Here is a 240,060-nt window from a genome sequence, read left to right on the forward strand (position 1 = left end):
TAATTCGCACTTCACTAAAATGGACATAGGATTATGGTAGGAATTAGATTGATTATGGTAGCAATAAGATTGTGCACCCCTCAAAGGCTTCAGGGACAAGAATAGATGTCCTGTAAAGTGATGCGAAAGATGTCAGTGCTATGCAAACACTAAAAAATAATGTGGCTGAAAGTTTTCTCCACCTTAGACCAAAAATATTGCTGTCTGACTTGGGAGAGATTTACCCTTCTATTTATTTTCTTTTGTCTTTAGTTTGAAATTGAGGCAGGATATTGAGGGCAGTAATAAAACCTGATAGAGGCTCTTTCTGTATTCCATTCTACAAAAAGAAAACATTTTACTTCTTTACTTTGTTTACAATGTGCTACTGGACACATGTACCTACTTCCACAGGAGATAAAGAAAATTCTCCCAGATGGGGACACGAGAGCAGTAAAAAAACAAAAACAAAACCACTTAGAGATTCCAACTCTCTTTCCACACCACATTCCCTTCCAATAACATAGGATGTCTGCTACTGCAATCTGTACAATTACAATTGTATTGATGAAAAATGATGGTGCATCTATGGGCAATTGGCCACTTTTGCAGATGTGTTTGTGGTCTGCTTCATGTAACATCCAGGGACACTCAAAGAACACAAAGAAGTGGACATTTTTAGCACTCTGTAAGGCACTGGGAGCGCAAGACATGGAATGGCGGGGACACGCACAGAAATGTGTATAAAGACGTTACATGCTGTTATCGGAGATCACAGTCCATGTTAGTGTTTTAGGTTTCATGTTTTGGGGAGGGAAAAAAACAAACAAACCATAAAATGTCTAATTCTATTGTGCAATTCCAAAGTAAAAGGGAAAAAATAGAGATCTATTGGATTAGTTTACAAAATAGAGCACAACTTGCTGCATCACGCCATAATGCAGGGGGAGGAGTCGTCCTTTTCTACAAGACATTTAAAGTGACTTGGGGGGTCGGGTAGTAAGGAAGTAGCAGCGGTCTCCGTTTTCAGTCAGTCCAAAAACTTCCGAACGTTTTCCATCTTCCTGTCTCTGCCGAGTGCTCTGCAGTCCCTCCATCACCTTGCTCCACACAGTCACAGTCATCCATACTAGAGTCCCTCTGACGACTTCCCAAAACCCTCCTCATACATAAGATAAACACTGCCTGCATTTTGTTGATTTTTTTTTTCTAAACTTTTCTCTCTCTCTTTTTTTTGGTATCTTAAAACCCTGGAGAGTTTGTTATCCTTCTGTACACCTGTAAAATCATTTTGTTAAAAATTACAACTCTCTAAAACTTAGCATTATTACAATTAGTGCTGAAAGGGAAGGGGAAAAAATAATTAAAATAGTCTCAAACCCTAATAGAGGTGCAAATAAGTTGTTGTAAGAAGTATCCGCAATTCTCCCCCTGCCCCAATTCTAGAGGAGGGGTGAGGAGGAAGAAAACGTTCAGGAAGTGGGGAGCTCCCTTTGGTGCAGAGAGAAACCAGTGTAGTTCCTCTGCCAGTATTAACATAAAAAGAAGAAAATAAAAACTAGAGATACAATATTCTCAAACTCCCTAATTCTATAGACTCTGCATAAGCTCCTAGATCTGCGCTACATCACCAGACCCCTGGCGTGTTTTTCAGTCAAGTCTCATTAATAAATACAGCATTTTTTTTAACCCAGAGAGTGACTTCTCCAGCACAGTCCACACGGTGGAGAGAGGAGACATGATGTCTGGGTGAAGCCCCAATCTCATCAGAGATGGTTCTGCAGAAACACCTCTGGGCTTTCAGAGAAGTCTATTGTTCCAGATATCTGCCTCTTGGGGTAGCTACTCCATTCAGAACCCCAATTAGGTGGCATTATTCCAAAGAAAAAACAAAAACGTTCTGAAAACTGTTAACATAATTTTCATAAACTTTTCAGCCTAAAAAGTTTTGAGAGTCCCTCTCCTCCCAAGTATAAAGTTAATCGCCCATTGGCTGCAGGAACTTAAAGATACGGATACTGATTGATTTTCGGTGGGCTCAGAGGGTAGCCAGTGTAAACAGCGGAAGTGGGGGATGCTGGGATATAAGTCTGATGCGTGAACTGTGCCTGATATTGGCTGGGGTGAAGGCTGGGGGATGGAAGCAGTCGTGGTGCCATGCTGACCGGCACAATGCTGGCAGGATAAGCTGCATGGCGTGCAGATCCTTGAGATGCAACCAGATGGGCGACAGTGCCAGTGGAGCCCAGGGCAGCAGGGGCAGTGTAGGTGTACAGGTGCGGCTGACTTGGAAGGTGGGCAGTTGCTGCCAGGTGAGGGTGTACCGCCCCATGACTGGGGCTGTTGTGTGGGAAAGAGTACGGCGCCTGGGCTAACGTTGGTGTGATATAGGCCTGCTGCCTCCGATGATTCCCAGAACGCTCTGTATTCATGTGCTGAGAGACCTGCAATGAGACAGAAACAACAGTCGCTTAGTGATATTACCTTGTGAAAGCAAGAAGTTTTAAATCAGGATGATACTTTAAACTTAACTTTAAAAAAAAAAATAAGCGTAAGCTTTCAGCTATTAACCCTTCATCAGACTCAAACCCTGTATGCGGACAAGATGTTGAAACACACAGCTATATACATGCAACCAGTGGCGTACGTAGGGCATTTGACACCCAGTGCTGGGTATTATAAGACAACCCCCCCCCCCCCCTTCCCCACCGCTGCCCCCAGTGTAAGTAGTGTAGCTGCTGGCCCCAGTGTAGGTAGTATAGCTGCTGCCCCCAGTGTAGCTAGTAGAGTGGCCCCCAGTATAATTAGTATAGTGGCCCCCAGTATAGTGAACCCCAGTATAGCTAGTATAGTGGCCCCCAGTATAGCTAGTATAGTGGCCCCCAGTATAGTGAACCCCAGTATAGCTAGTATAGTGGCTCCCAGTGTAGCTGCCCCCAGCGTAGGTAGTATAGTGGCCCCCAGTATAGCTGCCCCCAGTGTAGCTAGTATAGTGGCCCCCAGTATAGCTGCCCCCAGTGTAGCTAGTATGGTGGCCCCCAGTATAGCTGCCCCCAGTGTAGCTAGTATAGTGGCCCCCAGTATAGCTAGTATAGTGGCCCCCAGTATAGCTAGTATAGTGGCCCCCAGTATAGCTAGTATAGTGGCCCCCAGTACAGCTAGTATAGTGGCCCCCAGTACAGCTAGTATAGTGGCCCCCAGTACAGCTAGTATAGTGGCCCCCAGTACAGCTAGTATAGTGGCCCCCAGTACAGCTAGTATAGTGGCCCCCAGTACAGCTAGTATAGTGGCCCCCAGTACAGCTAGTATAGTGGCCCCCAGTACAGCTAGTATAGTGGCCCCCAGTACAGCTAGTATAGTGGCCCCCAGTATAGCTAGTATAGTGGCCCCCAGTATAGCTAGTATAGTGGCCCCCAGTATAGCTAGTATAGTGGCCCCCAGTATAGCTAGTATAGTGGCCCTATAGCTGCCCCCAGTGTAGGTAGTATAGTAGCCCCCAGTATAGTGGCCCCAGGAGTGGTGGGCAGCGCAAGAAGGAGAGGCAGCGTGGACAGCGTTGGGGAGGAGGGAAAAGATCCTCCCCTCCCTCACCTGGGTCCCCTCCTTCAGCGCTCTACCCCTCCAAAATACATCTGCAAACAGGCAGGCAGGGCGAGTGGAGAATAACTCACCTCACTTCCGCGTCCCAGCCGCTGGAACGCTGCGTTGCCGTCACGTGTCACATCACCGCCTTCAATGCCGCCCACTATGCTTCTGCTCATAAGGAAGAATAGTGGGCGGCATTGAAGGCGCACACGTGGCACGTGACGGCAACGTAGCGTTCCAGCGGCTGGAATGCGGAAGTGAGGTGAGTTATTCTCCTCCCGCCCGCCCTGCCTGCTTATTTGCTGCCGCATTTTGGAGGGGAGAGCGCTGAAGGAGGGTATCCAGGTGAGGGAGGGGATCTTTCCCCACTCCCTGACGCTGTCCCCGCTGCCCCTCCTTATAGCGCTGCCCCTCCTTATAGCACTGGCTGTCAGTCACCCGATGCGCCACTGCGTGGTAGGAATGCCCCTGCATGCAACATCAAAAAGGGGATACATAGATTTTTTTGGAAGCATAAATACATGTTTTAAGATGTCTTAGGATCGCCTCTGCTGAGGACAGGTACGTCTCTTAAGGATCCAGAAGCTTCCGTCTCCCAAGTTAAGTACCCCCTAGGCAACATTTTTTTCCCCTTCAGGTACACTTTATCCCCTTACAGACCGCCAAACGCCAATAGGCGTCAGGAAGGTGGCTCCCCCAGGACCACCTAACGCCGATAAGCGTAAAGTCCTGGGGGCGGAGATTAGTGGGGATGGCACGCATCTCCGCTGAGTTATGGAGCGAAGCTCTGTAAACAACCTTCCAGCCACTATCGCGGCTGGCAGGCTGAGCTAAGAAAAAAAAACCCCGCCGAAAGTGCTTGTACAACACTACGATCTAGTGCAGTGCTGTCCCCAGAAGAGGATCCCAAACGATCGTCCCTCATAGGCTGATGCCTATGAGAGACGATCGCGGGAATTGGCTGTCAGGGGTAGGGATAAAATAAAAATAAAATTATATATTAAAAAAAAAAAATGTATATAAAAAAAATGCAGACTGCAGCAGCAATCAGATGCCACCAACAGATAATTGATTTTGTATGCTAAGTTGTAAGGCCGTGCAGTGCAGTGCACTGTGGGGGGGGGTATAAGTCTGTGGTCCTCAACTGGTTAACTCAGATAATGCTATCTAGAAGGAGGGATTGTGCGTGCAGCCCAACATGGCTAACATGGTACAATACCCTACTGCTATGTGAACAGCCCCTGTACTGCCAGGAACATGTTTGGCTTGCTTCAGATTTTCATCATACTCAAAACAAGCTTCCTGTTTACTTCCTAAACCTGAAAATTGTGATGATGTGGTAAGTAAACTGCATGAATCTTTCAGGACTTACACTTACCAGAGAGCTGCACTATAAGAGAATTAATCACTATGGAATAATATGCTCCACTGTGCAGATATAATTGAGCTTTGCTAGCTCAAATTGAATCTGAATGATGAGAAACTTTGTTTGGCAGAGATAAATACTAAAATAAAACTCCTTGAACTAATATGGTTTCCAGTATAGGAAGAGTTAAAAATCCAGTTATCTATGCAAAAGAGCCATTGAGCTCCACAGTAGCAGAGAGCTCTGTCTGCTGAAGCTTATTACCTTGACTGTCAGGGCTTGTTCACACTAGGGGCCTTTTTTCAAGCACAGGTGATTTTTAAAATCGCCCACAAAATGCTTATTCAATGAATCTCTATGAGAAAGTTCATTTCAGCACGGTTCGTGCGCTGTGTGGTCCGCAAAGCGGTGCCTCTACCATTTTTGGGGCGTTTTTGCTATAATGGAAGATATAGGAAGAGCGTTAAACGCTCACAAAATCACTTTATGTGGCAATTGCGTTCACATTTTTTTAGAATAAATACATTGTATTTATTCTTTTCTGGGTCAAAGAGTTCACTTCCTGACTTGCATCAGGGAGTGAATTACAAAACCGGTTCCGGAAAAGTGCTTAGAAAAGTGCTTTTACCTAAAACGCATCGTCCAGGGGAGCGCCGGGAGGGGGAAAAGCGCGCAAAAACGCGAAACGCTTGAGTTTTTTATTTTAGGTGTGAATGAGGCCTCAGTCATTGTATTGTTTTTTCTTCTGCAGAGGAGGGGTCAATAGTTCACTGGCCTGCTCTGTAAAATCATTTAGAATGCAGAGTAGTGTGTAAACTGCAAATATTAGAGAATTATGCAATGTTATAAAAAAAAAACAAAATCAAAGCCATGAGAATATTTACTTTGCTTCCAATGTCCTAGTAATTATCCGTACAACACAACCAATTCATTATATCATCATTTTTTTTTTTTTGCTTCAGTGTCGCTTTAAAGTTAACCTGTAAATTTAAATAATCTAAAAAACAGATAATTACCTTGGAAGGTGGAGAAAGCCTCTGAATCCTAATGAGGCTTCCCATCCTCCTCAGCCAACCGATCCAGCGCTGGCACCTCATAACAACCACCACCACCACCAATAATATTTAGCATATTGCAGTAGAAGCCTGGATCCACACTGCCTCAAGCTGAAAAGTCCCTCTCCTAACTGGTAAAGAATACGCTTAGGTCTGGTTCACACAGCAAAAACAGGTTTGCTTAGCGATATGTAAATGAATGTGAGCTTTTGCAAATTTATTTAGGGATGGTTCAAATGGGCGTTCAAACGCCGGTGGTTTTTACAACCGCGTTTACCGCTAGCTTTTGAAGGCTTCTGAGGAGCCTTCATGGCTAGCAGTTAGGTCTGTCTCTGGTCTCTACACTGGTTTACTGGCATTTAACCGCCTCTGGAAGTGACATGTTGCTTCTGAGATGAGACGCGACTCCGTGATCTACCGCCAGGCTTTTATAAGAGCCAGTTCTGAACGCTCCCATTCACATGAATGGGACAGCACTTGATCCTAAGAAACCTTGCGGCCAAAATGTTGCATTAAACACTGGCAAACCGTCCGTCTGAACCAGCCCTTAAGCTGAATGGATCCAAAAAAATGCTACATGCAGTGTGTTTGTGATTAACAAAATCACAATGCATTTTTGGGTGGAAACTGAACCAGAGCTGTGCCGATCTCCAGTGATTGGCAAACACCTCAATCACTGCCGGTTCAAACCCTGGCTCAGGCTCCTTTCACACCAGACAACGCTTGCAAGAGCCGTTCTCTTGCACGCATTGATAGCCTGCGGCGTGTCGTCGGGTATCTGCAGTGCGACGCAATCAGCGGTGGTAGTAATTAACCTGACGGGAAACCGCCAGCTCCCAGCGGTTCAACGTGCCCAGGTGCGTCGGAACCGCAACATACCGAAACGCAGCACCGGGTGTGAAAGGTAAAATGAAAGTCTATGGACTTTCATTTTACCTTGGTTAACGCAAAGAACTGCTTTTGCGTTACAACGCAGTAAAGGGCTCTGGTGTGAAAGAGTCCTCAAGCCAGTACATAAAACAGTGAGGAGGCTCCCTAAGGACCCTGTTGCCCATGGAGCGCACCCTAAGTGCCTGCAGCCGTTCAGCACCTGCCTTTCCTTAAAGGACAACTGAAGAGAGAGGTATATGGAGGCTGCCATGTTTATTTCCTTTTAAGCAATACCAGTTGCCTGGCAGCCCTGCTGATTCTCTGCCTCTAATACTATTAGCCATAGCCCCTGAACAAGCATGCAGCAGATCAGGTGTTTCAGACTTTAAAGTCAGATCTGACAAGACTAGCTGCATGCTTGTTTCTGGTGTTATTCAGATACTACTGCAGAGAAATAGGGAACTAGTATAGATTAAAAGGAAATAAATATGGCAGCCTCCGTATACCTCTCATTTCAGTTCCCCTTTAATAACTTATTTAAAGTGAATGTTTACCAATTTAAAAATAAAAAAAAGTCAGATACTCACCTAAGGAGAGGGAAGGCTCGGTCCTAATAAGCCTTCCCTCTCCTCTCCCGGTGCCGTGCAGGATCCCCCGTAGCAGTATTCGACCAGTTCGGTCAAATACTGCCACTTCCGCAGCCGAAGGGAGCTTTCGGAAGCCTGTGGGAGCACTCGGGCTCCCGAAAACGGGCCGCTCCATACTACGCATGCGCGAGCGCCCTCTATGACACAGTTTCGCGTACGTAGTATGGAGCGGCCCGTCTTCGGAAGCCCGAGTGCTCCCGAAGACCTCCGAAGTCCCTGCAGCGGCGGACGCGAACGGGGGAGCCAGCGCAGCACCGAGGGCACCGGGAGAGGGAAGGCTCATTAGGACCGAGCCTTCCCTCTCCTTAGGTGAGTATCTGACTTTTTTATTTTTAAATTGGTAACCATTGGCTTTAAATGTCCTAACTAGAGGTGATGTGCCTGGATATGTGTTTTTTTTCTTGTTACGGACCCTTGTGGCCAAGGTTTTAATCCAGTGCACTCCCTCCTTACCCGGTCTGTTTTTTTTTTTGTAAGCATGCACACAGCTTATGCTGGTGTATATGCATGGTGCGCATGGGTATATTACGTTAGCTCCCTTGTGCGATTGGTATGATGCGCTATCTGTTCCAGGAGAAGATGTCAGGGTGTGTGCTCCTAATCCCTAGGTAGGTTTGATGCAATGAATGTTTGCATCTGCACTATGTACTGTATGTTACAAGGCTATAGAGTTAGGACACCTGGGTACTTCTGCGCAGTGTAGGTGACTAAACAAGAGAATGCATTGTTTTTGTGAACCAAGACCCTCGCTTTTAACTTAGCTGTAGCGATAACAGTTGTGCCTGGATGAGTGAATTTGTGAATGCATTTGTTTGAACATTTGCATGCGAGCGTGCAAAGGGTTAATTGTTTTTTGCACCAGAGCTGTGCCGATCGCCAATGATTGGCGAACACATCACAATCACTACCGGTTCAAACCCTGGCTCGAGCCAATACATAAAACAGTGAGGAGGTTTCCTAACAATCCTGTTGCCCATGGAGCGCGCCCTAAGTGGCTGCAGCCCTGAAGCACTTTGAGTCTGACCTGAGAAAAGCGCAATAAAATGTTCTGTGTCTTGTCTAATGATCTTGTGATGTCATCAAGAATAGATGCTTCGATTACAGACAATATGAAAAACTTACTTAAAGGACAACTGTAGTGAGAATAATATGGAGGCTGCCATATTTATTTCCTTTTAAACAGTACCAGTTGCCTGGCAGCCCTGATGATCTATTTGGTTGCAGAAGTGTCTAAAGAACACCAGAAACAAGCATGCAGCTAATCCTATTAGATCTGACAATTTCAGAAACATTTGATCTGCATATGCTTGTTCAGGGTCTATGGCTAAAAGAATTAGAAGCAAAGGATCAGCAGGATAGCCAGGTAACTGGTACTGCTGAAAAAGAAAAAAAATATGGTAGTCTCCATACCCCCCCCCCCCCATTACAGTTGTCCTTTAAACCCCTTCTAATGCTAGGTACACACTGAGATTTTCTGGCAGATTTACTGTCAGATCGATTATTTCCAACATGTCCGATCTGATTTCCTATCATTTTCCGATAGAAGTGAACGGAAAAACTTCCGGAGGTTGATCGGAAATCAGATCAGACATGTTGGAAATAATCGATCTGACAGTAAATCTGCAAGAAAATCTCATAGTTGTGTACCTAGCATTACCCTAGGCTGATGATGTGAACAATTTATAGCAGTGAAGGGAAAAAAAAAAAAAAAAAAAGGCTTATCTTACTAATGTTTAGGTAGTAAAATGTTTATCTGTTTATCTCTTATCCCATCATGACTGATGCACACAATGCCCTGCCAGGAAATGGTTATGCTAGGTTTTCTGGTTACCTGGCTGAGGTTAAGCGGCTGTTGCTGGAAGGAGTGTCCGCCCATTCTGGACTGGCGGTAAGAAGCTGCGCTGGACGAATGTGTGTTAGAAGCTGCAGTGGCTGCCGTGGACGATTTGGGTTTATATGAATGGTGGCTCGTTGTATCTACAGGAAGGAGAAGGGGAAAAAAGTCAACACATCATTCTTGTGAAACCCTAACAACTGGCCCAATCTGCCATTAGATATCCCACAGTTCTGGCCTGGAACTATTAAACATTGCTTGCGGTTATATATGATATGATAGACTCAAAGATTGACAAATAAAGGCCATTATCCAATAATGTGTGTAGGAATGCGGAAGACTGGTGTTGAGAGGCAAGGTGATTACACGATTTATGCTGGGTACACACAATGCAATTTCCCGTCCAATTGATAGTAACTGGACGATTATTACAGTCATGTCCAATTTGCTCCCGTACGATAACTGGATTGACTTTCCAATGATATCATGGGAAAAATCAATCCAGCTATCGACCAGGAGCAGTTTGGACATGTACACAGGATGCAACTTCCTGTCAGATTACCAGTCAGTCGTGTGTACCAAGCATTATGCCTGGTACACATGATGCAATTTCCTGTAAGATTGACGGTTGAATCTATTTCCAATAGGTCCGATCTGATTTCCGATAGTTTTTCTGACTGATTTTCCGATCACTTCTATACAAAATCGATCAGAAAAACGGTTGGAAATCAGAACGGACCTTTTGGAAATTATTAATTCGACAGTCATTCTGATGGGCAATTGCATCGTGTGTACCGGGCATAAGACCTGCTGGAATTTAGCATAAGTTTATTTAAACACAAAAGCCAATCATTAACCTAATTAAACAATGATGTAATATACAAATCACACTGGGAACTAGTTTTCACAGAAGTATCAAAACTCTTCTAAAGGGAAATTAAAAAAGGAAGGAATCCCAGTTAAGCCCAGTTAACAATGGGGTTAAAAAAACAGTCCGTTCGCAGATCGGAACAGAACGAATCCTAACGGATGTGAATTGATCTTATGTTAACCTACGGATCCGTTCACATCCGTCCGTTCAAACGGATCTGTTCCGAACGTTCCGCTGAACGAAACGTAAGTTTCCTGCTACACAATTTTTTTCTGTACCGCTGAGCCCAGTGGAACGGAAACAGAAGCTGAAGAGCTGCATTGGGGGCAATGAGAAAAATGGAACGTTTCTTTACACTAGTGAAGAAACGGACTGTTTTAAAGGGGCAAAATTCACTTTGTGGGTGGGGAATGAAAGCAGCAGAACGGAAATGGAGTGGCAACAGATCTGATCGACCAGTGATCAGATCCATTTTCACGGATCCGTTTGCCACTGTAACGCAAGTGTGAATTGGGCCTTATGCTGGGCATACACAGGTCGTTTTTTTTTATCAAGCGAGCCGCTGATGGCTCGATTGATAATTTCTGACAGGTTCGATCATTGCGCGGATCGATTCCCCGCTCGATACCCGCGGGCGGACAATTGCAAAAAACGAAAGGAAGATAAGGAGCTCTCGCTGGGACGAGCGGGAATCGATCCGGGCAGCCGCGGGGACGAGCCGGCATCGAGCCGCTGGCTCGATACACAGTACATAAACGTACCGTGTATTCCCTGCATTAGACAAATGAGATGGCGAAACAACCTACTGTACATAGCAAACACACCTGATCTGATTATCAAATACAAATGTAAACATTTTTTTATTTGAGAAGGATTTCAGTATAACAATTGTCACTGTGTGATTATTTTTTTTTTATATTAAAACACTGTTTAATGGTTTTAAGCTTTTTGTAGCCACTTCGGAGATTGGCTATTGTGTTTAAATAGCTTGATGCTAAAAGTCAGTGTAGGACCATCAGTTGACAAACACTCTGTGACTCAGCCTGTCCAATAAAATCATTTTATAGTATGTGTGGGTTTCTTTGGTAATGTGGAATACAGAGTCCCAGCTCAACACTCCTGTGGTTCCCACTTAAACAAACATATTAAATCAGGGTTGAGCAACCCTTTCTCCTTTTTTATTTTGAAGAATGCATACATATGCTTTCCCTTTACTACACTTTGCTCCTGGTTCACTACAGCAGTGTTTCTCAACATTTTATTGGTATGTACCCCTTTTAAAACCCTCTACTCACCAAGTACCCCCTAGCATGGTAAACATTATCACATGTACCCCTTGACAAATATATATTTAATCGTAGTACATTATAATTGGTTCTAAACCATTTCCAAGCATTTACTATTGCTTTTAATTAGCTAAAATACTAATTTGGTGGTGTTCAAATAAGATGTATCATTTTCTAAAACTCTAAATTTGTTATTTTGGTTAAGTATATCAAGCCCGAGTACCCCCTAGAACCCTCAGAAGTACCCCCTGGGGTACGCGTACCACACGTTGAGAACCTATGCACTACAGAATCAACCATACATCAAATGAAGTACAGCGTTCAATTAGTTTACAGTAGAAGGGCAATATTTGCTTTTGTACAAGTCAATAAAAGGTATATACATCCACAAAGCCACAGTTTTCTTTTTTGCTGCTAAGTACAATATAAGGTTAGGGAAGAAATATTATATTAAGCGCTCTAAAGGTGGCCACACACACACACACACACACACTACAATAAAATGATCCGATTTTACGGCAATTCAATAAAAACGTTCGGATCTCCCGAAAAAAATAGAAAGCTTTTTTTCTTTCATTCGACAAAAATCCGATTAGATTTCCCATTTTCTTCTATTTTTATCGATCCGGAATGCCAGATATTTTTCTTCAATCTTACTAAAGATTGTATGGTGTGTGTTAGATTGTCAATTTATTAATATACACACCCTAGCAAATGTTGTCAGAGTTTCCAATCATTTTTATCATAATTGGGGAAAAATTGAACATATGTTACAATCAGTCAGAAAAATTGATTGCAATTCTTAAATTGAACAGATATTTAAAAAATTGTATGGTGTGTGGCCACCTTTAAGCTTTCGATTTTTTTCGGGAGAGCCGATCGTTTTTATTGAATTGCCCAAAAATCGGAGCATTTTATTGTATCGTGTGTGGCCACCGTTAGGGAGATGCGAATTGTCCAGCCTTCTCTGTAACGTGCTATGGAAAACTGTCTGTCCTTTGGAAATGTATAAGAAATGGCAATAGTAACTACAGCAACATTACTGTAGTTACTATAAAGGAGAAATGAAGGGTCCCTCTTTGCCTTATTTTATCCAAAATCTTAAAGGACAACTGAGGTGACATGTGACATGGTGAGATGGACAGGTGTATGTACAAGCACACAAATGACTATGCTGTGTTCCTTTCTTAGTTTCAATGCTTGAAAAAGTTAAAAATCAGGTATGCAAGTAACAGGTTCTGTCTGGGTCTGATTATAGCATCACCCTCCCTGATAAGTAATTACAGTCATAAAACACTTTCCTGGCAGTAAATGGCTTCTAAAAGCAGGAAAGAGATAAAACGGGTCAATAGTTTTAGATCTGGCATACTTCAATGAATGTGTAATTGAGCAGAGACAATAAAACTGTAAAAACTTAAAAAATAGATTTTAATATAAAATAAATCTGTGAGATATCTAAAAAGAAACAAAAATAAAAAAAAATTTTTTAGGAGATATTGTTTATCTCAACAGTTTATTTTCACCTCAGATGTCCTTTAATAATTCTAAAATGGAACCAAGCACAGAGACCTAATACAGAGATACCCTTAAAAAATGTCTATCCACTAATTCCCTCCTGCCTTATTTCTACCTGGCTGTCGTCGTTCACACTCCAAGCGTCCCTCGCTGGCCTGCGTCTTCAGGGGTGGTACGATGATGTTGCGGGAACTGCTGGAGGAGGGCATCTCCGGCTGGCATTTCCTCTCATGGGCGTTTGTGTTGGCAGCACGTCTCTGACTGTTGGCAGCGTAGGGGCTGATGTTGCTCGAAGAGTCGGAGATTGGTGAGTCATGGACCGTGACACAGCTAATAACATTTCGCCGCTGCTTGGGGAGGCTAAAGACAGAGAAAAAGTACAGTAAAATTCCCACAAAAGCTGAAGCACAAAATGCTATGTGATAAATTAAACATGCCTTATCTTACACTCAGGATACTCCCTAAGGGTCCTTATCCACTAAGAAACACATTTGCATGCAAAATCATGCTGCAATGCGATGATTGCGCTTCGTTTTATTTCCACTACTGAGATTTGGTTATGATTGTGCCACCATCCATCGAGTAAGAGCAAAAACGCACCAAAAATCGTGCAGGCTGGTGATTGGGATTTGGGGAAAAACAAATCCGAAAATTAAATGTAAATCACAGTACTGCTGAGGAGCCATGAGCGCCTGCAAGGGCACAGGATGGCTGCAGGGGGCTGGTAGATGCCCCAGGTAAGTATAACTCATTTTGAGTTAAGGTTCCCTTTAAGAAGGAAGCCAATCTCACCATTAGGTGGTGCTCCAAGCAAACCTGTAACGTATTATTATGACATATCTACTGTATATAGTGCAGTTTTTCTCTGAAGCACTTTACAGGGACCATGGTCATTTCATATTCTCTTACTTAAAATTACATATTTTAATTACACATATTCTACAATCTTGACTTCAGAGCCAGTGCAGAGCATTTTGTGTGTCTCATCAGGAGTTAAAGGAATATTTAAGTCTTAAAAAAAAATAATTTTAACTTACCTGGAACTTCTTGCAGCCTCCTGGAGTCCTCCTGTGCCCACAATGCTAGTCCAAGTCTCTCTGGGCAGCAGCGGCTACTCCCACAAAGCTGGCCCGTTGCCGGCTACTGCGCATGTGCAGCCACTAGCAGCGCGCACCCAGAGCGCACTCCCACTGCTGGGAGCAATCTGCACATGCGCAGTAGCAATTTTCAGCAGGAGCACGTTTAGGGTGCGCCCGGCTTGGGGCCACACATGCGTAGTAGTCGTCGACTCACGGCGATGGGCATGCTTTGGTGGGTCAGGAGGACATTGTGGGTACAGGAGAACTCCAGGGGGCTGCAAGAAGCCCCAGGTAAGTTAAAATCATTTTTTTTAAGACTTAAATATCCCTCTAAGCTACAGACACAAGCTGGTATGAACTCAGCCATGGCAGATAATAAAGACCACCTCGGCTGAAAGAAACCAACGTGTGCACAGTGGCCGACCGAAGTCTGCTAAAGATCTGGATCTAGCAATTCCCCACTCTCCCGGTAAACTGCTCCGTTGCTCATTATCCCTCAGATCCTCTTCATAGCAACAGACACATCACTAGCCTGGAGACTAGTGATCCATCTGTAAAGTCTTAGCACTGCACTGTCATCCCGAGGGATCAAGTACCGATTTCCTGTCTAATTTCCCCTCTTCTGTGACTAAGCACAAGTTTTAATCTGATCCCTCAGCCACGGCAGAGAGCTAATAGCTAAACACAGGATGTTAACAATATATCTGCTTCCATATAAACAGAAAGTAGACAAATTGCAGATTTATTTCAGGATTTGTATCAGCTGTAACAAAGAAGTGTTTTTCTTTAAAGGTTATTATGCTTCTCTGAGTTCAGGTCCGCTTTAAATCTACATCCCATCACATTCCTGCATACAATAAATGGCCGTTTTTAGCTGCTGCAAGTGGAGTAGAGATTTTATTACCCACCGAACGTTAATGTACAGAAAACTGTACGCTGAACATGACGACAGTGAAATTAGCAATAATGATGGTGTCCCCAGAGCTCGTATGGTGTCCCCAGAGCTCGTTGGCTCCAGGACAGCTGCACTGCCAGCAAGTCACTCTTTGGGTGATGGGTCTTTTACTGTTCAGACTAGAGGGGAGAAAGACAGCGGCCACATACACCCCAGGCAGAGCTCGCCTGACTGAAAATGGATGCATTTCCCAGTGATTGCATTATATCTCCATGGCAACTGAAGTTTGGGAGTCAGGGTACAGAATGGATGGGGGCAATCATCGGGCTGCATCCAGGAGACGAAGACAGCTCGATATATCAGTGAGCAGGGAACTAGACACTTCACAGAGACACAAAGCACTCTTCTACTGCTACAGAAGATGCTACTGTGTGATCTGCAATTAATGAATCTGTTCTTTTCACCAAGGTGACCAAGAGACGGGTACAGACCTAAACTGCACAACTGAAATGATTCCTCATTGTAGATATGGTGCACAGACATCAAAAAGGGTGTACACAAATTGTAATTAACATCAAATTATCATTGCTTTAAAGGGACTCTGAGCAGTGCAAAAACTATGGAAAGATGCATATAATTTTAAAGCTCTCTTTCTCCTCTTTCCAATGATATATAAACCACCGCTCTACGCCTTTTAGTTTTCGCTATTTTCGCGATTGAAATTTCTGCGGCCGCGATTTCGATCGCGAACATAGAGAAAACTAAAAGGCGTAGGGCAACGATTTAGGGGTCGTCAGAAAGAGGAGAAAGAGAGCTTTAAAATTATATCCATCTTTCCATAGTTACATTGTATTACACAGAGCGACTTTTTCCTAAAGTCAGCAGCTCCATTCAGCAGAAAAAGTCGCCCTGTGTAATACAAGTAACTATGGAAAGATGGATATCATTTTAAAGCTCTCTTTCTCCTCTTTCTGGCGACACCTAAATTGTCGCCCTATGCCTTTTAGTTTTCTCTATTTTTGCAATCGAAATCGCAGCAATTTCAATCGCGAAAATGGTGAAAACTAAAAGGCGTAAAGCGGCGGTTTATATATCATTGGAAAGAGGAGAAAGAGAGCTTTAAAATGATATGCATCTTCCCATAGTTCCTGCACTGCTCGGAGTCCCTTTAAACTTGTTTGATACAAGTTCCGTTGCACTGTACTGCGCAGATTTCTGTTCCGATATTGGTAATAGTTTCCATTGGTAATAGTTTTCATATCTTTCAGATATCGATCTCTCACCTGTTCTGCCACTCTGCACTGTTAGATATCAGGCGAGATTTCATCAGAAATCTTGTGTAAAGTTGGCCACTAACGATACAATTTGCCGAACTATCGTTTATGACCGATCGGAAATGGTGGTTTAGGACCACTAACAGACCAAAAAAAAAAAAAAAATCTCCAAACCAATCCAGTCAGATTAATGAACTCTTCTGATCAGATTGGTTAGGGAATTTTGTCCATTAGTGGTCCCAAACGATCATTTGCAATCGTTCATACGAAGAATCATTTGTAAGCGATCATTTTGCAAATTGTATAGTTAGTGGCCACCTTAATATCAATCTCAACATTGCAGCTGTAAACATTGTACTGTCTCTTGATTATCTCACTCGCTGGTATAGGTCTACTAGACTGATATTAATAGGAAAATGTACTGTATGTAAACAATAAGCATTCAGCAGCCTTTCTGATCTCTGCGGGAAAGGAATTCATAGAAGGAATATGTTCACATTATGCAATTAACTTGGGAGAGATGGGCAAATAGGTCATACAGTATTTATAAAACGCACTTCTCCACTGGAAAATATTTTAAAGATCAAAACAGGGCATCCTCAGAGGCGAGCAAAATCCACAAGTACAAAACACTATTTACACTTGTGTAAACAGACCCCAAAGCCAGACTAAAAGAGCTATTTTATTATGCCAGAGTGCTACTTTAAGAGCAATTTTTTTAAAGGCCATAATATTTCGAAGTTGTGAAATGGTTTTATTTTGGGCAAGTGGTGTTGACTCAGACTGCGGGGCTCCTCTTTTACTGCGTGCCTGGAGTTATGTCCCTTCAGCTTGCGATAAACCAAGCCGCACACCTTTTAAACAAACAAGCAAAATGTTTTCCTATGTTGTCAGCATTCTTTGATACTGGTCTGTGCTTTTAAAGACTGTTAAGTCACCCGCAGTCCCTCCATCCTCCCCTCCCCAGGCGGACAGTGCGTCCCTTGTTCCTTCCAGAGAGCATATGAGATGCGATCCTTAGCCAAACAGCGGAGAGAAGAGGGCCGCCATTATTGCTGAAGGATAATTTCTTTTTATAAGATTGCTTGGAAGCTGCAAGCTCTTTTGCCTTCCACCAGCTCAAGTGACCGCTGTCCTGGGTAGAGGATGAAGGCGATCCCAGAATACAAAAAAAGCAGCCTGAGGGGAAAACAGGTTTTATCTGCGAAAGGCGATGAGTCAATTTGTGTCATATCTCAGCAAGATTTATTTTGCCAGCATAAAATGAGAAAGAGAAAAAAAAAATAGTGTAATATTCCCCCCCCCCCCCCCCCCCCCCCTCCAAAGCATATACTTTACATCTGAAACATTTTCTGAATTTTTTCAGTAGGTTCATACAGTCATCAGACTATTATCTTCTAGTGCAACCACTTATGATTAGATTTTGGATTTACATATGTATAGGCTTCTTGCAGAATCCTGCAAGCAACCCTTAGAAAAATAATAAATACATTCAATCAGCCATTTTACATGTTCCCAAATGATGAACGCTAACCAAGACAAGCTGGCGCCAAGTACTTCCTCTGGAAGAAGCCATAAACTTAGTCGATTTTCACTAAGGGGATTGATGGCTGCACAGTTTTTTACAATGCGCACAGAGTCAGATTTCTGCTCCAATACTTAATCTTAGATTTCATATTCACTTCATTAAAAGACAACTGAACTGAGAAGCCATACTTACTGTATTTCCTTTTAAACAATACCAGTTGCCTTGCAGTCATTGCCTGCAGTAGTGTCGGAATAACACCAGAAACAAGCATGCAGCTAAACTGGTCAGATCTGACAAGAATGTAAGAAAAACCTGATCTGCCTATGCTTGTTCAGGGTCTATACTAAAAGTATTAAGCCCCATCTACACCATACGATTATTTGTCCGATTCGATGCAATTCATTGATTCGATCGGGATTCGATTCAATCTGCCGTTGCAAAACAATGGCAAATTGAATCGAATCCCGATCGGACATGTCAGATTGAATCGAATCAATGAATCGAATAGGACAAAGAATCGTACGGTGTAGATGGGGCTTTAGAGGTAGAGGATTAACAGCGTAGCCAGGCAACTGGTGTTGCTTAAAAGGAAATAAATATGTCTGCCCCCATATCCCTCTTGCTTCAGTTGTCCTTCAAAAACTTAAATTCCACTTGGTTCCATTTAGGTAATATCCGGAGAAGAGAGCTGTGTCCTCTTAGGCCAGTTACAAAATGTATTTTGTAGTAATAGATGAGTAGAAAATACACTACATGAAAAATAGATTTAGAACTCACCTGGGGGCGACATGTTTCTGCTCCTCTTCCTCATCTGTGTCACTGCTGATGGTGATGACGCTCACCGCCGGGCTGGGCGTGTCCGGGATGACTATAGTTTGCCGTGGGTGGTCACCACGGGATGGAGCCACAATACTGTCCCCCCAGCCACAGGTGATGGAAGGTCCACAAGGGGCAGAGCTCTGGGGCACAGAGCAGCGAGGAGGCGTGTTCTCCTTTACCCGTTTGGAGCGCTGAGGAGAGCTGTGAGATTGGGAGGAGGAGACTTCATAGGAGGAGGAGTTCCTAGTGGATGGAGCCAGCCAGAGAAAGTAACAGTTAAGAAAAGAAATATTGTGTAAAAATAGCAATCAAAATACTGTAAAACATAATAAAAACAAAAAGTGAATGTCACCCACTTTAATACAGAAAAAGTTACTTGAAAGTTTGTGTGTGTGTGAGATGTGTTGCTACTTGCCTGACAGAGCAGCAGACTGTATTTTGTCTAAACTCCCTTTCCTGCCCCATTATTGCCAACATGGGGTAGTCAGAGCTGACCCGGTCTTCCATTGTCATTAAAGTGCTGATTACCTAAACCTGAAGGCCTTCTGCTTATGCTGCTTGGAGACTAACTCTTTGTGATCAGCACTGCAGATATACCTCTCTTTGTGACCAGCACTGCAGGTCCCTCCCTGTCCCATCATCAGCCACAGAGGAGCAGGCCTTCAACTGTGAACACAGAACTAACCCTTTGAACTCTGTCACCTACACCTAGTGCTGCTGAAAGACTCTTAGTTGCATACAGCACTGCAGGTACAACTCTGCAGAGTTAACATTTATCATTAATGCAATATACTTAATATGTACCATAAAAATAGATGTTACTTTTATTTGTGTCCGTCCCTTCTCTCCACAACCTGCTATGTTCCTGTGCAGCCTCTTGTGCACTTACTGTGCTGCTACACCCCTCCAACAATCACTATGCCTAGGTTACACCCCTCCAACAATCACTATGCCTAGGTTACTGCACCAATAGATTATTGGGGAAGCCCCCTAGCCCACCAATCTAGCAGCTGACCTGGTTGAGGAGTGGTGCTGCTTTTTGCGAGAAGAGGAAGAACTGGTTGGCTGCTGTCTCATGACATGAGCCACGCCCACATTCAAGGGTTGGGCAGAGGGTAGCGTCACATGACCTGCCAGGAGGGCTGGCTGCTGCATGATAGGATTGTAGTGGGCACCGTGGGCATGGCTGTTCCTGAAAAAAAAAAAAAAAAAAAAAAACAGAAAGGGGGTCATTAACATAATTGCATAGCTACCCAGACCAATCAGCAAAGCATTTAAGTTATGTTCATATGAAGTTTAAAAAGGGCGATTCATTCAAGACTTCAAACAGTGGTTATTCAGCACTGGCCTGTTACTGCAAATAGGCAAGTTTTAAAACATTTTTACATACAATGTATTCATAATAATGTCCTCTGAAAACCTAGGACTAAAAATATTGTTATTGTCATGGCTTCCAATATATGATGAGTTGCCTTCTCTGGACTTTTTTTGTGCTTTAAAGGCGATATTCGATTTTCTCATTGTACTGCCAAACGAATATTGCTCTTCATATACTTCAAAGAGGAGTTCACAGATGAGACTTCTTGTAGTCCTCATACCTGCTCAGAGTTACAGGAGGAATCTTCTGTCTATTGGAATTTTCATTACCAATCCATTCATAGAAAATTGAAAGCCATTTTACTGCAACAAACGGAGGGAGACTCTCCAGCCAAGGGGAGGAACATATGGGTATACAGGAACTGGGATCTCATCTAAGGTGTTTCTATCTACCATGAGGCTATCAGAGTGACTGGACTGACTGTAACAGGAACCTTGGCGTGAAGGTAATAGGAGACATGGTATCTTTATTCCCTTCTGCTTGACTATAATGCTGATCCTATGGCTTCAGTGGTGTCACCCCTGGAACAAGCATAAAGTAGTCAGAACACCTTGTCTGCATATCTGTTTCGGGCTCACCGATTCAAAGTAATTAGTGGCAGGGAGTCGGCACAAAAATCCGATAAAGGATGGCCCCTTCCATATTACTCATTACAGGTCTCCTTATTTGTACAGAGAAATACATAAATGATTGTATATAAATACAATAGTGCAGGGATTGTGATCTTGCTGGTGTGCTTGGAAACCTCTCTTCTACACAAGACAGCCAGAACATCGTTATAACACACACAGGTCTCTCCCAGGCCAGGGACCCATTGAAGAACTCACCTCCAATCTGCCAACTGCTGGCTGCCCGTCATGCTCTCTGGAATGACTGCGGCGTGCTGGACAGAGGTGTGAGCTGCCACTCCTGCCAGCTGCTGCCAGGCCGGTGGGAGAAGGATTTGCTGGGTGCCGCTGGGCCAAGCCTGCTGCAAAAAACATGGAGCAAAGTGTTCAATCAGCAGCTTCTCATAAGCCTATGATCTGCATTCCTCTGAATCTCTAGCAATGGGTTAAAGAGAACAAATAAAATGCTGTACCCATATTTGTGTGAAGCTGAAAGAACATTATTGTACCTTTGCTTGCCTAGTATCCCTAGCAAAAAATGCTAAAAAGAAAAACCTTGTGGCGACAAAAGACATCAGTAAGTGTGAAAAAATGCTCAATCTCTATGGCTGGTGTCTTTTCGTAGCTCTGCTGACCATCGGGTAACAGAAGAGGTGGTATATTTAACTTCTTGTTGGCCATGTATCTTTGGCCCCTTAAAGTGTACCAGAGATGGTACAATAGCGCTAATTTATACTTAGCTGGGGCTTCCTCCAGCCCCATAAGCACTGTAACTTCCTTCTATGTCCTCTTCAGCCCCTCTGTTCTGGCAGTACGACTCCCAGTAATCCGGTCAGTTGCTGGCAGTAAAGAGCCTCTGCGCATGCGCGGCTAGGTCGCATCCCTGCTGCGCTGCTTTCCCCTGGAGCGGTCACCGCCTGCGCAGAATGCCCTAGGGGAAGGGAGCGCGGCGAGGGGTGTGCGCGTGGGCTGAGCCATGCAAGCGCAAAAGCCTGTGACTGCCCTGATTGGCGAGAGTCACAGCAGCTTAACGGAGGGGCCAAAGACGATGGGGAGGGAGGCCACGGCACTTATGGGGCTAGAGAAAGCCCCAGGTAAGTATTAATTACCATTTTTTCCCTTTTCTTGTAAGCTGCGCAGGCGCAGGGCACCGCGGGAGTGCAATTACGATAGGTGTGTGATGCGCCTGTGCATGCACAGACGCCAACGGCCAAGGAGTGGGTTGTGATCTTACAAAGGGGACAGTGACAGCCTGGAGAACAGGGGAACGGTTAGACTTCTAGGGAACAAGTCCCAGATAAGTAAAGCTGCACTCTTTTCTATCACCTACTGCATCCTTTAAAGCGGAACTGAATATAGAAAAAAAAAAAAAAGTGTTTTACCTACCTGGGGCTTCTGCCAGCCCCTTGCAGCCTTCCTGTCACGCGCCGGTCCTCCATGATTCTCCGTTCTTCCGCCGCCATCTGCTTTCGGTACTATCCTACCGTCGACTTATGAGTGGATGGCAGCCACGTGCATCTTTCTACGTGTTCCCACTCGCAATAGTGTACTGCGCTAAAAGTGCAGAACACTATTGTGAAGAAAGATACGCGTGGCCTGGGGTTAGCGATTTCGAAACTAGCTGGCGGCGATAGAACGGAGGATTGTGGAGGACCGGCGCAGGACAAGAAGGTTGTAAGGGGCTGGCAGAAGCCCCAGGTAAGTGAAACTTTGTTTTTTTTCTATAATCAGTTCCGCTTTAAGCATTGCAGTCGTTTTATATGCCATTTACAATTTATTTATAAAACAGAGACTAAAGCTGGCCACACAGTCATCGATTTTTCATGTAGTTTCAATCACCCTGATTTAATCTGGCAGCAGTCTAATGCCCCAACATGTCTGATCAATCCAATTGTTACCTAAAATCCATATGAACAATTGATTGAACAGGGCAGAAAATTTACATCGACTGGGGGCTTGGCAGAAGCAGTGGATGATGGGTGGGCCATAGCATTGCACTGTATTGACCAGTGCAATGCCGCGGTTCCAATAGTTTTCCTGTGAAATCAACTGGATATCGATGTTTTGTGTATAGTAGAAACCAAACAGATTTGGATCAGAGAGTGATTGATCAGTTTGCCACATTGGTGGAAAATCAATGCATATAATGCCAGCTATAGGTGCTGGGAGTGATCTGAAATTTCTTCATCCATTACTCTGCTGAAAAGGTCAGTCAAGAACAGCAGACTTTTTTTTTATTACGGCCCCTTTTACACTTACCGGTAATCCGTTGCTCTCAATTAAAACTGAACGAAAACTGACTTTCAAAGTAATGCCCATGTTTTCCTATGGCACAGTTCCCACTACACGCGTTTTAACTGAAATCTTTTTTGCAATGCACTTCTATGGAACAATTGCGTACCATGCGTACTAACGCACACTAACGAAGGGTGCTAAGCCAACAATTTCTTTAAGCAGTGTAGCAACACTGAGTCATTTTCCAAGTCCTCTAATCTTCATATACCATAAACAAAGCAAGATGTTCCCTGCATAAACTGCAACACTCCATATGGGTCAATATAAATTCATCTTTATTCAATTGAATATTGTTGCATTGTATTATGCATATACTTTTTGATATTTGCATTGTCATTGGTACACCTTTGTCAGTTTTTTCCCCCCTTGGCTTGTTTTTAAGTGTTTTTATATATTTTTTGCTTTTTTGAATAAAGATAAATTTATATTGACCCATATTAAGTGGTGCGGTTTATGCAGGGAACATCTTGCTTTGTTTATGGTATATACGGTTTCTAGTTCCTTTCTGCACACCCATTTACAACCCCTCACGTTTGGGGTTTGGCTGATGGTGCTTGTCCATTTTTTGTGGCTCTAATCTTCATATTTCTAAAGGTTGTTCAGTATGGTAGCAGAAAGAGCATTAAGAAGCGCACTAGCCCATTACAATGACTAGGAATATGCTTTTCGCTGGACTGATGGTAGGTGAAATCACTGAGCTCCATCTTACCAATTAACACTGTGTAATGAATCTGTCTGCCTGCCTGTACCTGGGTGAGGAGTCCTGACTGGATTTGCAAGGCCTGAGCGCCAGCAGTCTGCGTCACCAGCGGTACAGTGTTATCCATACGCACAGAGTAGCCACCATGCTTGGAAGGAGAGGTTTGCAGTCCTGACAAAACACAAGAAAATAATTTTTAGAGGAGTTGTGTATCTCAAAGGAGAAATGAGAGATGGAAGGCCTATATCAGGCTATCACATGTAATCAAAGGGCCTTCCTATATAGTTGTGTACTTCTTTAATTTAAAAAGTCCTAGAAAAGTTCACAAAGCTTTAGATGGCAATATAGGTCTCACAGAAACTTACAATCTAAAGGTGCTCATTAACAATACATTTTTACAATATTTAATATATCAGATGTGATTGATCTATTATATTTGCAGATGTTCTCTCTTCAGATACGATTGCAAAAGTCAACATTCAGATCGACAATTTTCTATTCCTATTGATCATAGAATCGCTTAACATTGGTTTTCTCCAAATACTGCATGGTTTTCTGTATAATTTAATCTTAAACTTGTGATCAAAAGATCACATCTGAGGAAAATATTGTATCATTAATGGGCATAATGTGTCAAACACCGTCACACAAACGCAACTGGTGCCACTTTGGGTGGAAGCCGATTAACCTGTGGATGGGGGCACATTTATAAACTACTGTAATGGATTCTATTATGTGCAGTGCTACCGTTGTCCACATGTCTCTAACATGTGATGGTACCAAAGTGATTTGTGTCTATTCCAATATGACATAATAATACATTATTAAAATGTGACCTCTTACTCCCACTGTCATGTATAGGATATGTCAGTAATACCGCCTGTGAAATGTATGAGGCATGTCACCCACTATGCATGACATGCACATTATATTTTTACCCTGAAATTAGCATGTATGGTATCAGTGATGTAAGAACAGCATTACAAAGGCAGCAACTAACTACCGTAGGTTCCTATGGTCCCTAGACTATTGGTATGTGATGGGAGGAGGCACCCCCAGATTTTTATATAATAGTAAGTAGAGGCACTGTAAGTAATAGGAACAGTCTTAGTGATTGGAGGTTAAGAATTTTTATTAAACACCAATATACAATGCATTTCGCAGGACCTGCCAACTTCGCAATCGCATTTATATTATAATTTATAATAATAGTGAGAATATATATTATATATATATATATATATATATATATATATATATATATATATATATATAATCTCCTTTAAGTGTATCACACTGTTAGTGAGAGTGTTTATAGATAACGTCTTGAAGCTGTCACCTCCCTTACCCATCACTAATACTGGTGCCCCTTAGTACTGGGTAGACAGAAGTGCCCTGAATATGAAGTAGCTAGAGTGGAGTAACCAGTGAAAAACCTCATTTACACTCTCATCAGTACTCCACATAGGAAAGAGAGCTGCCTTTCCATCATCAGGCTCCTGTAGGGTAATGTGGAGTTCGGCAGCCAGCATTTTTTTCCACCTTGCCGCTGCCTGGGTCCGTTGTCTGTGCAGGTACAGGCCAAGTGGAGTCCACTGCTGCTACCCAGGAGGTCAGGGCTCCACTGAGGTTGGAAGACACAGCGCCGATCGGAACACCTTTGGCCTTGCTGGATGCTGGCTCCATCCATCGGCTGTTGAAGCACCACAGCAGAAGGGACACCCTTCCTTCCATGATGCCTGTCACTAATCCAGAACTAAGGGCTGCAAAGGATGGATGCTTCTGTGACAGCCAGATTATCTTGACCAGACCTGCTGAATGCTGCCTAGGAGTTGGGACCCACCACAGAAATGAACACTACTGCACCTTTTGAACTGGAACACCTTGACCAACACTGCCAGATGCCAGTAATTGGGATACTCGGCAGCGTCAGCCATTACTGCAGGTTTATTTCATGAAGAACTGGGTCATAACTGCTGAACCTTCACCTCCCTCTGTCCTCCCCCCCTCAATGTCTCCTTAAGGATAACATGATTGCCAAGTGCAAGTGGTGGCACCATAGTATGGCAACCTCGGCTCTTGGCTTTCAGACATTATCCCTCCTCCCCTCCTTCCAGAACCTGTATGAGCCAAAACCAATTCTGGGTACAACCCCCCCCCCCCCCCCTCTTTGTACTTGACAAATTGGCGAAATAAAGGATTCTGATTCTACAGTGCCTTGTGGTAAATCCGGCCCTGATCCAAGGTTAAAAGTCCTCTTAAAATAATGCATTAGTCCAGTTAATTTGCTCCTCACCTTGGAAGGCCGGTGGGCAGACGATCAGAGCCTGCTGAAAGGGGTCAGGACGGGCACAGATTTGTGTCGTCCCAGTTTGCAGGGGCATGCTCCTTTGGGCAACGGCTGCCATGGAGGCGGCAGAAGGCTGGAGGAAGAAGAGAACAGGTCAGAGCCGAATGAGATCACAAAATGATTTGTGAAAAATTAATGCAGTTATAGTTCCAGAGAAAATGGCTTTACCTGGCTATGCACAGTGTTCAGCTGGTTGTTAAAAGTCATAGTGAGGTTAGTGGAAGTGCTGGGCGCCACATGCGTGATGAAGGGCGTCTTGCTGTGGTTCACAGTGTCGTATATATTCACTCGCCTCTTACAGATCTCCATGTTTTGGAAGCAGGACTTCACACTGCATTGGGAAACGGTGAAAGAAAGGAAAGGCCAGAGGCAGAGGAAGAAAGAGTAAGGGGGAAGAGCAAGGGATAGACAGAGGGTGAAAGGGAGGGAGGGAGAGGCAAACAGGTGGGGGGAGAATAGGTGATATAGAGGAGGGGGGAGAAAATGGAAAAAGATGCAAAATTACTGAATGAACATGTAAACACATGAGGAAGTAGAACATCTAGAAGCTTGCAGAAAACACTCTGCCCATGACCTAATTATAATTTTTATTATATTAATTAAATTAATTATAGATTTTCTGAGCGCTTTGCGATTTGAAAACTCTTGCTAATTTAATGCAATGGGTATGATCCCACTTGAGAGATGGGATTTTATTTAAAACAAACCATAGCATTGCATTAGCAAGAGCTTTTCAAAACACTAGCGATTAGAAATTGCTCCTAGTGGGTTTCTAGCCCTACCCATTTCTATTGTTGCAGCATATCTTTTAATAATACAGTGACACAGAATAAAGCTACATACACATGCAAGATGGAACGCAGCTGAAGCCAAAACTAGAGTGTACAGGTGTCCCCTGAGGTCACTTAAATATCCAGCACGTCGGATGTTTAAGTGACAGCAACGGCTGAGCACCTTGATTAACCGCTTAGCCTCTCTGCACTCCATCCCCATAACAGTACTCCATGCTCAGCTGTCTATGTGAGCTTATGCCCAGAACGGTCGCCCTAGGTCCTGACCCATACAGGCTACAGTTGATGTGAGAGTGTACACACCGTAAGAAATTATACACTACTAGAGCCTACTAGGGCAGCACGGTGGCGTAGAGGTTAGCTCTCTCGCCTTGCAGCGCTGGGTCCCTGGTTCGAATCCCAGCCAGTGCACTATCTGCAAAGAGTTTGTATGTTCTCTCCGTGTCTGCGTGGGTTTTCTCCGGGCACTCCGGTTTCCTCCCACATTCCAAAAACATACGGATAAGTTAATTGGCTCCCCCTAAAATTGGCCCTAGACTACAGTACTTACACTACATAATATAGACATATGGCAATGGTAGGGATTAGATTGTGAGCTCCTTTGAGGGACAGTTAGTGACAAGATATATATATATATATATATATATATATATATATATATATATATATATATATATATATATATATATATATATATATATATATATATATATATATATATACACACACACTGTACAGCGCTGCGTAATATGTCAGCGTTATATAAATACTAAATAATAATTTAAAAAAAATAATACTAGAGGGCTAATACACAATATACACATTGCTGTGCTCAACTCAGCAACATGTATGTGATACTAAAGAACATCAGAAGTGCATATGCATCACTGTCTGATATTCTAACTGAAGCGCAGCACAGCAGTGTGTTTTCTTCTGCTGCATGTAATTCTCTCTACAAAGCAGCACTGTCCTATTCAGTGTCTCTGAACAGGATCAGCACTGAGAGCAGCACATGTGTTGTCTGTTACTGTATATTGCATGGTCACCTGCTTTGTATAGAGAGTATGAACCCTATCACAACATTTCTCCTTCTCCTCCTACAAGATTAGGGCAGGATCTCAAATGCTAGCTGTGCAAATAAACATTGACATGCTTATCTGGTACTACAGCATATGAATTGTTTCTAATAAGACCAAAAATAGTTTAGTTGTTTGGATTATTGATCAAAATCCAAATGCCATATTAATTTTTCTCTTAGCCTAGCTACTTAAAGGACAACTGGCCTGAGAGTAATATGGAGGCTGCCATATTTATTTTCTTGTACAAAACCAGTTGCCTGGCAGTCCTGCTGATCTATCATGCATCAGTAACGTTTGAATCGCACACCTGAAACAAGCATGAGGCAAATAAAGTCAAACTTAAGTCAAACATTTGGTCTTCATGCTTGTTCAGGGGCTATGGCTAGAAGTATTAGGGGCAGAGGATCAGCAGGGCAGCAAGGCAACGTGCATTGTTTAAAAGCAAAACTAACGATTCTTAAAAAAAAAAAAAAAAAAGTTTCACTTACCTGTGGCTTCTTGCCAGCCCCCTGCAGCTGTCCTGTGCCCTCGACGTCCTGGAACAATACTCAGGTCCCCCGCTGCGGCTCTGTTTCACCAACTTTCAAGTTGACGTCCACTGCGCGCGCGTCCTTGCTCTCGTTCACATCACTGTGGCCGCCCTGCACATGTGCAGAACGCGCACTACAAGACGCATCCCGCGCATGTGCAGGGCGGTCAAGGCGACCAGAAGGAGGGCGAGGACACGCACGGCAAGGGCTGCGCAGGCGCAGTGGCTTAACGACTGGGAAACCGAAACTAAGCCGCGGCGGGGGACTGGAGCAAGGTTTCAAAACATCGAGGCACAGGGCGGCTGCAGTGAGCTGGCAGAAGCCCCAGGTAAATAAAACTTTTTTTTGTTTTTTGTTCCTTAGCAGTAATCCTGAGTTAGGCTCAGGATGGAAATCCGCAGCTCAGACCAGACCGGTAATCCTGTGCCTGAGTGAGTTATATGCAGGAGTTGTTGCAGAACTCTCTGTGGTATGTTTTTTTTTTTCTTGTTTTTAGGATCTAAAAGCTTGTGAAAAAATGTCATGGCTTTTAGACCCTAAATATCACCAGGGAGGTTAAAATGAAATAAATTGGGCAGTCTCCATATCCCTCTCAGGTCAGTTGTCATTTAAAACCTAATTAATATGTATTATTCCAATAGAGCATATTATTAAAGGAGTTATTTCGCGAAAAAAGTAGGCAGTTAAAAAATGTGACAGATGACAGGTTTTGGGCCAATCCATCTTTTTAAGGGGGATTCTCAGGGCTTTCTTTGTTTTCAACAGCATTTCCTGAACAACAGTTGCAAAATGTAACGGACATAATAGTGTGCAAGTGATTAGGGAGGCCGGCTGGTATCTTGCTATTTTGGCAGTTAAACTGTTGTTCAGGAAATGCTGTTGAAAACAAAGAAAGCCCTGAGAATCCCCCTTAAAAAGATGGACTGGCCCAAAACCTGTCATCTGTCACATTTTTTAACTGCCTACTTTTTTCGCGAAAGAACCCCTTTAAAACCTAAATTATGTCCCTTTTCATGCAGCTGTCATAAAGCCTATATATTGTCAGCTAACTGTCAGAAAAGCCTCTATACTATCAGATTCTAGCTGAGTCGTGGAGTCTACATACTATCAGAACCTACCATTGTCATAGAGCTTATATACTGTCAGCTAGCTCAGTGTGTCATAAACCCTGTATATTATTAGATTTAAACTGTGTCTTAGAGCCTATATGAGGTTTCATACAGCCTCTACTATCCGAGCCTAGATATAGAGTCTATCTAACACTAAAGCATAGATGATGTCAGAGCTTAAACACTATAAGACCCCCAACTTGGGCATATGGCTTGTATACTTTTAGAGATCATCTTTGTCAGAAAGTTTTTATATACACTACCAGAACATTCATTCGTCACACAGCCTATATACCAGTATAGCCTGTAGGCCACCTTACAATTTAAGAGGTTTTAATGGATTTGGTGTTAGTTTCAACAAATATTCCAAGGAAATCTATAAAGCAGGGTTTGGGGAAACATTCTTTTTTAGATTTATGTGAGCAAGCATAGGGGAGAAGGGGTGTTCGAACAATGACCCCATAGCTTTATACTGCATAAAGTAATACCAAGCTAATGCTAGCTGTTTCAGTGCACTGGACATCTGTGTGGGGGACTTAACTGCCATAATGCCTATGTATTATCAGAACCACTCTGTGCCACACAACCATAGAGCCTATGTAATCTTAGTTTATACATACATCAATAAGCCTATATACTTGCAGAGTCAGGCTGTGTCATAAAGCCTGTATACTATTCATGTAAAAATAACTACAAAAATTCAGACCTTAAAGAGACTCTGAAGGAAGTCTAAATTCACTATTTTAACATGCAGCCATGTAAAGAACTATAACCCATGCTAAAATGCTGCTATCCCACGGCAAAACGAGGGGTTTATACCCTCCAAATCCCCCCTGAAAAATCCATGACTTTCTTGGTCGTGGATTTTGCTGCGCCAGGAGGCAGAGCTTTCAGCTGTAGCTCTGCCTCCATGCACGTCAATCACCGCACGGATCTCCGCCTCCTCCCCACCCGTCTGTGAAGAAAGATTGAGAGGGGCGGGGAGAGGCAGTGATCAGCGGGGATTGACACGCTGAGAGGCAGAGCTACAGTCATAAGCTCTGCCTCATCAAGAAGCACTCCTCAGGAGGTAAGAGAGGGGATTTGGGGAGTATAAACCCCTCGTTTTACCGCGGGATAGCAGCGTTTTAGCATGGGTTATAGTTCTTTACATGGCTGCATGTTAAAAAAGTGAATGTAGACTCGCTTCAGAGTCTCTTTAAAGAGACACTGAAGCGAAAAAAAAATAAATTATGATATAATGAATTGGTTGTGTAGTATGGATATTTACTAGAACAATAGTAGCAAAGAAAATATTCTCATATTTTTATTTTCAGTTATATAGTGTTTTTTACAACATTGCACCATTCTCTAATATTTGCAGTTTACACACTACTCAGCATTCTCAATGATGTTACAGAGCAGGCCAGTGAACTACTGACTTGTCCTCTGCCGAGAAAAAGAAATTACAATGACTGACAGTTGAGATAACAAGTTTCAGAAGACAGAGCTCTCTGCGACTTTGAAAGTTGTGGAGCTTGATGGCTCTTTTGCTGTACTACACATAGAAATCATTACATCATAATTATTTTTCCGCTTCAGTGTCTCTTTAAACTGTAACTATTATCACTTGATTGCCTGTTAATTAACCCGCTAATGCCCATCTATACCCTTGCCCCTCAACCCCTTGCACCCAGGCCCCTAACCCAGACACTAGTAAGAGGCCGTACTGGGAGCTGTGTGGGAAGTCCAGGAGGTGAGTCATGGTTACAAACGGATGGCTGAGGGTCTCGATGGGGGTTATTCTCTTATCCGCATCAATGGTCAACATCTTCTTCAGCAGGTCAATAAACTCTCGTCTGTCAGCCTTCTCTACCAGCATGTCACTGCCCTCCAGGTCTGAGGCCATGTTCACCTGAGGGAAAGACAGAGGAGATTTTACTTAGCCAAGGTGGGATTGCCATGGACAACATCACCCCAAATTGTTAACTTGGACTAAAAGCTAACAGTGTGGTGATATTGTGTAATCCTTCAGAGCAAATGCAGCAAAAGGTGACTGTGTAATGTTGTATGGCGATTACGATTCAGTACGATCATTGCTGGCAATGTGATGTCACATGTTCACTCACAGCCAATCCAATAAAATAATAAGTGTAGAGCTAGATTAAAGTCTCATACATACTTTCAACTAAAGTTGTCTGAAATGTCCAATATACTACAAATTTCACTGAATCTGACAACAATGGTGTAAAAAAGGTGAGCGACTGATAGTAGGCATTTTGCCTGATCTAGATGGTGGATCAACTCAGACGGCTGTTTGGCAGATATCGTGCAGTTGACCATGCGTGTATAATGTTGTTTATATTTGGTTGGCTGGTTGACTTTTGTAAGGCGTATATACGAACCTTAAGACAAAAAGGAAAAAAGAAAGCAGCACTGGCTTCTCCTGCTTGTCAGTTATCTTCTTCTTTAATAAGAGGAGGATAAGGTTCAGAGGAGATATCATCTTTGGGCACCCATAAGGTCCTAGGCACCATCTATGAGCATTATCCAGAAAGTAACAGACATTTTTTTTACTTGTTCAATTAAGAAACTTTTGATTTTAGACACACCATAATATTTCTTCACGTAATCATCTTCTTTATTTAAGCATGTAACACATCTTTTCACAAGGTTTACAATCCCGTTGTTATAGCAGCATCCCACTCCTCACCTATGAGTTTGAGGGATCGGAGATGGGAGGCCTTCATGTCAACGCTGCTGAACGGTCACCAGTGTTCTGCAGTCATGTGATGAGCAGTACAGGGAGAGAAGAGGTTAACCTGACAGATGCTGTTACTTTCTGGATGACCCTCTTAGTTTACCTTGTGGGTGACCTGCCCCTGGACTGTAGTGAGACTAGTATAGTCACACCAATGATGGAAGTAAACCATTACCTGTGCCATGTCATCCAAACAGTTAAAAATGTATTTTCTAGCTTCTTTGGATTTAATTCCGGTTTCAGATTCATGGTCCTCAGGGGTCTACAAATCAATGAAACAAAAAAATACTGTTTGTGCCTCTAAAATGTACCTGCAATACAAGTAAAATTATGCAGAACAAAAGCAGAAGAATAAGATAAAATAAAAACAAAAATCCTTTAGCATTATTGATCAAGGTCTTATTTTAAAAGCAGTTAAGTATAAGTACACTAACACTTTCAGATTGAGACCCTGGCCACACTCTTCTTCGCGGATTGTGTTCTTACTGTTGCTTGCCACCTACTTCCTGTGAGCTACAAGTCTGTGTCCTCACATACAAGTATGCAGAGCCAGCATGATGAGTGACAGGTGGCCTTGCCCATCTCTTGTGTATAATACAGAATATGGATGAGGTGGGGGGGGGGGGGGAGACAGGTGGAAGGTGAACTGTGAAGCTAAAGGAGCCTCACCTATGTGCTTCATAAACGTTCTTATGTCCAGCATGGAGACTGCCACAATGCTATTATCCCCCTTTCCCACCTCTGATGTTTGGATACCCCATCTGTATGATTGGAATACAAAAATGGGACACCGAGAGCCCAATATAGTGTAGTAAGTATGGTATGGGAAGATGATAAAGTAAAATAATACTCACTAACCAGGGTTACCTGATAGGCAACCGTTGTATATGCAGGTGGGCAGATTAGACCTGTCCCCACTCAGGATTAAGAAGTCACTCTCTGTAGATCAGAAGAAGGGTATGCGATACCCCTACACCAAGGGTGGACACAAGTATTGTATAAAGAAAACAGGGGCGCCAAAAGAATAAAATATGCTAAAATTGTTAAAATATGCAGAGGAGGTTGTGGTGGGCTTACGTCCCCAAAGCAGACACAGAACTGTCAATTTCAAAAACACATAATTGAATAAAATATGCTAAAATTGTTAAAATATGCAATACTTTTGGTGCCTGTACTATATACAATGTATGATCAGAATAACTGGGCACAGCACATACCAGCTCTGCTCACCTTTTCAGTAAGACATGACAGGCAGTGAACACAGGACAACTGCTCATTCCATGTTTTACCTTTGTCATAGTCTAATATTAAGGTTTTGTGCAAGCATGGGGGAATGCTGGGAAATGCAGCCTAACATCTGCAGTCCCAACTTTTTTGCGTCATATGGAAACAACTGGGTGACACATGTACTGGCTTCTAACATTCACTAATCAACCTGCTCTCTCTTACAATTTGCCTTGTTCTGTTTTGGGTTTAGCGGAGCTTCAAGAGACAGACCAATTTCCAAAGCCAGATCAGGATGAGATGTGGAAGGGTTCTCACCTTAAGTCTCCACAGAGGATAAGGGGAGTCACCATCACGATTAAAGAACCGGGTAGTCTTGGTTCCAGAGCTGAGAAGATACTCGGCCGGTAGACCCTGAGTCTGAGAGATGTACCGGATCTGCAAGGGAAGCAGAGGATATTAACATAAATAAGACCAGATTTATTAAAGTTCTCCAAAGGCAAAGAATGTAAGAGATCAAGAAGAGTTGCCTTGGATTTTTTATTTGAAAACTAGACTAAATTCACACTGGGGCATTGCCACAGACAATTTAATCGCATTGCTAACGCGATGCAGTTATATTTAAATGGTATGTTCACAGTGACGCCTTAGCAGTGTGGTGCGACAGAATCCGTTGGAAGATGCATGTTGCGTGGTAACGCATAATGTGCACGTTAGCAGTGAAGCATAGTTTTATGTACTGTATGCTTCACAGTATGAGGTGTATGCACTAAACTGTGTCTACGAGCGTTAAGTCTTACAAACTAGGACAAGAGCGTAATGCATTGCATGTAATGTATTGCATTCTGCTTTAATCATTATGCGGTGCACACATTATTCTGGTTATTGCAAATTAGTGCATACACCCACACGCATACTGCACGATGAGACTTCTTTCTTTCCTACATTGCAATCCTGGATTTACAGCATTGCACCAGTGTTGAAGTAGCGCAATAGGGGAAGAATGTGTTGCTTTCACCTGGCACATAACTGTATAGGCCTCAATTCACTAAGATCATGCTAGAGATAATAAGGCAAGAGAAAACTTACCTCCACACGTGAGAGAGTTATCTTACCTCTTCATTCCTTAAGTTACCTCTCCTGTAGTTAAGTTACCTCTCCTGCAGTTAATTTACCTCCTCTGTAGTTATTTTCACATGCAGCTAAATTAACAGCCTGTCTTTAACTCTGGAGTTATTTTAAGGATTGGAGAGTTAATTTAAAGACAGAAGAGTTAACTTTAGGCTTGCCTGAAGTAAAATGTTTCCTGAATACTACATGCCTTATCACCATGGTAACAACTCTAGAAGAGTTATTAAAGACAGGAGATACGTTTAGTGAATTGAGGCCATAGTGAGGGTTTCTGAAGGGTTGGCAAATTCATTGCTGTGCAATTGCAGTCTCATGTACACCTCTACAATGACATCCTTCTGCTATTTCAATAACCTTGTGATGATTTCTAGTCTCCAGAGTTCTCCAGCCCTTAAAGCTCAGTTCACACGGTCCTAAAAAAACACGGTCTGTTTAGCTCAACTAAACGGATGTTAATTAATAGGATCTGTGCACGTTAGTCTATTTGAAATGGACCCATTCCATCCGGTCTGTCCACAGAACAGGATGTAAATATATGTAGTCTGATATTTCCGGATCAGCGAATCCTTCGTATTAACCGAGCAGTAATGGAACAGAAATCACGGATGAAAAACTGAAGCCCAATGTAAAAACTGATCCGTTTGATGGAACCCTTTTTGATCCGTGCAGTGTGAACAGAGCCAGAGGCCGCTTTTACACTTTCTGTGGTGCGTTTGTTAACGATCACACTGCACCGCACCTGAGAAGTGACCAAATCAATGAGGCACACTTTCCATTGAAAGTATGCCTCACTTCCAAGGTATACGCACAAGTCGTCCATGCAGTGCAGTGGTGGGACAATTCTGCTAAGAGAATGTCAACCTAAGTAAATTTTTTTGCACACTCAAACATTTTTTTTTACTATTAAAAAGGGTATCCTACGTAAAAGAAATAAAGCAGAACTTGTTGAGCATCCTGGAAGAGGTCTGTACCAATGTAAGGGGCTTTCTTAGTTCATATGAGGTCAGGGAATATCCCAGTATTTATATGCGAATAGGTGATTCATTCATCTTCCTCCAGGCACCATGGTGTCTAACCTTAAATCCAGGCAGACAACGGTCCTCATTTACTAAAGGCATCTCCAAACATCTTCAGAGGGGATACACCAAATGATCCAGCAAACCTGGAATGGATTAAGGAGCAAAACAAACAATGGACTCCTACCCTGCCTCCCATTTAAAAGCTGCACCTCCCCCCCCCCCCCCCCCCAGGCTGTACAGCGTGTTGCAGAATGCAAGCTCCGCCTGTGTCTTTTTTCCATCGCTGCCACAGGGCCTGTGTCCCGTGACCCAATAATATATACGTGGTCACTTAATGTGCATGTCACCGGATCATGGAGAACAGGCTCCCCAGCGGGAATGTAGAGAAGACTCAGGTGAGCATACACTCCACTACCAGCAATGCCCGAAAGGGAGCACATTTTAGATGGGGGCGACCTGAGGACCCGGCAGGCAGTGGCAGCTCCAGATTTTCAAAGAGTTCATGCTAAAATCTATTGAAAATCTGTATACATTATGTGGCAGTAATGGATCACTCAGATCAGATTTCGATCAGAGAGGGATCTATCTGATGGTCTTATCTGGTGGCCAACTATAAATGTATAGCCACGTTTAGTAAACGTTATGATGAGCCAGAGCTACGGCTGGTTAATAAACCTATAGTTTATCATTTTATAGAGTTATGCAATTCTATTTGCACACAGCTGTTCTATGCATTCTGCAAGTTCGTTATATGGCTCTATATCATGACTAAGCAACAGGTATTCCATAAATCAGCAGTCCTGGGTGTATGCTGCATTACATCCCAGAAAGCCAGGCAATTTGCATATCTCAACCCAGCGTCCTTAAAGGAATACTATCAAAAACTTAAATTTCTGTCAGTAGCATAAATCAAAATTGCAAGAACAGTCTGTGCAAACACAGCATATCTTTTTGCTGTGCAGTGTTTATTTTTCTTTTACTTTACCTTATAGACGGATCCCCTGACAAGCTGACGGCGACAGCTAATGGGGCAGCTCATTATGTGAGCGGGGATTCCTTTTTACAGTGCAGTAGTGGTTTATACTATTTTCATGTTTCCCCATATAAGAGAGGATTATTCAGCGTGCTACCTGCCGAAGTAGGCTGCTATGAGGAGCGAGAGACAACCGCTTTCGCTCCTACTCTGCCCAGCCAACCCCCCAGAAGGAGACTTCCGTGTGTCGGGCTGCCGCCGCATCATTAGTGGTTTGTCATTGCTCCGCAACGGCAAACATATAAGCTGGAGGAGGGCGCGTCATAATCCTTCCCTTCGGCTCCTGCTTCTGATGCTTTCAGGAGCAATGACGCACCCTCCTCCACCTTATATGTTTGCCGTTGCAGAGCAATGACAAACAACTAATGATGCAGCGGCAGCCCGACACACGGAAGTCTCCTTCTGGGGAGATTGGCTGGGCAGAGTAGGAGCGAGAGTGGTTGTCTCTCGCTCCTCATAGCAGCCTACTTCGGCAGGTGGCATGCTGAATAATCCTCTCTTATATGGGGAAACATGAAAATAGTATAATCCACTACCGCACTGTAAAAAGGAATCCCCTCTCACATAATGAGCTGCCCCATTAGCCGTCGCTGTCAGGGGGTCCGTCTATAAGGAAAATTAAAAGAAAAAGAAACACTGCACAGCAAAAAGATATGCTGTGTTCGCATAGACTGTTATTGCAATTTTGATTTTATGCTACTGACAGAAATTTGTTAAGTTTGATAGTATTCCTTTAAGTATAGGTGTTGTGGGTGTTACTTGTCACTCATAGAGATGGAATTTGCAAATGCTCTGCTTTAGGAATGCAAAGCTGTATTTTACAAGTAAATAACAATCATTCTGTACTACTAGAACTATGCAGATTTCTAAGGCTAGTTAAATTGAATGTATACTTATTTTTCTATGTATGAATTGGGTTTAGAAAAAAAAAATAGACAAACAATAAAACAAACATTTAATGTCGATGTGCACCTTTATTAAATGTATTTATCTTGCATTTATGTAGAGCTGACGACTTTAAAAAATATATAGTCTTGCTACTAGCTGTCACTCAGAGGAGGTCACAGTCTAATCAACTACCATAGTCATATGTGTACATGCCCTAAGGGCAATTCTGGGGGGAACAAATTATCTTCTCTGTTTGTTTTTGGGATGTTGCAAGGAACCAGAGGCAACTCCCTGAAACATGAGGAGAACATACAAACTACAGGGTGGGCCATTTATATGAATACACCTTAATAAAATGGGAACGGTTAGTGATATTAACTTCCTGTTTGTGACACATTAGTATATGTGAGGGGGGGAAACTTTTCAAGATGGGTGGTGACCATGGCGGCCATTTTGAAGTCAGCCATTTTGAATCCAACTTTTGTTTTTTCAATAGGAAGAGGGTCATGTGACACATCAAACTTATTGGGAATTTCACTAAAAAAATAATGGTGTGCTTGGTTTTAACGTTATTGTATTCTTTCATTAGTTATTTATAAGTTTCTGACCACTTATAAAATGTGTTCAATGTGCTGCCATTGTGCTGGATTGTCAATGCAACCCTTTTCTCCCACTCTTCACACACTGATCGCAACACCGCAGGAGAAATGCTAGCACAGGCTTCCAGTATCCGTAGTTTCAGGTACTGCACATCTCGTATCTTCACAGCATAGACAATTGCCTTCAGATGACCCCAAAGATAAAAGTGTAAGCGGGTCAGCTCGGGAGATCATGGGGGCCAGCGAAATTGCTACATGATGATGCGTTTCCCTCTTTATGCATTGAAGCTGGCACGTTCCCTGAGTTTTTCCAACAAGATGGTGCACCGCCACATTAAGGGTGTCAGGTCCGAGCATTCCTAGATAAACAGTTTCCTGGAAAGCGGTTTGGTTGTCGTGGGCCAGCTGAATGGCCCCCAAGGTCTCCCGATCTGACCCCCTTAGACTTTTATCTTTGGGGTTATCTGAAGGCAATTGTATATGCTGTGAAGATACGAGATGTCCAGCACCTGAAACTATGGATACTGGAAGCCTGTGCTAGCATTTCTCCTGTGGTGCTGCTATCAGTGTGTGAAGAGTGGGAGAAGAGGGTTACATTGATAATCCAACACAATGGGCAGCATATTGAACACATTTTATAAGTGGTCAAAAACTTGTAAATAACTCATGAAAGAATAAAGTTACGTTAAAACCAAGCACACCAATATGGTCGGGGTGAGGGTCTGCAAGAGAAAAATGGGTTGGGGAGGGAAGGGGTGGATCGGGAGGGAAGGGGGGGATCGGGGGGGAGGGGGAGGGGAATTGTCTGTTGGTTGCTTATCAATGTATGTCTGTCTATGCAAGACTCAATAAAACTTATTTGAAAAAAAAACCAAGCACACCATTGTTTTTGTTGTGAAATTCCCAATAAGTTTGATGTGTCACATGACCCTTGTCCTATTGAAAAAACAAAAGTTGGATTCAAGATGGCCGACTTCAAAATGGCCACCATGGTCACCACCCATCTTGAACCCCCCCCCCCCCCCCTCTCACATATACGAATGTGCCACAAGCAAAAAGTTAAGATCACCAACCATTCCCGTTTTATTAAGGTGTATCCATATAAATAGCCCACCCTGCACATGCAGATAGTGTCCTGGCCTAGATTTGAACTCCAGGACACAGTGACAAGTTGAGAGTAGTAGTCACTCTACCATGACGCTCACACCTCTACTGGTTAATGTAATTTTTTTATGCAAAAGGGAATGTTCTTTATCTGGAGCAGATCCAAAGTACAGTATATTGACAACAGCCATAACCAGGCCCTATTGTTTTCTGTGGAACCAAATAATCTTTACTGCACTGAAACAGAACAAGTCCTGTCTCTCAAAACTTGCTTGTCACACCAGCAGATGGAGCTGTATGCAAATATCACATATTCACCATTTAGGGCCATCAGATCATGGCAAATTTCATGAAAACCCCTAACATTCTGATGGTCCAAAGTGGAATATAACCCAGTAAAATCACTGATCACTACATTTTGACAATCTTAAAGCAGACCTGAACTCAGAACTTCCTCTCTGCTCTAAAAGATACGCAACAGCATAATAACTTTTAAAGAAAAATATTTCTTTGTTACAGCTGATCCTGATGCTGTAAGTCCTGAAATATATCTGCACGGTTTCTACTTCCTGCTTTCATGGAAGCAGACATAATTACATGCCAAAATTACAACTTAGACACAAATGAGGGGGGGGGGGGGGGATTAGGCTAAACTCTCTAAATACATACAGGGTGAATTTATCCAGGTTTCCTTTCGGTCCTGTGGAAGAGTTCTGGTCCACTTTAAGAGGATGAAATAAAAAGTCTTGAAGTGTTAATGATGCTGATCCATATTGAATAGATTTTGAATCCTGGTGGCTACAGGAGAGGATTGTGCCAAATGTCCCAAAGAAGCTGAACAGATCAATCGAGTGATGCATTTTGTAGGAAGACGTGTTCAACACAAATCTCAATTCTTTTCCATCAATCACATACACAAACACTGCAGCCAGCCAACAACAAGGCAACCTTTGCCTAAAATGGCTAAGAACAGAATGCAACAGGCTAAGCTAAACTTTAAAAGTATTTCGCGCTAAATATGGGGAAATATTTTTTCTTTATCTTAATATTGGACTAGCGCTGTGTGATGAAGCCGACTCCACCTGCAGGTTCTCTGGCCAGTGCAGCAGGGAGGTGCATTACTACAGACACTACTCACCTGGTCATATTCAGAGGCACCGGGGTACAAAGGCCACCCCAAGAACAGCTCTGCGATGACACAGCCCAAAGACCACATATCGATAGCTTCACAAAACGGTAATCCCAGTATAATCTCAGGAGCTCTGTGGAGGTAAAATTGGAAATATTGTCTAAACATTGTGACAAGGACAGCACAGATACTAATCACAGACACACAATCTATTTCTCGTTAGATTTAACAGTCATCTGCAAGCTGTTAGACACTAAATGTAGCATACACAGGTTGATTTTTAAATTATTGTTTAAATGATCAAAATGATTCAAAATATTTTAATTAATGAGTCAAGTCCTAACACAAAGAAAAGTAGAATGGCTGTCTAATCTGACAGAAATTGATCAATTATGGAGCTGCATCCTTTTGTACTGCTCAGTACAGTGCAGTATAGCCAATCTGCTAGAAATTTTTTGACCTGTCCAATCACATTTTTGACCAATCAGATCCTGAAAATTCATTGGAAGTTATCGATTGAATAATTAACCCGTATATTAGCATTTGAATACCGACTATGCAATAATGATGATATTGAGGAGAACAATTACCACAACCTACGCACTATTTTTAGTAGATAAACCAAATGTAACTAGGTTTATCCTTACGTCAGATTTAAAGAAGGACACATAAGGAATAAAAAGGGATTTGGTTCCAAGATAGGGACTTGGTTTCCAAAAGGGGGACACCTAGGAGATATGCATTACAATTGTCCATACAATCAGGGCAATACAGACAGTATGTGTGTGGGGAAAATATAGCAAGCCATCAGGTTTTTTTTAAATGTAGTTTGAATGATACATGAACGAATAGCAATAGTGGAAAAGCAGGGAAGCGCCCCTTATTAAACTTTTGCAGTGTAATGACTTCCAATGTAATAACGCACAGCATGCAGGGTATTACTGGGCAATGCGGGCAGTGCAAGCATAGTGGTAGGCGGTGATGCGACTTTACATCACTGTTGCATTGCAGTCCTATTTTTCAGGATTTTCAATGCAATGTACCATATATACAGTAGTGTGAAAGTAGCCTAAGTTTTAGATTGATCTTGACTATATCAAAAGGTGGGTGAGTGCTGTGTGAGGGAGTTCCAGAGGAGAGCAGAAACACAAAACACATTCTTTACATTATGCAAGAAAATAAGAATCTAGCAGGTGAGAATGAGTTCCTAGAAAATGGTTCTGTAGGCACGCAGGGATGGTTTCTCAGAAGTACAGAGATCTCATTATTAGAGTCTCCAAGTGACAAAAGCATTCGGCATGGAGAGGGGGAATCCCTAGATTTGGGGGCAATAGGTGTGCAGAGCTGGCAACTCAGAAGTGCAGAAATCTCACCATGAGAGGACTCATGCCTGCGTTAGCGAGGAGAGGGCCAGCGCATACCACAAAGGCTGCATCTGAAATGACCAAAAGCTCCCAAGTGCAGCACCTATAAGCTATCTACACACTTCACATTCAATTCAGATGCAAATCATATGCTTAACTACTATTACTTACCATGCAAATGGGAAACTCGGGAATACAGGCTGGGAGCAGCTAACCTGGTAGTTACATACTAGCAAAATTATGAAATGGGGGGGAGGTTGCGCATCCCTAAAAACATGCTGCAATTGACTGGTTAATCGCTCAGGCATGCACCACCTCTATTAGGCTGAAAATGCATGCCCTGTGTCCAAAACAAATGCTACATTTATTATACTATGGAGGAACTTTGGCTCCCACTATAGTTTGCATGCAAATTATAATATACTGGACACTTGCGCCACGGTGAGGCAGACCTCCGGGCAAGTGGCCTAACCTAAATTAAAAACATATGTATAACCTTGGGAGCAGCTAAGCTAAAATGTGTAACTTGCATTTTAATGGACAGCGAGGAGAGGGCCAGTGCATACCACAAAGGCTGCATCTGAAATGACCAACAGCTCACATGTGCAGCACCTATAATAAGCTATCTACACACTTCGCATTCAATTCAGATGCAAAGTGGCGCAAGTGTCCAGTATATTATACTTTGCATGTAAACTATAGTGGAAGCCAAAGTTCCTCCATAGTATAATAAATGTAGCATTTGTTTTGGACGCAGGGCATGCATTTTCAGCCTAATAGAGGTGGTGTATGCCTGAGCGATTAACCAGTCAATTGCAGCATGTTTTTAGGGATGCGCAACCTCCACCCTTTTTTTAATTTTGATAGTATGTAACTACCAGGCTAGCTGCTCCCCGCCTGTATTCCTGAGTTTCCAGTTTGCATGGTAAGGAATAGTAGTCATGTGATTTGCATCTGAATTGAATGTGAAGTGTGTAGATAGCTTATTATAGGTGCTGCACATGTGAGCTGTTGGGTCATTTGAGATGCAGCCTTTGTGGTATGCGCTGACCCTCTCCTTGCTGTCCATTAAAATTTAAGTTACACTTTTTTGCTTAGCTGCTCTCAAGGTTATACATATGTTGTTTTTAATTTAGGTTAGGCCACTTGCCCGGAGGCCTGCCTCACCGTGGCGCAAGTGTCCAGTATACTATACTATACAAACTATAGTGGAAGCCAAAGTTCCCCCATAGTATAATAAATGTAGCATTTGTTTTGGACGCAGGGCATACATTTTCAGCCTAATAGAGGTGGTGCATGCCTGAGCGATTAACCAGTCAATTGCAGCATGTTTTTAGGGATGCGCAACCTCCCCCCTTTTCATAACCATGCCTGCGTTAAGTGAATCTTTCAAAAACCACAATAATGTTTCTGCTGCTGCTATGAGAGAGGAAACACAAACCCACATAAGCCAAGGCCAGAGACCAGCTCAAACAAGCAGGGCCCTGTAAGAGCTTCTGTCACTTCTATCCATAATGCTTATTCAATGCAACCTCGCTTATCAGCATAGATATTAAAACAGCATACAAAAATAAACCCAAGGCTTCGCAGAATACACAAACTAAACAAAAATAACTAAAGTGTATATTTAACAGGCACACGCTGTGTTATAGTCCGATCACAAGAACGTTATTTATAGTGATATAATTAAGCTGAACAAAGATACTTGTCCATTTTGAGTTAAACATAGAAAGAAAGAAAAAACAACCTCAAGGTTAAAGACACTGTCACACGTATTTATTTATTTTCCTAAATAACAGTTCATTTTTAAAAGTTACAAACTGTTCTGCAACTCCAGCCGCTGTTCTAGTCCTGTGCGGGTTTAAGATGGTGGGTTCTTGTTTTTTCTGGTTGAGCTTGATGGAAAGAGGTCTTTTTTCAACCAAACTAACTATGTTAACTATGTTACTATGTTAAACTCAGCCAAAGTGGCTGCTAAAGACCACCTCAGGTGAATAGTCTAGTGTATGAACAGCAGCCCCGAAACGTTAGCAAGACATCGCACATGGTATTCTCTCCTTCGCTCAGCCCCTCCATCTTGTGCTGCACTACATCCTTTGGCTCAGGGGCAGCGTGTCTGTACAGCCTCAGCTCTGAACTGTTGCCCAAGGGATCGTGTTCCGATCCCTACAGGGCAACAATAATCTGAAGTGTGTACCTAGTTTCAGTGGTTGTGAGATTGCTGCTGCAGCATCGGGAGTCAGCTAAGGTCACATTATATCATAGCAAAGGATGCGGAAGGTGTGTGAAGAAGGCGGTCACTTACTAAGCGAAGGCACTGCAGATCACAATCTTTCAGCTCGGGGCTGTCACTATTGCCTAGGCAGCAGGTGAGTGGCAGCGGTATACAGAAACTATCACATGGTTCTGTATACCTGGAGCTGCGCCCGGCTGTGGGTGCAGCTCCAGTGAAAAAGGTACAGGAAACAGCATTGCATATACAGATTTCCCTATTCACTGCTGGCTATCATACTGCTCAGATGGCCGACTGCCAGCACATGTGGAATCACCAGACTGGGGCGGGGGGTGTCAAGAGTTCATCAAAGCTTAGAAGAGAGGCGACATATGTAAGGAGGCCGATCTAAAAAATATTCCTATAAATAGAAATTAAATAGATCCCCCCAGCAGTCTTTTCTGCAGAGCGTTACCATTACTGCCAGTGTATTGATGGCCAGGAAACACTTTGTAAACTCCCAAACTGCCATTTTTGTTTAGCTTTCAGCTGTTTAGTGAACACCCCTCCACATATCTGTGTGATTACAGTCAGTATTGCAGCCAGAAGGCAGCCTGGGGCACATCAGATAATAATGAGGGATGCTAAAAGACTTGTGGATTGGTGGCTCTGTGATTGTATTTGCATATGCAGCAGAATAAAAAAAATGGTTTTAAATCCTGGACAGCATAGGATTTTTTATTCGTCGACCTTTCAAGTAACCCTTTCTATGTTCCAGTGTGATCCAGGTGGGGGCTGCAGTATTTTACCATGTAATAGTAGATCACTTACTACATCCCTACTGAAGAACCTGAGGAGGCCGAATAACTGGATTGTCCGATGATCATTTAATAACTGTGCAGAGATCGGTCTCACAACAGTGCAAAGTAAACGTTTACCCAAGTTCTCCTCAGTCTGGGTGAATGGGCATGCATGTACGGGCCTGGAGCAGCAGATGAAAGTCGAATTTATTTGTAAGTCGTGTTATACATACTGATGTGCGGATAAATATTCTACTTTCAAACCACTCTGGAATTAGGCACACAATATAAACCATGTTTTTTTGGTGCTTTTTTTTTAGACAACTTCTGACAGTTGTTACAATATTGTAACATGTAATTGCAAAAGCATGAATGGTGATAACACCAGCACAGTACAATTTGTTCATGAGGATAACTGTTTGTAGGCATGAGACATTTACATCATGAGTGTTTATAAGTAGGAAACTATCAGTTTCATGAATGGGATTGCCAATACTCTAGTCTAGTCCCTCTGGCTGTATGGACGTGGATTTTCTCTGTATTTTGGCAACACTCTCCACCAAACCATAGTCAATCCTATTATCAATGAATCTCCTTTCGGTCACCTAACCTCACCCTTTCCTATGCCCTAATCCAGTGGTCCTCAAACTAAAGGCCCATACACACGTCGGACTTTTGCGAACGACGGGTCGTTTGAACTTCCCGTCGTTCAGTCGTCCGCACACTAAATCGGGCGTGTGCACAGACTGTCGTTCGGGTGATAAGACTGATTTTGAGCGATCCGCCCGGCTTTAGCGTGCGGACGACTGAACGACGGGATGTTCAAACGACCCGTCGTTCGTAAAAGTCCGACGTGTGTATGGGCCTTTAGGCCCACGGGCCGAATGCAGCCCCCTGAGGCCTTTTTACCGGCCCCCCCACACACAAAATGTATTACTTATAGATACGGTCAACTACATCTTTAAATATTGGTGGTTTGCATATAGAATAGCCGTGCTGACTCCACCCATCCACATGGAAGCCAGAAAGCAGTAATTTGCTGGTTTCCAATTAAATTCCACATCAGGCGACACTGCTGTCCACTGCAGGTTGTCACCTGGGTATGCTTCACTGTCTGGCCCGCAAAGACTTCTACATCATTTTATGTATGCTCTGGCCCTCCAGCAGTCTGAAGTATGTTGACCCGGCCCTCGATCCAAAGCGTTTGGGGACCCCTGCCCTAATCCATGATTATTCTTAAAGGTAACCATACATCTAGTGATGATGGGCAGATTCGAACAAGAGACTGATCTCTCTCTGATCTAATCTGATTAGAGAGAGATCTGTTGGCTGCCCATACATCGCAGGCCGATTACCGATCGATTTGGGCATGAAATCTCTTGGGAATCGGCCACATCCACCACTGCCCCTCCCCCAGTGTATAAATGTGCCCCACGTGTGTGCATTATACATTAACTGTCCTGTGTTGCCCACCACATGTACCTGTCCACACGCCACCAGCATATAGCACGTGGCACATGTGAGGTCACACCCCTGACATGCTATATGCCGGCAGTGTGTAAAGCGCAAGCAGAGGACCGGGATTCCAAAGACAGATGGGCACTGCGTGGTGGGCGACAAAGGACAGGCAATTTATAATTGCACGCACAGGGTACATTTATACACTAGTGGGAACGACTGTTTTTTTGTGGCATTTGTCGATTGTCCCGATATTACTCACAGTTTGCGCCACACACCTGATCGACCACGACGGCCTGACATCTTGCAGCACGTCCGATACGTGCGACTAATTTCACCACAAAATTGGTTGTACTCTGGATCTGGTATGCTCTTGGTGGCACAGATTTTCATACAATTTGATAATTATCGAATCAGATGGTCGATCGGTTGCCAAGTCGAGTAGTGTATGGCCACCTTTATTGATCACACTAAACCCTCGTACATATGATAGATGGTTCTCAGCTGAGGTGGCTAGTGGGGGGCCATCTCTGGCAAGATTCTAGCAGGTCTACAGTGGATTCAATGTCCTGCTTGGAGTTTTGGAACACAAGATTATGTCTGCCAAGCCCAGTGGCTCCCTTATTCACCCCATCCGCTTGAATCCACGCTATCATGCACCTCGCCATCGCCCCTCCTCCCCTCTCCATAGCAACAGAATGCATTGCTACCCTGTAGGCCAGTGATACATCTGAAAACATCTCAGGGCCTGGACTGTCGCCCGCACTGCTAGGGACTTGATAGTGCGTGTATATGTACTCTCCTTCAGCAGTCTCTTTCTGCTGTCTGATGCTTATATTCACCAGACACAATTTTTGGTTTGGCACATAGCCAGAATGGAGTCATTCTGCTCTGCCACACAACACAGCTTTTGGCAATATGGTCAGTCAGGTGCCAGCATGTTGGACCAGCATTATACAATCACACTGGTATTCCAGCACAGTGCATTGCAGAACCATGCAGAGCTGCACAGCCACTGCAGTGTTAACAGAGCTGAGAAAATGATTTTTTTTTAGTCTCTTCCATGTGGGAACTTTTGCTGACCTTGTCTGTAACCGCAAAACCAGCAGAGGGAGAGAGAGCAGGAGGGGGGATGCTGAGGGGGGAGTCTGGCTCAAAGCGGCATCCTCACCAGAGGGGACTCCGAGGGGAACAGCACTTCCTCATCTCACACCATCCCCCTCTGCCCCGAAATCACACCAATGTAACAGACCAGCAAATAAAAAAATATCAGAAATTAAGGTAAATCTAAAACGTAAAACTGCACAAGATGCCCAAACCCATAAAATCCGGTGGACAGATGCCCGAACCAGTCACTGACACTGTACAGGTTATGCTGAAAAATGAAGCATTAACTTGTGGAACCCCAACTGGCACACATGCCATATTTCTGGCTATTAACGTTTAACTTTAATAAGAGGTGCATTGTTTTCTAAAAGCGCCAGTCATATGGACGATGGGGAGTTTAAAAGGACGATTGGTGGTTTCCACACACAATGGTAGTTCCCACCAATGGCACCCTCACTCTGTTAATAATACAACCAGGGCTAGCCTTTATGGGGTCCTGAGTGAAATCTGTAGGACATCTCCATTCAGTGGAGTAACAATAGGCCCAGCAAGGAATGCAGCAGCAGGGTGGCCTAGAAGCAGCAGGGGGCCCGGTGGGGAGGAGAAGTTTCTTTTCATTGTCCTGGAAGACTGACAACTAAGGACATGGAGAAAACAAAAACTTTCTGCTCTCTGCACAATTGTTCTAATGACTGCATCTGCTCAGCCACTGATAAGGAATCATTCAGAGTTTTGTAGACAAAGATTTGTAGACAGTACCTATTCAGTGTGCAGTAGGCTCTTGTGTACAGTGCCCAGCCCCCAACCTCTATACCACTCCCGAAGTGCTCTGTACTCTAGTGATGCTGGAGTAGTCTGAAGGGCCAGTTCTGCTCCATCAAAGATGGACAGAGTGCATGTAATAAAGCTGAGGCTGGGAGCAAAGTCCGTCAGTTTTCTGTATGCATTGTCTGTATGTGTGAAAATATGCACATTTTATCACAGAAGCTAATGTAATTGATAGAGAAAATGCCTGCAGTGCTCCACTGTCCCCTCTTCCATGGCAAGTTTTGAAGTGTTTTTGTGACCATATTTTTTATTGGGGAAGGGTCCTGGTGGCCACACTTATGTGACCCTTGGCAAGTTGGAAACGCTTATCTATGGGAGTCCCCATGGTGACAGGAGGAAAGTGTACATAACTGCAGGGCAGAGTTTCTTCCTAACTATCTTTCTATCAGGCAGTATTTCTGTGAATACCTTCTCAGGCAATCACTTCTAAACTTCACTAAACAGGAAACCAGACACCGCAGGTACTGATACATTGGCCAAGATCAAGGAACTGAATGATCACTTGATTGACACCTGTTGGCTGCAGACTGATAGCTCTGGCCTGATCATAAGGTTTGATGAGACTAGTTAAAAACTGACCTCCAGCTGGAATGAAGCTGAAGCTGAGCAGTAATGGGATGTGTCAGTGGAGCGGCACAGCTACATCTAACGTTTTGAGGCCAAACACTAACCTACCCTCAATAGGATATTTTTTGGCGCCTGAAGACACATCAGCATCACTGAATTTAGTTTTTTGAGGGAATTATATACTGTATTCCTAATGTATGCGCATATTGGTAATTTACAGTATATCATATTGCACTGCAGATTTGTATTGTTTTCTGTAAATATTTTTTTCTTCTTTTATGAAACAATACTCAATCATGAAGCCAATTCCCAAAATGCTCTGTTTGGCAAAGTATTGACTAGCTTTAGAGAATCCTGCTGTAATCTGGAAACTCTGGGCCAGCTTGTCACAAAAAGGGACAGTGTAAAGGGACAGAAGTGCAGCTACCAATGTACAGGGTAACACTGAGGGGATAACCAACACAGCTATGTGTTCCTTTGGTTAAAAAATAGAAATTCAAAGGAAAAATTCCACTTTCTTTGAAGACTCGTAATGCTTTCAGCTTGGCTCTAAGTACTGCAAGGATTAATACCAAACAAACCAAGGAGTTATTATCAGCATGGATTTATACAGTGCAAATATCTTCCGTGGCCTTGTACAATATATGTTACATAGTACATAGGCTTGCATGAACTAAGGCTTGCTGTGGCTTTGCGGGGTTTGTGCTTGTTCACCTGATGGATTGTGGTGCAAGTGTGGTAGTAGAAATAGAAGGAAAAGCAATCACAGCGCGATCACGTATGCGATCACGTTTCCTAGTGGATCATGTTTCCTAGTGGAATAGGGTCCTTAGTGGTGATGGGGTGGCAGTTGGTGACAAGGTAGGAGTCATAGTTAAGCTTGTATGTTGCCTTCTAGAGGTGAGTTTTCAGGTTGCACTTAGTTGGTGAGGGAGGGGTAATGCCCAACAGATAGCAACAGGGAGACCCAGATGAGGGGAGACATAAGAGAAAAATCCTGTATGAAGGATTAAGTGGACCTTTCTGTGCAGGCTCATGGCAACAGTAAGCCAAACACAGAGTACACAGTTAAACATAACTGTAAAAACACTAAATTGCAAACAGACTCTTGCAACACATAGCTAGATCTACAAGTTTTGCAAGAAACATCTAATGTGTGTGCTTGTTCAGGGTCTATGGCTACCTGACCACTCCTGAATCACTTCTTGTACCCCATTTTCCTTGTATAACTTTGTCCTATGTTGTATGACCTTGTTACATGACGTCTGCCATTTGTTTCATTGTATATATTTATTGTCTAGCGCTGCTTAATACGTTGATGCTTGAGAAAGACAATGCATAATAATAAATGGCTAAAAAAGTATTAGAGGCAGAGCATCAACAGGACAATCAGGCAATGTGTATTTTTTTAAATTAAATAAATGTCAGCCTCCATGTCCTTCAGGTTCCCATATCAAGAATAAATAAAACAAACAAAAAATATACCAAAAGGTTTTGCTTTTTCCACACAGGTATCTCTTGACCCATTATACGGGGCAATCTTGACCCAGATGTGGGAAGGTTTTCTTCTCATTTGAGAAAACTATGACAACCATGAATATCTTGCAGGAGTATAAAGCTGCAGAACCATCATGGCTGCCACCTCCACATAATTCTCAGTTACTAGAAACATGTGGCCGGAAGTTCCCTCCCAAATGGCTGCCTGTTATTTTATCTCAAGCCCATTACCCCACCAAAAGTAGAAATGAAGAAAAATGATCTCAAGCAACGGTTTCTAAAATGTTCATTTCAAGTTTAAAGAGAATATGTACTCTAAAATTCTTACAATAAAAAGCATACCATTCTATTCCTTATGTTCTCCTGGGCCCCTCTGTGCGGTTTCTGCCACTCCCTGCTGCAATCCTGGCTTGTAATTGCCATTTTTATGCAGTGTTTACAAACAAAAAACATGGCTTCTAACCAGAGTGAGAACAGCTCACTGTGTGACTCATGCAGAGCTTGGAGAGGGTGTGTATAGCTTCTGCCAATGACAAGCAGTGCTGCACATTCCACACATTCCAGCCTGATCCCGACAGACCCAACAGAGGAGAGAAGATAAGATTTATTACAGAGACAGTGCAACTAGAAAAGGCCAGAGCACATTAGAACAGGTATAGGAACTTGTAGGATAGAAGAAATAAGGCTCAAAATTGTGTTACAGAGTCTCTTTAAGATGGCCTGAAATGAATCTGGGCAATATAAATAATGCACATTACAACAACGTACATAATAAACAGCCAACTCCAATGAAAATTGCTTGACAACATTTTTGTTCAAGATGTACAACCTTTCTAAGAGAGTGGGAGGAGAGATTACCAATGGGTCGGTCACTCATATGTGCAAGTTTCCTTGAGGACCCGTTTACACTTAATCAGTTGGTGTGCGTTAGTGTGCGTTGGTATGCGTTTTTTCCATAGCAGTGCATTGGGAGGAAGATTTCAGTTAAAACGCATTAAAGAGAACACGAGGTGGGATTTAATTATGTTAGTGGGGCACAGAGGCTGGTTGTGCACACTAACACCAGCCTCCGTTGCCCCATGGTGTGCCTCCAGGACCCCCCTGCGCGCCGATATCCCCTCCGCAGTGCTGGCGACACACAGCGTGTCGCCAGCACAATGTTTACCTATGCTGCGTCAGTCAGCGCCGCTCCCCCGCCTCCTCTGTATCGGCGCTACCCGCCCGCGTCCCTTCCCTCCCGTTGATTGGAGGGTAGGGACGCGGGCGGGGGTCCTGGAGGCACACCATAGGGCAACGGAGGCTGGTGTTAGTGTGCACAACCAGCCTCTGTGCCCCACTGACATAATTAAATCCCACCTCGGGTTCTCTTTAAGTGTAAAAGAGGCCATAGGAAAACATGGGCTTTACTTTGAAAATCAGTTTTTTTTTCCAGTTATAACTGAGAGCAACTGATTAAGTGTAAAAGGGCCCTTAGGGTCCATTTAAAAGATTGGCTGGACAAATGTCAGGAGTCAGGTGTACGAATATAGCAGCTGGTGCCTAATGTTCTTAGTTTTCCTAGACTTATGTTAACATAGCTGACTTCAATAAATGTCCTACAGGCTCCTTAATATCATAATGATTTGTCCACACCAGCTTAAGGCTTTTTTCACATTAGCAAACGCGGATAGCCATGTGTTCGGAATGCAACACGTGCGAACGACATCCGCGTTTGTATACGTTGCGTGGCTGATCCCATTCACTGAAAGTGAATGGGACAGCTGCGTGTTTTTGGAAAAAATGCGTGCAGCATGCGTTCCCAGACCGCACTGGTCCGGAACGCATGCAGTGTGAACATCAGACAATACACTCTATGCACTGTCTGATGTCGTGCGTGTCGGCCTCCTGCACGCGTTCCCAAAACGCGGCTGGAAACGCGTGCAGTGTGAACGGGGCCTAAAAGTTAACCAACGCTGATGCAGAAGAAGCATCATATTTTTTTTAAATACCTCATATACTTTGCTGGTTGACACCTAAACAATCAAAAAATTGCAAATGGCCCCTATGGAACGGACACAAAAGGGATGATATCTTTGCTGAATTTCTTCTGCTTTCCTGGTTGGCACAGCGACCAGCAGGGGGTGTCGGCCACTCTGCGCTCTGCTGCAGACACTCAGGAATGGAAAAAAATGCCAGTTTTAGCAGACAGTCGTGATCAGGGTGCAGAAACAGGGAGATGACAATGAGAGAGATGGAGGGAAAAGGAGGACAAGATCTGAGCGGATGAGGAGGGGAGGGGGCACCTCAGTGGAGTGAGAACAGGCAGAATCAAGATTCTTATTAACCTAATTAAGCTACACACTGGTCTCTGCAGACAAGTCAGCCTCCATCGCTCCAACACACAATGGGTTACACAGAATTTAGCAGCCCCAAAATGTTTTAGATATATTTTCCTTTCTACGTTCCTGGAAATTTTTCTGTAAATTTAAACATCACCTTTCTTTTAATATGCATTACCTAGGCAATATATGACGAATATAAACACAAGTGGAAAAAAAAACACATTTAAAAAGGATTACTATGTTTATATGGGCAGCACAGTAGAGAAGTGGTTAGCTGCCTTGCCTAACAGCGCTGAAGTCTAAGGCTCAGGGTTGCCAAACGTTTGTAAATTTATGGACAGTTCGTAAAAATGGTCTTTTTTTGGCCAACATGTTGACAAAAACAATACAAAAGAGGAGGAAAATAACAGAGACACACGTTTGGGTTAAAGGGTTCCTGCTACAATCAGAACAATTTTCTTCAGCACCCTCACTATGGCCCAGATTCGTGCAGAAGTTTGTAATCCCAGTAAAAACTGAACAGGTGTGCAGCCCTGCACAGGCTCCAGTCCCAGCCAGGGCACTAGAGTTTTGTTATGTTCTCCCCCAGGTTTGTGTGAAGTTTCCTTGCTGGTTCTCTTGTGTTTCTTCCCAAACCACAAAGGAAACCGGGCAGGACAATTGGCTACCCCACACAACTAGCCTTAAGGGGCCCATACACTGCTCGATTTCAGCCTTTGATCGATTGGAAATTGATTGCCGATCGATTGGCCAATCGATTTGCGGCTGATTGCGATCAATTTGATCTGACAGGATAGAAAATCTAGGTCAATCTGCTGCTGGGAACAGATTAATGGCCCATAGAGTTGCATTGGATCTTATGCTGGGCATACACGGATGCAATTATGTGCCGGATTGAGCCGCTGGCTCGATGCCGGCACATCCCCGCGCGTATCGATCCCCGCTTATCCCCGCAGGCATCCCTTATCAGCCGCTCGATTCCCCGCTATTGTCCGCCCGTGGGGATCGAGCGGGGAATCTATCCGGCAGGTCATCGGACCTGTCGGATATTATCAATCGAGCCATCAGCGGCTTGATTGATGACAGCGCACCTCGCTGTGTATGCCCAGCATAATGGTCTGGTCTAGATCATTTTTCAATAGATTTCATTCTGAAATCTATTGGAAATCTGTTCCTAGGCCTAGTGCACACCGGAGCGTTTCCGCTGCGGTTTGCGATCTGCTTGCGGGTGCGGATCCGCTAGGGTAATGTATTTCAATGGGCTGGTGCACACCAGAGCGGGAGGCGTTTTGCAGAAACGCATACTCCCGGGCTGCTGCAGATTTTGAATTGCGGATGCGTTTCTGCCTCAATGTTAAGTATAGGAAAAACGCAAACCGCTCTGAAAAACGGCACTTCAGAGCGGTTTGCCAGGCGTTTTTTGTTACAGTAGCTGTTCAGTAACAGCTTTACTGTAACAATACATGAAATCTACTACACCAAAACGCTAGCTGAAACGCTGCAGAAAAATAAGAAAAAGCGTTTCAAAATCTGCTAGCATTTTGCGGATCTGCTAGCGGTTTTTGGTGTGCACTAGGCCCTAGTGTCTGGAACACATCAGATAGATTCCTATCTATAAGTGTATGTAAGTGCCACATTTAGACTGTGGTAGGAGCATTCTACTGGTTATACACAATGCTATGCAAACTGGTTTAATAATTAGATCAGAATCACCAAAACAATCGGGTGGGATATCTCTACTCAACGTACTACCCTAAAGGGTCGAATACATGTGCAACTTTTTTACCTAACTATTTTACCCAACTTTTTTACCCAACTATCATCCAAATTTGGTTTGTTGGAAGTGTGTGTACGTGTTTGTACAGGTGTTGTCACGTGTGTGTACACGTGACAAACACGTGCTCGATTTAACTGGCGGATCAATTCACATGACTGTAGGGCTGATGACGTGCAGTTGACATATGTGTACAAGAAGTCTAAACGACTTGCGCTTGTTTTGAATGTGGTCATATCATGCAGTCTGTCGTTCCGCTGCATGTGCAGTATGCAAATGAGTTGGTCGTTCAGTTGGTTGGTGCACAGAAAATACAAGTTGTGCAATACCTTGGTCATGCCCTCAGGTTGATTATGCAGAAAAGTTGCACGTGTGTACAAGCCTTAACACTAACAAATCAATACACCTGTAACATCCCCCTCTCCTTCAGCTCTGTTAATTAAGATTAACTCTTCTCTCGCTCTGACTCAGCCCAGTCCTCGGTTTCCAAGCCCACTCCTGAGCCCTGGCCCCTGCAGTGACAGTACTGTTTAACTTATCCTTCTCCACTGGTATTTTACCCTATTGCCCTTCGGAGAGAGGAGGGAGGAGTTTAGGTTAGGTATAAGAAGTTGGCAGTAGGATTCTGCAAGTGTCAGTATTAGGTCCAGTTCTATTTAAGGTGGCCACACACCATACATTTTTAAAATATCTGTTCAATTTAAGAATTGCAATCAATTTTTCTGACTGATTGTAACATTTAAAAAAATATGACCAATGTACCACACACATATGTTAAATTTTTCCCCAATTATGATAAAAATGATTGGAAACTGAGAAAATTTTTAGGGTGTGTCTATTAATAAAATTAACAACCTAACACACACCATACATACAATCTTTAGAAAAATTGAAGAGCATTCCAGATCAATAAAAATTGGAGAGAAAAAAAAACAAAACAAAAAAAAACACAAAAACGGGAAATCCGATCGGATTTTTCATTTGAATATGAAAAATGCTTTCAATTTTTCCAGGAGATCTGATGACATTTATTGAATTGCCTTGAAATCGGATCATTTTATTGTATCATGTGTGGCCACCTTTAATCTATTAAAGATTCCAGTAGACTGAACAGAAAGTAAAGCTGCCATCTTGAAGATGACACATACTGTAGATTCTGGCGTATAAGACTTTTTAACCCTTGAAAATCTTCAGAAAAGCCGGGGTCATCTCATGCGCCGGGTGTCTTTGATGCCGGGTGATGGCGCATGCAGATACGCGATTCTCATACAGGACATGCTGATGTTTACAGGATGTTGATACATAATGCCCGTACGTGACATGCTGATGATTAACCCCCTTGCCGTTCCAAATATGTTGGCAAGGGGGCGGCGCAGCATTTTTTTAATTTTAAAATCATGTAGCTTGCCTAGCGCTAGCTACATGATAGCCGCTGAGAAGTGGCATCCCCCCCACCCCCTCCGATCGCCTCTGGCGATCTGCGCAAGCAGGAAATCCCATTCAGAACGGGATTTCCTGCTTGGCTTTCTCCGTCGCCATGGCGAGGAGCGCGATGACGACACCGTCATCGCCGTCGGGATGTCAGAGGGAGTCCCGATCCACCCCTCAGCGCTGCCTGGCCAGGTTGCGCGTGGGGGGGGGGGGGGGCACAGCGGGTAGCGGCGAATCGACGGGTATCGGGATAAACGGCAAGGAGGTTAATTACCAGGTGCTGGAGATTCAGCGGTCGCCGCATATGCTGGGGGAGAGCTCATCGCCCATGCTGCAAGGTCTGAAATGCCCAGGGTATGGAAGAAAGAGATCATGCTGTGCCCATAAAATACGCCTCTTCCACCCATCTAGCCCGCCCTATCCTGTTTCCGCCTATCAGAATATCGCTGCTAAGGACTGTAGTGAAGCAGCACAGGCGAGCATGTGCGAAATCTGAGAGGCAGAGAAGCAGGTAAATCGGATACAAAGGTGGGCCAACCAGTCAATCACCTGTATACTGTTATATACTATACAGCACCAGTATCTACTTATCCATAGCACCAGTATGTGATTTTTTTTTTTAATTTCTATTTGGTGTGCGTTGGAAGAGAGTTAGTCTTATACGGGGAGTATATCCCAAACTCTAAATTTTAACTGGAAAAGTTGGGGGGTCGTCTTATACGCCCAGTCGTCTTATACGCCGGAATATACGGTAATATTGTAGAATTATTATCAGCAATCTGCAGATTAATGACTACAGAAAGATTTTTAAAGCAGTGCTATATGGGCAGGTAAAGGTTTGGTGAAATCTATAAGTCGATAAAGGTCATGAATTTCGACTGTGTCAAAAACTAATTGGGATTTAGCTGGGAACATTATACAATGTCAAGCAATAGGCATAAAGCAAATACAATTCTGGGATGCATAAACCAGGAAATAAAATCATGAGATGCTAGTGGCTAGTGGCTGAATGGAGTAATGGTTAAGGGCTCTGCCTCTGACACAGGAGACCTGGGTTCGAATCTCGGCTCTGCCTGTTCAGTAAGCCAGCACCTTTTCAGTAGGAGACCTTTGGCAAGTCTCCCTAACACTGCTACTGCCTATAGAGCGCGTCCTAGTGGCTGCAGCTCTGGCGCTTTGAGTCCGCCAGGAGAAAAGCGCGATATAAATGTTCTGTGTTTGTTGTTAGTATACTACTTCCTTTGTATAAATCATTAGTGGGGCCACATCTGGAGTATAGGATACAGTTTTGAGCACCACACTATAAGAAAGACCTAGACATTTTAGATATCTAGTGTCGTTTAGTCTCACTTACCAAAAAGGTTAGACTGGGGTTGTTTAGCTTGGAAAAGGAGGTGACCTACGATAATTAACGTGCAAAAGTCAAGAAGATATGAACTGGTTATGATGTGTTATACGCTAACACAGGAAGTTATGAAAATCTCTTTGTTGTCATTAGTGATGTTTTTCTTTCAATGAAAAACAAAGGAATAGAACACAGCGATACCTTGATCTAGTCAGGGAAATCATTTTTACTGTTTTGCCTTTTCTTTCCTCTAGAATGAGGTATAGTGATGTTTAAAACATTGAACTTGATGGACGGGTGTTCGTTTTTAATTTTAAGTATCTACATAAATGGGTGTAGGTAAAGTTACAATAGTAAAGGGGAGTTAAAGAACAGGCATACAGAAAGGAGTATAGTGTTAGGTATGCACACACAAAAAAAAAGCAACAACACACGTTTAGGCATGATAAAGCAGCATGTATTAAGAATAGGTGTAAATAAAGCGGGTGATCAAAGATATGGTAGATGGGTTGGGAAGAGATTCCCCAGATTATAAATTTACCACACTTACCTGTAGTATCTAGACTGCAGATAGGTTGAACACACAGCTTTGGACACATGACTGGCCGAACCGAAGTCAATGACTTTCACCCGGTACGGCTGCCTGGAGGGATCAACCAGCATGATGTTTTCTGGTTTCAAGTCTGCATGGATCAGTCCCAAACTTTTAAGTTTCATGAGTGCAGTGGCTACTTGCTGCAGAACAGGTCGGATGTACTTCAGTGGTAATGGACTGAATTTGTTCTGCTTTAAAAAGTCATACAGGTTCTGCTCCAACATTTCAAACACAAGGCAAGTGTGGTTCTTGTGCTGGAAGCATTCGTACGCTCTCACAAAGTTAAAGTCATCTGCACTCTCCGTACTGAGCCGCGCCAAGATGCTGACCTCAATCTGCCCCTGTCTGGCATAGGAGGGGTGGTTCTTCAAAATTTTGATTGCCACAATTTCATTGGTACCCCTTTTCCAGCATTTGACTACCTGACCGAAAGTGCCCCTACCCAGGAACTCAAGAACCTCGTAGGTGTTGGTCATGGAACAGAGGACCTCATGCTGCACCAGTTGATAGTCCCCTTCACTGTTTGAGCCACTGTTCTTGGAAGTGGCAGTGGAGGTGGTGGCAGCCGTGGCCCCACTGGCATTTGTTTGGGTCATAGGAGGGTGTTCGTCCACAATCTGGACGCTGCCGTTGTCCAGTTCCTCGCACTTCCTCTTCAGCCCACACTTCTGGTATGTGTCCAGAAGGCTGACCGTGCTGCGCCGCATCAGGTTGGTTTGGGGGCCGCTGAGCGACTGAGCGCTCAACGCTGCAGAGGACCCGCTACTAGACGAGGTCACCACAATGTGACCTGCACTGGTGGGGAAGATGACCGTCTGCTCGTAAGGTGCCTGAAGCAGGGAGGCGTGGGCAAGCACCGGCTGGCCTGACGAGGAGCTGCTCTTGCCCGGGTTATAGACCTTGCTGTGGCAGCCGTAACCGGTCATATCCCAGGTGGCACTCAATTCCAATGGAGGTTTTGTCACGTTACAAAATGAGCTCAACGGGAGGCCGAGGGAGGAGGAGAAGATCTGCAGTGGAGAGGCCATACCTGCCAATACAAGAGAAAACAGCATCAGTATATATGACCAAAATCAGATTCCCAAATGCTGCTGCCTTAAAAGTGGTTTGTACAAATGTACTACTGTAGTCAGGGTTACTGACAGTGTAGACAGTTTTTATATAAGCCATGACAGCTTGAGTTTATTAATACAAAACTGTCATCTCAGGTTAATTTATTGACACACCTGCTAATATACCAACATTTCAACGAACACCATGTTAAAAAAATGACCCAGATGTGAAATGAAACCTATCACACAATTGCTAACAATTTATAAATACAGTTCAGGTTTACAGGATCGCTAGCAAACATTGTTGAAAGGTTAGTGAATAACTCATTTTTTCCATCTATCCTGTTATGTATAATACTGCAAAAATGGCAGACAGTTCACAAGATGGTTTTCTAGTTGTAGCGTGCCATGTTTGTTGCTTGGGGTGGAGTACATTATCAGGTAGTTTTGTGCCAAAACAATCTCAATGCTAGAGCCTGTACACACCAATATTTACTCCCAATCAGCAAACAGTCCAAGCAAAATATCAAATAATTTCTAGGTTGGGAGTGAATCCCTCTGCACAAAAGACTACCAGCATATTCCTTTGTGTTTTCACAGCCTTATGCCTGGTACAAACCATGCAATTTCCTGTCAGATGGGTCAAATCTAGGATTTCCGACAGGTCCGATCTGGTCAATTTTGTATAGAATGTATCGAAAATTTATCAGAAAAACCATCGGAAATCAGATCAGACCTGCTGGAAATACCTTATATACTCCCGTATAAGCCTAATTTTTCAGCACAAAAATGATATGCGAGTCAGTGGAGCAGAACGGATGGTGGAGCAGGTTTTGATACTGGCAGAGGAGCGTAAGGATCGTGCACTAGTGATCCTGCTCTTGCCAGCTGGTTTCCTGCTGTGTCCATGCCCCCCATTCACTGCAACATGGTATGCAAAGTGCAATGTCCAAAACTACCTGTGTAACCTGGCTTGTGGAGCGGAGTGTGCAAGCAACATGTCAGCGGTGAAATAATCGGGGATTCTTCCTGTGTGACAATTGTTGTGTCTAATCTATTCTATCAATTGCAATGTCATATCTATGACGCCATCGAGTAGCGTCTGGAAACACAGCTGTATCATCCTTGGGGCACATTTGGTTAGTGTGGAGAGGGCTTCTACGTGAGTCAATCACTTTCTCCTGGTTTCTGACGGAAAAAGTGGGTACCTCGGCTTATATGTGGGGCGGCTTATATGAGAGAATATACAGTAATCAATTCGACCTGTCTATCTAGCGGGACATTGCATGGTATGTACCAGGCATTATTGAATTAGTGTTCACCTAGATGACATTACTATCAGATCACCAACTATAGGTAACCACACATAGATTGCCACCTGATGTGGCAAAACAATCTGATCATAGAGGAATCGATTCCAGCCATACACAGCACATGGATTGTCAAATTTCATAAGGAAAAAAATTATATTAAATAAAAAATCTTACTGCAGTGCAACTCTATGGGCTATCGATCTACCACCACTCCTGCCCCGCCCACAATCAATCAATGTAGATTTTGCATCCTCTCTGATGAACAATTTTGATCAATTTTAGCCCAAAAGCAATCAAAATACATGCCAATCAAGCATGCTATGCAATGATTTGAGCAGAAAAAAATCAATGTATGGCCTGCTTAAAGGGAAGGTCCAAGCAAAATAAAAAAATGAGTTTCACTTACCTGGGGCTTCTACCAGCCCCATGCAGCCATCCTGTGCCCTCGTAGTCACTCACTGCTGCTCCAGTCCCCCGCTGGCAGCTTGCCGACTTCAGAGGTCGGCGGGCCGCATTGCGTACATTTTTACGCATTCCCGCTACTGCAGGAACATTAACACATACGTTTTTACGCGTTACCGGTTCAATGCGTACATTTTTATGCATTGAACCAGTAACGCGTAAAAATGTATGTGTTAATGTTCCTGCACTAGCGGGAATGCGTACAAATGTACGCAATGCGGCCCGCCGACCTCCGAGGTCGGCAAGCTGCCAGCAGGGGACTGGAGCAGCAGTGAGTGACTACGAGGGCACAGGATGGCTGCATGGGGCTGGTAGAAGCCCCAGGTAAGTGAAACTCATTTTTTTATTTTGCTTGGACCTTCCCTTTAAGTGACAAAGGCCTTCTTTAACCTGGCAGCCATTGAGCCCCCAACAGTGGCTAAAAGTTTAAACTGTCATTCTGATCCAACAGCACTACAGCCATGTGTACATAGACAGAACGCAAAGCACACAACACTACCAATAATCCCTGAGTGCACACAAAATAGAAGTGAAATCTCCAGACAGCTATGCAATCTGATATGAAGAAAGTGCCTATCAGTTGTCTCATGGGGGTAGGGCCTTCCCATAATGCTGTAGAACTGTATTTTCTATTCTTACTGTCTGTAAAGATAAAATCTTCATTTGTCTCCAGCAAGTACATTTGGCTCTGGGCTTTACAATTCTGTTCATCCTTTATATATCCTAGTACATCAGTCCCATGGTGTTTGTTATTAAACCAATTGAATCAAACCATTTTGAAGCACAGTTAAGCATTCCATAGAATACTCTGAAATGGGAAATTGTAATGAGAATCATGCGAGAGCACCAAACAAGTGTAGAAATGTCAATTATACACGAGGACCAATCCATAGATACACGCCGAACAGCTGACTTGGTATCCATCCAACACTAATTCTATCAATGCCGATAGGTATAGGTAAATCTGTGGCCACTACTTACTAGGGTCTTTATTTGGCAACCAAATGATCACTCTTCAGTTGGAAAGAACCGATCTACCATTTTTTTTTGTTCTATGCCGATGCTATGTTGATGCTGTACAAAACTACAATGTTGTCCATCCCCAACTAATCAGAGATGCCAGCACTAAACAATAAATATTCATGTAGAAGTTTATTGGTCGGCTTGTGAGGTCAATAAATCCCCAGTAGATTGGATCAAAGTGATCACATCTCTTGGAAATGTTAACAAAATATCAACCTATGGATGGTCACTTATTCATTGGTCCATGTAATAAGCTAACATCTAGGTATCCATCCACTTGTTTCATTGTTCTCCTCATAAATGGATAGGCCAATGTCCTCTGAGGCACTGTAGAAATATTTACAAACAAGCGTTTTGGACAATCAAGGGCAGTATGAATGAAAACACAGCTGTATAGCACACCTTGTACTAAGTATACATAGACAATACAGTAGAAACGTGACACAGAGAAACAGAAGGACTTGTCCATTCGAACTTCCAGTGTAAGGGGATGAGACAGTATGCAATGCACGTGGAAACAGTCAATAAGCTGCATATAACATAGAACTACTGTATATGCATTTTGCACACCTTTGCTGGAAGTGGTGGTTCAGTAACCAGCTACAATGGCCTAGGTCAGATTATGCACTTGTTGAACAAGTAAAGACTTTAAATTAGTATAGATTTAGAGCGCTTACAAACCACAGTTTCACATTTGCAAAAACAAAACAAAAAAAAGTGTATGTGCTTACATTCCCCTATACACACTTATTTGTTTTTCTTCTTGCGCTTGATTAGTTCCTGTTCATAGTCATATAGCTATACACATGCCTTTATTTCCCAAAATGCTAAATTCAATGTGTTAGAAAAAATGCAGTCATCTACCTACCAATATAATGTTCACTGATCCAGCTATTCACTTATTCCATTCTTAAGGTAAGTACACACAGACAAAAGTCGTCCAAACAATCATTTGTCCATCTAGTGTGTGTGTGTGTACAAACTACAGCTGCTCAATCCTTAATGACCCCTGACGCCCAATTGCAATGGTTTTTTTTGCTCTCTTTGTCTGCTCAGTCGTGCACGGATTGTGGCCCCCCCCCCCCCCCCCCCCACAGCTACCAGTCTGAAGGCTAATGTGCGTCTGTACAGCAATGGTCACCGATTTGCCGCCCATCATTTACCGATCCCAGAGAGGTGACAACTCAACAGTTACAGGTTTGTACTTAGCTTTATAGATCTATTCACTCACCTACATCTTTCTCTATAATATACATTATATACTATAGACACAGCTGTACACATACAAGCACTAACTGTCCCTCGCTCTCTCTGAGATATATTTTAATTTTTATCCATCTCTTTCTACACACACGCACACAACTCTCTCTCTCTCTCTCATGAACAATACCGACACTGCTATGCAGACAATCACGCCTCGTCAGACAGATGATTTTACAGAATCATTTTCTAAGAACACACCGTCCGTATTATAATAATAGTAACATCGGCTCTGTGACTTTTTCAGGAACAGCGAGTCATCCAAGTCCAGCTCCCCGAGTGCTCTATGCCTGGTGATGTCACAGTGACGTCACACTGACTCATATTAACATGAGATACCAGAATATAGCTGACACAGAAATGCTGATGTCCTGTCTGACCAGCTGGAAAAGGACTCTATAAAAGAGACGAGCTTGGAATTGTGCACCATTCCCCCTCAAACAAAGATTTTTTTTTTTAGAAATGTGTCACCAAGCACTCTCCTGTGTCAGAAAAGAATCTGCCACTCTGCAGAGAATTCTCTTCTGCACAGAATACTGAAGCTCATTTATCAAAACAGGTGCAAAAAGGCTGAAGAAGACTGCCCAGGGTTACCAATTACAAACCTTGTCGAGGCACCAGGAACCAGACTGGTTAAATCAGCCTCACAATCAGTTTAGAATCAGAATCCTTTAAGCCACTATCGTAGCCTTTTTACCAGCCAGCATAAAATTGTAACTTCAGTTGAAAAGCATTTTTTTTTTCCATTTTAAGTTTTGGACACAGTCGCGTTAGGAATTCCTGTAATGAGGGGTTCATCCATAAGGGTGTGTAAGGTGAAATCTGCCCAGGACTGCGGAATAGTTGGATCACTCTTTCCCAAATTTGGACTGATGCTAACATGTTAATCGTGGCTCCAGCCATCTGTTTACTTCCTCTGTAAGGACTTGTTCACATTAAGAGCGATTTCGCTCTTTTTTTAAGCAAAAATCACCTTAAAAGCACTAGTGCAATGATGCTCAATGTAAGTGTTCTCACATGAGCGATTTGCTTTCTATTGAATCGCAAACGCTGCTCCTGCACCATTTTCTGAGTGTTGATTCAATAGAAGTATAGGGAAATCGTAAAGCGCTTGAAAAAGCACTTTGAAAAGCGATTTCCCAAGTGCTTTTATGAATAAATACATTGTATTCATTTATTTATGGGTCAAAGAGTTCACTTCCACAAAAGCACTTAGAAAATTGCTTTTCTAAGCACAAAGCACAAGGAAAAACGTTTTTAAAGTTGCTAACCAAATGGCTCAGCGCTTGTGATTGCGCTAGCAATTTGTAATGTGAACAAGGCCCAAGGGAGACTAGAAAGGGCCATGTATGAGCCAAAATTTCAGCTTCGAGTGCAGTTGCAGGATTGATGGGAAAAAAAACAGCGTGTGCACAGCGACCGCCCAACGTCTGCAAAAGATCTGGCATGCGGATCTGTAGCAATCCCTGATGCGCAATCGCCTTTTCCTCCCTCTTCCACCACTCGTGGTAAACTGCTCCATCGTGTGCCGTTTGTTGTCCCTCCGCCCCCCTCCATAGCAGCAGATGCATCGATAGCCTGGAGGCTAGTGACACATTGTACACTGTCAACACTGCACTGTCGCCCAAGGGATCTATTACCAATCACTGCCGGGCGACAGAAATGCCTAAAGGTAGCCATACACTGGTCGATTTGCCATCAGATCGACCAACAGATAGATCCCTCTCTGATCGAATCTGGTCAGAGAGGGATTGTATGGCTGCCAAACAGATTGTGAATCGATTTCAGCATGAAACCGATCACAATCTGTGGTGGTGGTGGTGCTGCCGCTGCCCCCCGCCTGCATACATTAACTGCTCCGTCGAGGCGACTCCCCCAGTCTCCGCTGTCTTCTTCTCCGCGCTGGTCTCCGGGTCCGGCAGGCTTCACTTCTTTCTGTCTGTGGGAAGTTTAAACAGTAGAGCGCCCTCTACTGTTTAAACTTCCTGCCGGGATAGGAAGAAGTGAAGCCTGCCGGACCCGGAGACCAGCGCGGAGAAGAAGACAGCGGAGACCAGGGGAGTCGCGCCGGCGAAGCAGGTAATGTATTGCAGCTGTATTGCGTCAGTCGTCGGGCACTCGAACGCCGCACTCCCGACCCGCCGGCGATCGAGAATAATCTTCCGCACGGACGAATCGACGGGAACGATTGATTTCGGATGGAAATCGATCGTTCGGTCAGTGTTTGCGCAACGATTTCACAGCAGATTCGATCACAGTGATCGAATCTGCTGTATGTCGGCGGCAGAATCGTTAGGTGTATGGGCAGCTTAAGTGTGTACCAGGATATTCTGTGTCCTTTTCACCTGATAGTCTGATAAATCCTCAGTATCTATTGAGGTATAATTAGCTCAGTAAATAGAGCTGTAATAAACAAGCTGTAATAAACAAACAATGGAGGGAGAAAAGGAGATATGGGAAGCACTGAATTCATTGCCACTCTCAGTTATAACTGAGGCTACCATGCACTATTTGACTTTCACAATATCAGGAGAACAATTGTTCTCTTACCACTGAGCACCACTAGACAAACACATGCACAGGACAGAAGGAAAAGATTTAGAAATGCATTCTATATGTACTTTTCAGAGTTTAGCCTGTCTAAATTCCCCCTCATCTGTGTCTAAGGTCAAGTTGTAACTTGATCCCTCAGTTGTTTCAGCTGACTGCCACAGCAGAGACCTAATTTGTAAGCACATGATGTTAACAATATGTCTGCTTCCATGAAAGAAGGAAGTAGACAAACTGCAAATTTATTGCAGGATTTGTATTAGCTTCTTTCTTTAAAAGTTATTATGCTATTGCTTATGTTTCAGAGCAGAGAGGAATTTCTGAGCTCAGATCTGCTTTAAGGTACCCATACATCTAGCAACTTGGCGGCCAATTGACCATCCATTTTGATAATTAATCCGAATCGGATAAAAATTGGTGCCGCCAAGTGCATGCCCGATCAGCGATGCAACCAATTTGTCGGGACGGTGTGGTCAGTCGGGGGCGCATTGGTAATGGCGAGTGATATCAGGATGAGTTCCAGGCTCCACCCATACATGTGGCAGATGTATGGCCACCTTCCAATACCACTACAATAATACAATAAAAACAATTCTCTGCACTGATGAGGGACAAATACCTCAAAATATGTGTGCACATTAGAGACTCACAAGCTCAGGACCTCAGTGGAGCTTTCTAGTTGTAGCATAAAACTTGGCAGTCCCAGGGACAGAAAAAAAAAAAAAAATAAGAGTAACACTGAACTAGGATGGGACTAAATTCTTCTGCACTGTGCATAAAGAAAAACATATTACTGGTTGTTTTTTCAGTCAGCCTTTGAAAGAATTTCTATCACTTTCTTTCCAGACAGGAAGTGGGAAATATCCAATAGGGACATGGAACTTTTAGTATTCTTTTAGCCCACCAGAGTGACCAAGCAGCTCAGGGTGACCAAAACCACTGGGAATGTATAGGGGTGTAAAAGAGACCGAAAAGCCCTCCTACTAATAAGTAATGCTTGGTGGAATTTGCCTTCTTAAAACAGAAGGAAATTTGCAATAATTCAGCTATAAGGCCTAGTGCACACCAGAGCGGTTCGGCTGCGGTTTGCGACCCGCTTGCGGGTGCGGATCCGCTAGGGTAATGTATTTCAATGGACTGGTGCACACCAGAGCGGGAGGCGTTTTGCAGAAACGCATACTCCCGGGCTGCTGCAGATTTTGGATTGCGGATGCGTTTCTGCCTCAATGTTAAGTATAGGAAAAACGCAAACCGCTCTGAAAAACGGCACTTCAGAGCGGTTTGCCAGGCGTTTTTTTTGTTACAGTAGCTGTTCAGTAACAGCTTTACTGTAACAATACATGAAATCTACTACACCAAAAACGCTTCCCAAAACCGCAAAATGCTAACTGAAACGCTACAGAAAAAGCGTTTCAAAATCTGCTAGCATTTTGCGGATCTGCTAGCGGTTTTTGGTGTGCACCAGGCCTTTGTGAACATTTAGCCCACAAAACCCTTTTTGCCCTTCATTTAATGGGCTCTCCTGAATCACCAAATACTAGTAATGGTCAGGTCTAGGAAAACTCATATAGAAGCATGTGATCATTTTGGTCAGGTGATAGATATTTGAGGCTGGGAGCACACATGCATTTTTTTCAATATTTTCCGATGAAGTAAAATACATATTTGTTTTTATTAAAAAAAATGCATGCTGGGTAGCCACGGCCACAGGGCTCACATCTTTCTTTTTTTCACCTTTTTCCCCCTGGACTGACGGCTAGGACTGCCCAGGCAATTTCACTCCAGCTCTGCCACACCATCAGATGGGAGACACTCGGGCTTGACGGGCTCTGGCTGAACGGCACTTGCCATGGGGTCCGGCCCACCTCGAGGTCAGCTCAGCTGATGACCCACGTGGCGCCGGCCCCAGCCGCTCCGATCCCACCTCTGCTGCTTCCCACGTGGCGCTGGCCCCAGCTGCTTCGACCGCCCCTCTGCTGCCCGCTCACCGGTGCTGCCTGGATGCTCCTCACCACCGCTGCCTGGATCGCTGCACGATAGACCATGCGGCGCCGGCCCCAGCCGCTCCGATCCCACCCCTGGAACACTGTGTGTGCCTGCGCCGGATGAGTCATCGTCCCTCCTGCTGCTGCTCCGGCACTCCATCACCGCTGACTGGGACACCGTGCAGCCTGCAGATGCGATGCTTTCCCCAGCGGGCTGCCAGCCTGCCACCAATCCACTGGGTGTGCCGGGCAGCTGCTCTTCGGCAGCACAGCAAGCGGGAGCCCTTCTCCATCACCGCTGACAGCCTCCACCGTGCTGGATCCACTCTGCACCATCACCCTCGGACCCACTTTGGACTGCTGGGGCTCCACCGCTGGCGGGGCTCCAGGACGCCGGCCCTGAGCTTGGGGGACACTCCATGCGCACATGAGGCCTGACCACGGCCGCTTCCTGCCGGGCCTCCCACGTGGTAGAGATCCTCAGGCTGAGCTCCGGAGAGGGTCTACACCAGCCAGAGCCTCCAGCCTGCTCGGCCGCCCAGTGTCTACTACTGCTGTGGTCCGTGTTGGCCTGCGCCACCACCCAGCCCGGAGGATCAGCGGTCAGCCTGCACCACCACCAAGATCTGAAGTTTCAGTGGCCCACTTGGCGTTTTTCCACCTGGCGACTTTCCACAGGGATGGACACTGTTCGGACTGATTGTCGGACCCTGGGGTGCTTTCTAGCCTGCAGCCCTGGGGGGGACTCTGCCTCTGTCTCTTTCCTCTTGCACTGGTTCTTTATCTTTCTTCTCTCAGTCTCTCTTGGCTATCCCTTCTCTTTCTCTCTCTCTCTTTCGCTGTCCACTCTTTCCAGGACACACTGTGGGGCGTCTGAAGCTGCTGCAGAGCTGAGCGAGCGCTACCGGCAGAAGGCCACCGGCTGCTCCCCTCACACAGCTCTCCAGACTTCCCCACGCGTCCTTCATTATAGTTATGTGCTGTATATATAGGTTTATGCTACTTTGTACTACTGTACCTGACTGTATATGTTGGATTGCATGCATGTGTTTTAAACCATCTCCGACCCTGTTTGAGGCAAAAATAATTCCGGGTACAACCCCCGTTGTACTTGGCGAAATAAACAAGATTCTGATTCTGAAAACACAATTAATGCATGTCTTCTGCATCTCCATTGAAATATGTGAGATTCAGATCAATTTTACAGAAATATGCACCAAAAAGGACAATGTTAAAAACGCAGGGAAATGTGTTTTATGTGCAAAAATGCAAAGGTATATGTGCAAAAAGTGCAAAAATGTTTTTCCCACAATGCAGACGATTCTGTTAAGTGTGCCCCTAGCCTGGGTCTCTGCTTTGCTCAATTTGGGTAAAGAGGCACCCCAGTGTGAATAAAACTTATTTGGGTAAAGAGGTACCCCAGTGTGAATAAAACTGGATTAAAAACAAAATAAAATTGAAAAAATTAGATGGCTTACCTCAATGACGAGATCTTTGTATAGACAAAGAAATATTTATTTAGCACAGACAATGCGCTTCACGGGTCCAAGCCCCCCTCCCCAGGCCTATAACAATGTTAATTGAAAATAGCTGATCAGCAAAAGAAGTGTCCCTTTGGTTGCCCCCCTGCAACCCGCCTTTGTGAGTAGTACATTTACCTTATTTGTTGATATTCCGTATATGAAAACATTGGACTATTGGGCTCCCCATTTTTTGGGCTCCTGCGTCTTTTTCTCTAGGGTGCTGAGACACCCCTACTACTTTCTGCTTTGCTAGTCATCATGTGTTAACCACTTGAGGACCGTGGTGTTAGATCCCCCTAAATTTCATGCTGAAATTGCTTCACAATCTGTTTGTAGTAAAGGCAGCCATACGATGCCTCTCTGATCAGATTCGATCAGAGAGGGATCTGTTGGTCGATCTGATGGCAAATCGACCAGTGTATGGCCACCTCAACAGAGCTCTCTGTTGTTGGGGTCTGATCGCTCTCCCAGTGTTTATTTTTTATAAATATTTATGTGGGTTTTTTTTTTTGGTTTTTTTTTTTTATAAATTCTACTATTTATTTATTTTCTTAAATCTCTACCTCCCCCCTGCCAGCCATTCACAGCGATTGGCTGTCAAAGGCTTCAGTCTTTGAGCAGGGACGGATCTGGGGGGGGGGGGGTGGGGGGCAGACGGGTCTCTTGCCCCAGGCGCAGTTTGTTGAATTCTTAAAAAGGCGGCAAAATTTGGATGGGGAAATGGCAGTTTAGGCGCCAAAACCTGATCTTTAGGCGCCAAAACCTGACCTTGCCCCAGGCGCAACTTGGTCTAGATCCGTCCCTGCCTTTGAGAGCCGATTGCTCTCCTGTGTCCCAGGGGGACAGCCATGTTAATTGACGGCGGTTTCGCCATCTAACAGTCTCCTAGCGGCAACTGCTGGGAGACTGAAGGCGGAGCGGAGATGCGTGCGCAATCTCCTGGTAGCCCCATTGTAAGCCGCTCACGCCAATCGGCGTGGAGCGGTCCTCAGGCTGCCACCACATTCATGCCAATCGGAACACATCCGTTCTAATGGAGCAGCGTGAATGGATCCTATTGAATAACATATTATCCTTTCACTGCTAAATGGATCATTTTTTTGTGCTAATGTGAATCGGGCATGGCCATCACTGCAACGGTTTTAATTTGTTAAATGTTTTCCACCTCAAAAACAACAGAAAAAAAAATATTGGCACTATCAAGTGTCACCCACTGAGACTGCAGCATTGTCTGTGACATCCCTAGTGGGGCCCAAAGATTTCTCCACAGATTTCTGGCATCAGTAAAGCAGAATATTTAGTACAGAAGGAAATAAAGGGAGACCCACAGCACCACTGAAAATGGCATCAAATGGCCCTCATGGGGAAGTGCGCTGCTCTGCTACCTCCCCCAGGGGTCCCACTGCTTGCAGAAATGCATTTTCATATTTGTCTTATAAAGACTTGGAAGGTGGACAGGAACTAATTATCCCAACCGGAGATCAGTTCTCATTAATAACCCATCAAATTAGGTCTCATTTTATTCTGTAAATTCAAGTCACTGCCATGTTGCAGGAGAAATAAAATTCATTTCAGAAAAGCCAGAACGTATTCAGTGCCAAGAGAAAAGTTTATCTCCATGTTCAGCCACAGGCTAAAAATTGATTTATTTTTTATGTCTATTTAACTGACTGTTATTTAATATGAATTATGCCTAAAAAGCTTTATAAAGTTTCTATTATGGCTCAATAAAGGTAAATATCTGCTGCACCAAGTCACAGATTTTCATTTCCTCCTCAGCAACTTCTAGCCTCCTGCTAAATCCCTGTCAGGGCTGGTTCACACTGCAAGAGCTTTTAAAAGCTCTTGCAAATGTAATGTTGTGATCTTGTTCTCACTTGAGCAAAGTGGTTTTATAAAAATCACCCATGGCATTGCATTAGCAAGAGCTTTTGAAATCACCAGTGCTAAAAAAGCTCTGTGAATCAGGCCTGAGGGCCCATTCACACTTAAAAGCGCAAAACTCCGGCGATTGCCTCCGGCGTTTTGCGGGAGTGATTTTTCCGCAATTTAACATGCAAAAATCACTGGACATTGTAGCGATTTTTCCATGATCGAGTTTAGCACTTCTATAGCACTGAAACGCGATCGCCAGGAAATCGTTTGCGTTTGGCGATTTGGGATATACTGATCTGCTGGCTTCAGTAGTGTCTGTGTCAGACCTTGAACAAGACAAGGATGCAGCCAGTATTGGCACAGCTACTGATCAGTGTGTTCCTTGTCAGGAATTCAGGGAACATTATCACACTACACGTTGGATTACATGCCTACAGTTGTGAAAAGTCGTATTGCACGATAGAAGTTGCGATGCATATAGTGAAGCATACAGTACACTGAATGTACAGTACACTGCCACTGTAAACACGAATGTTGTCTGGTAAATGCACCGCATGCTGTGTGTTACTCCGACGGAACATGCTGCACTGCATGTAAACGTTCCATAGAAATATTATTGCATCAAGTTGGGATGCAATTATATTGTCCATTGCAACAGAATGCAATGGACGCAGTGTGAAAAGACACTATAGGATGAGGATCAGCACAATAGCCAGGTAAGTACTGTTACTGGAATTTTGGTTTCTATCATATCAGGTTTCCTTCAAAGTCAGTCTGTGTACTGACAAACCCCTATGTGCTGCCCCCCATCCCCCAACTACACAGCTCGGAGTCTCATGTTACAGGTACAAAGGTTGCTGATGTAGTCTCTGCACTGGAATTATGTTACATGGTACATTTACACACAAACAGTACAGAGTATTCTAAAGAATATATTAGACATTCATCTTGTTACATTACTGGGTGCTGCATCAGCTGTACAGAAACGTTTTCAGGAACAGTCTTTCATACAGGGCAAGGGACGTTGACCTCCTTCCACTTGTTGCCTCTTATGATTTTTTTTTATTGGATTAGTTACTATTTCTGCATAGGTAGGTTTGTGGGGCCCACAGAGGCATACAGTGTGGCCGTACTGCACGGGTCTACATTCGCAGATAGGTAAACGTGTTTGCGTAGTTCACATACTTGCCTGTGGCCGCGCATGCAGTTTTATTAGGGATGATAGATACAGTAGATAGATAATCCTAACATTCGTATAGCGCTTTTCTCCTGACGGACTCAAAGCGCTGAAGAGCTGCAGCCACTAAGGGCGCACTTAAGGGGCCACCTTACAGTGTTAGGAAGTCTTGCCCAAGGACTTCTTACTGAATAGGTACTGACCCTATCCAGGATTTGAACCCTGGTCTCCCATTTCAAAGGAAGAGCCCTTAAAAGGGACCCTAAGCTCTGCCTAAAATTGCGGAGCAGAGTACATGGGAAGAACAATGCTCTCGCTCGACCAAAGCAATCCCCCAGGCAGATCGCTGGTTGAGCAGCTGAGGGGGGGGGGGGGGGGGGGGGGGGGTCAGGGGCTGCTGTACACAAGTTGGATTCTCAGCACTGCTCCGTCAGGGACACTAGGGTGGAATGCATGCACAATTACTGTCTCTTGCATGAATCCGGAAACAGTTTGGGGGCCGGGTTCTGTATTGATTCATCTCTAGCCTACAGGCTAGCAAAATGTTCTGTTGCTATGGAGCAGGGAGGAGAAACAAGGTGTGGTGCCCGGCGGAAACATCAAGGTGAGGAGAACAATGCCATTGAACTGCGATCAGATCCGTCGCCAGCACACGGAAAGGGTTAAAGGCTGCATGCACAAGCTAGATGGTTCTCAGCTGAGGCAGATGATTGTGGTCCCCTTGGCCGTGAACCATCTAGCTTATGTACAAGATGTATAAGCCTTTTTTTTTGGGGGGGGGGTTGCTTTACAACAAGTTTTCAGACCAGGTGTCTTGACTATCCTGCAACTTTTAGCTGCTTACAGAACGTAGGCGATACCAGGTTCGGGACAAAATTATTGCTAGTATGACTGCCAGAAAAGTGACATTTTCAGGTTAGTGATGGCAGCCTTCATGCTTCTCCTGTGACAGACGCAATTTAACACCCACTGTCACTGTGTATACAACACAAAAAGAATGCATACAAGGATATAATACCTGTTATTACAGAAAAGGCGATAATGACAGCTGGGCGGGTGGAGTCATCCGCAGCTGTCTGAAATCCCAACTTTAAAATGTACCATCTGATTATGGCTTAGTCACCGAGTACAAATGTTACTTTTTAAAAAAAAAAAAGAAAATTTGCAAATGAGCCTTCTGCAGCTAAAGACCATGTTATAAAAATTCAGTCACGTGACTTGAATCAGCCAAGGAGGAGCTCACAGCTTTTATTGGCATCTTCGTTGTTTTCAGATTGTAAAGTGGCACAGCATAAATGGGGCAGTCTGAAGGTGTTACTGCCTTCAGTTCTGAAGTCTAATGTAAAGGACGTGGCTGTTGATAAGGCCATTTTCTTATGGTAAATAAATCACATTTAACTGAAGATTTTCTAAAGAGGCAAAACCAAGATCTGCTACTAAAGGTGGCCACACATCTAGCGATTTGGCTGTATGATCGACCATTTGATTTGGCTGATAGGTTTAATTAACCAGCTTATTAGATCGAGCTGAATAGAAGATATTGGTCGATTGCACAGGAATTAGCTACTCTTCACATGTCATTCGATCGACTCTGAATCGATTTTTGCATTCAGAGCATGGAGACAACATTGGTCAGATCCATAAGTCACAGTAAATCGCATAGGATATCCTGTGTAGTGTGTGGGTCACTAGTCGATCGACATTCCATCAACCCTTTATCTTATATTTTGTGACTCTCTTGCAACTGGCAGAGTCCCAGTGGATTGGCGTACAGCCCACGTTTTCCCATTATTTAAGAAGGGCAAAAAATCTGATCCAGGAAATTATAGACCTGTAAGCTTAACATCAGTTGTATGCAAACTATTTGAGGGGTTACTAAGAGATACTATACATGACTTCATAGTAGAAAATAATCTTATTTCTCATCATCAGCATGGGTTTACTAAAGACAGGTCCTGTTTGACTAACATGCTCAGCTTTTATGAGGTAGTGAATGCTAATATGGATATTGGGAATGCTGTAGATGTGATATACTTGGACTTTGCAAAGGCCTTCGACACTGTTCCCCACAAAAGTCTGGTGCAAAAGTTGAGGATGCAAGGACTGGGGAAGAGTCTGTGTACATGGATGGGGAACTGGCTAATGGACAGAAAACAAAGTTGTGGTCAATGGATCATACTCAAAATGGGAGACTGTTAGCAGTGGGGTCCCACAGGGGTCTGTTATGGGTCCAGTGCTCTTCAATTTATTTATTAATGACCTAGTAGATGCAGTAGTGAGCAATGTTGCTATTTTTGCAGATGATACAAAATTGTGCAGAATCATCAACTCTCAGGAAGATAGTGTCATATTGCAACAGGATCTGGATAGGATGGCTATATGGGCACATACATGGCAGATGAAGTTCAATGTTGACAAATGTAAAGTCATGCATTTTGGTCGTACCAATGATCTAGCACCATACAAAATAAATGGGATACAGTTGGGGACATCAAACTTGGAGAAGGACTTAAAAGTACTCATCGACAACAAGTTAAATAATCGTACTCAATGCCAAGCCGCTGCAGCTAAAGCGAACAAAATTTTGGGATGCATTAAAAGGGAAATAAAAACTCGAGATGCTAGCATAATATTGCCCCTGTTTAACTCTCTAGTAAGGCCACATCTGGAATATGGAATTCAGTTCTGGGCACCACATTACAAAAAAGATATTGCAGTTTTAGAGCAGGTGCAGAGACGAGCTACAAAATTGATACGAGGGATGGAAGGTCTCGCTTACCAAGAAAGGTTAGATAAACTGGGTTTATTTAGTCTAGAGAAGAGACGCCTCAGAGGAGATCTAATTAACATATAAATACATCAGAGGGCAATATAATAGCTTGGCGGATGAGCTTTTTGTCCCTAGGCCTTCTCAAAGGACTAGAGGACATGATCTGCGCATGGAGGAAAAACGTTTTAGCCATTTATTTAGGAAAGGGTTCTTTACAGTAAGAGTGATTAAGATGTGGAATGCATTGCCACAGGAAGTCGTTATGGCAAACTCTATACCTGCATTTAAAGGGGGCTTAGATGCTTTTCTTGCGTTGAAAGACATCCATGGCTACAATTACTAGGTAAAGCCTAAGGATGTTGATCCAGGGATTTTATCTGATTGCCATCTGGAGTCAGGAAGGAATTTTCCCCTTTTGGGGCTAATTGGAACATGCCTTGTGGGGTTTTTTTTGCCTTCCTCTGGATCAACAGGTGTATGTGGGGGACGGGCTGGAGTTGTACTTTGTACTGGTTGAACTCGATGGACGTATGTCTTTTTTCAACCAAAATAACTATGTAACTATGTAACTATACTGAAGTCGCTCACTTTGTCAACTGAATCAGAATCGCTAGACGTATGGCTACCTTAAAGTGGACCTGAACTCAGAGCTCCTCTCTGCTCTAAAAAATACACAACAGCATAATAGTCTTTAAACAAAAAAAAAACAAAAAAAAAAAACATTGTTACAGCTGATACAAATCCTAAAATAAATCTGTATAGTTTCTACTTCCAGATTCATGGAAGCAGCCATAATTGTTTACAGCCTGTACTTTCAAATGGGCTTATCTGCCATAGGCAGTCATGTGACATGGGGAGGTCAAAATTACAACTAGTGATTAGACACAAATGAGGGGGAAATCACACATGCTAAACTCTCTGAATACATACAGGGTGCATTTCTGTTAGGTTTTCCTTGTGTCCTGTGCAAGAGTTCAGGCGCCACCGCAGTACACACAACTTCGTGGTTGCTCCTACCAGTAATTTTTGCCTGAGGAAGCGGGCTTGGGACCCGTGAAACGCGTTGCATACTGTTTTTTGGAGTGCTAATTAAATTTAATTCTATTTATACCATACAAAGTGGTTGTGTTGATTGTTGGGTAGGGTAGTCCACCCTTGCCACCCACATTTTATTTCGTTTTAAGATTGATACCATTTTTTATTCTGCTGACGCCTCTGTTTTCTTCCATACTTTTTTTTTTATATTTCAATAATTTTATTGAGCTGATGGAAGAAAAAAAATCCTAATCTTTATATTAAAAAAAAAAAAAAAAAAAAAAAAAAAAAAGAAGGACAGGTTGGAAAGTTTCCATCAATTGTACAAGTTGATTGATTGCTGATCAACTGAATTTAGAAGTATGAACACAAATGCTCATCTCCACAGCATTTTTTCTACCCTTATCACTTCCTTCAGTACAATCAGCAATAGATTTCTTTATTGAACAAGTCAATGAAATTCAAAGTTGATCAATTAAAATGAGATATTTATTTAATTTCCTTTTAAACAATACAAGTTGCCTGGTTATCCTGCTGATCTTTCATGCATCAATAGTGTCTGAATCCCCCACCTGAAACAAGCATGCTGCTAATCTTGTCAGATCTGAAAGGCAGAAACACCTGATCTGCTGCATGCGTGTTCAAGGTCTATGGCTAAAAGTATTAGAGGAACAGGATCAGCAGGACATCCAGGCAACTAGTATTGCATAAAAGGAAATAAATATGGCAGCCTCCATATGCCTCTCGCTTTAGTTGTCCTTTAATTCAGTAAGAGGAAAACTTCTGAATAGTCCAGGGGATTTCCTGATCGTCCTGTGGCCCATTGTTCCAGTACTGGGTTTCTCAAAACATATTCCACAAGGGCTTGTCAAATATGCTTTTGTGATCGCGCCCCCATTTGTGCATCAGCAAAACTATATGCACATGCTCAGTAGCATGAAGCCATGCATGGGCAGCGTCCTGCTATTGGGCATGCATAATAGATAGCTGATAACATTAAATTACAACAGTCTTTTACAGAACTGATATGACTTTAGGGGAATTTTAGGAAAACGGAACCAGAGAAGAGACTGTTGTGAGTCAGCATAATGGCTGCCATATCTGCACCCTTTCCCATAATCCTCTCTTACTGGAAACATTTAGATGGTGACAAAATGGGACATGCCTGCTCTTTGGAGGATCCTGGGAGAACTGCTTTCCCATTATCCAGCTGCTCTGCAACATGACATTGAACTCTTATTAATCCTTAAAGCCAACAGACTGTGTTGCCAACTTCTGATACTTAGTGCCATAACTCAGAGCAAAAGCACACAAGTAAAATACACAATCCTCTTTCGGTCCGCTTTTTATTGTGTACCAGTCCAATAACAGGCTATTAGAAGCAGTTCCCTGGCACGGTGCAGACAGGGAGCGCTCAGCCGTGCAACACTGCAAACGGGGTTATAGTTGCAGAAATTTAGGTCAGAGCAACAAAAACTCTTTACATCAACCTCCCCAAAATGCCACTGAGATGCAGCAGCCGTCTGTGGTGGCGCGTAGTAGATTTTTTTCTTTTATTCGAAACAATAAGCAGAGAGACAGAGACAGAGAGAGAGAGAGAGAAAGAGAAATAAAATCCTGGCATAAGAATTTCACAGTCTAATTGGCTTCTGCAAACAAACATGGAGAGGGATAATGAGGCAGAATGTCGCTGTTCTGCGTCTGTTTTTTCAAACAGTGGAGCTGCATTTGCAGGAGGTTAGCTAGGAGGAGCAGGTGTGGGGTAATCGCGGGTCACCTAGCTTGACAATCACAACATAGAACAATCAGTAATTCAGTGTTGAACGGAGGATATTTACCATCTCGTTCGCCACACTTATTTACCAATCAATATTTAAACACAGAGCCTAGCAAAGGAAGCCTATAAGGCTAATTACCAAATTGAAATTTCACTATCTATCTATCTATCTATCTATCTATCTATCTATCTATCTATCTATCCACACAGTGGCTTGCAAAAGTATTCGCCCCCTTGAAGTTGTCCACATTTTATCACATTACTGCCACAAAACATGAATCAATTTTATTAGAATTCCACATGAAAGACCAATACAAAGTGGTGTACACGTGAGAAGTGGAACGAAAATCACACACTATTCCAAACATTTTTTACAAATAAATAACTGCAAAGTGGGGTGTGCATAATTAAATCGGCCCCCTGAGTCAATACTTTGTAGAACCACCTTTTGCTGCAATTACAGCTGCCAGTCTTTTAGGGTATGTCTCTACCAGCTTTGCACATCTAGAGACTGAAATCCTTTCCCATTCTTCTTTGCAAAACAGATCCAACTCAGTCAGATTAGATGGACAGCGTTTGTGAACAGCAGTTTTCAGATCTTGCCACAGATTCTCGATTGGATTTAGATCTGGACTTTGGCTGGGCCATTCTATCACATGGATATGTTTTGTTTTAAATCATTCCATTGTTGCCCTGGCTTTATGTTTAGGGTTGTTGTCCTGCTGGAAGGTGAACCTCCGCCCCAGTCTCAAGTCTTTTGCAGACTCCAAGAGGTTTTCTTCCAAGAATGCCCTGTATTTGGCTCCATCCATCTTCCTATCAACTCTGACCAGCTTCCCTGTCCCTGCTGAAGAGAAGCACCCCCAGAGAATGATGCTGCCACCACCATATTTGACAGTGGGGATGGTGTGTTCAGAGTGATGTGCAGTGTTAGTTTTCTGCCACACATAGCGGTTTGCATTTTGGCCAAAAAGTTCCGTTTTGGTCTCATCCGACCAGAGCACTTTCTTCTACATGTTTGCGGTGTCCCCCACATGGCTTGTGGCAAACTGCAAACGGGACTTCTTATGCTTTTCTGTTAACAATGGCTTTCTTCTTGTCACTCTTCCATAAGAGCCAACTTTGTGCAGTACACGACTAATAGTCGTCCTATGGAAAGATTCCCCCACCTGAGCTGTAGATCTCTGCAGCTCATCCAGAGTCACCATAGGCCTCTTGACTGCTGTAATGAGTAGCGGAGATACGGCCGCAACAGCAAGCGGCATGGCTGCTATCTCCGTGTCACAGCCGGCGGTTTCCGCCGCAAAGTTACATGCTGGTGCTTTGACTAGTCCTTCTATTGCTCATAGACTAAGGGCTACGCGCGCGCCAGGCGACAGGCCATTTATGCATCTAGAAGGGGAGTCAGCTGATCAGGCGATTGGGGCGGCGCTGTGGAGCGCTTGCAGTGTATATATAGGACAGGTCATTCAGTTGCTCTGCGTCTGCTGTTGCAAATGCTACGTGTTAGCACTCAGACCTAGTCAGATCCCAAAGTGTGCTAGAACCAGCTGGAGCTGGGGATCCACACTTAGCCAGATTCTGTTGATAGCTTAAAGTACTAATTGAATTGTATTATTTGTTATGACCTTCTGCTAGCCTGACTACTCTTCTGTTTACTGATCCTGTACCTTTGCCTATCTGATATAGTTGCCGACTCTGCCTGAAACACTACTCTGATCTAGCTTTCTGTCTCTGTACTGTATCTGTCCGCTCGTTGCCAAACCTGCTTGTCTGACTCTCCTATCCTCACCAGTGAGCCTAGTCACTGGTGAGGGATTCTCTGCCAGTATCACCTGCCTCACTGGTGAATACTAGCTGCAGTACTATCTGAATCACCTGCCCCTCAGGTGGTCAGTAGCTGCAGTACAGTCTGAATCACCTGCTTCTCAGGAGATTGCTAGCTGCAGTACTCTCTGAATCACCTGCTCCTCAGGTGGTCAGTAGCTGCAGTACAGTCTGAATCACCTGCTTCTCAGGAGATTGCTAGCTGCAGTACTCTCTGAATCACCTGCTCCTCAGGTGGTCAGTAGCTGCAGTACAGTCTGAATCACCTGCTCCTCAGGTGAATAGCCACTACAATACTATCCTCTCTACCTGCCCCTCAGGTAATAGTGGCTACTGTACAGTCTGAATCACCCATTCCTCGGGTGATCAGTACACTTGTTGTAACATAGTTCCACCCGCTCCTCGGGTGAACTATCTCACTATTGTCTGCATCTCCAGCTTGCTGGAGTTTGTATTCCTGTGTTATTTAGAGATAATCCTATCTCCCAGCTCCTCTGGGAATAGCGAGTATCTCTATCATTACTGTTGCACCAAACACATACCCTCAAATTGGTTGTCCTGGCCCTGGCTATACCAGTATTATTGGTGATTCTGCAGATCACACATAATCAGAGAAACCTGTTCTTGCTGAGACCAATCGTTACAACTGCATTTCTGATTAGCACTCTCCTTGTTCGGCCTGTGAGTTTAGGTGGAATGCCTTGTCTTGGTAGGTGTACAGTTGTGCCATATTCCTTCCATTTCTCAATGATCGCTTGAACAGTACTCCGTGGGATGTTCAAGGCTTTGGACATCTTTTTGTAGCCTAAGCCTGCTTTAAATTTCTCAATAACTTTATCCCTGACTGTTTGGTGTGTTCTTTGGACTTCATGGCGTTGTTGCTCCCAAGATTCTATTAGACAACCTCTGAGGCCATCACAGAGCAGCTGTATTTGTACTAATATTAGATTACACACAGGTGCACTCTATTTAGTCATTAGCACTCATCAGGCAATGTCTATGGGCAACTGACGGAATATGTTGGCCCTTTATAAATCAATAATAATAATAATAATAATAATAATAATAATAATAACTACTGACTGCACTCAGATCAAAGGGGGCCGAATAATTACGCACACTCCACTTTGCAGTTATTGATTTGTAAAAAATGTTTGGAATGATGTAGGATTTTCGTTCCACTTCTCACGTGTACACCACTTTGTGTTGGTCTTTCACGTGAAATTCCAATAACATTGATTCATGTTTGTGGCAGTAATGTGATAAAATGTGGAAAACTTCAAGGGGGCCGAATACTTTTGCAACCCACTGTATATATATATATATATATATATATATATATATATATATATATATATATATATATATATATATATATATATATATATATATATATATATATATATATATATATATATATATATATATATATATATATATATATATATATATATATATATATATATATATATCTCGTGCAAGTAGTTATCTCTGGAAGCTGCATTTGTGGGAGGAACTTTTCGATTCAGGTACATAGTTAGACTTAGATCATGGTACATAGCTCATGCGAACACTGTTAATCCAGCGCAGGAGACTTGGGCGCAGCCGGCGCCACCATAGGCCGCAATAGGAATTAAGGCTATAGCAGCGCATAGGGAGTAACTTCGGCGCCGTCAGAAGACGGAGCTGAAGTTACTTTCAAAACACAATTTATTTCATTCCCCACCATCCATGGCTGCCTGGAGGGGGAATAGTATTTAAGATGGCCAGGAACTTGTGCAACAGCAGGATCAGCCATATACCGGCTGTATCCTGCACCCAAGTCCTGCGCCGATACCTCTCGTACGCAGCTCATGGGGCTGAAGAAAGCCTCAGGTAAGTATAAATATTGCAGTGTGAACCGTTTCAGGTTCACTTTAAGGACCAGAGCAGTTTTGACATTTTAGCTAAGTCATTATTCAGTTAGCAATAACTTAATTACTACTTAACCACTTAAGTACCAGTGGTCTCTGCCCCTTTAAGAACCAGAGACCGCTGGTACAATAATGACGGAATCCCAACGAATCACCGCATATACCCGCCATGAAATCCACTCTGCCGTCTCTATGACGGCAGAGTCAAGTGAATCAGTCAGGAGCCACTTTTATTGGCTCCTGACCGTGTCTATCAATGTAAGCCTATGGGAGTTTCTTACATTGATAGACACGCCCAGGAGCCAATAAAATCGGCTTGGACTGGCTCACAGGGCTCTGCTGTCATAGAGACAGGCAGAGCAAGTGAGCTGTGACGGGACACGACGGGTATTCAGTGGCGAGAGCGACAAAAGCGGCGGAAAAGTTTTGAATGAAGATCTGAAAATCCTGAATTTCCAGTTCTATAAGTTTTGCCTATGAGAACATTATTTTCAAACAAACACTACATAAAATTCTCAGGATCATAGGTAATGATTCTAAACTTCGTGTACTTATGACTCAGTTTTCTGGTCCGATCAGATATGGCACCATCCAGTGGCTGGATGATGTAATGGTTAAGGGCTCTGCCTCTGACGCAGGAGACCAGGGTTCAAATCTCGGCTCTGCCTGTTCAGTAAGCCAGCAAGTCTCCCTAACACTGCTACTGCCTATAGAGCGCGTCCTAGTGGCTGCAGCTCTGGCGCTTTGAGTCCGCCAGGAAAAAAGTGCGAGATAGATAGATTATATCATATCAGAACAAAGGGAGGCTTAGCAGAATGTCAGTGAATACATAATGTATGTACAGATATATATATATATATATATATATATATATATATACACACACATACATATACATGCATACACACATCATATACAGTATTTGCTGTAAGCAAAGTAAGCAGTTTAGGGAATACAATGACATTATTTTCCCTTTAGTGGAGGTTGTAGTCAGGAATGAACAGAGCTTATCGTCTGCAAACAGTCACAGAGCAGAATTCAAAGGTGGTTGCCCAATGCCTGGAGGCGGCCCAGAGAAATGCAACACATTCCACTGAACTGATTGTTTTGGGCAATACAAACACTTTCCTCCACTTCTACACAATAGACTCAATTTACAAAGGCTCTCCTGAGATGAAAAGTAAAATCCATCCAACAAACCTGGACTGGAGTTTTTAAACAGTCATTAGTATTCAGTACTTAGAGGTCAAATGTGTGCAATCCTCACCTTGGTAACATCAGATCAAAGCAAGGATTGCTGAAAGGTTAGTAAATTTGTGGCCCTGTGATTTCAGTCATGTGTCTTTTCATTCCTTGAATACATTGCCGCTGCTGCTGCTGTGTGTGGCTGTATCTGTACATACATTATGTATTCACTGACATTCTGCTAAGTCTCCCTTTGTTCTGATATGACCCAGCTGAGGACTCTTGCCATACACAGGGTGTACTGTACTACTTAAAGGGAAACTGAAGTAAGAAGAATATGGAAGCTGCCATATCAATACCAGTTCCCTGGCAGCCATGCTAATTATTTGACTGCAGTAGCGTCTGAATAACATTAGTAACAAGCATGTGGCTAATTTTGTCAGATCTGACAATGTCAGAAACAGCTGATCTGCCTATTTGTTCAGGGTCTATAGCTAAAAGTATTAGAGGCAGAGGATCAGCATGATAGCCAGGCAATTGTTATTGCCTAAATGGAAATAAGTATGGCAGCCTCCAAATCCCTCTCGCTTCAGTTGTCCTTTAACCTCCCTGGCGGCACGCAGTTTCAGTGGCTGCGTCCACGGAAGGTTTTTTTTTTTTAATTAAAACTTTTTTTGTATGTTAGCTAGCACTAGGCTAGCTAACTATATGGCCCAAGACCCCGGCACTGGTCTGACCTGCAGCCCCCCCCCCCCTCTTTCGCCGCCAACACTCATCCGTCCACGATCCCACAAGAGCCGCAGCTTCCTAATTAGCATCAATCGTCGCTATGGCGACGGTCGGACATGACGTCATGCGCAGTTCCGATCCTCCCCATAGTGAAGCCGGGTGCTGATTGAAGGCTGCGCCATTGCGGGATCCCTGGGGGGGTATGTATACCAGAGGTGATCGGAGGGGACCGGAGGGACTTGGCTCACATAGTTAGCTAGCCAAGTGCTAGCTTAACAAAAAAACAACAAATTTCATTAAAAAAAAAAAAAAAACCCCTCCCAGGGCGATGTGATCCCCTGCGGCGGCTGGCCCGACGCTGGTCGGGCTTACCGCCAGGGAGGTCGACGAGAACCCGAACTGGGTATTTGAAATGTTAAGAGAGCACAGAGGTATATCCTGTGCGCTATGACATGCCTCTGTGTCTCTGTATTGCCGCCTCAAAGTTCCCCCGGGGTCTGCTGAGCCCCCCTGTAAAAAGCGCTAGGCTAGCGACAATCTCCTTGTCACTAGCCGTGTATTTACCTCCATCCTATCATTCTAGCTGGGTTCCCCCGCGTCTGTCCCCGCAGCTGCCCACCTCCATGAGCTTCCTCCAATCGGAAGCTAAGCCGCGACCCAGGAAGTACCTTCCAGGTCGCGGCTTAGCTTCTGATTGGTGGAAGCTCATGGAGGCGGGAGCAGGACCTCCACGCTAAAAAGCAAAATTCTGCAGCATCCCTGTAGAAAAAAAAAATAAAGTTATATTTACCTGAGCAGCCTTGTCACACAAAGCCACCCTGAAGATCCCCCATTACTCCACTTCCGATGCCTGGCCCCGCCTCCCCTCGGGTAAAACTGCCAAGCCATTTACTGCAGTAAATAAAGACATCATAAACTCTTTTCAGCAGAACAGCTGGTATTAAGGGTTAAATAGTGGTATCTAAATCTGTTGACATCCTGTGATTCCATGCAGCATAGCCCTCATACAGAGGACAGGAGTTCAATGCTCTTGGAGTCCATTGCTTATATCCATTATGTTCTGTCCCCGCACAAGATACTGTCCGTGTGACGTCACATGACCTGCCTCTCTCTTTATAGTCATATCATTCTGTGAAACAACAAACATAAATAAGGAGTGCTTGCCATAGATACCAGCAACATCTAATTATCAGAACTTTATTTATACTTGGACACTGCAGTGTTGGGCCTGTCTGCATATCCTGTTTATAAGATAGCTGGAATTCCCAGCATATTTTCAGTTTACAAATACAAGTGTCATTTTCTGCTGCTACCTTCATAAAAACCAAAGAAAACAAAAAACAAAAAAAAACAAAAAATGTAACACATCATGATACAAATGTTGCAATCTTTATCTGGGCCCAAAGTGAACATTCCGAACTTGAGTCAATTCAGTCACAACCAACATGACAAACAAGATGCTAAGAGGAACTGAGGACAATTTGTTTCTGTGCTGAGTAGCAGGGCAGGGAAGTACGGTATTAAAACTTTTAACCGTTTTTTTTTTTATGCACACAGTGTCCCCATTTGGAATATATCTCCTTACTGCCCACGTTGTCATCCTTGACGGGAAGAGAATTTCTCAGGTAGCAAGCTAAGCGCTAGTGATTGCAATAGCGATTCTGGTGTGCACTAGCCCTACAAAGCTTTCCACAATCTCTCTGTGTACATCTCCTCTCTAGTTTCCAGATACAAACCCAATCGTAAACCCAGATCTGCACATGACCCATTGTCCTCCTCTAGAATCTCCTCCTTTCACTCACCTATACAAGATTTTGCACATGCTTCACCCCTCCTCAGGAATCATTTGCCACAACATATCCGTCACTCCCCAACCTTTGATATCTTTAAACGTGCCCTCAGAACTCACTTTTTCCTTCAAGCATACGCTCCACCTTAGGCCAATTCACCTTTTGACCTCTGGCCAAGTTGGCCTTCCTACCAGATAACCTAAAACATACTGCATAGACTGTAGGCTTGCAAGGACAGGGCTCTCTCTCACCTTTTTGGGTTTGGGATTTTGTAATACATTTATTCATATTAATTTTGTCACTGTTAATGAACATTCTGTACTTCGTATTGATTCTGTATTTTGTACCAACTCTGTAATTTGTATATTAGTATATAACATTGTCTGCATTATTTTGTAATATATGACGGAATATGTTGGCGCTTTATAAAACAATAATAATAATAATAATAATAATAATAATAACAAGAACAAATGCAGGGAAAGCTTATATCTTTCTGGTTGTTATAGCAGTTTGTGCTAACACAGTGTATATGAAATGTTAAGAAAAACAAAAGTTTGCTTTCCTAAAACAGAAAGAATTTGCGATAATTTAGGTTGGAGTGAGCTTGCGATGTCTCCCAGTGCAACACTGCTGAATATATGCAAATTAACCATTGTACCCTTAGAAGCTAAACACACCTCCAGAACCGCAGGAATACAATGATGTGTCAGCTTGTTAATTTGTACAGAGCCATAATAATCCAACATGCATACAGACTGTTTCGGATTGTTTGATCCTCATCAGTGCATGGCATGGATTAATTTGGCTCTATGGAGGAGGGCTTGTAACACCGAGAGGTACAGACTAACCAGCAAGCTAAAGGAGTCATGTCCATGTATTTGATATATAAAGGGTGTTAAAAAACAAATAAACAAAAAAACAAACAAACAAAAAAAAAAGATATGAAACTAACATATGTTCAATTCAGGTACGGTAATCTCTAATGACTAACTGCACATAGTTTTCCTGCAAGCTTTTAAAACTCTTCTCCAGGCTTGATACAAAACTGGATCCGAAGCTTAAAAAAAAAAAAAAAAAAAAAGTTAATGCTACATTCACAGGCTTATATATGATTTTGTAGGCTTATTTATCGATCTGACACAATGTTATTCAGTTACACACAAACTTAAAGAGACACTGAAGCGAAAAAAAAATGATATTATGATTTGCATGTGTAGTACAGCTAAGAAAAAAAACATTAAGATCAGATACATCAGTGTAATTGTTTCCAGTACAGGAAGAGTTGAGAAACTCCAGTTGTTATCTCTATGCAACAAAGCCATTAAGCTCTCTGACTAAGTTAGTCGTGGAGAGGGCTGTTATCTGACTTTTATTATCTCAACTGTTCCTGGACTATTTACTTTTTCTCTGCTAGAGGAGAGGTCATTACTTCACAGACTGCTCTGAAAGACTCATTTTGAATGCTGAGTGTTGTGTAATCTGAACATATTATAGAATGATGCAATGTTAGAAAAAACACTATATACCTGAAAATAAAAATATGAGAATATTTTCTTTGCTGCTAATCTTCTAGTAATTATTCATAGTACACAACCAATTCATATCAAATTTTTTTTTTTGCTTCAGTGTCTCTAACTTAACTCTTTTGAAATATAAAGAACTTCTGAAGAGAAAAAAAATAAAGCTGCCCCTACATTACTTGATTTGCGTCATTGATGTCCGGCAGATTTTATCACAATGATTGAATCTGCCATAGATCAATGCCGTAACATGGCCGCCTGATCCCAATTTCCAGCCAAAAGCCACCAAAGCTGTTGAAAGATCTCGCTTGATTGGGCTCCGCTGGGTACACAGTGGTAGTGGCATTAGATTCCCCGATGACCAAAGAACCTGGGGGGGGGGGGCTGGCAGGCGGAGGCGGCTGCACAGAGTTCTGATAGACTTTAAGCTGAAATCTATTGGAAGTTTGTATACAGTACAGTAATAGATCTATCTCTGATCAGATTTGATGGTCAAATATGGTGGCCATTTGCAAGACAACTACAGTATGTACAGTTAGGGCTCAGATACGCTTTTTAAAAAAAAAAAAAAAAAAAAAAAAAAAAAATCATCGCTGCCATTCACTTGCATTAAAATCACAGAAAAAAAATTTGCCGTGATCGCGTATGTTTTACGCATCCGTGATTTTACTGAAATTTGATGTCTCTAGCCTCGGCAGAGCAGCTAATTTGTAAACACAGGATGTTAACCCTATGTCTGCTTCCATGAATCTTCCAGGAAGTAGACACACTGCAGATTTATTGCAGGATCTGTATCAGCTGTTGCTTATATTTTAGAGCACAGAGGAAGTTCTGAGTTCAGGTCCACTTTAAGGGGAACCCAATATCATGAGGTGCCAAAAATGTTAACATATTTAAAAACAGTTTAAAAAGCAGGAAAGTGGTGGACCTTGCCTCCAAAAAAGACAAACCAATAATCGGTAATCATTTACTCAGCTTTAATAAAGATCGGCTTTGCAGAGATTGGTAAGATGCATTACTTCAAGCAAACAGTCCCGAGCTGAAAAACCAGCCAACATGCAGAATCAGCGCTGCTCTCTAGACAAGTACTCCTTGTGTTTCTTCCATAGTAACAAAAACCCAGCAGTCTTCCCATTTCCTAGACAGGACAGGCAGCACTATATCAGTGTTCTTTCCTGTGCAATATACACAGATCGCCACATACAGGCCAGTTACACCACAATGTCATCATTACTGGCTATACAACTTCAACTTACTGTAGCTAAGCCATTTCCCCAATGTTCATAACTTACACTCTCTCAGAACTAAAGCCCATCTCCAGGCATAGAGGTTTTCCTGAGCAGCCTTCAAAGCTTACTTTATATAGGTGTAAAAGTACCTGATGTTTAACAAATCACTTTACCTGGTCAGGAAACCCTTTAGCAGTAATTTCCTGCAGCAGAGACATGCATAACTTCAAACTATAGTCTACTGACAAAGCTTTGTCTTTGCCCAGCTCCTTGAAAGTATGCACAACATAATAATGCCGACATGCCTCAGATTACGTGACCAGAGGTTAGCTGTGAATACTTCATCAGGCAATTCCACCATAAGAGCTCTGCAATCCCAAATTCTGCTTGCCTGCTGCCCCCATTAAATTTTTTTTAACAATCAGTATTACTGAGATTTTAACAATACACAGGAAGAATGCCAACATAGCATTCATAATGTAGTTGTAGCACAGAAAAATCTGATTACCATTATATAAGAAACTAGTAGTGCATTGCTTAATCTATACATACAGGCATAGAACCTAATGCTGGCCATACACAGCTCGTTTTTTTAAGCCATTAAGATGGCTCGATAGATAATTTCCGACATGTCCGATTTTCCACCCGATCATGTCATCGCTTGTTTCCAGATAGCAGTGAATGGAAAAAGATAAGAAAAACGAGCGGAAGATAAGAGAATTGACTGCGAAATCGAGCGGCGAAACGATCAAACGGGAGAATCGAGCGGCAAAAACAAGCCGTGTATGCCCAGCATTAGAATGAGGGAGGAATGTGCACAGGTAGGAAGGGGAGGTAAAGGGAAGTGAAGTAGGGAGGAGGGAAAGGGAGGCTGCATCCATTATTTCGGTTTCTACCTCCTGGGTTTCTCTGTCTTCTGGGGACTCAACTTATAATACCCATCATACCGCTATAAACCCTAGGATTGTACTGCCCAGTGCAAAACAAAGCTATGAGAGAGCAAATCACTTAGCGCTGCCACCTCCAACCATCTATGCTATCGACAGCAACATCGGAAAAAAAGAATGTGCATGACTGATTAATAGTTAGTCAATATTTTGATCAAGTGTCCATTGTATATGCTTTTTTTTTGTAAATAGATATATAGATTCATCAGCTTCAATATTTTTATTAAATCTACTGTTATCTATTTAAAACATATCACATCGTTTGTCTACCTAGTGGGATACTGGATTATTTTAAACAGAGGACCTTATTAACATGCTTACGTCCTCACTTTGCCATAGAAATGTATGACGTTGCTATTGCCCACTGTTATTTTATCCTACAGTGACTGGTTCACTTTAACTATACATTAACTATACATTGGCAACAGATGGCAGCCAGGGGACTTGGCCCCTCCCAAAGGGACTGAAGAATTCAATTACTTAAAAAGAAGAGACTATTGTGGACAAGTGTAGCCCTGTCTCAATTGTATTATGTGCAGACAATTAGCAGACAGATATATACAGAACCCCCATGCTACAACCCCAGCTCTCCCCTGTCATCTGATTAGTGCTCCATCCAGCCATTGTATTACTCCCTGGACCCTACCCTTCTCAGTACACTTGCAATCACAGAGTATCATCGTAAAATACCTTATTTTTAGGCTGCTTTCACAGTGGGACGTTACAGCAGCCTGTAACGCAGCCCAACGCACAGTAATGAAAAATCAATGGGCTGTTTACAGTGCCCACATTGCATCACATTGTAACGCTGCACGTTAAGTGAAAGTACTGCACGCAGTACGTTATACACGGCTAAGCCACGTTAGACTGTTTGCACATGCTCAGTAATGTTGGAGGAGGAGAGAGGGCGCTATTGCGGCCAGCCACATGACTAATTAATATTCATTGCACTGTGTGACGTACAGTGTTTACTTCCTGGAGCGGCCGTTTTGTGCGGCGATTGGCTAGCAGGATCACGTGGTCCGCATGCGTCAAAAAGTACGCATCACTGATGCATCAAGAGCTGCATAACGTGGCTCAGACGTCCAACTTCAACACCACCATGCGTTACGTTAGGGGCACATTATGCGACCTTAACGACGCATCTAACGCGGCGTCTTAGTGGGAAAGAGGCCCTAATGTGCATTTTGGCATCAGGTGGATTCTCATTCCACTCCCATGTGTTTGAATTCCTCTTTCAATTATTGCTAGCTTTTTTACATCGCATTATTCAGAATGTATTTATGCAAATACAATCAGAAGAGATAACTAATAACATGGAAAGGCAAAGGGGCGTTTCTCTGACTTGCCCCATTCATATAGCATTAACAGTGTTCTCCCCAGGCTCTTAGCCGGGTGCTCCACCTGGCTAGATTTGGTGACCACTCGACTGTCATTGGCTCAGTTCCTCACCTCCTCCTATGCTGTAAGCAGAGTTGCCCTGCATTTTCATCTCGCCCCACCCGGCTACATTTTCATTCCACCCGGCTACTATTTCATGCCACCCGGCTGGAAAAAAATTCTGAGGAGAACACTGCATTAGTGAGCCCATACAGTGGTCGATTTCAGCCAATCGGTCGATTCTAATGAATCGATCGGAAATAGATTCTATCAAATCAGTCGATTTGCAGACGATTTCGATCAATTCGATCTGACTGGATGTAAAAAGGTGCCCATACACTCGTCAGATTGGCAGCAGATAGATAAGAAATGCATCTGATGATCTATCTGATGCGTTTTTAGAACATTTTTTACCAGGATAGAATTCCAATAGATTTCAGTTTGAAATCTATTGAAATTCGATCTGATGGCATTTTTTTTGCCATCAAATTTCCATTAAGGCCAATGCAAACTGCTAAACAACCTCATCAGATCGACCTAAATTTTCCACCCTGCCAGTTCGATGGAAATCCATAGATCGGTTGATTGGCCAACCGATTTGCGATCGATAGGTCAGAGTGTATGGGCCCCTAAAATCTAGGTCGATCTGTTGCTGGCAGCAGCTCGATGGCCCATTGAGTTTCATTGGATCTAATGGTCCAATAATGCAATTAGCTTGATTTCCATTAGATTTAATTCTGAAATCTATTGGAAATCTGTTCCTAAAGTGTGGCACACATCAGATAAGATTCCTATCAGATTCGACTTGACAGGCATCTGACAGAAATCTGATGGTCGAATCTGCTGCAAATCTATAAGTGTATGGCCACCTTTAGAGAAATAAGAGTCAGACAGCACAGGAAAGTCTATGGCTAAAGGCCAATTCACACTAGGGATCGCAAAATCGGTCGCAAAATGTCACAATTTGCACTTATTTTTCATTGTAAACTTTCACGATTTTCTGAGCGATCACGATTCATTTTTCTAGCATTGCAATCGCAGTCACTTTAATATACCCCAAAAAAAACCCATCACTGCATGCATTGCGTCTGCATTTACCATGAAACGCCGGCGATCGGGGCAGTGAGATTACTGCCATATACCATACTTATTACTCTAGCTCTTTTAAAACCACTTTGAATCCCTTGCTACGCTTATCTACTCCCCACAAAACTTCATCTGAAGCTCAGGGGAGTAGATAGGCGTACTTGTGGTAAACAGTGTGCTGTATGCCCAATAAGCTACAGTATCTGATTATGTATATAGGGTATCATTTTAACCGTGACAAGTGAGAGAATAGATTTTGTGTTGTTTGACAACTGAGGGCTAAGTCATGTGATTTTTTTTACCGGAAAACTGAATGAAAAGCAATAAAACTGTTATTTTCATGTACTCTGTACCCCCAAATAAATACTTGTAAAAACAAACAAACGTGACAGCATTGAAAAGAGAATACATAGTTACCCTAGGGACTCAGCTTTTAAAATATGTATGCCATGAGAGTGTATTACTGTTAATCATGAAGATAAGGGCTTTTAATTACTGATAGAGTACAATGAGAAAACAAAAAAACACAAACCAGAAACTAATATATTATCGCCATACATTGTACTAGGAACATTATTTAAATGTTGAGATAACCAGGACAAATTAGCAAATACAATGTGTGGGTTTTACCTATGGTAACATTGTTTATTTGAAAACTATAGTGGATGGAAATGGAGAACTAGTGTATTTTTTTTCTCATTTTTCCCTTTAAAATGCACAGATAATAACATAATTACTAAAAGCAAATGTCACCCTCACAAAGCATATTTTGTGGCAAAAAAAACAAGATATAGATCATTTACATTTGATGAGTAGCAATAAAGTTATTGGTGAATGAATGGGAGGAGCGCTGAAATGTGAAAATTGCTCTGGTTTTTAAGCAAAAAACCCTGTGGTGCTGAAGTGGTTAAAAGCACTAGCAATTGCTGGCACTTTGGCAATCAGCGGTGAACGGTTGCTAATCGCCCCAGTATGAATGGACTCTAAGTGATCCACAATCGCAGTTTTTTATGAGAATGCAATTCTACTACTAGGCTACTGGATTATAGTGAGGCTACATTAAAAGTTGTACAGCAACATTTATATTATGCAGGAGAACAGAGGCGCCAAAAGGATAAAAGTAAGCTAAATGAGCTTAAAAACCAAATTCTTGGTAAATAGAGGAGGTAGTGGTGGACAGTCTTACCTCCTCCAAGTAGACACACAACGACTGCAGTAAAGACAGTCAATATATTTTATTTATGAACTCCAAATATGCAACGCGTTTCGCAGGTTTGATCCCGCTTCATCGGGCAATAACAACGGAGCAATAGCATATGTGGTCAGTAGAAGAGCCAGGCACCTCTGACACCTAGACAGAGATGCCTGGCTCTTCTACTGACCACATATGCTATTGCTTCCGCATGTGGCTCCTCCCTATCGATTTCGTCACCTCCGTGACTCATTCAGGGGATGAATGAGTCACGGAGGTGACTAAATCGATAGGGAGGAGCCACATGCGGAAGTGAGGGCACGCGTGGAGAGTCAGGACTAGCGGTGGACGAACCGGGTGGACGAACCGGGTGGAACCCGTTCATGTTCTCCACAAGCTTTTCTAACACTTCTCCTAAACGTGAGTCCAATAGCGCAATAAAGCAATTTTGTTTTTAGCAAGCTGCGCAATGAGATTTTATTATTGTTTGTTGAGGTAAACTATATGAAGCAATGGTCCAGTGTTACTATTGAAGAGCTGCTGGTGTGAAGGAGGATAAGGAGGATCAAGGGCGAAGGGAGCCCACTAACGCCCCAAAAGCATCATATGGCCTATGTAATCCTGGCCCTCTACTGTTGGTGAGTGAGGACCTCACAGGGTGATACTGGTGGAGGTGTAGCGGATTGGCAGGCAATTATAGGAAGCGCTGATCTGATCTTGAAAATATGTTTAGAAAACATCTGAGGCTCTATTAACACCTGCATTTTTGCAGCAGCGATTTTTCCACGATTTCAAAACGGGAAAAAAAAAAATCACTGAACAGTGCGGCGATTTTGTGGCTTTCGCGTTTAGCGCTTCTACAGCACTGAAACGCGATCGCCGGGAAATCGCCTGAAAATGGTGCAGGCTACGCGTTTCCTTTTGGCGTTTTGGGGCGATTTGCGCAAATTGACGAAGAATGGACCCATAGGGTTTCATTACGCTAGTGCTTTTAAAAAGCGCTAGCGTTTGAGCGTTTTGCAGAAATCGTGGCAAAACGCTCTAGTGTTAATAGGGCCTAAACATGCCTAGAATCGCTCTGAAATCTACTTCAAAAACCTCTAGCATTTTGCGGACTTGCTAGAGGTTTTTGGTGTGCACTGGGTCTCAGAAAGGACCCACATTTGCCACTGGAAAGAAAGCTCATCGCGCATGTGAGAACACTTAGATTGGATTTCATTACACAAGCGCTTTTAAAAATGCGAGCAATTAAAAGAAAAAAAAAGTTGTGAAAAGCACACGTGATCGCGCGCAAACCTTTGCTTATCCCGCAAAGTAACACTGTTCACGCACTAACCTTTGCGTGCGGCAGCTTGCGTGATAACTGCTGTGATAGCAGCGCTCTCACACTTTAGTGAATTAAGCCCATAGTGTGAACAAGCACTAAGGGCTTGTTCACAATAAGGACACATTTGCTCCTTTTTTTCAAAATCTCCCTAAGAACAATGCAATGATTCTCTATGACAGAGTTCACATCTGAGCGGTTCATTTCTGATCCGCTCAGAGAAGCGCTGCATGTGCCATTTTTGAGGCAATCCCGCCTCAATGGAAGGTATAGGAAAAACGCAGCACTGTGAAAGAGGTTGGTGCTATATAAATAATAATAATAAATTATTATTATTATTATTATTATTATTATTATCTTCTTCTAAAAAAAAAAAAAAAAATAATAATAATAATAATAATAATAATAATAATAATAATAATAATAATAATAAAAGAAAACAAATTTGAATTTAGCTTAATCATGCTAATGGAGGAGCAAGTTCCCAGACAAACTTGATCTCAACATATAGTTTAGTTAATACAGTAAATACAATTTTGGTGTGGAGCTACCACAACATTCTGCAGAAGTGGAGGAAAGTGAGTGTTGTCTGTAACAATGATTTCAGTGGAATGTGTTGTGTTTTCCTGGGCGGTCTCTCTGCATTGGGTAACCATGTTTGTATTCTGTTTCTGCAGACAATAAGCTTTGTTTATTCCCTACAATTAGGAAGATAAAATGCAGTTTCACCTGTGATGTGTTTACCTCACTTACAGCAAACACCCCCTATTTATACAACACTTTACTATTCTGGTATGCAGCCCAGCAAGATGGCTGCCCCCTGTGGTCTGTTTTGAAAAAGCAATGTTTACACTTCCAGTGATTTAGGTGCCAGTGCTCTGCTGACTGTAAATAATGTAATCTATGTGTGTTTTTGGTAGTTTAAAAATGTTTGGTTTATTTCTTTGTGTAAAGCTTTTTCCTATGATTGTTACCTGAAACTACAATTGTCAGCAATCATATAAGGTGCCCATACATTGGCAAATGAGGCAGCAGGTTTAATCGAATATTATCAGAAAGGTATTGCTGCCACACAACGCTCAAGATCGGCCATGACAGATTTTAAGGTGTTAGGGATCTCCCAAACGCACACTAAATTCTCAACCAAGACGGTCTCTGCCTGCCGTGCCAACCACGTTTAATCCAGCGTGTGTACATAGCTTTAACATTTCAGGCAGTGGTTTAGAAACGAACTGAAATCAACTAACCAGCAGTCTCAACCAACCAGCACAAATTGTTGGCAGCACTAAAAGGCCGTTTCCACTTGTGCCGCATGCGTCTGCGAGACAGCGGCAGCAGTTCCGGGTCTGCGGGTACGTAGTCTAATCCCATCAATCATGCATGGCTATGGGATTCGCAGCCTCCCGCACAACTTCGGATGGAAAAGCCGGCCGAATCACTGGCGCAAGCGATTCGGCCGGAGGCTCTAAATGGCAGTTTCCCTGCGCTATTAGCCTGCGGGGAAACTCTGCGGATTCAGCGCGGAAACCGCGCAAGTGGACACGGGCCCTCACAGTGGTGAAGGCCTACTTCTTATGGCCCTTTTCAACTAACCTTTGTTTTGTGATCTGATTCCAGTTGCTAACGGATCGCAAAACACAGGGTACAGTAAAGCTAATGGAAATGGCAGCGGTCATTTAAAATTAGTGCAAATTGCATTGCGATTTTGGCCCATGCACAATCCTCCTGTTGCGTTTTGGATGCGATTGAGCTCTACTATACTGAGTATAGTAGCTCAATCGTACAGTGGAAATTGGTTTGAAACGCGATTGCGATCACTTTTCATAGTGGAAAAGAGCCCTTAGGATGTTTGTGGGCTCTGCTGTACTTAAAAGGACAGCTGAAGTGAGAAGGATATTGAGGCTGCCATATTTATTTCCTTTTAAGCAATACCAGTTGCCGGGCACCATGTGATAAACACGTAGAGGGCTACGCGTGGCCAGGCCTGTCGGCAAAACGAAAGTAACTGGCGGCGGAGACAGGAGGATCCGAGAGGGACTGTGAGGGCACGGGATAGCTGCAGGGGGCTGGTAGAAGCCCCAGGTGAGCAAAACCGATTTTTTTTTTTTAGGCTTAAAGCGGATCCAAGATGAAAAAGTAACTATAACAGGTAACTGGTCTAAAGTTTAAATAGTTTACACAGCAAATCTAACTGCTAACAGCTTCAAAAGAATAGGATTATTGATTGCTGTAATACAATGAGGGCAGCCATGTTCTGTTTGTCACAACACCCCGAGGCAAGCTGATAGCATCTCCAGCCCTCAGCCTGTGGAAAATTTCACTCCTCCTCCCCTCTGAAATCTCTGGCTAGTAACCTCCTCCCCCTGCTGCCCAGACTGAGCTCCCATAAGCCCTTGCTACCTGGGACTGAGTGCCAAGGCTCTCTGAAAAGCTGTGGGCGAGGCTTGTTTAGTTTATAGGGAATTAGAGTATTAAAACCAAGCAAAATAAGTATTTGGCTTGAGGAATGCCCTATAAACTATAAACACAATTATGCAATGAGTAAAAAAGTTTATCTCGGATCCACTTTAAGTATCCCTTTAAAGACTGGCTTCCACGCCTCCCTCAAGGTTAATATACTTTCAATCACTGTATTTTAGCATAGAATACAGAGTTAGGCCTAGTGCACACCGGAGCGTTTCCGCTGCGGTTTGCGATCTGCTTGCGGGTGCGGAAACGCTAGGGTAATGTATTTCAATGGGCTGGTGCACACCAGAGCGGGAGGCGTTTTGCTGAAACGCATACTCCCGGGCTGCTGCAGATTTTGGATTGCGGATGCGTTTCTGCCTCAATGTTAAGTATAGGAAAACCGCAAACCGCTCTGAAAAACGGCACTTCAGAGCGGTTTGCTAGGCGGTTTTTGTTACAGTAGCTGTTCAGTAACAGCTTTACTGTAACAATACATGAAATCTACTACACCAAAACCGCTACACAAAACCGCAAAACGCTAGCTGAAACGCTACAGAAAAAGAAAAAGCGTTTCAAAATCTGCTAGCATTTTGCGGATCTGCTAGCGGTTTTTGGTGTGCACCAGGCCTTTATGTTTGGTATATAGAGTAAGGTATAGTACTGTATTAGCTAGGCTTATTTTTACCATCAGCCGATCCCCGTCAGTGCCAGATAACCAAGACTCGTGGCTGGTACACTCAAGTCACTATTCACTCCTGATTGGTGAACAAATGATCTGATCAAAAATTCATCAGACCGTCAGCCGATCGGAAGTGAATTGTGCTGCAGGTAAATTGGAAATAGTATTTTTCTCGGTCATTGATCGATCGGACGTGCTGATAGGTATTGATTGAGCCTACATTGGTATACTAAAAGGAAAAGAGGTAAGCATGATGGCAGGTAATAACTGGCATACTATAATTCACAGCAACTTCTAAAATACATCTGCCTACCATAGTTCCTGGCTCTATTCCTGCCCACCCTGGATGTCCCCTCCCACTTGTGGTTTAATTCAGGAGCTCCAAACACTGAGGTATCAGCTGAGGGTGGCATAGCCCTTTGAATCAGGTCTGGGAAGATTATACTAGCCTGGTGTATAGGACAGATGGTGCCCAACTCCTGAGTTTCACTGTAACTGCAGTCAGTGGAGTTGGCTGCTAAAAATTCCTACTGGTTCTAGGATTGGGCTGGCTTATGAATTCCATATTTAATTGTCCACCTTTGCTTTAGGTAAAAACACAATAATGTTTGGATCCTTAGCATTGTCACTCTGCTGTGAGACTAGGTGCCATTTTCTCAAGGTCACCCAGGTAGGATCTCAGCACGTACAGGCGCTCTGTGCAAGCGGCCCTGATAACACACAGCTCTACGATTTTCCTGTCCAGGATTAATTCATAATCTCCCATCACTCCGGCTTTCCAAATGGGGATGTCAGAGAGTTACCGGCAACTCAGCAGGAGCCCTCTGCCTTAACCCCTTCACTGCCAGCACGGCACTCCGTGAGAATCATGAGGCTGAACAGAAATGCCAGTCTCAATTAGGCACAGATTTATATAACATATTATTATTACTATTATTGCAGCATCTGACTGTGCCGTTATAGCTACACTTAACAGGACTCAACAGGGCGCAGCTGAAACAGAAGCAGCTCTGCTTTCCAGCTGTATGAAAGGACCCTGCTGACTACATACAATTAGATTAGATCATAGGATGATGCAATCGGTTTGACAAAACAATGACAAGTTTTGACTATGGAATATGAATAACACTCAATTTGAGACTTTATACTTTATTGTGACTTTTTTCATTATATTAGAGAAAATAATGTTTAGTTTTCTCAAAAGAAAAAAAAAAAAAGATTGTTAAAGAGAAACCGTAACCAACAATTGAACTTCATCTCAATCAGTAACTGATACCGCCTTTCCCATGAGAAGTCTTTTCCTTCTCTCAAACAGATCATCAGGGGGCTCTGTATGGCTGATATTGTGGTGAAACCCCTCCCACAGTGTGATGTCAGGACCATGGTCCTGACAGTTTCCTGTCTGTGAACCTCACTGTATTGTGGGAAATAACAGCTTTTCTTTTTAAAGCTGTTTCCAACTGCCAAAAAAGCAAGCAGCATCTCCGTCCACTGACATCACCTGCCAGCAGAAAAAAATGTCACCATGTTATTTATGTCAGAATGTAAATCGGGAAGAGGAAAGATTTTACAATGGGCAAACACTGACTAAATCATTTATACATAATTATTGTAAAAAAAGTAAGCAATTTTTTTAATTATATTATTTTCACTGGAGTTGCTCTCTGCATGCTTGTTGAGGGGCTGTGGCTAAAGGTATTAGACACACAGAATCAGCAGGAGAGTCAGGCAACTGGTATTATTTTAAAAGGAAAAATCCATATCCTTCTCAGTTTAGGTTCCCTTTACGACTCATCTCTGAGTCTCTTTAAGCTTTGTTAATGCTTTTAGTTTTGAGTGTGGTAAACCACAACATTTTACCACCCTCTAAACTGTACAGTGCGAAAAAAACATTGGAAAATACACGCACATACATGGTTGGGGCAGCATGATGGATTGAGAGCTTTTAAAATACCACAATATGCCGAGTTCAGGTTGCAGCAATCAATACTAATCGCGTGTGTGTAAAAGCTGTACTGGGTAAACACCTGGTACATAGCTGCCTCATAACATGACAACACCTTGGAAAAGCCAGGGAAACTGCTATATGTGGTTTTCAAAGCATCTGCAGAAAAACAATGCTACCAGCTACAGTGCCTTAATGATATACAAGTGAAGGGGACTTATAAAACTTTAATGTCAAACATCATGGCCTGACTTGCTGAGATTCTCCCCAGCCAAAGTTCACTGGAGAACATAAGTAATTCAGTAAACCTAGACAGTATTGAACAATCATTGTTTATTACTAGGTGGCAAAAGTGTGCCAGACAGCATTGATCAAATCACTGTTTACTACTAAAAAGTGGGCAAGTGGGGGGGGGGGGGGCACTTATCTATCCCTTCCAAGGTGGTGGCACTACCCACAGGAGTGCAGCACGAGGTGCTATACGTGAACCAGCTTGTACAGTACTTAGCACTATGTGCGACTTTTAATATATTTTTTCAGGGGGACTTTTACTTGGATTGCAAGTGGAGGAGCGGAAGCGCAGTGGTTTTATTGCTGTCTGTGTCCCAGGGTGAAGTGGCCCGTGTATTACTGCGATCCCCTGATTAACTATACTGATCAATACCATTGGAGGCGCAGTATTTGATCACTAATTGGGAAGTCATCTGTATAGCTGAAGACCCACTCTGTTGCTATGTGGGGTGGCTGAGGGACGATGGAGCGGTTGGGGGCCTCTGTACACATGCATGATTATTGACCACCTCAGACGACTTTGATCATTGCATGTGTACGTACCTTAGGATAAAGCCTCATACACATGTTAATCTGTCAGCTGAGGCAGAGGGTCACAGCCATATCCAGCATGCTAGATCTTTATGGGACAGTTACCGGCCATGTTCATTACCTGCCAATGGAAGCCGCTCTTTGTTCCAGGTGCTGTCGTCCCCCTCCCTTCTTCATAGACACAGAACGCATTGCTCAGCTATTTCCCAGCAGCACATCTGTACAGCACTGGGTCAAAAAAAAATAATAATTGTGGGCAAACTGTGCGTGCCTTTAAAGCCCCATACACATGCTCAACAGTGGTATTTTATGCAGCACAATTATCAAACAACTTTTGTGAAACTAGTTGAAATAACCAGGAAAAGTTGCTTGCTATTGTTCAAACAACTGATAAGACGTCAATCCAACTGTTGGCTGTAATTTGCTCATCAGTGATGTTTACTATATTCCCAACAATGTATCGACAAGACAGAAGCTGTCACTTCCATGCCTAGAAATTAACTTTTTCAGGCAGGCAGCAAAATAAAACAAGTAAAACAGCCTGATTATTAATGTTTTGTACTGTACACGTCTATCTCATGTCACATATCGCCTCAGGTACACATTAAACATTTATAGGGCACTTCTAACACATATATAATGTATCCAGGGCTACTTAAAGAGAGTCTGAAGTGAATACAATTACCTATTTTTACTATCTAGTCCTCTTCAGCAGTATAAGCAAAAAGATGAATCGCCGCATCCGCGCGGCTGAACAATGCATTTAACCCCCCTCCGGTACTTCCGGTACTTCCTGGAGGAGGCAAAGCTTTGTGCAGTAGCTCTGCCTCTGCTCCAGTGAATCTCTACGGATCTCCACCTCTCCCCGCCCCTCTCAGTCTTCTTTCACTCAGAGGGGCGGGGAGAGGCGGAGATCCACGGTGATTAAAGGGGCATTATGGCGAAAAATTTTAAAATTTGAAATATATGTACAAACATAAACAAATAAGAAATACGTTTTTTTCCAGAGTAAAATGAGCCATAAATTACTTTTCTCCTCTGTTGCTGGAGAAAAGTAATTTACGGCTCATTTTACTCTGGGGAAAAAAAAAATAAAAAAAAAAAAAAAAATGTACTTCCGGGATTTTGGCTGGTTTCACAGTGGGACGTTACAGGCGCACGTTAGAGCAGCCTGTAACGCAGCCCACCGCACACTAATGAAAAATCAATGACTGCTTGCACATGCTCAGTAATCTTGTGGAGGAGCGGAGAGCGGCCAGGCAAATGGCTAATTAATATGCACTGCACGTTGTGACGTGCAGGGTTTACTTCCTGGAGCGGCCGCTCTGTGCGGCGATTGGCCGGCGGGACCACGTGACGCCGCATGCGCACAAGAGTGCGCATCACGGCATCACTGACGCCAGAGTGAGCTGCACAACGCGGCTCACTCTGACGTCCAGATCCAGCACCACCAGGCGTCCTGTTAGGGGGACGTTATGCGACCTTGACGCCCCCTCTAACGCAACGTCCTGGTGTGAAATTAGCCTAAATACATCGTTCAGCCGGGCCGATGCAATGATTCATTCTTTGGTTATACTGCTGAAGAGGACTAAATAGTGAAAGGAGGCAATTTTATTCACTTCAGACTCTCTTTAAGATGATGTTACCCACAATAGGTGCTGCTTGGCCAGAACAGCCAATAAGAAAGGATTACATTCTATATTAATTTTGGTTAAAGGGCAACTGAAGTGAGAGGTTTGCGGAGGCTGCCATATTTATTTCCTTTTAAGCAATGCCAGTTGCCTGGCTGTCCTGCTGATCATCTGCCTTTAATACATTTAGCCATAGACCATGAACAAGCATGCATCAGATCAGGCGTTTGACATTATTGCCAGATCTGACAAGATTAGCTGCATGCTTGCTTCTGGTGCAATTCAGACACTGCTGCAGCCAAATGGATCAGCAGGGCAACTGGTATTGTTTAAAAAGGAAATAAATATGGCAGCCTCCATATTATTCTCACTTCAGTTGTCCTTTAAAGTGGATCCGAGATAAACTTTTACTCATTGCATAGTTGTGTTTCTTTCATATAGTTTATAGGGCATTCCTCAAGCCAAATACTTTTTTTTTTGTTTTTTTGTTTTAATACTCAAATTCCTTATAAACTAAACAAGCCTCATCCACAGCTCCTTTTGTGCCTTGGCACTCTTAGAGCAATGTAGCAAGGGCTTATGGGAGCTCAGTCTGGGCTGGAGGAGGAGGATGTGCTACTAGTCACAGATTTCAGAGGCAGAGGGGAGGAGGGAGGAGGAGAGGGGATTGAGCTGAGGGCAGGAGATGCTATCAGCTTGCCTGTGTAATGTGACAAGCAGAACATGGCTGCTGTCATTGTATCACAGTAAGAAATAATCATATACAGTTGAAGCTGTTTGCAGCTAGATTTGCTGTGCAAACTATCTAAATTTTAGATAAGACATATAGACAAGTTACTTGTTATAGTTAGTTTTTCACCTTGGATCCGCTTCAAGCCTTGTACACACACTAGATGGGACCGCCTCTGCTGAGGATCTATTGTATATACACAGCAACGCTCAATTACTCCCCCAATGCATTGGTGGTGGATCGTTTCCGCTTAGCACAGGCAGAGACTATTGTTTTCTTGGGGCTTATTTCCACTGGGAGAGTGTCCATTCCCGATTCTGGCATAGCTCCCGTTCTGCTGTGTAGCTGTAGCCAAAATCGCTAAGCCTTGCCATGCTTAGTTTAGGATTCGGCTGCGTGCTGCATAAATCTGCAGCATGCCATACAGATTTGCACTGAAGTGCTATCGGGATGGCAAGTCATGTTACTGATAGGCAGTCTTTCCCTATGCAGCTCGCATGCGAGGAAACGCTGTGAATCTGTAGCTAATGGAAATGGGTCCTTACTCCTTCATACACTGTACCATCGTCCCTCCTCTCACCTCTATAGAGACAGAATGTGTCACTAGCCTGTAGGCTAGCGGCACCTCTGTACAGAACTCTGATGTTTGAAGTCTCAAATCCAAATTCCAGCAGGCAACAATGATTGTGCGTGTGTATGCGCCCTTAGACTATGATAGAGACATGGCCTCAATTCACGAAGATCATGCAGGAGATATTATTAAGGCAAGAGAAAACTTACCTGCACACAGTGAGAGAGTTATCTTATCTCTTCATTCCTTAAGTTACCTCCTTTGTATTTAAGTTACCTCCTCTGTAGTCTTTAACTGTAGAATTCTGGAGTTATTTTAAGGATTGAAGAGTTAAATTAAAGACAGAAGAGTTAACTTTAGGTTTGCCTGAGGTAAAATGTTTCCTGAATACTACATGCCTCATCACCATGGTGATAACTCTAGAAACGTTAATAAAGACAGGAGATAAGCTTAGTGAATTGAGATAGACTCCGGTAGGAAAAAGATTGTGAACTCCTCTAAAGAACAGTTAGTAACATAACGTATTTGATGTACTGTGTGAAGTACTGTGAAAGATGTCAGCACTTACATATACACTAAAAAAGACCCAAGACTGTGAAAGGGGGACATAAAACATTAGGGTGACATCGACGCGGCATCACAAGGCCGATTCCTGCAAGATTTCATGTTGAAATCGATGAGGAATCGGCCTGCTGCATTGCAAATTATGGAACAACCCATAGCATTGCACATCATCGAACAGGGACATTTTCAATACATTTCATGCCAAAATCTTTTGAACATCTATGTGCTGTGTGTGGAAGTCTATTACTATGTGGTTATTTAAAGCAGGGCTGTGGAGTCGGTCCAAAAATCCACCGACTCCGACTCCTGAGTTTAGGATTCCACCGACTCCGACTCCTCTAATTTGCATATTACAATTTTGTTGATTAAAAGTATGTAACATGAAATTCGTCTCTTAACTGCCAACGCTTAGGAATTTTACAAGACAACTGAAGTGAGAAGGATATGTAGACTACTATATTTATTCCCTTTAGACTAAAACTAGTCCTTGGTAAGTGTACTTGTAAAAGGTACAAACCGGAACAAAGTACATCTATCAGGCCCTAGGCAATGTAACTGTGGGTACATGTAAGAATGATGTGCAGGTACTCTGCAGGGGAATGAGGAGATTCTTCCTCTATTACACATTCTTCATGCACAATCTGAACAAGGTTTATGGGTGACAGACAACACCTCTGTGTTCAATGTGCACAGCATTCTCAGTGGATTCCCTGCAGCTCTGTGGGGAGTGCATATGTAGAGTATAGTACTACTGTGTAACAAAGTAAACCTGAGACAGATGAAATTAAAGTTTTATACATACCTGGGGCTTCCTCCAGCCGCCTTCAGGATAATCAGTCCCTCGTTGTCCTCCTCCGCCACCTGGATCTTCTGCTATGAGTCCAGGTACTTGAGCCAGTCGGGCGTAGTGCGCATGCACACACTCCGCCGCCAGGAGCATACTACACATGTGCAGCACTATTGCGCAGGTGCAGAATGTTCCTGGCTGTGGGAGCAGCATGCGGCCGGACAGCGCTGACTGGCTGAATTACCAGGACTCATAGCAGAAGAGACGGGTGGTGGAGGACAGCGAGGGACTGATTAGCCTGAAGGGGGCTGGAGGAAGCCCCAGGTATGTATAAAAAAAAAAAAAAAAAAAAAAAAAAAACTTTACTTTTCATCCATCTCAGGTACCCTTTAAATTTGAAGTCACCAAACCAAATTTTAACAACATATCAATTTATTTGATTTAATCAGCAAAGGGAGTACATACATTTGCATAAATCAGCATCAGTGCAGAATTATTTCCATCTCATTGACCATCTCTATTAGTGACACAGCTACATATCAGGCTTTATTCTTACAGCATAGATGTTATTTAGTATATATAAGAGATTCCTGTGTACACATCATATATATACAGTCACAATCAGATCTGTATATCTGACCTTAAAAATACGGGGACTGCTTTATTGAAGCAGCACAAGTAACTAATTTTGATTGGTTTATTTCATTTTTGTGGACTAAGCACAGCTATTACTGTATATATACACATTATTTTTAATGACTATTATCTGAGAAATAGAACATTTTATCATATTTTCTATTTTAATTAGTTACAAATTCATTAGGAGTCGGAGCATTTTTTCCCGACTCCAAGCACCCAAAATTGCCCGACTCCACGACTCCGACTCCACGACTCCGACTCCACAGCCCTGATTTAAAGCCTGGGACTTGCTTGCAACTTTGACTGGTCAATGATGAGCCATTTACCGTAATACCAGAGCTTTTCTACACAATCTGCTCATAGTATTTAGGATCTGTTGGCCTTCATACTGTATGGAGGTGGTAGAATTGTTCAGTCTTTGGTTAATCAAAATTGCATGCGAGTATGGACCTTTAGGCCTCTTTCACAGTGTGACGTTAAAGTCGCACGTTAGAAAATGTTTCCATGTGGACTAACGCACAGCAATACTAAGTCTGTGCAACATTTACAGTGCACACGTTGCGTTTGAGTGCAACATTATTAGAAAGTGCTGCATGCTGTGCGTTATACGAGTTTTTAACTACGTTGGACTGTTTGCACATGCTCAGTAATGACCTGGAAGCATACTTTTCGTTGCCTGTATGCGACGATAACAGGGCATAGAGTTGCGTTGTGACATTTTTGGGACGTTGCGTTGTTAGTTTGCGTTGCGACTTTTAACGTCGCATCGAAACGCAACGTCCCACTGTGAAAGTAGCCTGAAGTGGACCTGAACTCTTGCACATGAAAGAAGGAAAATATAGCGAAATGCACCCTGTATGTATTTAGAGAGTTTAGCCTGTATTTAGAGAGTTTTTAGCCTGTATAATTCCCCGTGTCTAATCCCAAGTTTTAATTTGATCCTTCAGCTACGGTCAGCTGACTGTCATGGCAGATCAGCTTATTTCAAAAGCACAGGATGTTAATAATATGTCTGCTTCCATGAATGCAGGAAGTACCCTACCTCTCCTTCTATATTGAAAGCCTTTGGCAGGGTCCTCCTCCTTGTGTTTCCTACCTGTTCATACACCTCTATTAACATAACTCTTGAGTGAACTCGATTTGCCTAATCTCCATGCTACCATCCAGTGACGGACTGAGCATTACCTTGTACTCATACTGTGCTGCGTGATCTGGTTTGCATTTATTCCTGTATTGTCTTATTGCTGTATGTCACCCCTAAATGTTGTCTGTAATCTTAACTAATGTCCAGCGACCAGCGCTGCGTAATATGTTGGCGCTTTATAAATACAATAAAATAAATAAGTAGAAACAACAGAGATTTATTTTAAGATTTTCCTCAGCTGTAACAAAATGTTTTTCTTTAAAGGTTATTATGCTATTGCTTATCTTTTAGAGCAGGGAGGAATTTCTGAGTTCAGGACCACTTTAAAGCCTGGTACACACACTAAGAGCGTTTTCACTTTTTTTTTTTTAAGTGCTGGCGATTTTAAAAATCCTTCAAAGTGCATGTGCAATTAAAGAGACTCTGTAACAAAAAGAAAAACATTCCCTGGGGGGTACTCACCTCAGGAGGGGGAAGCCTTAGGGTTCCAATGAGGCTTTCCCCATCCCTGTAACCGCAGGCAGTCCAGCGCTGGCTCCCCAGAAGCCTCCCAAAGTCCTCCCCCGACAAGTGCTGATAAGCGCTGATTTATCTACCTTCCCTGGCTCCAGCGGGGGCGCGGTTACAGCTCTCAGGACGGAGATAGGTGGAAATAGCCGATCTCTGTTGGATCCGCTCTACTACGCAGGCGACTTGCGCCTGCGCAGTAGAACGGACTGACAGTGATTGGCTATTTCCACCTATCTCCGAGTGGAGAGCCGATAGTGCGCCTGCGCTGGAGCCAGGAATGTAAATATTTACATCCCCGCTATTCGGAGGGGCACAGCGAGACAGCCGTGGGACACAGGAGGACAGGGGAAGCCTTGATAGGATCCGGAGACTTCCCCCACCTGAGGCGAGTACCCTCCAGGGGAACTTTTTTTTTTAGTTACAGGTTTTTTTTAAAAACTTATGCACGTGTTCTCACATAAGCGATGAGCTTTCTATCCAACCACAAACGCGGCTCCTGCACCATTTTCAGAGCGTTTGCGATTTAATAGAAAGTATAGGGAAATCGCAAAGTGCTTGAAAAGTGCTTTGAAAGGCGATTTCCCGAGCACTTTTGATGAATAAATACATTCTAATTATTCATTTCCAGGGCAAAGAGTTCAAAACATCACTATACAAAAGCGCTTTTCTAAGTGCAAATCGCTCTGAAAGCGCTTAGAAAAGTGCTTTAAAAATCGTTCAATATATCACTTAGCACTTGCGATAGCATTGGCGATTTATAAGGTGAACAAAGCCCTCATTTTGTTTGCAGCCTCCACGTAGTATGAAGGCCAACAGCTTTTTAATACTATGAACAGATTGTGTAGGTAAAAATTCTCATACTACATGTGGGTGGTAAAATTGGTCAGTGATTAGCCAATCATAACTGAAGGTGTGTACCAGGCTTTAGAGGCAGATCAGGCAGCCAGCATTGTTTACAAAAGAATGACCTCCATATTCCACACACTTCAGTTTCCCTTTAAAGGGAACCCGAGGTGAGAGGGATATGGAGGCTGCCGAATTTATTTTCTTGTAAACAATGCCAGTTGCCTGGCAGCCATGTTGATCTTCTAGGGTAAGTAGTGTGAGTCAAAAGCCTAGAACAAGCATATGGCTAATCCAGTAAAACCTGATCTGCCTAGGCTTGTTGAGGGTCTATGGCTAAAAGAATTAGAGAGACAGAATCAGGACAACAGCCAGGCAACTGGTATTGTTTAAAAGGAAATAAACTTGACAGCCTCCATGTCCTTCTCATTCATCTTGCTATGAAAGTGGTATGCAACTAACATCACAGACATGCTATTTCACTCCTTTCAGCAGCACCAGCTATTGACTGATATGACCCACGTCAAGGTTGAAAACTGCCACAAAATAACAAACCCTAATGAAATATGATCCAGGCCAGATCTGCAGTATGAAATATGTTCTAGAACCTAGGTGTACCTTACAAAGCCAGACCTTATGAGTTTAACTATCTAAATCAGGTGTCCCCAAACTTTTTCGGTCAAGGGCCAGATTATCCTACTTCAGACTGCTGAGGGGCCGGAACATACATAAAATGATGTTGAAAAACATTACATTGAATCTAGGTATTGATTCCCCCCCAATCATGCCCAGAAGAGAATTCCCAGCAGCAGCCATTCAGTCATGCGGCACCCAAAGAAACTCTTTGTGCACCAGAAAGTGAAGCTTACCCAGGTGACAACCTGCCATCCAGTTGGACAGCAGTGTCACCTGATGCAGAATTGGATGCCAGCAAATGACTGCTCGCTGGCTTCTACAGTGTGTGGATAGGTGGTGGCAGCACTGCTTTTCTATATGTAGGCCACCGATATTTAAATGTACAGTGGGCCACATTGGAAGTTATCAACTAGGAATGGAAATACAATATTTTTATAAAGAGAAAATACTTTGGTTTTTTTTTTTTGTCCTAAAAGTTGCTGAACTCTGTGTCTCAAATCGTGAAAATTCCCCCAGCTTTGCAGACAGTTATGCAGACACACAACAAAGCCCGATCTATTCACAAACCCACAGATCTTGTCTTCCACATCCAATCTAGCATTCCCAAACAACAAACTAAGACAGCCTTTTTTGCCCAATCATAAACACGTCACATTATCAGTACAAAATTATTTATTTTTTTCCCTGCTCCTCAAAATAGACCCATAATCTATTTTAGCAGCCAGCTTCCAAATCCTCTTGTTGGCTGCTCTGACGCCATATAGCCAACAGAGGGCGCTGTTCCCGGCTGCTCTGTTTGCACATATCAGCAGTATGTACTGTAGAGCCACCCAGACACAAGGAAAAAAAAGAAGGCCTGTTGTTTTAACAATAAAAATAGAATGTGCGTTATTTCCCCGCAACATCGGATTCGGGGACCATGTTACTAACACAGGCAATCTGCACAAGAGATGACCCCACGATGAGCCACACATCGGGAGGATGAAACTGGCACCCTGATTCTTCGCATTCTACAGGGTGGGGGAGGGGATCTTTGCAGCAAAGGCTTGTTGAGCCCTGGCAGGCTAGGGGTTAAGCAAACTAACTTCAATCCGATTAAAGGTTACCATTGCAGAGTTTCAGCAGAATTCTATCCAAGCAAAATCTCAGCAGCAGTAAGCTTGTTCAACCCCAACACAAGGCCTGCAGGCTGCAACTTTACCTCAACACAGCTTCCATACAGCAGTTTGCACTGCTCAGGGTCACTGTATGCACTGCAAACACCATCCCCCACCAGAGACATTGATGGGTTAACATTTTCTTGCTACCCCTTCCCCCTTTGCAAATATCTTGCAGAGAAGGGGTGTTGCAGTGAGTTTAGAATAATATTTCTTGCAGATAGTAGAAACACAATAGCAATCCCTCCCCACCCATCCTTCCTGCAGTACCCAGAGAAGTCAGGCACAGTTCATTTATGTTAACCCTAAAACTGCCGCCCCCCCCCCCCCAAAAAAAGCAGATGATTAATATTAACCCCTGACAGCTCATGAGGCTTTGCAGGCAAGTGAAGATTGCAGAACTGAACGGAGACTTCCATATCAGATCACACCGTGCATAGACGACTGTAAACACATATTCTGGATTCAGCCCCTGTAAGTGTGAAATATATACACACTGGCTTATATATAAATACATATACACTGGCTTTACATACTGGTGTACAGGTTTGCACTTACAACCTAGCACTCCATACAGAGGGAGCCAGACAGCAATATTGCTATAATGCAATAGTACTAGTATATTTTAAACACTGTTGATACGTTGCACCCCTCCATATACACAGCAAGCCCAGGACAGGTCATCAGTCTCCAGGGTTGGGGGAAGGAGGGGGGTCGGGGATTTTAGGGTTGGGGGCAGGGAGTGTAATGGGAGCCCACCAGTCTTACCTCCACAGACAGGGGCCACCGGAGCAGATGAGCAGCTTCATGGCAGATGAGGGGTACATGGATCCTGGCTGCAGTCCTGGGAGGGGGTCACAGCTGGTTCCTGGGGGGCTGCTTTGCCATGCTGGGGGAGCACAGCTTAGGCACTTCTCAGGTTGGGGGATCCGTCGATCAGTCACACAGCAGCTCGTGCCAGCTGCACCCCGATATGCGGGGCATCTCTCTGCACCCTACATCCAGGGGGGTCACAGAAAGGCCTGATTGCAGTAAACTAGAGACGTCCCTGGTAGCCAATCTGCAGAGGAGAGGGCAGCTCTGCACCCCCTGTGCGCTCCCCCCTCTGCACCCCCATGCAGGGTCCCCCTGCACCCAGGCAGAAGGCAGCAGCTAAAAGTTGGATTTAGCAGAGAAAAGGCAGCAGAGGAGGAGGAGGGAGCAGCAGCTCTTGGAGTCTTTTCTTCTCTGCCTTCCTGAGCAATCAAACGCCCATCTCATGGATGACGTGAGGAGGGGGCTGGGCTGTCATAGTGCCCCCTCCTCTGTGTGGGGGATCTGTTTAACCAACACACTTCAATCAGTCATCAAGGGGGGGGGGGGGGGGGGGGGGGAATTACAGGATTATTACCCCTCCAGGTGGACAGGCGAGGTGCAGCATGCAGAGACATTACAATGTATCAATTCTCGTATGATTTCTCCTGCTATAATGTAGCAAATGCATGTAGCTATGGCATTATAATACTGGGCACAAATAGAGGCATGGCATCAAAATGCTGAGTACAGATAAAGGCAGGACATAATAATACTGGACTCTCAGATAAGAGCTGGGTATCAAAATGCCGGGTATAGAATATATATACATATATATATATATATATATATATATATATATATATATATGGATATATATATATATATTTTATTTAAGTATTTCTATAGCACCGACATATTACGCAGCGCTGTACAGAGTATATTGTCTTGTCACTAACTGTCCCTCAGAGGGGCTCACAACCTAGTCCCTACCATAGGCATATGTATGTATCGTGCAGTGTATGTATGGTCTAGGGCCAATTTTTTTTTGGGGGGGGGGAAGCCAATTAACTTATCTGTATGTTTTTGGGATGTTGGAGGAAACCGGAGTGCCTGGAGTAAACCCACGCAGACACCAGGAGAACATATAAACTCCTTGCAGATGTTTACCTGGCTGGGATTCGAACCAGGGACCCAGCACTTGCAATGGCGAGAGCGCTAACCACTATGCCACCGTGCTGCCCTCTCCCCTTTACTTCTTCTATATATATATACATACATATATTATTCATATTACTGGGAAGATTTATAGAAAGAGCACACATCTATTTATGGCATCATGATAGTGTGGACACAGATGTACAGGTACACACAGAATCGTAACAGGCACAAATAGGTAGGGCATTATAGTACGAAACACAGACAGAGGAAGAGCCTACTAGTAAAGAGCCTTCCATAAAAAAGGGCACAGAAATAGATGTAACATCATAATACTGGGCATCGATTTAAACAAGGCATTCTATCAGGGCTGGGACGACACAGAGGCAGGAGAGGCTCCGGCCTCTGAGCGGCAGGTCATCAGGTCAGGATGGGGCGCTTTCAAAGGCATTTCATTCCACAGGCAGTCCAGAAAAAAAATGTTTTTTTCCCGTCCTGAGAGACACAAGTAAGGGACGGGGAGAAAAAGCTCTCTGCACAGTGGTTCTAAAGCAGGGGTCTCAAACTCACGGCCCGCGGGCCATTTGCGGCCCTCGATACAATATTTTGTGGCCCTCGCCGGCAAAAGCTTCCTTATAGTTCGCTTCAGTGCTCCCAAGTAATCTGCCGCATCCCCGCCGCTAAACGAGGGCTGCAGAGCCCCCAAATCGCCCGGGGGGCAATCCGCCGGCATTTCCTGGAAGGGGCAGAGCTTTCAGCTTCAGCTCTGCCCCTCCTGACATCAATCGCCGCACGGATCGCCGCCTTGCCCCGTTCCTCTCTGTGAAGGAAGAGTGAGAGGGGCGGGCAGAGGCGGCGATGCGCCGCGATTGTGAAATTCCTTATGCGGCCCAGCCTCATCCTGACTTTGCCTCCTACGGCCCCCCAGGTAAATTGAGTTTGAGACCCCTGTTCTAAAGACTGCATCGGATAAGGAGTCGTACATAGTTTTGTAGTATAAGATTGGTAGACAGTTCCTAGTACACTAGTAAGGGCGCTCAGCTGGTCTGCAAGTTTGTTTCCTGGACCAAACATGGCGGCATACCTATGGGTATAGGCTCCGCCCCCGAACCCTGATAGGACAGCTCACTAATAAAACTTTAGAACCCACCCCCTCCAGCCATTCTTTTTTTCTGTCCTCGAACGGACATGTTCACTATTTGTTTTTCTTTTTTATTTGATATTTTTTTATTTTTTTCTTTCTTTCCCCTTAGGTATAACCTTAAAAGTACCTTTGTACTGCGGGTTCAGCCTCTCCCGCATATGTAGCTCAAAAGTCCTTAAATAGGACATAGGAGCACCCTCTCTCCCCACATATAGCTGGAGGCTCTCTCCTAGGAGTCACGCCGCCATTGCCGCCGCTACCTCCATTCACAAGCGCACATAGGGTGTATTGATGAAGGGAGGAAGCAGGAAGAGGAAATCTCGCGTCTCATGAGAGTTCGGACGGCAGCATCGATTGGCCGGGGAGGACGCATTCGGCGTCGTGACGTCACCCGGAAGCTAAAGGAGCGCTGGCGGACTCCAGTTGCCGGTATGTGCAGCGGTGGGTAGCGTTCTGTGCGCTGGGACCACTCGTTTGCAGCCAGGCATCTCGTATTGGTACGTGGAAGCAGGTGGACATTGGACGGGGAATCCTCCTCGGGAACCAGGTATGAGACGGCACCATGAGAATGCTAATGTATCCATGTCCTATGCAAGTTAGATGAAGATGGCAATATGCTTTGTGCATGCTAATATACCTATGCTTATTTCTCTTAAATAGAGATGGAAGCTAGTGGGCAAGTGGTGGAGATAGAGGAGGAGGTGATTAAAGACAGGTAAACAAGTTGCTAAAGGCAGCTTTCTCTGTTCTCCTCACCTAGGGTGTATTGGTTCCCCTGCACAGGGTTCCCCTGGTCTTTAAAAGAGTGCTGTTTTTCCGTCCAACTGGATTGGATATTTTTGAGTGGAACATATTTTGTTCTTATGTTTCCACAGTCCGGGGGAAGGAGGAAGTGCTCAGATTCAGGAGCAGCGGTCCTCTTCTATCAAATCAAATGCCCGCCCAAGATCAAAGGAGAGAAGGGATAAGTCGGCATCTAAGAGGAGAGACTCATACGAGAGAGGAGACAAGTCTGCATCTCGGAGGAGATCCTCAAGGGATTATCATGATAGAAGTCGATCCCGTAGCAGGAGTCCCAGGAGGCGTTATGGGGAGTCAAAGAGACGATCTCCCAGACGTCAGTCTAGAAGGTCCAGGTCCAGATCTACACACAGACAGGACAAGAGGAGACGTTCACCGTCTTATTATGCATATAAACATGATCCTCAGAGGGACTATTATGGTTATTGGTCCCAAAGAGGGCCTCGCAGGGTATGGACTATGTCTCCTGAGTCGGACGGAGTTACTCCGTTTCAAAGGCCTGGGCAAACTGAATGTTGGTCGTGTACAAAACCAGCATTACCAGATAAGAAGGTCTGTGAGGCATGTTTTCTGGAACTAGGCCGGGAAAAGGAGTCTGATAACCAGCAAGTGCTAGCTTTTATCCAGCAGGCGGTTCAGGAAACCTTTCAGAATATGGCCTCTCAGCTTCCAGGTTCTTCTGCAGCTGCTCAGGTTCCGGCAGCCGATGTAACTCGCCAGGCAGATGCACCTCCTATTGGCTTTGATTTCTCTCTTGTTCCAGCATTTCTTACAGCCATAAAATCGGCGATAGACTGGCAGGACGAAGACGGCGCTTCGCAAGAACCGGATAAATATTATTCGCACTTGGATCAGAAGCCGCAAGTTTTCCCTTTAATGAAGGTCATAAAAGATGTGGTATTAAACGAGTGGAGCAAGGTGGAGCAGAAACCTTCCTTAAACAATAGGTTTTCAAAGCTGTATCCGTTGGGGCAGGAAGACTTGAAATTATTCGATTCAGCTCCCATGGTAGATGCGTCTGTTGCACACCTAGCGAAGCATGTGACTCTGCCATTAGAGAACGCCATAGCCTTCAAGGATCCACTAGAGAGAAAGATGGACGTAGACATCAAGAAAGCCTTCCTGGCAGCAGGAGCAGCCTGTAGGCCTGCGGTGGCGTTGACATCTCTAGCGAAAGCCACGAAAGTGTGGGTAGAGAACATTCAGACGGCCCTGAACAACGGCACAGACAAACAGGAGATAATTAAAGCCCTAGACAAGTTAAAGTTATCTGGAGACTTTATGGGAGAGGCTGCTATTGATGTTATTAGATCATCTGCTAGAGCAATGCTGTGGAGCATAACTACTAAGAGAGCTTTATGGTTGAAACCATGGGCAGCTGATCCAGCGTCTAAATCAAATTGGTGCAAGATTCCATTTGATGGAACTCATCTCTTTGGACCTCAGATGGACTCGGCTATTTCCAAGGTGACAGGGGGAAAATCGGGTCTAATCCCACAGGATAAAAGACAAAGACCTAGACAACTGTCTTCTAGAAGAAGCTTTTCTAACAGATACCAACAAGCAAGATCTTATAAGCCAGGGAGGCAGTTTGGAAGGAACTGGAAGGGTACCCAGTCTTCCTTCCTGAAGGGGAACAAGTCCAAGGTCTCTTCCGATTCCCAGCAAGGCCAGAAGCGGTTTTGATGGGACGCCCACTCAGGATCATCCAGTGGGGGCCAGGCTTCAGCTCTTCTGGAGGTCTTGGGTGGAAAATATCAAGGACCCTTGGGTAATAAGGACACTAAGGAGGGGACACTTCTGGAAAGTCAGCAGAAATCCTCCACAGAACAGGTTTGTGACCACAAGAATGCCTCCAGGAAGAAACAAGTCGTCTTCTCTAATGGAGTATGTTTAGTCTCTGAGGAAGGAGCAGGCAATTATTCCAGTTCCAAGCAGGGAACGCTTCGCTGGAATTTACTCACCTCTTTTTCTGGTTCCAAAGGCGTCAGGAGGATGGAGGCCAGTCCTAGACTTAACATTTCTGAACAATTATATAAAGACCAGGCACTTCAAAATGGAATCTCTCCAGTCTATTATACCAATGGTGGCCATAGGCGACTGGATGTCCACTATAGACCTCTCAGATGCCTACCTGCACATACCTATAAGAGAAGATTACCAAAGGTTCCTCAGATTCTGTGTAAAAGGAAAACATTACCAGTTCAGATGTCTGCCTTTCGGGTTGTCAACAGCTCCAAGGACCTTCACAAAGGTTCTCCTACCCGCAATAGCATGGATGAGAATCCAGGGCTTACAAGTATACCACTATCTGGACGATATCCTGTTGTTACACCAGAACAAGGAGAGATTGGTTCTACATCAGAAGCGGCTGTTGGAATTCCTACAATACCTAGGATGGGTAATCAACTTCAGGAAAAGTCAGATCATACCCTCGCAGGACATGGTATTTCTGGGGGCAAGATTCCTAACCCTCAGGAACCAAGTGTGTCTGCCAGACCAGAAACTGTCATTGATACAACAGAAGGTATATAGAGCATTGTCAGCATCCCACCTGTCGGCAAGAGAATGCTTGAGTCTGTTGGGAACACTATCCTCCACGATTCCAATGGTAAAGTGGGCTCATTGGCATTTGAGGGAGTTCCAGTGCTTCTTTCTGAAAAGTTGGAACAAGGTGTCTCTTCTCCAGCAGTTCAGGTTGCCATCGCAGGTAAAGATGTCACTTCTGTGGTGGACCAGAAAAGTGAATCTGAGAAACAGTCTTCAGATACAGCCGGAAGTTCCAGTAGTGGTCACGACCGATGCAAGTTTAGACGGTTGGGGAGCCCATTTTGGAGAATTCCAGTGTCAGAACAGATGGGATTCAAGACAAATAGGGGTACCTTCCAATCTCCTGGAACTCAGAGCGGCTTTCCTGGCGTTAAAAGCCTTTCGGCACCTGATCTACCGAAAATCGGTGTTATTGCAAATAGACAATATAACGGCAGTAGCGCACATCAGAAGGCAGGGGGAACAAGAAGTTTTTCCCTGCTGAGGGAAACGGAGCGTCTGATGGTATGGGCACAGAAAAATCTGGCCAACTTGTCTGCATCTTATCTTCCAGGGGAGAAGAATGTCTTAGCGGATCGCCTAAGCAGACGTTTCGTGGACCCCCACGAATGGTCTTTGAACAAGAAGGTGTTCCTTCAGATAACCAAGAAGTGGGGCGAGCCTCAAATAGACCTATGGGCATCGTTTCAGAACAGGAAAGTGGAGAAGTTCTTCTCACGCCGGCATCATGCAGCTGCAGTGAGAATAGATTGTCTGGTTCAAAGCTGGAACTTCACCCTGGGTTACAGTGCTGGTCGTAATGGAAAAAGCTACGCTTACGGATCATTACGCGTAATTTTACGCTATTACGCATTACGAAATTACGCTTACGGCATAGACATTCAATTTCGGTACATGTCTGTAATTACGCATTGCCCTTACGCAATTACGCGTAAGAATACCGTAATTCAGGTTGTTACGTTATAGGCTTACGCGTCATGCTGCCAAGCGGAAAAGTTGACGCATGGATCAATGTTAGGTAGCCGCCGACTTTAAGGGTTAATAGCAAAGCCCCCTTAAGTGCTAAGAGCCTCAAATTTGGAGAATATATTAAGGAGATCAGAAGGAATAAGAGGAAAAATTTTTTTTTCAAAAAGACCTTATAGTTTTTGAGAAAATCGATGTTAAAGTTTCAAAGGAAAAATATATACATTTAAAAACCCGCCGACTTTAACGGTTAATAGCAAAGCCTGCTTAAAATTTAGAAACACCAAATTTACAGGGTATATTAAGGGGATCAGTGGGAATAAGAGGGAAATTTTTTTTTTCAAAAACACCTTATAGTTTTTGAGAAAATCGATTTTTAAGTTTCAAGGGCAAAAATGTCTTTTAAATGCGGAAAATTTTTTTTTGCACAGGTAACAATAGTGTTTTATTTTCATAGATTCCCCCAAGTGGGAAGAGTTTTACTTACTTCGTTCTGAGTGTGGGAAATATTTAAAAAAAAACGACGTGGGGTCCCCCCTCCCAGACCTCTTTAACCCCTTGTCCCCCATGCAGACTGGGATAGCCAGAATGCGGAGCACCGGCCGCGTGGGGCTCCGCACCCTGACTATACCAGTCCGCATGGTCCATGGATTGGGGGGTCTCGGAAGGGGAGGGGCAGCCAAGCTTTCCCCTCCCCCACCGAGCCATTGTCCAATCCAAGGACAAGGGGCTCTTCTCCACCTCCGATGGGCGGTGGAGGTGGAGGCCGCGATTTCCTGGGGGGGAGGTTCATGGTGGCATCTGGGAGTCCCCTTTAAAAAGGGGTCCCCCAGATGCCCACCCCCCCTCCCAGGAGAAATGAGTATAGAGGTACTTGTACCCCTTACCCATTTCCTTTAAGAGTTAAAAGTAAATAAACACACAAACACATAGAAAAAGTATTTTAATTGAACAAAAAACATAACCACGAAAAAAGTCCTTTAATATTCTTAATTAACCATTAATACTTACCTGTCCCTTTAAAAGCCAGTTCCCACGCAATATCCTCGGAAATATACTAATCAGTTACAATGTAACAAAGTTATTACAATGTAACAACTTTGTTACTTTGTAACACCACCGCACCCGACGTCACTCGCCGCCACCGCCGCACCCGCACGCACCCGACAGAGCTCTGAGCTATATAGCTCAGAGCTCTCTAAGCATCTTTGTATTTGGGCTCCAAGGAGCCCCATTGGTCCTTAGCAGACCAATGGGGTTCCTTTAAATCAGAAGGAACCCCATTGGTCTGCTAAGGACCAATGGGGCTCCTTGGAGCCCAAATACAAAGATGCTAAGAGAGCTCTGAGCTATATAGCTCAGAGCTCTGTCGGGTCCGTGCGGGACGCTAAGTCCCCGCCGCCTCCCGCTGTCAGCCCCGCCCACATCTGTCACCCACATGTCACCCACATGTGGGTGACATGTGGGTGACATGTGGGAGAGGCGGGGTGGACAGCGGGAGGCGGCGGGGACTTAGCGTCTAGCGCTAAGTCCCCGCCGCCTCCCGCTGTCAGTCCCGCCCACATCTGTCACCCACATGTCACCCACATGTGGGTGACATGTGGGTGACATGTGGGAGAGGCGGGGTGGACAGCGGGAGGCGGCGGGGACTTAGCGTCCCGCACGGACCCGACAGAGCTCTGAGCTATATAGCTCAGAGCTCTCTTAGCATCTTTGTATTTGGGCTCCAAGGAGCCCCATTGGTCCTTAGCAGACCAATGGGGTTCCTTCTGATTTAAAGGAACCCCATTGGTCTGCTAAGGACCAATGGGGCTCCTTGGAGCCCAAATACAAAGATGCTTAGAGAGCTCTGAGCTATTTAGCTCAGAGCTCTGTCGGGTGCGTGCGGGTGCGGCGGTGGCGGCGAGTGACGTCGGGTGCGGTGGTGTTACAAAGTAACAAAGTTGTTACATTGTAATAACTTTGTTACATTGTAACTGATTAGTATATTTCGGAGGATATTGCGTGGGAACTGGCTTTTAAAGGGACAGGTAAGTATTAATGGTTAATTAAGAATATTAAAGGACTTTTTTCGTGGTTATGTTTTTTGTTCAATTAAAATACTTTTTCTATGTGTTTGTGTGTTTATTTACTTTTAACTCTTAAAGGAAATGGGTAAGGGGTACAAGTACCTCTATACTCATTTCTCCTGGGAGGGGGGGGGTGGGCATCTGGGGGACCCATTTTTAAAGGGGACTCCCAGATGCCACCATGAACCTCCCCCCCAGGAAATCGCGGCCTCCACCTCCACCGCCCATCGGAGGTGGAGAAGAGCCCCTTGTCCTTGGATTGGACAAGGGCTCGGAGGGGGAGGGGAAAGCTTGGCTGCCCCTCCCCTTCCGAGACCCCCCAATCCATGGACCATGCGGGCTGGTATAGTCAGGGTGCGGAGCCCCACGCGGCCGGTGCTCCGCATTCTGGCTATCCCAGTCTGCATGGGGGACAAGGGGTTAAAGAGGTCTGGGAGGGGGGACCCCACGTCGTTTTTTTTTTAATATTTCCCACACTCAGAACGAAGTAAGTAAAACTCTTCCCACTTGGGGGAATCTATGAAAATAAAACACTATTGTTACCTGTGCAAAAAAAACTGACATTTTCCGCATTTAAAAGACATTTTTGCCCTTGAAACTTAAAAATCGATTTTCTCAAAAACTATAAGGTCTTTTTGAAAAAAAATTTTTTCCTCTTATTCCCACTGATCCCCTTAATATACCCTGTAAATTTGGTGTTTCTAAATTTTAAGCAGGCTTTGCTATTAACCGTTAAAGTCGGCGGGTTTTTAAATGTATATATTTTTCCTTTGAAACTTTAACATCGATTTTCTCAAAAACTATAAGGTCTTTTTGAAAAAAAAAATTTTCCTCTTATTCCTTCTGATCTCCTTAATATATTCTCCAAATTTGAGGCTCTTAGCACTTAAGGGGGCTTTGCTATTAACCCTTAAAGTCGGCGGCTTTTTTATATTATACGGGAGCGTAATATTGCGCGATTACGGCAGACTGTGTAATTTCAATGGGAGTTTACTGTCTTACGCGTAATTTGTTACGCGTAAAACGTAACCCACGGTCTACGCGTAATTAATTACGCGTAATACCGTAACCTTACACGTAACGCTTACGGTGCATTTGTAGTGAATTACGATGCGTAATTACGCTAATGCGTAATTTCGGCCCAGCACTGCTGGGTTATGCATTTCCACCTTTTCCCCTAATTCCCAGGTTTCTCCAGAGGCTTTACAAGGAATCTTGCATGATCATCGCTATTCTGCCATACTGGCCGAGGAGACCATGGTTTGCCCTGGCGGTATTGATGAGTGTGGAGGAACCGATGGCACTACCAACATCTCACAACCTCTTATCACAGGGAAATCTACTCCATCCGGGAGTAGACAAGCTGAGTTTAACAGCATGGAAGCTGAAAGGCAAAGGTATTTAGACTTAGGCTGCTCTAGTGAGTGATAAGGTCCGTACACACGCCGGACTTTAGGCAACGACGGGTCCGTCGTTGCCTCCCGCTGGGTGGGCGTGCCAGCGACAGTCCGGCGTGTGTACGCTCTGTCGTCAGACTGATACGGCTGTTTCTGAGCGATCCGCCCGGCGGATCGCTCAGAAACAGCCGTATCAGTCTGACGACAGAGCGTACACACGCCGGACTGTCGCTGGCACGCCCACCCAGCGGGAGGCAACGACGGACCCGTCGTTGCCTAAAGTCCGGCGTGTGTACGGACCTTTAGACACACTCTTGAAGGCAAGGAAGGCTTCAACCAACTCGACCTATTATAGGATCTGGGAAAGATTTGCAGCATTTGCCTTTGAAAAAGGATTTAGCGTTTTATCTCCAGAAGTGCAGCACATATTAGACTTCCTGCCATCAGGAGTGGAAAAGGGATTAAGTGTATCAGCTTTAAAAGTCCAGGTGTCAGCACTATCAGCTCTGACAGGAAATCGTTGGGCAACGCCTTCTTTGGTGATACAGTTCATTCAGGCAGTATTCAAAATGAGGCCCCCAAGGAAGCCGTTCTTCCCCAAATGGAAACTGTCTTTAGTGCTGGAGGTTCTTTCATCACCTCCGTTTTATCCGTTGGAGAATGTCTCTTTGGAAAACCTGCTATTAAAAACAGTCTTCCTGACAGCAATAGCTTCTGGAAAGAGGGTCTCAGATCTACAAGCTTTGGGCTGTTCAAGCAACTTATTTGAGTTTTTCCCAGACAGAGTGATCATTAGACCTGTGCTGCAGTTTGTTCCAAAAGTGTCTTCCTCATTTCATGTCAATCAAGAGTTGGTCTTGCCTAATTTCCTTTCGGAAGGAATATGTCACCCTCTGGACGTAGGTCAATCTATCAGGACCTTCCTGAATTCCGGAATTCAGATCGCCTGTTTATAAATTATCAGGGTCCTAGGAAAGGTAGAGAAGTATCGGCAAGAACCATTTCCTCCTGGTTGGTTAAGATCATTAAAAAATGTTATACCTTGAAGGGTTTACCAGTGCCTACTGAAATACATGCACATTCGACCAGGGGCATGTCAGCCTCCTGGGCGTGTTTTTCTAAAGTGTCTGTTGAATCGATTTGTAAAGCGGCCAGTTGGTCATCTGTACATACTTTCATAAATCATTATCATGTGGATCCTGCTTCTTTAACTCCAGTTGATTTTGGGAGAGCAGTTCTTGCAGTGTAAATAAATTTTGTATTTTGCAGAAGTCTCTCCCTCTTGTGTGATTTGTTATATCCCATAGGTATGCCGCCATGTTTGGTCCAGGAAATCGGAAAATTGTATACTTACCTTCCGTAATTTTCCTTTCCTGGATCAAACGATGGCGGCATACGAATCCCTCCCTCTTGTCCATTCGAGGACTGATTTTCACCAGAATGGCTTGAGGGGGTGGGTTCTAAAGTTTTATTAGTGAGCTGTCCTATCAGGGTTCGGGGGCGGAGCCTATACCCATAGGTATGCCGCCATCGTTTGATCCAGGAAAGGAAAATTACGGAAGGTAAGTATACAATTTTCCGATTTTTTTTAACTTCACTGACTTCTGTCAATGACATCATCCAGCTGCTGCCCCAGGAAGCCGCCCAGTCATGCATGGCTGGCTGATGGAGAATGGAATTCTAAGGGGAAGGAGAAAGGTATGTGTGGTGTGTGTGTATGTGAGAGAGAGCATCCCTGCGCCCTGTCCTCCATCCTGAACCTGTACTCTGGAAGTAAGGGAGACTGTAGGCTGTAAAGCCATTCAGCCTTCTGTACTTCTCCCTACTCCCTTCACTCCCAGTACTGATAAGGACCTGGACTTACAGAAATGACACAGCACAGGGTCCTAATGCTGCCATGCTAGAGTAAAAGTAGCCATACATCTAGCGATGATAGTTGATAGGAAGATTCCACCAAGAGACAAATCTCTCTTTGATCGAATCTGATAAGAGAGAGATCTGTCAGCTGCCCATACATTGCAGGATGATTCCCAATCGACTTCAGCATGAAACCTCTCCTGAATTGGCCAAGTCCCCTGCATCTGCTGCATCCACCACCACCCCCTAGTGTATAAATGTGCCCCCCATGTGTGCATTTATACATAACCTGTCCTGTGTTGCCCCCCGCGCGGTGCCCATCCATCTTCCACTTCCCGCTCCTCCATTTGCGCTTCAAATGCCGCTGGCATTTAGCGTGCCTGACATCACACATGCGCCACACACTATATGCTGGTGGCATGTGAGCCACAAATGGAACAGAAAGAAGCTGAAAATGGATGGGCACCGTCAGGGCCGGGCAGAGGCAGAGGCTGAAGAGGCTCCAGCCTCAGGGCGCAGTGTAGGAGGGGGCGCACAATTCATTCAGCTGTCATTCCCAATTGTTTTTGAAGCACAAAGAAATAAGAAAAGGGCATACATAGCAGTGACTGCAAGCCAGATAACTAGAGATTAAGGTGTTGGGGGGGGGGGGGGCGCCTCTTAGTCTAATAGCAATTAGTGTGTGACGGCTGGGGTGGGAGGGATGGAGGGGCGCACTTTGCTGTCTCAGCCTTGGGTGCTGAAGGACCTTGCCCCAGCTCTGGGCACCGTGTGGTAAACCACACAGAACAGGTAATATATAAATGCACACATGGGGGCACATTTATACACTTAGGGGAACAGTGCCAGGGTTTTGTCGCGTTCATCACTCACACCACTTTACAAAGTACATAGTCATGTTACTGACTGTCCTCTTATGGGTTCACTGTCTAATCTCTGCCATAGTCATAGTCTAATCTCCTACAATATTATTATTGTATATTTATATAGCACTGCCATCTTTTGCAGCACTTTACAGAGTACATAGTCATGTCACTGACTGTCCTCAGAGGAGCTCACAATCTAATCTCTGCCATAGTCATAATCTAATCTCGTACCATATTATTATTGTGTGTTTATATAGGACTGACATCTTCTGAAGCACAGAGTATATAGTCATGTCACTGACTGTCCTCAGAGGAGCTCACACTCTAATCCTACCATAGTCCTAGTCTAGTGTCCTACCAAATTATGTATTTATATAGCTCTGACTTCCTCTGCAGCACTTTACAGAGTACATAGTTATGTCACTGACTGTCCTTAGAGGAGCTCACAATATAATCCTGTCATAGTCTAATAGCAGGCATGGGCAAACTCGGCCCTCCAGCTGTTACGGAACTACAAGTCCCACAATGCATTGCAGGAGTCTGATAGCCACAGTCATGACTCATAAAGGCAAATGCATTGTTCCGTAACAGCTGGAGGGCCGAGTTTGCCCATGCCTGCTATTAGACTATGACAGGATTATATTGTGAGCTCCTCTAAGGACAGTCAGTGACATAACTATGTTTGCCCATGCCTGGTCTAATACACTACCATATTATTATTATGTATATATATAGCACTGGCATCTCCTGCAGCACTTTACACAGTACATAATCATGTCACTAACTGTCCTCAGAAGAGCTCACAATCTAATCCTACCATAGTCAGAGTGTAATGTCCTATCATATTATGATTATGTATTTATATAGCACTGACATCTTCTGCAGCACTTTACAGATCACATAGTCATGTCACTGACTGCCCTCAGAGGGGCTCACAATCTAAGACTACAATAGTCATAAAGATAATGTCCTCCCATATTATTATTATTATTATGTATTTATATAGCACTGACATCTTCTGCAGCACTTTACAGAGTACATAGTCATGTCACTGACTGGCCTCAGAGGAGCACACAATCTAATCCTATCATAGTCATAGTCTAATGTCCTACCATATTCTTATTATGTATTTATATAGCACTGACATCTTCTGCAGCACTTTACAGAGTACATAGTCATGTCACTGACTGTCCCCAGAGGAGCTCATAGTATAATCCCTACCATAGTTATAGACTAATATTTTCACTATAGTATTGTTTGGGGGAAAACAGTTGACTTATTAGTATGTTTTGAAGATGTAGGAGAATATGAATTGTCTGAATAAAATTTGGGGCACTTATACCTGGCTTCCTAAATTGGGGGAACCTAAACCTGGTTTCCTATAATGGGGGCCTGTATACCTGGATACCTAAAAACCCATAGCAGCAAAAAGATGTCAAGTGATCTCTACTACTGATGATTACTGTATGTGTGCCAAACGCAGTCCTATGCAGCAGCTCACTATATACACCACCCCGTAAAGAGAAACAGTAACAGGGAGAGACTGTCCACGAATCCACATCAGCGACATAGTTGTAGCGGATGGAGGGGGAGGGTGTGCACTTGGGCAGTTCAGCCTCTGCTGGTGGTAGACCTTGTCCCGGCCCTGCATTCTATTACTGGGAAGCGGTAGAGACAGAGCAGTATAATACTGGGCACAGATATACTGTAACCAACAGAGAGTATGGGGAGCTCAGAGCTAGTGAAAAAATATATAAATTTTATTCTTAAATATATGGCAAGATTCCACAACCTGACAACTGACAAACAAACATATACCCTCCCAATAAAAACACAAAGGAGCCAACTGACATCTGGGATAGAGCGTATGGATTGGAGTGCACTCCTATCTAATCAAAAATACGCATGCATGCAAATTTCTTCAGGCCCAGGAAAACAGCTGCATCCCAACAAATAACGGAACTTGATCGGAGATTTAGTTGTGCACCAGCCCGTGTGTATAGTGGTGTATACACGCCTCTGCAAAGTCCGCTTACGCCCTCATTACAGACACCTTAGGTGTCTAACCTCAACCCCCATAGCACTGACATGCTTGTATTCTGGCACTCACGTGACCTATACGGATGGCTATAGATGGCGTGGATCAGCCGTCGCAGGAGAACCTTCTCCAATGGCTTGGTCTGTTTTGGTTGGCCAAGATGTGCTCGGGAGCAAGAGCGAGGGAACGCATCAAGCGGTTCCTATGTGCGAGGGGGGAGGTAGAGTAGCGGAGGCACGGGCGGCGATCCTCAGTCACACTTCCGCATCTGTAAGCGTCTCACGTGGCGCGTTTCGTCACGACCCACGTGACTTGACGAAGTCACGTGGGTCGTGACGAAACGCGTCACGTGAGACGCTTACAGATGCGGAAGTGTGACTGACTGAGGATCGCCGCCCGTGCCTCCGCTACTCTTCCTCCCCCCTCGCACATAGGAACCGCTTGATGCGTTCCCTCGCTCTTGCTCCCGAGCACATCTTGGCCAACCACAACAGACCAAACCATTGGAGAAGGTTCTCCTGCGACGGCTGATCCACGCCATCTATAGCCATCCGTATAGGTCACGTGAGTGCCAGAATACAAGCATGTCAGTGCTATGGGGGTTGAGGTTAGACACCTAAGGTGTCTGTAATGAGGGCGTAAGCGGACTTTGCAGAGGCGTGTATACACCACTATACACACGGGCTGGTGCACAACTAAATCTCCGATCAAGTTCCGTTATTTGTTGGGATGCAGCTGTTTTCCTGGGCCTGAAGAAATTTGCATGCATGCGTATTTTTGATTAGATAGGAGTGCACTCCAATCCATACGCTCTATCCCAGATGTCAGTTGGCTCCTTTGTGTTTTTATTGGGAGGGTATATGTTTGTTTGTCAGTTGTCAGGTTGTGGAATCTTGCCATATATTTAAGAATAAAATTTATATATATTTTTTCACTAGCTCTGAGCTCCCCATACTCTCTGTTGGTTGTATGTGGATATTCATGGGTGAGACGAGCCTATTAGGGTGATATCCCGTACCCCTTTCCTATTTTGACAGATATACTGTATACATGGCATTATAATACCAGGCACAGATATACCATAGTCCCCAACCGTCCCGTTTTCGTCGGGATTCTCCCGATTTTGGGGGGCTCTCCCGCTATCCCGGTAAGAGCCCCCCAAGTCCCGGGCGGCTGCCAGTATTGACAGCCGCCTGTAGCAGGAGGAGAGCAGCGCAGTGGAGGGAAAGCGGTGGGCAGCGGCGGAGAAGGGGGCCATCTCCCCCCCTTCTCTCACCTTAGGTGCTCTCCCTCGCTCTCTCCTCCGATGTGTGGCTGACTGGCGGTGGTGCTTGGCAGCGGGCGGGACTTACCTTCCGTGTCGCTCCAAGCGCTGGCCGGAAGTTCTGGTGCCGCAGCCGCTGCTCTGGTCTGGATCAGACCAGAGTAGTGGCAAATCATCCCGCGCCGGCGACGAGACCAGACGGAGGACACGGAAGGTAAGTTCCGCCCCTCTGCCAGCCACCGCACTTCATTCCGGAGGGGACAGCGAGGGAGGGAGAGCACCTTAAGGTGAGGGAAGGGGGGAGATGGCCCCCTTCTCCACCGCTGCCCACCGCTCTCCATCTTCTCTGCTCCCCTCCTGGGGGGGGGGGGGGGGGGCACCTGGCTAACTATTCTGGGGACATATACACCCTGGCTACATATACTGGGCACATATACCCCTGCCTACTTATACTGGGCAAATATACACCCTGACTACATATACTGGGCACATATACACCCTGGCTACATATACTGGGCACATATACCCCCTGGCTACATATACTGGGCACATATACCCCCTGGCTACATATACTGGGCACATATACACCCTGGCTACATATACTGGGCACATATACACCCTGGCTACATATACTGGGCACATATACACGCTGGCTACATATACTGGGCACATATACCCCCTGGCTACATATACTGGGCACATATACACCCTGGCTACATATACTGGGCACAAATACACCATGGCTACATATAATGGGCACATATACACCCTGGCTACATATACTGGGCACAAATACACCCTGGCTACATATACTGGGCACATATACCCCATGGCTACATATACTGGGCACATATACACCCTGGCTACATATACTGGGCACATATACCCCCTGGCTACATATACTGGGCACATATACCACCTGGCTACATATACTGGGCACATATACACCCTGGCTACATATACTGGGCACAAATACACCCTGGCTACATATACTGGGCACATATACACCCTGGCTACATATACTGGGCACAAATACACCCTGGCTACATATACTGGGCACATATACACCCTGGCTACATATACTGGGCACATATACACCCTGGCTATATATACTGGGGACATATTTCCCTGCCTACATATACTGGGGACATATACCTCTGGCTACATATACTGGGCACATATATCCCTGGTTACATATACTGGGGACAACTGGCTGTCATTATGTGCATTTACTGGTGAAAAGCTGTCTCTTATTATGTGCATTTACTGGTGAAAAGCTGTCTCTTATTATGTGCATTTACTGGTGAAAAGCTGTCTCTTATGTGCATTTAGTGGTGAAAAGCTGTCTCTTATTATGTGCATTTAGTGGTGAAAATATGTCTCTTATGTGCATTTAGTGGTGAAAAGATGTCTCTTATGTGCATTTAGTGGTGAAAAGCTTTCTCTTATGTGCATTTACTGGTGAAAAGCTGTCTCTTATTATGTGCATTTAGTGGTGAAAAGCTGTCACTTATTATGTGCATTTAGTGGTGAAAAGCTGTCTCTTATTATGTGCATTTCCTGGTGAAAAGCTGTCTCTCATGTGCATTTACTGGGGAAACAGTGTCTCTCATTATGTGCATTTACGTCATATTTTTTTTTATGTAACTACATTAGCTGGTATAACTACATTACAGTTTGCCGCACCCACGGGCAGGGTATATGAGGGATATATTTATTAAAAAATATAAGGGCATCAATGTTAAAAAAAAAAAAATCTTCAAAAAACTTTATAGTAGGCGTGACTTGGGGGGGGGGGGTGGTTAGGGGGTGTGTTGGGGGTGTGGTTAGGGGTGTGGCCTGTGTCCCGATTTCTAATTTTAAAATGTTGGGAGGTATGGATATACACATGGCATCATAATAATAAGTACAGATATACACATGGCACGTTAGTAATGGGCAGGGCCTGGCCGAGGCATAGGCTGGAGAGGCTCCAGCCTCAGGGCGCAGTGTAGGAGGGGGCGCACAATTAATTCAGCTGTCATTCCTAATTGTGTTTGAAGCAGAAAGAAATAAGAAAAGGGGATACATAGCAGTGACTGCAGGCCACATAACTAGATATTAAAGTGTTGGGGAGGTTGTGGGCCCTGTGGCACCTCTTAGTCTAATAGTAATTAGTGTGTGACAGATGGGGTGGCAGGGATGGGGGGGGCGCACTTTGGTGTCTCAGCCTTGGGTGCTGGAGGACCTTGTCCCAGCTCTGGTAATGGGCACAAGTATACACACAGCATTATAATTATAGATGTCACAGACCGCGAGCCGGTCTGCGGGTGGGGTAAATCGATCAGCGTCAGAAATCCTCTTACACGGTCATTTGTTCATCACGAAGGGTAACCCGCATTCGCAATTTGATGAACTGACTCGCGAAGGGAGCGTTCTGATACCAACCGAATCACTCCACACACATATACAATTCAAAGATCTGCCACCAAGCGAGTTACACAGCCCGCTACTGTAATTTTACTAGGACTTCGAGAACACTTTAGTAACCCCTAGCAGTATGCAAGAATCTGGGCCAGATCGTTATGTCTGGGCCGGGTTCTCGCATACGGGTGATAAATGTATACTTCTATTAAACACAGGGTAGCGAGTTCAGGAGAATAGGTACGATTGTGTATGTTCAGCAACAGGTCATAACCGCTAAACGATTTTTTAAACGTTTAATAACACAAATGCATTACATACAGTTATATACACCTATTAACATATAAAACACAGAGCTTAAAAATAAAAGGAATAAAACAGAAAGTTCTTACTTAGTTAGCTGAGCAGTCCATTTGAATCATGAAGAAAATAGTCCAGTTTAAACGTAGGCATTCAGCTTAAAAGTCCTTTGTACACAACATGCGCCCGGTTCTTCCGTGAGCACATGTCTGGACTTCCCTAGTCGATGTAAATTGAAGAACTGGGTGGAGTTCCTTGCAAACGCTTTTTACTGACCAGAGTTTTGGGGCGGTCACTACCTGGAAAGTAGGTGTGTTGGAGGCAGGGTTACCTCCTGGCAAGTCAGGTTACCACCCACAGACTTGGAGCAAGGAATGTACCAATTATTAATAATTTGTGTAATTCCGCCCCAGATGGGTGCATCGCAGATCCGAGACCATATTCATAAGCAGCATGCGACTCTGTATTAAATGAGACTATACACGCCTAGTCTAACGAATTTGCTCTACGCATGCCGGATAAAGCGGTTTCTCAATTGATTCCTGATAGCTAGAGAATGATAATTCATGTGAATTATAGACCTGTTTCCTAGGTATCAGGAAATGTAATTTTGGTCTTGCTGTGACAAACCTATTTTGAATTATTAATAAGTTAACGTTCCCTTTGTGTGAAGCTATACGCTTGGAGGGAAATTTTGAATCTCAACCAGTTTGAGCTGGTTTTCCTTTTGGGGAAAGATGAGCTATGTACCAAATGGCTTCTCGGCAGGGGAGCTAGCCAAGTGTGAATTCTGTCCTGACCTGAACAGGATGTGGGGGAGGTTACTGTACTCAGTAAGAGAGAGGGACATTGACATCTTTTGTGCATTTACCCAAGACTGACAGGGACTGCGCACGACTATTGCGAAAATCGTTGGCGTTTACGCGCACGACTTTCGCAATATCCGTCACATCTCTCCCCTACCGGACGGACGCACAGAGTGGGTCTGCATGACCCGCTCTACGCGGCGCTTAGCTACGGAACGGGTTCTCGACTTCTTATCTGACTGCCCGTTAGACAACTCACCAGAAGCGTAAGGCCTCATGGTCCGGTGTGTCCCAGTGTCCGCTTTGCGGACGGTGCGATGCACACCAACAGGCTTACCTCTAAAGGCCTGGCTGGGTTTGCATAGCGCTTCCTGTAAGGGAGAGAGTCGTTGGCTGACATCCGGGTCATTTCCTGACTCTCGGGTGTCAGCCTGCGAATCTGGAAGCAGCGTAGCATACCCCTGCTCTAACTGACTACACCTTGGCACAACATTTTGGTCAGCACAACCTAGGTGAACATTAGAGCACAATTTAAAAAACGAATTTGCCTTCACCTGGGTGGCGAGGCTTGCCCCTTCTCCAGGAAGGATAGAGGGTGGACCTGTGGGCAGTTTTGCACTGGGTTGCTTCTGCAAGGGGAAGACATGCAAGGGTGAGACAGGGAAGGAACGGCCTGTCTCCACCAGCTGTTTGTTAACAGCAGACAATGGTGGAGCACTCTGGCTGTCATAGCAGGAGGGGAGGTCTAGGCCCCCAGCTGCCTGCTCTGACACCTGGCCTGCTTCCACTGCCCTGGACGGATATGACCCAGGCAAAACAAGACTGTTACCTCTTAGATTAGAGACTGTCACATTTAAACATACATCATTTTTAGCACTGTGAGATTCAGCATGAAAGCTATTAGCAACATCTGGTACAACATTAACATCACAGTTACGTTCATTTTTCACATCATGTACACAGGTATCTGGAACAACAGTGACAGGTTTAGAATCAGACAAACCGTGATTAGCCAGCTGTCCATTAGAAACAGGTACCGCTTCCTTGCCTCCTTCCCTAGGAGGGCTAGGTACCATTACCCTTGCTGCCTCCCTCTGTCCCACCCCAAGCTTGTACAGTACCTGAGTGGGTCCAGACTGGCAATCTGGGGTGTTGATCACAGGTTCATAAAAGGATCGTAGGGTGCCAAGATCGGTGCCCAACAGCACAGGCACTGGGATGTCATCTGTCACCCCCACAACTTTTGACTGGCGGCCCCTTCCCCAATCGAGAACAACACGAGCTTTGGCGATGCGTGCGTGTGTGCCCCCAACTCCCAAAAGTGTGACACGCTCATTAGGCAGGAAATTCTCCCTGGCTACAAGATGAGAGCGAACCAAGGTAAGCTCTGCGCCTGTGTCGCGGAAACCAACAGCGATCTGGTCGTTAACTTCCACGACTTGATGATTTCCGGAAAGTCGAGGATTTGCTGCTCCCATGACGAGGTAGGCGTGTGCAGTAGAGGATGCGCTAGCCACTTCTGCGCTAGGCTCTGGAGACGGCGTCCTCACCTCGGGGCAGGCAGACTTGAGGTGTCCTCGCTGTCCACAGTGGTAACACTTCGGAACATATGTGGCATCAGGCGGATGAGTAGCAGGGGCAGCATCCGGCCTCTGTGGCTGTGGGACCCGATTCCCACGGTTAGCAGGGGGAGGAGAGCTGGGTTGCATAGGTCTCCCCCCTCTCCAGCTCTGGGCTGGAGGTTTGCGGCTGTCCGGCACACGGGTGGCCACAAAAGTGTCTGCAAGTTCTGCGGCAGCTTTGGCGGATTCAGGCTTCCGCTCCAAGACAAACTGCCGAACATCTGGAGTGCAGCAGTTCAGCAACTGCTCCTGTACGATGAGGTCCTCCAGACCTTGGTGAGAGTCTTTTTTGAGGCCCCGCGACCACTGCCGGAACACGGTCAGCAGGCGACTCTCCAGGTCGGTGTAAGAGTCGGTGTGGCCTTTCTGCAGGGAGCGAAACTTTTTGCGATAGACCTCTGGGGTCAGCTGGTATTTGGCGATAATTGCAGCTTTTATCGCCTCATAGTCATTGTCCTTGTCAGCGGGTAAGTCCACAAACGCCTCAAGCGCTTTGTCCCGCAAGTTGGGTGTCAGATATCTCGCCCACTGCTCCTGGGGCAGATGATGCTGACGACAAGTCTTTTCAAATGAGTGTAAATAAGTGTCCGGGTCAGTTCCCTTCTCCATTTCTGGGAACTTAAATTTGGGAGTCCCAAATGGGCCTGCTGTGGGCCGGGGTTCCAGAGCACTTTGCGAGGGATTTTGGCCTTGCGCTCGCAGTTTGGCCATTTCAAGGTCATGTCTGCGTGCGGCTTCTCTCTCCTCTCTTTCCGCTACTTGCTCAGCCCGCCACCGGCGTTCTGAAGATTCCCGTTCAGCCTGGCGTTCTGCGCGGTCAGCATTTTCTCTGACAATCTGCATGTACAGCTCAGGATTTGTCTCCAACAGCCTTTGTAATCCAGGTTGCATTCCAGCATCAGGAACACAGAACAGGTTGGCATGGGCGGGCTCCTGCCGGCCACCATGCTCCTCAGCAGTTACAGCGACCGGTTCAGACGCGGTCCCGTTTTCCTCTGGGTCTGGAAGTGGGTTGCTTTGCTCCAACCGCTCACTTTCCTCTGCCCCAGTTACAGCACCGTCTGAACCAGGAGTGTGCTCTCCCAGCATCTGCTCCGGCTGGGTATTCAGTCGCAACAAGTCCTCAATCAATTGCGCTTTCTTTTTTCTATAAGTCACAATGCCTTTTTCTTCACACAAGTTCACTAGGTCTGCCACTGACATTTTCTTGTATCTTGCTGCAGCCATTTTTGCCAAATAAAAGATAGGATAGGAAAAGAGATTGGGGGGGAACTCTGTGCTACACGTTTAGTCTATATAAATGGTAATGCACCGGTTATCAACCACAGATTTTTGATCTGTTCTGGCAGGTTAATCAAATAACGTTGCCGTTGATGTTCTGAACATACACAAATCCCAAAAAGCTGCCAAACAAATGTCACAGACCGCGAGCCGGTCTGCGGGTGGGGTAAATCGATCAGCGTCAGAAATCCTCTTACACGGTCATTTGTTCATCACGAAGGGTAACCCGCATTCGCAATTTGATGAACTGACTCGCGAAGGGAGCGTTCTGATACCAACCGAATCACTCCACACACATATACAATTCAAAGATCTGCCACCAAGCGAGTTACACAGCCCGCTACTGTAATTTTACTAGGACTTCGAGAACACTTTAGTAACCCCTAGCAGTATGCAAGAATCTGGGCCAGATCGTTATGTCTGGGCCGGGTTCTCGCATACGGGTGATAAATGTATACTTCTATTAAACACAGGGTAGCGAGTTCAGGAGAATAGGTACGATTGTGTATGTTCAGCAACAGGTCATAACCGCTAAACGATTTTTTAAACGTTTAATAACACAAATGCATTACATACAGTTATATACACCTATTAACATATAAAACACAGAGCTTAAAAATAAAAGGAATAAAACAGAAAGTTCTTACTTAGTTAGCTGAGCAGTCCATTTGAATCATGAAGAAAATAGTCCAGTTTAAACGTAGGCATTCAGCTTAAAAGTCCTTTGTACACAACATGCGCCCGGTTCTTCCGTGAGCACATGTCTGGACTTCCCTAGTCGATGTAAATTGAAGAACTGGGTGGAGTTCCTTGCAAACGCTTTTTACTGACCAGAGTTTTGGGGCGGTCACTACCTGGAAAGTAGGTGTGTTGGAGGCAGGGTTACCTCCTGGCAAGTCAGGTTACCACCCACAGACTTGGAGCAAGGAATGTACCAATTATTAATAATTTGTGTAATTCCGCCCCAGATGGGTGCATCGCAGATCCGAGACCATATTCATAAGCAGCATGCGACTCTGTATTAAATGAGACTATACACGCCTAGTCTAACGAATTTGCTCTACGCATGCCGGATAAAGCGGTTTCTCAATTGATTCCTGATAGCTAGAGAATGATAATTCATGTGAATTATAGACCTGTTTCCTAGGTATCAGGAAATGTAATTTTGGTCTTGCTGTGACAAACCTATTTTGAATTATTAATAAGTTAACGTTCCCTTTGTGTGAAGCTATACGCTTGGAGGGAAATTTTGAATCTCAACCAGTTTGAGCTGGTTTTCCTTTTGGGGAAAGATGAGCTATGTACCAAATGGCTTCTCGGCAGGGGAGCTAGCCAAGTGTGAATTCTGTCCTGACCTGAACAGGATGTGGGGGAGGTTACTGTACTCAGTAAGAGAGAGGGACATTGACATCTTTTGTGCATTTACCCAAGACTGACAGGGACTGCGCACGACTATTGCGAAAATCGTTGGCGTTTACGCGCACGACTTTCGCAATATCCGTCACAATAGACACTTATATGCACACAGCACCATAATAATAGACACAAATATAGGTAGGACATGATAATACTAAACAGACTGAACAGAGGGTTCCACAATACTGACCACAGATAGACAGGACATCATAATACTGGGCACAGACAGAGGCAGAACATCACAATGCTGGTTACAGGTGGACACTGGACAGGGCATTATATAACTGGGCATACAGAGAGACAGTGCATCATTATTATTATTATTATTATTATTATTGTTTAGTATTTACATAGCGCTGACATCTTCCGCAGAGCTGTACAGAGTATATTGTCTTTTCACTTAAAGGGAACCTAAACTGAGAAGGATATGGATTTTTCCATTTAAAATAATACCAGTTGCCTGACTGTCCTGCTGATCCTGTGTCTCTAAGGCCTCGTTCAGACTATACGCGCTGCTGTGCGCATTTTGGCAGCGCATATAGTGTGCGACACGCAAGAACGGTAGAAGGGCATAGACAGCCCTTCTGCTGTTCCCATCATATGCGCTGCGTGGCAGCGCGATTGCGCTGTTGCGTACTGCATGCATTTTTGTGAATCGCAGCGCAGATCCCATTCATTGTATGAATGTGATCTGCAGCGCAGCACATAGGAGCGCAGATGGCGTGCGATCGGACGTGTTGCGTTCCGATCGCACAGCCATCTGCGCTAAATGATGTGAACGAGGCCTTATACTTTTAGCCACAGTCCCTCAACAAGCATGCAGATCAGGTGCTCTGATTGAAGTCAAACTGGATTAGCTGCATGCTTGTTTCAGGTGTGTGATTCAACCACTGCTGCAGCCAAAGAGATCAGCAGGACTGACAAGCAACTGGTATTGTTTAAAAGGAAACATCCGTATCCCTCAAGGTTCCCTTTAGCTGTCCCTCAGAGGGGCTCACAATCTAATCCCTACCATAGTCATATGTTATGTATGCATCATGTAGTGTATTTATTATAGTCTAGGGCCAATTTTTAGGGGATGCCAATTAACTTATCTGTATGTTTTTGGGATGTGGCAGGAAACCAGAGTGCCTAGAGCAGAGGTGCCCACACTTTTTTGGCTCGCCAGCTACTTTAAAGTTTGCTGAGTCCAGGAGATCTACCAACACTTCAAATGTTGCAGAATCATCCTCCCCGCCCCCGGTGTCATGAACAGTCCCCAGGTACAAGTGCCTCCAGTATAGGTGGCCAGGTGTCACGCTTGGTGCTATGTGGAGCAATACACAAGAATGAGACAGATGTAGTCAAAAACAGGCTGGGGTCATACACAGTAAATCAGATGACTGCGGTACAGTGGGCTAAGGGAAATCAGAGTCGATAACAGGCTAAGGTCATTCACATAAGATCCGATGGCTTCGGTACAGTGGGCTAGGCAAAATCGGAGTCAGTATCAGGCTAGGGTCATACACATGAGATTACATGGCTGTGGTACAGTGGGCTAGGCAAAATCGGAGTCAGTATCAGACTAGGGTCATACACATTAGATCAGATGGCTGTGGTACAGTGGGCTAGGCAAAATCGGAGTCAGTATCAGACTAGGGTCATAAACGTTATGTCAGACTGCGGTACAAAGGGCTAGACTAGAGAGTGTTCAATAAGGCTAAAGTCGTATCTATGTCAGTCAGGTAGTCGCATTGAAATACAATATCTTAGTTATGAAAGTCGCATTGAAATACAATAGTAAGTGCCCAGCAAAACCAGCGTACTGATTGCTATCACGGCAGTGAAAGACTGCAGCAGGGGATTTTAAATACTAGCAGAAAAGGAGCAAAGACCAAGCCCCTAGAAGAAAACCACCAATCCGTGCAGCCTACAGAAATCAGCTGACCCAAAAACCATCTCCAGATAGTGTGTCAGCTGACATGCCTGTCAGCTGACTCTAATTACTCAAAGCGCGTCTGAGAGTATAAAAACCTCTCAGAGACGCGCGTGTTCATCTGGGGAGAGTGGAGGAACGTTCAGCCACGTCCACGGGGGAGCCGGGGATGCAGCTGGAAGAGGAAGCTCCGTTTCCATAACTGGCTGCGATCTCGCTGGAGCTACTGACAGGTAAGATCTTTATATTACCCACCCCCCCTGAGGAGTGGCCCCTGGACACTCCCTCCTAGGTTTATCAGGAAAATAATTGTGAAATTCCCAGATCAATACATCAGCGTGAACCTGTCGTGCAGGAACCCAACATCTCTCCTCGGGACCATACCTCTTCCAATCAATCAATCAAGTACTGTAAAGAGTTCTGAACTTTCTGGGAATCTAGAATTCTTTCCACCTCAAACTCAGGTTCTCCATTAACCTCCACAGGAGGGGGTGGAGAAGAAGACATACTAATGTTAACAACGGGTTTCAACAAAGAAACATGGAAAGAATTCACTCCCCTGAAAGATTTGGTAGCTTCACTCTGTATGAAACTATTAATTTTTTCGGAGATGGGATAAGGTCCAATGAATTATTAGGACCTAATTTGGCAGATGGCTGACGTAAAGAAATTTGCAGAGTTGAAATCCACACCAAATCTCCAGGGGACAACTCATACTAAGGAGTGCGATGTCAGAGAACGACTTCTGACGACCAACCGCTATTTCCAGGCTTTTCTGAATCTTGGGCCACAACATAGAAATAGAATCCACCCAATTCTGCAAAACTGGAAACCCGGAAGGAGGACCGGTGATAGAAGAAAACCGAGGTCTCTGTCCTGTTACAATCTGAAACGGCGAAAATTTGGTAGAAGAATTGACTAGATTATTAACCTCCCTGGTGGTCTATTAGGAACCGCCAGGGGGCAGCGTAACACTATTTTGAATTTTTTTTCTTTATATCATGTAGCGAGCCTAGGGCTCGCTACATGATAGCCGCTGTACAGCAGCATCCCCCCGCCTGCTTCAATCGCCGGGCGGGATGAGGAAGTCCCGATCCACCCCTCAGCGCTGCCTGGCACTGATTGGCCAGGCAGCGCATGGGGTCGGGGGGGGGGGGCAGCGCGGCGCGGCGAAAAGCGGCGATCGAGCGCGGAGCGGCGGCGATCGGAATGCACACGCAGCTAGCTGCGTGTTGCAAAAAAAAAAAGTAAGTAAATCGGCCCAGCAGGGCCTGAGAAATCCTCCTGCGCGGCATAGCCCGAGCTCAGCTCGGGCTTACCGCCAGGGAGGTTAAAAGCAAATTCAGCAAAAGGCAGGAATTCAGTCCACTTCTCCTGACAATTAGGGATGCTCATTCGGATTCCGTGGAAATGCAATTTCCAAAATTCCGATCGGAAATTGCATTTCCGCATCAGAATGCGGAAATCGGTAATGCAAGTGCCGTAGGCGGATTTCCGCCGGAAAGCGCGGAAATTCCACTCGACTTTAACATCTATTTTCTCAAAAACTATAAGGTCTTTTTGAAAACTTTTTTTGCATCCATCTTCTTCACAAGATTCAGTTTAATAAACCCTGAATATTTGGTGTTTCTAGGACTTAAGGGGGCTTTGCTATTAACCGCTAAAGTCGGCGGATTTTTACTGTAATGTGAAATGCAGAAAGTCTGCATCTGCCTATTTTCTGCATTTTACATTACAGTAAAAATCCACCGACTTTAGTGGTTAATAGCAAAGCCCCCGTAAGTCCTAGAAACACCAAATTTTCAGAGTTTATTAAACAGAATCTTCTGAACAAGATGCAAAAAAAGTTTTTCAAAAAGACCTTATAGTTTTTGAGAAAATTGATGTTAAAGTTGGGCGGAATTTCCGCGATTTCCGGCAGAAATTCCGCATTGGAATGCGGAAATTGGTAGCGGAAAGCGGAATCGGTAATTGGTACATGACGGAGTGCGGATTTACCGCGGAATCGGAAATTGGCATTCTGACCATCCCTACTCACAATCTGAAAACATAACAGCAGAGATATTGCTCCAGAGACTGGTTAGTGCGCTCTTTCCGCCCGTTAGTCTCATGGTGGAATCCTGAAGAAAATGACAAAGAGATTCCAAGCTGAGAGCAAAAAGCTTGCCAGAATTGAGAGACAAATTGAACTTCCCTATCAGATACAATATTGATAGGAGCTCCATGCAACCTGAAAATGTGCAAAATAAACAGTTCAGCCAAATCCTTGGCCAAAGGTAATTTATCCAGAGCAATAAAATGGGCCATCTTTCTGAATCTATCTACGACTACCCAAATTACCGTTTTTCCGTTAGAGGAAGGTAGATCTACTACAAAGTCCATAGACACATGGGTCCAAGGCTTTGCAGGAACTGGAAGAGGCATCAGCGTTCCTCTAGGTGGTAATCTAGAGACCTTACTTCTGGCACAGACCGAAAATTCATTAACATATGCTTTAACATCTTTTTTCAATGAAGGCCACCAAACATAGCTGGACAATAATTCCCAGGTTTTCCACTGACCAGGATGACCGGTCACTTTGGAGTCATGAAAATGTTCTAAAACTTGGAAGCACAATTTTACTGGTACAAATACCCGATCATCTGGTTTTCCTGGAGGTATCTGATCTTGTGCAGACTCCAATGAAGAAACCAGATCATGGGACAAGGTAGAATTGGACAAAGCAGCAAGAACACAACGTTTAGGAATAATGGATTCTGGAGACACCGGCTTGGAAAACACTGGTTCAAAACAACGAGAAAGAGCATCCGCTTTCAAATTCTTGGACCCTGGTTTATAGGTGATGATAAAATTAAAACGTGAAAAGAACAATGCCCAGCGGACTTGTCTAGGATTTAATCTCTTGGCACTTTTAATATACTCAAGATTTTTATGATCAGTGAAAACAGTGATGGGATGAATAGCACCTTCCAGCCAATGTCTCCACTCCTTAAAAGCCATTTTAACCCATAGTAGTTCTCTATTGCCAATATCATAATTACTTTCAGCAGGGGAAAAATTTTGGAGAAGAAAGAATATGGGTGGAGACGTTCTGGGTTACCAGAATACTGTGAAAGAACTGCTCCTATGCCAAGCTCTGAGGCATCTACCTCGACGATAAAAGGAAGTTGAGTGTCAGGGTGCACTAGTACTGGGGCTGAACAAAAAGCCTCTTTTAATTCTTTAAAGGCTGTACAAGCCTGCCGTGACCAATCTGAAGGGTCTGCTCCTTTTCTGGTCATATCAGTTAGAGGTGCTACCTTGGTGGAGAAATTTTTAATGAACTTGCGGTAAAAATTCGCAAACCGCAAAAATTGCTGCAACGACTTAAGGTCATGAGGTTGAGGCCATTGAAGAACAGCAGAGAGTTTGGCTGGGTCCATGGCTAATCATGTATCAGAGAGTACATAGCCTAAAAAGGAAATCTGATGAGTTTCAAATGAGCATTTTTCCAGTTTTGCAAAAAGGCAGTTTCTGCAAGACTGCTCTGACATGATTACAGTGTTTAGATAGTGATTTGGAAAAAATCTATATATCATCTAAATAGACAACCACAAAGTGCCCCAGGTAATCCCTAAACATGTCATTTACAAAGTCCTGGAAGACTGCAGGAGCATTGCACAGACCGAAGGGCATGACTAGGTACTCATAGTGCCCATCCTTGGTGTTGAATGCGGTCTTCCACTCATCACCCTGCCATATTCTGATCAGACTATATGCCCCTCTGAGATCCAATTTGGAAAATATTCGTGCACCAACCACTTGAGTAAACAGATCATCAATAAGAGGCAGGGGATACCTGTTCTTTACTGTGATCTTGTTTAGCCCTTTATAATCAATACAGGGGCGGAGACCACCATTCTTTTTTTCAACAAAGAAGAAGCCAGCCCCGGCAGGTGAAGTGGAAGGGCAAATAAAATCCTTGACTAAGTTTTCCTGAATATAATCTTTCATAGCACGGTCACCCAGACCCGAAAGATTATATAATCTACCCCGGGGAGGCATAGTACCTGGGATTAGGTCAATGGGGCAGTTATATGACCTGTGAGGAGAAAGTTTGTCCGCAGCATGTGGAGAGAATACATCCTCAAAATCCTTGTAGTAAAATGGAATTTCTTCAACCGATATATTGGTTCCCCGTAAAGGTAGCATTTTTATACAATTCTCCTGACAAAAAGAAGACCAGTGGGTAAGCTGACCCGTACTCCAATCTATCTGAGGATTGTGGAGCTGTAACCAGGGTAGCCCTAAAATCAAAGGACATGAAGGTATTTTTAACAAAAACAATGGTAAACTCTCATAATGTAATGCTTCTATTTGCAAATAGATTTTTGGGGAAATAGAAATAAGCTGATTCGCCTGAAGGGGCGAGTCATCAATAGCAGTAACATAGACCTTGTCCTGCAAATCTAAGGCTGGACTTCCAATTTTAGAGGCAAAGGTGGAGTCAAGAAAATTTCCAGCTGCCCCTGACTCAACAAAAGCTTGACAGTGATAAGACTTATCCTGCCAATATAAGGTTACAGGTAAAAATACTCTTTTCATCTTTAGGGGAAGAACCTGATCACCCAAGTGAAGTTCCCCGACTTCACCTAGGCGCTGGAGTTTTCCGACCCCTTCTTTGCAGGACAACTTTGTCAATTTTGGATGAAGTGTCCTTTGACACCACAACATAAGCACACACCCTCTCTGCATCTTCTAAGTTTCTCTGACGGATAGAGTTTGGAAAACCATATCTGCATGGGTTCTTCCTCAAAAGGAGACACACTGTTACTTGGGTGAGAGGCCCCTGCGACAGGCAACTGAGCTTTACCTTGGCGTCGATGCCTAACCTGCTTATCCACTCGAATGGATAGAGAAATGGCATCCTCCAAAGTCTGTGGATCTGGGTGACTGACTAAGACATCATTGACCGAATCAGATAACCCAAACAAAAACTGGTCTAGAAGTGTGGCCTCACCCCATTTGGTTGAGACTGACCAGCGACTAAACTCTGCATCGTATTTCCCTTCAGTTCGGCGACCCTGGCGAAGTTCCCTTAACTTGCGTACAGCAGTAGCAGAAACATCGGGGTCAGAATATATAACAGCCATGGCTTTAAAGAAATTATCCACAGAGGTAAGGGCTTCATGACCAGATGGTAAGCCATAAGCCCAAGTCTGTGAATTCCCCTGCAGAAGAGACTTAATCAAAGATACTTTCTGGGTCTTGGACCCTGTAGACCTAGGGCGAACATCAAAGTACGTTAAACAACTGTTCATGAAATTACTGAAATCTGACCTAAAACCAGAAAACTTCTCTGGTAATGGCATTTTATGCTCCAAATTAGTCTGTACAGAAGAAGTTGGAGGAGGTACAGTCAGACTGGGCATTAGGAGCTGCTGGCTGATCAACACGAGGCTGTGTTAACCAGACGGACCAACTGGGCCTGCTGAGCAGCCATTTGTTCAGTGAGCTGATTAAAGGGGAACTGAAGAGAGGTATATGGAGGCTGCCATGTTTATTTCCTTTTAAGCAATACCAGTTGCCTGGCAGCCCTGCTGATCCTCTGCCTCTAATACTATTAGCCATAGCCCCTGAACAAGCATGCAGCAGATCAGGTGTTTCAAACTTTACAGTCAGATCTGACAAGACTAGCTGAATGCTTGTTTCTGGTGTTATTCAGATACTACTGCAGAGAAATAGACCAGCAGGGCTGCCAGGCAACTGGTATTGATTAAAAGGAAAAAAATATGGCAGCCTCTGTATACCTCTTACTTTAGTTCCCCTTTAACCGCCCCTGAGAGAAACAGGACCTGGTGCTGTAGTTCCTCCATGATGTATTTTTTATGGCCCGTGATAATGTCACGCTTGGTGCTATGTGGAGCAATACACAAGAATGAGACAGATGTAGTCAAAAACAGGCTGAGGTCATACACAGTAAATCAGATGACTGCAGTATAGTGGGCTAAACGAAATCAGAGTCGATAACAGGCTAAGGAATAAAGCAACAACTCCCTTATTTTAGAGGTAGGGTATCACCGACACAGGTACTGTTTCACCTTATCCCTGAAGTACTGTTTTCCATTGAATAGTCCATCTCTGCGCTGAGGTACTTTTGTTTTTCGATAACAGGCTAAGGTCATTCACCTGAGATCAGATGGCTGCGGTACAGTGGGCTAGGCATAATCGGAGTCAGTATCAGGCTAGGGTCATACACGTTAGGTCAGATGACTGCGGTACAAAGGGCTAGACGAGAGAGTGGTCAATAAGGCTAAAGTCGTATCTAAGTCAGTCAGGTAGTCGCATTGAAATACAATATTTTAGTAAGGAAAGTCGCATTGAAATACAATAGTAAGTTTATCACAGAGTGACAAAGTGCCCAGCAAAACCAGCGTACTGATTGCTATCATGGGCAGTGAAAGACTGCAGCAGGGGGTTTTAAATACTAGCAGAAAGGAGCAAAGACCAAGCCCCTAGAAGAAAATCACCAATCTGTGCAGCCTACACAAATCAGCTGACCCAAAAACCATCTCCAGATAGTGTGTCAGCTGACTCTAATTAGTCAAAGTGCGTCTGAGAGTATAAAAACTTCTCAGAGACACGCGCGTTCGTCTGGGGAGAGTGGAGGAACGTTTAGCCATGTCCACAGGGGAGCTGGGGATGCCGCTGGAAGAGGAAGCTCCGTTTCCGAAACTGGCTGCGACCTCACTGGAGCTGCTGACAGGTAAGATCTTTACACCAGGCATATGCCTCCAATACAGGTAGCTAAGTATAGGTCCCTTCAGTATAGGTAGACACATATGTGCCTTCAGTATAGGTAGCCAGGTTTATGTGCCTTCAGTATAGATAGCCAGGTTTATGTGCCTTCAGTGTAGGTAGCCAGGTTTATGTGCCTTCAGTATAGATAGCCAGGTTTATGTGCCTTAAGTGTAGGTAGCCAGGTTTATGTGCCTTCAGCGTAGGTAGCCAGGTTTATGTGCCTTCAGTGTAGGTAGTCAGGTTTATGTGCCTTCAGTTTAGGTAGCCAGGTTTATGTGCCTTCAGTATAGGTAGACAGGTATATATGATTTCAGTATAGGTAGCCAGGTTTATGTGCCTTCAGTGTAGGTAGCCAGGTTTATGTGCCTTCAGCGTAGGTAGCCAGGTTTATGTGCCTTCAGTGTAGGTAGTCAGGTTTATGTGCCTTCAGTATAGGTAGCCAGGTTTATGTGCCTTCAGTATAGGTAGACAGGTATATATGAGTTCAGTATAGGTAGCCAGGTTTATGTGCCTTCAGTATAGGTAGCCAGGTTTTTGTGCCTTCAGTATAGATAGCCAGGTTTATGTGCCTTCAGTGTAGGTAGCCAGGTTTATGTGCCTTCAGTATAGATAGCCAGGTTTATGTGCCTTCAGTGTAGGTAGCCAGGTTTATGTGCCGTCAGTATTGGTAGACAGGTATATGTGCCTTCAGTGTAGGTAGCCAGATTTATGTGCCTTCAGTGTAGGTAGCCAGATTTATGTGCCTTCAGTGTAGGTAGCCAGGTTTATGTGCCGTCAGTATTGGTAGACAGGTATATGTGCCTTCCGTGTAGGTAGCCAGATTTATGTGCCTTCAGTGTAGGTAGCCAGATTTATGTGCCTTCAGTGTTGGTAGCGAGGTATCTGTGCCGTCAGTGTAGGTAGCCAGGTATCTGTGGCTTAAGTGTAGGTAGCCAGGTATCTGTGCCTTCAGTGTAGGTAGTTAGGACATAGTTTCCACTTACCTTCCTCCAGCCCCAGCGGCGGTGTCTGGGGCTCACTGGACGGGAGGATGGGAGATAAGCAGTGGCGGCTGAGGGAAAGCTCCGGCAGGGGTGGCCGGCAACGTGCATGGATGCATTGTGCTTGGTGCCACCCCCAGCCATGACATTGCATCCACTCTGCCTCTCTCCTCCCCTGCTTCCCTATTGGCTGGCAGCAGAATTTGATAGGACGCAGGCACGAGGCCGCAATCTACCAAATAGGCGGTCGCAATCTACCGGTAGATCGCGATCAACCTATTGGGCACCCCTGGCCTAGAGGAAACCCATGCAGACTTGGGGAGAACATACAAACTCTGTACAGATAGTGCCCTGGCTGGGATTCAAACCAGGGACCCAGCGCTGCAAGGCAAGAGTGTTATCAACTATGCCATCGTGCTGCCTGCATGATATTACTTCTGTTACTATATTTTGAACAGAATATTACTGGGCACAGATAGAGGCAGAAATTTATAATGCTGATTACAGTTAGACAGGGCATTATATATATGGGCATAAAGAGAGACAGTGCATCAGGGTCGGACTGGGACACTAAGGGCCCACCAAGGAAGTTTCAGCCTGGGCCCCCCCCCCCCCCGATCCCCTCCTCCTCGCCACCCCCCCCCCCCCCATTTTGGGCTCGCATACACATGTACTCTAGAAATTTTGCATGAGTTTATGGTAGGGAAAAGATTGTGAGCACTTCTGAGGACAGTCTCCAATAGGGATATGTCCACATGCGGCGCGCGCAGCGCGCCGCAGCGAAAGTAAATGGGTGTCACCACGCACTGGAACATCGGCGTGGTCACGATGAGTCATGGGCAGACTTAAAAAAAAAACCACAACATAAGTAGCGGTGTTATTCACAGAGATTAGGTCCGACCAGATACATTTTAGATAAAATATTCAAGTAGTTACATGCCTCATGATAATTCATCAAGTAGTCAAATCGCAGCAGATTTTCCGACAAAATGCAATCAGGTTGGCGGCTGATACCCCCACAAAATGCAATCAGATTGGCGGCAGATACCCCCCAAAATGCAATCAGGTTGGTGCCAGATACCCCCCCCAAAAGTGGGCAGCAGTGACCAGAAAATCGTAATGTGGGCAGCAGACACCTGAAAATCGCAATGTGGGCAGCAGTGACCAGAAAATCGTACTGTGGGCAGCAGACACCTGAAAATCGTAATGTGGGCAGCAGACACCTGAAAGTCGTAATGTGGGCAGCAGACACCTGAAAATCGCAATGTGGGCAGCAGTGACCAGAAAATCGTACTGTGGGCAGCAGACACCAGAAAATCGCAATGTGGGCAGCAGACACCTGAAAATCGCAATGTGGGCAGCAGTGACCAGAAAATCGTAATGTGGGCAGCAGTGACCAGAAAATCATAATGTGGGCAGCAGACACCTGAAAATCGCAATGTGGGCAGCAGACACCAGAAAATCATAATGTGGGCAGCAGTGACCAGAAACCCCCCTCCCTCACCTAGGGGCCCCCGCTCCAGAATTGCAGCCAGCGGCAAATAATCACTTACCAGCATGACGGAGATGAGATCCGTAGCTCTGCGTGCCGTTGGCTGGTCTGCTCTCTGCTTCCTGAACTGACTGTCCAATCACGCTCTCGCAGTACTTCCTGCGAGAGCGTGATTGGACAGTCAGTTCAGGAACCAGAGCAGACCAGCCAGCGGCACGCAGAGCTACGGATCTCATCTCCGTAACTCATGCCGTTAAGTGATTCTTCCCCGCTGGCTGCAATTTTGGAGAGGGGGGGGGAGCGCGGAAGGGGGGCCCCTAGGTGAGGGAGGGGGGGGGAGGCTTCCGCCCCTCCCCGCCGATCTGTGCACAATGTCCCCCCTTCCTGCGCTTAGCCCCCCTCCTTTTTAGCACTGGGGCCCCCAGGAGGCGGGACGGCCGGGGCCCACCGATGGGACCATCGGTGGTTCGGTGGGCCTGTCCGAGGCTGCAGTGCATCATATTACTTATATTACTATATTTGAAGCAGTATAATACTGGGCACAGATATAGACAGGGCGTGATAAAACTCGGAAAACAATAGAGAAAGAGCATTAATATACTGAGTACTAATATACAAGGTACCATAAAGACAGAAAGGAATTATAACACTGGGCACTATAATGCTCGGCACAGAGAGAGACAAGGCATCATAATACTGGAGACATTTAGGGGCAGGGCATCACAATGCTGGGCAAAGAGATCATTGTAGTACTGGGCACAGAGAGAAAGAGCATTGCAATACTGGCCATAGGTGTAAAAAGAGGCACCAGAACACTGGGCACAAATAGAGACAGCGCTTCTTAATACTGGGCAAAGATGGAGGCAGGGCATTATTTCATACAATGCTGCACAGGCAGACAGAGAACCATAACGATGTGCACACAGGCAGGTTATCATTATACTGGGTACATTGTTTAATTGAATAGAGATGGCCCGAACGGTTCGCCCGCTAACTTATTCGGCGAACTATATGCGAGTTCGACCAGCCCCCTATACTACATCATTAGGGTTAACTTTGACCCTTTGCATCACAGTCAGCAGACACAGGGTAGCCAGGCTACACTCCCTCCTGGAGCCCCCCCCCCCCCTTATAAAACGAAGGCAGCGTCAGCCATTTCACTCACTCGTGTGGCTGCAGTAATTAGAGAAGGGAGAGAGCCTGGCTGCTGACATAGGGAAAGCTTAGCTAGGCTCTTGTGTTAGGCTTGTTAGGTTGCTCCTTCTTGCTGATCTTATTGCTAAAAAGCACTGCTCATCCTCAACAGCTCTTTTGAGAGCTAATGTTGTTCTTATGATCTATTTTTTTAGTGTGTGTGTGTGTCCCACAGACACTTGTGTTGCATATACAGCCCTGTCAGTCAGTCGCAGCTGCTGGTGGCACCTTGGCCCCTTGGTTATTCCTACTGTGACTACCTGTGTGTGTGACAGCTGCACATTTGTAATACCAATCACTGCATATACCCACCTGTTCAGTGCACCTTCCTACCTATGTGAGCGCACGCAGTGTCACTGCACCTGTTCACAGTACCTGTGTGTGTGACAGCTGCATATTTGTAATACCAATCACTGCATACCCACCTGTTCAGAGCACCTATCTACCTACGTGACCACAAGCAGTGTTATATACCAGTCAGTCACTGCACCTGTTCACGGTACCTGTGTGTGTGACAGCTGCACATTGTATTGATATCAGTCACTGCATACCTGTTCACTGCACCTGGGTGACTGCACATTGTATTAGTCAAGACAGTGCGCATACCTTTCACTTCATCCCCCCCAATATGGGCAAAACAGGCAGAGGCAGGCCACCTCTGCCTGTCTGTTTGAGGTCGTGCTGTTGTGATTTTGTGCGGCCCTGGACCAAAGTACAGTGTTCAGAAGGCGTGTGCCATCGAACCCCAAGATTGTCAAGACGTAGTTGACTATTTAACACAGAACACCTCATCTTCCTCACCTTCCGGACGGAAGCGTGACATATCTTCCTCCTCCTGCTCTGATTCTGGCACCCCAACATTTGGGCTGTCACTCAGCACCATGGGCTCCTTGATTCAACTTGGTGAGGATCTGAATATAAATCTACATATTGTCTACAAATGACCTAGTAGCAAAAAAGTTTCTGTACCGTGTTAGCCTAATAAATTATGTAGGTAGGAAAAACAAAAACAAAAATAAAAAAATACACAGTTGGAATACATAATGGCCTCAATTCATAAAGCATTACCGCATGCGGTAATGCTGAAAACAGCCGACTTTCCTGAGCACTTAGCAAAGTGTCAATTCATAAAGGCTGTTACCACATGAAAAACTGAAATTACCGTAAAGTCTGCTGTTTTCAGCATTACCGCATGAGGTAATGCTTTATGAATCGAGGCCAAAGTCTCTGTGAGTCTGTGCAGGGAACCGAAGTCTCTGTGAGTCTGTGCAGGGAACCAAAGTCTCTGTGAGTCTGTGCAGGGAACCAAAGTCTCTGTGAGTCTGTGCAGGGAACCGAAGTCTCTGTGAGTCTGTGCAGGGAACCGAAGTCTCTGTGAGTCTGTGCAGGGAACCGAAGTCTCTGTGAGTCTGTGCAGGGAACCGAATTCTCTGCGACTCTGTGCAGGGAACCATAATTACAGCTTGTAACAAAAGAGAGATAACCACACTTCTGCAGTACCGCTCAATGGGCTGCGGTAATTTACCGAACTTCAAAGGCAGCTGTGAAAATCTTTATGAATTAGCACATTAAGGTCTAAAATACTGAATGCGGTATTTTCCCTCCTAGATTTTTTTACCGCAAAGCTTTTTATGAATTGAGGCCAATGTGGTTGGCTAATACGGTAAAGAAACTTTTTTGTTATTATCATCATGCATGATACCGTAATGTACCCCATACATTTGGAGCGTAATTTAACTTTATTAGTTAGCCATTAAAAAGTGTTACTTTTACAAGACTTTGTTTTCTCCACCTACAAATGACCTAAAAATACTTCCAGCTTGCCTTTTCAACTGTCTGTAATGTAATCAAGAAATCACGATTAAGGGCTCGTTTCCATTGCAACGCAGAGCCATGTGGCTCTGCATTGTGCGTCACTCCTGGGGGGCGGAGCTTGCGATCCCATTCATTATACTGAATGGGATCGTGGGCGCAATCGCCCCGAAATGCAGGCAACCAGTGGTAAATCGCAGCTCGAGTATGAAAATAGCAGACAGTGCAGTCTATGCACTCAGGGGCGTAGCAATAGGGGGTGCAGAGAGAAAGCGTCGGTATTTCTGAGGGGAAGTTAGAACGGTAATTGGGAATTATATTCCCATTCACTGATCGGGGGGCTAGCGGCATATATATATATATATACACATGGACCAGTGTTTGTGATTTTAAATTTCTTTTTTGCAGCTTCTAGGATGCGGTTGACAGGTGAGTGGTTAGGGAGGGGACCGTGTGGGAGATGTGCCTACACGGGGCGTCCCTGTAAACGATGCAATTCACGATTGCGTCCAACCGAAGCCTCCCACCTGAATGCTAATCTATGTAATTCCTGCTAGGTATGGTACAGCAGGCAAAGGGTGTATGACAGTGCACCTGATTGGCTGACTGGCGTCTGCTGCCTAGATAGAGGCAGGATATTGCTCTGGCTGGAAGTTAACAATTGTGTTTGTTTGCAGTTGGCATTCAGCTTAGAGGTGGTGGGGTGAGTTCCCTGGAGGTGAGAGGTCCAGGCAGTGGCGTAGCTACGGAGCTCGAAGCCCCGGTGCGAGTTTTACATTGGGCCCCCCCAAGCACTCTATACATAACACTTGATACGGCGCAACAAAACCTGCCAAGGTCATCTACAGTGTTAGAGGTGCAAGAAGGGGATGGGGAACAGTGTGTTAATGATTACTAACGTTCAAAGCATCTATAGAAGTGATTATTACCACCACAGGACCAATAAACAGCTTATACTTTGGTTTAGGAAAGGCCCCATGGGGCCCCTCTGCCACAAGGGCCCCGATGCGGTCGCTACCTCTGCAACCCCTATTGCTACGCCCCTGGGTCCAGGGCTTGCCCACACTTCCCTCTAGGTGTCGCATGGTGGTTTGGGGGCCCCAGTGAGTGAGAGAGACCTGGGGCCCCTGGACTGTCATATGGACCAGTGTTTGTGAATATATGAAACCAACCTGAAAACACAGAGTTTTCTTTTCTATTCAGCAAAAGTGAAATATACCAATAAATATCCAGTCATTGTTTTCTGGACTACTTACTATCCACAATGGTAAACCAAGCACACTGTGTCAGTGTTGTGATTTGTCACTGCTAATAAACTAAAACTAGCCATACACATGGCCCAATCCAAAAAGTCACTGTGGTGACCCTCTTGCTTGAGAAATCAATCAAAACCAGATTGATCAGATATATTAGCGGCAAATAACTTTGGTACATTTAATGAAAGTGATCAAGTCTGCTGGAAAAATCATCCCATGCCAGCTTAATACTATTTGTCTGAAAAAAAAGACCTACCCTGAAAAAAAGGCCCTATGTAATGATCGCTGCTGCAGCAGGCATTGCTGGAAGTAGTAGTGCTGCAGCTCAGGTAGTTCTGATCTCTTTTCATGCAAGCTGCATAGCTTTGTCGGCCTTTCCCTGCTGTCAGCTTGTGACTGATTATCATTCACCTGTGTGGGAATCTGCATGTCTGCTCCCATTGGATGACCTCAGTATAAAGATCTGCTTCCTGCAGGACTCCTCGGGTTTTCATAGCTTCAGTTTAAGCCTGTCTTGCTGTCGCTTCAGCCCCCGATCGTGGTTCTTGTTCTATAAGATACTTTGCTGGTTTTGCATCATATATTGGTTCATTGCCCATATATATGCATACCAGCACGTTTATTATTTTCCTTGTATTCGTGTTACGTTGATACATCAGTGTCGCTGATGTATACGTACACGAACTGTTTATATCCTGTGTGCAGTTAGTCAGCTTTCCAGCACGTTTTGGTAGTTTGCGCGTATCGTGAGCACCCGTGCTGAGCTAGTATCCTGCTCCTGGTCCTGTTCGTGGATTGCGTTCATCTCTGCGAGGAGATAACGAATCCTTCTGAATCCTGTCCTGTTACCGTTTGTGGATTGCGTTCATCTCTGCGAAGAGATAATGAATCCTTCTGAATCCTGTTCTGTTACTGTTTGTGGATTGCGTTCATCTCTGCGAAGAGATAACGAATCCTTCTGAAACCTGTTCTGTTACCGTTTGTGGATTGCGTTCATCTCTGCGAAGAGATAGCGAATCCTTCTGAGTCCTGTTTGTAGCTGGCCAGTTAAGACCTGTCCTAGGTTGCCATTATAGTTTATATAAATATACACCAAAACCTGCCAGTAACCTCAGTACAGTTCACATGTTCATAAGGTTAAGCCAAACAGCAGAGTTATTGCTGAAATGTATGTTTCTGAATGTTATATAACAGAATATATATGCATTGTGTTATCAAAGGCAACAGGGGGAAATATGCCTTTAAGAGTCATCACATAGATGAGCCAATCACAGACAGCCTCACACTGCACCAGAGCCTCAACCAATCCTAGCTAGTTACACACTGAGCCTGTGTGGGAAACCCCCTAGCTAGATCATTCTAGAGTCATTGCTCATCAGAGAGAGAAGAGACCAGAGTTCCAGAGAAGTTTTATGGAAGTACAGAAGGCCAAATAGGTATTTAATACACTTACCATATCTATGTTCCCTTATTGTTTAGTAGTGTGAGAGTAGGCCTATATAGTGAATCTGTTGTTATGTGTTTACTTGCAGTTCCACCAAATCAAATCCAAATTGAATAAGATGCAAATTCATCTTCAGAGTATAAATTCAAATACAAGTTGAATATCAAATTCAGAGCACAAATACAAGATAAAATGCAGATTCATCATCAGAGTATAGATCCAATCAGATCCTGAGTACAGATTCAAGCACAGAGAGTCAAATCCATCCACCATCTTATATTATCTGACAATCTTATGTTATCTGACAAGATTCAACTGTTAAACCACCTTTTGTGATTTGTATCCACCACATTTTGTACATGGACTTTCTGCTGCACATGTTGCAGTGTTATATGAAAAAAAGTTGAAGTTATTAAAGAAGTTATTCTAAAGTATTTGGTGTGCTCTTTAAACCTACTGCTTCCATAGAACGGTGTTAGAGGAATTACAGAGTAATAGACAGTCTGCTTAGACTAAAGAGACAGAGGTTGCATAATTCTTCTAATGCCACAGCGCACAAGGCACTACATAGTGCTGCGCCTGCCACAGTGGAACTATTACCCTCAGAGGGCAAAGCAAAGTGTTCCTCAACTAGCAAAGTAAAGAGTGCATTAGAGAAGCGGAGCGCCAGCATATACCGCCACGCAGCAACTGTTCCCTGAGTGAGCACGCAGGGACACCGCAGCAGAGCTACCATACACGCCATAGAACGTGTGCATTAGTGAGACTGCAGCCAACTCTTAAAGTGGCAGAACGGCAAAGGCAAGAGAATCAGAGAATGAGTGCCAACCTCCCTGCGATCCCTAGAGAGAGTAAAAGACGCATGGTGGGAGGCCAGAGTCCAGAGTCAGAGTGCCCGCACCGCTATCCACAGAGAGACCACGTGTTGCAGCCAGCTAGTTTCCCGCAACTAGGCCCAAAGCCTGCAGCAGCGTATCCAAGCCAGCGCATCACAAGTTATCAGAGCATCGCAAGTCATCGTATCAAGAAAAGACAAGTCTCCTTTAAGACTGACATTTGTTCCTGCAACTTTCAGATCACAGTATCCTGCTCTTCAAATAAGGTCAGAGCTTTCCTGTTTATAACTTATCTTTGCACATAGGCTTTTTGCAAGAGACATTTTTTGTTGTGTGTGTTCAAGAAAAACAGACTTTGCTTTTTTTTGTCTAAAGCAAAAAGGACAGTTTATAGTATACGGACTCTAAAGTATTTAATTGAGAAAGTCATTTGTTTTTCTTTGCATTTGTCAGTATTGCATTTAAAGTGACAGTTCCCTGTTATTCATATTAATTATTATAGCAAAATGTCTGAGCCTAGAATTATCACTCCACCATTAGAGAATGCAAAGATAGATATGGTAGAAGGTGAAGAGCAAGAGAACCTGTCAGAGTCAGAAAGGTCTAATGTAACAGTAGTTGCCTCCCAAACAGATATAGCCCAAACAAGTGAACTGAGACGTTCATCACGTAACAGAAAACCTACCCTAAAGGTGTTAGAAAATTTAGAGCAAGAGGCAGCACTGAAAGGAAAAAGGTTCACCAGAATGTATGAGAGGTGGAAATTATACATTATAGGCATTCGTAGAAAACTAAAACAAGAAAGCATAATAGGGAACCTGAGTGAAATGATAGAGTCAGTAGAGGAATCTGAGTCAGAACTTATGGCAGCATATGTCCACCTGTGGTCGTCTATGACACCTTCCCAGGATATTGTAAGGAACATGGACACATGCACAGCATTCACTAGAGATTTAGTGAGGCTCATGAAAGAACTATCATCTGCAGCAAACTATGATGAAGTTAGAGCACGAAAAGGTATGAATGAACTCTTCATGAAAGACTATGCCAGGTCCTTATTAGGGGGAACCACAATCTCAAGTGGGACTTCCTTTCCTAGCAGAAGTGCCAGCTGCATATCAGAGTCCTCAAATACTTCAGCCAAAAGAAAGGAATTAGCTGAACAACTCGCTGCCAAGAGAGCTGAAATTGAGATGGAATCTGCCATTGAGGCACAGCGTCTACGGATAGCTGAAATGGATGCACAGATGAAAAGTCTGGAAAGGCAAAAAGAAGTTAAGATTATAGAAGCAAGACTCAGAGTACATGAAGAGGATTTGAATCAAGGTAGTCATGTATCCAAATCAGTACTAAGTGAAGAAGCTGACTCCTACTTTCTTCCATACAACCAGGAGAATGGAAGGAAATCCCCAGCATGTAGTGAAGAAATAAGTCATAGTCCTTCCATCCCTGCTCAGAGAGACAAAAAGAGAGACTCACCTAAATCGGAACCAAGTGAGAAAATAGAACCAGATAACTCTATTCCTGTATGTCATGGCAATGGTCATGAGGATGTTACAACTGTTGTCCCAACGAGACCTCAGAGAAAATTCCTCACTAGACTTCCTGTTCCGGAACCTACTGTATTCTCCGGAGACGTACTGAAGTTCATAGAGTGGAAGGCAAGTTTTGAAATGATCATTGAGCATCATTGCTTCCGTCCAGTTGACAAGTTATTCTACCTGCAGAGATATACTGGTGGTGAAGCAAAGAAAGTTCTTGAAGGTAACTTCTATAGAAAAGACGAAGAAGCCTACAAGCAAGCTTGGGACAAATTAAATGCAAGATATGGTCATCCCTTCTTAGTACAAAGAGCTTTCAGAGAGAAATTGATAAACTGGCCTAAAATAGGTCCTAAAGAACATTTCAAACTCCAAGAGTATGGTGACTTCCTGCAAGCATGCAGCAATGCAATCCCACATGTTCAAGGACTAGAAGTGCTGAACGATTACCTAGAAAACCACAGGATGCTAGCCAAGCTACCTGAAGAAGTGGCTTCTAGATGGAATCGCTATGTGACTAAGCAGTTAGATCAAGGCAAAAACTTCCCAAGTTTCAAAGAATTCTCTGATTTTGTCAATGAGGAAGCAAGGATAGCATGTAATCCAGTAACAGCATCTTACATCTTAAAATCCTTTGAAGAAAGGCCTGCAAGAGAGACAAGGCCTGCAAGAGAGACAAGACGCGCAAGAGCAACTAGCTTTGCAACCAATACAGCTACTAAAGGTCAAGATACCTATGAGAGCAAGTACAAAGTCACTACTGGAAATAGTAAAGAGTCAGAACTGTCAAATCTTCAGACCACCTTCAAGTGTATGTTCTGTGGAGAGAACCACTCCATACATAACTGCCAACGATTGAAGGAAAAGTCTGCAGATGAAAAGAAGAAGTTTGTACTTGACAACCAACTGTGTTTTGGATGTCTAAGAAAAGGCCATGTTACTAAGGAATGCAGGAAAAGGGCCACATGCAGCATTTGTAAAGGACACCATCCTACACCACTGCATGAAGAGCGTCCAAAGAAAGAGAAATCCTTAATGCTCAAAGAAACTGAGGAAGAAAAGAAAGTATCTGTATTCTCTTGCAGAGTGAGGGAAGGAGAACTCAATGGCACGTCAATGGTTGTACCAGTGTGCATTTCAAATCCTAAAAAGAGGAACAAGAAAGTATACGCTTATGCGCTACTGGATGCCCAAAGTGATGTCACCTTCATTGATCAAGAAATCTGCAAGAAATTACAAGTGGCTACAGAACCAGTGAAACTCAAACTCACCACAATGACGGGAAGAGACACACTGGTGAACAGTCAAAGGGTCAAAGGACTAAGAGTTAGAGGACTTCATTCAAACTGCATTATAGATCTACCTCCAGCTTATACAAAAGATGACATACCTCTAGATCGAGATCGCATACCTACCTGTGAAACAGCCAACAAATGGGAGCACCTGTCTGTCATATCTCATGAAATGTCCCCGCTGAAGGAGTTTCGTGTAGGACTGTTGATAGGTTACGACTGTCCCAAAGCCTTGGTGCCACGAAAGGTAATCACAGGAGGAAAGGGTGAACCCTACGCAGTTCAAACTGATCTAGGATGGGGTGTTGTTGGAGGAAAACAGCAGATTGCAAACTCAAGACAGGTGACAGGATTGTGTCATCGAATATCTGTCCAAGAGTTACCAACTATAAGTCCAGCGAAAGTAATCAAGATCCTAGAATCCGACTTTGCAGATGTAAGTTCCAGTGAAAAGAATGTATCCCAAGAGGACATAAAGTTTGTACACACTCTAGAAGATGATATTCACCAAAATCAACAAGGTCATCTTGAAATGCCCCTACCCTTTAGAGAACGACCGCGTCTGCCAAATAACAGAGATCTTGCCCTAGCAAGATTGAAAGGCTTAAAGAAAAGGTTGGGAAGAGATCCAAAATTCAAGGATGATTATTTGAAATTCATGAAAGACGTCATCAAAGACGGACATGCAGAGAAAGTTGATAGTCAGCCTAAAGAAGGAGAAGTGTGGTACATCCCACATCATGGTGTCTATCACCCAAAGAAACCCGATAAGATCAGAGTCGTTTTTGATTGCTCGGCAAAGTACAATGATGTTTCATTGAATGATCATTTACTGAAAGGACCAGATCTTACAAACACCCTGCCTGGAGTACTCTGTAGATTCAGAAAGTATCCCGTAGCAGTCATGTGTGACGTTGAAAAGATGTTCCACCAGTTTCATGTGAAGAATGAAGATAGGGACTTCTTGAGGTTTCTGTGGTGGGAGAACGGAGATACAGATACAGAGCCAGTGGAATACAGGATGAAAGTACACTTGTTTGGAGCAGCATCATCTCCAGGTTGTGCCAATTATGGTATGAAGTATCTGGCCAATGAGAATGAAAAGGATTGTCCATCAGCAGCAAATTTTCTGAAGAAAAACTTTTATGTAGATGATGGTCTTATAAGTCTAGAGTCCACAGAATCTGCAATACAATTGGTGAAAGAAAGCCAAGAGTTGTGCGCAAGGGGAAACCTACGCCTTCACAAATTCATCTCGAACAACAGAGAGGTACTGGAATCCATAAGCGACTCTGAACGTGCATCAACAATGAAGAATGTAGATCTTAATTATGATCATCTTCCAGTTCAGAATGTACTCGAATTGGGATGGAATGTAGAAAACGACAATTTCTTCTTTGAAGTATCTATAGAAGAGAAAGTTCCAACCAGACGAACCATTCTTTCTGCTGTGGCTTCAATATATGATCCATTGGGATTCTTGGCACCAGTAATCCTCAGAGCAAAAGAAATACTGCAAGAGTTGTGCCGACAGAAGTTGGGATGGGATGAACTCATACCGGAAAGTTTGAGGCCAAGGTGGGAGAGTTGGATAAGAGACTTGCAAAATTTGAAAGAAGTTCGAATACCCAGATGTTTTGTACCTCCTGATTTTGGAAAGTACAGGAAAATAGAACTTCATCACTTTTCTGATGCCAGTAGTCATGGTTATGGTCAGTGCTCCTACATAAGAGTGATAGGAGAAGAAAAGGTACATTGTGCCCTGGTTATGGGAAAAGCCAGAGTCACACCTAACAGTATTCAGACAATACCAAGACTTGAACTGACAGCAGCTGTTGTTTCAGCATCAGTAAGCCAGTTTCTGAAAGAAGAATTGGAAATGAAAATAGATGAAGAGTATTTTTGGACAGACTCACAAGTTGTCCTAGGATACATAAACAATGAAGCTCGAAGATTCCACATCTTTGTTGCCAACAGAGTTCAGAAAATTCGAGAAACAACAAATCCAGAACATTGGCATTATGTTGACACAAAGCATAACCCAGCAGATCATGCTTCAAGAGGCCTGAATGTAACAGAATTGAAGAATTCAAACTGGTTCACAGGTCCAGAGTTCCTTTGGGAAAAGGAAATCATACCCAGTGAAGGTTATACAGAACTGTCTATTGGTGATCCAGAAGTAAAGGTTGTTCAAACATTGAGCACTGCTGCCAAGTGTCAAGATGACATGCTTGAAAGACTAGCCAGATGTTCAAAGTGGAATACAGTCATAAACGTAGTAGCTCGAATTCAACGCTTGGCAAAAGGAATCAGAAAGAAAGAATCCTTGAATGTAGAGGAAAGAATGAAAGCTGAAGAAACAGTCATAAGACTCATTCAACAGAGATTCTACAGTGAAGAACTGAAGAGACTTAGTCAAGAACCAAAAAGGCTTCCAAACAACCACCCATTGTACAAGCTTAATCTTGTTCTGCAGGATGGTATACTGAAGGTGGGAGGGAGATTGGAAAATGCATTGTTGCCAAGCAGAGTTAAGCATCTAGCAATTCTTCCTAAAAATTCTACCTTCACAAGATTGATTATTGATCATTACCACAACAAATCCTTACATCAAGGAAGAAGCTCTACCCAAAGTTGTTTGAGAGAAGGTGATTACAGGATAGTGAAAGGAAGCAAAGTCATAGCGAAGTACATAAGTAAATGTGTAACCTGTAGAAAGATACGTAGACCTACAGAAGAACAAAGAATGGCTGATCTACCGGCTGATCGTGTAAACCCATCACCACTATTTCTTTATACTGGAATGGATTGTTTTGGTCCATTTATCACCAAACAGAACCGCAAAGAGTACAAGAGATATGGACTAATTTTTACATGTCTAAGCTCCAGAGCAATTCACCTGGAAATGTTGGAAGATATGTCAACTGACGCATTCATCAACTCCTTAAGATGTTACATAGCCATTAGAGGTACTGTCAGAGAGCTTAGATCTAATTTTGTTGGAGCAAAGAACGAATTGAACAAGGCTCTAAAGGAGATTGATAAAGAAAAGGTAACTGAGTACTTGTTAGAGAAACAGTGTGATTTTCACATGAATGCTCCAAATGCAAGCCATACAGGAGGAGTTTGGGAGAGGCAAATCAGAACTGTAAGAAACGTGCTAAGTTCAGTGTTGAAAAGGAACGCCGGAAGAATAGATGATGCTTCACTTAGGACACTATTCTATGAAGTAATGTCCATTGTTAACAGTCGTCCACTTACAGTCGACAACATCAACGACCCAACAAGTTTGGAACCTTTAACTCCCAATCATCTACTTCACCTCAAGTCTGATTACATACAGCCACCACCTGGCAAATTCACCAAAGAGGATCTATATGCCAGAAAAAGATGGCGAAGAGTTCAATATTTATCAGAACAGTTTTGGAAAAGATGGAACAAAGAGTACTTAGCTCATCTCATGCTAAGAAGTAAATGGCAAACACCCAGAAGAAATGTCCAAGTTGATGACATAGTGTTAGTAAAAGAAGACGACTTACCTAGAAGCCAATGGAAGTTGGCCAAAGTCCTAGAAGTTCAAAAGGACAAAGACGGGCTAGTAAGAAGAGCTTTGTTACAAATAGGAGACTCAAAACTTGACAAAAAAGGAAGACGTCTCACAACTCCACTCAAGTTGGAACGTCCAATACAAAAGTTAGTTGTTCTGCTTGAGAGTAACAAGAGACACTTGAGAGTTGAGAACCTGATAGAAAATTCCACAAATTCATGTTCAAATCCTACTACTGAGAACATAGAATTATAGGTAATTTTGGTGGGAGTGTAGCTGGCCAGCTAAGACCTGTCCTAGGTTGCCATTATAGTTTATATAAATATACACCAAAACCTGCCAGTAACCTCAGTACAGTTCACATGTTCATAAGGTTAAGCCAAACAGCAGAGTTATTGCTGAAATGTATGTTTCTGAATGTTATATAACAGAATATATATGCATTGTGTTATCAAAGGCAACAGGGGGAAATATGCCTTTAAGAGTCATCACATAGATGAGCCAATCACAGACAGCCTCACACTGCACCAGAGCCTCAACCAATCCTAGCTAGTTACACACTGAGCCTGTGTGGGAAACCCCCTAGCTAGATCATTCTAGAGTCATTGCTCATCAGAGAGAGAAGAGACCAGAGTTCCAGAGAAGTTTTATGGAAGTACAGAAGGCCAAATAGGTATTTAATACACTTACCATATCTATGTTCCCTTATTGTTTAGTAGTGTGAGAGTAGGCCTATATAGTGAATCTGTTGTTATGTGTTTACTTGCAGTTCCACCAAATCAAATCCAAATTGAATAAGATGCAAATTCATCTTCAGAGTATAAATTCAAATACAAGTTGAATATCAAATTCAGAGCACAAATACAAGATAAAATGCAGATTCATCATCAGAGTATAGATCCAATCAGATCCTGAGTACAGATTCAAGCACAGAGAGTCAAATCCATCCACCATCTTATATTATCTGACAATCTTATGTTATCTGACAAGATTCAACTGTTAAACCACCTTTTGTGATTTGTATCCACCACATTTTGTACATGGACTTTCTGCTGCACATGTTGCAGTGTTATATGAAGAAAAGTTGAAGTTATTAAAGAAGTTATTCTAAAGTATTTGGTGTGCTATTTAAACTTACTGCTTCCATGGAACGGTGTTAGAGGAATTACAGAGTAATAGACAGTCTGCTTAGACTAAAGAGACAGAGGTTGCATAATTCTTCTAATGCCACAGCGCACAAGGCACTACATAGTGCTGCGCCTGCCACACTGTTCCCTGTATTACTCCAGTCCTAGTCAGCGTTCCTGCTTATGTCATATATCGGTTCATTGCCGATATATACATATGTTAGTCAGACGTTACAAATAGTTTCATTGATAGCTGTAATTGTAATACGCTAGGAAAACATACTTATTGTATATTTGTCTGTGTTACGTTCATCTATCTTGATCCTGCTATTTCCTGACTATCCTGTCCTGTCTTTGTGAGGCACGCCATTGCTGCAAACGCATTGGCTGCCTCATTCCAGTCTGTTTTATTGTGGACGCTTGCTGTCACTAAGTAGTGGCTAGTTTAGCAAGCGTTCATTCTGTCTACCTGTTCTGATCTCCTCAGTCCTGGTTTATGCGCTCAGCGCTACTTTGCGCTGAGACGTTATAACGAAAGTGTTGTTTGTGGCTGTTCGGATCTGCACCGGCTCTGTGCACCACAATCTCCTATTGGAGTCAGTTCTCTCCTCCACTAAACTGGGGATATCCTGATTCCTTGTGCTGGTGTGTGTACCTCCTTCACGTCAGCTTATGTGTTGCATGCTGACTGTGGAGACTACACCACCAAGCCTCACATTATGAAAATCCCATTACCAATCCCCATTGTGGGGGGGATTCCCAGAAAGTATGACACTGTTAATTATGGTTCCTGTTCCTTTAAGAAATTTGAAGAACTTAACTCTGAAACAGAAAATGAGTTTTTCTCTGAATGTGCCAGGTTCCTGGCCAATCCCGATCTCCAAGCGACTCCTGTTTCAACCTGGGCACTCCAACTAAGTTATATTTTGTTTAAAGGGGAATTATTCCAGTGGGCATTTGATGTTCTCAATCATTCCGATTTGAAAGAGAGACCGCTGGAATTTCTAGCGTTTGTGATCCATAACTGGTTGCGCATAGATCCATTGCCTTTTCCTCTTAATGAACTCCTGGCAGCAGGCCAATCAGCTTCTCCTTCAATTGCTTGCAAAAATGTTCAGCAAGCAGAAAGTGTTACTGATAATTTTCCTGCAGCCTTGAATAAATCACCAAAAACAGCAGGGTCTAAGGCAAAACGCAAACGTTCTAAGAAACGTGTCCGATCTGCAGAGTCGTTATCCTTAGCGACTGAGACCTATAATGAGATTCTGCCATTAACAGATAATGAAATGCAATTGTCTTTCAGGGGAGTTAAATGGACTTATGAAACTACTAATGAACTTTCCTCCCTGGCTAGGGAAAATAAAGATTTTTGTTTAAAAGAATTATCTGAGTATGATTATGAGGAGATATTACAGAGTATTGAACAAATCAACTTATTTGTGAAGCAAGGAAAGTTTGCATACACTACAGTTCAGCACTTGCTACAGGTATTGGAGATTCTTAGGAATAAGGAATCTGCCAATCACCTGCTAATTAACCCAATATATGTCCCTGCTACAATCATATCTGCAAACCATGATCTGCCTGTTAAGTATGCTTGGAATCCTCCATTTGAGAAAGGAGAGATGGAAGCTCTGGTCAATGAATGGAAGAATGATTCTGTAACGATCTTAAACGTTACCTCTGTGGTGGAAAGCAGCGCAGCTGCTTTCACACCTGATGTCACCTTTCTGGCCAAGCCATCCCGGGTGTCGCTTCCCGACTCAGCTGGGACAGGGATCTCTGTTGCAGCAGCTTGGGTCCACACGCCTGCACATGGAGCAAAAGGACCTTTACATAGAGTTATAGGACCTTTATGGGCAGAGGAGACAGATCAGCTGACTTGGTGGTCAGCTGACTTCCACCTGTCAATCTTCCTTGCAGGTTGGTTCAGCCCCTCGGGCGGGGCTGCTTGAATCTGCTGTCAGTATTTAAACCTGGACTTGTCACTCTGTCTTTGTCTGTCGTTGTGTACACTTGTGTCAGTACTCAGACCATAGTTAGATCCCAAAGTGTGCTAGAACCGGCCGGAGCCGGGGATCCACACTTAGCCAGATTCTGTTGATAGTTTAAAGTACTTATTGCTTTGTATCTGCGAGCACCCAGATCCGTTAGTCAGATCCGTTAGTGTGCCGGGACCAGCTGGAGCTGTAATCCTACACTAAGCTAGATTCCGTTGATAGCTTAAAGTACTAGTTTGATTGTGATTATCTGTTATGACTTCTTGCCTGCCTTGACTCTCTTCTGAACTTTGATCTTGTACCTCGTTATTTCTGATACTCCGTTGCCGAACCCCGGCTCGCTCCTAGACTCTGTTTCTGCCTCCTGATTCTGTACCTCGATATATCTGATATCCCGTTGCCGAACCCTGCCTGTACTTTGACTCTGCCTTTTGTCTGCTGATCTTGTACCTTATCTGTCTGTGTGTTTTCGACTTGGCTTGCCCGACCTCGAGAACCGACCTCACGATTGGAGGCGGTTCCTTGTCCCGTTAGTGACACTTGCGCCTGAGTGTCACTTTCGGACTTTCCTTCCCACTGTCAGTCTGACTCCTCCCGTTTTGGAGAGCTCAGACCTGTGGAAGGAATCTGTGCAGTACTCCTTGCTGCCCTGTACCTGCTCTTGAGGTGCAGCCCTCAAAACATTACAGTTGCACCAGACACTCGTTACTCAGGTGACCAGAGGTTAGCTTATATATCTGATTATCGGTGAGACTGCAGATCACCAATAATCGGGTATATTCTGCATTCTCGGTGATACTGCAGTTCACCGGTAATCAGACCCTCTCTGTGTTACACCGATCATTAAAGAACGCCAGACCTGTTAGTGACACCCTCTCTCTGGTGTCACTCACGTTCTGTCCTTCTCTCTCCCTGTCTGACTCCTCCCCGTGGAGAGTCCAGACTACGGAAGGAACTTGTTGCTAAGACTGCAGTAAGGTCTGAATCACCTGCTCCACAGGTGACCATTAGAGCCGTGCTATTTGTATCTCTGAGACTGCAGTAAGGTCTGAATCACCTGCTCCACAGATGACCATTAGAGCCGTGTCATTTGTATCTCTGAGACTGCAGTAAGGTCTGAATCACCTGCTCCACAGATGACCATTAGAGCCGTGTCATTTGTATCTCTGAGACTGCAGTAAGGTCTGAATCACCTGCTCCACAGATGACCATTAGAGCCGTGTCTTTTGTATCTCTGAGACTGCAGTAAGGTCTGAATCACCTGCTCCACAGATGACCATTAGAGCTGTGTCTTTTGTATCTCTGAGACTGCAGTAAGGTCTGAATCACCTGCTCCTCAGGTGACCGTTAGAACCGTATTTATCTGTCTGTGTCTTCCAGCCCCACTGGGGGCCCTGTGTCTGGTCTGTTCTGTTGGTGTCCTGAGTGTTCCTTGCCAACTCCTGTGGTAAGGTCCTGTAAAACCATTATTCCGCAGATCACCAACGCTCAGTCATCTGAGTAGTGGCGTAAATCGTCACAGATTCAAGTTCATTTTGTCAATTTTACAGTGCAAAAAGTGAATTAGTATTGAATGCATGCATTAAGTCTGCCTATAACCTAAAAAAACTGGTGTGTGTGGGTATGACTTTGTGGCTCCATTGATTGATGTGTGGGAACTGATTTTGGATGATTTTTATGTGACTCCGAATTCGCAAATTTGGCGTTCTGACCCGCCTGCTTCAGCACCCTTGGCTGATTCAGCAGGTGATTCGGAGCTCTTTTTGTGTGAAATTGAAGTTCCTGCAATTCCACCCTGTACCATGGATAACTCAGTGTTACTTACCAGTAAAACAGAAGCCACTAATACATTCTTAACCTTGCCCTGCGCAAATTTCTCAGCAGAGAATCCAGAGGTCCTGCTGACTTCCGAGTCCAGCCTAGCCAGTACTCATGACTCTTTGTTCAGTGAAACAGACACCAGAAAAATCTTGCCTGCCTCTGCAAACACTTCTGCAGAAATTACCTGTGTTAATAAAGTTCAACTCCTGTCTGATCTAGCAGATGCCAATAGATGCACTACATCAGTTTCCGAGTCCCAGCAATCCTGTCTAGAAACCTCAGAACCCCAGCATCTGAATTTTCCAATTTTACAAATGAATGGTGATTCAGATGCGCAAACATTGTGTCTTGATCTTCCTGTTTCTACACCTCGCTCTAGTTTCGTGAATAGCTCAGAGCATCTGCTATGTGAACCTGAAATCGCAGAATTATTACCTTGTTCAGAAAATGTTCCAGTAAATTTGCCCTGTACCATGAATTGTGCAGTAGATCACTCCAATGAAACTCAGGTCACAGAATCATTATGCTGTCCAGCAGGTGCTTCCATGGTTTTGCCCTGCAATATGGACTGTTCAGTGATCCTGTCCAGTGAAGCTGTGGTCACAGAGTCTTATGCTTCACCCAGTACTTTGGATACTTCAAACCCTCTAGCAGAGGAGTCTGAGGCACTGCTTACCTCAGTTGGTGTTGCAGTAATATTCACTTGTCTAGCAGCTGTTTTGGAATTACAGTCTGCTCTAATAAAACTTGATGAATTTCTGCCCAGCAAAGCAGAAGCCATTGAAATACTGTCCTCGTCAACAAGTGTGTTAGATACCTTGCCCTGTATACAGTCTGATTTAACCAATGTTGTTGAGTCCCTCTCCAGTGTTGTAACAGCCGAGGAACTCCAGCCCTGTCCTCTGAATGTTTCAGAAGTCTTGCCCTGTAACATGGATAATTCTGATTCTCTGGTCAAAATAATAGAAATCACAGAATTTCAGTCCGGTCTGATGAGTGTTCCTGAAACCCAGCCCTGTATCCTGAAAGATTCTGGTTCTCTGGCCGCTGTGGCAGAGGTTCCAGAGTCCCCTTCCTGTCCAGGGAATTCCTCAGTTTTGCCTAGTCCAGTGGGGGCTGCTGCAATACTGACTTGTTCTGCAGCGCCTCATGAGCTCCAATCCAGTGTATTAGATGAGTCTCTGTCCAGTCCAGAGGTAGTTGTGGAGTCCCTATCTGGTTCAGTGCATACATCACAAGATTTGTCCTGTCTTGTTAGTGCCCCTGAATCTGATTTGTTACTGACTTTGCTGGAATCAGCGACATCTAAGTCTGATCCTGCATTCTCGTGTAAAAGTCCAGTAGTTGCGAAGTCTAGTCATGATGATTTTTTTTTGGCCAGTCCTTGTTTTGGTCCTGTCTTGGCTGACCCTGAGGCTCACAGTTCCTTGACATGCCCAGAGGTTTCTCTTGTGCCAGTGTGCCCAGATGTTCTTTGTGTGCCAGAATGCCCAAGTGTGTCTAAGGTGTTAGCGTGCTCTGATGCTTCCTTAGTAGGAACATGTTCTGATGTTGCCAGTCTGCCTGCATGCCCAGAGATGGTTCTGGTCCCTGAAAGCCCTGATCTTGATGTTTGTCCTTGTGGCCCTGACTCGGGAATTGCCATAGGTTCCATAGGGGTTCTTGATAGTTCTCCATGTGAGCCTAAGGGGCGTTCTGACCTATGGGGATCTCTTTGGAGCTTCAAGGTGTTCTGGGAGGTCTCTGAGAAAACTTGTCCTGGTGCCTTGGACTGGTTCAACAGTGGGTTTTGTGTTGGTAAAGACAGTCCCGGTGGGCATTGCAAAGGCTTTGGCGTTTTTGAACAGTTCCTGGAAGGCGGTGGGTATCGCTCAGGGAGTTTCGGAGGGCTTTCTTCTGGAAATCATGGTTCGGATGGGTGTCACACTGGGGCTTGTAGTACTGATGGGCATGGTTCTGTAGGTTCTGGTTCTGATGGGTCCAGTCTTGTGGGGACTGATTCTGGAATTCGGTCTTGCCGGGCTGTCCCGGTCATCATGAATTATCAGTCAGACTGTTTTGTTGGGAATTTCAGTTTTGAAAATCGTCTGGAATCCGCTTTTAAGGGCGGGGGTACTGTAATGATCGCTGCTGCAGCAGGCATTGCTGGAAGTAGTAGTGCTGCAGCTCAGGTAGTTCTGATCTCTTTTCATGCAAGCTGCGTAGCTTTGTCGGCCTTTCCCTGCTGTCAGCTTGTGACTGATTATCATTCACCTGTGTGGGAATCTGCATGTCTGCTCCCATTGGATGACCTCAGTATAAAGATCTGCTTCCTGCAGGGTTTCCTTGGGTTTTCATAGCTTCAGTTTAAGCCTGTCTTGCTGTCGCTTCAGCCCCCGATCGTGGTTCTTGTTCTATAAGATACTTTGCTGGTTTTGCATCATATATTGGTTCATTGCCCATATATATGCATACCAGCACGTTTATTATTTTCCTTGTATTCGTGTTACGTTGATACATCAGTGTCGCTGATGTATACGTACACAAACTGTTTATATCCTGTGTGCAGTTAGTCAGCTTTCCAGCACGTTTTGGTAGTTTGCGCGTATCGTGAGCACCCGTGCTGAGCTAGTATCCTGCTCCTGGTCCTGTTCGTGGATTGCGTTCATCTCTGCGAGGAGATAACGAATCCTTCTGAATCCTGTCCTGTTACCGTTTGTGGATTGCGTTCATCTCTGCAAAGAGATAACGAATCCTTCTGAATCCTGTTCTGTTACTGTTTGTGGATTGCGTTCATCTCTGCGAAGAGATAACGAATCCTTCTGAATCCTGTTCTGTTACCGTTTGTGGATTGCGTTCATCTCTGCGAAGAGATAGCGAATCCTTCTGAGTCCTGTTCCCTGTATTACTCCAGTCCTAGTCAGCGTTCCTGCTTATGTCATATATCGGTTCATTGCCGATATATACATATGTTAGTCAGACGTTACAAATAGTTTCATTGATAGCTGTAATTGTAATACGCTAGGAAAACATACTTATTGTATATTTGTCTGTGTTACGTTCATCTATCTTGATCCTGCTATTTCCTGACTATCCTGTCCTGTCTTTGTGAGGCACGCCATTGCTGCAAACGCATTGGCTGCCTCATTCCAGTCTGTTTTATTGTGGACGCTTGCTGTCACTAAGTAGTGGCTAGTTTAGCAAGCGTTCATTCTGTCTACCTGTCCTGATCTCCTCAGTCCTGGTTTATGCGCTCAGCGCTACTTTGCGCTGAGACGTTATTACGAAAGTGTTGTTTGTGGCTGTTCGGATCTGCACCGGCTCTGTGCACCACAATCTCCTATTGGAGTCAGTTCTCTCCTCCACTAAACTGGGGATATCCTGATTCCTTGTGCTGGTGTGTGTACCTCCTTCACGTCAGCTTATGTGTTGCATGCTGACTGTGGAGACTACACCACCAAGCCTCACACCCTAGCATGATTTTTAAGAATTTTTGAGGATGTTCAATATATATAAGCCCCACTCCAAAAATAAGCCTTAGTTGCAGTTTATAAAAACAGTCAATTTAAATAGTGTCCAGGCAGCTGCAGAATACATGTAAAAAGTCTAATTAATTGGCCATAGAATGCAGCAGGACAGATATCGGAAAATTGAATACTTACCTTCAGTAATTTTCCTTTCCTGGTGTTTCTCCATGTCAGCATAGTTTTGAGCAAAGCCACGCCTCCCTTTTCCCTAACAGGATGTCCCTAGATTTTAAAAGATCTACCCTTTGCCCCATACTATCATTCTTAGTAACTAGAACGAGTCGACAGCATAGGGTGGGTTCGTATGCTGACATGGAGAAACACCAGGAGAGGAAAATTACCGAAGTTAAGTATTCAATTTTCCGATTTCCCTGGTGTTTTCCATGTCAAAATACTATTGGACAATAACTAGACACAACACAGGGTGGGGTATGCTGAAAATAAGTTTACTTAAATAAGAAAAAAATGAAAATAATACAACTCTTAGAATGCCTTTGTGGTATAGGCGCTCCTCTATTGTACCTAATGCTAATTGATATGGACCAAAAGGAACTCCACCCTAGTGGATCGCTATACACGCTGGGGGTATCACCTCCCTAAAAGTATTGTAGTTTAATGTGTACAGCGCTCCCACTATGTGGCACAGAACAGCCAATAACCATATAAAACAGCAAATGGTCATATGATGTGTGCAACCTTATATCTCACAAATGCTGACACACTTTCTGTTAGAATATCCAGCACAAGTCCCATTAGCTGCAAATAGCTGTCACAGAATCCAGTTGTTCATAGTGATCACCGGCGTACCTACCGGGGATGCGACCCCCTCAGCCGCAGGGGGGCCCGGGGCTGCTCTGGGGCCCGCTCACTGTGCATGGGGGGAGCGCTGCTCTGGACCCCCTAGCAAGGTGCTCAACTGGCCGCAGCGTCTAATAGACGCTGCGCCAGTTCATTCCCCGCAGCCCCGCTCTGCTCCAGCAGCCTTCATAGTCTCCGGCAGGCAGAGCAGGGCTACGGCAAGATGGCCGCCGAAGAAGCCCTGCACTGGAGACTATTTGTGTCTCTAGTACAGGGCTTCGGCAGCCATCTTGCCGTAGCCCTGCACTCTGCCTGTCAGCGCGGGAGATGTGCTGCAGGAGGACTCGGGGAGCTGCGAGCCAGATGCCGGGAGAGGAGAAGACTTCTGTCAGGTAAGTGAATTGTTTTTTTTTCACAGGTGCATTTTTTTTTCTAGTGTCTGCTGCCCACATTGTGATTTTCTGGTCACTGCTGCCCACATTGTGATTTTCAGGTGTCTGCTGCCCACATTATGATTTTCTGGTGACTGCTGCCCACATTATGATTTTCTGGTGTCTGCTGCCCACATTACGATTTTCTGGTCACTGCTGCCCACATTGCGATTTTCAGGTGTCTGCTGCCCACATTGCGATTTTCTGGTGTCTGCTGCCCACATTGCGATTTTCTGGTGTCTGCTGCCCACATTACGATTTTCAGGTGTCTGCTGCCCACATTACGATTTTCAGGTGTCTGCTGCCCACATTACGATTTTCTGGTCACTGCTGCCCCCATTGCGATTTTCTGGTCACTGCTGCCCACATTGCGATTTTCTGGTCACTGCTGCCCACATTGCGATTTTCTGGTGTCTGCTGCCCACATTACGATTTTCAGGTGTCTGCTGCCCACATTACGATTTTCAGGTGTCTGCTGCCCACATTACGATTTTCTGGTAACTGCTGCCCTCATTGCGATTTTCTGGTCACTGCTGCCCACATTGCGATTTTCTGGTCACTGCTGCCCACATTGCGATTTTCTGGTGTCTGCTGCCCACATTACGATTTTCTGGTCACTGCTGCCCACATTGCGATTTTCTGGTCACTGCTGCCCACATTGCGATTTTCAGGTGTCTGCTGCCCACATTACGATTTTCAGGTGTCTGCTGCCCACATTACGATTTTCTGGTGTATGCTGCCCACATTAGGATTTTCTGGTGACTGCTGCCCACATTGCGATTTTCTGGTGACTGCTGCCCACATTGCGATTTTCTGGTGACTGCTGCCCACATTGCGATTTTCTGGTGACTGCTGCCCACATAAGGATTTTCTGGTGACTGCTGCCCACATTAGGATTTTCTGGTGTGTGCTGCCCACATTATGATATTCTGGTGACTGACTGCTGCCCACATTACGATTTTCTGGCCCACATTACGATTTTCTGTTGAACACTGCCCACGTTACGATTGTCTGGTGAATGCTGTCCATGTTACAATTTTCTGGTGAACGCTGCCCACATTACGATTTTCTGGTGAACTCTGCCCACATTACGATTTTCTGTCCCACATTACGATATTCTGGTGAACGCTGCCCACATTACGATTGTCTAGTGTATGCTGTCCACGTTACAATTTTCTGGTGACTGCTGCTCACGTTACGATTTTCTGGTGACTGGTGCCCACATTACGATTTTCTGGTGAACTCTGCCCACATTACGATTTTCTGGTGAACTCTGCCCACATTATGATTTTCTGGTGAACTCTGCCCACATTATGATTTTCTAAAGGTCCACATTACGATTTTCTGGTGAACTCTGCCCACATTACGATTTTCTTGCCCACATTACGATTGTCTGGTAAAATGCTGCCCACTTTACAATTAATTTACAGTGAAACGCTGCCCCATTACGATTATTTGGCACCTATGGGGGGGGCCCCATCCAAATATTCGCAGGGGGGCCCAGTGATTTCTAGTTACGCCCCTGATAGTGATCATAGTCCACTTCTCATTTTAAAACATTGAATCAGACTCTCAGATATGGGACAAGTTCCACAGCAAATAGTTAAATACATATACTCTCACCGATGTCCAGGGGCTGATAACATGTATATCAGCAAACTCGTTTGATTGTTAATCCAAGTACCGCTATCCACACAGGCTTCCTCCTATACACAGCTCAGATAGAGAGAAAAGGGAAAGCACATCGCGTAATCCGGTTTCATAAAGCTGTCACATACATCCCTTCACCCCTAGGTTCTCAACATGCGGTACGCGTACCCCAGGGGGTACTTCTGATGGTTCCAGGGGGTACTCGGGCTTGATATACTTAACCAAGAATAACAAATTTAGAGATTTAGAAAATTATAATTCTTATTTAAACAATATCAAATTAGTATTTTAGCTAATTAAAAGCAATAATAAATGCTTGCACATTGTTTAGAACCAATCATCATGTACTACGATTAAATATATATTTAACAAGGGGTACTTGTGATCATGTTTACTATGCTAGGGGGTACTCGATGAGTACAGGGTTTTAAAAGGGGTACACACTTATAAAATGTTGAGAAACACTGCCTTCACCAGTGAGGGTCTTAAATACACATCAAATCCCTCCGTGTGCGTGCTACCACATGCAGTCCTAGCCACCAAGTGAACTTATAAACGCTCACCAGATTCTTTGGCTGACCGATCACAGACCAGCAACTGCGCTTTGAATGTCGTTCACTTTGTGTCGACTATTTCTTCCTTAAACAAACTCAGAGAAGAAAGCTTCCATAGCATAATTCCATTTAATGTATCTCATAAAAACATAAAATTGCACTCACGTGTAAAATTGATATGCGCATATCATATATAAAAAAGTCCTCATCCAGTCTTCCGACATCCGCGTCTCTACTGCCGTCGCGCCGTCGCGGTGTGGCCTCAGGCACGACGGCAGTAGAGACACGGATGTCGGAAGACTGGATGAGGACTTTTTATATATGATATGCGCATATCAATTTTACACATGTGAGTGCAATTTTATGTTTTTATGAGATACATTAAATGGAATTATGCTATGGAAGCTTTCTTCTCTGAGTTTGTTTAAGGAAGAAATAGTCGACACAAAGTAAACGACATTCAAAGCGCAGTTGCTGGTCTGTGGTCGGTCAGCCAAAGAATCTGGTGAGCGTTTATAAGTTCACTTGGTGGCTAGGACTGCATGTGGTAGCACGCACACGGAGGGATTTGATGTGTATTTCAAGACCCTCACTGGTGAAGGGATGTATGTGACAGCTTTATGAAACCGGATTACGCGATGTGCTTTCCCTTTTCTCTCTATCTGAGCTGTGTATAGGAGGAAGCCTGTGTGGATAGCGGTACTTGGATTAACAATCAAGCGAGTTTTCTGATATACATGTTATCAGCCCCTGGACATCAGTGAGAGTATAACTATTTAACTATTTGCTGTGGAACTTGTCCCATATCTGAGAGTCTGATTCAATGTTTTAAAATGAGAAGTGGACTATGATCACTATGAACAACTGGATTCTGTGACAGCTATTTGCAGCTAATGGGACTTGTGCTGGATATTCTAACAGAAAGTGTGTCAGCATTTGTGAGATATAAGGTTGCACACATCATATGACCATTTGCTGTTTTATATGGTTATTGGCTGTTCTGTGCCACATAGTGGAAGCGCTGTACACAATAAACTACAATACAACTCTTAGACTGCAGAACCAACAGCAGAAGAAATTACCTTTTTTTCCAAACTCTATGAAGGACAGAACTACTTGATCAACACAATAATGTCTCAAGAATGTGTGTCAGAGGCCCAATTGGTTGCTCTACATACAGTTGACAGAGAGACTTTTCCCAACGATGCACAAGAGGAAGATACACTCCTCGTGGAGTGGACAATAATGTCCTGTGGTGACTCCAAGCCTTTGGCTTTATAGGCTTGCTGAATCAACAAGACTATCCATCTTGCAATAGTGTGCGTAGACGCCATCTTGCCTTTCCTATATCCAGAATTAATTATAAACAAACGGTCTGTTTGTCTGAAGGACTCTGTAGCTTGAAGATAAGCCTTTACTGTAGAAGGTACATCTAAAAGTGTTACAATCTTCCTACATTTTAAAACTAGGAAGAGTCCACTCTTGGTTCAAATGATATTCAGATGTCACCTTTGGTAAACATGACTGAACAATGATGAAGAGTTAATTTATCATAAAAAAACTAAATTAGGCTCTTTACAACTCAGCACCTGTAGTGCCGAAATTCTTCTTCCAGAAGTGATAGCTATCAAGAAAAGTGTCTTCAGAGTGATATCTACCACCTCTGCTTTAAGATTATCAAATGTTTCTCGATTTGCCAAGAAATCCAGAACTAACAACACAATTTTTGCCTCTTTGGTAGGATATAAAACGTAACTTTTAATAAATAAAGATATAAAATACACCCAGAGCTGGCTGTCTTAATTACAAACTCATAACTTATGAACTAGGGGTCTATAATAAGCAACGCTGGAAAGATTACTTCCCCCCCTTACAGTTCATATCATCAATAATAAATTACACAAAACCCCCACCAAAATAACCCAACATGTTTCACTTCCTAGCGGAAGCTTTTTCAAGGGAACAAAGTGAAGTGCAAAAGTGCATTGGTGCTAAGGTGCAATATTATTAAAACAAAGAAAGTAACATGAGTCAAACAGCGTGTCCGCTCATGACAGCAGCCTAAATGAACTGGCTTATTTGGAGTCCTTTTATACTTCCTGGACAGTCACATGGGTGTGGGTGTGTTCCCAACTCCACCCATTTGTGAAAAAAGTCCTGGTGATTGGTCCCTGGGCTTGTCAGAAAATGGCCCAGCCAATCAGAGAGACTCTCCATTAGGACCCATTGATACCAGATATCCCCTTATTCTATGTCCACTACACTCCTTAGATCAATATTTCATTTCCCTGTGTGTTTAAAATACTCTATAATCCATAGATTAGTTGCTCCTGGTAGCGCTAATACACAGAGTAAGGAGTATCGTATTTCCACGCTCCCCATTGGCTAACACCTTTTCCAAGCTCAGCAGCAGAGTGCCCAATCAGATTCTGGTCACACCCATCTCCCAACAAATCACCAATCAGCTCTCCCCACGGAACACGTCCAATAAGTCCGTGCGGAAGCCTATGTACTGAGGCACAGGATGAGTCACTACTCATGCGAGTGGCTCATCTCGCAGAGTGACTCACCATTGGAGTCAGTGCTGAACAGCTGCTCCATCTCTGGTTCGATTCCCACCCTCAGCAAAATATTTTATACCTCTGTATTATTAACTCATTCATATGGGAGGAAATTACTGTGTAGTCCTCAATTGGGAATATATATTAATGTCTGTTCTATTGTTGTATAGCTCATATGATGGTAGGTAAAAACGACACAGGTGTTTATTTTAGGAAGATCATATAGCAGATGGAGGATCTTGGCATTCATACTCCCTCATACAATGGGGCCCATAAAATGCTCTTAATGATCAAAGGAGGGGGAAGTGGAAGAGGGGAGGGTCCATTATTGTTCTTATTAACCCACATGTATACTAAGGTTAGTTGTCATTGCCGAAGCTTTAGATGGAAATACACAGCTAGAGGATCACTATAAAAAAGAGTATGTGTGAACATATCCATATTCTCCAGAATTCTTAACCCCCCAACACCCCATAAATCCATACGCAGGGAAGGGGCAAAGGCTGAATAATAGGGGATGATACTTAAGGACACCCAGATACACATATATATATATATATATATATACATGCACATATACATATACACATACATACATACACACGAGGAAACCATTCAGGTGTACATATACATAAAGTCGAGGTAGAAAAACCATAATGGAGCATATTACCCTGAGGATTGGCAATAGTTATTCCATAAATATACATATTCAAATGCCCTGTTATACAGAAGGAACCACATTAAGGGGGGGGGGGGGACATCCCACCGGGGATAGTCCCTTACTGTAATAAATTATAGGAAAGGTGCATATGTGAAGCCTTCATTAAGGCCAACTGGTGACATGGTACCAAGTCTATAAATCCACTTTGCCTCCAGTTGTCTAAGCTTGAGGTCCAGGTTACCACCCCTGGGTCCTAGTTGCCATTGCTGTATCACCCAAAATCTCAAGAATGCTGGATCCCCAGCATGCATCTCCTCAAAGTGTCTCGCCACTGATGTATTTCGCTTATGTTTAATGTCCCCAATATGTTCTAGAATTCTCGTTTTCACAGCTCTAGTGGTTTCCCCTATATAGATCAACGGGCATGGACATTTCAGGGCGTAGACCACTCCCTCCGTGTCACAGTTAAAGAAGTCTAGTAGTCTATAGACCCTGTCGTTTTTGGGGGCTCTAAACGCTTTACATTTCTCCACGTTATTACATGCTTTGCATCTACCACATTTGAACATACCGTTCAATACTGGGTTCAACCAAGTTCGTTTTTTCTCTTTAAATTTTGTGCCCTTTGCGGGCAAAAACGAGTGCATTAGGGAGTCACTGAGATTTTTTCCCCCTCCTGTATGTGAAGCGGGGGGTTAATGGCAGGAAGGCCTTAAAGTGAACATCCGGACTAAAAATCGACTCAGCAGCACTGAAAAGGCTTTGTGTTTCTTTAACAGTTTCACAGCATCAGAACTTTGTTTCTCTTATACAAACCTCATTTTTAGCTGCACAGAAGAAAACTGCCCGGGCTTTTTTCCCCTGATGCTGTGCAAAGCATGATGGGATTTCTGATTTTGTTGTTCTCTTTCTGCTGTTTTGGTGCAATTTTTTTTTTTTTACATCTTGAATTTGACATTTGAAGCCTAGCGTGTGCAGCTGGGAGGGGTAATTAGGACACAGGACAGTTGGAACTGTGTCTCCTGCTCCTTGTCACCTCCTTTCAACCAAAAAGATGGCTGCCCCCATGACAAAGATGGCAGCCCCCATGAATCACAAACATTTGCTTGTTCTTTTAAAACAGGATGGGTAAGAGATTATATTACCTATCTATTCTAATTAACATAACTAATGTAACTTGATGACAGTATGTTTGTTTAGGCCGAAGTTCCTCTTTAAGTTGCGGGTCCAATTGTAAAATTGACCAATGTCTCTCCACTATTTTTCTTATGTTTTCTGATCTATCCGTGAATGTATTGATGATTCTAATTGCATTATCTTTCTCCCCAGTGTTCATTTTCTTTCTTGGTATCAGTAAATCCTGTCTCTCTGTTTCTTTTGCTTGGGTCTCTGCTGTCAACAGCACATTTTCTGGGTACTCCCTTTCCCTAAATCGCCTGTACAGATTTTGGCACTCTAGATCAAAGTCTTCCGGATTTGAGCAATTTCTTCTTGCCCTTAGGTATTGGCCTCTGGGGATCCCTTTTTTAAGGGGGGCTGGGTGAAAACTCTCCCAGTTCAGGAGAGAGTTCGTGGATGTTGGCTTTCTAAAGATTGTAGTGTCAAGCCCTCCACTTTGATTTTTCAAGATGTGTACATCCAGGAAATTTATGGAGTTGTAATCAATTTCATATGTGAAATACATCCCTATATCGTTCGTATTCAAGATGTCGACGAACTCTACAAACATCTCTCTGGGGCCGTCCCACAAGACAAAGATGTCGTCTATGAAACGGCCCCAAAAGACGATATGGGAGGCATAGACCACAAGCTCTTCTCCAAATACTGTAGTGTCCTCCCACCAACCAAGAAAGAGATTGGCGTACGTGGGAGCACAGGCCGTCCCCATGGCGCATCCCCTCTCCTGTCTGAAGAACTGATTTTGAAAAACAAAATAATTATGTGTCAAAATGAATTTAAGAAGTTGTAAAATAAACTCAGAATGATCCCTCAGATGTATACTTCTTGCTTGTAGGAAGTAGTCAACTGCCCTCAGGCCTAAATCATGCCCTATATTGTTGTAGAGGGCTTCTACATCTAGACTCGCCAGTAGTATATTATCCGTTACTTTGATATCATTGATCTTATTTAACAGGTCCATCGTATCCCGAAGGTACGATGGCAGACTCTCCACAAATGGTCTCAAGAAGTAGTCAACATATTTACTGATATTCTCAGTCAAGCTCCCATTTCCGGACACTATTGGGCGACCAGGGGGATCATGTAAGTTTTTGTGTACTTTTGGGAGTGCATAAAAAGTCGGGACAGTCGGATGTTTATTTAATACACAGTCAAAGTCTGTACTTTCCAGAATACCATTTTCCTTTGCCTGTTTAAGAATCGATTCTAGTTTGCTGTAATAGGAACTAGTTGGGTTATTCTCCAATTTTTTATACTGTTTCTGATCATCTAGAAGTCTGGAACACATCTGTACATATTTCTCTCGTGTCATTATCACAATATTTCCTCCCTTATCAGATTTCTTGATGACAAGGTCATCATTTGACATCAACCTATCAAGGGCTAGCTGCTCATTGACATTTAAATTACTCTGCTCCCTACATGGAGTGCTGATGAGGTGTTCCAAGTCCCTTGTCACCACATCAAGAAAACAATGGATGTTGGGATAGCTTGAAATACTAGGACAGAATTTGCTCTTCTGGTACAGATTGCTTTTAGGTATATCTAACTGTGTGTTTCCCGTTGCATTGTCCTCCAAGAGAGCAGTCAATGCCTCAGTTACTTCCCGTTCCTTTTCTTCTTCCCTTCGGGAAGCCATAGTGGGGGTGTTCATAAATTTGTGAACTGCCAACTTCCTAGCAAAAAGATTAATGTCTTTAACAGTTTCAAAAAGATCAAAGTGGGGGGTAGGAACAAATGATAGACCCTTTGACAAGACTGCAATTTCCAAGGTATCGAGTTCATATTTAGAGAGATTAATAACTTTTAGACCATCTCCTACATTGTTGTCCTCATTATCTACTACCATTCCTCCTCTTTCTGTCCTCTCTTGTAGGGTTTGTAACCCCATCTGTTTCTGTTTCTTAGATTGCGTGGTGTCCCCTCCACTGGGGGATGCTGTCCCCGTGGTCTCCCCCTGCCTTTTGGCTTTTTTGGTTTTGCTGGTGATTCCCCCGACTTAGAGTTCTCACTTTGATCACTTTCAGAGTCTGTTGTATCAGTGCCACCCACTGGATTACCACCATCCTTGGGTGGAACACCCTTTGGGGTGCGTTTCCAGTTATACACTTTATCATTTTTAAAATCATTACAATCTCTCATATATTTGCTGTGTTTCTTTGATTTAATTACTTCTTTGTGATTTTGTACTTTATTCTGTAGTTTATCTTCTAGTTCTCTGAAAGAGGGATGAGATTTAAATGTCATAACCTTTTTATGTTCTTCAGCTAGTTTGCTATTAATATTTTCTAGAGCTTTAATTTCAAAGTCTCTAAGATAAGTCATCAGTTCCAAGGTTTGTCTAGTTTTTAGCTTATTCCAGCCACTCATAAAATCCACATTTTCAGTATGTTTATGTGGGACAACCAGATTACGAAGTCCTCTCACAGTTATTTTCTCTTTAATATAACTATTGAAACTACTAATCTCCCACCAGCTTTTATTGTGTTCTTTATAAGTATTAAAGATTTTTCTGAAAGCATCATTTATTTCAGAGTCAGGGGTAGCCACAGGGGTCGTTACATTATCCTTTCCCTCTATGATAGAAAATACCTCTTTTGCTTCAGCAATTAATTGGTTAACATCTGGTATTGAATCCAGAAAACCAGCCATATTTTGAGTGTAAACAAGCAGTCCTTTTAAGAGAGGCAAGGGTGTCAGGTCACCCTAATCAAATTCAAACAGTATTCACAAACACCTGATTACTTAAACTAACAACACAATTTTTGCCTCTTTGGTAGGATAGAAAACGTAACTTTTAATAAATAAAGATATAAAATACACCCAGAGCTGGCTGTCTTAATTACAAACTCATAACTTATGAACTAGGGGTCTATAATAAGCAACGCTGGAAAGATTACTTCCCCCCCTTACAGTTCATATCATCAATAATAAATTACACAAAACCCTCACCAAAATAACCCAACATGTTTCACTTCCTAGCGGAAGCTTTTTCAAGGGAACAAAGTGAAGTGCAAAAGTGCATTGGTGCTAAGGTGCAATATTATTAAAACAAAGAAAGTAACATGAGTCAAACAGCGTGTCCGCTCATGACAGCAGCCTAAATGAACTGGCTTATTTGGAGTCCTTTTATACTTCCTGGACAGTCACATGGGTGTGGGTGTGTTCCCAACTCCACCCATTTGTGAAAAAAGTCCTGGTGATTGGTCCCTGGGCTTGTCAGAAAATGGCCCAGCCAATCAGAGAGACTCTCCATTAGGACCCATTGATACCAGATATCCCCTTATTCTATGTCCACTACACTCCTTAGATCAATATTTCATTTCCCTGTGTGTTTAAAATACTCTATAATCCATAGATTAGTCGCTCCTGGTAGCGCTAATACACAGAGTAAGGAGTATCGTATTTCCACTCTCCCCATTGGCTAACACCTTTTCCAAGCTCAGCAGCAGAGTGCCCAATCAGATTCTGGTCACACCCATCTCCCAACAAATCACCAATCAGCTCTCCCCACGGAACACGTCCAATAAGTCCGTGCGGAAGCCTATGTACTGAGGCACAGGATGAGTCACTACTCATGCGAGTGGCTCATCTCGCAGAGTGACTCACCATTGGAGTCAGTGCTGAACAGCTGCTCCATCTCTGGTTCGATTCCCACCCTCAGCAAAATATTTTATACCTCTGTATTATTAACTCATTTATATGGGAGGAAATTACTGTGTAGTCCTCAATTGGGAATATATATTAATGTCTGTTCTATTGTTGTATAGCTCATATGATGGTAGGTAAAAACGACACAGGTGTTTATTTTAGGAAGATCATATAGCAGATGGAGGATCTTGGCATTCATACTCCCTCATACAATGGGGCCCATAAAATGCTCTTAATGATCAAAGGAGGGGGAAGTGGAAGAGGGGAGGGTCCATTATTGTTCTTATTAACCCACATGTATACTAAGGTTAGTTGTCATTGCCGAAGCTTCAGATGGAAATACACAGCTAGAGGATCACTATAAAAAAGAGTATGTGTGAACATATCCATATTCTCCAGAATTCTTAACCCCCCAACACCCCATAAATCCATACGCAGGGAAGGGGCAAAGGCTGAATAATAGGGGATGATACTTAAGGACACCCAGATACACACATATATATATATATATATATATATATACATGCACATATACACATACATACATACACACTTCCGCTAGGAAGTGAAACATGTTGGGTTATTTTGGTGGGGGTTTTGTGTAATTTATTATTGATGATATGAACTGTAAGGGGGGGAAGTAATCTTTCCAGCGTTGCTTATTATAGACCCCTAGTTCATAAGTTATGAGTTTGTAATTAAGACAGCCAGCTCTGGGTGTATTTTATATCTTTATTAATTAAAAGTTACGTTTTATATCCTACCAAAGAGGCAAAAATTGTGTTGTTAGTTTAAGTAATCAGGTGTTTGTGAATACTGAAGAAATCCAGAACTCAAGGAAGATTCCAAATTTGAAAAACAAGGCTTTAACGGTGGTCCTAATTTAATAGTTGCTTTAAAAAACTGTTTCTCTAGCCGTTCAATAGCCAATACTCTCCCAGAAAAAGAAGAAATAGCAGACACATGCCTTTTAAGGATCGAATATATAAGGATGTCATCCAGATAGTGAAGGACGCATACCACTTTGAAGATGAACAAGTGCAATCACCGAATGAATAACCTTCAAAAACGTTCTGGGAGAGGTTGACAGACCAGAAGGCAGGCAACAAAACTGTAGGTGAAGATTTCCTACCACAAAACGCAAAAACATCTGAAAAACAGCTTTTTGCTTCATATGTTTTGTAACATATTCCATCGAAACGAGTAGCTTCTCTTTTGATTTTGGAATCTTTGTTCTTACAAAATTATTTTGTGGACGACATCTTTTGAAGCTCCACCTGTGACCTTGTACCACTGTATTTACAATCCATTTGTCTTTCACTGATCCCACCCAGATTTCCTTGACGTTCAGCAGTCTCACTCCAACCTGGAAATCTTGGACGGGCTGCAACTCAAAAAGACTTATTTGCTTCTGAGGACGGAGCCGAAGCTCTAGATTTTCCTGTTTTCTGAAAAGGCTGCGAATTCTCGGTCTGTACAATTTTGCTTCGGAAAATGTATTAAACGGTTGCCTTATAAGCTGATTACTTGTAAACCTCTGCCTTCTGAATTTTTGATCTTGTGGCAGGAGGCCTGACTTCCCTTCTGTTACCCTTTAGATGGCTGCATCCATCTTGGGACCAAATACATTTTTACCTTCAAATGGAATTTTTGTCCACGACTGTTTTGATGACGGATTTGCAGCCCAAGGCTTGAGCCCCAAAGTCTTCTTACTTAGTAAAACATAGACCTGGAAGCACATCTGACAACATCAACACTAGCTGTTCCTATAAAATCTTCCGTAAATTTAAGATCATTTAACGAATCAATAATTTCTTCATAATCTACTTTCTTCTGTAGACTGCCTTGAATCTCTCCAATCCACACTCTCATAGTCTTCGTCACAGATGTTAGCAATACAGCTACTCTAGCTGACTCCCCTGACACTAAATAAGATCTTTTCAAGTCTTGGTCCATCTGCCTGTCCATCAAATCTCTAAACGATACAGAATCCTCCAAAGAATTGTAACATTACGAACAACCTTCATAAGTGAAGCATCCACAACAGGAGTTACTTGAAAGAGTGCTTCATCCTCATCAATTAGAGGATACAGTTTTGAAACCTATTCTTCAATGATGGCTTCTTAACCATCTTTTCCCTCTCATCACAAATCATCTCTTTAATCTCCTTCATAAAGGGAAACAACACCTTTGTTTTACTCAAATGTTTGTAATACCTCTTTTTCTTCTGTTTGGGAGATTTTTCCTCTTCTTGCCAACTTAGAACCTCTCTAATCCTGGTAATAAAGGAGGGAATTAATGCAGAGTCAAAATCAACTTCATTCAAATCTGAATCCTCTGAAAGAGTGTCCCTCTCTCAGGGGCATAACTAGGCCCCACCGGGCCCCCCTGCAAAACTTCTGCAACGCCCCCCCCCCCCCCCAGGGCCCGTTTTGGGCGGCTGGAGGGGTCGCTGCACAAGGGGAAAGCCATTCCCATAGTCGGCGGGGAGGGGGGAAGGTCCCCTCCCTCCCTCACCTCGGGGCTCTCCCCACTGCGCTCCCCTCCAGCTTAATAAGTGTCCGGGCAGCGGCGGGCAGCAGCTGATACATACCTTCCTTCCCTCTTCCGTGCGGTCCAGCGTGCGTTCCTCACTCTAGTCTCTGACGCAACTTCCTGTATAACTGTGGGCATAGCTTTCCCCTCGTGCTGCGTCCCCTCCAGCCCCCCAAGCGGACCCGGGGGGGGGGGGCAGGGGTCGCATCCCCTATTGTTACGCCAGTGCCCTCTCTGGAGATGACCTATAAGAAGGCCCTGGAACTGGAGATCTCTTCCTTATTGAAAGCTCTGAGACTGTATCTCTTACCACTTGTCTAATGAGTAAAGTGACCTCTCTATCTTCTCTGGCTATGTCAAAATGACAAGCTTCACACACTTTCTTGTTTGGTAAAGAAAATCTAACATTTATCCCTAAAGGATAGATCTTTCCTCCTCATTGGGGAGTCTGAATGGAGATGCTTCTCTGACTCTTCAGTAGATGTTTTCCTCTTAACCTTTTGAAGAAGATCTGCCCCTCTAGAAAGCTCTTGAGCACTTTTTTTTTACCACAGCTGGGAACCCTTGTAGAGATCTAGAACGTGGCCTCTGTCTAGGCGCCCCACCAGAAGACAGTGCAGCTGAATGGACCCCTTTCAAGTCATGCTGATCACTCTTTCCATGGCGAGATCTTTCATCATCACTCCGACTTCTGCCAGAGATTATAAGAAATAAATACCTATTAGCAACTGCAATAGGTGTGCTCTTTTAAGCTCTCACTACTTACCAGCCTTACCTAATATATATATATATATATATATATATATATATATATATATATATATATATATAATTAAATCCAGACTAAAACCTACATGGGTCACCAAACCTCAGAAAAAACAGCCTAAATCCCGCAGCACAGCCTCGCTGTGAGACACAAATGGGCTTTAAATAGGGAGAAGCCTCTCCCCTTCCTGTCTTCCACATCTGCCCAAAATAAAAATGGCCACTGCTAAACTTCCACCCAGCCCGTATAAAACACCGCGACAGCCTCTCACACCAAGCCAGATCAAGCAACACCGGTAAGCAGCAATAACAAACAGACACTAAAGCTAACAGTAGCTGCAGGGAAGACACCATACCATTATTATGTAGCGCGGCCACAGGACATAAACATAAGCATACATGCCACAGACAAACGGCCCAGAGAGCATTAGAGAGGGGATCTATGCCTCAACGGAGCATTTAACTACCAAAGACATCGACTCCAGCAAGAGAGCATGAATTGCTAGTATCCGCAGAGTGGAGGTAAGACATCAAAGAAAACATCCTGCTGGACGCAAGGACTTGAAAAAGAATGACAGTATGGGGCAAAGGGTAGCTCTTTTGAAATCTAGGGATGTCCTGTTAGGGCAAAGGGAGGTGTGGCTTTGCCCAATAGTATGATGACATGGAAAACACCAGGGACCCTTCAGCAAGTAAAAAGAATTGCATTCAAAAGACCCCATGAGACCCAAAACAATAAGGTGCGGACTCTTGGTAAATGTAGAGTGTTGTACATGGAAAAAAGGTAATAAACGATTAAGGATTATAGAATTCAAGGTTTAGAAAGTTAAAGGACACCTGAAGTCAGAGGGATATGGAGGCTGCCATATTTATTTGCTTTTAAATTGCCTGGCTATACCAGTTGCATGGTTATCCTGATGATCCTCTGCCTATAATACTTTTAGCCATAGACCCTGAACAAGCATGCAGCAAATCAGGTGTTTGACATTTTTGTCAAATCTGACAAGATTAGCTGCATGCTTGTTTCTGGTGTGATTCAGACACTACTGCAACCAAATAAACCAGCAGGGCTGCCAGGCAACTGGTATTGTTTAAAAGGAAGTAAACAAGGCAGCCTCCATATACTTTGCATTTCAGGTTCCCTTTAAGATGATGACATGATTGACCACATTTTAATAATTTAATTGATTTTTTTCCATAATAACTGTAGATTGTTGTTCATGGAAAAATAAGACACCACCTGAAAATAAGCCCTAGAGCATCTTTTAAAGAAAAATGAATATAAGACTCTGTTTTATTTTCAGGGAAACACGGTAATGGATTGTTCTGTATACTGCATTATCATGTACTCTAGCTCAGCAAAGGTCAGGTTTAATCTATCCTCCACAAATGTCGAGCATTCTAATAGACTTGCATTGTAGTGACAAGCAAATGACAGACAAACACTGGGTGTGAGATGAGTGCTAGTTGCTGCAGTACAATCTATGGGCGTTCGCTAGGGGAAACCTGTGGCACACCCAGAGGAGGTGCTAGATAGGTGTTTGACAAATGCCTGCTCAGTGCTGTACAGCTGTGGTATGTGTGATCTTGTGCTGCTGATATTCAGTGGTTGCGAAATGTGAAATACAGTGCTCTCCAACTGCTAGTGTGAACCTACTCCTTAAAGGGAACCTGAGGTGAGAGTGATATGGAGGCTGTCATTTTATTTCCTTGTAAACAATGTTAGTTGTCTGGTAGTCCTGTTGGTCTACCGGCATACAGGGAGTGCAGAATTATTAGGCAAGTTGTATTTTTGAGGAATCATTTTATTATTGAACAACAACCATTTTCTCAATGAACCCAAAAAACGAATTAATATCAAAGCTGAATATTTTTGAAAGTAGTTTTTAGTTTGTTTTTAGTTTTAGCTATTTTAGGGGGATATCTGTGTGTGCAGGTGACTATTACTGTGCATAATTATTAGGCAACTTAACAAAAAACAAATATATACCCATTTCAATTATTTATTTTTACCAGTGAAACCAATATAACATCTCAACATTCACAAATATACATTTCTGACATTCAAAAACAAATCAGTGACCAATATAGCCACCTTTCTTTGCAAGGACACTCAAAAGCCTGCAATCCATGGATTCTGTCAGTGTTTTGATCTGTTCACCATCAACATTGCGTGCAGCAGCAACCACAGCCTCCCAGACACTGTTCAGAGAGGTGTACTGTTTTCCCTCCTTGTATATCTCACATTTTATGATGGATCACAGGTTCTCAATGGGGTTCAGATCAGGTGAACAAGGAGGCCCTGTCATTAGTTTTTCTTCTTTTATACCCTTTCTTGCCAGCCACGCTGTGAAGTACTTGGATGCGTGTGATGCAGCATTGTCCTGCATGAAAATGATGTTTTTCTTGAAGGATGCAGACTTCTTCCTGTACCACTGCTTGAAGAAGGTGTCTTCCAGAAACTGGCAGTAGGACTGGGAGTTGAGCTTGACTTTATCCTCAACCCGAAAAGGCCCCACAAGCTCATCTTTGATGATACCAGCCCAAACCAGTACTCCACCTCCACCATGCTGGCATCTGAGTCGGACTGGAGCTCTCTGCCCTTTACCAATCCAGCCACAGGCCCATCCATCTGGCCCATCAAGACTCACTCTCATTTCATCAATCCATAAAACCTTAGAAAAATCAGTCTTGAAATATTTCTTGGCCCAGTCTTGATGTTTCAGCTTGTGTGTCTTGTTCAGTGGTGGTCGTCTTTCAGCCTTTCTTACCTTGGCCATGTCTCTGAGTATTGCACACCTTGTGCTTTTGGGCACTCCAGTGATGTTGCAGCTCTGAAATATGGCCAAACTCGTGGCAAGTGGCATCTTGGCAGCTGCATGCTTGACTTTTCTCAGTTCATGGGCAGTTATTTTGCGCCTTGGTTTTTCCACACGCTTCTTGCGACCCTGTTGACTATTTTGAATGAAACGCTTGATTGTTCGATGATCACGCTTCAGAAGCTTTGCAATTTTAAGAGTGCTGCATCCCTCTGCAAGATATCTCACTATTTTTGACTTTTCTGAGCCTGTCAAGTCCTTCTTTTGACCCATTTTGCCAAAGGAAAGGAAGTTGCCTAATAATTATGCACACCTGATATAGGGTGTTGATGTAATTAGACCACACCCCCTCTTATTACAGAGATGCACATCACCTAATATGCTTAATTGGTAGTAGGCTTTCGAGCCTATACAGCTTGGAGTAAGACAACATGCATAAAGAGGATGATGTGGTCAAAATACTCATTTGCCTAATAATTCTGCACTCCCTGTATGTAGTATCTGAGTCCAAACCCTGGAACAAGCATATGGCTAATCCAGTAAAATCCGAGTCATCTGAGTCAGAGTACCTGATCTGCATATGCTTGTTCAGGGTCTTAGGCTAAAAGTACTAGAGACACAGGATCAGGAGGTCTGCCAGGCAACTGGTATTGTTTAAAATGAAATAAATATGGCACCCTCCAGGGGCGTAGCAATAGGCCCTGCAGCGCCTGCGCCCGCGGGGGGGCCCGGCAATCCCCCCCCCCCGGGGCCCGCTCGGGGCCGTTTTTTGGGGGCTGGAGGGGTGGCAGCATGAGGGGAAAGCCTTGCCCACAGTCGGCGGGGAGAGGGGAAGTTCCCCCCTCTCCCTCACCTCGGGGCTCTCCCCTCTGCGCTCCCCTCCAGCTAGTCAATGTGTGTGGGCAGCGGGCAGCGGCGGCGGGATACATACCTTCTTCCTTGCGTTCCATCGCCGCCTCCTCGCTCTAGCGGCTGACGTCACTTCCGGAAGCGGAAGTGACGTCAGCCGCTAGAGCGAGAAGGCGGCGATGGAACGCAAGGAAGAAGGTATGTATCCCGCTGCTGCCCGCTGCCCACACACATTGACTAGCTAGAGGGGGATTTTCAGGTGTCTGCTGCCCACATTACGATTTTCAGGTGTCTGCTGCCCACATTACGATTTTCAGGTGTCTGCTGCCCACATTACGATTTTCAGGTGTCTGCTGCCCACATTACGATTTTCAGGTGTCTGCTGCCCACATTACGATTTTCAGGTGTCTGCTGCCCACATTACGATTTTCAGGTGTCTGCTGCCCACATTACGATTTTCTGGTGTCTGCTGCCCACATTACGATTTTCAGGTGTCTGCTGCCCACATTACGATTTTCAGGTGTCTGCAGCCTACATTGTGATTTTCAGGTGTCTGCTGCCCACATTATGATTTTCTGGTGTCTGCTGCCCACATTACGATTTTCTGGTGACTGCTGCCCACATTACGATTTTCAGGTGTCTGCTGCCCACATTACGATTTTCAGGTGTCTGCTGCCCACATTACGATTTTCAGGTGTCTGCTGCCCACATTACGATTTTCTGGTGTCTGCTGCCCACATTACGATTTTCAGGTGTCTGCTGCCCACATTACGATTTTCAGGTGCCTGCTGCCCACATTACGATTTTCAGGTGTCTGCTGCCCACATTACGATTTTCTGGTGACTGCTGCCCACATTACGATTTTCAGGTGCCTGCTGCCCACATTACGATTTTCAGGTGCCTGCTGCCCACATTACGATTTTCAGGTGTCTGCTGCCCACATTACGATTTTCAGGTGTCTGCTGCCCACATTACGATTTTCTGGTGTCTGCTGCCCACATTACGATTTTCAGGTGTCTGCTGCCCACATTGCGATTTTCTGGTGTCTGCTGCCCACATTACGATTTTCTGGTGTATGCTGCCCACATTAGGATTTTCTGGTGACTGCTGCCCACATTGCGATTTTCTGGTGACTGCTGCCCACATTAGGATTTTCTGGTGACTGATGCCCACATTGCGATTTTCTGGTGACTGCTGCCCACATGGCGATTTTCTGGTGACTGTTGCCCACATTGCGATTTTCTGGTGAACTCTGCCCACATTACGATTTTCTGTCCCACATTACGATATTCTGGTGAACGCTGCCCACATTACGATTGTCTGGTGAATGCTGTCCACGTTACAATTTTTTGGTGACTGCTGCTCACGTTACGATTTTCTGGTGAACTCTGCCCACATTATGATTTTCTGGTGAACTCTGCCCACATTATGATTTTCTGGTGAACGCTGCCCACATTACGATTGTCTGGTGAATGCTGTCCACGTTACAATTTTCTGGTGACTGGTGCCCACATTACGATTTTCTGGTGAACTCTGCCCACATTATGATTTTCTAAAGGCCCACATTACGATTTTCTGGTGAACTCTGCCCACATTACGATTTTCTGGCCCACATTACGATTGTCTGGTAAAATGCTGCCCACTTTACAATTAATTTACAGTGAAACGCTGCCCCATTACGATTATTTGGCACCTATGGGGGGGGGGGGGGGGGGGCCATCCAAATATTCGCAGGGGGGCCCAGTGATTTCTAGTTACGCCCCTGGCACCCTCCATATGACTCTCACTTCAGTTTCCTTTGAATGGCATGATGTATAATAGCATTATAGCCAGGGAGGTTAGGAGTGGACAAAAGCAGCCACCAGAGTGATCAGTACAAAGCATCTGGCTGCAGAAGGGAAAAGAACTCTAGGACAGATCTCTTCTGTGATGTGTTCTAATGTCCAATGGGGCGCTGTGACTGTGTTGTAGATTATTAATATCAGGTACTTATTGATGTATTAGAGTTAGAGACAGATTGTGGGTTGCAGAGTGACAGCATACATAAAATATTGCTGACAAAAGGTAACATTATTGTTAAGGTAACAGTTTAAATTTCACTAGCAGTGGAGACTACAACCTGGAACTACCGAATAAAACTAATGCTGAAATGGTGCAGAAAGTGGCTACAGATATATAGAAAAACTAAGTATGGGCCAAAGTAAGAGACACAAATCAGATTTTTGGTACAGATGTGGAAAAGATTCCCTATCTGCTTCAATGTGATGATTTAAATATTTGTACAGCATGAAATGCAATAAGAAACGCTATGGTATTGGTACAATGTAAGTGGTGAAGCAGCTGACCTAATGAAAAGGGGGGGGGGGGGAAATCTAGTCCAAAAGAGTCTTTTTCTGAGATGCATGACTCATATCATGACTGTGTCACTAACCAGGGTGAACCAGATCTAGCAAATATTGAAGATTAATATGTTGCCAGCAGGGACCAATCTGTCATTTTGTCTGAACAAAAGTAGCAGGAATCTCTGTTAAGATGTAGTTAAACCAATTGTTTGGTTTTACATTTTCCCATCTACTATAGTATTTTTGGGAATGCAACCCAACCATCACCGAAGCAAGGCAAAACTCCCATGGTGGTTGGTTCACCACTTTCAAGCGGTTCTGCAACCCGGTATTATATAAACACAGTTCAGAAAGTGAACCAGAATTCCCAATGAAAGTCACAATAGACTAATGAAGTATAAGACAACTGACCACTATTTCACTAATCAGAAATACTTTATTACATCAAACTTGCATGATTAAAAACAATTAAAAATAAGACTTGGCCACATAAATCCATATGTCAAGGTATAGACATAATATATTATGAGGGTAAGACTCAATGCTAATTACTTATGACTCGAGTATTCAAATTTGTATTCAACATGAGATAAAAAAATGCAATTGCTAAATATTATAGCAGCATAACTGAATATGAAATATGAAATAGCAATTTAGCTATTTAGCAATTGCATTTTTTAATCTCATGTTGAATACAAATTTGAATAATCGAGTCATACATTATTAGCATTGAGTCTTACCATCATAATATATTATGTCTATACCTTGACATATGGATTTATGTGGCCATGCCTTGTTTTTAATTGTTTTTAATAATGCAAGATTGATGTAATAAAGTATTTCTGATTAGTGAAGCAGTGGTCAGTTGTCCTATACTTCATTAGTCTATTGTGACTTTCATTGGGAATTCTGGTTCACTTTCTGTACCTGTTTGTATATGTTAATACATGGGTTGGTTACCCCAAATTCCCTTACACATATCCCCCGCATTTGGGTTTAGTTTATCTCTTTGTGCTCGCCTTTTTTGTGATGACTGCAACCCGGTATTGTGTGAGTACTCATTTGTTATCTTTTCCTTTCATATTATTTGATATACTAACTACACCATAAGGGGCTCCTGGTTCTTTCCTGCTTGTTTTTTACTTTCTTATGGAAGAATGACAAGTATTCTAGACCCCATCAACTGCTATAGCATTAGTAGACAACATCAGAATCAGAATCAGAATCAATTTATTTCGCCAAGTACAACGGGGGTTGTACCCGGAATTATTTTTGGCTCATACAGGGTCGGAGATGGTACAAACACATGCAGCAATTCAACACATACAATCACGTGCAGTAGTACACTTAAGCATATAATATATACCCATATATACATAATACCAATAACTAGTGGAGGACGCGTGGGGAAAACTGGAGTGCTGTGTGAGGGGAGCAGCCTGCCAACTATCGACGGCGCTCGCTCGCTCCACAGCAGCTCCAGATGCCCCGCAGTGTGTCCTGGATAGAGAAAGAGAGAGAAAGGATAGCTAAGAGAGATGAAGAAAGAGAGAGAGAGAGAGAAAGGATAGCGAAAGGATAGCTGAGAGAGACGAAGAGAAGACCAAGGCAGGAAGAGAGAGACAGATAGGCAGAGTCCCTGGGGCTGCAGAGTGCAGATTGAAAAGCACCCCTGGGTCCATCCATCAGTCCAGTCCAGTTATTGTGCAGGAATCTATTTTGGATGCAGGCAGATGCATGTGCTTCTGGTAGCTGTAGCATACAGAGCCAGGACCGGTGGAGAAAAGGACCGAGCTCCAGGGCCCATGGGAGCCAAGTAGACACAAGGATCCTCCTTGATGGATGGGGCCTGCCGTGCGTGTCCCTCGTGCAGTGCGGGGCTGGGAGCAGCTGTGACCCTCCGCTGGCCTGGATGTGGCCTGCCGTGCGTGACCCTCCGCTGGCCTGGATCCCTATGCTGTGAGCGGTGGGGGGACGGCCGTGAGATCCTCCTTCCTTGTGGCTTCCAGGGTCTCCATGGCAGCGGCTACAGGCCGCTGTGAAATGTGGCAGCTAGACGGCTGTGGGCTCCTCCATGCGACGTCCTCGGTGTAATCCAGCAGCAGCTTCCAGCCACCCGAGGGGGTCCCACCGCTGGGAAACGTCCTGGGTGACGAGCTGCGGTGATTGGCGCAGGTGGAGTCCGTAACGATGTGGATGCAGCGACGGCAGACCAGCGTAACTCCGTGCTGCCTCTCCATGCTGCGCACAACCACGTGGCCCCGATCAGCTGATCCTCAGCAGCTGATCCTCACGCCGCCTGCGTTCCGTGTCTGATGCGGAACAGGTCCGGTAGTGCCCATGTGCCTCCGCCTCTCCCAGCAAGAGTGAAGCTCTCTCCACCTCGAGTGGAGAGAGAAAGTACAAAAGTACTAAAAAAGCCGGAGCCCTGTGGCCGTGGCGACCGAGTCCGGCGCCATAAATACCATAGTGACTTATGTGTGTGTAAAGGCAGTCAGAAGCGAGCGCTGTAATAACAGCGCAGGAGATTTGGGCACAGCCGGCGCCACCATAGGCTGTAATAGGAATTATGGCTATAACAGTGCTCAGTGACTGATTTGGGAGCCATAAGAAGACGAAGCACAAATCACTACAGAACACTGTCATTCTGCCGCCAGCAATAGCTGGAAGCCGAATTACATTTTTCCCCACTATCCATGGTGGCCCGGAGGGGGAATTATAATTAACACCACCGGGACTTGTGCAGGAGCAGGGTATGCCGTATATCGGCTTTCCCTGCACCGAAATCTCCTAGCGGCTATTTATAGATACGCGTCAGAAGACTTTACAGTCTACAAATAAGCTGCCATTTTACCTCATGGCTCAGACTTATTCATGAGCTGAACAACAGCTTCCTACTGTACCAGAGGACAAAGAAGCCTGCAGAAGAAATCCAACCCAGTTGATTGCCTGCCGCAGAAGACAGCTAATGCTTGAATAGATATAAGAATGTCAGAAACATTCACAAAACAATAGTGTCAGCTGACAAATCTAAAGCTTGGTCCTCACTTGCACCGTATCACGTGCGGCCAGCAGGAGCAGACAATTTAGTGTCTACTCCAATGGTCCATTGTGGTCCAGCTGTAGCCCAGGACAGATGCGTTACACCATAGGCTCTATGGGGAACGCATCTGCTCTTCCGGGACTATTGCAGACTGCACAGAAGTGTGGACTGCTTACCGCAATGGATCCAATGGCTCATTTGCAGACTGACAAGTGTGAACAGCTCCTATACATAAAATAGTATTCATTCACTGTCAGTTTTGCAAAGAGAGGAGAACGTACAAAAAAAATGTCTGTTCTCAGCTCAAATGGGAGCACAGCCTAATTCCTGCATGGCAATTTAAATTGCAGCTCAGGAACAGTGCACAGCATGTAGTATGCTCCTTGCTTTTCTGTTCGTGTCAGGATATGACAGACGCAGAAGACAGCAAATGCCTGTACAGATATCACATACAGTAGTCATGAGAAACAACCACAAACAATGTTAGATGACAAATAGACATCAAACGTCAGACTATCTGTATGGTCCTTTAGACTGCACACTACACATATACAGTGCAGAGCCTGGAACATACTCGGTGCTCATTTGTTCATGTCTGCAGAATTTAAAGCACCAAGCCCTGACATCAGCGGTGTGCAGAGTCCAGCAGGCTCGGATTACAGAGTCTCCCATCTCAGGACCGGCCCCCTCCCCCCTACCCCAGCATTAGGCTAACACATGTGACACAGCCATGGTCATTCAGTTACTCAGCCACCAACACAGTCATTACTGTATTAAAATGTATTATGACTCTGACTGCATGCTTATTAGATGTTTGCTGGATATCTGTCTAGAAGCACAGAGACCATCACTAAAACAAACAGAGCCATAGAAAACGTAAATAAAATACGTAACTTAAAAATCTTTTCACCGGAGCTTACACTCTAATGCGACCATCACAAGCATACACTATTATTGCAGAAAGTTTTGAATCAGGTTGATACCATTTAAACTCATTGCGTTAACTAATGGATGCTGGCTAACATGGTACAATACTCTACTCCTACTGATGCACTATTAGCTAGTAATTTAGCCCATTCCAATAACAGGTGCTAGGCAGCTTCCTGCCATACTGCACATGTACGGCCACATGCACAGCTCCTTGCACATGCGCAATACCCATACCACCCAACTTTTAGAGATAAGAAAGAGGGACACTTAACCACACCCCCGTCACACTCCTAGTCATGCATACCATAAAGATTTCATAGGAAAAATGTGTTGTTTTACAATGCAAACCACACTGGTCCTTTTTATCCTGGTTCATTTTCCTTCATATTAATATTTGAAAATAAGAAATATATTAATTAAAAGGATGGGAATAAATTTTAGAGTCAATTAAACACACTTTTTGACAAAAAAACAAACAAACATATATTTACATGGATCTGTACATCAGTCCTGAAAGAGGGACAAGTGAGGAACAAAGAGGGGCAGAGGGACAGGGTTCTCAAAGAGGGACTGTCCCTCCAAAAGAGGGACCGCTGGGAGCTATGGCATTTCCCCAGACAGAACGCACAGATACAGGTGGACGCAGACATCTGTGATTTTATTAGGTAAGATATAGCTCTTAAATATTCCACAGTGCTGTACAGAGATAGTAATCTCTGCACCAGAGCAAGTCTCTGCATCAGAGCAGATAACACTCTAATGCCCCATTCACACTTAGGGCCTTTTTCCACTACCCTGCGATTTGCAATTTGATTCTGATCGCAAATCGCAAGGTACATTAAACTAATGGAAACTGCAGCAGCAATTTTCATTAGTGCGATCCGATTGCGATGCGATTTTGGTCAAAACGCAATCGTTGTCCTGCCACGTTTTGGATGCGATTGAGCTTTACTATAATGAGTATAGTAGCTCATTCGCAATCGCATTGTGTAAATTGAAACGCGATTGCGACCACGACCGCAAACGCAATCACAATCGCGAACGCATTTCATAGTGGAAAAGAGCCCTTAGTACTATTAAATTATATGTATTTACATATAGCACTGCCATTTGACACAACGCTTTACAAAGTACATTGAACAAGTCTTGTGATTTATTGCCCCTCAGGGCCGGCGCAACCATAGAGGCAAAGGAGGCAGCTGCCCCAGGGCCCCAGAGCTTGTAGGGGCCCCCAGTGGCTACAAGAGGAAAACAAATTTTTCAAATCGACCTTATAGTTTTTGAGAAAATCGATTTTAAAGTTTCAAAGGAAAAAAAATACACATTTAAAAACCAGCCGACTTTAATGGTTAATAGCAAATCCACCTTAAATTCTAGAAACCCTAAATTTGCAGGATATGATAACCGGTTCGGCCTATCTGGACGAGCTTTCTCGTCCAGATAGGCACTACTGCTTTCCCTGCGTGGTGCACGCGATAGGGCACGCGCCCGCGCGCGCACCCGCCGCTAGCCCCCCGATCAGTGAATGGGAATATAATTTCCATTCACCGATCTAACTTCCCCGCAGAAATACCGACGCTTTCTATCCAGAGAGCGCGGTATTTCTGCCCCCAGGAAACTTCTCCGCAGCATTTTACTTCCTGGATGCGAGATCGTTCGCATCCAGGACTTTTTTCACTGTGGCCATCTTGTGGCCAAATAGTAAACTGCACCCACATACATTTTTAATAAAAAAAAAAATATTATCTTACATTTAAAATTAGCAGTTTCCCTCCCACACCAAAAATTACCCACATACATTGTTTTATTAAAAAAAAAAAAAAAAAAAAAACATAAATGGTTACCGAAGGGTCTGAACTTTTTAAATATGCATGTCAAGAGAATATGTTATTATATTATTTAAAATTATAAGCTTATAAATAGTGATGGACGCAAATTGAAAAAATTCACCTTTATTTCTAAATAAAATATCGGCACCATAAATTGTGATAGGGACATCGTTTAAACGGTGTAATAACTGGGACAGATGGGCAAATAAAATACATGAGTTATAATTACAGTAGCGTATATTAATTTCAAACTATAATGGCCAAAAACTGAGAAATAATGAATTTTTTTCATTTCTTTCTTAATCTTCCTGTTAAAATGGATTTAGAAAAAAATAAATCTTAGCAAAATGTACTACCCAAAGAAAGCCTAAATAGTGGCGGAAAAAACAAGATATAGATCAATTCATTGTGATAAGTAGCAATAAAGTTATAGGCGAATGAATGAGAGGTGAATGTTGCTCGGATGCATGAGATTTTCGGCACTGCGATGCTGAACCGGTTAAGGAGATCATTGGGAATAAGAGGAAAAAACAATTTTTCAAAAAGATCTTATAGTTTTTGAGAAAATCGATTTTAAAGTTTCGAAGAAAAAAAAGTATACTTTTAAATGCGGTAAATGTCACTTTTACAAGTATCAAAAGACAGAGCAATAAATTTCCTGACGGGGTTTCCAGGGGGTCCATACGCAGCCGCAGCGCTTTGGCCAGGGATCGCTATACAGCCGCAATATGGCTGTATGAAGATCCCTGGCATTTTTTTCCTATTTTCCCAATTTTTTTTTTTTATATTTAGAGTGTGGGAATTTTTTTTTTTTAATTATATGGGGTCTCCCCCTCCTGAAACTTTTTAACCCCTTGTCCCCCATGCAGGCTGGGATAGCCAGAATGTGGAGCTCTGACCGATTGGGGCTTCAAACCCTGACTATACCAGCTGCAAAAAAGGTCCCTTAATGCCAATTTTTGCTCCGGGGTATCTGTTGGGGGGGGGGCCCAGGTTTATTTTGCCCTGGGGCCCCATTGTTGCTTAAACCGGCCCTTAGTGGAACTCACAGTGTAATGTCCCTTCACAGTCTAAATACAATATTGGGTGGAGCCAATCAACCTAGTAGTATGTTACTTAGGATGTAGGAGGAACCTGGAGAGCATTAAGAAAATCCATGCAAACACGGAGAAACATACAAACCGCAAAGGTATCACCTTAGCTTGATACTCTAGTTGTGCATTGCATTAAATAGTGTGATTATTATTATTACTTTATAATTATGCATATACAGTATATAGCTTTGACATACCCTCCATTACTGCGCCTGGATTATCCAGATGCCTCCTTCTGTTGAGGTAAGTATCTAACTTTTTTTTTCAGGCATGCTTTAGGATCTTTACATTTTATTGGACAGACATGAATAGATTTATTGGAGAAAATCCTATTTTAGAATGACATGTGGGCATACCTCCCAACTTTTTGAGATGAGAAAAGGGGACATGTAAGCCACGCCCCTGCCACACCCCTGGCCACGCCCTCACCACGCCTCTAGTCACGCATACCATAAAGATTTCATAAGAAAAAATGTTGTTTTATAATTCAAACCAAATTGGTCCTTTCTATCCTGGTTCATTTTACTTCATAGTAACATTTTAAAATTAGTATTATATCAATTTAAAGGTTGGGAATAAAGTTTAGAGTCATTCAAACACATTTTTAGTATAGAAATCTATATATTTACATAGAAAGAGGGACAAAGTCCTGAAAGAGGGACAAATTAGGGTGAAAGAGGGACAGAGGGACAGGGCTCCCAAAGAGTGACTGTCCCTCCAAAAAAGGGACAGTTGGGAGCTATGTGTGGGGATTATATTACCACTGTTGGCTCCTTTTAAAAAAACACCTTTTCATTGCAAAATGATCATTTTCTCGAAACCCTTATTTTTGCCCAGAACCCTACCCATAAGATTAACCACCTGAGCGGTATGGACGAGCTCAGCTCGTCCATTACCGCCGCGGGGGATTTCTCAGGCCCTGGAGGGTCTTTTAGTACAAAATTTTTGGCACTTGGCCAGCTACATCACCCCTCCGATCGCCACTGGCCCGCTCTGATCCCCCCGATAGCGCGGTTTTATACATACCCCCCCGGAGCCCGCTGGCGCAGCCTCTCCATAGCCTCTAGGGGTCGCAATGGCGGCATTCGGAACTGCGCATGACGTCGATGACATCAGACGTCAAGCCCAATCGTCGCCATTGCAATGCCTGAAGCAATGCGGACGTCTCGGCCATTGCGGGATCGCGGCTAGGTAAATATCGCCGGCGGCGAGCGGAGGGAGGGAGACAGTGCCGGGGGACTTGAGGGCAAAGTGTAGCTAGCCTAGTGCTAGCTACACCAACGTAGGCACATTTTTTTTTAAAAAAAAAAAAAGCATCCCGCGGCCGCATGGCCGCAATTAAACGAATGCCAGAGTGGTTAAACAAACGTCTCCTTCAGCTTTTTAAATGTATTTGGAACGGGAGACCACCAAGGGTTAAAAGCACTATATTATACAGACCCCTACACAGAGGGGGGCCGAAACTCTCTCATTTATGGAATTTTGATATTGCGGCCCATTTTTTTCATCTGATAGTTGGTTTGCCTCTGGGGAGTTATCACTCTGGGATCAATTTGAAATAGAATCAGTATATCCTTATCTAAATCCCAAGTTATTACCTTTTACTAAAAAATCTCCAGCCCCTATACTTAGCCACAGAAACAAAGTGATCTTGTCAATCCTATGCCTTCGGCATCATACATTTAAGTGACCCAAGAACCACTTTTAGCACCCAGGGCATTCCAATACTGCATTCAACATTATTAAAATAAAAACTTTTAAAAAATGTACTTTTTCTTTTTACATTTTAAGTTTACCAGAGGTTTTATTAGCCTACTTCAGCTGGCCTGCCTGACCACAGTGGTGTCAGACAGCTAAGGACTAATATAACTGTTTTATTAGCAAGAAGTAAACAATACCTTTCATCAACAGAGGGGGGGGGGGGGGGGGGGGGTAATTATGACAACTGCTTTAAGGAGTTTATCCAGGGGAAAGGTGTTAAGATAGCATCTGTGACTTCTGTAAATAGGGACAGCTGGAAGGGGAGGGGGAACATGGCAGCTCCTATAGCTATTAGAAATCAGGAGACATTCCAGGGAATAAAGGGTGCTTAGTTCCCTTTAAGGTTTCTCCAGAACTGGCTGGGCACTTGTTAGAGCTAGGTACTGGCGCTGGTCAGACGCCCCCCCATAGAAGCACATCTAAACGCAGCTGTAGCCATGCTCAGACGCGACATGTTGTTTCTTGTTACAACCGCTGCCAATCGACTGCATTTAAATTGCACCCAAATGGTGCTCGTGAATGGCAGCTGGGGGGCTGAACTGCCAAACATGCCCTTAGGTCATCCTCCCATCAGTGTTGCCAACCTCGGCAAAAACTTTTTACTGACAAAGCTCAAAAAATTTACTGACAGAACATTTCTTTTACTGACATCTAATATTACTGACATTAATTAAAGATATCGCACACATTCCCCACATGCAATACACCAGCAACCACCAAAGACAGCGGTGGACACCAGACAGATAAAGTATTAATGCATGGCATAGGGAGGAGGAGGGAAAGGGGGGGTTGGAACACCTACATTTGGGGGATGCAAAAGGGGGTTTCCGTCACATTTGTTGTTTGCAATTATTGCAGCCCTTACCACTGCACACCCTGTCCATCATGTCAACCTGAGATTTTCCACCATTTCTGATTGAGACATGCGACCAATTTTGGCCCAAAATTAATCTAATTGTTGACTGTGCATGCTCTTGGTGGCACCGATTTTTATAATATCAATAATAATTATCCAATCTGATGGCCGATTGGCCACCAAGTCTACAGATTTATGGCCACCTTTAACTAGTGCAGTGTACATTCCAGAGTGATACATGAACTGATAAGCAGTAAGTGCTGTAACCTACTGGGGATTTTTTTTTTACCGACACCACAAAGTTTATCACGGACTTTACTGACAGCCCAAATTTGTTGACTTTTTTACTGACTGTCAGTAAATATACTGACGGTTGGTAACACTGCCTCCCATCTGAATGAGGCCTTAAGTAATCTAAATACAATCTTTGTCTTTTTTTCAAATATGCCAATAAAAGGGTACCCGGACTTTCTTCCTGCCCTACACAACCCTGATTCTTTCACTGGTGTTCTGAAAAAGATATTTAACAGCTGGGTAGGGACTAGGGAGCTCTTCTAGCTCCTTTAACTTTTTAAAAATTAACAAAAATATCCCTGAAACAGAAAGATTTCAGTATCTTTAGATTCGACGCTTCATTGTTAGTGAGTAGATTGATAAACACGCCACGCCACCTTCTCCCTTTGAATCTTTTTGTGTTGGGAATCCAAGTGTTATGGGTGCTATTTCAACATTAAACTAATATTTGTCTCCCATTTAAACAAGTAGTATGGTAAAAAGGGAGACAATGAACACCTGGCACTGCTAGTGTAACAAATTACTTCAAGGTTTATTTGCAGTTCAATAAACACATGACATTTGCAGTGTGAAATAGTGCTTAGTTATGCAGACATACAGCTGGTGCTGGTGACCAAGTCATCATCAGTGGGTGCAGGGTAAAGGAGCAAGAGCGACGGCTGTTTCACGCTTCCAAGCACTTCCTCTGAGGCTGTGTTTCCTGCTGGGTCCCCTATTTTTTGCAGATTAGTGGTCGCAACCAAATTGAGGCGATCAGGGAGTGGACATTGGTCCATGAGGTTTCCCGCGGGGTCACCTCAACTAGACAAGTTCAGGCTTCATCATAAGACATATCCCTCCCATTCTCCAGGTTGTTTTTTTGTAATTATAGTTACACTGGATATTTAGTACATACATACAATGTACATTCAATGCTTTGACAGGTTGAATGAGAGCCTCAAACAGCGTATGGAACGTTTTCAGTATAACATTAAAAAAAAAGTAATTTTTGAAGGATCTTGATGAATGGAAAGAGGAGTTGGTGTTTGACCCTTCACTCAGACCAAGGAGAGACCGATCTCATTCTAGAGTGAGACATAGTTATAAATGCCCACAATGTAATAAAGCTACTGAACTTTAGGAGTTTGATGATGATAGGTTTCTAGAGAGGTTGGTAAAGAGAGTTTCTTTTTTAGAAAGCGGGGACGAAGGAGAAGAATCAGGAAGAGAAGGAGAAGAGGAAATAAGCAGTCCCAAAAAGTGGAAAAGACAGGGAAAAATGGCAAGCAAACAGTGGAGGTGAGAAGAGGGCGCAGCCAGAGTTGGAAGTAGATGGGATGTTGGTTGAAAATCAGGATATAGATATAGTTTATCTGACTAACTGTAAATTGGAAGATCATCATGTATCACTCCTCAAAAAAAGGCCTTACTTTTGCCCCCGTGTATGGTGGTGATGAATTTACAGTATGTAAAGATATCCTCTTATTATTTAGGAAGGTACTCTTGAGGGTGATGCATGAAGGTGATAATGATGCCTCTGTGCCAATTGTAAAGGGAAATAACATACTTGATGGGGTTTTTTGAATATAGAGGATAGAAAAGCCCTCATTGACTTAGAATCCCTATGGGATGAAGGACGTTTGGGTGACCAACCCCCTGAGGAAAGTAATCCACAATCATTAGACATTTGAATAGAGTTGTCTGATATCCCAACCACAGGTCTGAGAAAAAAGTGTAGCTATATGCTCACCTCCCATTCAAATAAACATGTTTCTGTGTTCTTTAAAGTTGTCAGTTAGGACTTGAAATATATGAATTTTAATCCTATTATTGCTGATAATTTAACTAATCAAGAAAAATTGGCTCTGAGAGAGCTAAAAGCAAGAAAAGATATTATTGTGAAACCCAGTGACAAGGGAGGAAATGTGATCTTATGGAAAGAAGCTGACTGATGGAAATTACTAGACAACTAAATGATACAGGAGTATATAAGAAATTGAAATTTGACCCTTTCCTCCTCTTGTCGCAGAAATCAATGACATGGTTGCAAGAGCCTGGCAAAGAGGCCTAATGTCCGCTGAGGGGATGAGTTATATGCAGATAGATAAATATAGAAAGCCAACACTGTATGTGATCCATAAATTGCATAAGAACAAAGTTAATCCACCAATAATATTGGGTAATGGGGGACCATAGATGAAAAACTGAAACCTTTGGTTCAAAAATTGCCATCGTATATCCGTGACACTACAGAGGTTCTGAGAGCAATAGAGAGGGTTAGGGTCCTTCCGGGCTCCCTCCTGGTAGAGATCGATGTGGAATCTCTTTTTATATCGATACCCCACCAGGTGGGAATACAGGCTGTGTCATTTAGTTTGGGACAGAATTATACTGATTTGTAGGAGCATAATTAGTTCCTAAGCTGGTACTAACTAATAGTGTTGATCGAACAGTGCTCAGGACTGTTCGTTATTCCCCAAACATTCGCCTGTTCAGGTCGAGCACAGCCGAGCACCGCATGGTGCTCGGCCACGCTGCTCGGTTTCCTCCCCTCGCTTATTGGCGCCTTTGCAGGCAGCCAATAAGCGGCAACGATGCTTTTTCCACAGCTATGGACACACAGCCTAGCTGGCTGTGACCATAGCTGTGATTGGCCGAGCGGGTCACGTGGTTCTGGTATATAAATACCCGAACGCGCGCTGGCTCCGCCAATCGCATGGGGGTTTAGCTTGGGGTAGGTAGGAGACAGAGCTAGCGGTTAGGCGCCAGCACTAGCTTGGGGTAGGTAGGAGACAGAGCTTGTGGTTAGGTGCCAGCACTGCCAGCCAGGCCAGCCACAGTGCCCCAGCCTCACCACTGCCAGCAGCAACCACAGAGCCCCAACCTCACCCACTGCCAGCAGCAGCCACAGAGCCCCTGCCTTACCACTGCCAGGCATTGGCAACAGCCACAGTGCCCCTGCCTCACCACTGCCAGCATGCACTGCCAGCCCACTGCCAGCAGGCACTGCCAGCAGCCACTGTGCCCATTGTTTTTGTTGCCAAGTCAGCCACAGTGCACCTGCCTCACCACTGCCAGCAGGCACTGCTAGCAGCCACCGTGCCCATCATATTTTTGGTCCCAGTTTCAGTGCCAGCTGGGAACAGTTGTGCTCAAAAAAAAAACAGTTTATTGAATTTTACTGTTGCTTATTGTTGAAACAAAACCCAGTACTTTCAGTGCCAGCTGGGAGCAGTTAAGCGTGCAGTTTTTCCCCATACACGTATGCCTTTTTTTGGGAGTTTTATTTGTTTTATTGGCAGTCAAGTATAATTGACGCACAGCTCTGCAATTATGAGTCCCTGCTTTTATTCTGAGCCTAAGATCTACGTGTAAATGCACCCCCCCACACACTATTTCCAACCCATTTTGCAGAAGTTTCCCTCAATTTGCAAGTTTTTTCAGGCCTGAGCAGGCATGCTCGGGTCCCTATTGACTTCAATTAGGCTCGGCGTTCGGCCGAATATCCCGAACATCCGGACCATGTTCGGCCAAGCCGACCCGAGCCTGAATATCTGGGTGTTCGATCAACACTACTAACTAAGAACTATTTTTGTTTTGAAGGTGAGCATTCACTTCAGGTGATGGGGACGTCCATGGGAGCGGCATGTGCACCAGCTTATGCCTGCCTGCATCTAGGCATGTGGGAGCGGCAGGACGTATATGTGAAGGAGGAGTTCTGGTGCCAAGCCGTCCTGTGGCTAAGGTGCACTGACGATGTGCTGGTGGTGTGGAGAGGTGGCAGGGAGGAACTCGACAGATTTATGGAAAAACTGAATTTTAATGATCGAAATATTAAATTAACATATACTTATAGTGAACATGAAATCATTTTTTTGGACCAAAAAATTAAATACAGTGGAGGGAATCTGTCGAGTTACTCTTTTAGGAAACCTACAGCAGGTAATACCATCATCCACGCCACAAGCCCTCATCCTCGCCACCTGAAGGATAACATTCCATATGGCCAGTTCCTCAGGTTATGAAGGAACTGTTCCACCGAGGAGGGCTTTTCTATGGAATCAAAAGACCTATATGACCTACTGCATCAGCGTGGCTATAGCCACTGAACACTTAGGAGGTGTCTGAACAGAGCAAAAAAATCACGTTAGGGATGATTTGCTCCTTCCAAAGGTAAATGATAGTAAAAAAATCAAGTGGTAAAGCACCAGTGAGGTTAATTACTAAATTTGGGAAACATTGGGAAGGATTGTAGACAAGACAAGACAAGACAAATAACATTTATATTGCGCTTTTCTCCTTGCGGACTCAAAGCGCCAGAGCAGAGCAGCAGCCACTAGGGCACGCTCTATTGGCAGTAGCAGTGTAAGGGAGACTTGCCAAAGGTATCAACTTTGAAAAACACATTGACATCTTTTGACTGTGTCACCAGAGCTGGCAGCAGTGGTGGGGAGTACACCATCATTGACAGCAAGGAGGGCGAAAAACCAGAAGGACAGTCCAGTATCATCTGAGTATACACCATCCCACATACCAGATGGGAAAAATTGGTTGAGAAGAGGGATAGCTGTGGGCATACACATGGGTGTGAGGTGTAAAATGTGTACATATGTTGAAAGAACCAAAAAGTTTGATAGTTCATCTGCTCCAGATAAATATCGGATTAATAAGTTCATAAATTGTAAGACCACAGCAGTGGTATACATGATTACATGCCCCTGTGGGCTTAATTATATAGGCAAAACAAAGAGAGAATTAAGGTCCAGGATTCTGGAGCGCATGATGACTAATGAGAATCCAGAGAAAGTAAGGGGACCTGTGGCAGAACATTATCGAGAAGTGCATGGAAATGGGAATAAAATGTTTTTCCACATCAAGTTTTATTGGTGCGGGTAGTTTCTCCATCTAGCCCTGTCTGCTTTACATCTTGCCACCATTAAAATGAAAAAAATAGTTTGTGGTTACTGTCCCGGTCTGTATACTCACCAGTAGGATAGGTTTATGCAACTGCATTCTAAAATAGCACTTTTTAAAACTGGATTCTCCTTTGGGTTGATTGCTATCCCTTTCAGAATTAAAAACGCAATCAGAGCCATGCAAAGGCAGTTTAGTCTTCAGTTATGCATGTGTATGTGAGCTTGATTCTGGAGAGTGGGGACAGCTCAAGAGACGTCTTTGAGTAGGGTGTGAGAAAAGATGATTTGTAAGGAAGAAATTAGTATGTCATTGGAGGAGCAAAGAGGGCAGTAAGGGTAATATTTATAATGTAAGGTTGGAATAGTGAGTAGGACAGGAGTAGCAGAATGTTTTAAAAGCAAAACACAGTGGCTTAAATTTGTTTCTGAGGTAAAATGGAATCCTGTGTAGAGATTTGTAGAGAAAAACAGCAGCTGATGAGTAGCGAGAAGAAAAGGTATGTTTAGTTTAGCAGCAGCATTCATGATAGGTTGTAAGAGCAAGAAAGAATCAATCAAGTTAAAGGAATACCAGTTTAGAGATTGTCTGTTTTTAAAGCTGCATAATTCATTTATTTGTAAACAACCTCTGAAGATTTATCAGATGCAGGTGATGATGAAAAACAGACATTTTATAGAAAACAAAATTTTGACTTTCTTTATTTAGAGGGTCTGAAGGTCTGTTTTTAATTCATATACAAGACATTGGTTTTATGGCCTCCCAACTATTTTTCAGGAGAGCTGCTGCTGCAGACCGACCACTGATATAATGCACTGGTTTATTAACCCTTGTAATAAAAACAAACAAACAAAACAAAAAAAGGCAACATAGACAAATTCTATGTATGATTGGTTAAGGGTGTGGAGTCGGAGATTGGGCAGCTAGAGTCGAAGTCGGTTGTTTCATAAGCTGAAGAGATGGATGATTTTTATACCCACTCCACAGCCCGGTGATTGGTACTATTTATACACATATCTATCTCATTATTCCACATGTCACTTCAAGTACACTGTAAAACAGAAGGCATTTGCACGTTACTCCTTTATTAGAGCTTCAGGCTTTGATCTATAGGACATATACAGCCTCATATTGTTACAAAGTCATATAAGTCAACATGCAGACAGCTGTTTTAGCCTTCATCAGGAATGGATTGCATATAGCTCAATGGATAGGACTCATAAGGGAGATGTTACAAGACACCCAGTTGTGTTATGGAGAGCAAGAACAAACAGTTCTTGTTCTCCATAACACAACTGGGTATCATGTAACTGGACATCAAAAACAATTTAATAGATTATATACCGGTACAAAAATAATATTGTTGGACTTCCGGTTCCGGCGCCTGGATGGTAAGAAGCTGAGAGCGGAGCTCCGCTGACCGAATCGCCTCCCAGTGCCCTTTGCAGCAACTAAAGCGCCCCCGCACTACTTGCCGCTACCTCGGAAGGCAGACAAGATCCACTAGCCGACGGAGATACACTCCATGGATCGCTATTTAACGCGATCAACCCGCAAACAGCAGCCGAGCACGGAGGAGGAAGCCACTCCCAAGATGGCCGCCGATCCATCACCCACGCTGCCCGCACAGCTATCCCCTGCTCAGGACACACAACAACCATCTGTATGGGACTCAGAGGATGAGCCGCAATCGGGGATTCAAGGTGAGATGGAAAGCGGGGGCATAAACTACCAGAAGCTAGCAGCAGCGGTAGTAGAAAAACTGGCTCCAGAGCTCAATGCCTCCATACAAGCCGCCATAGATCACTCCCTTAAAACTGTACACGGCACACTGCAGGCCCATTGCCAGTGCCTGGTTCACGCCGAGTCCCGCATACAAAAAATAGAGGATGAAAGAGCAGGGGAAGAGAAGGGGAATAAACAGCTCAGAAAAGAGCACAAACAGATGCGAGAGAAATTGCAGGATTTAGAAAACCGATCACGGCGCAACAACCTCCGAGTGGTAGGACTCCCCGAATCAATGACTACACAGGCCCTGCGTGATTTTTGCGCATCCGCTCTCCCCAAAATGCTGGGCTTCAAGCGAGGATGCAAAGTGGAGCGAGCGCATAAAGTAGGCCCCCCCGAGGGATGCAGCAGATAAACGCCCCCCTCGTCTAGTCCTAGCCAGATATCTGGACTTCGCTGAGAAAAATGACCTGCTACGAGCCTATAGGGAACTTGATCATCCCCTGGAACACCAAGGCATGCAGATCCGCATCTTTAATGATTACTCGGTAGAGGTGTCCAAGAAGCGCCAAGCTTTTAACCCAGCCTGCGCACTTTGCATTCAAAAAAAGTGTAAGGCCCCGTTCACACTGCACGCGTTTCCAGCCGCGTTTTGGAAACGCGTGCAGGTGGCCGACACGCACGACATCAGACATTGCATAGAGTGCAATGTCTGATGTTCACACTGCATGCGTTCCGGACCTGTGCGGTCTGGAAACGCATGCTGCACGCATTTTTTGTAAAAACGCATGGCTGTCCCATTCACTTTTCAGTGATGGGATCAGCCACGCAATGCATACGAACGCGGATGGCGTGCGTTCGTACGCGTTGCGGTCCGCATGCGTTGCGGTCTGCGTCCTGCAGTCTGAACGGGGCCTAAGTTCGCACTGCAATATCCAGCAATATTAAGAGTCACTGATGACAACGACACCACTCATACTTTTCATACAGTCAAAGAGGCCCTGTCATTTCTTCGCACTGACAACACTGAACCAGCCTGAATCGATGAGCGCTTTTTATCTAAAGGCATAATCTGGCAGGGGGCGCTGCCATTACAACTCATGGAACTCACAATGGCAGATTAACAGGTTATGATGCTCTCCCGCCACTTGGCGAGGAGAGTTCAGTTTAAAATTTTGTTTCTTTCTTTTGAAGCTATATCTGCCAACATAAAGAAATTTCTATACGGTTATAGTTAACGATCACAACTGGACGGTGATTCGGTCATGGAGTCACACGGATGAAGAAATCATCCAGGGAAGAGGAGAAGTCAAGTAACTGTGTTTTTGTTTATTTTTTATTAACCCGTTTTTTTCCCCCCAATGTTGTTACGCATAATTGGCATCAAACAGGACGAACAGGGGGGGGGGGGGGGGGGGGGTAGATTAGCTCCCACCTCTTGGTCCTTTGTAACACCGGGGTTAGAATTAAGGGGGAGGGAGTTGGGAGGGTTCTGTCATCTCTGGGTATTTGTTATCTCCAAAATGCATGTGTTAAGTATACCACAATATAACTTGATCCATAGCCGGGCACTGACATGACTCTACGAGTCACTTCGTGGAATGTCAAAGGCCTGCGGTCACCAGGAAAAAGGTCAATAGTGTTGTGTCACCTTAAAAAAATTAAAACAGATATAGCTCTTTTACAGGAGAGCCACCTGATGGAGGACCAGTTCAAATTTATGCGTAAATCTTGGGTGGGTAAGGTTTATGGGTCGGAATCTCAGGGGCGCAAGTCTGGAGTGTTGATATTACTACATAAATCTTTACAGGGCGAGGTTATTGAAAATAAATCTGATAAGGAAGGACGATGGCAATGGATCAAGTTACGCCTAGCCGGGGAGGAAGTGATAATTTTTAATGTTTATGCACCAAATGAAGCTGATAAATCTTTTTTCACAGCACTGATGTCTGAAATTTTAATGATGGGTAACGCCAAGATAATTCAGGGAGGAGATTTTAATGCCATTAGTAATATCCATGAAGATAGGTCCAGTAAAACACCAGTTAGCAACCTGACATTTATTAAATCACAAATCTTTAATGAATATATCTCCTCTACATCTCTATGCGATAGCTGGAGAACACTAGAGGAGTTTACGTTTTATTCATCCCCCCACAATATTTGGTCACGTCTCGACTATTTCATGATAACACCCTTGCTTATGTCACAGATACACTCGACAGAAATTCTGGACCTGGTCATTTCCGATCATGCTCCTATACAGCTAATGTTCTCTCCGCAAATACCTAGAGGTCAAGATATAATCTGGCGCTTCCCATCCTACCTATACGAAGATGAAGGTTTTGTATAACTCCTCACACAGTGGTGGTGGGAATACAAGGATGACAATAAGGATCATATACAAGACATTTTCTTGTTTTGGGAAGCAGCCAAACCGACTTTGCGGGGGAGAATTATTGGCTATATAGCGAGCAAAAAGAAAAAAACACATGAGGCCTATATGACCGCAATGGAAGGACTACGTAATGCCCATAAAAGTTTTCTTAATAACCCCACTCCAGAAGCACGATTGAAATGGTTAGCAGCAAAAAAGTTAGCTGACTCCAACTTCAAACTGAGAGAGAGATACCTACGATCCTACAGAGATCTCTATTACTATAAATATGGGAACAAGATGGGCTCATTATTATCAAGAATGGCTAAACCACCATACATGGCAACGGTAATAACTAGCCTTCGCTCAGAATCAGGTCAGCTTCAAAACGACCCTAAGAGTATTAACTCAATATTCTAGGCCTATTATAAAAAACTATATACAAAATCACAATATCACAATGGATCTCAGCCAAACACTTCATGGCTAGACCGGGTCTCATTGCCAACTTTGTCTGACACTGACTTAATGGAATTAAATGCACCAATCACCCCAGAAGAATTTAGCGGCACGATTAAAAGACTGTCCAATAGAAAAGCCCCAGGCCCAGACGGGCTAACCCCAGAATTCTATAAAATGCTAAAACAAGAGCTTGCACCCTACTTAGCAACCCTTTTCAATAAAATCTTAAAAGAGGGACGTTACCCGATGTCAGCAAACATGGCCTATATCAAATTACTACCCAAACCTGGGAAAGATCCCCAGCATCCAGGATCATACCGCCCCATATCCTTGATTAATCAAGATCTAAAAATACTTTCTAAAATCATGGCAGATCGACTGGCAGACTTACTCCCTAAGCTTGTTAGCCCTAACCAAGTAGGATTTGTACGGGGCCGCTCAGCAATAGCAAATATACGTAAAGTCCTCCTAACCCAAGATTATGTAAGGGCCTACCCCAAGACATGTAGAAATTATGCACTATTAATGATAGATGCTGAAAAAGCCTTTGATAACGTCGACTGGGGGTGGTTGGAGGGGGTGCTCGACAAGATGAATATCCGAGGGGATATCAGAAATTTAATCAGGGCTATGCATACCAATCCATCAGCTCGTATTTACACCCCAGGCTTTCTATCAGAAACCTTATTATTAGAAAAGGGGACAAGGCAAGGGTGCCCCTTGTCGCCACTACTATTCAACCTTGCTTTAGAACCCCTAACTAAGATCCTGGATCAAACTATCCCTGGTATGGAAATTGGAGATATGGTGGTCTCTCAGGCCATGTTTGCTGACGACATCTTAATTTTTCTAGGGGACCCAGAATCCCAGTTAGAAAAGACTCTAAATTTAAGTAGTGAAATAGGGGCCTCTAGCGGATTTAAAGTGAACGTATCTAAATGTGAGCTGCTATTCTTATCACCCTTAGCACCAAAAACAGGGTTGGAGCACCTACCTGTGAAAATTTGCTCTTCTTTTACATATCTGGGTATAAAAATTCATAAAGATCCTAATCTCTTATATTCACTAAACTATACCCCATTGATCGCGGACCTGAAACGCCAACTGCTAAATTGGGAGAACCTACCAATTAATTTAATGGGTAGAGCAGCCTTAATTAAGTCGGTAACCTTTGGGAGACTACTGTACCCACTTCAAACAATTCCCTTGTTAATGAAGCACCTAGACGTCCAAGATTTAAACAGAGCATTTAAGGTTCCTATGGAAAAATAGAAAGCCAAGGATAGCTCTCTCAAAACTATGCCTGCCCAGGGATTGGGGGGGATTAGCAATACCTGACATTCGACGCTATAACCTGGCTTGTCTTACCCGACATGCGAGGGACTGGCTGCACAAAACCAGTATTTATTCCAACTACGCATTAGAGGCATCATTCTCTGAGCCCTGGTCGCTGACGGGTCTACTTCACACACCCCAGAGACATATGCCACCAAAATTAAAGAATAGCAGAGTGATCAAAGACACAATAATGGCATGGAGAGCTTTAAGGAAGATGTACTCTGTCCCCCAACAGATCTCCAAGTATATGCCACTATGGGGCCATCCAGGGTTTCCAGCTAGCGTATCGCATGGAGGTTTTCTCTCTTGGCAGGAAAGGGGAGTGGAGTGTTTGGGGCACCTCTGTGATGTGCGAGGGGGGAGACTCATGACTTTTCAAGAAATAAGAAACAAATTTAACTTGCCAAAGAACCACTTCCTGTACTACGGTCAATTAAGATCATACGTGATGAGCAAAATAAAGATCATCTCTAATATAGCCACTCTGGATTCTTTTGACAGGTTTCTGGCCCCTCATATATCCCAATTATCACTATCAGAGATACACACTAGATTGCAAGAAATTAATTTACAAATAAAAGCCCGGAGAAATTTGACAAAATGGGGTAAGAATATTGTGACAGAGGACCTAGAGGATAAGATCTTGGAAGGTTATAGACTAGTCCATAAACTCATCCCAGGGGAAACATGGAGAGAATCCCAGCTCAAACTAATCCATAGGGCAAAATATGCCTTTAATATCAAATACCGCTCTTCTCCTTCGTATTATTCCCCGAGGTGTCCCAAGTGTTCCCTACAGGATGCTGATCTCTTTCATTGTCTCTGGTTATGTCCGGTAATTACTAAATTCTGGAAAGAAGTGCTTGCTTTCATTAATTTAATGTGTAAAATCAATCTAGAGATGTCACCGCTTTTACTCTTGTTCAATTACCTTGAAACTAGTCCCCAGACCATGGACACAGGCAATCAGCGCTCACCCGGCCTAAGCAAACTAGCTCACCTCATAATTATTGCAGCACGCAAGGTAATCTTTAATAAATGGATATACCCTAGTGCACCCGGAGTCTGGGATGTAAAAGAGGAACTAAACCATTTATTCTACCAGGACAAGCTAGAAGCTATAATACACAAGGACAAAAAAACTAGCAGTTTCTTCAAAAAATGGAAGATCTACATCTTGTCATCCTACTCGGACATGGAAATAAGGGAATTGATGGAACACTTCACCTATACCAAATGGTACCTCCTAGAAAAGATGCAGGGATCGTTGGGGCGGCTTGACATATCTTGATCAATAATTATATGGTGGTGTTACCCAGAGATGACAGAGGGGAGGGGGTTTGGGGGGGGGGGGGTTTGGGGGGGTAGTTTGGGGACTAATGTATCTGACAATACTCTCGGCTTTGAACATCTACTTGTTTACAGAAGCGCACGGAAGGGGTTGTTCCGGGTGTACAGAACACCCCCCTGCACCAAAACCGGAAGTCAGAGACTATTCGCAAATGTCTCCTCTAAATCTGAGCAGCGGCAGCCACAGATGCGCAGCTGCCGCCTGCTCATATCTGTGTGCGGGGCGAGGAGGACTCTGACTAGAGCGGGGGGCCCAGAGCAGATGCATTAACTTATCGGCAGCTGCGGCGCCGGCCGGTGATGGCGTCCCACTGGTCTGCATGGCTACCTTCCGGATGACGTGACGTCACCACGCCATGCAGCGGCCGGCCCGCGCTCCTCCCCTGGCCATGATTGGACACTTCAAGTCCAGACCGTGGAGAGGCTGCCTGGAGAACAGTGAGGCTCGTTTGGAGTAGTGATGCGAGCGTGCGGTCTCAGTCCCCTCAGGCAAGTGCAGCAGCCCGCCGGGTGGAATGTTTGAAAGCCAGCCATTCTGGCTACATATACTGGGACATATCCCCCTGCTGGCTACATATACAGTCTGGGCACATATCCCCCTGGCTACATATACTGCCCCCCCTGGCTACATATACTGGGGACAATATACCCCCTGGCTACATATACTGGGGGCATATACCCCCTGGCTACATATACTGGGGACATATACCTATCTAACCTATACTGAGGGCATATACCTATCTAACCTATACTGGGGCCATATTCCTATCTAAGCTATACTGGGGCCATATTCCTATCTAACCTATACTGGGGACATATACCTATCTAATCTATACTGGGGGGCATATACCTATCTAACCTATACTGGGGGCATATTCCTATCTAACCTATACTGAGGGCATATACCTATCTAACCTATACTGGGGCCATATTCCTATCTAAGCTATACTGGGGTCATATTCCTATCAAAGCTATACTGGGGGACATATACCTATCTAAGCTATACTGGGGGACATATACCTATCTAAGCTATACTGGGGGACACATACCTATCTAAGCTATACTGGGGGACACATACCTATCTAATCTATACTGGGGCATATACCTATCTAAGCTATACTGGGGGACATATACCTATCTAATCTATACTGGGGGGAGTGCAATTTAGCCTAGAAACTGCTAGTATTTGGCTCCACCCACACCATGTTTTGGCCACGCCCACACGCCACTTTCAGGAACCCCCCCCCCCTTGGAAATCCTGGATTTGCCCCTGGTTTACTATGAAAAATGTGAACCGCAATACATATCTGTTATGTAATATAGATGTTCAGTGTTTGAAAAGAGGATCCCTGTACACTGTGGTGTAGAAAAATAAAAATTTTATTCTAAAAAAAAAAAAATAATATTGTTTCTCAAACTAAGTCTATAAAGGATACACAAATTATTACCAGGCCAGATACACCTCACTGGCTCAAACTCCTTACCTAACCTACATAGCAAATCCTTCCTATAAATGTTATCTGGGTGTGTAGCCACTTTATGAAGCATTATATTATTTATGTACAGCATTGGTCTTTACATGTCATATTTTCCTAGAAATCCAGAAGAGATGCAAGAATCATTACAAAGTAAACCTAGTACAATTACTTCTTAAAGCGAATCAGAGATAAAGCACCCTCATGTATTTTACCATATATATCAGTGGGAACATTAGAGAAAACACCCTGCTTTCTGTTTCATCATTGACTGCTTAGCCTGCTGGTTATCAGCCCTGATAAAATCCCCGACTGAGCATTCAGTCTGGCTGTCAGGCCTGTAGGAATATCCACTCAGGGATCAGCTCCAATGCCCTAATCTACCTCCACACGCTTCACCCCATGTGGCGCGTCACCACTGTAACGAGAGGTGATAAGACAACACCTACCCAACTTCGGTTACACCCAGGCCTTTAGTGTGCAAGGTATTAGAGCTGAATGTAGGGTGAGCAAATAAACTTCCAGGCCTAAACAAAAACACAGAGTAGCAAAGTCCAGCAACAGTCCAGGGTCATACACAGGTAAACAGAGATATCGCAGTACAGGAGGGCTAGGCAGAAGAGATGTCAAAGAACGTATCGAAGGTCAAACCAGGCAGCAGACAAGGGAGGTCCAGTAAACAAGCAGAGGTCGAAATCCAGATAATCCAATAATACAAGAGCAGGTATACAGAGTACCCAGCAACCAGCAAGCTAGAGCTATCACGGGCAACATGCAACTGTCACAGCAAGGTTTAAATACTGAGAGCATCCAATCAGTGGCCAACCACATGCACACAATAGCCGATCACACGCAGGCATTAATCCCGTTTAGGACAGAGCGATCAGCTGACACAGGTTACAGTACATGTCAGCTGACTAACCAGTACTGACCAGCAAAACATCCTGACTGTATGTCAGCTATAGCATACTGGTTAAGGGCATCGTCTCAAACGTGAGAGACCAGAGTTCAATCCAAGGCAGGGTCAGCATCCATTATATTTATATTTATAAAAATAAACCCCTGCCTAAGTGTCAGCTGACTATTCTGTCAGTTGACACTACCTTTGTCGCCGCCTCAGACCATACTGTGGCCGAGAGGAGCGAGACATCCGCCCACCAGTGTGCGCAGAGCGATCCCCAGTGCACGTCACCAGCGGAGGACGGCTGCTGACATGCGGAAGTGCCAGGAAGCGACCTGCTCTTGGCAGAGACGGCCGCCTCGCTGGATCCCGGAGGTAAGTCCCTTACACTAGCTTTGCTCAGGAATCATTATAGCTGAGTCATTATAGTAGAGCCAGAAGGGGGCAGGCTTGGGCTTGAAAAGACATCAGAGAAGACAGACTCAGCTATAATGATTCCTGAGCAAAGCCAGACTGTATGCTCAGTCAGGGATTTTATCAGGGCTGATAACAGGCAGGCTGAACAGTGAACAATGAAACAGAGAGCAGGGAAGATGTTTTCTTTAATGCTGGGAATACACGGTTTGTTTTTTAGGTGATTAGATGGTTCGATAAAAATTTCCGACATGTCTGATCTCCCTTTCAATCCTTTTGCTGCTCGATTTCTGATAGAAGTGAATGGAAAAAGATAAGAAAAACGAGTGGAAGATGAGAGAATCGACTGCAGAATCGAGCAGCAAAAACGATTGAGAGCAGAAACACATGGCAGAAACGAACCGTGTATATCCAGCATAATGTTTCCACTGATATATATGGTGAAATACATGAGGGGGCTTTGTCTCTGGTTCACTTTAATTAGCACATTAATAGCACATGCCAAATCATATTTACCTTTGTTATGCTCATCAACAGTACTCATTTAGTTGTTATTATTACCATCCTTCTCTTTAATTTGATAAAACACTGTGTGCTACAAATAGCTCTATGGTGCCCCATCTTACAGCCTGGTTTGTTCATGCCTCAAAAAATACAGCCTGGTTTGTTCATGCCTCAAAACATACCTACTTAAAGGAAACCAGAGACAATATAAAATAAAAGTTTTATACAAACCTGGGGCTTCCTCAAGCCCCATGCGCACGGATCGCTCCCACTCCGCCGTCCTCAGCCTGTATCGCCGGTACCGGGTCCCTTAAAGTGGATCCGAGGTGAACTTTTACACATAGCATAATTGTGTTCCTTTCATATAGTTTATAGGGCATTCCTCAAGCCAAATACTTTTTTGTTTTTGTTTTAATACTCTAATTCCCTATAAACTAAAAAAGCCATGCCTACAGGTTTTAAGAGAGCCTTGGCAGTAGCAAGGCCTCATGGGAGCTCAGTCTGGACAGGAGGAGGGGGAGGTGTTACTAGCCATTGATTTCAGAGGCAGATGGGAGGAGGGAGGAGGAGAGGGGATTAGGCTGATGTCTCAAGATACAGATAAGCCTGCCTCTGTGTAATGTTTACAAACAACATGTCTGCTGTCATTGTATCACAGGAATAAATAATCATATTCTATTATAACTGTTTGCAGCTAGATTTGCTGTGTAAACCATCTAAACTTTAGATAAGATATATAGACAAGTTACTTGTTATAGTTAGTTTTTCATCTCGGATCCGCTTTAACTTTGGCCAGTTGCGGCCAGTCTGCACAAGAGAAGTGTGCTCTCTACATATCTCTCCAGAGGCTGCAAGAAAAAACTCCGGTGTCTGCATCAGTCTTGCCAACCGCCCGTAAATTTACGGGCAGCCCGTAAGTCGGCCGCCCGCCCTGTTGCAGGAGGACAGCAGCGCAGTGGAGGAAGAGCTGTGGGCAGCAGTGGAGAAGGGGGGCAATCCCCCCCCCCTTCCCTCACCTTAGTGCTCTCCCTCCCTCACTGTCCCCTCCTGAACTAGTGCTGAGTGGAGTTTGGCAGCGGGCGGGACTTACCTTCCGTCTCGCTCCAAGCGCCGGAAGTTCTGCTGCTCTGGTCTGGACCAGACCAGAGTAGCGGCAAATCATCCTGCGCCGGTGACAAGACGCAGGTAAGTTCTGCTCGCTGCTGCCTGCCAGCCACTCATCATCACTTAGTTCAGGAGGGGAGAGCGAGCGAGGGAGAGCACTAAGGTGAGGGAAGGGGGGGAGATTGCCCCCCTTCTCCACCGCTGATACCACAGCTCTCCCTGCACTGCGCTGCTCCCCTCCTGCTGGGGGGGGGGTTTCACCTGGCTACCTATTGTGGGCACATATACCTCTGGCTACATATACTGGGGACATATACCCCTGCCTACTTATACTGGGGACATATACCCCTGGCTACATATACTGGGGACATATACACCTGGCTACATATACTGGGCACATATAACCCTGACTACATATACTGGGACATGTACCTGTGGCTACATATACTGGGCACATATACCCTGCCTACATATACTGGGCACATATACCCTGCCTACATATACTGGGCACATATACCCTGCCTACAAATACTGGGCACATATACCTCTGGCTACATATGCTGGGCACATATAACCCTGGCTACATATACTGGGCACATATAACCCTGACTACATATACTGGGACATATACCTGTGGCTACATATACTGGGCACATATACCTTGCCTACATATACTGGGGACATACTGTATACCTCTGGCTACATATACTGGGCACATATACCCCTGCCTACATATACTAGGACATATAACTGTGGCTACATATAATGGGGACATATAACCCTGACTACATATACTGGGACATATACCTCTGGCTACATATACTGGGGACATATACCTCTGGCTACATATACTGGGGACATATACCCCAGCCTACATATACTGGGCACATATACCCCTGCCTACATATACTGGGACATATACCCCTGCCTACATATACTGGGCACATATAACCCTGGCTACATATACTGGGACATATACCTGTGGCTACATATACTGGGCACATATACCCTGCCTACATATACTGGGGACATATACCTCTGGCTACATATACTGGGGACATATACCTCTGGCTACATATACTGGGGACATATACCTCTGGCTACATATACTGGGGACATATACCCCTGCCTACATATACTGGGGACATATATCCCTGGCTACATATAAAGAGGACGCTGGCTGTTTTGCCATTATGTGCATTTACTGGTGAAAAGCTGTCTCTTATTATGTGCATTTACTGGTGAAAAGCTGTCTCTTATGTGCATTTACTGGTGAAACGCTGTCTCTTATTACGTGCCTTTACTGGTGAAAAGCTGTCTCTTATTACGTGCATTTACTGGTGAAAAGCTGTCTCTCATTACGTGCATTTACTGGTGAAAAGCTGTCTCTCATTACGTGCATTTACTGGTGAAAAGCTGTCTATCATTACGTGCATTTACAGGTGAAAAGCTGTCTCTCATTACGTGCATTTACTGGTGAAAAGCTGTCTGTCATCACGTGCATTTACTGGTGAGAGGCTGTCTCTTATGTGCATTTACTGGTGAAACGCTGTCTCTCATTATGTGCATTTACTGGTGAAATGCTGTCTCTCATTATGTGCATTTACTTGCCATGCCTACTGTCATCGCCGCGGCAAATTTCCTCGAACATGTTGCCCCCTACCCATTTGACTGCCCCCTCATATGTACCAGTCTAGAACCGGCCCTGTACCCCTGCCTACATATACTGGGCACATATTCCCCTGGCTACCTGTTCTGGGGACATCTCTCCCCCTGGCTACCTGTTCTGGGGACATCTATACCCCTGGCCACCTATTCTGGGGACACCTATAAACCTGGGGCTACCTATTTTTGGGGAACCACTGCTGTCAGATTATATGTATTTTGAAGAACTGCTGCCAGATTATGTGTATGTTGGGGGAATCGCTGCTGCCAGATTACATCTATTTTTTGGGAACCACTGCCATATTATCTGTATTTTGGAAGAACCTCTGCCAGATTACATGGATTTTTGGTGAAATGCTGTAAGATTACATGTATTTTGGGGGAAGGGGGGAAAACACTATGGCATAGCTCAAACTTCCCTGCCAGACCTTTTACAGCAATACTAAAATCATGTATATTTGGCTCCACCCATGACCACGCCCACATTTTGTTGTGTGACCACGTCCATTTTTGTCAGTAAAAATAATCTTTTGTCAGTAAATTTTTAGGTATTTGTCAGTAAAAAATAACGTGAAAGGTTGGCAACACTGGTCTGCATGAAATAACAGAACCCATCTGCTCCCAAACACTGCTCAATAAGTCATGAGTAGAAAAAAGGAAAACGTTTATTAAACAGTCATCATGATAAAAACAATACAAAGATACTGGTTGGTCTGAATGTCATTGCAATCGGTGAGGCAAAAATAGAAATAATCTATTAATATATAGCATAAAAAGTCCTTGGATAATAAATAGCATTATTAGTAGCCAAAATTAGTAGCAATCCTTGATATTGATGGAAAAGAAGGCCCTTAAATGCATGTTGAACAGAATGATATAATATGATGGAACAACATAGTCACAGGACGCTGCCGGCCATATAATTGGAGAACTACATGTGGCGTATAAAAGTGAATCCAGGCACATGTATTTGACACAGTTCAAGTATTATTCCAAATGTAGCACTATAATAGACAGTATATAGGACCAACAGGTGGTTCCCAGTTCCAGTACTTTAAATGTCTTATACCACCAGCTGGTAAGACAGGGAACTGCAGGATTCCTAACAACAGTGCAAAATCAGGAGGCATATTTCAGAGTGTCTGGGACTAAGTAGACATGAGTAGGTAAGGCCACTAAGGCATAAAATGAGGATCTAAGAATTGTTGCAGCATGCATTTCCATTATTTTATTTTTATTTTGCTACAAAGTTTTTTGGGGGCCCGTATAAGGTTATATGAAATACATTTTAGGCCTGGAACCCACTAGAGCGTTTTTTCAGACGTTTAGGGAGCGCTTTCAATTGCAAGGATTTAGGGAGCGCTTTCAATTGCAAGGATTTTCCCTAAATGCTCCTCCAATGTAAATGGATGTGACAGATTCCACTACAGCGATTGTGATTAAGGAAATCACAATCGCAGAACATGCAGCATTTTTTGAGTGTTTCCAATCTAATGAATTGTATAGGAGCAGGGAAATCACTCCCAACATCGCTTGCAAAACGCTATCCCAACTCGCTAGCAATCGCGATAGCGTTTTGCACTTTCTAGTGCGGTCCAGGCCTAAAAGTGACTGAGCTGGGGCTTGAAATCCAAAAGCTGTTCAGTAAAGTATAATGAGGAAAAAAACTGCCATTTGTTTTGCCTTGTCATATTGTCTTTATAGCCAGTTATAGTTTTGCCATAGGTTCAGAGGAAGGGAAATTGTAGGACTGAAGGACACATATCGCAATGACGTTGGTACAAGTTACATAACTGATTACTGTAGTCACAGTGCTGAGAATGAGGAACTGGATGGAGGAATAAACATAGATTTGTCTCAGAGATTTCCTGATGAGTAAACGAGAAGTGATATCGTATTGCATAAACACTGGTCACATGTTGCACGTGCTAGGCCTGGACACAGAACTTGCCATCTGACATCTGACCACCAGGGGGCCTGTATATGCAGTGTACTCTGTTCCTATCCAATAGAACAGTGTTTCTCAACATTTTATTAGTGTGTACCCCTTTTAAAACCCTGTACTCATCGAGTACCCCCTAGCATAGTAAACATTATCACAAGTACCCCTTGACAAATATATATTTAATCGTAGTACATGATAATTGGTTCTAAACAATGTGCAAGCATTTATTATTGCTTTTAATTAGCTAAAATACTAATTTGGTGTTGTTTAAATAAGAATTATAATTTTCTAAATCTCTAAATTTGTTATTCTTGGTTAAATATATCATGCCCGAGTACCCCCTGGACCCATCAGAAGTACCCCCTGGGGTACGCGTACCGCATGTTGAGAACCTAGGCAATAGAACACCAAAGTTAAGGGTTTTAATGTTTTAACTGCTTTTATCACAAGTTACAGTAGTTTTGCCTTTTACAGTTGGTTCACATTTGTTTTAAATCCGTGGCTCAGTTTTTTGGCACAGACCAAAACCGGAGCTACGGATACCAATGTTAAAAATAGCGTCCGTCTTCACACACTTCAAAAACAGATCCGTGGGCGATCCAGGGGATCCATGTTGAAAAACCGTACAGAGAGTCCGGATTTGCAGGTTTTTCATGGACCCCAGATACAGGGAGGGGTAGTGAAAAGAAATGCAAAAATGGATCTCCCTCTACACAGACAGCTTTGGACACAGAAATGGATACGTTTCCAGTGTCCCAGCCCCGTCCGTGGTTGGGTTTGGGCCTTGCTGTAGGGTGGGGCCTTGCTGTCTGGACATATGCTGTCCTTTTGCAGCATATGTTTCCAGTCCGTGTCCCCTGCCCTGTCCACCCCACCCACGGACAGGGCTGGGGACACGGACTGGAAACATATGCTGCAAAAGGACAGCATTTTGACAAATGGATCCGTTTTTTTTTTAAACTGGATCTGGATCCACGGATTGCGTTCCGCAAAAGGACAAGTGTGGACCGAGCCTTAGTTTCACTGCAACAGAAATAGCTTTTTCATTCATTATGGTAAAAACCTATTGTAAGGATTCCTCCTGTAGCGTATTCTGTCCGTTGCAGTGGAGCTGCAAACGGACAGTTCTGGCTTATCTGCTTGCATTCGGCTGTGCATTTGCACATGGGTCTCATTGTCATTTGCAATCGCTCTGCAGTTCTGGGCAGCTCAGGATGCTGTCATCATTCCACCAATTGCTTGTTGCAGCTGAGCTGCGGCAAGATAGCCCGGGATTTCCTGCATGCATGTTGTTAAATAATACTGCAGGAATTTTCTTATGCGAGTCCTTTGCATTCACAGCTAGTTAGCAAATCGTAATCAAGCCAGCTCAGGATTGAGTGATTACCATTCAGCTGTGTGGAGATTTGCATACCTGCATCCATTGGCTGATGCCAGCATAAAAGTCTGCCTCCTATTTCATACCCCGCCCGTCATAGTGGTCAGTACACTGATCTACTGGGCACCAGGTTACTCTGTATAGTTCTGTTATTGTAGTTCTATGCAACCTTATTACTTGTGCTTTAGCTAGTTCTTGATAAATATATATGCAGACTTGCTAATATATATTTATGCGTTAGTTGAGCCGTTTGTTATTTTTCTTATTATTGTGTATTACCTAGTTCCATGCTCGATGGACGTTCGCTGCATCCGCGGTGGATCAGTGAAGTCCATTATCCAGATAGCTTGGATTCTGCCATCACCACGTTGGTGACTGGTAGTATTCCTGCTACTCTAATTTCTGGGAATGTAACTATAGGCTGCAGTTGCTATTAGTTGACTGTGAGCAGCGGTTGCTACTGGTTACGCTTCAATCTATAGTCCTGTCTTGTACCTGTCTGAATGCTTGCTATCGCTCAGGCAGCACAGTGCGAACTAAGGCAGCGCAACATCGCACTGCGCTGCCATTGTGTTTTATTTGTAGCGATATCGGAAGCCCAGAGCTGCAGTTGCTCTGGGCAGCCTGTGTAACCTCTTCCATTATCCAGCTCTTAACCTTTTTGCGCTGGGTGGTCAGAAAGTATGACCCCCCCCCCCCCCCCCCCCCAGCATTACACCTATATTTGAAAATGTCCTTAAAGTGTCTAATAAAAGGAAAACTAAAATTACCGACTAAATTACTGTCTAGTGAAGTAAATACCTCATAAATGTCATTTCGCAAAGTATAGAGCATGCAGTGAAACAAGTGAGATTTTTGGTAGTTTACCTCCAGCCTCAAGCTGTCAGTAAATAACTAACAGCCATTTGGGAAGTTATAGACGGGAAGAAGAATAGCACAGAGAGCAAAGAAAAGGTGAAAAATTAAAACTCTTCTAGAAAATACCAAAGTTCATGAAAACATGTTTTTCTAGTTTCACATGTGTTGTATAACATACATCCACTCATTTTGTACAATAGTAATTAAAAATACCGGTAATTAATAAAATGCTAATAGTTTTGAGCTGATACACATTTTATGTTAATTTAATGCAGCTTGGGTTTGCACTTGAGTTCCAGTATAATAAAAAAAATGCTATCTGTATCTACCATTTTCCATATACAGCAAAGTCCCTGTTATCCGGAACTCAGGCAACCGGCCTGGGATAACAGGGACTGTGTTTTGGTGGTTTGCAGGGCATAAAATGCTTACCGTGCCTCTGGGCAGCATCTTCTAACTTTCCTAGTTGCCTTCCGGTGTCCGTGCATGACAATGGGCGTGTCACCAGACTCGACGCAGGTCTAATGACATGTTGGGAGCTGTGCACGGAGGACACCGTAAAGCTGCCGGGAGCTAAAGGAAGGTTAGAAGACATCACTGGAGGCTCGGTAGGTATTTAGTTGTGTGGTATTATACTCCCTCAGTTAACCATCATTAAAATCATCTGTGTAAGCTCAGCCTAATTACTAAACGCGTCAGGCAAGTGCCCCCGCTCTCCAATCTTTACTCTGGTGAATGGGAGTGTTGGTTATTTTATAAAGTTTGCAATCTGCACAATACTGGTGATTTTAAAATGATGGTAATTGGGAAACAGCAAACATACAAAAAAGGCACATATGGCAAACACAAAACTGACAACGGAGTGTATTCACTAAACTGCATAAGCTGAATAATGTGCGTAAAGTCTTACCATATGATGAGAAGAGTGTAATGCAATACATTACTCTCTACCTATGCATTACACACATTATTCTGCTTACCGTAGTTTAGTGAATACAGCTGCACATTGTATTGTAATACCAGTCACTGCATACCTTTCACTGCACCTGTGTGACTGCACATTGCACCACAGCGGAACCCCTAGTCATGGCTACTCGCAGTCCTGCAGCCTTATGGTAGGTACCTCAGAGCTTGTTCACAGGAATACACCAGGTTGCCCCCTCTGGTACTCTAACAACCTTCACCTAACTGCCTCATGCATTTCCAACTCTTATGCGTGCCTGCGGGATTTCTCAAGAGCCACCCCCACCCTCTGGAATGCCCTTCCACCGCCCATCAGACTCATCCTTCAACACATTCAAGCAAGCCCTCAAAATCCACCTCTTTAAGATGGCCTACCCAACCCCTACCACACAGTAACTCAACTGTATTACTAGGCCTACCTAACCAGCCCAAATTTGCATGATCATGTTGTACCCTGTTTGCGTTGTATAACTTTTTCCTGATACTGGGCAGAATATTCACATTTGACCACAGCCCTTTTTGAAAAGCCAGAAATCCGGCGAAACATGTCAAGGACAGGGTGGTCTGGTATCTGGTGGCTGTGTTATCTGCCGACCACCGCACCTGCCTCCCGCGCTAGGGCAGCGCTCTAGAACTACTCCCCCCTGGCTGTATCAGTGATACCTTTGTGCTGAACTGTGCTGACACGGAAAACTGTATGAGGCTACACGCTTTGGCTCTGCAGCATTACCATGCGGACAGCGATGTGACCATCCATCTCTGGACACATTATCCTATTGAGTGGAGCAGGCAAGACACAGAGACACTGGTACTGTATGCAGCTTTCTCTGATTATGCTTTGATGTGCTTGATGCCTGCTTTTCATGGAGAATTTGAAATTGCTGCATGCAGTGTCTGCCACTCCTAGCTACTTGTCAGTGGATTATGAATATAACTTCATCCACTATTCCATAGTGGATTGAATGCTGCATTGAGGGTCCCTTGAGATTTCAATCCCTACTGGGCTTTGCCACTTCGACCTTGGCTTGCTATTAACCTCTGCTCTGCTGCATTTAATTTTATGCTTCACTGCTCTGTGCATTGTCTGCTGCGTCATGTTAACTTTTGCCGAACTACATAGACTGCAACCAAATCTTCATTGCCTCCAGTCTGGTACGGACTAGTGTTGGGCGAACACCTAGATGTTCGGGTTCGCGAACGTTCGCCGAACATCGCCGCGATGTTCGGGTGTTCGCGCCGAACTCCGAACATAATGAAAGTCAATGGGGACCCGAACTTTCGTGCTTTGTAAAGCTTCCTTACATGCTACATACCCCAAATTTGCAGGGTATGTGCACCTTGGGAGTGGGTACAAGAGGAAAAAAAAATATTTGAAAAAGAGCTTATAGTTTTTGAGGAAATTGATTGTAAAGTTTCAAAGGAAAAACTGTCTTTTAAATGTGGAAAATGTCATGTTTCTTTGCACAGGCATGGCCGGATTTCTGGCAAGGCCACATAGGCCATGGCCTAGGGCACCAGATAAACAAGGGGCGGCCTGCAGACAGTGGGCATTATTTGCAGGGCAGTATTTGCAAGTGTCCAAACAAATGAAAGGGGTCAGGATAACTGCACTATTAGTACCAGCTGGTATCTGCCTGTGCAGTGCTACAGGCAGCTGCAGTCCGTTAATTAAATGTTTGTGAACAGTGTGTGACTAGCAAAAAGCCAGACCTTGTCCAATGACATAGCAGCAGCTGCAGGCAGTTACAGAAGGCCGGGTCTCACGCACTTGGTGTGGGGGATGAAAGGACCAGGGGCAGCACCAGCAAATAGTACAGAATACAGAAGGCAGCCTCTCACAGTACCCATTTCTTAATTATTGATTGGCCAGCGCTGTTACCCTGGAGACAGCAGTGGGTACAGGACTCACTTTTACGTGTTGCTGACCCCACCCAATGTCCAATTGTGAGCCACTTTTGACAATGTGTGTGTGGTGGACGGCTGCCACCACGCCCATCACCTGTAGATCGCTTGATTGACCAGTTCCCCCGTGTGACGTGATTGATTCACTTCACGTTGCCATGGAGACCTCGGCACTAGCCACAATAGTGGACACCAGCGGCCCAAAATTTTTTGGGTGTGTGTGCGTGGAGAGAGGTGGTAGGATACGGTTTCGGTTGGGGCGGCTGGTAATAGTCGGCCTTGGGCGGTAAGAAGTACAAATCCGGCCCTGTGCACAGGTAACATGCTTTTTGTCGCCATGCAGTCATAAATGTAATACAGAGAAGAGGTTCTAGGAAAAGGGACCGGTAACGCTAACCCAGCACCAGCAGCAGCACATGTGATGGAACAGGAGAAGGAGGTGCAGGAAAAGAAGGCCACGCTTTTTGAGACACAACAACCCAGGCCTTGCATGAGGACAAATAGCGTGCGGATATAGCAATGCTTTTTGCCGCCATGCAGTCATAAATGTAATACAAATGAGAGGTTCAATAAACAGGGACCGGCAACGCTAACCCAGCAGCAGCAGCAGCAGCCCACGTGATGGAACAGGAGGAGTCGCAGGAGGAGAAGGCCACGCTTTTTGAGACACAACATCCCAGGCCTTGCATGAGGACAAAAAGCGTGCGGATATAGCAATGCTTTTTGCCGCCATGCAGTCATAACTGTAATACAGATGAGAGATTCAATAAACAGGGACTGGAAACGCTAACCCACCAGCAGCACACGTGATGGAACAAGAGGAGGCGCAGGAGGAGAAGGCCACTCTTTTTGAGACGCAACCCAGGCCTTGCATGAGGACAAAAAGCGTGCGGATATAGCAATGCTTTTTGCCGCCATGCAGTCATAAATGTAATACAGATGAGAGGTTCAATAAACAGGGACTGGAAACGCTAACCCAGCAGCAGCAGCAGCACACGTGATGCAACAGGAGGAGGCGCAGGAGGAGAAGGCCACGGTTTTTGAGATGCAACCCAGGCCTTGCATGAGGACAAAAAGCGTGCGGATATAGCAATGCTTTTTGCCGCCATGCAGTCATAAATGTAATACAGATGAGAGGTTCAATAAACAGGGACTGGAAACGCTAACCCAGCAGCAGCACACGTGATGGAACAGGAGGAGGCGCAGGAGGAGAAGGCCACGCTTTTTGAGACGCAACCCAGGCCTTGCATGAGGACAAAAAGCGTGCAGATATAGCAATGCTTTTTGCCGCCATGCAGTCATAAATGTAATACAAATGAGAGGTTCAATAAACAGGGACCGGCAACGCTAACCCAGCAGCAGCAGCAGCAGCCCACGTGATGGAACAGGAGGAGGCGCAGGAGGAGAAGGCCACGCTTTTTGAGACACAACATCCCAGGCCTTGCATGAGGACAAAAAGCGTGCGGATATAGCAATGCTTTTTGCCGCCATGCAGTCATAACTGTAATACAGATGAGAGGTTCAATAAACAGGGACTGGAAACGCTAACCCACCAGCAGCACACGTGATGGAACAAGAGGAGGCGCAGGAGGAGAAGGCCACTCTTTTTGAGACGCAACCCAGGCCTTGCATGAGGACAAAAAGCGTGCGGATATAGCAATGCTTTTTGCCGCCATGCAGTCATAAATGTAATACAGATGAGAGGTTCAATAAACAGGGACTGGAAACGCTAACCCAGCAGCAGCAGCACACGTGATGCAACAGGAGGAGGCGCAGGAGGAGAAGGCCACGGTTTTTGAGACGCAACCCAGGCCTTGCATGAGGACAAAAAGCGTGCGAATATAGCAATGCTTTTTGCCGCCATGCAGTCATAAATGTAATACAGATGAGAGGTTCAATAAACAGGGACTGGAAACGCTAACCCAGCAGCAGCACACGTGATGGAACAGGAGGAGGCGCAGGAGGAGAAGGCCACGCTTTTTGAGACGCAACCCAGGCCTTGCATGAGGACAAAAAGCGTGCAGATATAGCAATGCTTTTTGCCGCCATGCAGTCATAAATGTAATACAAATGAGAGGTTCAATAAACAGGGACCGGCAACGCTAACCCAGCAGCAGCAGCAGCCCACGTGATGGAACAGGAGGAGGCGCAGGAGGAGAAGGCCACACTTTTTGAGACACAACATCCCAGGCCTTGCATGAGGACAAAAAGCGTGCGGATATAGCAATGCTTTTTGCCGCCATGCAGTCATAAATGTAATACAGAGAAGAGGTTCCAGGAAAAGGGACCGGTAACGCTAACCCAGCACCAGCAGCAGCAGATGAGATGGAACAGGAGGAGGAGGCGCAGGAGGAGAAGGCCACGCTTTTTGAGACACAACAACCCAGGCCTTGCATGAGGACAAATAGCGTGCGGATATAGCAATGCTTTTGCCGCCATGCAGTCATAAATGTAATACAAATGAGAGGTTCAATAAACAGGGACCGGCAACGTTAACCCAGCAGCAGCAGCAGCCCACGTGATGGAACAGGAGGAGGCGCAGGAGGAGAAGGCCACGCTTTTTGAGACACAACAACCCAGGCCTTGCATGAGGACAAAAAGCGTGCGGATATAGCAATGCTTTTTGCCGCCATGCAGTCATAAATGTAATACAGATGAGAGGTTCAATAAACAGGGACTGGAAACGCTAGCCCAGCAGCAGCACACATGATGGAACAGGAGGAGGCGCAGGAGGAGAAGGCCACGCTTTTTGAGACACAACATCCCAGGCCTTGCATGAGGACAAATAGCGTGCGGATATAGCAATGCTTTTTGCCGCCATGCAGTCATAAATGTAATACAGATGAGAGGTTCCGTAACAAGGGACCGGCAACGCTAAACCATCACAGATGTTCATTGGTTATGTTACTTGGTTGGGGTCCTGGAGTGTTGCGTAGTCGTTTCCAATCCAGGATTGATTCATTTTAATTTGAGTCAGACGGTCTGCATTTTCTGTGGAGAGGCGGATACGCTGATCTGTGACGATGCCTCCGGCAGCACTGAAACAGCGTTCCGACATAACGCTGGCTGCCGGGCAAACCAGCACCTCTATTGCGTACATTGCCAGTTCGTGCCAGGTGTCTAGCTTCGATATCCAATAGTTGAAGGGTGCACATGGATTGTTCAACACAGCTACGCCATCTGACATGTAGTCCTTGACCATCTTCTCCAGGCGATCGGTGTTGGAGGTGGATGCGCACGCTTGCTGTTCTGTGGGCTGCTGCATGGGTGTCAGAAAATTTTCCCACTCCAAGGACACTGCCGATACCATTCCCTTTTGGGCACTAGCTGCGGCTTGTGTTGTTTGCTGCCCTCCTGGTCGTCCTGGGTTTGCGGAAGTCAGTCTGTTGGCGTACAACTGGCTAGAAGAGGGGGAGGATGTCAATCTCCTCTCTAAAGTCTCCACAAGGGCCTGCTGATATTCTTCCATTTTGACCTGTCTGACTCTTTCTTCAAGCAGTTTTGGAACATTGTGTTTGTACCGTGGATCCAGAAGGGTATAAACCCAGTAATTGGTGTTGTCCATAATGCGCACAATGCGTGGGTCGCGTTCAATGCAGTCTAGCATGAATTGAGCCATGTGTGCCAGAGTCCTGCCAGAATCCTCATCATCCTCTTGTGAGCGTTGTGATAGTTGTTGTGATGCATCATAGTCGTCACCTTCTTCCTGGTCTGCTTCTGCTGACCATTCGCGCTGAATTGTGGAAGTCCAACGTGCACCGCTCTGGCCCTCGTCAGTGGTGGCATGAAATTCCTGCTCCAACTCCAGCTGTTCCTCCTCCTCTTCTTCGTCATAGCTGCTGGGGCCAGCGTTTCCTGAGGCGGATGGCCTGATGTTGGTACCATCACGTTAATCGTTTTCTCCTTCAGATTCCCCCAGTTGCATCATGACAGCTGTTTCCTTGATTTTCAACATTGACCTCTTCAGTAAACACAGCAGTGGTATGGTAATGCTGACTGATGAGTTGTCACTGCTCACAAGCAACGTGGACTGCTCAAAATTTTGGAGGACTTGGCAGAGGTCCAACATGTTTGCCCAATCGGATCCACAGAAGCTTGGCAGCTGTCCGGATGCGCCTCGGTACTGCGCCGTCATGTACTGGCTTGCTGACGCATGCCAACAGCTGTGCTGCACTGCTTCCACGATCCTACTGCTGCTGGTGCTGGGTTAGCGTTTCCGGATGAGGTACAGCTTTGAGATGCGTTGGAGGAGAAGGAGTCAGAGAGGTAGGTGCTGCTGTTGTTATCCAGCGGGAGGGACGGCGGTGCAGCTGTTTGCGGCGTGGGCAACACCCGCGCCGTAGCAGGTGAGGAATCGCTGCCAGGCTCCACAAGGTTCACCCAGTGCGCGGTAAGGGAGATGTATCGACCCTGGCCGAACGCACTCGTCCAGGTGTCAGTGGTGAGGTGAACCTTGCAGGCAACGGCATTCTTCAAGCTTCGGGTTATTTTGCTGACCACGTGCTCATGCAACTCAGGCACTGCAGAGAGCGCAAAGTGGTAGCGGCTGGGAACCACGTAACGTGGGATGGCCACTGACATCATGCCCTTGAAGCTGTTTGTCTCCACCACTCGATATGGCAGCGTTTCGCAGGCCAGAAGCTTGGCTATGCTGGCTGTTACTGCCACGGCCCGGGGGTCATTTGCTGGCAATTTCCTCTTGCGATCAAACATCTTCGAGACAGACAACTGAACCGTAGGGCTGCACACTGAAGGGCTGTTGGTTGTTGTGTTTGATGAACACTGGGAGACCTCAAGAGCACTACTCCGGAAAGTGACAGTGTCAGCGTCTGATGTTTGTGAATGTTGTGAACCACGCAATGGCTGGGCTACTGCTGCTGCTGAGGCGGGTCTGGTGGTGAGTCTGGTGACCCCAAGGGAGGCAGTGTTGCTGCTACCCTGTCCTGCCGCGTTTGCCCACAGAGTGGGATGTTTGGATAGCATGTGGCGGCTAATGCTGGTGGTGGAGAGGTTGTTAATACTTTTCCCCCTGCTCAGGCGGGTCTTGCACACCTTGCAAATCGCCATAGTACCATCCTCAGTGCAGTCTTCAAAGAAAGCCCAGACTTTGGAGCACCTGCCTTGCTGGCGATTTCTGTTTGCGCCTCTTTTGCCTCTCACTTGAACTTCCACGCTTGTGGTGCCTGAAATTGCGCGCCGCCTACCTTGTGGCACAAGGCGAACTCGTGCAGCAGTGGGTTCTTCAACAGACTCATCTGTGCTGCTGCTACGACGGCGATGTTCTCGTTCACAAACAAAATCTGGGTCTATGTCCACATTGTCCATACCCTCCTCTTCCATCTCCTGAAACTCGTCATATGTCATTGTGGGGGGCCGCCGTCGTGGAGTAGAGCTCCCCAGAACAACCTCTGCGCAGCTCACTCCAACGTCGTCTTCCAGATCTTGTCGGCCGACCTCCTGCAATTGCAACCCCTCCTGCCCAACTTGCTCTGGGATTTGGGTTTCCGAGTCCTCCTCGGACTCGCCTTGCATTTCAGTGCGCGGTGCATTTCCCACAGTTAATGGTTGTGAATCCGGGCACAACATTTCTGGCTGTTCCTCCATTGACCTTTGAAAGGTGGAAGTTTGTTGGGCTGGGAATAGCTCCTGCGAATACCCCATTGTGTCCTGAGGTAATTCATCGGACTGGTTATCTGGCAGTTGTGTGCGTGGTGTCGCTGCCGGTTGTGTCAGCTTTGTGCCCACTGGCTCCTTGTAACTGGCTGAGGACTCGGACCTCGTGCGTGATGTGCTGGTGCTGCTTAACCCACTGCTGGACGCTTGAGAGGTCATCCAAGTAATTATCTGGTCCTGTTCTTTTGGATTTGTGAGGGTTGTTGTCCTGGACAACATGGGCGGTATTGAGTGGGTTTTCTTGGGTGCTCCCCTGTGGCCTGTACGTGAACCGTCAGGGGAAACACCTCTTCCCTTGCCCCTCCCTCTTTCAACGGATTTCTTCCTCATTTCACTTATCCTTAAAGTACACGCTGACTGGCAGCAGTACAGTGGCAGTACAGAAATGCTATACAGTGGTGGGTGAGCGGTGTACCACTATTCCCAGCAGCGACACAGAGCACAATGCTATACAGTGGCGGGTGAGCGGTGTACTACTGTTCCCAGCAGACACAAAGTGGCAGTAAACACAATGCCATATAGTGTGGCTGAGCAAGGTACACAGAGTGGCAGTAAACACAATGCTATATAGTGTGGCTGAGCGAGCGGTGTTGTACTGTTCCCAGCAGACACAGAGTGGCAGTAAACACAATGCTATATAGTGTGGCTGAGCGAGCGGTGTTCTACTGTTCCCAGCAGACACAGAGTGGCAGTAAACACAATGCTATATAGTGTGGCTGAGCGAGGTACACAGAGTGGCAGTAAACACAATGCTATATAGTGTGGCTGAGCGAGCGGTGTACTACTATTCCCAGCAGACACAGAGTGGCAGTAAACAGAATGCTATATAGTGTGGCTGAGCGAGGTACACAGAGTGGCAGTAAACACACTGCTATATAGTGTGGCTGAGCGAGCGGTGTACTACTATTCCCAGCAGACACAGAGTGACAGTAAACAGAATGCTATACAGTGTGGCTGAGCGAGGTACACGGAGTGGCAGTAAACAGATTGCTATATAGTGTGGCTGAGCGAGCGGTGTACTACTATTCCCAGCAGACACAGAGTGGCAGTAAACAGAATGCTATATAGTGTGGCTGAGCGAGGTACACAGAGTGGCAGTAAACAGATTGCTATATAGTGTGACTGAGCGAGCGGTGTACTACTATTCCCAGCAGATACAGAGTGGCAGTAAACAGAATGCTATATAGTGTGGCTGAGCGAGGTACACAGAGTGGCAGTAAACAGATTGCTATATAGTGTGGCTGAGCGAGCGGTGTACTACTATTCCCAGCAGCGACACAATGACTGGGGGGACCCTGGCTAGCGTGGCTGGAGCGCGAACTACCCTGCCTGCCTACCCAAAGCTAAACCCACAGACAAATGGCGGAGATATGACGTGGTTCGGGTATTTATTTACCCGAACCACGTGACAGTTCGGCCAATCAGAGCGCGTTCGGGTCCGAACCACGTGACCCGTTCGGCCAATCACAGCGCTAGACGGACGTTCGGGGAACGTTCGGCCATGCGCTCTTAGTTCGGCCATGTGGCCGAACGGTTTGGCCGAACACCATCAGGTGTTCGGCCGAACTCGAACATCACCCGAACAGGGTGATGTTCTGCAGAACCCGAACAGTGGCGAACACTGTTCGCCCAACACTAGTACGAACACTGTTATGCACATATGACATTTTGGCCATTTTTTCATATATGAGATACTACAATTGCTCCTATAGGAACTTGTCCTGTGTCTACAGGGACTCTTGTGGAACTTTGTTTCTTTCAATTTACTTTTTGATACTCTCAGGGGGTTGTTGTGAGTGAGGGAAGTGTATGTGTGTGGAGTCGGTGGCTTGATCAACCACCATCAGTCCTTTTTATATATATTATGGGTGTTTGTCTTTTTTGATAAATAAAAATGATGATATTTTAAATGAATTATATTTATCGTGCTTTTCTGTTCACATTTGACACTAGGGCATATGACAGCATTTGCACTGAGTGATATAGTCACAGCGACACTCCTAATGGCACTGAGCAGTATAATTACAGCAGCGATGAGGAGTATATTCACAGTGATGGTAAGGAGTACATTCATAGTGTCATTGCTTGATTCACAAAGCTTTTTCACCAGTTTTCACCTTATCTGTGTTACTGTAAGATCCGGTGGCCGCTCGTGGCGGCGGAACACAAAGACCCAAGCTGAGACGCAAGCTTCTGGGCCTCGGCCTGTCTCTGAAATCACTGGAGCGCATGGCACACAGCTCCCATTGGATAAGCGGCGGACGTACTCTCAGTACGCGCTCCCCCGCTGTAAACATTGACCACGTGTGTGCATTGTGTGTCATCATCTCTGCTGACACGCTCTATGTTGATTGGTTACTTTGAATTCCTTTACTTTCTGATTGGCTAGTCCTAGTATAAATGGATGGTGAGCACCCTCTGTCATCGCCCGTGATAGCCTATGCTGGGCTTGTTGCTGAGACTGCACTCACACCAGGTTGCTTGTCTTGCTGCCGACTTGTGTCTGTGTCTTGATTAAGCTTCTTTCAGATTGCCTTACCGTTACCGTCCCAGCTTGAACCTGACCCCGCTTCTCTATTAGATTACCTGTTGCCGACTCAGCTTGTACCCGGATTCCCCTGACTGCCGCCTGGACCGACCCCTGCTTGTTTACAGGGCCGGCCTTAGGTTTCACAGCGCCCTGAGCGTAACCAGGTTTTGGTGCCCCCCCAATTCATCCTCTTCGCGTTTCAGCGCACCACACACATACACTAATGGGGGGGGGGGGGGGGCGTATCCGTCCATCCTGAATCCTGACATATAGCTATAAGTCCCCCCCCCCCAGTATAGGTAGCCAGGCATAGGTGACCCAGTAAAAGTAGCCAGCTGTAGATCCCTCCCAGTATAGGTTAGCCAGGTAGGTGTCCCCAGTATAGGTAGCCAGTATACTTTCCCCAGTATAGGCTAGATAGGCATTTGTCCCAGCTATAGGTTAGATAGGTAGGTGCCCACAGTACAGGTTAGATAGGTAGCTGCCCCCAGTGTATAGGTTAGATAGATAGGTACCTGCAATATAGGTTAGATAGGTAGCTGCCACCAGTATAGATTAGATAGGTAAGGTAACTGCCCCCAGTATAGATTACATAGGTTGCTGCCCCCAGTATAAATTAGATAGGTAGGTGGCCCGCAGTATAGATTAGATAGGTAGGTGGCCCGCAGTATAGATTAGATAGGTAGGTGGCCCGCAGTATAAATTAGATAGGTAGGTGGCCCACAGTATAAATTAGATAGGTAGCTGCCCCCAGTATAGGTTAGATAGGTAGCTGCCCCCAGTATAGGTTAGATAGGTAGCTGCCCCCAGTATAGGTTAGATAGGTAGCTGCCCCCAGTATAGATTAGATAGGTAGCTGCCCCCCAGTATAGATTAGATAGGTAGCTGCCCCCCAGTATAGATTAGATAGGTAGCTGCCCCCCAGTATAGGTTAGATAGGTAGGTGACCCCAGTATAGATTACATAGGTAGCTGCCCCCCCCAGTATAGGTTAGATAGGTAGGTGCCCCCAGTATAGATTAGATAGGTAGCTGCCCCCCCCAGTATAGGTTAGATAGGTAGGTGCCCCCAGTATAGATTAGATAGGTAGCTTCCCCCCCCCCAGTATTGGTTAGATAGGTAGGTGCCCCCAGTATAGAGTAGGTAGGTAGGTAGGTGCCCCCAGTATAGAGTAGGTAGGTAGGTGCCCCCTCATACTGGAGGGGGAGCCGCGGGGAGGGCAGCCCGACCTCTCCCTCCCTTCCTCTCCGGGCCGCCCTCCATGCTCACCCCTCAGATGTACACTGCAGCAGAGCCAGAGAAGAACAACTCACCTCCCTCGCTGGTTCCGATCGCCGGCGCCTCTCACTTCCCGCTGGTCGCCTCTTCTACATTAGTTACTGATGCACACTAAACTTCCTGCTTAACAGGAAGTTTAGTGTGCATCAGTAACTAATGTAGAAGAGGCGACCAGCGGGAAGTGAGAGGCGCCGGCGATCGGAACCAGGGAGGTGAGTTGTTCTTCTCTGGCTCTGCTGCAGTGTACATCTGAGGGGGGAGCATGGAGGGCGGCCCGGAGAGGAAGGGAGGGAGAGGTCGGGCTGCCCTCCCCGCGGCTCCCCCTCCATCACGGTGGCTGGCTGCACGGGCATCATGTTTGCGCCTATCACGGCACCAGGGGGCGGAGCTTCCATGCGGCAGGAGCGCCCCCTGGAAGCCGGCGCCCTGAGCGATCGCACAGGTCGCTCAGGTCAAAGGCCGGCCCTGCTTGTTTAAAGGATTCCCATGAACTCTGCCTGGACTGACTCTGGCCTGTTTGACCATACATCTGTCTAGTGATTATACTTCAGCCACAACCTGCTATCTTGCCATCATCTGGATTGCCTCAGCCTATAGGCCCCAGGTGACTATTAAGTATACTGTGTTTGCATTGCTCATTGCTGTGTTTGGTGATTGCTGTCTGCCAGTTTGTATGCTACATCTGCCTGCAGGGTATTGTAGTTTGTATTAGGCAGGAGTTTACGCAGGCGTTAGGGCTGGGCTATAGGTCAGTCATATGGGCATCAAGCCTGACTCATAGCAGGTGACCAGACAAGCCTGACAGTTACGTTTTTAAGCTCCTAAGGAGCAAAAAAATAATATAATTAAGGTAAAGTAAAGTAATATTGAAATGAACTTAATCATGAACAACTTACTTTGTGTGATCAGTTTGCTTGTAAATGTGCAGAAAGGTTATTTTTATTAATTAGGTGAAAAAGAAGTCACTTATAATCACAGTAGCATTGAGGAAACAGTCATGATTAAACACTGGAAATGGAAAGAGGTTGTTGAGAATGGAATGGAGATGTTTATTTGCACTGTTGACAAGCCCCATGATAGCAGTGAGGGGTAAAGTCACAGCTGCTTATTGAAGGGTGAAGTAGTTACATAGGCACTATGGGAATGGGATACAGTCACCATGTAGGAGCCATACCCCTTCGAGAATATTATGCCTGCTTTGCAGCTTGCAGTTTAGTGTCCCAGCAGGGAGGAAATTCAGCAGTTTAGTCTGGGGAGAGAACTGAACTATATTCAGATAAAAAATAGAACTTTAGACCTTTGTAACTTCCTGTGACTCTTAGACTCTTCCCCTCTCCAGGCTCAGGAATGTAACACTCCACATTGCAGCTTTGTAAGGCAGTTCATCACGCTCTCAGTGGCCCCTTTCCAGGCGATACAGAAACCTGTGCTATGTTCCTTCATTGGAAATGATTATTTCATCCAGCGAATGTCTAAATATTTAGAGGCAATCACCAAAGTCATACAGCAACCTGACCTACAAGATAATGAGCTCTGCTGATCAGGGCTGAAAATTACAGAAGGCCAGAGTTTAACTTGGGGTAAATAGCAGTAACAGAGGCGTAGCTATGGGGGGACAAGGGGGGATATATGTCCCCGGGCCCAGCACTGTGAGGGCGCTCAGTGTGGCTGCTGCACCTCACGCTAATGTGAGAGGTGGCTCGCAGGCCACCCGAAGTGCCTCCGCTTCTGTCCCTCCTTCCCTCTTCAGAGGAGTGTGGAAACATTAATAACAGCAGAAGACTCATCGGCTCCAATGCTCCGACGTCATCTCTCTTTGGCTCTACCCATGACCAGGCCCACATTCTGTTGCATGGCCACACCTATTTCTTGTGCAGGCCTACTCAGGTGTGTGTGTGTGTGTGGGGGGGGGGGGGGGGAGGGGGGCGCAAAATCTGTCTTTGTCCCCTGGCACTGAAAACTGTAACTACACCTCTGGGTAGTAAATGTGTCTTTGGCTGTGGCTGGTGTAAAGTTCGCCAAAATGACCTTTTACTGTCCTATCTGAAGCTAAGGCCCGCACTACCCCTGTCATGTCTACTGTAAAGAAAAATGCTATAATTTCACCCAGAAGCACTGCGAAAAGTCTGCTTAACCGCTTCCGGACCGGGCTAGTTGAAATATACGCACAGTTTATGTCCATTTATCCTTGCCAGGGCATAGATTCACGCTGCTCCTGTCATCCGCGCCGATGCTGTGACGCTGTAACCAGCTCGCACCAGCTGTTCTAGGTCAGGAGCCAACTTCTTTGGCTACTGACCCGATGATCACTGTAAGCAATCAGTGATCACCGTTGGTATTTGAGGAAAAAAAAGCCTCTGGTATTTACAGAGAGCCCGAGGCGGTGCAGCAGGGAGGCAGATGGGACACAGAGGTGTGTTCCCTGCCTCATGACATGCCTCTGTTTCCCGCCACGCCACTCTCTGCCCCCCCCCCCCCCCAACGCCGCGCTATAGCTATCTGAAATTAGCGACAATAATTGTCGCTATTCCGGAGGGTAATGGGAGGAGAGGGATTACCTGCTCAAAACCCCCACTGGGGGTGTTCTTGCAGGCTTTCCAAAGCTGCCATTGGGCAGCTGTCTCTCCCTGGCCGTGCCCCCTGCCGCTCCCCCACCTCCCTGGCCCTGCATGCTGAGAGAGAATCTCTCTTTCCAGCGTCGTGACCCCAGAGGTCACAAAAGTGAAAATAAAGGATATCTGGCCTCGGGAGCGGCCGGGATGATTCGCCCAGCCCCCCGAATCAGGTAGCCTAGTTATTTTTTATTTTATTTACCCACCTCGGGCTCTCTTTAAGGGGCCAGAGACACCGAGTCCAGAAGAGGTTAAAGAGAGTCTGAGGAGGGCTCAAAAAAAAAGAAAAAAGTAGGCTACCTGATCCAGGGAGCTGAGCAGATCAGGTAGCCACAAAAAAAGCCACTCCCCGCCGCTCCTGTGGGCTGCACTGTCCCACTTTCACTTTCATGACCTATAGGTCATGACGCTGCAAGGATAGACTTTGTGCCTCTCGCAGCGTGCAGGGAGGCGGGGGAGCAACTGGAGGCACGGCCAGGGAGAGCTACCTAATGGCAAAAGCACCCCTGGCGGGCATTTTGAACAGGGAATCCCTCTCGCTGTGTTTACCTCTGAAATAGCGACAAATATTTGGTGGTGGAGGGGCAGAGAGCGGCGGTGTGGGGACACAGAGCCACGTCATGAGGCAGAGATCATGCCTCTGTGTCCCATCTGCCCACCTCGGGTTAAGGGATCTTTGCAGCTGATATCAAACAAAGTTTAAAATCAGTGGCAGACACAATGCTTCACCCACACACATATCTTAACAGCAATGTGCAGCAGTGCCCTGGATTATTCCTTCTTTATTTTCCAGCAGTTCCTTCTGGTTTCAAATAGCTGTAGAAGCTGCCATGTTCGAGGTGGAGTTAGGGGGAAGTTAGGTGGTTAACGCATATGTCAACAAAGAGTGCCCAGGAGAACCAATAGTAGAATATCAGTAACATTACAGATATTCTACTATTAAAGTATAAAAAGATCATAAAATATCAGTATTAAATACTGATATTTTAGTACAGCTAAAACTAAGCCTATTCTCACACTGAACACTCCCACTACCAATGCCTAAGCATAACCACCTTGTAACGATCAGTGTAACACAGAGAGGATCTGATTACCAGTGATCTGCAGTATCACCGAGAATACAGATATATACCCAATTATTGATGATCTGCAGTATCACTGATAATCAGATATATCTCTAACCTCTGGACACCAGGTAATATGAGTGTTATGTGCAACAGTAATACTTTGAGGAGAGCACCTGTATAGAGGGTGCAAGGCAGTAAGGGTACTGCCCAGAGAACAGGCTCCTTCCAAAGGCCTGAGGCTCCCCAAGGGGCGGAGTCAGGCTGAGAGTGGGAAGGACCAGAGTGTGAGTGACACCAATGGAGGGATGTCACAAACAGACTGTGAACTATCTCTAGCTGGGGAGATAGTTCTCGAGGTCGGGCAGGCCGGGTCATCAACACAGACAGATAAAGTACAGAGACAGGAGACAGATGCGGAATCCTAAGACTAGCAGAGTTTGGCAACAGAGTATCAGATATAGCGCAGTACCTAATCAGAGATCAGAAGAGTAGTCAGGAAAGCAGAAGGTCATAACAAATAATCAACAATGCCTAGACTTGGGTGTGAGCTCCTAGATCATCAACACCCCGGAACTGGTCTAGATAATAACACAGATGGTAACAGGATTCCTAGACTAAGGTGTGAGCTCCTTGGTCATCAACACCTTGGAAACTGGTCTAGATAATAACACAGATAATAACAGGATTCCTAGACTAAGGTGTGAGCTCCTTGGTCATCAACACCTTGGAAACTGGTCTAGATAATAACACAGATACTGACAGAAGGTCTGAGTGCTACCACGTAGTGATCGCAGCGCCAGACACCAGAGAAATGACCAGCACCCAGTATATATAGCAAGGAAATGAGCAGCGCTACTTAAAAACAGACTAGTGCCTACCTGCAAAAGAGTGCAAGCCCCAATTGTGGGGTCGAATACACACCGAGCATACACATGACCTGTCTACCACTGGAGGAGGATGTTGGTTTCCTGTAACAGCTTGCATGCAACCTATTAAGTACTCGTCCCTCCCACTGCGAAGAAGTCAATCCTCTATGGGAGGGGCCTTACACTAACTAAATCCTAACCTATGTATATGCATAGCCTGGGTGCGCTACCAAATAAAATTGAAAATTGCGCAAAAGGTGGATCAGCGCAACACCAGGCCGCCTCCGAATGGCCTCCAATCAGAGATGCGCTGAGCCCCCCCAGGAACTACAAACGCACCTTGAACCCAAACAGAAGCTCTACATATACACCAAAAGCATGGCTGTTAAGTGGGAGCAGCTGACCAAAAACGAATTAAATTAGTACATAGCAAGGAAATGAGCAGCGCTACTTAAAAACAGACTAGTGCCTACCTGCAAAAGAGTGCAAGCCCCAATTGTGGGGTCGAATACACACCGAGCATACACATGACCTGTCTACCACTGGAGGAGGATGTTGGTTTCCTGTAACAGCTTGCATGCAACCTATTAAGTACTCGTCCCTCCCACTGCGAAGAAGTCAATCCTCTATGGGAGGGGCCTAACACTAACTAAATCCTAACCTATGTATATGCATAGCCTGGGTGCGCTACCAAATAAAATTGAAAAATTGAAAATTGCGCAAAAGGTGGATCAGCGCAACACCAGGCCGCCTCCGAATGGCCTCCAATCAGAGATGCGCTGAGCCCCCCCAGGAACTACAAACGCACCTTGAACCCAAACAGAAGCTCTGCATATACACCAAAAGCATGGCTGTTAAGTGGGAGCAGCTGACCAAAAACAAATTAAATTAGTACATAGCAAGGAAATGAGCAGCGCTACTTAAAAACAGACTAGTGCCTACCTGCAAAAGAGTGCAAGTCCCAATTGTGGGGTCGAATACACACCGAGTATACACATGACCTGTCTACCACTGGAGGAGGATGTTGGTTTCCTGTAACAGCTTGCATGCAACCTATTAAGTACTTGTCCCTCCCACTGCAAAGAAGTCAATCCTCCATGGGAGGGGCCTAACACTAACTAAATCCTAACCTATGTATATGCATAGCCTGGGTGCGCTACCAAAGAAAAATTGAAAAATCGAAAATTGCGCAAAAGGTGGATCAGCGCAACACCAGGCCGCCTCCGAATGGCCTCCAATCAGAGATGCGCTGAGCCCCCCCAGGAACTACAAACGCACCTTGAACCCAAACAGAAGCTCTGCATATACACCAAAAGCATGGCTGTTAAGTGGGAGCAGCTGACCAAAAACGAATTAAATTAGTACATAGCAAGGAAATGAGTGTTAGGCCCCTCCCATGGAGGATTGACTTCTTCGCAGTGGGAGGGACGAGTACTTAATAGGTTGCATGCAAGCTGTTATAGGAAACCAACATCCTCCTCCAGTGGTAGACAGGTCATGTGTATGCTCGGTGTGTATTCGACCCCACAATTGGGGCTTGCACTCTTTTGCAGGTAGGCACTAGTCTGTTTTTAAGTAGTGCTGCTCATTTCCTTGCTATGTACTAATTTAATTCGTTTTTGGTCAGCTGCTCCCACTTAACAGCCATGCTTTTGGTGTATATGCAGAGCTTCTGTTTGGGTTCAAGGTGCGTTTGTAGTTCCTGGGGGGGCTCAGCGCACCCAGTATATATATACCAGCACCACCCCTAAGTGCTGGACCAATGAAAACTGCTGGAATTGTCAGCTGACTGGCTTGGTCAGCTGACTCCCTTCTGACTGTCATAAAGGCTCTGCCTCTCCGCGCACGCGCGTGTCCTCCTGAACCTCTGTGGACTATCAGTCCCAGCCACACCAGACATGTGTTGTAATGTTTCTGCTGTGTTGGATGCGGAACCAGCCGCACCGCTGTCCAGGCATGCGGCGGTTCCTCCGCGTTCAGCAGTCAGAAATATGCCTATGCGTGCAAACATCCGCGTCTGACGCGGAATCCGCCGCCTTGTTCATAAGGCATGCGGCGGTTTCATCGCGCTCCGTCATGCCAGTGGATGCAGACCCACGCGCGCAACCTGCCGCATTGGACGCGGAATTAGCCGCCTTGCTCTGAGTACCCGCGGCGGCTTTTCCGCGTTTTCTCACAGTACCCCCCCCCCCTGAGGAGTGGACTCCGGACAGCTCCTACCCGGCTTCCCAGGATGTAGGGCGTGGAACTCCTTCTTTAATTTCTCCGCGTGCATGCGACACTCAGGTACCCATGTTCTCTCCTTAATACCATACCCTTTCCAGTGAACTAGATACTGTACTGAGTTCTGTACAATACGTGAGTCTAAAATCTTTTCTACTTCGTACTCAGGTTGGTCATCTACCATCACAGGAGGAGGAGGAGTGGGACCTACATGAACTGCTGGCTTAAGCAGGGACACATGAAAGGATCTTACACCACGCATGTTGGCAGGAAGATCAATGGCATAAGTAACATTGTTGATCTTCCTGGTCACTGGAAAAGGGCCCACAAATCTGGGTCCTAACTTGGGCGAGGGCTGTTTCAGGGTCAAGTGACGCGTGGACACCCAGACCAAGTCTCCTGGCCGGAACTTCCACTCTACGGAGCGTCTCTTGTCAGCTTGACCTTTCTGACTTTGAAAAGCCTTCTCCAAATTATTTTTCACGCTCCCCCAAATGTTCTTAAATGACTTTTGCCACGCCTCCAAAGCTGGAAACGGAGTGGAAGCTACTGGCAGTGGGGAGAACTTAGGCAACTTTCCAGTTACCACCTGAAACGGTGAAAATCCAGAGGACGAGGTTTTCAAATTATTGTGCGCAAATTCTGCGAACGGCAAGAACTTGACCCAATCATTTTGCGCATCCGCAACATAACACCTCAAAAACTGTTCCAATGACTGATTCACTCTCTCAGTCTGACCATTGGTCTGTGGGTGGTAGCCCAAGGAAAATGACAGTTCCATGCCCATTTGATGACAAAATGCCCTCCAAAATCTAGAAACAAATTGGACTCCCCGATCCGACTCTGTTTTCCGGAATGCCATGTAGTCGGAAAACATGGACGATAAAAAGATCGGCCAACTCCTGGGCACAAAATGGGCCATTTTACTAAAACGGTCGACTACCACCCAAATGACCGACATGCCTTCAGACCTCGGAAGTTCACCCACAAAATCCATGGACAAATGGGTCCACGGCTCATTTGGGGTGGGCAAAGGCTGCAACGTTCCCACAGGTGCCAGACGGGAGGGTTTGCTTTTTGCACACACTGCACACTCTCTCACATACTCCTTGCAATCCGTTGCCAGAGAAGGCCACCAAGCACATCTGGCAACCAGGTCCTGTGTTCTGGAGGCCCCCGGATGTCCAGCACTCTTGTGCGAGTGGAACATCTGTAAGATCTGGAGGCGAAATGGCAGTGGTACAAACATAACCCCTTCAGGCTTTCCCTCTGGGACATCCTGCTGGAAGGGACTTAAAGTCTCTGTCCAGTCTTTCCAAGTCTCTGTGGCTGCCAACACAACTTTCTGTGGGATAATAGTCTCTGGGTCTGAGGGCTGTGCTGTCTCAGGTTCAAAACATCTGGACAGGGCATCCACTTTAATGTTTTTACTACTCGGAGTGTACGTAATGATAAATCTAAATCTCGAGAAAAACAATGACCACCGAGCCTGACGGGGGCTCAATCTTTTAGCCCCCTCAATGTATTCCAAATTTTTGTGATCACTGTAAACTGTAATCGTATGTTCTGCTCCTTCTAACCAATGACGCCATTCTTCAAAGGCCAGTTTAATGACTAGGAGCTCCCTGTTGCCTATATTGTAGTTTTTCTCTGCTGGTGAAAACCTACGAGAGAAATAGGCACACGGGTGTAATCTTCCCTGCAACCCAGAGCGCTGAGACAGCACAGCCCCTACCCCGACCTCCGAGGCGTCCACCTCCACAATAAAGGGATAGGAGGTGTCAACGTGTCTCAAAATGGATGCAGAGCAAAACAATTCTTTCAAAGTGGAGAAAGCAGCCAGGGCTTTGGGGGACCAGTGGTTGGTATCTGCCCCTTTCTTTGTGAGACTGGTGAGGGGTGCTATGACTGTGGAGTACCCCTTTATGAACCTTCTATAGTAATTGGCGAATCCTAAAAATCTCTGGAGCAATTTTAGTCCCACTGGCTGAGGCCATTCCAGGACAGCAGAGACCTTATCAGGATCCAAAGAAAGACC

General features: G+C 44.5%; 1 protein-coding gene across 2 annotated transcripts; it reads right to left on the reverse strand.

The window, feature by feature from the left end:
• Positions 1–215: 215 nt before the first annotated feature.
• HIPK2 (homeodomain interacting protein kinase 2) lies at positions 216–109,877 on the reverse strand. Of its 2 annotated transcripts, none has more exons than XM_068277342.1 (15): positions 109,411–109,877; positions 57,565–58,639; positions 40,320–40,443; positions 33,726–33,845; positions 32,359–32,445; positions 31,153–31,337; positions 26,103–26,265; positions 25,881–26,007; positions 23,634–23,755; positions 20,809–20,948; positions 19,619–19,795; positions 18,562–18,846; positions 13,124–13,368; positions 9,334–9,479; positions 216–2,423 (listed from the first exon to the last, which is right to left on the reverse strand). In XM_068277342.1, the coding sequence occupies exons 2-15, from the start codon at positions 58,635–58,637 to the stop codon at positions 1,983–1,985; spliced, it is 3,435 nt and encodes a 1,144-aa protein (XP_068133443.1). In that variant the 5' UTR covers positions 58,638–58,639; positions 109,411–109,877; the 3' UTR covers positions 216–1,982. The 2 variants fall into 2 exon arrangements, with proteins under 2 accessions (XP_068133443.1, XP_068133442.1); XM_068277341.1 differs by having other exon boundaries at positions 20,809–20,951; positions 109,411–109,876.
• Between the last annotated feature and the right edge of the window lie 130,183 nt (positions 109,878–240,060).

The sequence above is a fragment of the Hyperolius riggenbachi genome, chromosome 3, assembly GCF_040937935.1.
Source record: "Hyperolius riggenbachi isolate aHypRig1 chromosome 3, aHypRig1.pri, whole genome shotgun sequence".
NCBI classification, from domain to species: domain Eukaryota; kingdom Metazoa; phylum Chordata; class Amphibia; order Anura; family Hyperoliidae; genus Hyperolius; species Hyperolius riggenbachi.

Bases quoted from the DNA above. Each gene is read 5' to 3' on its own strand.
- HIPK2 (XM_068277341.1), bottom strand. From the start codon at position 58,637: ATGGCCTCTCCACTGCAGATCTTCTCCTCCTCCCTCGGCCTCCCGTTG. The intron at 26,266-31,152 runs GTACGGCCTCTT...TTCCCAATGCAG, and splicing joins GACTTCCCACACAGCTCCCA to TGTGAAGTCCTGCTTCCAAA. The intron at 19,796-20,808 runs GTGAGTTCTTCA...TTTTTTTTTCAG, and splicing joins CAGCAGTTGGCAGATTGGAG to GAACAGCCATGCCCACGGTG.